Here is a 288358-nt window from a genome sequence, read left to right as displayed (position 1 = left end):
CTTATAGGAATTGAAAAGTCCTTTGTGTCGACGAAGTATAGCAACTCCACGGAAAGGCCTGTGCGACCTCCTGTCCTCATTGGACTCCAGTCCCTGCCTGGGATCAGGGGCAGGATGTCTGTCCTCGAGTCCCTTCATGTGCCTTTAATGATCAGCCTGTCAGCCTCTCTGATGAAAAGAGCACAGAACAGGCAAGTTTGTCCCTAAGGGAAAGGAATGCTAAGTACTTAATGCTCCCTGGGTGTCCTTTATCCCAAAGAGGTGGACAGTCTGAGCAGAAGTTATTTCCAATCCTCTCTCCCTGGTTTCAAAAAAAGTTCAGGGTGTGAGCGGTAGTGGAATACACTAGGAAGTCCTTTAGAGGATGCTTCCTTCTTCAAGGACTACCAAAAGCCAGGTGTAAAAACCAGGAACAAGCAGAAGGCAGCCAAGGGCATATTGTTTTCTGGAAGATCAGTACACGTAATTTCTTTCATCACTGCAAATGATTTTGTGTGCACCATGTAAATAAGCTTTTTTTTTTTTTTTTTAAAGTGGAAACCTCAGATGAAGGAGGAAAACACTGAGGCCTTTTATAAAGGAAAGCCTTTCCCTCGGGAAATAATCGAAGGCCCCAACTGCTCAAGTCTTTCAAAGACCGTACAAGGCACCCTGAGCACACTGTAGAGAACAAGTCTGCGTTCTCTAGGGAACTGGTTGTATGATCTAATAGGTCTTTGCCCTCATTCCAACTCCAGTGATTCATGTGTGACTTATTTAATTGTTATCATCTATTGCAGATATCTAAAAGAATGCTTTTATTCTTCAAAAAAAAAAAATCTAAATTCAAATCACCTTTAATATCACCAAGTTTCTACTCCCATCTTCCTTCAGAGCGCTGACACATTAACTTTTTGACCTACCTTCAACCCCACTTCCAGCTTCCAGGATACAAAAAGTACATCTGCTAAGCAGCTGGGTATAATGGGCCGCCCCACCCACCGGTGCATTGAAAACAGGCTTTAGGGAACGAAGGGTTAAATGAAGTCCCCCAGGAATTCCAATCTATTGCAAGCTGCTAAATCAGAAGCTGCCCGGGCCTAGGTGTAACCACAGCTAAGAAAACAATGCCTAACTGCTTTACCCTTAACAGCATTTAGCATTTATCATGGTCAGAAAACCACCTGTTACTTGAGAGAGTGTCAGAAAGGATTCTAAGCCATAATTAAAAGAATAAAAACATATTGTGAATTGCTCAGCGAACCTTGGGCAGATGTGCTATTTAGCTGTGGGCTTGATCTGTGATATTAATCTGAAATAAAGATAGCAGAAAAAAAAAAAAAAAAAAAAAAAAAAAAAGTGCGCTGAACTGATCCTCTGCTTGCCTGAAGGTTTTGTTTCTTTTGTAGACTTTAACAGTTGTGGTTAGCAGCCTAAATGCTGGCAGAGCTGATGTGTCTCGAAAACAAACCTGAGTATGTCTGGCAGTCACTTAGGACAGCTGGCAGCCAATCAGATGTGCACAAACCGCTGGGCATCGGTGTGAATCTCTGCAAATGACAGTTGCAATGATAAACAAGTAGTGTCAGCCAACAGGGTGCCATCATCCCTCAGTTAGGCACTCTCTAGCCCCTGCTTTTTGTGGTCATTTGTCTGTTTTTCGGAGACCAAGTTCCTCTGTGTGGCCTTGGCTGTCCTGGAACTCACTCTATAGACCCAGCTGGCCTTAAACTCAGAGATCAGCCTGCCTCTGCCTCCCAGGAGCTGGAATTAAAGCCATGAACCACCAAAGGCAAAGGAATCCTCTACCCCAGCAGAATGCACACTTGAATACCTGGGCCCACTCAAGAGATACTCGGATCCTTGGGAAAACATACTTCTCCAAGGACGGGCCAAATAGCTGTTAACCTCAGACACACAGGGCAAAGTACGGAACTGAACGCAGCCGCTGACTGCTCGGAAGTACCACTTCGTTTGGCAGTGTTGTTTTGTATTTAAGTTTCTCCATCTTCTTAAACTCCCTCTAAAGCTTCAGGCAAGAGTGTCTATCTGAGAAGGTGAAGGGAAGGGCATGGAGATGTGAACTGAAGAAGCCAGGGCAAAGCAATTTGCTGGCTTCTGGGTGTTCATAGCTTTGAAGCCAGCATCATCCTCAGAAGACTGCTCAGTGCAGCTGACAGATCTATGCAAATGTGTGGAAAATGAAGAAAAGGCAAGCTGGCATTCATTTCGAAGGCTGAAAAGGAATCACTTCGATTTGCAATGATTTTAATCTACCTCTTTTACCACAGTGAAACATTGCAAAAACAAGAGCCCCGAATGTCACAAGATGAAGCTTACAAGAGCACTGTTGGCATACCTTTTCATTCCTGAACAATTACCTTGCCATATACATTCACTTGGAACAGTATATCGTGACACGTTCGATTTGGATTCTGAAAGATAGTGACATATATAAATATCTCAAATGTAGAACCGTCATTACCACACAACCTGCTGTTGTGTGTGCTCCTTTCTGTGTATGTTGAGCCTACGGAAAGTTTAAGCTCCTTACTTCATGCGGTTGATGACTATTAGTCTGAAAGAGAGTATATATTTTTCTCGCCTTGAAAAAGTCTTTCCCCGATAGGTATATCAGCTTTTAACAGCAAAGGCCCAGAGACTCATTTCTTCTCAGACTCAGTGGTCTTGCAGTGCTAACCTCCCGGACACAAAGGCCCCCAAAGTGGTACAGCCCCCTGTGGACTCTATTCTTCGGTGGCCCCAGACACCTGCACAGCTTGTTGTTTAAACCATTGGCCAGAAGCTGGCTGTGCTGTCCCTTCCTTCACATCCCTCTGCCTGTTCAAGAGCCAGTCTGGGATCTTGTACTGGTGTGATTCTACAAGACGGTGGCCACACATTCCACCTCCTCATCCGTGAGTTCTCCAGCTCTTGAGGTCAGTGTTTGCCTTCCTCAGCACCACACGAGTACATCTCTACCCCCTACCCTGCATGGCAGTGATGGCAAAGGCTAGTTTGGGATGTTGGTATTGAGTGTTCACAAAATGTTCTGGAACTTCTCACACAGCAGTGTGTAGGCCTCCTGTGGAAGGCCTTGGAAAACTTTTGAGAGCCTCTTTTCTGGCCCAGATTATGATCTATATTTAAGATATATTTTTTCTGCCTCAGTGGTTCAGAGTACTGGTTGTTCTTCTAGAGGACCCAGGTTCAATTCCCAGCACCCACGTGGCAGCTCACACCTGCCTATAACTCCAGCTCCAGGGGATCCGACACCTTCTCGCAGACATACGTTCAGGCAAAATACATGAAATAAAAACTAAATAAATCAATTTTTTAAAATATACTTAAAGACTAGATCCCTATGTTAGTAATTACAACCTTTCTGAATTCGTAGTCCTGAGTGGCCATTATGTGGCTGCAAGCTTATGATCACCCTTCTATGGTGCCTCATTATCTTTCAAATGACAGACTGTTACTCAAGATGACAGCTACAAACACCTTTTGTAAAATCACGTCCCCTTACTCTGGAGGCTTCATATCTGCCATGGTGGAGCCCTAAAAGCTTTCTAAAAGTTCTCTTCCCGTTTCTGACCTTGCTCATCCTACTCTGTCCTCTTAAAATGCCCTCCCAAATTGCCCTTCCTACAGTAGAAGTCTCATTCCTGGACCACCTCCTTGGGTACCACACCGATGTCCTATTTATGGCTATGTTCCTGGACTAAGCAAACTAACTGGCCTGAGTAGAGATGTGGCATGCGCTCAGGAATATGATTCACATACTTTTCAAGCATTAGTGTTTCCTAAGATGCCTCTGGTCCCTTCCTCTGCTCTTCTCTGGACCACAGCGTTAGAATTCTTTTGCGGGCTTTCCATGTTTAAACAAGCATTTCAGTTATATGTCAGCATTGTCCTGACCTCCCACTCCACCATTTGCCAACTGCTAAGACTGTCCGTTCGTGTGCCTTATAGGAACCCAGCTCTGTGTTTAATGAGAACAGGAATACCTAATACCTGACAGTGCGGCAGAGTTAGGGAGTCAGCCTCATAGTACCCGTGCCATTCCTGCTCTATGTACACTCCGTATGGGTCCATGAACTCCAGAGCCACGGTGAGTAAGGAGTGAGGTGGGGCTGGGGAGGTGGAGGCCTTGCTCAAGGCCAGCCCAAGTTACATAGCAAGGTTTCAGCTCAGAAAAAAAGAAAAAAGAAAAAAAAAAAACAATGGGTCGAAACACTTTTTAAAATGAGCATCCGCACTGAATACATACAGGCTCTTTGCTCTTGTCATATCCCCTAGATAATACATTATGTAAAAAAAAATTTACATAGGCTTAAGTTGTATCCCATATTATAAATAATCTATATGTGTTAAGAAGAGTAGTGCAGGTTATATACAAATTTGTTGCCCTTTTCATGTAAGAGGATTTGGGTATCATGAGGGCTTCTAGAACAAATCCCTTGTGCACATGTAAAGAGGACTCTGTAAAATAAGAATGATATCATCTCACGTATGAAAAGTACAAGTCACGTGTATTGGCAACTTACTTCATGCCAGGAATGATAAAGACTATGTCACCCTCACAGTGTCATGAGAAAAGCCCTTCTTTGTACTGAGTCTACAAGGAAGAATGTGGTACCCTGCCGGCAGTGGTCAGCATCACCGAGGGGCAGATAGTGTGGTGCCAGGGTTCGTGCACTTGGCCTACTTCATAATCTTGGAGCTAGAAATGATGGAGCCAGACAGGAAATTAGCTCTTCCTTTATCTTCCATAGATAGCCTCCTCTATCCTCCTTGGGAAGAACTTGATCGAAGAACTGGGTAATGCCAGCATTCTAGAAACAGAGGCAGGAGGATTGCTGAGTTGGACGTGAGCCTGGTCTGTTGATCGAGTTCTAGGACAGTCAAGACTACACGGTAAAACACTGTCTCAAGAAGAAGGAAAAAACAAAACCAAGGCTACTTTGAGAGCTCAGCTGTGACTTAAAGGAGCATTCGTTGGCTATCAGCACTGAGTCTGAACCCTTCTGGGCTCAAAGCCCACTTCTGCCTTTTGCGAGTGGCATGGTTTTCTGGAAGTTGTTTAACTTCTCTGTACACCATATCCCCAGCCCCACAATGGAGGTGATAATGTTTCGATCTACTGAGGTAATCCATGAAGCACAAGGGATGGGTGGATGTGATATCTGTCCCCACTCAGTGTGTTCAGAAGTCAGTAGACAGTCCCAAAAGACTTCATTCAGTGTTATCTGGGTCTTCTGGTTCCCTCTATGCTAGGGATGGAACATCCCAGCCCCATCATCATGATTAGGTTTTCTTTAGCATGTCCCCCAGCTTCATATGACTGGGGCTGTGGCTAATGCCTCCTGCCACAAACATGCAAGCCTTCCAGTCTCATCTGATATAGTCCTTCTCCCTTCCAGAATGCTCCAACCCCTGCCAGCCCCTGGGAATACATTAACAACTATACAGATGCTCATTTTGTCCTTTCCACCCACATGGTCCTCCAGATGGGACTGACATTCTACCCTACCCCACTTTCCATTTGTGTGCACTTAACCCACCTAAAAGGCCACCAGCGGTGCCCATGTGCAGACACTCCCAGATCTCCTATCTGACCATCTCTCTGGCCACAGATTTCTGCCTCTCTCCTCCTCTGCTGCCTTCTGTCTATTTCTCTGCCTCTCCCCTCTCCCTTAGAGATTCTGTTTCCATCTCTGACTCTCTCTGTCTTTCTACACACATACACACACACACACACACACACACACACACACACACAATATGCTAATTGGGCTCCCAAGTGAGTTTGTTTCACCCCTGTAGGCAGAAGTGAATCTAGTGGGGTTAGAGAGAACATACTTCACACCTGTCAATTAAGCTCAATCACTTGTTGTGTGAAACTAGACCTTGATGCCCAGGGACAGGCTGACCTGGCTGGACTGGGGACTCAGCTGTCCTTCCAGAGTGGGCTCAGGGAACAAATGCCCCTTCTGTTCCCAGAAGATGAGAGCACGCATCCCTTGGAATGTCCGGGAGCAGCTGTGGGGCTCCCCATAGGGTGGACAGAGCACTGTTCCCAGGCCAGGCAGCACAAGGAACTATATGTACCGCTGTTGGTCAGCTATTTTTACAGAACTCTGATGACACAGCAAAAGGACAAATATGGCATAGGAGGAAATAGGTGACGTCACTTGAGTACATCAGGAAATGCCTTGGGACTGGACTGGCCATAATAGGAAAGAAATATTACCTCAAACAAAGGTTCCCCTATCATCATCTTACTTTTGATTTACAAAGGTCTGCCAACTGGAACAGAACCCGCCCAGCAGGAGCAAGTGCCAGGTGTTGCTGAGGGGAATGTCTGGGGATATTTTTAAGGGTGGACTGAGAGCCAAGGCTCCAGCTATCATTTTTTTTCACTTGCCAATTACTTGAGAGCTCGCAGTGTCGAAAACACACGGGCTAGAGCCACTGAGAAGACCCCCTCCCTTCTCCCAGGGCTTCTAGCTCAGAAGAGAATAAAAAGCGTGCAGTTGACAAAGGACGACCATGTGCAAGAGTGTGGGTGACATGAAGGTCAGAGAGCCACGGGCAGAAAGCAGGGAACTAACCTAGGCAAAGGGGAGAGTGGGTTCTCCAGCAGAAAGGGCAATGAGAGCTGAGCTTTGACCCCATCAATCATCGGGGCTAACAAACAAAGGAAACCAAAGGATAGCTTCCAGAAAACAGGCCAAGGAGCTGGAGTATAAAGGGTCTGGTGCCCCCTAAGGCCTGTAAGGAGGCAGGCTTCAATCACAATATAAAGATACATTGTCATCAGAACTTCCATTCTGAGGTGTAGCTGGGGCCAGTGATGGAAAGGGAAAAAATGGAGGGATACAGATGGCAGCTGCAGTCTCACAGGGAAGAGAAGTAGAGAATGAAGAGAAACTAGCAGGCCCTGGTGGTTGCTGATGCATGAACTTGACCAGAGGAGGGAGTTCGGACTGGCTCTTGGCCTTGCTTTGAAGGCCACCTCCCCTGGTAGGGATCTGTGAAAGATAGACACGGTGGTTAGATGGTAATGAGTTCCACCACGGACATGCTGAAGAAGCTTGTTGATATCTGGATTACCTGGTTGGTCCTTGATGTCCCTGCCTCTTGATGCTCACACCCTGGAACAAACCTCTGCTGTGGAGAGTGGGCAGTCCTTGTGGCTATTGCTTCCTTCTCACGGAATATGGCAAAGGTCACATGTTCCTCCTGTAAGTGCGTCATGAGATACAGGCCCTCTCTTAGCTAGCTGGTCTAGACATCACCTCTGGAACCTTACGCTGGCTTCTTTAAGCATTCAGTAAACATCTGGTTCCGAAGTCCCAGTCATAAGGAAATAACTCTGCCAAATGATCTTGATTCTCACACAGGATCTAATGACAGAAAGGCAACGAGGGATCCGAGTGAGTCTAAGGCCGTCTTCAGAGTAGAGGCTTACCTGGTGCTTAGCCAGTCCAAACCACCCCGGAGGCAGGTGGGCCCCCAAAGTGTGCTGCAGTAAGAGTTTGCTTTCTGTCTCTGTGCTAAAGACCACGGCAAAAGCAATGTGTAAAGGGTTTGTTTGGCTTATAATCCCAACAACACGCCGCCATCGCATTGAAGGGATTCAGGGAAGGAACTCAAAAGGAAGCTGGAAATGGGAACGGAAGCAAAGACCATAGAACTAGAACAACTTACTGGCTTGCTGGGCTCACTGGGACCAACTGCCCAGGGGCGGAACTGATCATGGGGGCGGCGCTGCCAACGGGGGGCGGGGCGGCGCTGCTCATAGGACGGCACTGCCCATGGGGGCTGGTCCCTCTTATAGCAACTAGAAATCAAGAAAATAGCCTTGATGGCAGATCCAAAAGCTAATGTCATTAGGAGGCGATTCCTTTATTGAGATTCCCTCTTCCTACATCTAGGTTTGTGTTTAGTTGACAACTAACCAGCCTGTGTCGTGAGAGTGGGGAGGCCCTGGGGGTTGGTATTAGCACTCTTCTAAAAGGAACCCAAGAGAGCTCTCTTGGTTTTCTTGCCTGTACAGGATGCAGAAATTGTTGCACCAAACATTGCATCCACAGTCCCCCTGACCCTGGACGTTCTAGTCTCCAGAGTTGTGAGAAATAAACTTGTGTTGTTCACATGCTATTTGGCCTGTAGACTAAGACAGCTGCCTGTTCTACCTCAGGATCAGCTGAAAGATGAACTCAGGGATCAGACACGTCTACGAGTCAAACTTAAAAAGGGCAAGAAGATACAAGAATGCCAGGGAAGACATGGCTCAGGTGTTTGAAAAAGAACTTCTAATATTGTCCATAGGAAAGAGGGAAGACCTGAAACCCCAAGATCTCTCGGACACTGAGCCACCAACCAGGCAGCACACACTGGCTGGCCCGAGGCCCCCAACACATATATAGTTGAGAACTACCTGGTCTGCCTCAGTGAAGGAAGACAGGCCCCAGGTAGTGAGGAAACCTGGGGGTGTGGTGGGCTGAGGTGGGGGGCATTCTCTTGGAGACGAGGGAGGAGGAATTGGATGGGGAGCAAGAGGGGAATATCGACTATGAAGAAAGATTAAAGATAATAATAAAAATGCAGAAAAATTATTGTCATTGGAAAAAAGAGCTAAGACATAGGTAACCCGGACTACTGGCAGCTGTCACAATGGAGCAAAACCCAGGAACACAATCTGTCCGGCTAAGCTAACCCCAGGGCTTCATAGTACCATAATATCCCTTCTCTCTGACAGGATAGAGAGCAGCTGAGCCACAGAATTTACCAGCGAAACTTGACTGCCAATGATCCACCTCTCTACCCACTTTCTACCCCTCCCAGACGCACACTATGGGGATGGTTAAAGATTTAAAAACCAGACAGGCAGGTACTGAGGAGGACACGCAGTGAGCGGAAGCCTCATCCATCTTTCATGAGAATGCTTCACAGAACAGCAGCCATGTTGGACAACTGTTAGGGAATTAAGGACGCTTTACCATGTGAGTCAGAAAACCTAAGTTCATTCAAGAAAAAAAAAAAAAAAAAAAACTGAAAAGAAATGAACACGAAAGCCTGTTTCTAGAACTTTCAGCAACAGCTGCCCAGATTGGGAAACACGCAAATAACACATCAAACAGAAAATGATAAAATAAATGTGAGCGTCCACACTGTGCACTGAGTAGAGTTCTGTCAGCTTGTCACAAGCTAGAGTCATCAATAGAGAGAACCTCAACAGAGAAAATGCTTCCATCATGGCCTATAGGCAGTCTGTAAGTTAATTCCTGATTAACTACTGACATGGGCTGACCCACTACGAACAGTGCTATCCATAGGCATGTGGTCCTGAGTTGTATTTTTTGAAGCAGGCTGAGGGAACCATGGAGAGCAAGCCAGTAAGCAGCTCTCCTCCATGAATTTGTCATTAGTTTCTGTCTCCAGATTTGCCGCCTTGACGTCCCTCGCCGATCGACTGTATAAGACAAATAAACCCTCTCCTCCCTAAGTTGGGTTTGGTCTGGTGTTTGCATTGGGTTTGCAATAGAAAGCGAACCAGAATGCACACTACGGAATATCACTAGTGACTAAACTAGTGAGTAAGACACAAAATGATTGTGTAAGCCAGAGACGCTTTTCTACAATGACAAAGATATCAAGACAAAATCCGGGTCAGTGGGTGCCAGGATTGGAAATGGAAGGAGAACTCACACACAAAGAGAAATGAGAGAACAGTTCTTGGTGACAGAACCACTCAGCGTCATGCTAATGGTGGTGATTACATGGCTGTGCAGTTGTCAATGTTCATATGACTATATAGCTCAGGATAGTATTATTCCTATGAGTTAAACTTTAATAAACCTAACCCAAAACAAATGGGCCCGCTATGAGAACACAGTGGTTGTCAACATTCATTTTATCTGAGCTTTCCGTGGGATTGTGGTTTGATCTGAAGTGTTCTCCTACAGACTCATTTGTCTGAATGCTTGGCCTCCAGCTCGAGCCATTGATTCAGGGGGTAAGGAGCCGTCAGTCAGGGGAGGTGTGGCTGAAGGCAAGGTGAAGTCATTTCCTAGAGGGCTCGGTCCACCTCCTGTTCTCACTTGACGGATCTGCCTCATGCCTGCTGTGTTGTGGAGAAGCGTTAACTCCACATTCCAACGGCGGACAGTGCTACCTTTGGTTGAGGTTTGGTCCGTTGCTATGCATTATGATGTTAAGTTCTGTACCAGACGGTCTACACTTAGGAGTCAGTCCTCACAGTTCCAGGTTTTTCGTTGTGCAAACCTTGTTTCTTGATTTAAAACTATTGGTTAAATAAAATTGGCTACAGCCAGTTACTGAAGGGATTAGAGATAGGTGGGTTTACAGTTACCTGACTGGATGTGAGGAAGGGAGAGGAGAGAGGAGAGACCAGGAGGAGAGGGGGGAAGCCACCATGAGGGGACATATAACATGGGCACGTGTCCAGGAGAAACGGCAAGATTTTGAGGTTGGCAGTTAAAAAGGTAATTAGGGGTGACATCCCCCAGTAATTGTCAAATCCAAGTAAAATTACCATAGTCTGAGTGTCATTGATTTGTAAGCTAACTGGGGTTAAGTTTAAACAGTCGCATTACTATTTTTTCCAGCAGGGAGAACTGGGATCCCCCTGAAACCATTAGTCAATACTAAATCCTTTCTCTTTCCAGGAGATCCTGTGGTGCTTTTTGTCACATCAATGAGAAGAGCACTGAACGTGCTTGTGAAGTGCGTGGGACTCCACTCGTGAGCCTGAGCCAGAGCGGATGAATCAAGAGGGACAGGTGAGAACTGAGCACGTATACTTGGAAGCACTTTCCCAAGAGATGTCAACACGTTCCACGTTCTGAGGAGAATGCCTGCCCGCATATGGCAATGAGAACCAAAGGACGAGTATTCCTCCTTATGAAGATATTTGGGCTAATACGGGGCAAGGGCTGGGAAGTTGAGAGACCATGGAAAGTTTGATTCTAAGTAAAAGGCATTTCCGAGAGAGAGAGAGAGAGAGAGAGAGAGAGAGAGAGAGAGAGAGAGAGAGAGAGAGAGAGAGCGTACCAGTGATCATTGAGTGTGAGAAGTTTCAAGCGTAACTTCATACTGAGTCCAAAGCTCTGAGTTTCAGGAGAACTAATGGCAGAAGTTCTATTTCAGGTCCAGAGGAGACCAATGTCCCATCGTGTCCCCCACAGAAAAATTAATGTCCCTTTACTAAGTCCTTTATTCTGTTAAAGTCATGGGTGGAATGTATGAGGACCACCCACCTGCTTGACTCAGTCTACTGATTACCTTCTTACACTAGCCACAAGTACCTTAGTGTTCAACCTTACATCTGAGCATGACTTTTGCCCAATCCAGTTGGCATATAAAACTAATAGCTACAACAGCCCAGAACTACATGGATTGTGGAAAAGCCAAAAGAAGTGAGTCTACCAGAAGAGAGTGGGGAGCGCTGACAAGCTTCCATATGGAAGATTATGGGGTGTAGGTGAAATCCTAAGTGTATGTGCATTATTGACATATACATTTCCACGTTAAGGGCTCCAATGTCCAGACCCATGGGAACAGAGGCAATGAGTTTCCAGGCTGCTGGTGTGTATTCCTGAAAGCCCACTGCCCATCTGATGCTGTGGGGGTTTGAATGGGAATGATGACTCCCATAGATTCATGTGTTTGAATGCTTGGCCAGTAGGGAGTGGCATGATTAGGAGGCGTGGCCTTGTTGGAGGAAGTATGCTAATGGAGGTGGGGTTTGAGGTCTCAGATTCTCAAGCCCCACCCAGTGTGGCATTCTCTTCCTGCTGCCTGAGGATGAAGTAGAGCTCTCAGCTCCTTCTCCAGCACCAAGTCTATCCATATACCATGCTTCACATCACGATGATAGTGGACAGAACCCCTGAACCTGTCAGCCAGCCACAGTTAAATGTTGTCCTTTATAAGAGTTGCCTTGGTCATGGTGTCTTCTCACGGCAATGAAACCCAAACTAAGACACCTTTCTGTATGGTTGTCACTCATACAGCTATGTCAATCTCTAAGCTATGCAGGTCGCAGCAGAAGGTAGAAGACAGAGCATCCACTGGACTGAGCAAACTTGAAGGGCACAGGACAGCTCCAGATGCTTTATTCCTTTCGAAGAGGAGAGGCAGGTCCCAGGCTTCCCCTGTTCCTTATGACCATTTTCCTGGGCACACAGGGAAAGGCAATGACACTTATTTCATTAGCCCAAAGCCTGGCGTTTTCCTTGCATGCGACATCTAAGAAATGGGGGTGCATTTAGAGACCACAGTACCCTGGCTTCAGGTGCTGATGCTATCAGCCTATCTTATGGTCTTGTGTCTTTGCATTGGTGGCTATTGAAATTGTCCTTCACTAAGAACTCTGGCATAAGTAGTCACTTCCATGTTCTCCATAGTTTGATCACAATGTCAACCAATGTGATGGCTTGCTGAAGGCCATATGGTTGGTTAGTAAGTAGCAAAGTGGAATGATGCCACATCGCTCTACTACTCAAAGATTATAACTGCATTGAAGACTCATCAGCAAACAACATTCATAAGTAGTGCTGCTCTGCTTGGAAAGTATATATACTTTTTAAATCTTTTCTTTATTTTTTAAGTTTTATTTATTTATTTATTTATTCATTATAAGTACATTGTAGCTATCTTCAGACACACTGGAAGAGGGCACCAGATGTCATTACAGATGGTTGTGAGCCACCATGTGGGTGCTGGGAATTGAACTCAGGACCTCTGTAGGAACAGTCAGTCCTCTTAACCTCTGAGTCATCTCTCCAGCCCCAGAAAGTATATTTTTTAAATATCTCGTTTGTTGATATAGCAGATGTTCCTCATCTGGTTCCAGTCACGCTCCTACATGCCCAGTCTACAGAATCCTCATTGAATTCTATTCTCGGTACATTACCCAGTCTGTACTATTTACTTATACCCACAGAAAGCAGATCAAGGGAGATGTAGAAAAAAGAGAAGTCACAAGCAAAATGCACTAAGGATCACAGTGTGGGCTCTATCAACATACTGTAGACATTGAAAGCCAGCCATAAAAACCAATCAAATAAATGCCATGAAACAACCATATAACTGTTAGCTTAAGGAGTCTGAGCCTCTTCATCTATAAATACGGTAATAATAACAGTAGTGCCCTTTCATCTATAAATACGGTAATAATAACAGCAGTGTCTAATAATGACTGAAAGATCACCCACAACAGGAATTGTGCCAAGCTTTTTCCAACATTGTCTTATTCCGTTGTCTCGATAACTAGAGAACTTAAACATTCTTGACATTAGAAACCAAGTTGTAATGTGTGCACGTGGCACATTTTGCTTATCTGCTCAGTAAACACTTTTCTCATTAGAAACTGCTGCTTAGAGTGTTTAGGTAAAGCCCATTCAAGAGGACAAATTCGCTAAGTATGGAGACAGGATTGTCCTTCCTGTGTGGCACAGGGTATCTCCCAATCCTTCTCCAGCTAGCTTATTCATCAAGGAAGCGGGTGTTTCCACAAGACTTTGATGTTCCCTCCCTTTCACTAAGAAGGGTATGGTCACTCCACTCGTGGAGATACTGGCCTGTGAGGAGGTGTTTAAAAAAAAAAACGGTTCGGTTTGGGAAAAACTTCAAGGTTAAATACAGAATGATACACGATCCAGTGTCCCCACTACTAAGAATATACCCCAATCCATGAACAACATGCAGGAATTCAAAAAGTTCCTTGCAAGTTGGTTTTCTCAGCATTTTATCCAACATCTGACAGTTGGCAACAATACAAAGAATAGATGAGAAAATTATGGCACACACACTGGATGTGATGCCCTGAGAAGGAATGACGTTCTCAAACATGGTACAACATGGGTAAGTCTTGAAGACCTTAGGCCAAATGAAATAAGCCAGTCACAAGAGCACAGCCATGTGGAAGCTTCCATGTGGAGGCTCCTGGACAAGGCTTATTCACAAAGTAGCATTTAGGAGCAAAGAGGAATGGACAGACAGTTTAATGGTACCAGGTTTATACTTGAGTTCATGAGAAAATTTCCGAGTGAATGATGGTGACAGTTGTATACCACACTGTAAATGCCACATATAATCTGCCACCAAAGGTACCCTTCACGGTGGTGAAAAGGATAAACCTTTACGTTGTGTGTATGTATTTTAATGCAATTAAAAAAAATCACCAAAGAAAAGGAGTTGAGATTAATGTTGCTATTCCACAAAGAGAAAAATAAAACCAAAAGCCATTCCAGACTGTCGCTGAGCCATGTCTCTCGAGTGCAGTGTGTTTTGAAGAAACCGGGGGAGGCAACAGCAGGTAGCGCTGTGAGCTGGGAACCGAGAAGGGATGGCAAAGTGGAGGATGTGCGTTCTGCTAGACAATCCTGGGCAGAGACCCAGGGCATCTCAGAGCAGATGGCAAGTTGGATCTTGACAGTGAGGAATAGCCAAGGGAGTCTGTGTCATTGAGAAATACACCATCTATCTCAGAACCCTGGGGAATGACTTTAACACACACACTCAGTAACTCTCTCACGTATCCAACAATACCGCATCCTTCCTCAAACCTAAATAAACATCTGGCCATCCTCATTTTAATTGCAATAAGGAAACCGTTGACTAATGAAGTCACTAGTTGGCCTTCGGGTGACACTGGTGCAACTTATGATGTCTGTTCACATCAGACTCCAAACTCAGAATGGTGTTTGCTGCAAATTCGTGATGACGGCCAGTTCCTGCGTACTGGGCAGCACTTCCCGGGTGGGCCTTGTCGGGAGCTTTCCGGAGCAGCTGGGTGGAAGTGATCCAGCCAGGAAAAGCCAGCCCACCCACACCTTCTGTTGAAGCCAGCAGCGTTGTGGTGGGCCCTTATACTATTTTCTATAAAGAAGGGGATAAAGTACATTCACTAGAATCAGGAAGAATCCTTGCGCCTTCTCGGCTCTTGTTTGTGTGGGTGTTGTGAGTGGAGTTGTGAAGGAAGCCAGTGGGTGCAGGCTGTGGAGGAGTCTGCACTACTGGTTTCAAGACTGATCAGAAAAACAAAGGCAAGTATTCTCTAAAAAAGTAGAAAAGTCCCAGCTCATGATCACCGACCATCTCATCTAATAACTCCGTTCTCTTTCCACTGCCTGTAGAAATCCAAGCAGGCCAACCCTCAAACCCTGGGGCTTTCACCTTCCCAGTTGAGCAAGTCCATTCTGGCTGGGGCTGGGCAGACCTTGGCAGACTACTCTGTCCCCTGCCCTGGATCTGGGCTACTCCAACACAAGAAGACTATGACGAGAATACTAAGGGTAACACCTATGCCTGTCATTTTTAATGACAAGGGTGATGGAACACAAGACAATAAAGCTCATGAAACAGAAAGTGTTTTTCCTTTAGTCCTTTTATGTCAGGAAATGACTCCACCACTATGCTACACCCTCCATGCCTACAAACAAATTTAGTTGCCCTCACTCCATGAACGCACCATGCTTTAGCTTTATGGTTGGCTGGTCTTCATCTTGAAGAAGAAACCAGGGCAGGACTAACCCTGAAAAGCAACCAAGTGGCCAGGTATATGGTCCACCTGCTGTGTCATTGATGGGTGGTTAAGGCAAAGGGATCTCAAGTCAGATGTCTGCTGTCCTTCTACATAAACCTTGATATGTTAAAGTCCTAACCCTAATTATTCAAAAAGAAGGTTTTCTTTGGAGACAAGAGGTGATGTTAACAGAGTCATTTTGGGTAGGCCATAATTCAGTCTCTCTGGCAAGTTATAAAGGAGCACAGGACAGACACAGAAGGAAAAAAAAGCCGTGGAAAGATACAAGAAGACAGACATCTGCAAGCCAAGGACACTTTGATTTTGGATTCTCAGCCTTTCAGAGCTATATTATGTAAACTTCACTGTGTCTATGACACTTGGTTATAGCAGCCCTAGAAAGCCAGTACAGAGACATAAGGTGTTTTTCTCGGTAAACTGTACTGATCTCATTAAAGAATCATTAACCACGTAAGTGTAGTGTGTAACTTCACCTCTTGTATCTAGTAATGCCCAGAAACACACACACACACACACACAATATGTTCACAAACAGCATGTTTCAATAGGCATAAACCTATTGAACTGTAATGTGAATGCGTTTTGCAACCTTTTTTTTAAAATCCTTTGACAGAACTAGGGTTTTGAAGAGTAAACCACATCCTTTTCTTCATCACTGTCTCCCTTCCTGCAAGCCAGTCACTTAAGATACTGTGTGAGTGAGCTGGGGGCACATGGTTGAGTGGAATGGTTGCCTCCTACTCACCCCGCCTCTGGAGATCTTCCTGAAAAGAGAAGGCAAGATAGCAACTTCTCCACTCTTCCCAAAAAATGGAGTCAAGAAGCATCCTTTCTCCTCAGTACAGTTGTTCCAGGGACGTTGTAAGAGGAAGCCAGTCCCTGGGGATCAGACCTCTAATGGCTCCTTTCCAGGACAAGTAAGCCACTGTTCCCCCTCCCCCAGTCACCTGTGCTCCTGGGGAGGCCAGCTGCCCAGTGGCATTACTGTTTGCTTTTGGGTTTAGAACAACAGCTTTCCCTGTCAGCCTTGGGGGATGGGGGGGAGTGGCAGGTGTTCTGAGGCTCTTACAGTCAGTGGAGCCAGCCTTAAAGGACAACAAAGAGAACGGAAGCAGTTGGACATTCGGAGAAAGGTTCACAAGGCCCCTTACCAAGAGATGAGAAAGTTAAAAAAAAAGAAAAAAGAAAAAAAAAATCATTTCCCCTTATTATCCTCAGCACTAAAAAGGAAGTACAAACTCAAGGAACATGGTCACAGACAAAACGGGGCAAAGGAGTCTCTGCCAACTACAGCCCCACCTAGGATGGTCTGGAGGGCTGGGAAGTAACAACGATACATTGTTACTTATTGTTACAGTAAGTTGTTAGAGTAAGACTAAGGGCAGGCTCAGTAGTGCCAACAGCCTGTTGAAGACTCGGGATTCTAGCCTACTAAGGGGGGAGGGGCACCTCACATGCTTGTTGTTTATTAGAGACAGCAACTTTAACCTGCCTAGTTTCAGCTTTTGCCTTGGTTGGTCCCCTTTCTCCTGGGGACTCTCAAGCCCCGTCACCTCCTTTCATTAGAAGATCAGCCTGAGAATTAGCACTTCCTGGTCACAAGAACCCAGCACTAGGAACAGCCAGCCAGCTAGCCCTGCCCACGGAGGTTCATCAGGCTACCCAAGAGAAGAAAAAGCTAAGCTTCCCTCAGGCCTCACCTCCACACTAGAGCCCAGGAAAGGAAATGGGTAACTGGAAAACCGAACATCAAAGCCATCTGAGACACTAGAGCGTGACAGGCTATTTCAGAGACTGTGACAACTGCTGTTTGAGATGGCAAGCATCTATCTTTGGGTACACCTGTCCGTGTAACTTCCCACCTGGTTCTATCAGGGTCATTGATGCCTTCATCCAAAAGATGTCCTCCCTGGCTTCTAGACTTTCCTCAGTATAACTCCTCTAGTTAAGGAGCCTTTCTTGATCACAGAGTCTAAAAGTAGCAGCGCAAACCCTGTGCTGTTTTGGTTTTCACTCGGGCACATTACACTTGCCAACTTGCCACTGCTTTGAGGACTAACCCTTATAATCTTCACAGCTACACTGTCTCCAGCAGTGTCCTCAGCATCTTGTGATGCCCGAGCCCATTGTATAAACTGATGCAGTATCTGCCCATAGCCTGCGTGTGACACATCCTCTCCTGTGCTTTAAACCACAGCGTCTTGCACTGTGAACAGTGGACCTTTACAGCATCCCTGGCTTAGTTAGGTTTTCTTTTCCTGCAACAAAACACCACGACCAAAGAGCAAGTTGGGGAGGAAAGGGTTTGTTCAGCTTACGCTTCCATATCACTGTTCAACACCAAAGGAAGTCAGGACAGGAACTCACACAGGGCAGGAACCTGGAGGCAGGAACTGATGCAGAGGCTATAGAGGGGTGCTGCTAGCTTCTGGCTTGCTCAGCCTCCTTTCTTGTAGAACCCAGGACTTCTATCCCAGGGATGGCATCACCCAGAATGGGCTGGGCCCTCCCCCATTTATCACTAAATGATAATCATAAAATGCCTTACAGCTGGATCTCAGGAGGGCATTTCCTCAACTGTGATAACTCCAGCTTGTGTCAACTTGACACAAAGCCAGCCACTATAATTGCACAAACTGAATGTGGAGTTGTGGACACATAGGCAAAAGTAGATTTCTGAGCACACAGTAAATTAAAATCAATTGAAAATAAAAGATGTTGGGAATCTGAGGCGTTTCTGACAGTGCCCTCTGATGCCACATCTTCACTGTGAACTTGGCTCTGAACATGCATTACATGTGTATCCCATACATGTCCCTGCCCAGCAACACCAACACAAACCACGAAACCCACCAGACATTGCCTGGCATATCTTGGCTCAGATTTGACCCTACTGTGTTATTCACTGACGTGTTTTTGATAGACATAAAAGGTTTCCTGACATTGTTTGATTATTTACTTATGAATCTTTAAATTTATTTACCAAACAAATACAATTATTTAATTACCAAACAAGGTTTTTGAATATTTTCCTAATACCCTTCCTTAGTATGTAGAAATCAGATTAGTATGTAAAAACGTAAAAATCAACACACCTTGGCATGTGTTGGGCATGATGATGCTCACCTTTATTTGGTCTCAGTGCTCTCAGGCAGATGGATCTCTGTGAGTTCAAGGCTAGCCTGGTCTACATAGCAATTTCCAGAACAGCCAGGGCCACGTAACAGAGACACCCTGTCTCAAAACAACAATAATTTGCTGCTTTGAATTGCTAATTTGAATAACATGAGAAATAGCTCAGTGAGTTTTGGCTCAGGATTGGAACCCATTTTCCAATAATTTCTGAAATGGTCCTAAATATGTTCTTGTCATGTTGTATATTGTACCCGTATGTACGTAAAACAGCATTCTTAGCAGTAATGATTATAAAAATCAAAATATCAATCAACTTGGGAAAACATTGAGGATGCTCTAAGCCCTGCATTATGAAATATTCCGCTAATATTACATTGCGTGTGTGGTAATAAGTCATCCCACCATTCCATCAGCCTGTAAATTTACTTTCATTTCCCCTAACCACACTGAGACAGGGTTTCCCTATGTAGCCCTGGCTGTCCTGAAACTCACTCTGCAGACCAGCCTGGCCTCGAACTCAGAGATCTGCCTGCCTCTGCTTCCCTAGTGTTAGGATTATAGGCGTGCACCACCATGTCCAGTTGCTTTCACTTCTAATAACCATAATAAAGGTAAATTTTACCAAAAATTTATGGAACAAAAGAGGTCCTGGGTAGAAACGGTTTAAGAAGACTTGTGTCAAATCATCTCTAAATTACCAGTAAGACCTAGTATAAAGTAAATTCATTATGATATAAAACAATTTCATTATAATGTATAGAGAATAATAATGACGAGAAAGTCTATGCATATTTAGATGCAATTTTTTTCACATATTTCTGATCCATGAGTGGCTGAATCCACAGGCATGGAACAGATAAGGAGGAGGGCCAGTCGAAGGTAGGAGAAACGTGTCTGATTTGCTCAATGCTACAAGCCTTCAAACAATGCCTGGCACATAGCAGAGGTTCACACAGGTTGGTCGAATGAAGTAAGCTGCCTTGAACCCAGCACCATGTGGTCTCCATCCTTTCCCTGATCACCACGGAAACAGGGCTCCATCAGCCAGCAACACAGACAGGCCCCCAAACAGGGTGAGGTGTATGAGGACCCAAAGAGGAGCAAACATGCTGTTTTCATCTTCTTTATGAGAGGCTAGAAAAGCAAAGGCAGGCTGAGGGACCCAGGAGAAAAACAGGCCGGTGACAGCTGATTCCAGGCTGGTGCAGGAAGGAAAACAAAGAAACAAGAGGCAGCAGGAAAATGAGAGCAAAGCTCTGGGGCACAGGAGTGCGCACCATCCCCAGAGTTTTACTTCAGCAGCAGATGGAGAAAGGAAAAATCTGTATGACTTCCTAGAGAATCTGGAAAGAGACCACCATCATATGAAAGAGTAACCCGCTAGCCTCCTGGGAGGCTGCTCAGGCTTGTCTGAGAGTAAGCTTGGGGGTATGGGGGGGTCAGTCAGGAATGATGAGGTCCTGGTGAGAATGAAGGAGTCCTAAGTAAGCTGGGGAGGAGTGAGAGCAAAGAATCCTTTTAGAAGTGACCCAGTGGAAAGTCAAGGGGTCTCAGCAGAGGCCTCACATTGGAGACAAATTAAGAAAACTGTAAGGTGTTCCTTGGCGGCTCTAGGGAACAAAAGGAAGACACAGAGCCAGACCCGTACCAGGACCTACTCCTGATACAAGGCCACTCTGGTCTTCAGTGACAGAAGTACTCTCAGAGTCTGAGCCCAGCATCCCAGAGAAGAGCTGGAGCATTCCAAATAGCTGGAAAGTCCATCTTTTGTGATATCTGGTTAGAAAAACACTTTAGAGGACAGAAAAGCCATAGCCCTACATGAGGACACACTGAAAATGAAGGTCAGAGAGAGCTGGGGACCTCAACACCAACAAGAGAGCATCGATGCTTTTATTCCTTTTTTTGGGGGGAGGGTGGGGAGAGGGGAATGGGAAGGATGGGGGGGAAGAGGTGGAGGTTGGGAGTGGGGGAATGGGGGTTGGAGGAGTGGAGGGGGGAGGGGTGGAACCCAAGGTCTCACACTTACACTGATGATAGAGAGGTGCTAGACTTCTCCCAATGAAATGGCCAGAAGGGCATTGGGACTTTCTGGAAGCTTATGACAAGCTTTTCTCTGATTCCCCGTAGTTCGCAGTCCTCTCCATTTAACCGCTGAATTAAAAATCAACCACATGGTCGAAACAACGGAGGAACAACCGAGATTTGCTTTAGAACTCTCAGAGCAAACCAAGCAAGTTGGGGGGTGGGGAGGGAGGCACCTTAATGAAGAACATGGTACACACACTGAAGCCAGGAGAGGGTTACAGAAGGATCTCTGCAGCCAGAAGCAGCACCTGGGAATTCTAACAAGTTGCAAAGTCTCAAGCTGGGGCCAACCCCAGGTCTCCCAAATAAAATAACCTCTGGGGCTAGGGCCCAGCAATCTGTGTTTTAACAAGCCCCCCAGAGGATTCTGCTCAGCTACTCTGATACACCCTCAAGTTGAAGACCCACTGAATAAATATCATTCTCTCCCTTTTTGTGTAAGCAACGGATTTCCATAATAAAGGGTTTTAAACACCATCCCTGTGGGCATTTTTGTTGTTGAGGTTTTTTTTTCCCCCCTTAGATCATTTGTCTCCAACTGCTATTTAACTTTTTTTTTTTTTTCAAAATCTTCTCCTGGAGCCAGAACAAAAAGCCAGGAGGCAGAAGGAACTGCGACACCCACTCACACTCCGTCTCTGTGTGTGTGTGTCCACCCCCCCACCCCTACCCCCAGTTTGCAAGTACAAACTTCCTGTTAGAGACACTGAGGTGAGCAGGCACACACTCGTGTGCTCATACACTCACACCTGAGGACTGCCTTCACCTGGTGACCCTAGAGCAGCTCCCCGGTGCTGCCTGAGCTCTTGGCGTAGCGCGGTTGTCTTTTCTGAAACCTCATTAGGCGCTCACAGAGCAAGCTACTTGGGGCCAAGCCCGGCTGTCTCGACCGTCTAAAAATCCAGGTGGTTCTGCAAGAAATGTTCCTCTTTGCTCCGATCGCCTTCCGAAATTGTAACAAAACAAAAGACGTCCTCTGACCTTTGCCCTCTGTTACTGTGCAGGAAAGCAGAGAAAGGAAGGAAGCTGGCCAGAGGTCTTATCACGGTCCCTTCCAGGCACGACTAACTCCTCCGGGCGTTCTTGGTGTTGGGCACGAAGGAAAGGCCAAGGGAGAGCTGGGGGCTGCGGGAGGGGAAGGGTTAACAAGCTGGGGCCACCTCTCCCCGTATTTAGTACTCTGACTCCCAACCTCCTGCGCGCCCGCCTCACTTAGGTACTGTAAAACAATCCTTTTGTTTCCTCTTTAAGACATTAGCCTCAGGGGCCATTATAGGAAAGAAAGGTAGCTGGGCTCTTTTATCTGCAAGAATCCATTAAGCTCGGCCTTTGTGCAGCAGGGCGCTCCTTCTCTGGCAGCATCTCTAGGCAGTCCTATGGGGGGACCCCTCCCCAGCGACGACTCTCAGCCACCAGTATCTCAGCCCCTCAACAACTGGGACCTGGCGGGGGTGGGGTGGGGGCAGAGCACCAGAGAGCAAGCACCCTCTCCAAAGAGTTAACCCTAGCAGTCCACCCACCGCCAAGGTGTCCCCCAAAGTCTCCCAATGTCCTATCACCGTGCCCTGGGTCATTGCATGCCCAGGAAGGGCAACTTTCCAAAGAGAAAAGAAGAAAAAAAAAAAAAGCTCTTCCCTTCGGTTTGTTCTGTCCCCATGGCAATCTGTGAGCTCTTTATCCCACCCACCCAAAGCTCAGGGTGGGACTTGGGGGGAGGGGGATACAACAGAGCCTGACCCAGACCAGACTTAGGGTACGGGTGGCAGTTCTCAGCGCGGCGGGTAGATGGAAGCCAGCATCTGGACCCACTCTCCCCGCAGACGTACCTTCTGCTGGTAACATTTGGGGGCCAGCCTCTAGTCATGGGAGTGTGGACGCCGAAAGGAGGTGTTGGTGTGTTTTGTTTGCCTTTTCCTAGGAAGCTGTGTTGCAAAAAGCCCGGCTCGGAAGCTAGGGCGCTGCACCTAACAACCATCAATCATCTGTGTCCTCCCCAAGTACCAGCCGACCCAAATGTCCACTCAACCAGTACCCTAGCTTGGCTTACCTAATGGGCCAGTCAAAATACCAAAAGCCACCAAGAAGCTTAAGGCACACGGACCAGGAAGAGAGCTTTGAGTTTTGGTCTTCTGAGCGCAGAAGCTGGGAGTGTGGGTGTGTGTGTGTGGGGGGGGGTTCTGGAGTGGTCCGGGGGGACCCATAACAACTTTGCGACTGCCAAGGATTCAAATCTTCAAGAGGAGTACGGGGGGGGGGGGGGGTTAGGAAAAGCTACAAACCCAAACTCTATCTACATTTTCTGTTGAAGCAAGGCAAAGACAAAATATAGGGCCTGTGTCTCCTGCGTTTAGTCTCTGTGAAATGGCCGCCCCTGGGTCTTCTGCCTTTCGCTCTGAATAAAAATCTTTCCTACCCCTCCCATATGTTACTCACTCACTTCCCCAGACCAAGTGGCCACTGCCCTGCTGGGCTCCTTGCAGAAAGAGAGAGGGAGGAGGGTCGAGGTGGGGGGGGGAGAACAAGGCTGTTTAAGGGACAATGTCACTTTCCTCTTCATCAAGATTCTTTGTCAATTGCTAGGGAAATAATTGACCCCAAGCTACTTCAGTCACAACCAATAGAAAAATAGGATGGTGATGTGTCCAGCTGTTAGGGGAAGGAAGGCAAGCGGCTGGGGAACAAAGGTGTCAAGGAAGGAGCTGATGTAAAAAAACAAGAAAAGCTTTGCTTGGGAATCCTTGGGAAGCATGAATCTCACACACACACACACACACACACACACACACACACACACACACACACACACACAAATAAAACCTAGAATTCTATCCTTTTGTCCTAACTCCAAGGTTGCAATTCTGAACGCTGGCCTCTGGATTGTTTAAAAGGAGACCTGCTTCAGGTCTCTGACCCTCCCCTTAATCTAAGTAAGGTACTTTTTCTTCCAATATCTTCCACTCAGCTGGAGTCGAAGTGGCTGATTCAGGGACACCTCCCCTCCCCTCAATGATCTGGGATTTCAGTGAGTATTGCTGGGAAGGGGCTAAGTACTGCAAGAACGTAGAAGAGGTACGGGATAGAAGAGAAGAAGGCAAGAAAAACCCAACATTTGTCTTTCCTCAGGAATTGATGGTTAAGAGTAGCAAATCTCATACATATTTTTGACCATAATGGTGAGAAATCATGAGATGTATCAGGCTGAGCCCAATCCAGGTTGGATCAGGTATAAATCAGTATGGGCATATGCTGTCACCCATGTGGTAACAAGCTAGAACCCTATCAGACAGCCAAAGCCCCCCTCAGCTGGACCTCAGATAATGTGTTCTCTGCCTGTGCTACTTGATCTCCCAAACAGAGAAGACAAAGGAGGTGGCGGGGAACCCGGAAGTTTCTGCTGCCAGGGGCTTGTTATCCTATGTAACTGAACGAGCTTAGTGGACACTGATGAAAAACCACCAACACCCTCATTTCTTCACACTTAGCCCTAAAACACAGAGGGCAAAGGTTAATATCAGGATGACGAGAAAACCTCTCCTTCAACAGAATAGCTCAGGAGACCCGCAAATGAGATTTCTCAACAGCCACTATATCTTTCCTCCGCAGTTACAGGGAGTATGGGATATGTAGGTGAGGTTCCCCCAGAAGAAAGCATGTCAGGGTACAGAAAGCAGCGGTACATGTGACTCTGGAGAGGCACTGTGCAAACCCCTGGTCACAGGTACTTGATATCACTGCAGGAATTCCCCTGGTACTGGGATGCATTCTTATTCAATTGTTTGTTTATTTTTTAAATTTTTGTTAATAACCTAAGATAATCCAGGATAAAAAAGGTAAACAGCTAATGCAGAATGAGGTGCTCACACCCAGTCCATGTGTGGAGTGCTCACCCCCAAACTGATGAGATTAGCAGGTTTGGGAGGTGACTGTGTCATGAGGTCAGAGCATTTACAAATGGGATTCAAATCAGTGTAAAAAAACAAAAACAAACCCACAGTGATGAGGATGAAAGTCTCTATCTATGACTGCAACGCTGCCTTTCTTGATCTTGGACTTCGTAGCCTCCAGAACTTCAGGCAGTTGATAAGTTCCCCGGATGCTGCTTTCTGTCTGTGAACAGATCGAATAGCAAGTGTGTTTGCAAAGTGCTCCTACCTCTCGGGAGCTCTCCCTCATGTGTTCTCCACGGTTCCGCTACATCAGGACACACCCGTAGCTGCACCCTGCTTCTCTCAAGATGGTTGACTAGCTGAGTGACCTATTGTTAAAGATGAAAGGATTCTCTGGCTGTCTTGATGCTCAGAGCAGAGTGATCTTTCATGTTTCCATATACTGTCCTTTGAAAGGAGCTAACTCCGAACCACTTCTGTTCTAGCTCATTCTAGAACGTTCTTTCTAAGTCATAAATGTGCCGGCCACACTTCCTCACTTAATGCTTCAAAGATGAAGCGGTTCTCGACCTAATACCAGCCATGTGTTTGAATAGAGCAAATTCTCTATAGCCATTCTTCCTTGGAATCCCTGACACTCCCTTGCAAGGTAGAAGCCAAAAAAAGGGTAAAATTGATGGCCACCGTATTTCATACAGAGAAATGATGGTCCTTAAGGAGAACGGTGCTTTACGCTTGGTTTCATTCGCCCTGCATTAAATAGATCATGTTCCAGCTCTACCCTGGAACACATTTGTGATTTGGTAGATATGGTCCTCATTGAATAGATAACATTCTGTCAGAAAAGATATTCTAGACCCCAAGAAAAAAATCAGAGTATAGTGTTAATCACTAGTCTAGACTATAAAAAAAAAACCAGATGTTTTAAACGTATGTCGTTTTCATTCATTTTTTTATTGTATGTTAATAATTCTACTGTGTAAAAAAAAAACCTGCCAAAAACTTAAATAAATAATATAACTTTTTAAAAGTATGTGTCTTTTATAGATAGCAGGCTAGTACTGCTCAATGACTTTTGCTTGGTTTCTTTCTCACCATGTAGCTCTGGCCGGACCCACAGAGATCTGCCTGCATCTGCTTTCTGGGTTCGATGATTAAAGGCTTTGCATCACCACAGCTGGCCTCTCAAGCATCACCACAGCTGGCCTCTCAAGCATCACCACAGTTGGCCTCTCAAGCATCACCACAGCTGGCCTCTCAAATGACTTTTCCTTGCCTCGTTCTCCCAAGCCCTTACCGGAGGGTTATGACTCCTTCTGAACGGGATAAAGGATCAGTTCTGCCCATGCACATTTGTTGATGTTCCAGCACTGGACTTACTACCCCCCCAAACAGTGATGTCACAAGTATGTTTCCTGCACACTGAGGAGCAGTGATCTCAACACACTGGAAGAAGAAGTACCCTGAGAAAAGAAGCAGTCGCTCTGTGCTCCTCTCTGCCTGCCATGGTGGCACCTTTAACTCTCTCCTATCGAATGAGACTGCGTCACTGATTTTATAGCCAGGGAATTGAAGACCCGAAGAACAAGAAGTTACTGACGGTCAGGCTGTTCCCACTCAGGCTTTCTTTCTGCTCCGTGAAAGACAACAGCATCAGTGGACTTGTCATTTGGTTTGCTACTTAACTAAGCAACAATCTGTACCTTTCTGTACCTTCACACTAAAAGTTCTATGTATTAAAACCTGCTAAACCACACCCCTTACACTGAATCAACACACACACACACACACACACACACACAGAGACCAGTCAGCTAAACTACATCCTTTATATAGACTCAAGACAGAGACAGAGGGAGGGGGGGGAGAGGGAGGGAGAAGGAGGAGGAGGGAGGAGAGAAGGGAAAGGGAGGAGAGGGGGAGAGAGGGAGGGAGGGAGGGAGGGAGGGAGAGAGAGAGAGAGAGAGAGAGAGAGAGAGAGAGAGAGAGAGAGAAGCAGGGAGGGAGGGAGGAAGGTCACTGCTTGGACCAAAACTGAGTCCTTGGAGCCACTACTCACTGGCCAATTAGATCTTCTCTTTTAAAGAATTTAAATAAAGAGAAAGACACACTGTGGCAAAGCCAAAGGTAATCTTTTCAGCTCAGACTTTCACTGGGTCAGGTAGGGAATAGAACAGGAGTCAGTGGAGGGTAGGGGCTCCATGGATCTGCCCTGGTATGCTACAATGCAGGGGGAGGGGAGTCGAAATGAAAGAGGGTCCACTTTGCTCTGCAAAGTTCAGAAGAGCTGCCCCCTGCTCAGGGCTTCCCCATGAGCAATGCTCTTTGAAGCCTGCTGTGCTGGAGCAATACCTTCTTTTAACTGAGCTAGCTTGAGTAAATTTCTTTCCCTACGACCAAAGATCTGAGACCGGAGCATAAATAAACACAGATAAGAGAAGCATTTTCTCAAGCCTCTGCTGTTGCACTGCCATTGATGGGCAGTGTTCCCAAACGTATTCCCACCTGGCTGTCCCCTCAGGAACTTCAATTTCAACATACAGAAAAACAAAGCCCCCCGTACACACATCCCAGCATGCTCCGTGTCCCCTTGTTTCCAGCCTCTCTCGATGCCATAGTCCCTTTACTTGCTTAAAGCCTGAAGCCTGGAACTATCCTTGGCTTTTCTTCTTCACTTCTTATTCAACTACAACAAGCCCTCTCAAATACCGTCCCAACTGGCCCACCCCTTTGCCTCCCTTCCCTCTGTTGTAGTCTAGGCTTCATAGCCTTCATCTAGCTCATCTCCTGCCTCATTCTTCTCTAACAACCAGATGGATGCTCTAACGCTCCAGTCTTGTTGGTGTACACACACACACACACACACACACACACACACACCATGTACACCCCCTACAGTGGCTTCCCCTTTGCCTTTTAAGGTGAAATCAAAACTCTTGTACGTGGTTTTCAGGGCCCTGCATATTGCAGCCTCTCTAATCCTGTCTCTCTCAGCATCCTGCCTACAATCTGCTGAAGCTGGACCTCTTTCAGTTCCTCAAAAATGTCATGCCTCTGTGCCCAAAGGAGTAGTGTGTGCTTTGTAGCCCCTCTTCTGATGAACCCTTCCTCTTTCTCCATGCCATAGCTTAGATTTTGTCCTGCACGAAGCTTAAATAGCCCAAATATACATTCCTATAACCTTCTGTATATGACCACCAGGCCACCGGCAAACCTTGCCTAGAATTAGATCCACTATTGCTCTTTCTTGGGGGAAAAGCTGCCGGCAGGCATGCATTGCTTGGTGACACCCCAATGCTGAAGTGCATTGGTTGCTTAAGAAGCCCTGAAGACATGAATAAACCCTTGTATCTCGGCTTTGTCCTCATGGTCAGGATTGTAGAGACATGGTAATACTAACATACTCCTCTAACAGCTTCATTTCTGCTCACATCCTTACAAATACGGAGGGAGATTGTCAGGCGTGGCAGCAAGTGCTCATACCTGCTGAGCCATCTTGCCAGCCCTGTGGGTGCTTTTCAACAGTCAATCCGAACTGGAAGTACGGCCTGCAGTGCAGACAGCTCATAACCAACTTCCGAGGGCCCTGTGAAGGAAATCCCTGCCACCCGGCAAGGAGCCAGAGGCCCTGAAGTAAATAGGATGTGGGCAGCCCACGTAGAGTTGCTGCTAGGGTACTTTCCTAAACCCAGCAGCAGGTTGTGGCTGCTACTTACTCCCTATTTTTAAAAAAGGCAAGAGCACAAACCTGGCTCCTTCTCTCTCCCCGGTTCCATTTAACATTCTTTTGTTTCTTTCTCTTGCCCATATGCCAAGTAATGACAGGAGTACCCCTGTCCGAGAAGAACCCAAATTTAGAAAGAGAAAGATTGGGAAAGGGAGATGAGGGGGTAAGACTTCTCCCAGGAATCTAAGTGATTTAGTGCTTCATGGGAAATAACCACATATACCAATTCCCCGGATACCCAACAGATAAGAGGACCAGGTACAGTGATGGTAAGATACCCCAGGACCCCTGGAGTAAAGACAGAACAGATTCGGGAGTAGAAGGAAATGCCAAGTCTTATGGTATAAGGAGAATAGAAGGACAACGAGCAAGGCAAAACACATTCCTGAACCGTACCCACATTTCTTCCCATGATCCTCTGCTCCATAAGAAATACACGTCGTGTCTTCCCTCCCAAGCTGGAACTCTGTCTTTTGACTCTACTGAGGTTCTGGTGAATAGGGATTTAAAGCACAGGCAATGACAGGTCCTCTGGTGTGGGACCTTCAAGGTTCTGCTGGCTTGAGACAGATAGAGCCAGGGCGTTGTGAGCTGTGGGGTTACAGTAATGACAGAGTCCCTGGAGGTGCCCCGATTATAGCCCTCACAAGCACAGAACTAGAAAATGCAAAATAAAGCACCATCTCCGATCCTTTCTCCCTGGCCCTACAACACAGGCCTTCTTCCTGTTGCTCAAGTCCATCCCGACTCTCTGCTCTGACCATCTCTCTCCCATAGGATACCTCTGTTGTTTAGTCTCAGTACAGAATCAGCACCTCGACAAGAGGAAGGCTTTCTTTCTGCAGTTTTATCTGGAAAATGCACACGTTTATCCAAAAGTTGTCTTAAATAGGGTATCTTGATCTGGGCATTTAGTTCAATGATAGAACACTTGATTTGCGCGGATAATGTTGTCAGCTGGATCCCCAATACCAAAAAGGTGAAAATTGGATATTCTTTCAAGTAGAATATGTCACCAGGAAAGCATGGCTGTGGTGCATTTTGTCCCCACCCCTAACCTGGGCACCAGAGAAAGCACATGGCTTTTGTTGAGACTCAAAGTATGTCAGGCTGAATTCAATGAAATTAAGGTTTCAACCCACAAACAAGTAGCCAAATATCAAAAAAAAAAAAAAAAAAAAAAAAAAAAAAAATCAAGAGATTGCTGTTTAAAAGTTAACCGCGATTATTTTTTTCTAACCTCTCAAACAGTAGTCAGGTAGTGTGGGTCCTGTGCCCCCCCACCCCCCCACCCCTTAACATTCCTTTCCTTTGACCAGGGTTGAAAGTGATTCCCAGTGGTTAAAGGAAACCTCTGGCTTAAAAAAGACAGTCATCACTGAAAAGCATTTTAAACACACAGTAAAAGGAAAATCTCCAAAGGAGATAAAGGGTGTCAGGAGTGGGGTGTCTCTTTTCTCTGAGATGGGGCCTATCTAGATGTCCCACTCAGCAGGGAAACTGGTGGTGGCCTCCCTTAACCCTTCAAGGTTCCCACCTCAGCAAGACGCTGGGGCAGATCAGAGCCAGCCATACACTCCTTGCTGACTGGAAGAAAACAGCAAAGGAAAGGGGGGGGAAAGATGATTCCGGTGCGGCATCCCCACCCCCAGCCTTTCTTCTCCCAAAGAGCCTTCTGTTCACAGAAACTAAAGGACTCTGATAGCAGACCACAAAGTCAAGACAGAAAGGCTCTGCTAGGCGACAGAGGTCGGTCTTTTTTTTTTTTTTTTTTTTTTGTGGGGACTCAGACAGTGGATACTTTTTTTGTTCATGAACTTTTGGAGACCATTTGTATAGAAGGCTGTTTGTTCCTGGACAAACACCAGCAAAGAAGCCTTGAAGGGGAGGGGGGAATTTTTGTTTTGCACGAGAAAGAGAGGGAGAGGAAGAGGGAAAGAGGAAGGAAGGGAGGGGGAAAAGGGGGGAGGGGAGGGGGAAGAGAAGAGGGAGAGGGGATGGGAGAGGGGACAGGGGAAAGGGGAAGAGGGACGGGACAGGGGAGAGGGGAGAGAGGACAGGGGGGAGAGAGAGAGAGAGAGAGAGAGAGAGAGAGAGAGAGAGAGAGAGAGAGAGAGACATAGATAAAAGGGCCCAGACTGATTTGTTTACTGTTGCTGGCAGTTCTTATTTACAGGCTCCTGGGCCCCTGTGGTAAAGAAATGCTATTTTTAAGAAGTTAAAAAACCCACACAAACCTCCAAACTGAGGGTTCTTCTTCCCTTTCCTGCCCCCCTCACCCCACGTTCGTTTTACAAATGGCCAAGTCAAAGCAACCAGGAAGCCCCTTTCTTTCTTTTTTTTTTCTCACAGAGTCTCTTTCAGGCTCCCTTCAAAAAGAGCTGTCCTTGAACTTGGATGGTATCTCTCCTCAGCTGACAGAGAAATTCCACTTCCCACACCCAGAGACTTATTCCCTTTCAGCAAACCAACTCCTGGCCTAGCTTGAATCTACAGACCTACAGACCGACTTCGGTTTCCTGACCCGTGTGATCTTGCTTTTCCATGTAGACGGGTGGGGGGGCAATTTCTAAAATCGAGCTGGCAAAGATGTTAAGTAATTCTCTTTTAACAGAGGATGGGCTGCAAAGGAGAAAGGGGAAATGAGGGTTTGTCACAACTGGGTCACTAACTGGTTGGTTATACACAGTTGCCTAGAACCACAGAGACTGGCTTCAACCTGACTTGGTCACTTGGAAGCCACACAGTGACCCAGCCATCCTTAGGAGTTTTGGCTTTAGGGGCAGATAGCTCTCTTCAGACCTGTCCCTTCTTTACCAGAGAAGGGACTCCTGTACTAACAGGAACCAAGACGGAGCCTGCCCTCTAAAACCTCTTGGTATTCATTTAGCAACCTTGGATGCAAAAAAGGACAAGTCCAGAATATCATTTTCAAAGGAAAGGGGAAAGGGGGAATTAGGAAGGAAGAGTCCCTAGTTTCGAATCCTTCATTGCACACAAAACTCATCTGTTGCTCTCGAATTGGTAAAATCCATAAATCTTTCCCCGTCGCTAAAACAATTCAAGGAATTTTCAGGACCTTTGCCCAAGGGTCCCGGAAGAATTCTAAAGTGGATGTACCTAAGGTCAGGAGAGCAGAGTCCTCTGAGGGACCAACAGAGAACACTGTAAGAAACCATTATCCTCCTCCCTTCCTACCATCCAAGTTAGCCGGGTTTGTTTGTTTGTTATAGGGGTGGCGTTGTTCACTTCCGGCATGCTAAAAAAAAAAAAAAAATAGAGACCCAAAGCCTTATTTATTGAAAAGAAACATAAAGATGGCTGGCCCTAGCGGCGGGAGGGTCTAAAGGATGTTTAGGGTTTGTTTTGTTCTCAATGACCTAGGGTCAGTCAGGCCTAAGCCACCTGCCCCCTTACCCGTGTTACCTCACCCTACTCACCCACGCCTATTACTACCCCACTTCCTTCTAATATCATCCATTCAATACAGTAACTGCTCGGTCTTGGAAGAGGAAAGAGTCTTCTCCAAAAGGAGAGCAACAAATGGGAAGGAAACAGACAAAGCTTGTGAAATCCCAAACCCTGTTGGTAGAACGACATCATAAATTATGGATCCCTCGAGCCGCCTCCGGCCTGTCACTGCTTGGTTTGTTTGTCTCCATGGACGTGCCGGGCGCGGGCGACACTGTTGTCCTGGAGCACTGCTCTCTGAACCTCAGATCTCTCCCCACCCCCACCCCCTCCTCCGGCCTTTTCCCTGGCGCCCCGCGGGGCAGCCCAGCCTGGGGCCGCGGGGACAGAGCCGTGCTCAGCCCCGAGGGACACGCCAGCTGCAGGGACGAAGCCCCCCCAGCCGGCCGAGGACAGGCTCGCCTTTGTTCCCGGGGACTCCCGCGGGGACACCCGGAGCTGGCCTGGGCGCTCAGGTCCCAGCGGGGCCAAGCCGAGTGGAGGACGCCAGGGCGTCCAGGGCGGGCGAGCCGGGAGGATGAAGGAGGCTGCGCTGCTTTGGCTGCCTTCATGGGCGGCCTGGCGGGGACCCGGAGGGAGGGCAGCCTGCGACATCTGTGCGAGAGGGGGGGGGGAGATCGCGGTGGGGGCGGGGGGGTCGTTACAATCAGGACGCCCATCTGGCCCGGCTTTGCTCCGGTGCCAGAAGCCAAGAGGCAGAAGTCAAGGTTAAACGCTGCGGCGGGGCTGCAGCCCCCTTCGCCCGGCCCGACTCCCTGCAGGAGCCCCGCGCCAGCCTCGCCGCCCCACCTTGCCCTTTGTCTTTGCTGGAGCAGATGTGCGGTGACCCCTGCTAGCATCCGTGCTGTCAGGATTAAAGAAGCCTCCACCCTGTTTAGTAACTGCAACTCTGGTCCTCCCCCTCCCCTCCCAGCCCCCGTCCGGAGCCAGCCCACCTCTTGGGGGGTGGGGGTGGTTGATTGTTTGTTTTTGTTTTTTTGAGTTTTGGCAAATAAGGCAAAACCAGTCATCGTAAGGTGCACAGAGCCCTCGGTTCACATTTAAATTTGTGTGCCAAGTTGGCTGCTGTTAGACCCTTTTAGCGGCGGAACGATCACCACAGATACAATGAATTGTGAGATTAAAGTTTAAAAAAAAAAAAAAAAAACTCATCCTGCAGATGTCTGCTGAAGGCTGTTCCACCGAGGAGTGTGAAAGGTCTTTGTGTGCATGTATGAGTGTGTCTGTAAAGCCAACAGCCTCACATTTGTTCTCTGGTCATTAGTCCTTAATGTACCCCTTTCAAAAAAAAAAATGATGAGAAGTTATCTCGCTCAAACCTAAGCAACCTCTCTGACAAGCTCTAGTAGCAGAAATGAGCGGAAGAAATGGAAGAGTTGGGATTTCTCATGAGGCGGAGAAAAGAGAACCCCAGATCGAGCCGAACTGTGTGACTCAGGGCCCCCGGAGAAAATGTGGGTAGAGGAAACGCGGGGTGGGGTGGGGGCCGGCTTCCTGGATTTCTGTTGCAGGAAGAAACCACGGAGGAGAGGGAGGGCAGATAGGGGAAGGGTGAGAGGAAGGGCGCTGAGAAGGAGAGCGAGGCCAGGGACTCCGAGCAGGGCCTCCTGGAGGAGCGGAGGGAGGGCGAGAAGATGGATAGAAAGCTGGGCTTTCTTTGTTTTGTTTGTGTGGGCAGGGCTGGGCCGTGAATGCGCCTAGTCTGCACTGTGAGGTCAGCTGCCCAGCGAGGTAACAGCTGGCACCTGTGTGTGAAATGCAGCGTGCATTAGCGGCATCATTACTTAGCATTAGAGCATTACAAAGATAATTAGAGAAGCCGAGGACAGAGGGAATTGAAACCGCAGCCCCCTTGGCTTCTCAAACGCCCAGGTTACAAGTGTAATTTCAAGGATTTACAGGGCCACCTTGCACAGAGCAGCCAGGCTGGGGCTTGGAGAGATCTCCAAGGAGACTGGAACTGTCTCCCCAGTGCTAGGTCGGGGCTCCTGTCCAGGCCTCAACTTGGCTCAAAAGTCAAATGAAGGTCACAGGTAATAGGTCAAAGATCCTTGCACTGTTTTCTAATATCCAACCTAATTCTATCTAGAGCATAAGAATTTCTTTTTTTAAAATTGTATTTGGTATCTGGTAGTCACCTGAACAGACAGCGGTTGCTAAGCTAGTACCTGTCAGAATATACATGTACATATACATATACACATACACATACATATACATATACAGTATCTTCGGCCCAGTCCTTACACAGCCTTACCAGGTCACGTGATAAGTGCACAGGCTCCAGTGGTCTGACAAAGTGCACCAGTGTGTTTCTTGGCTTTTGCTTCCATGTTTTTTGATGTTTGTTTGTTTCAGCTCCAGAGGTGAACCCACGGTGGGGACTTAAGATCTACCCCTTAGCCACATCCCCAGCCCTGCCACAAGCTCTTTATTGGTTTAGTAATGATTTGGGCTTGCTCTGCCTGGTGCCTGGAGGTTCCAAAAATGTCACCATGCACTTAATTCTAACAGAACAGCAAGGGGGACTGAGTGATATCTTTTGGTTTTCTGTAGCCTTCGAGTTCTGTGTGTGCTGGCTTTCCAGACACACACTGTTTTTTACATACGTGTTCGTTTTTTGGTCAAAAAGTGTTAGATCAGGATTGATGGGGTCATCTTGGAAAGAAACAGATTCCTCCAGAGTCAGACTTGCTCTGAACAACTGAAGGACTATAGTGTCTCCTGGAGTGGACACTGTGTTCGGGGATCAGGGACTTACAGGGCAAAAAAAGATGGAGTGAAAGGGTCCACTTGCAGAACAGTTCCTCCGCAGTCTAGATACTGCTAGTTCCTGCAGTAATAGATACCGACAGAGACGCCTCCTGGATCCCTGACATCAGGGAAGTCAACTTTTCTGTCCTTTCTAGAGCTTTTCTGTCCACCTGAGGTGTTAGTCATTAACCTTTCAAAAAAGCAAACACAGTGGTTTCTGGAAGGTATTTCTTCAAAAAGTGCTTTCTTTGAGATGAGTACACTAATTTAATGACGGGGGAAAAAATCACGACTTTGATCTGTTAAAACTTTGTAGGAAGACAATAATAAGATTTAAAAGTGAGAGATTCAAATTAGCTTTAGATTTGAGTACTACCTAATTCAGTAAACCCACTCCCCTCCCTCTCTGATGTGTTGTAGCTGAAATCAGAGATGACATTTTAATTCCTGATGTAGGTGCTGGGTTCGTTTAGTGCAGTCAGGTTATAATGTGTTATCGTTAATTATCATTAACGAAAATTACTAACACAACTGGGTAAGTGTGTGTGTGTCATGTGTTTTAGGAAGTGTTTAAGCATTCCTTGTCTGATTCAGTCATGATGATGAAAGGCCTGGCTCCTACCCCTTCCCTTTCTCTGCACAGAAGCCAGGAAAGCCTTGTCCAAACTCAGTGAGGTGAAGTCTTGCCGTTGATGAAGGTCTTCTGGTGCCGTCTGAGCATCCCTGGAAGACTTCTGCCGCCTCTCTGACTTATAAGCTAGCAGTACCTGGGCCTGTATGTTATCCACCTGTACTGTTAGTTCATGGTTCACAGGTCATCTCACCAAAGGTGTGTTATCCACATAGTGTTTCTCATCACAGCTGACCTGGGAGTCGTGACACACACACACATGTCTTTCCTTCACCCATAACGCCATTTTCCTATCTCTTAGTTTAAATGTCTCTATTTCCCTTAAACCCTGTTCTCTTCTTCCAAGACACCTTGCATTCTGTAAAACCCACTTTATCTTTGCTCGCAGACTTGTTCACTTTGCCTTCTATACTTACAACAGCAGGGAGGGCAGGGGACATCCTCTGTGTGGCTCCCGCTGTAGCCTCAAAGCCTGACATTCTGAAGACACTCAGTGCTTGTCGGATTAATACAAAGATGCTCTCAGAGGCAGATGCTGATATTATCCTCACTTAGTAATGGAGGAAACTGAGACTCAAGTTATGCAAGGGGACTTGGAATGAGGTCATTATCTTAAATGGTTACCAATGGTTGAAACCAAAAACCATATGACAAACACACGATCCTGAAGAAATGCTCATATCTGGACTCTGCAGCAGGATGGGAGTGTGGCTCGGTGGAAAGTACTTGCCCAGCAAGCACAAGGCCCTGGTTCTCTCTGTAGCATTTAACAAGGAGGAAGAGGAGGAGATTGTTGGAAAAGAAGAAGAGAAAGAAGACAACCGTGATGTAGTTAGAGAATAAACACATCCTGTGAAGAATTTTAGTTTACATCAAGGCAGGTTCATCAGAGTGGTAAGGCGAACATCCACTTATTGCACACTGGTACCCGAGGGCATGCTCTTGTGTCTGCAGATGCTCTGTCTCCTGATAGTTTTGGGAGTCTGTGTTTTTGCTTGTTAGTTAGTTTGTTTTCTTTGAAAGTGTTTCTAAGCATCTGATCCTTCAAATGGTTACACTTTTCTTCTGGGAATATAGCTCAGTGGTTGAACATTTGACTCACCAAGTGCAAGACCAAGGATTCATTAAACAACAAAACAAAACAAATATCAGTTCTTCTCAAACAGTGTGGACAGAAAGAATGCCTCCCATCATTTTTTGCTATTATCCTCAGAACCAGGCAGAAAATGCCTTCCCATAGAAGCCATACATAGCCACAGATGCAAGAAGCTGCTTGCTACCTTCTAAATCTCCACATCATTTGTAAGCAGCATCCCATAGGAGAAGGTGTAGCCGGACACAAAGAAGGCTCCCTTTAATCACCGAGGCACCTTCAAAGCCCTGGGACCACTGATGCCCAGATGCTAAGCAGATGGCTTTGGGTAGCTTGGAACTTGTCACTTGTCCTTATCTTGAGGTAGCTCTCACTCCTCAGCTAAACCTGTTGGTCCTTATAGGGGAAACACAGGAGGCTTTCCAGCAAGAGCCTGGAGGCTGCAGAAGTAGCTCTCTCTGCAGCGAACTAAAACTTCTCATTTCCTTCCGGCAGGAACCAAGGGAAAATACAGGAATTGATTCACGCAGAATACAACCCACCAACCCCGGGAGGGAGGGGCTTTCCTGAAATGCATGCGTGTCTCTGGTTTCACATGACGCTATGTATGGTTTCTCCTTCACAAACCACAGGAGGCTGAAAATGGTCATTTCCTGGCCCTCCAGAGGTGGTTTTCCAGTGAGGATTGCATTCTGACTAATCAATCCCCCCCACCCTGCCCCAGTCTTCCTGCTACACACAGACACAAAGCTGACTTATGCTTTGGGGGTGGAGGGTGGAGAGGTGGCTGTAGAGAACTACTTACAGTCATACTTGGCTACTAATCATCTCTGCCTGTTGTGAGACTTTGTCCCCACACAGCCAGTCTGGAGAAGCATTCCCAGCATATTGCTATGTAGAAGGGAGATGGATTCTTACACATACTCAGTGTCCTAAAGAGTTGGTGATAATAGTTGATGGGGACAGCACTGGGTAGAGATTGTATGTCACTTTTGTTCCCAAATCTCTTTTCTTCTTGCATATACTTTCTTATACACCCTTGGGCACACATTTGTGCTAGTCCCTGACTGTAAGTAAATACTGTCCACTCCTGGGACTGGAGAGTTGGCTCAGCAGTTAAGAGACCTTGCTGCTCGGGCAAAGACCTATGTTCAGTATCCAACACCCATATGGTGGCTCACAACCATCCACTTCCAATTTCAGGGAATCCCATAGAAATGTATAAATGTAAAAATGTTCATGATTCATTCTTGGAGGCACTGGCATTAGCAGAAGCTACTGAGACCCTAAAGAATAGAGTCCTGCAGGGCTGGAGAGATGGCTCTGGTTAAGAGCACTGACTGCTCTTTCAGAGGTCCTGAGTTCAATTCCCAGTAACCACATGGTGGCTCACAACCATCTGTAATGGGATCCAATGCCCTTTTCTGGAAGAGAGCTACATTGTACTCATATACATTAAATAAATAAATATTTTCTAAAAAAAAAAAAAAAAAAAATCAGAGTCCTGCACCCTGGTCTGCTAGCCATAACCACTTATCTGCAGAAATAGTGGAGTCTCAGAAATTGTCAACAGTGGATGAGTGGCTTACAGAAGTTGAAGGCCCGAAGTTGACAAGATAATGAGAAGGAGATAACCTGTCATGTCACCAAGTGGGCTCTGATTGACATGGTGGGTGGATAAAAATTGAGAGCTACTCTCACGACTCTCCCAGGACTGAGGTGGTCAGCATGGGGAAGGAAAGTTTCCCCTAAAACTGTCATATTCTCTCTAATACTGCTGGGGAGAGGGAAATGAGGGCAGACCTGCCTTGGGCAGAAATTACCCTGTGGTTTAGGATGTGCCTCCTTACAGGAGAGATAGATGCAGGTGATTCCTGGGGACAGACATCAGCAGACATCTGCATTATACACACGCATGGTCATTGGCCTGGTCTATCCTGCACCAAGAATGAATGAATGAGACTCTGAGTTCCCATGTCTTGTGATTTGGGTTAAGCAGAAGACAGTCTTAAGCCAAATACCTTCAGGCACCCTAACAAATCATTTCTTGTACAGAAACAGGCTTTAGACTCACTTCCCCTGACAGACTGGATGAACTGGCCAAGCAGCCCACAGAGGTACACCCAAAGCTTCTCCCAGCTGAAGCCAGAGAACAAAAAAAAAAAAAAAAAAAAAAACCTGAAAGGAAGCCTGGGGGAAAGTGCTTGCTTTTCACCACACCCTACACCTGAGTTGTAACACATAATGTTATATAATTAATTTTTTAAAGCAGTCTTTTTTTTTTTTTTTTTTTTTTTTTTGTCTTTCAAGACAAGGTTTCTATGCGTAGTCTTGGCTGTCCTGGAACTCCCTATGCAGACCAGGGTGGCTTCAAACTCACAGAAATCCTCCTGCCTCTGCCTCTCGAGTGCTGGGACGAGACATGTGCCACACATCCGACATCATTTTCTTTTTCAATATAACCTGAAAATAGACAGCTTAAGTCAAAGTTTTTAAGGAGTTTTCCTCCAGGAATACAGTGCCTAAAGAGAAATAATGTATATATGCATGTAACCAGTTTCAGTAGGACAAGAAGCCGGGACTAGTTTCTGACAGAATTAAAGTTTGCACCTTGCTAATGACTAGGAGAGACGCTTGTGGCGAGCGCAGCCTCTGAGGAAGTTGAAGATGGAAGAAATGTCCGTACAGATGTGGTGCCACTCAGTGAGAAAATCAGTAAGATTCTGCCCCACCTGACTCCTTCATGGGGACATTTGTTCGCTGTTCATGGGATATTTTCTTCAGTGCTGGAGGAAAAGCCAGGCATGGTGTGGTCATTTTAGGTGGCCTGGTGACAGTTATCCTTCTGGTCCTGTCTGGGTTGGCATTTGCCTCAAAACTTCCCTCGTTGGCACTGCGTCACGCAGGTGATCCTCCAGTTTACCCGAGGGCCTCAGATGAGTAATGTAAAACCTGGGCGAACCGGGCTCATAACGAGATAAGTAACAAACACTGCGAGCCTATTAGAGGGGAAAATTGGAAAGGTTGCAGCCAATTATTAATAAGTCACAAGAACATGACACGTCTAGGGAATGCTTGGATGGTCCAGGAGACTTCGCCTGTGTGAAGATCAGAGGTGGCTACGACCAACCAGCATTGCAGACGACTCTAGCTATGGCAGATGTTTGATAGCCTGTAGAGACAGAAACCAAAACCAAAAAACAAACAAACAAACAAACAAACAAAACAAAAACCCAATTGAAGTAACATGAATGATAACAGGAGTTTTAAAAGTGTATTTAGAAAAGCTTGCATTTTTCTTCTTTCTCACATACAAATGAAGTTCCTTATTTACGCTTGAATACAGCAACCTAGGTCAGAAAGAGAACAATAAAATGAGGGTCTCATCTAAGCCGCCACAAAAAAGGCTTTGCTTTTAGGAGAATGAAGCCGCTCGATCGTTCTATGGAAAAGGGCAAGGACTTCTGGGTTTGGTGGTGCACATCTGTCAACACAGCCCACCAGAGGCTGACAGGTCCTAGCCTACCATGGCTAAGTGATTAACAGGAGACTAGATCTAACGAGAAGCCACTGAGAACCCAGGGTGCGGCATGGAAGGAGGTTCATGAGCCCAGGCTCCTGTTAGTACAGCGTTGGCTCTGGGAATAAGGGCCTCCGATCGAAATTAATTAAAGATGTATTGGGCTTCCCGTTCTTGTTATATTTTAGAACGCACACAGCAAGCCTCCTAAATAGCAGCCCCAGCTACACAGACGCAGCCAGACAGGTACTTCACAGTCTTCCTTCTCTTCCCATTTCCAGCTGTGGTTAAGAAAGGCACTTCTTATTACTACTGAAAAGCTCTTCTTGATCTGCATTTCTTGTGAGTGTGGAACAACCAAGTGCTGTCTTTACCCTGTGTGTGTGTGTGTGTGTGTGTGTGTGTGTGTTGAGGTGCTGAGAATTTCACCCAGGGCTTTGCGTATGCTAAACAATGACCTGCACATGCAGCTCAGCTGCTGAGCTACAGCCCCAGCATGAGGGGTGTCTTTTCAACCTTTACTTTCCTACAAGTATCTGTGGTTTCCCTTTCATCCTCCTGAACCCCTTTCCTCTTTTCTTATCAGACTCATTTCCCTTTAGTCACTGAGGTGATTGGTTTCTAGACTTTCCATCCCGCCATCCGCTCTAGAGTTTAAAGAAGCAGTAGTGCATTCTCTCCAAAGATCGTTCTTTCAATAAGCATGCCTCTGCTTTCTGTGGCATTTCAGGAAAAGTGGGAGATACTTTAGGAAAAATGCAAAACTTGTGTTTTTTTAAAATTTTGTCTATGAATCCTTGACTATTTTTGCTGTTGCAGCAGAGCTGCTGAAGCCTGCTCTTCCACATAGACCCCTGAATTTCTAGTGCTCCAGTAGTCCTGACTAACTAGACAAAAGAGGCTGATCAGAAGGAGCAGGCTATAGGCCGGCCAGTGACTATGTGGATTTTCCATGAAAATATACTTAATGGGGACACATTATGAACAACTCCAACAAAACCCGTCTTCTAGTTTGTTTTCTGTTGCTCCGAGGAGCACTGTGTTAGCTGTCACTGTGCTGTTGTAATAAAACAGTACGACTTGTGGAACAAGGAGTCGATTTCGGCACAGGCTCCCAGAGGGAGAAAAGTGCATCATGGCAGGGAGTCCTGACAGCAAGAGCTAGCACGGCACTGGGAGTCGGAGACCGAGAGTTCACATCAGCAATCGCAGGCGGCAAGCAGAGAGCCAATTGGGATGAGGCTATAATGGGGCAAAGCCATGCTTCCTTCATCCAAGCTGTACCTCTTAAACCGGGATCCAAGTCTTTCAAATACCCGAGTCGACAGAGATGCATCTCATTTCCAACTACTACAAACAGAGGGACTAGGGGGAAAAACCTGAGGTAAGGAAGGAGTTCATTTCATCTTACCATTACCAGGTAGCTATGCATCCCTGAGAGATGTCAAGGTCAGCACCTGAAAGTAAGAACCGAAGCAGGGACCATGGAGGAATCCTGCTTACTGGCTTCTGCTCAGCTGACTTTCTTATATATCCCAGGACCTCGTGCCCAGGGATAGCACTGACCACAGTGGCCTGGGCACTCCTGCGCAAATTAGTAATCAAGAAAAATGCCAATAGACATGCTATAGGCCAATCTGATGGAGCCAGTTCCTCAAGTGAATTTCCCAGGTTACTCTAGTTTGTGTCAAGTTCATAATAAAAAAATAACCCAAGGACCCAGTAAGACACAGTCTAAGGGAGTGTGAGAGTCAAAGGAAGAACAGTGATGGAGTAAGGAGAAATAGTCAAGGCTGAGAAAAAAGTATGCCACACTTCTAAAGAAATAGAGATTGGGAATCAGAACAAGCCATGAATTAATGGAGAAAGGGGAAGAGAGAGAGAGAGACAGAGACAGATAGATGGAGAGAGAGAGGAGGAAGGGGAAAGGGAAGGAGGGAGGGAGAAAGAGGAAGGGAGATAGATAGATAGATAGATAGATAGATAGATAGATAGATAGATAGATAGATAGATAGATAGATGGATGGATGGATGGATGGATGGATGGATGGATGGATGGATGGATGGATGGATAGACAGATGATTCCCTTTATGAAGTTTCAAGATATTGTACAGATCTCTAAACCCTCAGATAGCACTGAATCCTATAGAAACTGCCTCTTTTTCCTTTATAAAGACACAGAAAAAGTGTTTATCATCAAATTGATACAATAAGAGATAAAAAAACCGTAAGTAAAAAGAAACTAGAATAACCTTATTATTGGGTTGATATCGGGTAAACTGGGATTCTGGTAACACAAAACACAGATAAAGGAGACCACTATAGTCAGCTGCAACTGCAGGACCTGCAGTGAACTGAGGAACTGACAGAGTCCGTGTTTGCCTTTGTGCAACTATTCTCCCTTCTTTAGGCAGCAGCTGCCAGCTGGTCCTGGGTTTACTTCCCTCCCCTGATGCCCACCTTGCTTATGCAAAGAGTGGGCACAACTTGGCTCTGCATCAGCTCCAGGGCCAGCTAGCCAGCATCATATATACCCTGGGCCTTCATAGCAAGTTCACAGGTGGGTGCATGCTGTAATCTCTGTCAGCCAGGGGAGAAGCCAGGGAAGAGCTCTTACCGAGAGGAATTCTTCTTGCTGCAATTAAGAAGGAGTCACCAAGGAAGCTACCCATTAAAAATGTCAACCAAAAAAAAAAAAAAAAAAAAAAAAGTCAGAGATGGGGAGTAGAGAAGAAGGCATGCGCGTTACCAAGGTGAAGTCAACTTTTAGACCCCTCTGCAACAGGAAGCACTGAGACAGGGCAGTGTCAGAGCATCTTCAGAGGACCTCATGTGGCTGGACCCAGCCTAGATCAGAGGGGATGGTCATCACTCCTCCCCTGTATATGCTATATAAATCCATGACAAGGCCTAATGGAAGAAGCAGGCCTGACTTTTAGGGAGATTGAGTATATGATGCACCTTATTGTCTTCTGTCCTAGTCCGCTTTCTTCTGTGCTGATAAAAACTGACCACAGTGAACTCAGGGGGAAAAGGGTTTGTTTGGCTTACACACCCTTTCCACAGTCTACCATTGAAGGAAGTCCTGGAGGAAAGTTGCTGACTGGCTCCCTTTCCTCAGCTTCCTCAGCCACCTTTCTTACACAGCCCAGGTACACGTGTCTAGGACACCTCCCAAGGTGGGCAGGGCTCTCCAGCATCAATTAGCAAACTTAAAAAAATAAAATGCCTAGGCTAGATGTTGGTAATGTACTTTAATGCTATTACTAGAGAGGCAAACGTAGGCAGATTTCTGAGTTCAAAGCTAGCCTGGTCTACAGAGCATGCCCCATAATAGCCAGGGTTACACAGAGAGACCCTGTCTCTGTACATGCCCCCCATGGGGACAATACTTCATTGGATATTCCAAAGAAGGGGAAATATATTGTTAGGGAGATTGGAGTGAGGAGATGGAAAAGAGGATGCAAGAAAGGTAAGAGAGGGAATATGGGGAAATGCACCGACACTAAGGGCAATCTGGGGGGCGTGGATGCCTCCTACTGCAGAAGCTTCCATACATATATGTGACATCTAAGCTAATTCACCAAATAATGGGTAGATAATGCCCCAAGTAGACATCTTACACCACCAAGTAAAACCTCCAGTGTGAGGTTAAATTTTGATGAGTCTCTAGCCAAAGAGACCCCATGAATACCCCCAAATAGGACAGGTTATTATGAAGGCTATTGGCTGCTATCCACAGGCTTTATTGATGAAGATGACATTAATGTATCTCATCAAATATGTAGAAATCAAGTTGGTGCCTATCTAAAGGCTTCACCCATACTGACTAGGGTTTGTAGTACTGGAAGGTACTCTGAATGCTACCAAAGGAGGAAGATAATCATTGATCCATCTACAGACCCTCTGATCTACCATCGTGGCCTGCCTACAGGATAAGCTGGTACAATAGTGGCTCCAAAGTTGTGGAAGTAACCAACAATCATGTCATCGAGCCCACAAGGTATAGACCCCACGCCTAAAACCGCTAGGGTGAGCGAGACCATGCAGCTGGACAGACCAGGGACCTGGAAGAAAAGCACATGTCGTACTAAAAGAGCACAGCGATAAAATGAGTCCTTGGCTCTTTGCTATACCCATAGATGAGCTTCTCAGTCGTCATCAGAGAAACTTCTTGCAGTAGATGGGCATGTGCAGAGAGAGCCACAGCTGGACACTGCAGAGAGTGAGGCTTTGAAATGTTCAGTCCTAAGTGGGAAGTCTTCACCAAATCCTTCCCTTAAGGTCTCATGGATCTAGGTGAAGAGGAAACAGAAAGATAGTACGAGGAAACTTCCAGACACAGCAATATACGTAGACACTCACAGAGACTGTGGTAACACACAAAGGGCCTGCACAGGTTCAAGCCAGACAGGGTCCCAGGAATCAGAGGTGGAAAGTGGACACAGACTCTCACTCCTAACTATGAAGGTATCTGCAATTGATAGCTTCTGGCAAAGGAAAAAAATTAGTTTTCTTCAATGGACTCTCATTAGGTATATAAACCACACAAGATGGACCAGCACAAAACTCAACAATATTCTTGTAGACTTTTGATCTCATTTTACTTTATTTGTCATTTTGGAGGGAGGTTTATATTTGTCTTTTCCTTGTTTTTTTTTTTTTTTTTTTTTTTTCCTTTCTGTGTGGACGGGCTGTTTTCTGTTGTTGCTGTTTTTTTGTTTTGTTTGTCTTTTAAAAAGAAAGAGCATGGAGCATGGAGTTGGGGAAGTGTGGGAGGATCTGGGAGAAGTTGAGGGAGGGGAAAATCACCACCAGATAATATTGTTTAAAAGATTTTTTTTTTCAATTAAAAACAAACAAACAAAACCAAAAAAAAAAAAAAAAAAAAAAAAAAAAAAAAAAAAAAAGAGAGAGAGAGAGAGAGAGAAAGAAAATGCCAGGTGATAGGTCCTCACAAACACCACCATGATTACCATAGATCAGACGCACAAAGCGAAGTCACAAGGTTTTGGAATCACCCTAAAAGTCCATTAGAAAGAAGCCGCCTGGAGTTCAAAGTCTAACACATCTAACAAGCTGCTGCTTCTTCAGCCCAGAGCTAGCTGAAGTACTTTGCTTCCAAGTTGGAACTCATGGAGAAGCAAGTCCTTAAGTGTAAGAGACATTCTAGAAGGCACATGGGAACTGAGACCTTTCCAGAGAATACCAGACTTCCAGCTCTCGCCTCTGCTCTCTAGAGGAGTTTGTGGCATAGCACTCAAATATCAATTGCCAGGTAAAGCCGCCCGGAAAGCAATATCCATCTGATTGTCTTCCCCTTGGCATGTTAGGGGCACTGTAAGAAACCTTTGCAGAAATAAAATCTGTGGCAAGTCCAGTGTAATTGCTTAGCAATGCAAAGATTTGGTGGTCCACAGGATGGTGCAAGTCAAATGATAAAACTAGCACATGTGCCATTCCACAGGACCATAGCCAATCTCATAAAATGAGCATTTCGCATAACCTTGCCCAAGGGGAAAGAACAGAATTACGATTTCCATCCTCACGACACAGGAAGGGAAGTGCCCCTGGGGGACTGATGAGTCATACTAAGGGAGAGAAGTGGATTCAGTTAGCACCCTCTGAGAATGCTGACTCCAGACGTAATAGAGAATAAAGATCTGATATGATTGACAGTGGGCAAAGAGAACCCAGAAATACAGAGGTTGTGGCATGAGGTGCTGTACAGATAAACAGGAGGCACGTGAACCGGGAGTGGAAGCCCTTGAAAGCAAAATTACATCAACTGGAGCCACTCCTGCCATTCCAAAAAATTGAGAGGCCGTGGGAGCAGTGAATAGAGTTTGAGACACGATCCTTATAGATCAAAAATAACCTACACAAAGACCTCCAGGCCTGCTAAGCTTTTTGTCCCGAATCTCCCTCTCCCCATCTCCCCAAAGCAGACTATGATCTGTCTGATTTTCATCGTTTGAGACGGGGTGGGGGTGGGGTCGGGTCTTGCTATATAGCCCACACTGCTCCCGCAGAAAATGTTCTCCTTCGGCCTCCAAAGTTATAAGGGTGAGTCGCCACGATCTGATTCCAACCCCAGTTCTCTCAACGGGTACTCCTATGCATCAGGGGCGCAGTTTTCTGCTCTCCTTGCCTCAGTTTCCCCAGTTTTGCGATGATGGTGACAAGACAGCACTTGCCCGGGAAACTGTGTTATCAGTGTGAGGAGGCAGAAGGGCCTGGGACAGGTGTGCAGTCAATACCAGTGAACAACCCTTCATTGTTCACGTGGTGCCTGTGATACCTGTGTGCTCAGATTATTGAAAAGCACCACTCTCCTCTGGCCACCCCAAGGCTGTATAGGATGCTTGGGGTGTCACTTTGATCTTGTACGTGTTGATAGTCAGCAGAAACTAATTTGCTACTGGGCTTTGCTAATTCCCATAGGCTCCAGGGTCTCACTTAGCAAAGACCTTGAGCAAAAGAAAAAAAAAAAAAAAGACACCATCTGATGTCTGTAAGTGAATCTTAATGTTTGCCAAAGTGGGCTCTGGGTCTGGGCTAAGCAACTCTGTGGGAAAGCCTGCCCCAGTCGTCAGGTAGAGTATTGCTCGACACGTTACCTTCCAGAGAAGTTGCAAGAATGGAATTTTCAGGGACCAGAAATTCACGCAGGGGGAAAAAATGAGCACATGGGCTATCTCTACAACAAACTACATTGTACACAAATGCAACCGGAGAGTGCCTGGTTGCAGAATTTTACACCTCTTAAAGAATGGGCGGGCTTCTCCACCCAGCCCTATCTGGGGGCTCATTCTTGCTCCAGAAGAATAATAGAGCAGCATCCTTTGACGATGAGAATATTACATCTATTTTTCTGCTGGGAGCTCAATAACTGTCATTTGCCATCAGGCAGCTTCAGAGAGTCATGAAATCATCCACCCGGCTTCCGGAAAGTAAACTGGCTCAGGAAATCAGTTCTGGTAGAACTCAGACAAGATCAGGCACATTCGTGTTTGTGTTCCCGTGGCCATAGGCTCTGCTGATTCTCGGCGCACTCTCGGGCAGCCCCACCCCCACCCCTGGCCATTTTATCAGTCGTAATTAATTTTGTGGCTGAGGTACCGAAAGAGATTTAAAGTGATGTTTATAAAGTGAATTAGCCTCACCTTCATCTTATTTAGAGTTCTCCACTGTGGATACGCTCGGAGTATAATGGAGAGGCAATTTATGAGAAAACTCTCCAGTGTCCTTGGTTCTGGAACCTCAAGAGGATTTATCGTTTCACTTGTGTTCCTCCTCTGGGACAAGAAGACAGACCACATGGCTCCAAAATAACAGCTTTGCCAGTTTATATTTCTTTAATTTAAAGAAAAAATCTGAAACCTTATCTTATACGCATGGGTGTTTGGCTCATTTGTATCTCCTAGATTTGCAGTTGCAGATGATTGTGAGCTACTGTGTAGGTGCTGGGAATTGAACCCTGGTCCTCTGGAAGAGCAGCCAGTGCTCTTAGCTGCTGAGCTCTCTCTAGCTGCAATGCCCTACAACTTTTTTTTCTCTTCTCTTTTTTAAGGTGAGTCAGTGATTAACACGAATGAAGCCTGGAGCTCAACCCCATTATAAAAGTAAAGAGTTTTTCTTTTAGCATGCTTTGATGAGGATCCACAGTGAGAACAGGCATGAACAGGGCGGGGCACAGCCGTCGATCACTAGTTCCTACACAGGGCTGGCATGAATGGAGTCGTAAATGTTTCCTGCTTCCAGGTATACAAAGCTGCTTACAGTTCCACAGCCAGGAACAGAGCCAGGGAAACCCCGCCTTCACTTCTATTTCTACCCCTAGCCTGCCTTTCAACCTCAAAAATTAGATACTGCCTGTGTCCCCAAACATGGCCATATTACCCTAAAATGGGCCCAATCTCATCCCACTAATTTAAAAAAGTATCTCTTCGCTTCTATGACTTTGCCACACACCATTCACCGCTTTACTGACTTCCAGGAACCATATGTTCAAAGGGGTGGTTCCCACGATGGTACTATTGGAAGTTTTGAGCAATAAAGGCAATGCGATCTTTAGGTCAGTGGTTTTTCTCACCTTACTAAGCAAGGAAATGATCAGCAAAGGCTACTATATTCAATAGTAAGAGTGAACCTCCTCTCTATACTATCATGAGGGAAAGAGAAATCCATGCCGCTTTTATGGTTTCACCCCAAACTGCAAACATTAAGGCCCCACTACACAGTAAGTCCTTCCATAAGGTGGAAAAGACAGGTTGGGAGCATGGCTCAGTTAGGAAAGTGCTTGCCATGAGTTTACCTGAGCCTGATCCCTAACTCCCATATTTTTAAAAATGGGTGTAATGGTGAATTCCTGTAATTGAAGTTCTGGAAGGGAGAGACAGGTGGCTTGCTAGCCAGCCAATCTATCCTAACCAAGCCCAGGTCCTAGAGAAAAAGACCTTTCTTATAATAATGTGCATAGCCACTAAGGAATGACAGCTGATGTTGAGCTCTGACCTCTACACACATGCATGCACACCGAAGAAAGGGAAAGGACATTAAATTATTGGGTTTGGTGCTATCCACAGTTCCAGGAACGAGTAGGGGTCTTACAGATATGAAAGTGTACATTTGAGTCAGATCTGCTCAAATATTATTCCTGACAGCCTGCCTCAACCTCTCCTTCACTGTCACTGTTCCGCTCGCTGACGTCAGATTTCCGCCGTTAGTTTCCTAAGTGTTCCTGATTGTTCAAGACAGGACATGAGCCTGGGCTTCACCGTGCTTTGTTTCTTGTGTAGGACACATCCTTGGTGCTGCCTCCTTTCTGGTTCCCCTTTAAAGGACTTCTCTCCTTTTCTTTCTCTTCTTCTTCCTCCTTCTCCTCTTCTTCCTCTTTCTCTTCCTCCTTTTCTTCCTCATTCTCTGCTTCCTTCTCCACCCTTTTTTCTCCTCCTTTTCTTCCTACTCCTCTGCTTCCTTCTCCTCCACCTTCTCTTCCTCCTCCTTTTTCTTTTCTTCCTCCTCTTCCTCTTCTTCTCTCTTCCTCTCCTCTTCTTCCTCATTTTCTGCTTCCTTCTCCTCCAGCTTCTCCTCTTCCCCCTCCTCTTTGTCTTTCTCTTCCTCCTTTCTCTTCCTTCTCCTCTTCCTCCTCCTTTTCCTTTCCTTCTTTTTCTCTTCCCCCTCCTCCTCTTCCTCCTCTTCATCTCTGGGCCATTCTCCTGTCTTCTTGCATTAGCAAACTAAGTATTTCTGGACCTCAAGTTCTATTCCTGTGGGTCTGCTTTCTTCCCAGCTAACTAATGTAGCTCTTGAGCCATTACAAACCTTTCACAGCCTCCAAAGCCTTCTTTCTGGTATCTGGACCCAGACTTCCAACAGGAATGTCTTCCATATATCCCTTAAGCTTAAAAGAATCCCAAACAAAATGGTGTACCCTCTCTTGCTACCAGCTCTTCCCCTGTCAAAGCATTCAAGCAAAGACACTCCGATGAGAGTCTTTAGCATTATTTCAGCTTTCTCATTCTTTCCCATCTCATATCCACGTTACCATCCATGTCATCGGATCAGTCCCATCTGATATGACAGCCAGGCCTTACATCTGACGCCTATTGACAATGACTGGTTTTAGTGGTTGGTTTTGTCAACTATCTAGACATATCTGGGAAAAGGAAATGTTAATTAAGAGTCCTGTCTCCATATGATTGGTCTGTGGACAAGTCTTAGGTCTTGATTAATGCTTGATGTGGACGGGCTTACCCACTGTAGGTGATGCTGTCCCTGGGCAGGAGGACCTGAGGTATATAAGAAAGAAGGCTGAGGAAGCCATGACAAGCAGGTCAGTAAGCAGTCCTCCTCCATGGCCTCTACTTTAGTTCCTAACTATCTTCAAATATGTGTGGTAATATGGAAGTGTGAGCAAAATAACCTTTCTCTTTCAGATTGCTTTTGGTTGAGGTGCCTTATCACAGCAATAGGGACCTAACTAAGACACTGGTCTTGGACTTTTCACACATAGAAGTATTTTTCCAAAGTTGTTCATTCTGAAAGAGGAGTCCCATCTCTTTATTTCTTGCTTAAACATCTTTACTGCCTCTCTTAGGAGGTAAGCATCTACTCTAGCTTTGAAGACCTTGAAAACTCATTCGCAGCTCCTCCGTCAACTTTGATCTGCCCTGCTAACTTTGGACGACTACAGTTTTCTGAATGTGCCATGGGGTTTAATAGAATCTGCCTTACAGTCTCACCACACACACACACACACACCCTGTTCTCGCCTGTTACTTTTCCTTAACAAGTTGTACTGCGCTTTTCAGATGAGCTACAAGCTGGTCATGTAATCTCAGCACTCATGAGGCAGAGGCAGTCAAGTGTAGCCTGGCTAATAGAGCTATTTACATATATGATTTCATAGTTACTGTAATATGGTTCTCACATGAAAGTCTAACCTCTATAACTTTAACCTGTTCACTTACCCATCCTTAAGGTATGTTGTTATGCGACAAGAATTTTTTTTTTAAAAAAGAGATTTATTTATCTTGATTTTATGTGCATTGGTGTTTTGCTCGAATATGTCGGTGTGAAGGTGCCAGATCCCCTGGAACTGGAGTTATAGACCGTTTCAAGCTACCATGTGGATGCCAGGAATTGAACCCAGGTCCTCTGGAAGAGCAGCTAGTGTTGTTTGTTGGCCTTCCTGCTCAGACGGGAAGGTGTACTGGAACTCAGAGGCCTAGGAACATGGCTCTGAGGGAAGAAGGTATCCATCCCAATACAAGGGTATGCTGAGACATTGGAGCCCAGAAACCACACAGCTCTGAGAGAAGTCTCCTCAGCAGAGGTGTTGCGGCTCCCAGGAAGACATCACCAGCTGCGCTGAGGAGCTGAGGAGCCTCACCCAACTCCACTTTGCTTCTTCTCTTTGCTTCTTGGCTTCTTCAGAGGAGTCACACCTGTGGCAATTCTCATAAAAGAGGTTTATTGGGAGGGTCCAGGGTGTGGAGGGACAAATCCAGGGCCTCTGCTCCAGGTTGCCGCCCGCAGGGAAGTGAGCAAGCACAACTTTTATATAGGGTTTCTTTAGGGGGGGTGGGGGATTTTCAGGGAGGGGATTTCCGGGGTGAGGACTGATGGGTTTTTGTAAGTCTTGAACTTGGGGTGCTCAGGGATTCGAGGGTTTCTATGGAAAACTCATGGATTGGTGGGTTTTCCTGTTCAGGGATTGGTGGGATCTTGTTCAGACTCTTCAACTAAGATTAGCACAATCTGGAAAGGTCCTATTGAAGGACTGGAAAGGCTGTTATGGCCCTTTGAGAGGTCTGGTGGGGGGAGGCAGCCTGACTGTTGGAGCTTCTCAGGCTGGGGCCTGGCCACCTTTATGCGTTGAGGGTTTACGGAGTCTTAAAAGTGTATAAAATAAGCTAAGTTTACAAAGGGAGCCCACGGCAGGAACTGAACACCTAACACTCTCAACTGCTGAGCCATCTCTCTGGCCCCAACAGAAATTCTCCAGGTGTTGATGACCAGTATGATCTTGCTGTAGCTGAACATTTGTGCTAGTTACAGGTGTGGCGCTATTAGGAAGTGGCGGGAACCACAGAGGAGGGGCGTGTTCGGAAGTAATTAGGTCAATAAAGGCCCAGCTCTTTAAAGAAATTGATGATATTCTCATGGAGCCCTGGACACTTCTTGAGAGAGGGATGTTAATGGATGAGCATGAAAACTCACCGAATTTTGGCTCCTTTTCTCGCTGGTGCGATCACTTCTTCTTGCGTGTTAGGATGCCATCTGCCACGTTGTGAGGTTGCCAAGGTGTCCACGGGACAGCCAGCTCCAAGCTATGGGGATTTTCATCCACTTGGCGAAGGAAATCAACTTCTTTTCTTTAAAAGCTACCCAGTTCAGGGCGCTCTGTTGTAGCACTGGAGAACTGACAGGGAAGCAGACAGAAAACAAATGGGGAAAATGAGAAACGCCAGTTTCTTGTTCTTCCGAGCGGGGTTGGCTCAGCTTTGCCCTGTGTAGGAATGAGGAGAGGCGGGACTCTAACCTAATCTGGGGGTAGTTTTTCCTGTTTTCTTACCCTTGTAGAAACTGTCTAAAGTCCATGATATCTTTTTATTGACATTTGTACGTGTGTGTGTGTGTGTGTGTGTGTGTGCGCGCGCGCACGCGCACATGCTATGGAATGTGTGTGGTGTCAGAGGACAGTTTGCAGGAATCAGTTTTTTTTTTCCTTTCACCATGTGGATTCTGGAGATTGAACTTCGTCATCTTGTTCAGCATCAAGTGCCTTTAGCTGCTGAGACATTTCACTGGCCCAAATAGTATCTTTTTAACTGAGATTCCCGCCCCCCCCCCAAACCAACTACAGTAAATCTCCACTGCTTGAAACTAAGAATATTCGCGGATGGGGAAATTAGACCCAGCAGTAGTTATAGGAAACAGCTCCCGCACGAGGAAGAAATATGGACTTGGTTATGCTTGGGGTTGAGCTGAGAAAATAATGGGGCCGTGGGTCTCACAGATCTTGTGGTTTGCATGCAGAGGGTTAGACTCCAGGGATGAGCATTTAAACGTGGGGTTAATGTCTCTTAAGTGGTAAGCTACTTAAAGTTAAAATATGTCCATTATTTGTCTCAAAACATAGTCATTGCATTTGAGACAGTCAAACTTTTTTATTTCTTACAGCCATAGGCCCTGTGCGGGAAAAGGCAGCCTCAGAGTTGGATCCTTCGTGATAATGAATTTGGGTTTCCTAGATCTCATACACAACATGCAGCATATTGATTGGAAGTCAACGCCATCAAATCCAAATCGCAATTTGGTGGACCCTGTGGGTTCTTCACAGGGCCAGGATATTCCAGCTCCCCAAATCTTCCCCGCACACCAAGGAAGCCCACCTATCCTTCCCTGGCAGGCTATTGCTAATTCTTTATTTAAGCAATACTGGGTATCATGCTTCCAACCTGTAGTCTTTTTCGACCTGTAATTAGCTCCGTAAGTAGGGTCAGGCCCCAGAATTTTCTGCAAGTTCAAGTGCTAGAGGATTATTATGTGATTAATAACATGGCTGATGGCATTGCCATTACTGAGCTGGATGTGGGTTCTCTCCACTGAAATAAACCAACTTGAAAGGTACTTATCACCAAATGTTTTCTTCTCTGCATTAATAGAAGTCATTGAAAGGAGTTGGTTTTGCATGGCTGGGCGCCATCATTGATTAACTCTCTTTACCTAAGTCATCAAATAGGATTGTTACATTAATAACTGGATTATGACATTAATAATATCATGATGGTGGGACCCAGTGAGCAAGAAATATTGGTGCCAGAATATCTTTGTAAGAGGCAGATGTACTAATTCTTCAGCCATGTTGTGGGAAGAGCAATGATGATTAGGTGCACATGGCTTGGTCCCCTAGTCATGGTGCTATGGCAGCATCCTTAGAAGGCGGGGCCTCTTGGCAGGTCTTTAGATCACTGGCAGTGAGTGGGCCCTTGAAGGGATTCATGGGACTCTAGTTTTCCCCTTTTCTTTGGTCAATGTTTTCACCTTTGCTACTTCCCAGTGGCTTTGTTCTTGGCACATTGTGATATGCCCCTTTGCCATGAGCCTGCAAAGGTATAGACTAGGCAAACACGAACTGAGACCCCAGAACCCCAAGAAATGTGAACCAAACAAACTTAACCTTTGCTTTTCATAAGGTTCTTTATCTCAGATGTCTTATTTTCCTGGTATAAAAGGAGGTTTATTGGGGAAGGGGAGAGGAATGAGGACCTGGAAAAGAGTAGAGGCAGGGGGAGGGGCAGAGACCCCAGTCAGCAGAAAGCAGTGTAAGGAACACGGTACCCTCACTCCTGTCCACCGTCACCCATACCTGGTGGGTATTTTTAAAAACAGTGACAGAAAGGTAATACCTAGATTTTATTTTCATAGGGATGTGTAGGTACTGTTGAAGGCACTGGAAGCTTCCAGGGGTTTAAGAACACTATCTCCTCTTCCAGAAGATCCGGGTTCAATTCCCATCAGCTACGTCACAACTGTCATTAGCTCCAGTTCCAGGGGATCCAACACTATCACACAAATGCAGACAAAACACCGGGCAAGGCGGGATGGTGTGGGATGGGACGGGGTAAAGAAGGTAGGAGGCTGGGGGGAAGAAGTGGGATGGGGTAGGGGAATTAAGACTCAGGGGGCTATCGGAAAGGGAAATGGGGAGGAGGACTCCCATGAGGGGATATTGGGAGGAAAAGAAGGGCTCATATTGGGTTGTAAAAGGAATAAGTAATAAATTTATTATTATTTTTTTAAAGGCAGGCTTTGAAACTGACATAGAAAACCCATGCCATCCTTCGAGGAAAAGGCAGGTCGTGAGTGGTACTCTGTTACATTAACCAAGCAGCTCGGGAGCCGGTTGCTGAGAGCTGGGAAGCTATTTAAGGCATGATGTCATGGCAAGACATCTTACATGAACTCCGAGGAAGGCCTTCTGAATGTCACTCCTCAAACCAAGCGCTAACATATTGTATTTAAAAGCACCCAGAGGAGAAAGACCCAGCAGGGGGAGAAGTGATCAGTCAGTCTTAGACCTTTTAACTCACCCTCCTCAATTCTTCAGCCATTCTCACAGAAGTGCTGTCATAACAGAGGGCAGCCATTATACATTCTACACTGTGCTGGTTTGAATGAGGATGCCTCCTCCCCCCATAGGCTGATCCATTTAAGTGTTGTCCAAAGTTAGTGGAACTGTTGGGCAAGGACTAGGAGGTGTGTTCTTGTTGGGGGAGGTGTTTCACAGGGGACGGACTTTGCAGTTTGACAAACCCAAACCATTTCCAGTGTCCCTGCTAAGTGGCTATATCTTACGTTGTGAGCTCTCAGCTACTGCTCCAGTGCCATGCTTCTGACCACGAGGTCATGGACTCTAACCTTCTGAAACCGAGTCCCTCCCCACCCCCAGAATATACTCTTTTATAAGTTGTCCTGGTAATGGTGTCTCATCACAGAAGTATACTAGCACACAGGTTAAGAAAAGTATAAATGTCTCACAAAAGATTTTTGTATTATGGAATACACCTTTCACAGGATTCTGGAAATAAGTATTTCCTAAAGCAAGCAAGCAAGCAAGCAAACAAACAAAAACCTGGCACAGCTTTCAGAGAATGAAAAGGCCAATGACACGAAGGGAGATCCAAACTCACTGGTAATTAGAGCAGAGAGAAATGAAACCCTGACTTTATATCTAGCAATAACGGAAAAACGAGAAGCCGTGACAAATGTTGGCTTCGAGGTAAAGCGAGGATATCAGCCCTTGGCTTCTGGAAGTAAGGCTGCTTTAGCCCTTCTGAAGAGCAACCGGTCACACACATACACAGACACACACAGACACACACAGACACACACAGACACACACAGACACACACACACACACACACACACACCCTTGCCACTATGTTAGCAAACTCAACAACAAACGCACGAGATAAGCAATCTCAAGGAGAGAAGGTTAAGTCGAAGGCCTCACAGTCTCTGAGGTTTCAGTCCACGGTCAACCTGCACAGTGATTTATAGCTGAAGGTGAGGCAGAGTCTCATGGTCACAGGATTCAGAAAGGGGAAAGCGCTGTTTTCGGGGCAGCCAGGAAGCAGGACTGAGGAACAAAAGAAGCGCATGAGCAGGGGAACTATATTCTCTGGCAAGGCCCCACCCCCAGATATCCCGTTCTTCAATAAAGCTCTCAATAGAGTAAGGCAGGGCTTCAACTTCTGATTCTATCAGCCTTCACGAGCACTTCAGACTGCAGCCATGTCTGAAACACACAAGCCTTTTGGGAGACTTCCTGTTTTGTATTCCTAAATATAGCAATTTGCACATATCAGTGTTCTTACCAATTTAGTCCTGGACACAGATCCTAAGCAATTTGCACAGGAATCCATAGGAAGACATGGAGGAAGATGCTCTTTGCTTCATTCCTAGTAATCAGTATTGGAGGCTGACATAGGTCAGTAATGGATTAGCCAGGCATGGCGGCACATACCTTTAATAACAGCCTAGCAGGCAGATCACTGAGTCTGAGGCCAGCCTGGTTTAGATAGTGGACCCCAGGCCGGCTCGGGCTGTGCCATGAGTCTGTCTCAAAAACAAACACCAAAACAAAATTATGGCAATGCATGAGACCCTCAAACATACAAGCACAAACAGTAGTAAGACAGACTATAAAGGTGATTGTGTAACAATCCCATTTATATAATTAAAATACATATACAGAGAAAATGACACAGACTCTGTTAAAAGCGTGTATGTGGGTGTGCGTGCATGCGTGCTTGCGTGCGAGCTTGCGCGTGTAATAAGCACATTAGGCACCATTATCATGGGCCAAATGAGGAAGAGCTGAGGCACTCGGTCTGATAAAAAAGGAAAATAAAATAATGGAACAAGAGAGTTGTACAGATAAGAGATACATTAAGAAGACATTTGAAAAATTATCTTTTTATAATAAAAAATATAAAAAAATTCCACTATGTCCACAGATACATCCTTTGTCTCGATTTCGAGGGGATATTTCAGAAATCTGTATAAAATTGATGAACTAATTCTTCCCATAAAGGGAGACAAGTTACGTGTCGGCACCCTTGCAGGTTGACTTGTGACTTATGTGTACCACATCTCTGATAAACCCTCTAGGCATTTGGCTATCACAGAATGCTCTGTTCCATCGAGGGCGTAATTAGCTTGATGTTTGTGAAGCTCCATCAAGCCTTCTGCACAGACCCATTGCACAGATGTTTAAGTACCTTCAAGCTGTGTTTTCATATGCACAGCTAATAATTAATTCCTAGCTGTGTTTCCCTTTGAATAAAGCCAAAAGTAACCCGAAGTTACAGTCAGCAGAGAGGTTTCCCTATGAAAAACACCGTTTGTTTTTAGTTTATTACAAATGGTAGAAAACAATTAAACGTGTCTACTTCCTTATAACATGCTATCTCTACTAACTGAACTTCTAACCTGACATCAATCCATTGCATACTATAACCTGTTTCTCCTGATTATTAACCTTGAGCGTGGCAACCTATAAATCATGCTTGAAACAGCTGGTGCTCAGCAGCGCCCCAAAGGTGCGTGATCACCATCACTTTATATATAACTTGGTGTGCAGACATGAAAAATTCATCGAAGAGGTTAGGATTGTAAGACTTATTGTAATGAATTTTCTCAAAAACATAGATCATGCTTAAAATAGGTGTCTGTGTATTATAATGCAGCCATTTATATCCTCCTGAATTACCTTGCCCATAGCTCAGCCATTTTCTTAAAGTCAAACATGATGAGACCTAAACAGATTTACTACTTTGCGCTGCTTGAAAGTAGAAGTTGCTGGCTCCCCCTTCCCTCCTTCCCATCCCCCCTTTTCTGTTTCCAGAGTTGACAGCTGCAGAATCCAAGGCAGCAAGTTTTGTTTTGTTTTCAAGAAATCTGTTTGGAAGCCATCCCCATCTTTGGATCGTCAGAAATGAACACATAGAAAAACCCAACAAGTATTACTTCCTTATAACTCACCAGTATGTCACACTGTCCCCCACAAGACATGCCTCCTCATGCCAACATTCTTAAGACGACGAATGTGTGGGCTGAGCACATAGCCAAGTTGGTAACGTTCTTGCTGCACAAACCCTGGGACCTGACTTTTAGATTCCCAGAATCCAGATGAAAAGCCAGGGTGTGGTGGCTGGTGCATGCCTGTATAACCCCAGCGCTGGGGAAGGACAGACAGAGGCTCTCCGGGGACTTACTGGTCATTTGCCTAGCTTAATTGTGAACATCTGTCTAATGGAAGACCCCATTTCAAAAAAGAAAGAAAGGAAGGAAGAAAGGAAGGAAGGAAGGAAGGAAGGAAGGAAGGAAGGAAGGAAGGAAGGAAGGAAGACGACTGAGAAACTAATTCCACCAGTGGTTGACCTCTGATCACAGCACATCTGTATGTATGTGTGTGTGTGTATGTGTCCTCTCCCCTTCCTCTCTCCTTTCCTTTCCCTCCTCTGTCTCTCTACCCCCACCCCCTGCCTCCAAAAAGAGAGAGGAAAAGAGAAAAATATTTGGGCAGAAAGTATCACCACCACCACCACCACCATCACCACACTCACTACCACCACCACACTCAACACCACCACACTCAACACCACCACTACCTCCACCATCACCATCCCAACTTCCATCTAAGATAAATGTCCAGAGAGGGGAGGCAGCTTGTGCAGGGAACACAACCTAGTTAGCTGCATAGGACCCAGCTACCAGAACCCACGGTAACCACAGCACAATGCTGCCCTTCTTTATGCCATGTGTCCTTCCTTACTTCCCTTTGCCAAGATGCCAAGGTTGGCCAGACTTGTAAACTGTAATAGGAATATAAATTCATAAAAGGAACACTTTATGGCCTTGCCAGGGCTGTCCTAGCAAAGCACTCTAGACTGGGTGGCTTCAACAACAGACATGTGTGTCTCTGTTATACCAGAGGCTGGAAGTCCCAGACCAAAGGGACAGCAGGGTCTCTCCTGAGAGGACCTACTCCCCAATGGGCAGATGTTTGTCTTGTTGCCCTGGTTAGAGGGCAGATCCACTAGGGCCCACCAGGATTTAATTTAGTGTGACTTACTAATTATGCTAGTAGTTGCACTCAGTGGTTGAGTTACCTGTTGACTCTGAACTAAGATTGTGTGATGTTTTCCTTCACGCAGAGACTTAACTGAATACCAGAAAACAACAGTATGGTGGCTGGACACGCCAGGCCACCACAGAATTGGGATGTGTGGGGATGGCGTGACAGTCACCTGACACAGGAACTTAGCAAGTTGGGTGGAGAGATTTTCGAGGAGCTCTGGGCCAGAGAGTCTGCCAGATGAGAATAGCCTGCCGGTGCCATGTGGGCCTTGGGTGACTGTGTCATGTGGTAGGACATCTTTTCTTCGAGTGCAGCTGTTCTCAGACACCCTGAGTGTTACCACGGAAGGCACAAGGGGCAGTGTGCCCTTTTTTTTTTTTTTTTTTAAAGGTGGAAAAGCTACATAGGAAACCATCTGATTGGAAACACACAGGTACAGGCGTTTATACCCCAGTTCTTTGTATTAAGTGTTCTAGTCCCCCTGGCTCCTACACCCTCACTATCAGATGGTCAACTGTTGAAAACAGAAAAGCCTTTGCCATTGTGCCCCTTTATTTATGTATTCATTTTTTTTTACATTTATTTATTTTGTATATATGGGGTGGCGGATGCATGGGACACATTGAGCCTATGGGGGCCAGAGGGTAACTTCCAGAATTTGTTTTCTAGTAGCATAAGGGTTCTGGGGAACTCAGACTGACTGGCAGCCAACACCCTGACCAGCTGACCATTTTAAACTGGGTTTTGGAGTCAGACACAGTGACATACTACTACCCTAATACTTGGCAGGTGAGGTGGGGAAAGGGCAGGCTTGGGCACACGTGTATGGAGATCCCATCTTAAAAATAACAAATCAGTAAAATAACTGAGCTTGGGAAACCAAGTCAGCGCCTGGTGGCAGATGTCTGGGCACATACTACATCCATTGTCTCTCCTGGAGTTCATAACCAATCATCCCCACACACTGCCTCCAAATCCAGGGCACCCAGAGGTATTTTGCCCTGACTGGGAAAAGGTCTGGCATTCAGGCAAACAGTGATGCAGAAAAAGGGACGTTAGATTTTTAAATGAGAAGGCAGAAACTCAGCGTGGCCAAGCGGCAGGCACTTAGTACGGAACAGATTCTCTTTCCTCACCTCAGCTCTCCCACACAAGGAAGGCTAAGGGCAGCTCCCTGGAGCCTATTCTATTTTGTTTTGGTTCTGCTTTCATACTGAAAGGCGAGTGGGAACAGGAGCCCTGCCCCGAGCATGCCAGGGCAGAGGGCGTGGTGACGTGGGTGCCAGTTGCCATCTGGCAGGAGCAGGCACACCTTGGGCATCTAGGAACCTGTGTTAGCTTGGCAGGGCCACCATGCAGGTCCTGTGGCAGCTGCCAGAAGCCAGGCTGGTAAGAAAGGTCTTGTTTGTGTCTTGCGGGTCTGAGTACTGCGGAAGAGACTACAGCCTTATTAGATTGCCCGATTTTTCTCCCAGCCTCGGCGAGTGAGAAATACTGTTCATTCTACCCAAAACAAACACGCACTCACAAAGCACTGGACGAACACAATGGGGACAGAGTGCCCCTCGGTACTGTCGCCACACAGGGACAGTAGTCACAATAGCAGACATTGTATGTGCTTCGTGTCAGAGTGCCAAGTGGAGCTAAGCATAAGCCCATTCAGTGTTTGCAGGAGGCTGCCATGCAGGGTGCTTCTTCTACTCCCCACGTTGGGCAGGAGAAAGGAGGTGCGCTCAAGGCTCAATGACACAATAGAGACTGGCATCTTCTGCACAGGACACGCATTTGGGAGGGGGAAGAAGACGGTTTGGCATGGTTTTCCTTCTTCAGGGACTGACCTTGCCTCTGTTTTCCACTTGCACAATGTTCTTGAAAGCAACCTCTGCCATCTCTAAGGCCCCTTTGCCAGCTTACTTAGTTAATAATCATTATTATTAATTTTAATTATTATACACTTACGAGTCGTGATTTACAATGTAACTTATGTTTATGAATATAAATGTATTTACATAACTATATGTGTAAATTATAATTTATATGGTAATAATAAATCGTAATTTTGAGACAGATGTAGCACAGGTTTATCTGGATGTGCATTCCTCCTGTCTGAGCCTCCTAAGTGCTGGGATTACCAGCACAGGCCTCCATGCCTGCCTCATCTTCTCTGATTGTTGCTCTCAGAGAGGCCACAGGCACCTTGAAGACCAGACAAATGTAGGAGCCTTTTGCGGTAAATATAAAAACACGCAACTGTGCCTCTGAGGTCAAGGAATCTGGAACCACTCACTCTAAATTTATGTAGAAAGCCTGGTTTTCTGTGCGACGTTTCAAAGTTCAGGATGCCAATCATCTGTCACTCACACATCAGTGTACGTTTGTAGGATGCCCACTTCCTTACAGTAATAACATAGATAGGACGATAACAGAAAAGAACCCATTAGTGGGAGTAAGCATATATTGTGTAAAGTTCTAGCCATTTTTCTTTCTTTCTTTCTTTCTTTCTTTCTTTTTTTTTTTTTTTTTTTGCATGTTTGGTGCTGAGGATTGACTCCTGGAGCTCATGGGCTCCTACCACACACAGTGTACTACTGAGATACATCCTTGCCCTATTTTATGTTGTTTAAAAGCCTTCCTATCACACTACAAATGCACACAAGGTTCCAGCTAGCTAACCTTCTCCCCTGCTGTGCTAAGAAAACACCTTTTGTGCAGCCTTGGCCCTTCCTCACGCTGATTCCCATCACAGCAGGTCGCCTGTCTTTCAGGATAGGTATCAGCTCTGTGCCCTGGGAACACTTCAATTGTATCTCCCCAGTGTTCCACCCCCACTTTCTCTTGTGGCACTTTGAAACTCATCATCAGATGATGATCAGTGCCAGTTCAGACACAATCCTTAGAGAGTCCTATTTCTAACCCACACACTGCATCACAAGGAAGGTAAGAACGTAATTCGTTTGCTTTTCCCTGGTGAACAAATGGGAGAGAGTGCTCTGAGATGGGCAAAGTTCTGGTTCCCACTGTGTGTAGGAGGAGGCCCTGGTTGGTTCTAAGGTAGTGGGAAGAAATATATATGGTTTAGTTTTAGGACCAGCTTTTGAGCCTACCACTAACCTTGAGAAAAACTGAACCCTGGGAATTTTTTTTTAGTCTTGAAAGTAATGAGTATCTTGCCTTCTCTCAAAGCTTCAAGTTGACACAGTACGTGTACACATGGCCTCAAACCTCTATCAGCAGGCAGACAAGGGTTGGGTAGTTAGCCAACTCAATGATACCCTGAGATCCATGCGACTAAACTACATTCCTTTTCCTCATTGCCCATTTCCCAACTCTAGTTGCACGGTAAATATTTGGCAATCAACCACCCCCCAAAAGGGTAAAGAATACTTTTGGAAAAAAGTTCTCTCACTAAATACAGAGAAAATCTTTAGGATTTGTATTCCTAAAGAGCCTTAAATATATGAAGACCCAAAGCAAAACCAGAAATTTAAAAGGAGGCATTTCATTCACCAAGCAAGTGTCTGGTTTTCTAGAATTGGCTAGTGGTGTCATTCTCGGGCCATAGATGACACATATAACCATGGTAACAGTAGATAGGTTGGTGTGTAGGTCACTTAACTGAAGTTTTGGGTATTTTTACATTTAGTGGTGGTCGTTTTTTTTTTTAATCCCAATAAATTTAGGACCCAAGATGAGCTCACCTTACAGCAAGCTCAGTGAGGTCAAACTGTAAGAGGCTAACACAAACCATGAACCCACGAATCTACCCTCACATCTCTCTGGGCTCAGAAACTTCTTAATAATTCAATACACTTAGCTATGACTAACAACCACCAAGCTAGGGTCATTTGTGTCTGTAACAGCTATTAAGACAGTGTGTTTGCCTAACCTTCAAGTTCTGGTGGGCTTCAGTTACTCCCTGGGTGTAGGGAGAGAGGCATTTGGCATGGCATCATTGCTAGATAAATGTGTCACATTCATGAACATTCTAACATGTGGGGATGTGTCCAGTGTCCTGTGTCTTTATAATTGTCCATGAGTTCTTACCCTTTACAACTTAGGTGTGCCAAGCTAGCCAGTAGAGTTGTTAAATGGCTTTGCGAAACTTCCTGGTAATGTGTTTGTGACATTACTTCCTCCCACAGCACTCATCATGGTAACTGGGGTACAGGAGCGTGGGGGAGGGGGAAATAGAGTGGGGTCTTTGGCCATGGGTACATTTGAGCTGCAAATGTTAGGGAGAAAGCAGTGGTCAGCAAGGCCAGCTTTCTTCCAATACGAAGCCCACACCTCAATCCTTTTGGAAAGTCGCTGATGGCGCCTCTGGCCTGTTATAAGTCACACTAGGAAATAATTAAAGCTAGGCATGGTAGAACACACCTGTGACCCCAGCCCTCGGGCAGGTGAACTGAGAGCAGTACCTGGTGAGATGGTCTCAGAAAAACAAAACACAACAAGAACACAGAAAACATAGGAGGGGCATATAACATCAACATAAATTATTCTCTGCCGTGACTCAGGTTTTGAGGTTAAGGCTGTTGTGTTTTATAAAAAGGAGCCAAGGATATATTTTGTAGAGCCAGATATGGTGATGGGGGAGGGGTGCCTTGGTGGGCCCATGCTGAGACATAACTTTCCCCTGAGGTACCAGCCACATGAAGGGTATAGAGTTGAGTTTATTTAGGAACATGAGAAGAGGAGTTGAGAGGGAGTAGAAGACAGAGAAAGATGGAAGGTAGGCAGGCAGGCAGACAGACAAACAACAGAAGAGTCTAGCCAGAAACATGCAGAGAGAGGGGGAGGGGGAAAGGTTGAGAAGGAGAAAGAGTCAGAGAGAGAAAAGATAGAGAGAGTAGGATCCTTGTTGGCATTCCTTCTATGCTCCACCCAGGTAGGCCTGGCTTGCTGTAAAAGGGGCTGTGTGGCCTTTTTATAACATGAGGGCCTACCAGGCTGTTGCCAGGTGGGTGGAGCATAGAGGAATGCTAACAATGATTTTCAATTAAATACATAATTAAAAATACATTGGATTTAGATGGTATATGTGTGTATGTTGGCATATGCAGAGGTCAGAGGGTAACTTCCAGGAGTTGGTTCTCTCTTTGTACCAGTGTGTCCAGAAGATTGACCTCCAGGAGCCAGGCTTAGCAGCATCTTTACTCACTGACCAATCCTAAGAACCTTACCAAGATTTTAACAGAAAAAGTGACACTGACAAACCCCTTATATAAGCGTTTTGATGGGGGATGTTTTGGAATAAAAGACAGGTCTCAGCTTAGATTGTATTCTTCCTCCACTGGCCCTGAATTCCTATGGTCTACAGAGTCCTTTACTCAAAGTGGTTGAAGGGCAGGGAGTCCAAGCCAACTGCTTTGTTACTGAGCTCTTTTGACAGCGTTCTTCTGTTTGATGGCTCAGACCACACTGGATTTACACAGAGAAGGACAGAAAATGTTCATACCTTTAGATTTTGGAGAGTAAGGGGCAGAAGACTTTAAGGATGGTTTTACAGAATAACCCCTTTGGGTTACTCTGAGTTGATATAGCTGCCCCCCAGAAAGATGAAGCAATAGAAACTGGGACAGAACAAGTCCATGGTCAGAGGCAATGGCTGCCCCCACTTTTCAGACCTCTCATAAGAGGGAAAACACCATGGAGTTGCCTTGGAGGATCCAACCCTAGCAGAGGAAACTACAGCTTTGTAAACCACATGAGAGCTACAACCGCCCAGAAAAAGCCATTTGGAAGACAGGAAGATACACCATTGTGGTGGGATGGCCCTATTTCTCATGCAAAGGGATAGTAGCAACAGGTGCCTAACTGGCTGGGTGTGGTTAGCTCATAAGTACATAGTAACCACAACAACAAAAGAGAGAGGGAGGGAGAGAGAGGGAAAGGGAGAGAGAGAGGGAGGGAGGGAAAGAGAGAGAGTGGGTGAAATCTACAGAGCTTACTGCCTCCAAGGGAGGCATGGTGGGACATTCTGAACAGGAATTCATGCCACTGTAGGATGCCTTATGCCTTCCCTTCAAACCACTAAAATGCATAGCTTGCTTGTTTCCAGCCACCCAGCCCACATCCCATTGGAAGTTTAGAAGGAACACCGACAGAAGCAAGGCAGTTTTGAGTTGCACAGGGTCACCTGGCTCCCGTCAGGCAGTGAGAAGGATCACGTTTCTTGGGTAATTTTGAAATTAAGCTTTCAGATCAAACTGTGGAGGTGGTGAAAAGGCAGTGGAGGAGGTCACCTGGACTGAAGCCTATGTGACATTCTGAATAGGCACTTCTGCTTTATACACTAGAACCCTCGCTAAGATGTTGCTTTGCAACAACTCCAAATCCACCAGGATAGATTGCTCTCTGGGCCAGAAAGGCCACAGGAAAAAGACTGTTCATGGAAGCTCAGGCTGCAGAGAGGCTCGGCTGTAGTTCAGCGGCATGCCCGTGAGCACGCAGAGATAGAACTCTGCTTCCTTTGCTCTCGTGATGGAAGTCCCAATCTGCTCGGGAGCCAGACAAATCATGCATCACTCTAAACAAAAAGATGTCAGAAATGAACATACCTGATGTCACTGTCCTGTTCCAGTCTGTTTAAACTACACAGTAAAATCACTTAGGAAATCAAATTAAAATCCAGCTTTATGTAGGAAGATCCAAAGTTAGATCTTACTACAGACCCTTTGGGAAGAGTTGATGCAACAAAATTTAATACTCCAATGACCATCTTCAGCATCACTGAATATTCCCAAGTAGGTGACTCGGCTACTAAAAAAGTGATGAATGTGTCACCAGGAAGGAGTCTAAGTTAGACTGGATTCCAGAAGCAGTTTTCAATTTAGTTTAGTATGTCTATAAAACTGTGGTAAATCTTACCTGAGCTAAGAAAACATATAAAAAAAAATATAAACCTTGTCAAGAGACACGGTGAATGAATGAGACCTCACCTAACTCTCAAGTGCCTGTCAGAAGATGCTGACGTCATTCTGCTTCCCAGTTTAATGTCCCTGTGCACGAGGCACTCACTGCAGATATATCATCTCTGAAAAGCTGCACGTTCTCACTTTGTTACCAGGGTGGGTTGGTTTTCTGGGAGGGGCCTCTCCCTTCACAGAGGTGAAGAGGAGGGAGGGATAGGAACCATGTGAGGGGAACACTGGGAAGAAGAGGGCTTCAATCAGGTGTCAAGTGAATAATGATAAAATAAAGAATTAAATTCTGAACTTAAAAATAATTTTCACTGTATTGTGAAAAAAAATATATATATTTCAATTTCCAATCTTTTTAAAAACCACTAATTGTGGTATTATGGGAAAAAACCAAAACACCATAGAAAATATTCTTTATCTGTTGGTTTTACTTCTGGGTGTATTCTTCAAGTGATAATAGTCCTGAAGAGTTCATTGAAATCATTCATTGAGCTGTTTATTTAAACAGGTTTTTGACTCTAAAATATTTTCCAAGCCCACTACTGCTAGACCTACCCCCCAGCTGGAATTCCTCACTCCCTTTTGCAAGCCCTCATTTTTGGGCTACTGCCATGTTGACCCTTTAAAGGCCTAAATCTCTCCCTTTCCTGGCTGGAGCCTTCCAATGACTTTCTTTAGTGCTTAGATGAGGCCCAATCTCCCGCCAGAACCATCCAGACTCTATATGATATAACCTCACTTCCCAAGTCTCCTGGACAGACATGTTAATATTCCTTCTCACCCCCTAGCAATCCCAGCTTAAGGTCTTTGGTTCTTTTTTTCTCTCGGGAGGTCCTGCAGCCATGCCTGCCTACGGTTCCTCAAAGTGCAGGTGGGTTTGGCCGGTCCCTCTGGGGTCCTTCGCCTTTACCAGTCTGTTGTCTCATTAACCAGTCTTCTTTGCTCTGCCAAACCCCGAGCCCACCAGTCCTTACAAGGTAAGAAGTACAACAGCAGGGGTCCAGCCTGTTATTCCTTTCTCTAACTCCAGCACCAGTGACTGCTTCCTTGTGAAGCACAGTGGTTAAGGGCTTGGTTCCAACTGCAGACCCTACCAGGATCAAGTTCATCTTTTCAAAGACTTGGTTTCTTTATACAGTAGAAGTACTTGTGTGTGTTTGGGGGGTTGGGGGGGGCAACACAAACTCAAATGTAACACACAAACAAAATTTTCCAGTTTCCAGATCTAATTTTCCAGGCTTCCCTTTCCTGTGCAATTGTACACACCCATGACCCCAGCATTGGGGAGGCAGAGGCAGGAAAGTGGATATACAGCCTGCCTGGGCCGCATGGAGACCTTGCCTCAAAAGAGACTTAAAAAAAAAAAAGCTTTGCTCAAGTTTCAGCCTCAACTATACTATGCAGTTATGAAGAGGAATATGTAAAACAGTAACTCCAAAACTTTGGATTGTCCCGATATTATTATCATTATTTTTGAAACCCAGTGCAGTCCTTCAGGGGGGCCTGGTGGGCCACGGTTCAGATCAGTCTCCAAAGCGCAGTGTGAGCCTCTTACTTACCGTCTCTCTGCCTCCCTCGCCGAACCAAGCATCGAGGCAGCAACAGTCCTGGTGCTTCGTTTGCAGCACAGGAAACATTGTTTAACATGAGACTGAATTGTAAATATATATATATATATATATATATATATATATATATATATATATATATATATATATATATAACAGATTCAAGGTGGATCTAGACTTCTTTCCAGGGAAAGAAAGCAAACACGTATTTTCCAATGTGGAAATCTGAATGACTTTGTGTAACACCTAAATAAATAAATAAATAAATAAATAAATAAATAAATAAATAAATAAAAAAGGGTGCTGATGTCTAAGTTCAGAGTTCTTACTGCTGCCAAGCAACAGACACCTCTCTGCCCTGAAGATCACCATCCCTCTCGACATTCAGTGCTGACAGGCAGAGTCATGCTCGACCCTGCTCACAGAAGCTGACAAGGAACTTTCTAGTAAATAAAGAATTTTAGGACTGGAACCTCTCATAATGCATTTTATTAGGCCAGCTCTCCCTACTTAAGTTTTTCAGTTAAACATTTAAGGTCTCTGCTTCGTGCAGATCTGGACTGACCCCCACGGTCAGAGGATGCCATTTCAGAAGGCATGCTAAGGCACTTGCTTACCGAGCACAGGCTGGTTAACCTTCAAGATTTAGCCACTCTGGTAGCTTCAAGTTGCTCCTCCTCTTCCAGTCACATGGGCGCATTGTCGTTTTGGATACACAAGTCAGCTGGAGTCTCACTGTCCAACAGGAATTTAGATAGACTGGCCTGTCCCGTGTAGAGAATAACCTGTGTGTGTACTGGTGTGTAAAGGTGTAGGAAGGTGTAAGACATGTACATCCCCATCCATACCGCCCCTTTTTTGAGATGGAATAGGCTTTGCTCAAGTGACATAGAAAACAGGTCTTATCATTGAAATCTAATTGTAAAAAACAATGGGTTTAAGAATCTAGTAGCCCTTGAGAGTGGGTGAATGCATGCACACGCATACACACACACACACATACACACACACACGCACACGCGAACAAAGTGGGTCTGTTTTAGTTAGTGGGTCTTTCCACACACTGGCTCCTGGTCTCAAGCTCTGGTCGGCAGGACACCAGAATGCCTTTGTGTCCCTTGCTGACACTACGACATTGTGTTTTTCTTCCATTATCCAAGGATAAATGACCTAGATAGTGTGCCTATTAAAGCCTCATTTTTCTTCTGCCCCTTTGTCTACTGTGTACCCCATTATCACAGGCTGCACACATTTCCAGGATTCCTACTCTCAGATGCCCTTTCAGGGGAGCAATAAGAGGTTTGTGTGTGTGTCTACTGAGATATCTGGTGTGGAATTACACAAAGGTGGTAATTCAAGGTTTTCCTCTCCATCTGGTCCTGAAGACGGCCAGTGTAGGTGACTAGCAGCTAATCTAGCATAAGAGGACATAGCAAGCAAAGCATGAAAGCCAGAAGGCTGTATGTGCAGCTATTGTGAATAATAAAAAAACAAAACAAAAGTGAACACCAGCTCCCCTACACATTGCATTCTATAACTACATCTCTGCATATCATGGGTCACTTTTATTAAAAGCATCATTACTACAGTTGGCAGAAATTTACATTTTATCTTACATGATAGCAGTTTTCAGAGAAAAAAAAACAAAAGGACATCACAACAAAGAAAAACATTTACAAAGTCCTGTCTGTAAACTTCAAGGCTAGTTTAGAGCTGAGGTAATGCTGTTTTAGCTTTGTGGCTAAAGTAACAAAGTCCTTTAATTTAAAAACAAACAAAAAAAAAAAGGTACCTGATTCTTACTTCTCAGTCTTCTACTTACTCTTCTCTTTATTTTGTTTATACCAGTGCATTACAAGACCACAAGCCAATGGGACTGCAGTTGTCTGGCAAGAACCCTCCCAGAAGGTTAATTCTCCAAAGGGACCCTTCACATTCAACAGCTGCCTTATTATTGCTGTGCCTCGGGGAAAGAGGCATTCACACTAACGTGGAGATTGTCAGAGTGTATGGATGTGTGTATGCAAAAAAAATGTGGGAACCCCCATAAAGTCTGAAAGGGAGACGAATGAGCAAGGTATGATATGTATGGTGGATTTCATCTTGACCTTCACAGCAAAAAAAAAAAAAAAAAAAAAAAAAAAAAAAAAAAAAAAAAATTAAAATTAAAAAATTAAATATATAACTTCATACTTCCTCTGAGCAGCACGTCCTTCCACTAGTGCCGCTGTTACAAATTGCTCTTTAGTATAATACCAGTGGTACCCAAAGAAAGAAGCAGAGCATTACGTAAGTTTCCTTAAAAAGACATGATCACCTCTCAAATTTCATCCTTCCTAGGGATAATAAATAATGCACTGCACAATACTTAATGACCAAGATACCTTCGGACACACCTGCATAACATGACTTGGACTTTTTTTTTTCCTTTTCTTTTTTTTTTTTCTTTTCTTTCTTTCTTTCTTTTTCTCTTTCTTTCTTTCTTTCTTTCTTTTTTTTTTTTTTTGCTACACTATGTTACAGAACAGCTTATAAAACTAGGTATGAACATTAACTGTGAGTGTAAACAGTAGGACTACCACCTGTCAACAGTTTTCAACACTTTCAGTGGGACTGCTGCCGCTACTCGTCATTTCGGTTGTTTTCTAGCTCGTCCCCGCCTTCGAGGGAGTCCAGCTCTTCACCCTGTGCAACCTCGTCTTCCAAGATGGAGGACGCTACAGTCTTGTCCAGGTTCTCCTCGGCATCGCTGCCTTCCAGGGTCTCTCCGTCTTTACAGGGGCCTCCCTCGGCCTTGTCAGCAGCCTTCTCTTCGCTGGCACCCACGGCGTTCTGGAGTCCCGCCAGTGCTGGGAAGCCAGGCAGTGTCAATCCCCCCAGTCCTGGAGGTAGAAACATGGATGGGTAGAAGAGGCCTGGGGCCATGGTGGACAGGAGGAAGGGGTTGAAGGCCAGCGGGTTGGAGGGCAATGCGGCCGGGGCAGTAGCAGCACCAACAGATCCGTTCGCAGAGTCAGCAGCCGAGACGGCGTCTGTGCTTTTCTCCGAGTCTCGGTTCTCGTCTTCGTGGTCGTTTCCTTTCTCCTCGGCTTTCGAAGGGCCGTCCTCTGGCTCTCCTTGGCTCGAAGCAGTAGTGGTGTTTCCAGCAGCAGCTGAGAGCGGGCTGTTGAGCAGCCCGCCCAGGCCGAACACGTTGGGCAGGCCCGCCATCCCTGGCAGCATCAGGGGCAGCACGGCGGCGGGGCTCTTCGCGTCGCCTCCGGCGGTGGCAGCTGTGGCCAGTCCTGGAGGGAAGCCCATGAGCCCTGCCAGCTGGAGGGACTGCAGGTTCTGGAGATTCTGAAGGCTTGTCAGGTCCATCCCAGCAAACAGGCTGTTCACCAGCAGAGGGTTGATCCCTGACGTGGAGGCCACGGCGGCAGCCGCAGCGGCTGCTCGGGCGATTTCGCTCTTGGGCCTCCGTCCCCTCCTGCTGGCTCCTTCTCCCCGCACCACAGGTCCAGTGAGGAGCCGGTCAAACATTGACTCGGGAACAAAACCCTGGAGGACAGGGGGAAGCAGACAAGAGCTGTAGAGGCCGGTTAGAGTACTCACTGCCAGGGTGGGCTGTTTCCAGCTCCACACCACATTCTCAACAGTGCAAGCCATTGCTTCTAAATGCTGAAGGTGAGAGCCGGGGCAAACACAGGTTCTCTTTTCTTGCCAAGTTGCAGGAAACAACAAAAACTGTTCAAGGCTACGCTGCCACTGAAGTGAATGCCAAGGTATCGGCACCCATAACTTAAGGATCAACACACCAGACTGTGGCTGATTGACTGGCGTCATCGGTACGTGATGAACACGTGTGCAACGCAAGTAGCACGCACAAACAACCTTTCATTGGTCAATGAATTGCAGAACAAATATGCCAACTTTGAAAGGGTTTGTACGGAAGAAAAAGGATAAAGTAACATCACAAAAGACATTCTATACACTGTGCTTTCTAGATATTTCAAATATAGGTAAGAATAAGGAAAAAATTGTTAACAGGGTAGAAAAACTGAATAAGTTAAGCTCACACGTGTAACCGCCCCCCTCCCAACCTCGAGAGGCTACACCAAAACCTGCATGTAAACATTTATAACAGTTCCACTAATAATTTAACAAACGTGAAAAACCCCAGCAGCCTGCGTGTCATGGGTGTCTGAGCACGGATTCACATGCTGTACAGCAGACCCCGATACATACTCCATTCCAGTGTTTTCCAGAAAACACTCAGTGGAAGCCACAGAGTCTTGGGTTATGTAGTTCCTACTTCAAACCATGAGGAATGGAGACTAGACAGGAGTAGTCAGGGCTACAGGGGTGGAATCAGAGGTACAGGGACCTCAGAGAGGAGATTAGGTAGGTACCGGTTCACAAAACTGGGTCCCATCACATGGCTAGAGGCAATTTTATTGTACTATTTAAACAAGCGAAAACAATAAGCAAGCCACTAAAAGTTGCCTTGAAAGAAACTAATAATGATGCAATTTTACGCAGAGTTGCTATGTCTATTTTAAGATGACATCGTGGCTAACAATCTTCATGTTTCCCGTCCAGCACAAGGTCTATCTCGAAGATGCTGTAAAATCAGTTGCCCTGGAGCAAGTCCACCTCCAGGGCTGGGAGTGGGTATGCCCCCACACAGTATTTTTAAATCAGAGCTGATACAGCTCACCCCCAGTTAATGATGTGTGTGTAAAAAAATACAACTCACTGATTATGTAAGAAAATGATGCGTTTTAAGCTAGGATTAAGTGGCAACTAGATAAGTGCTAGCCAATGGGACAATACGCACTCAGGCACACGGTTTTTATGTGGACCTCTTCGGTGTACTTACAGACTGCTTGACTATATCGGTCCAGTCTGGAGCGACAGCAAACTCAGGGTTCTCCTCCAGCCACCTGGGCAGGTCCTTCATCGGAGGGGCCATGGCTCCACCCATCTGGGAAGATGCATGTGGTGAACCTCTGAACACCATGGAGGTTTCTCTCCCCTCTCCCCTCATCTCCCTCTTTCCCGGTCCACAGGAACACGCACAGGTTCTAGAAGGAATCCGATTCTTAGTCCTCACCAGTGCCTTCCCCAGCACCTACCTTCTTCCCATTTCGTTTGTTAACAACGGGAACTCTTTCTTCTCCCGTCAAAGTGTTTATATCCAATTTATTAGGATTCCGACACCTATGTCGTTTCTGTTTCGGTTTCTGAAACGGGGAAAAGAGCACGTCTGCATTCTTCTGCAAAAGAAAAGGACATACTTAATGAGGCTGTGTTTAGTACTGGGCCCTTCCTATGAATGCCTGAGTGCTGTGAAGTTTTAACAACCATTTACATGTAACAGTAACTATACTTTTCTGAGAAAGGATCTCCCTGACTTGTGTATCCAACAGGTACTCTGAGACTTGAAATTTTGTAAGATTTATTTAGCTTCTGTGTATGACTGTTTTGCCTGTGTGTATGTATGTATGTATGTATGTATGTATGTATGTATGTATGTATGTATGTGTGTATGTGTGTATGTGTATGTGCTTGGTGTCCTCGGAGGTCAGGAGAGCATCTGCTCTTCTGGGACTTGAGTTATAAATGGATGCTGGGTACCACATTCAGGTCTTCAAGAGTAAGAGTGCTCTTAACCAATGAGCCAACTCTATAGTTGTCTGACAACCTCCTTAAGTGAGACTTTCATTTAAAGTTTTTGAGAAGGGTTAGAGGTGTGAGCACCTGCACACAGCATCTGTGAGCACCTGGGTTCAGTCCCTGGTAGCAAGAACAAAAGGGGAGGAGGGTGTCTTCAAATATCTATGCAAATCCAAGTATTTGAAGAGGCTTTATACAATACCTTTATTTATTTCTAGTCAGTGACATAAATGAACCCAGCGGTGACATCCTACATGACTCCATGACAGTTTTGTCTTTGAGGTGTTGTGAGTGGGAGGCTGAAAGGAAGCTGTTAGTAGCAAGAGAGGAGATGGTCCAGACTCTTTGAAAAAGCACAAAGTGTCTAAAAAATATTAATCACAAAAGCATAGGAAGAGATCCGTGTTGCCAGCTAGAAAGTGGTCTATAGGGCACACCACATGGAGATAATGACGGGTATTTAGTATAACACACAAGGGCTAGGTGCTTAAAAGAAATCACTGGAGACAAGAGCTTTATAGCTCTGGCCGGGTCAAGCTTTGTCTGGAGACCAAAAAAATGCACTCAAGACTGTCCCCACAAAGCCTAGACACGTGGGAGCTATACCATGTGAGGGAAGCATGCTGGAGAAGGAGAAAATGAGTAACAGTGAGGGTGTCCTTCAGTAGGACAGCCTGCAACCAGTTTCCTTCATGTCCAAGTCACAGCAGAAATCTGGTGCAGGTAGCAGTCAAGAACCGGCTCAGATAAGAAGCAATTGGGCAGACCCCGTGAGGCTTCACAAGCCCCGGCTCCGAAGTACTTACTGGTACATAACTCGGCATATCAACAGCATAGGTAGGGTGCAGCTTCAGCCAGTCAACCAAGTCCTTGTTTTTAGGAGCCTCTTCTCCCACCAGCCTAGTCCCATCTTCAAGGTTTATCACAGGGATCCGGGTGTCGGGGTCCAGCTGTCCAGGAGAAGGAATGTTTCTTAACGGTGGGGTCTCTATATCTTCTTCAAAAGCTTTGGTCACCTCAGCATCCTCCTGCAGGAAGCAGACAGTGATCACAATTGTTGCATGAGAAGATTCTGAGAATGCTCTACTCGAGGAAGATACTGCTCCAGCCCAAAGATCTTTCATCAAAAAGGGAGATGCTGTTGGAAACAATGCCCGTTTTAGGATGACTTTCAGAATAGATGACACTTCTAGACTCCTTCCCAGGGTTTCTTCTGTAGGAAACTCAAGCGTAGAGGACCAAGTAAGCGACTATGACTACTCCGCCATGCTACGCGGATCCCTGAGTACTGTTCCAACAAACACCAGTTTATTCCTGGCACTCAGACAGCAGTACAACACTGTTGGGACAGCACCATTTTATACTAGGCAGGCGTGGAAACACCAGAAATTCACACCCCACCTTTACCCTGCTGCTGGTCCTTAAATGCTATGCTTCCAACATTCCAACATCCACTTCTCCATCCCCAGGGCTTTCTAAAATGCAGTAGCCTCCACCTGGTTCAGACGCTGCCATTAAGTCACTCCCTGAGTTGGGCTCCCCGATAGCTTCAGGACACCCCCACGTTATTAGCTTGGCACTCCAGGCTTTCCACAACCTGCATCTTACGTCATCCCCATGTCCATATCCTCATGACTTCAAACTCCACAGCAAACAAGTCCGGGTCTCAAAGCCAGACAAGAGGCACTCTCTCGCCCCAATACTTCTGCTCCAACAAGGTCTCTGACATTTAGTGACAGATAACAACCTTTAGGGAAATTAACTTATGGGTTCCCCAGCCTTCTCGCCTCCACTCCTTGGGAGCAGTGTGCCCATGCCTCGAGGCCAGCACACACTATGATAACTAAGTATATGATACACCACTGAAGTCGGGTCCTCTCGTCCAAAACACCTAAAACTAGGATGCATTTCCAATTTTGCTCTTTCCCAGTATTTGTACATACTCTGTCAGACATACTGGGGCTGAGATTCATGTTTAAACATGAATTCATTTTACATATACACATCTTCACCACATAGCCTTAAGCAGTTTTTATGTAATATTTTAGTGTAACTGTTTTAATTTTTAATTTATTGTATGCATGGATGCATGATTCATGTGTGTGTGTGTGCGCGTGCATGCGTGCAAATGTGCACATGTATGTTTCATGATGTATGTGGAGGCCAAAGGACGGCTTTAAAGGGTTGCTTCTCTTCTTCCACCTTCATGCACTTCCAGTCTAGGATCAAAATGACATCACCAGTCTTGGGTGGTTTTACGAACTGAGTCATTTCGCCTGCTCTGCAGCTATGTTCACACTGTGACCCTTCAGGTGGAGTCAACTGTGGGATTTTCTAGATATTGGTTGGTGCCCAAAAGTTTCAGAATTTAGAGCACTTTGAACGTTTTGATTGGGGAATACTCAAAAGTATTCTTTTGGTCACCTCATCCCAACACTGACTTCCTACACGTCTGTCAAATTGGGACTTTATTCTTCAAATCCCTGTGCCTGGCACAGAAAACATGGTCACCACTGATGATGTCAATGAAGGTACCGTCCTCCCTCAAGAGAGCAGTGGGGGCTGGAATGGGGAGATAAGGCCATGTTCAGCACACCTCACTCTCCGCTGTTGATAAGCATGGCTTTGCCAGCTCAGCACTTCCTGTGTATTATTCACACACAAACCAGTCTCAATAACTGAGGAGACCTCCAATTCACAACACCTAACAGTTAAAAAAAAAAAAAGGACCTAAAAAATACATCTCCTAACATCTACTAGGAGTTCCTGATAGGCAGTGTTGGTACACACCTTTAATCCCGGCACTGGGGAAGCAGAGGCAGGAGGATCTCTGAGTTCTAGGCCCACCTAGTCTACAAAGTAGTTCCAGGACAGCCAGGCCAGAAAGAGAAACCCTGTCTTGAAAAAGCAAAAATCCAAAACAACAAGAAAGTTCTCTTAGATATATGTACTGACATTAAAGCTAACTCCTAACCCAGATGGTGTAGAAACACGTCGGTCTACATCCGCTATGCAGCTAAAATTGTCAAAGGTTGATGTTTTGTTACTTTCCAAGTATGTCTTTTCTTCCTGTTACATTTTTAAGACTCTCTCTAGGTTCAAGTGACTGGTGCTGGGTGTTGTGGCAGACCTTTAACCCAGTTCTCAGGGCGGCAGAAGCAGGGCCAGCCTGGGCTACAGTGAGATCCTAACTTACAAAAGAGAGCAGGTGTAAATAACAGAGCTGGAAAGAGAAAAGATGGCCCAGGAAACAAAAAAAAAAAAAAAAACAAAAAAAAAAACCAAAAACAAAGAAAGCTCCCCTAGTGCCTCTATTTTAAACTCATAGCCCCCTCCCCCAAACCTGTCCCACTGCCTATGGAAAGGTTCAAAGTAGCTCAGCCCAAAGTGGCTCTACTGATACAAGTGCCGATCAGTAATCAATAGCTCAGGATATGAAGTCCTCAACTCTTCACAGAGCACATGTAACAGAGTTCTCCGTGGTAAAATTCTCACCATCAGTCGGGGTCCCACACTCTGGGACGACACAGTTGAGGCAGTTTGTAAGATGATTTATTATACCGTGCTTTATTTCCTTCTAATTTAAAAATCTACTGACTTGTCCTCTGTCGGCGAGGTACCTCAGATTTCTGAAACAACTAGTTGCAGGGGGTGAGAGCACGCTGAACCACTAGTTAGGCATCTGAGACCTGACACTAAGCAGTCATACAAGGCTTACGGATGTCCCACCCAACACCAGCATTTCTTAGAGCAGAAGCTTCTCCCTCCTCAAGAACTCAGAGATACCAACGGTGTGCTCAGAAGAACATGCCTCTGCTTTCTGCTGCTCTTTCCGGCGCCATCAGTGCCAGAACCTTGGGAAGAATAAAGCCTCGTGCCTTATTCTGAGTGATCTATACCAGCGATCGACACAGTTTTCTGGCTCAGCACCGTGGCTCTGTTCACTGTGATTCTGTTTCTCTGGTGGTGGAAGAGGCCAGCCTCACTATGATGTTGCCGAGATAAGTGGACTGAGCACAGCAGCCCAGGGCTGGCTGTCAACAGGGGTACACACTGTGAGAGCAAACACCCAACTTACTGCACTTAATGGCGTCCGTTTGTGGCTCATGAAAAGTAGGTCGAGGCCCTCCACGTTTTTCCTCCTGCCTCGCCTCCTCTTCAGGGGGGGCTCTCCATCCACCAGGGAACCATTGAGCATATGCCTCGTAGGTGTGCGCGAAAGGCCCGCTTGGAGCAGCTCCATTTGAGTCTTAAAGGCATCAGACACTGGCGTGGAGACATTAGGCAAGATGAACTTGGAAGTAAGAGATGAAAAATTTGAGGTAGAACTTGCTGCCTCTCTCGAGGCCTTGGATAAGTCCACAACGTTTTCTCGTCCGTTTTCTGAGACCGCCTGAGACTCTCGAAGCTGGGCAACCATGTCCATAAGGTTTCGCCTCTTGGCGGCTCTTTCAGCCTCGATTTCAACTTTCCTCCTTCGCCGCCGCCGTTGGCGAGGGACAGACAGGTTGAGGGCGTCATCCTGTTGAAAAATTCCCAACAGAACAGAGTTGCAATGGGCCAGACCTTTGTCTGCAGTAGGGGCTGGCACTGGACAAAACAGGCCCGTGCTGTAGCGGTAACTTCAGCGGTGCTGATACTGTCTTATGTTAAAGTCTGACTAGTTGGCTGGGTACAGCAATGTGTGCCTGTGATTCCAGCTACATAACAGGCTGGAGGCAGGATGCTTGTTTGAGCTTAGGAGTTTGGGGCCAGTATGGGTAACACATTTAGGCAGACAGACAAAACCAAGTCAGACTAGCGAGCACCAGCTCCCAAATTAGTTAAAATCCACAGAAATCTCCTTTCACCCCTGCTAAAGGGAACTGCTATGGCTTACCTTGGACAACCGAGGAGACGTGGTGATGTCCTCGCTGGCGCTGAGGCTGGCCTGGCTGACCATGGAGAGCTCAGCAAAGCTCCTCTTCTGCAGGGGACTGTCCACGGTGGAGGGTGGGTAACCAGGGACGAGGCCCTGGAAATCAAACATCTGGCGACGATTTACTGGCCATTTGCCTTTCAGTACAGCCTCACAGATGCTGTCTAATCGGTTTATCATTACTCTGTCCTGAAGGGGGGAAGAGTCACAGGAAATTTGTAACAAAGACCTATTTTAAATTACTGGTTAAGTATATCCACCAAGACGCTGAGGACCACGGAATATTGAAAGGTCAATCATTTGGACTGAGGTAACCTGGCATTTAGTAAACAGACTAAATCCATCGAGATGGTATGGTTCTGATGAAATGTTCTAGCTGCTCTAATAAAAAGGACTATTTTCAACTATGTTCAATGCGTGAAGTGGGGAGCAGACCAAGTAAACACCACCTTCAAAACAACCCCAGATTGTAAAAGGAACTCATTCAGGCCTCAAGAACGCAGTGGGCTCAATGGAACCTCTGCACCTCAAATTTCCGTGGTCTGGCCCTTCAGAGCCACAGGCCAGAGTGTAGTATGTCCCAGGAAGGGGGCCGTCATTAGCGTCACTATTAATAAAGTTCAGCATTATGAAGTGGGCAGCAACCTAGGAACACCTAATGAATGTCAGCCTGGGTTCCCACCTATTATCGCTCCAAATTTCACTGAAGCATGCACATTAAAATGTTCTAATTACAGCTCCTTCGACCAAGCTTCCCTAGATTAATAGTGCCTGTGACTGTAAACCTTTCACTGAACTGGGAAACTCCCCCTCTAGACTGAAGGTGGGAAATGAGTGTGACCAGGAACCAGGAGGACACAGGGAAAAGAAAAAAAAATCTCGTTGGCAGTATACCCTCCAGATAGAAATGTCACCTTCTTTTTAAGCCACATTAGCACCATTAAGAGAGGTCTGGGATGAATCACCTCAAGTGCACCATGTGGTACTTAGAATGACTACCTCCTGCCTTGAGAAACTCAGGCCCTAACGGCACAGAGAACATTTTAAAGAATTATGCTTCCTAACCGGAGAGCAATTGTCCTCTGCCTTGAGTTATGGGTAACTACATCTGAGATTACCCCCGGGTGAATGAGCAAAGGGGTTCAACCACCACCCTTCTCTGGTCTTAAGGACACAGTGGGTTTTTTTTTTTTTTTTTTTAATTATTCTGAATCTAAAAGCGTTACTTAATCATTACAAAGTTAACGTGGTTTCAAAGTTCTGTGCTTTTCATTTTTGTCAAATCTATTGGAATAACCAGAGCCTCTACTAGACCATATGACAGATAGACTGAAGAGCGCCAAGAAGTGTGTGTGTGTGTGTGTGGTGGGGGTTGTGTGTGTGTGTGGGAGGGTTGTGTGTATGTGTGTGGGGAGGGATTGAGGGCTGAGGATCAATGGTTTTGTTCATTCTATCACACAATCTGTTTTATCTTATCACAAAAGTATCCTAAATGTTTCTTCATTTGGGTTCTAGCCATCGTTACTTTAAGATAAAGGAAAACCCCACACTCTTCATATGTTCTGACAAGGTTTTCTTCAAGTGATCTGAAGAGTCAAGCTACCAGAGGTTTTCCTTCCTGCTCTTTTGTTAGATCCACAAGACAATCCCAGTAACAAAACCCTGCCAACCTTGGGCCAAAAGGAGAAGGCAAATGTCCGTTCGTGAAGGAGCTGAGCCACCGAAGGATCTCCGTCCTCCATGTAGAACCCATCTCGGGTTTCGTCCCTAGCAGTGCTCATGGAAGCATTACTTTCTTCATCGAAAGTCTTCCCTCTGGAGACAGCTCCTGCTGGGAAATGAGTTATGTGCAGCACTCACAGACAGAACACACGGAAGCCCAAGTCTAGAAAGGCCAGCAGTGAAAACAGGAATGCCTCCCAGCTGTTATACAGAATGCCTAGCGTATATCTAGAAAGACATGGGGTGTTTCTCAAGCCTGTCCTGTCTAAAGCTCACAATGCCCACAAATGCAGATGGTGCTTCTCCTGTCTTGATGAAGCAGCCATGGAAATATTTTCTTTGTGGCCACAGAGAGAGTGTCCTATGTAGCCCAAGACTTCCTCAGACTCACTATATAGTTGAGGCTGGGCTTGAACCTACGTTTAGGTGCCGAAATGAGGAGCGCTTGCCACTACTGTAAGTTAATATTTAGGTGCTGAAGGCTAACCATGCTTCTGATCCAAAAGCTTTTGTTCTGGTTAAGAGACTAGCTAACTAAGAAGCATCACTGCAGCAGTAAAGTTCAACACGGTACCTAATTTCTATTTTGTGTTGGTTATAGCAGTCTGTAACATGGAAAACCTGCTATCACCAACCAGCCAGCCAGCCAGCCAGTCAACCAACCAACCACCTACCCAACCAACCAACCAACCAACCAATCATTTATTCTGAAATAATATTTGCTCAGTGAGCAACTCTCTTCCTTCAGAGTCACGTGTCTAACTTTAACATTACAAGGGATTCTTAGCACACCCGACTATGAAGTTGATCTGTCCTTAAACCACAAGTGACTGATGTGTTCACAGCTGCTCAGAGTTTACTCTCTTTGGAATATGTTTGCAGGTATAAAGTCTAAGGGCAAACACATGCACACATAATTAAAACTATTCTTTCACAGAACAAAAATGGGCATTAATTACACTTGGGGGGGGGGTCAAGAAAAAGGCAGGGTCTCATTGTATAGTTCTGGAGTTCAGTATGTAGACCAGCCAACCTATGCTAGAATTCAAAGTGCACCTGATCACGCCTCGTTCTTACAAAACTAAGTGCTAGAGACACGGTGCATGGCGGTGCATGCCTTTAGTCATGGAGGCAGAGCAGGTGGATCTCTGTGAGTTGTAGGCCAGCCAGAGCTATGAAGTGAGATTGTGGACCTCTTAAACAGTAAAAGTTATGGAAACTGGAACCACTCAAAGGCTCTGCTCCGCCGTGTGGTGTCAGGACAGTGACAGGAGCCAGGCATTACCTTCTGGCTGTGACGACTCCTCCGACTTGTCGTCGTCCTCCAGCTTTTCTTCCTCGTCCTCTTCTGAGCCTTTCTCTGAGACAGACTTGGACCCAGGGTCTCCACTGCTCTCCACCCCTTTGAGCTCGCTCTTCACAGAGCTGGCCTCGGCCTCACATTCCTGCTTGCTGTCCCTGGCCCCACCGGCTTCTTCTTCCTCCTCTTTCCCATCCGACCTCTCTTTGGCCGGTGAGTGTTCACACTCCTCTGCCTTGCCTTCGGCCTGCTCCATTACCTTTTCTTCGTGAGCATGAGCGGAGGAGATGACTGGAGGAGTCTGGCCAAAACCCATGGCCAGAGTATTCAAAGAAGGGACGGTACTGGCCCCACGGTTCTGAGCAAAGCTTTTGTGTGCATCTAAGAAGGACAGCTCGGGGTCATTGAGGATGTGGTAGTCTGTCCGGCTGACCCCGTGCTTAGCAGCACCCACCAGCAGGTCTCTGTCATGCCGCCCACATTCCCACCACTCAGGCAGGTCTAGGCTGGGCTGGCAGAGCTTCAGCCTGTTGCTCAGTTGTGGGTGATGAAGGACCTGCTCTCGGATCTTTCGAAGTAGTTCAATGCGGTACAGCGTCCTGGATGCTCGTTCCTCCGTGATGGGCTCGATGAGGGAGGCGAGGTCAGGTGGCTCTGTAACACGAAGCACAGCAGTTACCTGGGCCTGCCCTAACCTGCACGCATGGCCCTGACTGCCTAGCGCTGTATGGCTAGTCATTCACTGGTGTACCTACCGTCCTCGGGCTTGGCAGGCATTCGACACACCCGCCTACACATGGCCACAAAGCAGCTGAAATACTTCTCCAGACTCTCGTCAGACTTTTTGTCTAGTCTGGCAAAGGCTCGGAATTGGTTCCAGTCAAACTGCTGTTTCACGGGGTCAAAAATAACCCCAAAGGTGGATACCACGCGGTAAAAGTCAGCCTCCTCTCTTCTCGTCCACCTGTGGGAAGGAGACCTGGCTCACATCGTGCTCAGAGGAGCATGAGAGACGCTCTTTTCCCTGCCCCCAGAGAATGTCCTTGGGACTTATTTAGGGTTGAGGGATGGACACCTTCTAGGCACCAGGCCTTTCTTCACTGCTTCTTGGGGACTAACCCAGCAGAGAAGAGAAGGCATGGGGGATGGGGGACGGAGTGGGAACTCTGCAAAAAAAAAAAAAAAGGTGGAGAACTCACTTTTGCCTTTTCTCAGATATAATAGCTTCCCTTTCTGCCTCCAGTGCCCTCACTTCCTCCCGAGGCCTCCGTCTGCGCCGGTCCGTCTTCATTAGGGCCTCTTGTCTCATTTGTTGCCTTTTATAGCTGCGCTGATAGGCAGTAATGAGCCGGCGCAGACGCGTGGTCAGGGTTGACGTGTTCGGCCAGTAAAGCTGACCTAACTCAGCATTGCTCTCGCTGTGTTTGCCTGAGGAAGTGGGGGGGGGGGGGGGGGGAAGAGTCTGAAACATCTCTCGCAACACAGACAACTTTCCAACAACAACAAAAAAGATGACTCATTAGCTTTCAGAACAGGGTCAGATCTGAAAATATAAACAAGTGGTAACAGAATAAAGAATTTATAAATTATTTACTTTTAACTCTTTCAAGGGAGTGGAGAAAGGTTTATCGGTCTTACACAAAGAAAACCAGCCTTTCTTATAAATGTGCTAACAATGATAATCTTGACCATAGCAAGCACATAGTTATTGTCTAATTATTGTATACTGGATAGAGGATTAATAGTCCACAGAAATATTTCCCATTTAAGTAAATGCTCTCCTCCCAATCAAAATGTTTTAAGGACTTTAAATTTTCCCACTAAATAATGACGATAAATGAGCAGACCGATTATCTTAATCAAAAGTTCTATCCAAGAAATTAATGTAATAAAAACCCTGAGTAAGGATCACCAAGGGAATTACGTGGAAGAGCACCCCGTGAGCTGCTGTCACCAGGCTGTGGCGTGGGATCCAGCTGCTGGCACCCGGGCTGCACACCCTGTCTCCCTGCTCCCCCAGCTGCCCAGGGTCCTCACCTGTGCTGGGCACCTCCATGGAGTCTTCCTTATCCTCTGGGGGAGAATTCGCAAATTCCTGGAAAGCAATGTGAGAAATGGCTACTTTTAATTGGGGTTGGATTTTTACTTTCTCCTTTAGAGGAAGGCCATTATCTATAAAGTTTAACAAGTTTTACACGGGCAAACAATGTGTTACTGGCATTGTAAAAGCCAACACACTCAAGGTCTTACATCTATTTCATCTTTGAATGGCGCTCTGGTTGGTTTATATTCTGGATCTTCATCTTCTCTATCAAATTCTCCACTGTGTAAAATTAAATAAATAATAAAAAAAAAAGTTTTAAATTGCATCAATTTGTAGGGAGGTGAGAGGGGAAGGGGAACAATCACCCCAATACTAAGTCTGATCAGACCCCAAAGAACAACTCTACCGGTCTTTAAAATGCACAGTTACAAGAGGGAGTCACCAAGGGAGACAATTTCATGTGTGTGTGTGCAAACATTGTTTAAAGTAGTTATTACACTATACAGTCAGGATCAAATTCAAACCAGATATAATGGAGTGCTCAGTTCAGCATACATAAGAACCAACCCCTGCCAATACATGTAATACTAACATAAAGTTTATTAAAATTTTAGAATGTCCTCCTTACCCGTCACCACCATCTGCTAGCATGTCTGTCCCTCTCTGCTCGGCAGCGATGGCCTTGGCGTCGGGCATACCGACGCGTTCCAGGAAGCACAGTGCAGGGTCAGCTCTCATGGAATTGTACTTCTCGTAGCCTGGGCCATACCCACCAGCACGCAGAGGGCACGCGAAGAAACAAAGGAAGACCCCGTCACTGTCAAAACTCACAGCCCAGACAGTTTGCTTCCCAGACATCACGTGTGCCGAACTAAACAGACCTGACTTTGGTGCACAGCTCTAGGGCAGCTTTTGTGGGCCCTCTTATACATCAGAGGTGCCACTGAATGACCAACAAACACAGACAGGATAAAACTAACTGCAGGACGCCAGGGAGGATTTCTGACCCTCTTCTTCCCCAACATCTAATTCTGCTTGACATTTAAAAGGCTTCTTAACGTTTCTTTACGACCTCTGCAGAGGTTCTCCAGGTCTACCCCGCCACCCCCACCCTAGTAGGTTTGTTCCTACAGGAACTCACATGGCTGGCTGAAATAAAAAAAAAAATCCCTGTGCATGGGAAGGCCAGCGAACCTGTCTTATTAGGTTTCTGATGATGCATGTCAGTAAGATGACACTGTTCCCTCTATGGTTTTCAAACTGCAATTTGCTTTTTGACTGCCCAAGTTGACTAGATGGGAAATGGCAGATCCCAACAGTGCACTGCGGGAAAATGGTTCTGAGGCCGAGCTCACAGAGCACGGCTGGGGTACATAGGAAGAACAGCACAATTCAATTAGGATGTGTACTACAACACACTGCTCCTAACTGCTGTGGAGCCGCAAGCCAAACTGTAATCATGAAAGGTTTTATAAGCCATCATTCTCCCCTTTAGTCAGGCTGGACTGCTGAGAGTACCTCGGCGACCTCCAGAGAGTTGGGATTATAATCAGGCGCTGCTCACTGTATATATCATGGCACTTCTGCATCCCCAGCCTTTCAAAGTTAACAAGGCTGCATCCCACTCGGGGGAGCGGGGAGTCCTCAGCACTGACATTTGTGAAATATTGCTTGGAACAAAGCCCAGGAGGCACTTGTACAGATTAATAGCAGGGGTTAAGCCCACCGTCCACTCTGACACGCGCTGGCAGAGTGAGGGCGGCCGCTCTGGAAGCAAAGTTTCGGGCACTCCATGGTACAACTTGGCTATCACAAAAACAAATATGGTTTGACTTCTGTTTATAGCCAAGAAAGAAATGTTTTCTTCTCAAACACTCCACAAACATTCAAAAACAGCATCTGATGTTTACAGCTCATATTAGATTTTTTTAGTACAGAAAAATGGTAGGCGCCAAGAGTTCTTTGGAACGGTCCCTCATTAATATTATGACTTTGGGAAAGAGTATGCGGAGTTCTAAATAAAGACGAAGCCACACAGTCAAGATGTGTTCAAACAGAAACACTCCTTACCATGTTTAAACACCCCAATTAAGAGGGATTTATCTGCTTCTCTATCCCACCAATCTGCAGGAACTTCAGCATGGAACGGCTCAGGGATCCACACGTCTGCTTCACTGGAAAGACAGCATTTAAGCAATCTTTAAAGATGAGCACTTATAACGAATCCTAGCCCTATGCAGTAAACACACACTTGTGTGTCCTCTTTTGTTTTCACGGTAAGAATCTTACATGGTAGAGAGCAACCAGCAACACCGGGCGGCGGTCAGTAGCCAGAAGCGAACCTTGTTGCAAGGTATCCCGGCTCAGGTCAGAAAAACAAGCACATGCAAATGGCCCTGTCCATCTTCTCAACCCATCCCCAAGCCCAGAGGACAAACTCTTGCTTGCATTAAAGACAAAACTGGGGGGGGGGGTGAGCCCCTCACGGTCTGTGAGGGCTCAAAACACGAGCCTCGGAGTTTCCCCAACCACCTGGGCTGGCCCGTGGAGGGCCGGAACAAATGTGCGCTTGAGCCAACCTTGAGTCAGCGCCCTCAAGGATCTTCTCGGCCTGGTCTCCTATCACTTCTTGTCTTAGGTAGTACAGCATGCGGACACGCAGCAGGACCCTGGAGAGGAAGGCAGAGGGGGGAAAAGTTCTTAACTTCAGTGCTGTTTGCCAACAGTGGCTTTTGGCAGCTGCTGCTGTTCATCCATCATCCTGCCAAGGCTGATTAGCCATGCTGTATGGTAGGCTTGAAGCGTGACAGATGGTGCCACATAATCACCTCTGTGTGGTGCTTTCTGCTGGCTTCCAACAGGCCTGCCTGGCAACCGCTCACGCTGCACAGAGAGGGAGCGAGCTCAGCCCAGCCCAGGCGTACTTCACTTAGACCTACCTACTGCAGCTTGTGAAGTTTAGACACGTACCCTACCACTGCCTCTGAAGTATTGAAGCAAGTTTGTAAACAACCGAGCAGATGGCTTTCAGTAACTGTTCTGCTTCATTATCTCATAAAATTTCCTCAGCTGCTGCCTTAATACCATTTTTGGAAGCACATCAGAAGTTGTAGGAATAAACGAGATATAAAATCTGGTTTTACTACCTTACAATAAACCCTCAATATGGAATGTCAGGTTTTGCAGATTATACAACTTTGCTTCCGAGAAAGAAAGATGGTGAGGGGAGTAAGCAGGGGGTGGGTCCTTCCCCTACTTAGGGAACGGTAAACATTTCTATTACTTCTGCTTATAGTATCAGGGGCCTTAGTTGTGGCTTCAAAATAATAAACACTACAAGATTAAAATGTATCTGACTCATGGATACTCATTTTTAATGAAGTAGCATTAAAAACAGGTAACATGGTCAGGGCACCACATTTTCCATCTGTGCTGTATTTCCTCAACGGCTAAAATGTGACTCCCCACCCCTGCAACTACACCTCACGTGGAATACCACACAGGCCGTCTCTCTACCAGACAGCCCGGATGTGCATCTGGGATTGATTGACACCTGAAGATGACCCTCTTGGTGACAGCTGGTTTCTTCCACTGTCATTTCCCTAACTGAATAAGCCTGCCCTGTAACTGTGTAACACCCCTGTGCCAATGTTTCTCACTTATACACACTTGGTCTTCATAATAACCCTGTGATGACTTGGGGCAAGCTCTCCTTTCCACACTACAGATGTAAACATTGTTAGTTACCAGTTAAACACCCAAGGTCACAGGAACACCTTGACCACAAGCACACAGATCTAGGGTCTCCCAAGATGTGGTGACTTGCCGCTAAGACATCAAAAATGACAAGCAGGGGTAGTCCTACTAAAACAAACTAGTCCTGACCGGGCCTCAGTAGACGCGCTGTCTACCCCGAGAGTCCACTCACGGCCACATGGGTTTGATGGGCTGCAAGACTGCAAATATTAAAACGTATGCCAAGATAAGCAGTTGTGTTGGGGAACACCTTTTCATTTTCCAATTTTCTTTTTCTTGTTAACACTTGAGCTCAAGTACCGACTTTGCTGCACTGAACCAAAGAAGGAAACAGCGTGCTTATTACTGTTAAGTTAGTACTGCTTTCCTCAGGCTAGAGAGTCTACAGGCCAGTGTTCTTACACCGGATACTCAGAAACAGAAGTTCCAAAGGAAATCTCCTCTACCTGTGGCCGGACTCTTTACTTGACTCGAAGGCAGGGAGCCTAATGGTTTCTTTTCCTTTTGGTAGGAAACACAGACTTCCATTTCGGGACAGGTTTAGTAGTGTGAGCTTTCTATGAATTGATGTGAACATCTCCTTTTCTTCTAGAGGGAAAGCCAGGGAGAGAAAGGATGTCCAGGACACAGCTCCTGTTCTCAAGGACCCTACTCCGTGATGGATGGACAAGGAGGCTAACAAGCCCCCAGGGCTAGTCCACAGTCTCTCCCACATTCTGCTAGAAACTGAAACCCAAAGCTCAGGACTGCACATGCTACTCGACAGCACCTCCGACCTGGCTTCTTTCATCTGTCTGGTTTCACAGTCTTCACATTTGCGAGGAGCAGTGGTCAGTTATTTTTCTAGGATGCCCTTCCTTCAGTTGGGTCTCACTTTTCTACCTTAACGCCAACATCTTCTCTGGTTTTGACAAGACTGAATCTCAAGGCACGTTCTACAGGCAAAGGACAATGGGACACTTGTTCTACTCCAGAGAAAAGCTAGAAGGTATCGACGGTGTTTTTCCGAGGCAGAAAGCAATACATGAAGAGCCCCAATTTCACCATGCGTACTAAGTGCAGAGGGCTCCCTGGGGAGATTGCTAGCGACAGGAGACTAGGAACTAAAAATGACCACAGCTACGCTGGCATCTGGGAAAAGAAGCACGGTTCTCACATTAAACCATTTAATTTCCTCTGTTTGAATCTAGAAGTCAGAAGGCAACTAACCCAAAACAGGGTAAACCACAAAGACAGGGACATTTTCTGAGAGCTATGATGACCAGGTGACAATTTTAGTAAGAAACACCATTCTAGGGCACTAACGAGTTCCAAGGACATCAAATGCTTGGAGAGATCACAGTGACCCTGCTCCGAAATGGAAGAGCCCCGAGGCAGAGAGTCAGACTTCTGTGGGCAAGGGGCTGCACAGGTGAAAGAAAGTGTGTCACCAAGTCCCCCTGTGTTCTTAGCAGAGAAACCTTAGGTAAGCAACTCCGGCTGGAGACCTGCATCTTTGTGGATAAGCGGGAGATGAAACAAGACAGCTGTCAAGAAAAGATGTGAGCGCCTTCTGTCTTAGCTACTCAGGTGGCTGAGGCAGGAGGAGCTCTGTGACTTTGAACCAGCTGGGTCTACATAGCAACAGAGAGATAACTAAAGCAAAAAGCACTATGTAAATTCCCCAATGCACCCCCCCAATGGAAGCAGTCAGTAAAAGGTGGGGGTCATACAAAAGGAACCATGATTGTCTGTCTACCACAGATCAGCCCCACACTAGTCATTTACGATCCCTCACAGCAAGGCCTCTAACAAGTAAACGTGGGAGCAGTCCAGATGTCCACCAATGGGTGATGAGAAGGGATTAACCAAGGGAGGCGTACACAGAGCGGAACAGCACTCATCGGAAGAGGATCCTGACACTGCCTAAAACAAGGAAGAGCCGGGGGCACCGGACCAAATGAAACCATCAGAGTAGGGGATCAATACTGCGGGGTCGCCACCGGGAAGCAGCTAGTCTAGGATGGACAAGTGAACAGGACAGATGCTGAGGGTAGAGAAGGGAGGAGCAATCGCTTAAGAGGTACAGAGTGTGCACTGGGTGAGATGGCTGGGTGTCCGTCTTAGGTGGCAGTGACAAGCACAGGGCACTACTACCTCCCCTAACAGATGGGCTCAGGTGGTTCACATGCTCTTGTTAGCCTCAGGTACTCAGCGCGCTTGCCCGCCTCCGCCGGGTACCTACTTGTTACAGTGGTGCTTCAGATGCTTCTTGTAGCTGTCCTCCTGGAACAGGGCATCAGGGTTGCAGCTCGCCAGCCAGTCAGCATCCTGCACCACGGGCTGCGTGCTCTGGGCCTTCACCTTCTTCCCCTTCCGGCCCCTTGGCACAGGGGCCGACAGACCTAGAAGTACCAGGGTCACAGTCATGGATGTCTCTGCAGTGCACATTACAATGTCCAGCAGAAAAGTCTGCACCGCTGCCCTTTACCAAAATGGTGGTGTTTCCGGTATCGTGACCCGGAAGCACAGAGAACACAAGGCCGACCTACCGGAATGATTGAGCAGGGCTCGGGTCTGGCCATCGGCCGTGGGTGTGATCAGGTCCCAGATAAAGCTCTTGATGTTTTCGTCCCCTCTGTAGTGATTGAGACAGTACACCAGGATGGCTCTGCAGATGGTTTCTACATCTTGCTCAGTGAGCTGGCGTTTGTAGCGGCCATGGGACAGGATGTCTGTCCAGCGGCCCCAGCTGGAAAGCAAAACAGTGGCATGCAGATGGAACCTCTGGCTGTATAGATGTGACATCACCTTGACAGCCAGGGCCTGGGAACGGGGAATCCTGGACCCACAATGGCATTGGTTACCTCTAGAAATAGGAAAGGAATACAGCGCAACACCTCTTGCAGAGGGAACAACAGAGCCACCAAGACACCCATGTTGCTAATAGCTCTCCTGGGCTGGTGGCTGGCTATCTAAGGCTGTAATTTTTAGGAAATGTGAGCAAGCAGAGGAACGGGAATTTATCATGCTGACCTCCCTTCAGCTATGATTTATATGTACCTTCTGAAATGAAAGATGGCTTTAAGTCGGTGGGACGACTAGAAATCAAAGCTACAGGCTGAGGGGTCCTGCTGTATCGGCCCACCCCAGATGCCTCAGTGACTAGTGAAGAGCTAAAAGCCCTGTGGCTCCTTGTCAACAGGGAGTGGTTACTCCCAGCTCAGAAAGATGCTGGACCAAGTCTCAGGGCCTCCCAGAAAAAGGGAGGGATGAAGGACTAGGCACAGGATGCACACAGCACGTGTGCCATTATCACACAGACAACGGTTGTACTGCTCTGTCTCAGGAACACCTACTACACAGGCACAGGGTGCAGAGGCCGCTGGAGCTGTGCCTTCGCCAGGACAACAGACAGACAGAGCTTGCAGTGCAGAGCCTGTCTGCTGCCTTAGAGAAAACCCTCTTCCATGCCCTGCCTCTCACTAAACCACTGTTCTTTCTAGCTCTTCTGACCTCTCGGACCCACGCCTTGGGCTTGCTCCTCCCCCTCCCTCTCACATCTGTGCATTTTTGATGTTCATCAGCCACAGATTCTGTCACTTCCCCTTGTCCCCAAAGGGTGAGGGCAGTCCCTAAATTATGTCTTAAGGGAACACGCTGAGCCTCTGTGTTCTCTTAGCTGAGGACTGCCTGCCATTTCATCTTCATGGCGTACTGACATTTCTGCCTGTCTTAGGATAGGCCTGCCTTGCTCACAGTGGTAGTTCTGGTATCTGAGAGTCTCTTAGCCCATGCCCAGCACATGGTGGCTGTTCAATCCGAAACAGGAAAAGTGGGAAGAGGACTGAAAGACAGGCATCTTTCTTAGACTAGGAGCATCCTTCTTAGACTAGGAGTTATCAGTATGTTCCAGTCCTAAGGTTTCCAACAAAGTTTGAGCTATGATCATCGGGCTGAAACAAGGAAGGAGGTGTGGGGAGTGAAGGGCTGTGGCTAGGTGAGTCTCTGTCCTGTGTGAAGGCCTGAGAGCTACTCAGTATGCGGACTAGTGCCAACACAGTTGGTGAGAAACGGGATAGGCCTTGGCTGGCACTTGCGCATTGTATTCTAACATCTACGCAGCACTGTGTCTGTGGCATGCCACATGCACTGGGGATACACCGAAAGAGCTCCTGTCCTTCAGAAATGCCAACCAGGACTCCATCAGGAGCCGGATGAGACATGCAGGCCAGAGTACAAAGGGGACAGCGGTGAGGAGTGCTTCAAGGGAGACGGGCGGGCGTAAAGCTGGTCAACTGCATGAGAGGGACAAGTGTGAGCCATAGAATCCCACAGGGCTTAGGCACTTGCTCTACACCAGAACTGATCCATCTGAAGAAATGCCCCAGGCCACAGGCAGGGCAGCATGGAATGGGTGAAAGACACTGCAGTGGCCATTTGTTTTTTAACGGAGTCTGCCTACAGTCCCACGATCTGTGAGCAAAGTCTTATCTACTGATTCAGGCATTCACTGAGGACCCTGCCATTCAAAGCACTGTGTGGTACCATGCGTGAAGCTGATGTGGGAGACACGCTTTGGCAAAAGGAACCCCACGGACTCATGATGTTCAGACGGCCTCTTAGGCTTCAGACGAGTTGGAGAACAGGTAACGTGAATGAGGCCTCTGCCTTTGCTAAATCTTTGTAGCAGAAAACTATTAAACGGTAACTATGATCATAAAGCTTATGTGACAGTACAGTGCCAAAGGATTTTGCAATTTTACATCATTCTTAGTTTTTAATAATAATCTACAAGTAAATTGCAACTGCCATAATTCCCATGGTGCTAGTGAGCGCCTATACATTCTAGTGGCCTCTCTCTCCACACCTAGGAGGATTAGAACGTGGGTCATATTGACTATATGAGTCAAAACGTGCAGAAAGTTAACTCGGAGGCATCTGTCCGGCCACACTAAGAGGAGCCGCGAAGATCCACAGAAATATGGTTTTCCTGTGGCGACTGAGAATTCTAGCTGTTGGCAACATGATGAGACTTCTTACCCATAAACCAGCAGGTTCTTCTCCACCCTGAAGCACTCGCTCCGGGCATAGCCCTGAGACTTATCCTGGGGGCGCCGCGGCTTTATGCAGGGCTTTTCTTCAGAGTCGCTTTCCAGGTCGGAGAACTCCATCAGCTCGTCTTCCTTCACGGCGCTGTACAGCCGGGTCTGCTTCCTCACTCTCGGAGTGTCGATAACCAGGTTGTTCTAACAAGAGAGCAAAGGCAGTGAGAGCCATTCCAATCTGTGCGGCAGGTCGGGCAGAAGTCTGGAGGGGGCTTCGAACTCACCCTCCCGTTTAAGGCATCGATGTCCAATTCAGCCTTCTTAGCCCACTTCTGCCAGAAATTTGGGTCATCCAAAGAAATGTCTGTCCTATTTCCAGACGCAACAAAACTGGCCTAAGAGGAGGGAAATGCGTAAGTGAGTTACTTTGAGCTTTGGTTCTCAGAGTCAAGACCCCTGGTAGCCACTGTTCACCTAATCACATATATGCACAGTCAGCCTCTTGTGCAAGACAGTATAGCAGATGTGAGAGAGATGAAAAGTGTCCCTTGCACACTTTGCACACCTGCCGCAGGAATAGAAAAGTGTAAGCAATTGAGAAAGGCCTTGAACTTGGTTCCAAGCAAGGTTCTGCTGGGAGCAGATTTTCTCTAGAAGAAAACGCTTGGACCTATTTTAGAACACTTGTAAAAGAAGACATGGCAGAAATGTTCATAGCGAAGCCCTGTGCAAAGACTCAGGAGAGCGCGAGGATGAAGGGGCTCAAGGAAAAGCAGCCACCAGCAAGCCGCTGAGGGTGAAGGCCAGCACATGTGTCGTTAGCAGTCCAAGCCCTATCCCGAGGGAAGCATGAACTGTTTGAAACCAGGGGAAAATTTAACACGGACGTGGCTGCGCCTAGAGCTGTGTGGGGCAGAAGTTATAGCAACAGCCCCCTGTGGAGGTCAGCGCACACCACTCCAGCAGGCCTCACCAGAAATAATGACCGGAAATGAAGGAAAGAAGGAAGACTTCCTAAAAAGACGTTCTTCAGAAGGTGACGTTGACAGAGATACACATTGGCAGACATGAACACCGAAAGTGAAGAAGCCGGGGAAAACTCCCAGAACCGACTCTGGCATGTGCCTGTTACTCAATGGAGAACGTGTGCGTGTGTGCGTTGCACATGCTGAGAGTGCATGTGAGGACTGAGGAAAGACGGAAAAGATGTGGAGGGCAGAGGCCAGAGGAGAACCTCTACAAGCTGAGGCAATGGAGTAGCTCCAGTCCTTCCTCACACCGCAGTCAGCCTGAAACAGACCACACAAGGGCTAGAATGGTATTGGTGAGGACTGGGGGCGGGGCGGGGGGGCAGCCTTAACACACAGGTGTGGGATGGCATCTAGAAAACAAACTGGGCTTCCACAGTTTTTAGTTGCCAGGGAAACAGACATTAGAAGAAAACAAACAATGAATGCGGTCCAGGATGTAGTGAGAGAGGAATCTGTATTCACCGCCGGTGGGGACGCAAATTCGTGGAGCCAATATGGACGTCACTCTGGAGGTTCCTCAAACCACTAAAAATAGCACAGCCAAGATTACGCCACCGGATTGCATTCCTGAAGGAAGGTCTCTAAGTCAACACACCGCAGAGACACTTGCACACCCAAGTTTCACAATAGGCAGGAAATGGAACCAGCCTAGATGTCCAACCACAGAGGAATGATAAAGAAAAATGTTCTAGCTACACACTTTATTTATTGCACTGCATTTTTATTTAGTTGTAAAGAAATAACAAAGTCATGGCCTTTGCGAGAAAGTGGATGGAGCTGGGAACCCCTGTGCCACGCAATATAAGGCAGAATCAGAGATACGAACACTATATTAGCCTCATGTATGAACTTGGATACTGTGTGTGTGTGTGTGTGTGTGTGTGTGTGTGTGTGCGTGTGTGCGGAGGTTCTGTCATGAAACTACAGCAGATGAAGCGGCTTCTGCAGAGTGGAGGACCACCATAGGGGGCTCAAAATGCATGGGGGTAAGGGATGCGGTGTACAATAGTATGTGTGAGAAAGAAGATGCCAGGGCGGAACCCAGCGTTTCTTTCCTAACTTACATTTTTTTACATTTGTTTGCTAACTTACATTTGTTTAAAAGAAAAAAGAAACAAAGGAACCCGGCCTGTCAGTTCCTTAAAGGACAAGCATGCTCAGGTGAGGCCTTGGCTTTGGTCCTCATTGGAGAGCGAGAAATCTAACATTACCCCTGGCTCTGCCGTATGCTCAAGAGAAATGAAAAGACCTGCCCAAGCAAAACTACCATGAAGACGTTCACTTAAAAACCCCAAGTAGAAATAACCCAAATTTCCTCATCAATTAGCAAATGACCGGAATGTCTACCATCGCCTGGTCATTGCGTGATGTCCATGTGTACTACAAGAATGAACATGACATTACATAATTTTATGAATGCATACGCAGAAGACCACGCATGGTATAAACTCCACAGACTGGTGTCTGCAGGGCAGACAAAGCTATAGAGACAGTGCATGAGGTTAGCAGGGCTGGCAAAGCGCGAAGCATAGGGACAAATGGGCACAGGATCTTTCCGAGGTCACAGGAACATTCTAAACTTAGGACTACGCTAACGGTCCCACCAGCTTATAATACGTCAGAGTGTCTGACTTCACGCTGTATGGCAGGTCAACCGAAGTTTAGCAAAACCGGAGAGTAGAGCTAGCCTCGGTGTGGACAACTGGAGTACTAGCAGGTGGGTTTTAGGTGACAGTCAGGGCTCAGTGTCCTTGCCCTTGGGTTTGGTGGAAGAGAACACGGTGTAGGCTGTGGGAAGGAGACAGTGGCAAGAGCAGGTAGAATGTCATCCATGGGCTCCTTTTAGCTGTGAGCAGAGCTGCAGAGCCGTAACAAAAGGGAAAAACAAGAAAGATAAACTGAGCATCCTTTCAGGCCGTTTGTGGAATTAGGGTCTGAGAGATTATGAAGAATTAGAGGAATTCTTTAGGGAAGCATGGGCAAAGAACACAAAAGAAGACCATGAGGGCTCTGCACAGGAGAAAACCCAGCGTACAAAGAATGCTGTAAGTGTTGGGAGTTACCAAGGAATTAGTAACTGGTCTATAATTTATAGTGAAAAGCTAACGTTTCTGCCTATGTTTTGTGATCCTTCTCAAAGCTCTCTTCATGAGTTCTCAAGTTGTGCACTAAAGACCTGGCCTCCTAGGTAGATTCAAACCTTAGCAAACGTGGAACCTTTTCCTTCGGACTCAATGGTAATAGTGTGGGTTCGTCGAAGGAGGATCTGGTCTATGTCTTCTTCACAAAACTTAGACCCTTCATCTTCTTCATCCATAAGCGCACCATAAGCCCCCTTGCGCAGGAGGTCTTCTATCTCCTTCTTGGAAAGCTGCTGTACCTGTTTCGGAGAAATTTTTAAGTATTCAGAGTAATTTAGAGTTATAACACAAACTAAATGTCTTGAGGGGGCTTACTCATAACAAAAAAAAAAAAAAAAAAAAAAAAAAAGGCAATAAAATTTGAGGTTAAAAAATCAGCCAGTGGAGCGTGGTAACAAACCCAGAAAGTGGGAAACAGAAACAGGTGGATCTGCAAGTTCCAGGCCAGCAAGGGCTCATAGTGAGGCCTTGTCACAGGAAACAAAGAACAAAAACCAGACTTCAAATAATTCCTCACGAGCTGGCTGCAGACGGAAGGAGGCAGCGTCTTACCCCGTTGGTGGCATTTTCTCTCCCACTCATTGACTGAAGTACGGCTTTATCCAGACCCAGCTTCAGGCTAGCCTTGTCAAACATTTCCCGTTCATAGGAGTTCCTTGTGATCAGCCTGTAGATTTTCACAGATTTGCTCTGCCCTATTCTGTGGCACCTAGCTTGAGCCTGGAAGAAAAGGAAAGCCAACGGCTGTGGCAGAGGAACACAGGACCATGTCCTCCCTGAATGTGTACTCTGGGAGAGCTGCTCTCAGTGTCAGATTTAGAGGCGAGGACTTGGAGGTAATTAGGTCACGAGGGTGGCGCCCTGATGAACAGGATTAGTGCCCTACGAGAAGAGGCAGGAGGAAGACAGCTGTCTACGCAGCAATAATCCAATCTTGCTGGCGTCCAGACCTCACAGACTCAACTCCAGAACCTTGAGAAAGGCATGGCTATTGTTTAAGCTGCCCAGTCACGGCATGGCAGCCAAAGTGACCAACACAACTACTCAAGAAACATGTGGCTCTTTGGCCAGTTCTAAAAACTGCATTGTTAATGATAATTGAAGGTGCGGTTTAGAACGATACTAACTCACTAAGGGGCTTCCTCTCATATTACATATCAGGAGATCACTCGCCGATCTGCTCCAAGTGAAGAGACAAAGGCTGAGCAGTTCACACTAGTTCACTGGTGTGACTGATGAGTCTGTCACAAGAGGCACCGGGGACGGGGAGCCTGCCCCCTACTTACCTGGAGGTCATTCTGGGGATTCCAGTCTGAATCAAAGATGATGCAGGTATCAGCAGCAGTGAGATTAATGCCTAGTCCTCCTGCCCGAGTGCACAGGAGGAAAACAAACCGGTCAGAATCAGGTTTGGAGAACCGGTCAATAGCTGCCTGGCGGAGGTTGCCTCTGACTCGGCCGTCAATCCTTTCGTATGGGTACCTGGAAATACAAGGAGGGCGCATGCTCTCAAAGACGGACCCCAATATGGGGTGTGCCCTCGCACAAGAGAAGGATCTGGCATGTGTAATCCAGGTCGGAGGTATTCTCGCTGCAACTGCCAGACACTCAAAGATTTACGTTTTGTTTTCCTTCCGCAAGGAAACAGCTCAACTCTAGAGATGGCTGATAAAATAATTTTAATTTTAAGTAAGAACTTTTCTCTCCAGGTTGAACGAAATGAAAAAACTGCCCACAAAAGTATGCAGCGTAAAAGAAACAAAGAAACCTACAGGTATATCTGGTGGTGGTTGCACATGCCTTTAATCCCAGCACTAAGAAGCAGAGGCAAGCGGATATCTGTGAGTTCAAGACCAGCCTGGTATACACAGAGAGTTCCAGGACAGCCAGGGCTACACAGAAACCCCTGTCTTAGGGGAGAGAAAAGAAAAAAAGGTATACAGCGACCCCCTGCAACCATGTAAGATGCCCTTATACACAACTGAGGGCTTAAAAGGGGAGGTGACATACTGTTCCCATTCCACCACCTCTACTATAAATGTCATTTCTAAGTGACCCACGAGGTCCTGTCTTTTCTGTTGTTTTTATGCCGTGGCCGTACCGTCTCTGAATGAGATAGTCTTCCAGGATGTCCAAGCAGCGCACCATCTGGGAAAAGATAAGCACCCTGTGGCCACCAGCCTTCAGCTTTGGCAGCAGCTTGTCAATCAGCACCAGCTTGCCAGCAGCCTGGATCATTGCCTGGAGCTGAAAATCTGGAGACTCTGCATTGTGTGTTTCTTTAAACTCTTCCAAAATTTTCTCTTCAGCACCTGCGGAGATCGGATGGCATGGCGTGAAGACTGTAAGAGGTTTTTATTACTAAAAACAATGGATTTGCTTTCAGAACCCCTAACCGGCAAAATCAGAATATCCCATTCACAGGGAAGAGCAGGAAGCTGCCTGCTTACTCCACGTTAGATCCACACATAACTACAGGCCTACAAAAGGGACCGACGGTTTAAGTCCCATACATTGAGGCAGTTGGGGAGAGATCCACATTTCCCAGTCACCAAATGTTTGCTGACTATATTAAAAAAAACCAAACCAGACCAGACCAAAACCAACCAAACAAAACACACCCAAATTTCAACAACAGACTGCTGGGCCATAAACAGCGGAAACAAGCCAAGGGCGAGATACCTACAGAAATCTCGAGCCTGAGCTGCAAAGGAAGGGGGTGTCTGCTAAGTAAAACACACACAGTGACACTGTCTTAAATTAGCCAAAGCCTCTAAAGCTGAAACCAGATGCAACACTAGGGCTCCCTGGCTAACTCCCTTTTTCTTGATGTTTCTTCACTGTGCAAACCCCTGAATGAGGCAGAGCGGTCAAGAGAAGAGCATGTCCCGATGAGGAAGGCTCACAGCGACCGCCTCTGGCTTCCCCCACCTTACTGTGGGGGTCAGGCAGCAGCAGGTGAGCTTCTCTCCGTGCTCGGTTCCTTGGCTCAGGACACAGGGCTGGTTTCACACTATTCTCCCATCTCAGCTGGCTTTTAGAAAGCACACCGAATTAAACCTAAAGAGGCCGCTTCCTACCGTTACTCTGTGTCAGGAACTTAGCCCTTCACTCCCCTGGTTGGAGACATGTGCTACACAGAAGGGGGTTACAAAAATCTCCCAAAGGCGTCTGAAGGTCGTGTTGGGTCGGACAGGCCACTGAAACCACCACGGCACCTCCACGGTCAACACAATACCAATGAAGGGCAGTCCCACTTCTATTTAAGGTGGCTGTGAGGTGGTCCTCATGAGGTCATTCACGGGACTAGTCAAGAATTGTCAAAGACAGATTAAAGCCACTTGATGTTTGGAGCGGGTGCTAGGCCTTCCATGAGATGGGCAGAAAATGCCATGTCTCTCGGAAGACCCTGATCCTTGCCTGCCTTCCACAGAAGCAAAAAGCTAAGATTCAGATTTGCTCTGTAAGTGTGGAAACAGACCAAGGAAATAAGGAAGAGATGCCATGTTAAGAACGGAGACTGAACAAAGTGTCTCTGACTAAAGGCGATGCTTTTCCTCAAGACCGAGATCAGGAGACCCAGCACTAGATTCAGAAAGCTCTCATAGGCAGCATAGAGACTTAAAGTGAATCGTCACGTTAGATCTTTTAGAACGTTTACCCTTTTGCATAATGCATCATAAGATGCTTACAATTTAGAAATGATTTTTTTTTTAACCTTTATGATATTTGGGCGTTCTTTGTCCAGAAGGCATACGACCAGTGATCAAAATGAAATGTAATAATCTAAAACGACTTAATGATCAGGGAGTCTTTTTTTTTTTTTTTTTTTTTTCAAAAATGAGACTTTCACTTTGAGACAGCAAATGTCAGACAGGCTAGAATTATTTTAGTTAAAAAAACTGAAATATAAATAATGCACAGAGAGAAATCTAAACTTACATTACAAAATCTTGAATTTACCAAGAAGGAACAAAACAACAGTCCTGCCTTTCTGATGCCACCAACTATTTATTATCCTTTAACTGTTAGAATTGTATTTTTACAGTGTGTGCACTCACGTGCATGTGTTCGAGAGAGTGAAGATATGGGCAGAGGTCAGAGGCATCTGATCCCTCCCAAGATGGAGTTGTAAGCAGTTGTGAGTCGCAGGATGTGATGGAAGCCTGGGGTCAAACTCAGGGGGAGATCAATCCCACGCCAACATAAGGTGCGCTTTAACTACTAAGCATCTAGTTAGCTGTCTCTCTCTGGATTTTTTTTTTCTTGGAACTGATTGATTTCACTAGGAGTTCAAGTTCATCCAGAACAATTTATACCAACAGTCCTCCATTACCTACAAACACGCCCTTTACAGTTCTTTCCGTTCTATATTTATTATGGCAACAGGGGAAGAGGGGGAGGTCATGGGGGAGGGTTGCAGTTTCTGCTCTATGTATCATAAGACAATATTTCAGAGCTAGCAATTAAAGGTTTCCTTTGAGGTTAGATTTGAAAACATCGACTGGACATGGGTTGTGCTGAGCTCAGCCACTGTGTTGAAGGGAAGGCTGGTAGAGCTTCATCGCTGTGTGCGGACCAAAGGCAATTGGAAACAGGAGTAGAGTTTCCCACTTCAACAGAGAGCTGCTACTGGGGCAGAGGCTCTGCTGTCATCTGTGTCTACGAGCCACTAGCAAACAGGAAAATATCGTGGAGGTTAACAGAAGATACCTTAAGTCTTTGCCTCTAAAACACACCTCACCAGGTAACTCTTTACTCAATGTCCCTACTCTCTTCGCCGTCCCTACAAAGAACAAATGATGACTCCACGTCACTCCCAACCATCTGGGGACTCTGGGCATGCTTCCGTCATCCTTGTCCCCATGTGGGGAAATAAAATCCTACTCAAAACAATGTTCTCGCCCAGTACTACTAGCTATGAAGGATACCCAGGTTCCTGCCTGTTAGCAATAGTGACGGTGTGCCTGCCATGGCTGGACACTTCCAACCACATACACCTTTGTATAGATTGCAGAACTACCACCCTTCCGGAGTTTTATTCCATATGCTTATCTTACCATTCCCACCTAAGTTCAGATGTGCTCCTCCTTGCTCATAAGACATGCTCTGTAGAATAGAAGCCTAGGCCACCTTCTCCAAGGTTAGGGGCACTCTCCTCTGTTGCGACTAATTTGTAACACTTGTACAAATTAATCTACTTGTACAAATTAATATGTACAATTAAATCTACTATGTACAAATTAATCTACTTGTGCACAGTGATAGCTCCACGAGAGCTCACTTGCAGATCCTGGATGAGAATGTACAGTTGGGCCCTGGACCAATTCGAGAGGTGGCCGTGAAAGTCAGTGCCTTCCCCCCACCTACGTTCTCCTGGAGCTATGAGCCTAGCGGATCTGGATTTTTTTTTTTTTTAAACTTTCCAAAAACCAGAGGCACAAGGACACCCGCCTAACAGACAGTGTGTCACTTATTCTTAGGACAGAGAGCTCACCTCAAGGCACGACAATTAGAACAAATTACCTCAGGCTGGAGAGATGGCTCAGTGGTTAAGAACACTGACTGTTCTTCCAGAGATCCTGAGTTCAATTCCCAGCAACCACATGGTGGCTCACAACCATCTGTAATGGGATCTGATGCCCTCCTCTGGTGTGTCTGAAGACAGCTATGGTGTTCTCATATAAATAAAATATCTTAGAACAAATACCTCAAGGAATCCTAAGAGGCTCCAGAAGAAGAGCTATACGGGGGAAAGGGGGAAAACTCAGCCACAGGAAAGAGTCACGGAAGCTCTAGGATGTTCACCCTGTCATGGCCTCACCAGCACCTTGAGTCCTTTAGAAAATCTCTCTCTCTCCTCTTTCCTGCTGGGGGTTGCTGTTCTCTCTTTTCTCTCTCTAAGGAATGAAATAAAAGTATGTGTGCACAGTCAGGTGTGTCCTCCTCTCACATGCAAGTACTTTCCCCGAGTCCCAACTCACCCACGGGCTAGCTCACAGGCTTACACAAACGCCATGTGGCTAGCTGGAAAAATGGCCGTGCGATTATCAGACACGCGCTCTCTTTAGAAAAGAAACACTACCTTCAAAAAATAGTTCACAGGAGGCACACAGGTTCCCGGCCCTGAGCTTGTCTTCCAGGTGGATACTTTTCCTCCTACATTGACAAGGACATCAGGGTGTGGACAGGTGCACACTGAGGCAGGGAAAGGGAGGTTGTATCCTTCCTTCCCTAACTCGCTACAAGCCTCCAGCATTCCAAGTTACTCTGCCATCACGAGAGCAACTGCCCAGTTCACAGCCGTACCCCTTCAGCTGATCTTTTTCTGCTTGCTTGTCTGTCTGTCCTTCACTCCATCTTTCTGTGGAACGTTGGCTGTGATCAGTCTTTTCATTTTTGAGATAGGCTCTCATGAACAACAGCTCTTCTTCACCCCGTTCCTCTTTAACGGCTAGCCTCAAATTTTCTATATAATTGACAATGACCCGAATCCTCTGACCTGTCCCTCCTTGGTGCTGAGGCGACAGGAATGTGCTACCATGCCTGGCTTTATGCTGTGCTCTGGGAAGGAACCCAGAGATTTGTACACCGTAGGTGAGACTCTACCAACTGAGACACGTTCCTAGCTGGTGCTCAGCTCAAACACCAGCTGTGGCTCTCCTCCACCCACAGTCTGGAGCCAATGAAACATGTGACCCCATCTGAGGGCTTCAATAGCAGGGCCCAACGTGTCTACGGGGCACAGTACCTCTGTGCCGCACACACTGCTGTACTTTGGGTGAGATCTCTTTGGTCTTGTGTTTGCTTGAGTTAGGACTTCACCTCCCATGGCCTTTCTTTTTCTAGTCCCACCTGGCAAACCCTTGTCTCACATACCATCTTCCTCTGAGACCTGTAGTCTTAAGAAACTACTCATACAGGCATGGGACACATCTCCTTAACAGTTTCTGGAAGCGTGTAAGGCATTTAACCCATGGGAGCCAGTCACATGTCACTATGGAGTAGAAAAGATCAAGGCTATAAAGTCCCTATCAGTAAAAGGGACAATACAACGATCAAAACTTTAAAATCCCCTCCCATTCTCAGGGGACATGCACCGAAGGCCATCACGCTGCAAGGGGTCTAAGGCCACTTTTCCATCACACACCTCAAGGATGGGCGGTGGCTGCCCACAAGGAGATGCTCTTTAGGTACTTTGGACTCAAACACGCCACTCCCTCCACAAAATCCTCACAGGGTTTTTAGCAGCTGGCCTGGCTCTGCCAACAATGACAACACCTATTCCTGGAGCAAATACCTACTTTCAGGTGAAGGGGTCAGTGACAGGCAGGGTGGCATGGCCCTTCTAGGGCCACCAACCTCAGCAACCACAGAAGGGGGTGCCCTCCCCACCGAGTCCCCGGTGAGCATGCCCCATGAGCGGACTGTGAGGAGCACACACACACACACACGGGAAGAACCTCGGCACGGGCAGAGAGGAGCTTAAAGCTCGTACCAACCTCCAGTGTAACAAGCTCTAGGCGGGGGCGGGGCGGGCTTACCATTGATTAGGTAGGGATGGTTGCAGCACTTTCTTAGTTCCATCATAGTGTTTAAAAGGTTAGGTACGTTAGCTTGTCCACCACCTTTGGAAAGAAATGTAAAATTCTTCTCAAGGATGGCTCGGTAATATTTCTTCTGAATGTTTGTTAGCTCAACTTCAATAATAGTCTCTTCTTTGGGGGCCAAGTTCTTTTCTACATCCTCCTTCAGGCGTCTCAACATCATTGGCTTTAAAATAGCCTGCAGTTTTTGCACCTAAAAAAGGACCTCGAGTCAATACTGGCATCTTACGTGTTAAAACCATCCCGGCATTTAAAAAAAAAAAAAAAAAAAAAAAAAGAGGAAGGCGGTCTCTTCTATTTAAGATCCATTTTCAGTTTTTGAAGCCTAGGGAGAATGTGAAGGAGCTAAACTTTGAGTTGTCACAAGAAACGCTGGCAAGAATGTTGTGTGGCTCGTGTCAAAGAGAAAGCTTTACCTACTCCGGACTCCTGAATCGCTTGAGGGGCTTGAGAAACTACAAGCACGTGTTGGGGGAGGGGTGTTTCCTTAGTTTCCCCTTTGTGTTTTGGCCATGGGGATGAATAGGAAGAGGTAGCAGTTGAGGGTGACAGAGCTGGAAGATACTCCTCTGCATCACGGAACATGCAGGAGTCCCTCTCAGGTACGCTTTCCCACCGACTGGCACTGTACTGGTGTTACATTACAGAAGGGAAAGACCAACACCCTGAACTCAGCCAGGAGGCTGGAGACCCGAGCTTATCAATGCATCTATTTTAACATTAGTGGGGTGTGGGTCTTTGCTGGTTCAGTGACAGGAGGTCCCACACAAATTAGTGCTCATGTAACCCTTATGGCGCCTACAGTTACAGGTGTTTCTCACACGCAAGCCCTCTGACTTCTTTCAGAAATCTACGGGCTAGTTGTACCTCTAATTCTGAAATGCAAATAAATCGGCTTGAAGCGGTATGGGTCAGAAATGAGACCAAGGACCTAAAATTCCAGAGGACAGGTAGTTCTGTGAACCCTAGGGGCTTCTGACACTACCCGTGATGTATAACCTGCAGAAACACTAACCAAACGCAGGAAGATCTTTAAAAGTTGCATTTGTAAAGTAACCACTCTGTAAAAACAAAAGGGGTGGGGTTGGGGGACAAATGAGATCTTTTGTAATGATGACTTCACGTCCTAGAGGACTCCCAGAGCTCTTTGTTGGGGTGGCTAACATTACGACATCAACCCTTACGTCTTTGGCAAAGACCAAAGCTGTGAGTTCATCAGGTTCACGGCTAAAAGGCAACTCGGAGGGGTTAAGTACCTGCTCTTCCGTTTTCAGATCACCAAATTCTTGCATAAAGGTTGTCTCTGAAGGGAAGCGACTTGGCTCCAAGAAATGAAGCAGGCTGAAGAGCTCTTCCACAGTGTTCTGCAGCGGGGTCCCGGTCAGCAGCACTTTGTGTTCCTGAGAGAACACCAAGAAAACAACTTGCCGATCGATGGGGAACAGAACGATTTCTCAACACTAACACTTTCCCTCTGACTCTATAGCCCTGCTCACTGTGGTGGATCAGCATGGGCGGCAACAAGGAGTAGAACTCAGAACCAAGGAAGAGATCCGGGCACACGTGGTCCCCGGCGCAGAAGCATGCAGACACAGAACACCTCGGCAAACTCTGGAGGCCCCCTTCCCAGTGCCTGCCTCCGTTTCTTCTGAGTGTGCAAGGCTGAGATTTAGGAATGATGGTTTTCTAAGTCTCCCAGTTGCAGGGATTTTTTTTTTCTCTTCTGTAGTTACTTTCCCCCCTAAGGTCCCCAGACTCAGTCCCACGCTCCTTTCTGTTCTCTCGATCAGCAGAACTCTCTCACCTTTCCATCTGTTTCCTGCACGACTCACAGTGAGACAAAAGAAGTGCTTCTAACTGCAACAGCACATGGAAAACCATTTTGTTCTGCAAAAATTTTCAGCTAGCAAAGAGGTCGGCTTAGTTTCAAATACCACAATCATTAAAAATAAAAGAAAAAACCTGACGGTATTTCTAATTTTGTCACTGTGAAACACACAAGCTATCGCTTCAGCCGGTGTTCATGATTGTGATCCCCATCCCGCCGCTGATGCCACTATGTCTTCTCTTCCTATATCGACACAGAGATGCCTTCTCTTCCTATATCGACACAGAGATGCCTTCTCTTCCTATATCGACACAGAGATGCCTTCTCTTCCTATATCGACACAGAGATGCCTTCTCTTCCTATATCGACATAGAGATGCCTTCTCTTCCTATATCGAAATAGAGATGCCTTCTCTTCCTATATCGACACAGAAATGCCTTTCGATGATCAGGATTACCAATGGTAATCATTCATTCATCATTCATCCATCCATTCATTCATTCACTTATTTTTCTCGTCTTTTGTATGTTACATCCAGACTGCAGTTTCCTCTCCCACCTCTTCCCCCAACTCCTCAAAAGGAAAAAGTTAAGACCGGGTCTCATGTGTCACATGTTGGGTTTGAACTTATGATCCTCGTGCCTCCACCTTCTGGGTGCTGAGATTAAAGGCACACCCTCACTGTGCCAGGCTTTGGGGGCCGGGCCAAACGAGTGTATTATTGGTGAACGTTAGGCTCTGCCAACTGAGCTACACTTAGACCTGAGCTTATAAATTCCAACAGCCTTGGTATCTTCCTCTTTGTTTCGGTACTTGGTGCATCACACAACAAATTTATTTTAGGAAGTGACTGCAGGCATGTGGTGATGTCAAAAGTAAGATTCTGATGTGACTTGAAAGCTGACCACACAGAACACACACTCACTGAACCCTAGTGAGATAATCTAAGTAACAGCAAGCTCTACCGGGTCTATCTGTCAGGGAAGCAGTTTAAAAATGAGGTGAAACAGTTGGATGGTTTTGTTCCGGCTTCTTTCCTTCTTAAAGAAGACGGGTGGATCACCATCATCACCAGGCTCACAAAGCCTGTGCAATCTGCAAGTGAGTTCAAGGTCTTCTAGACCGTTAAGTTTCACAGGCCGTGATCTCTGATTTGCCAAAGTCCTGACTGACATTATCAAAGAACATTAGAGAGCGCCATCAGGGACCGAGGGAAGCATGGCGGCGGGGAAGGGACGGCGGCCATGCTATGGTGACTGTCCTCACCTCCTTTCTTACTAGCTTAAGGTCTGAGCACTTAGAAGTCAAAGACTTTCAGTTATGCTCATTTCAAAGGAAACTTATTTGAGTGAAGGAGCCCCGGTCTCATGCTACTGGGAATTATGTATTTCCTCCATTTGACGGACAGGTAGAGATGCACCTCCCTTCACAACACAATTGCTTTTCTTTAGTGTGGATGGAGAATGTGAACTTGATTTCATTTTAACGACACATTTTGTGTGTGTGTGTGGAGCCTCCTGTCAATGTATGAGGAAAGAACAGAATCAACGAAGACCTACAACAACTTCACCGCAGCCCCTCTCTGTTGAGGGCTTTCCAATATGGAGGACGGTGTCAACCATCATTACCCTCTACACATTTCTTCTGTTATAGAGAAGAGGCAGATACCCAGGAATCTCCTTTCCTGACTTGGAGATCTTCATCGAGCACAAGCTCACCCTGCCTGGTCTAGTCTAAGTATCAGCACTCTAAGACCTACATCTCCCCCTGGACAGCACAGCTCCTCACTAGGTAACTCTGGGAGGAGCACAGGTTCAAATGATGCTGAAGTTAGGATTCTAGCACCAAGTTCTTCTCAGCCGTGTCAACCCAAGGATACTCTGAGCAACAATGATGTCTTCCACCTTAAAAACACCGCTTCTGAAGTAGGTCACTGGAGATTTCCAGTGTGTTACCTCAAACATGCTATAGGCGTACTGGCTGTGACAGCTGTGACAGTCAGAACTCCCATGAATGACCTCCCACTTTGAGGTTCACCCCCACCCTCCTCGCCTAGCCCAGTGAGGAAAACATTATTTCCCTATGTGCTATTATGCACAAAAAAGTAAATAAATACCGTAAATATCCATTTAAATAAATATGCAACATAAAAGTTATTCCTATGCCGGATTCTAATCCACTAATAAAACTAATTTTCTATATTATCTCAAAAGCAAGTAAACCCTTTGATGTTGAGAGAAGCGAACCCATCTCTCTCATCAACAAAGGAGTGTTTTATGATGAGAATCTACTATTTTGAGACATAGAAACTAATAACAGATCACAACTTAAAGACGAACTCAGCCACGTGACTTTTAAGTCTTCAGACATACGACTGTCTCGTAGCGGGTGGCCATGAAGGCACATCTCTGCTCTGAGATAGTTGGTATGACCTGAACGTTTGTGTTTACCTGCAAAGAAAGGATTACTTCCCCACACTGCTGAAGCATCTCCCGGAGTACCAGAGCCAGCCAGGAGGCCTTCTTTCTATGTCATCGAGGGCTTTCTCTGGCTCTCTACATGCACATGCTGCTGTGCAGACTGGCTATCAAATTCAGTGAACTGCTTTCCAAAAGATCTAGGACCTTGTTAATAAGCTGTTTATTTGATAGAAAAACGGGCAACACTACCCTAAGTAGGGGGAAAAACCAGTGCATTTTCTTTCCTTTAAGAACAATTAGGCTTCACTTGTTTGTAATGAAAACAATGGCCCATTAGTCCAACCCCTTGCAAAACCTGTGACAAAGAGCTCCGAGGGTCTTTTCAGTGGGTCCAGCCTTTCCGTGTACAGCCCTGAACACACAGAAGAGTCCTTCCCATCACCCACTCTCAATAACAAGAGGTCCTATCAACCTACACAAGTTTATCAACTGTGCCAATACATTCCGCATGATAACAACGCTCTTTTTCAAATGTACACTAAAAATGAGAAGCCGGGCTGGTGAGCAGGCAAAAGCACGAAACCTGAGTTCACTTGCTGGAACTCACATGGTGCGTTGGTGCAGAGAACCACGCAGTCCCCTTGCTTCCACAAGCACACCATGGTATGTGCGCACCCTCAACACACAGGTAGATACATGGGAGAGGGGGAGGGGGAGAGAAAGGGAGGGGCAAACAAACGACCATGCAACTTGAAAACTATGGAGTGAGAAGGAATTCAAGAACAACAGAGCTTGTAGCGACTTCTATCAGAGGACCGAACACACAGCGGCAGGGAACCTGCTATCCTTACAACATGTCACTGGTAGTTATTCCTACAGAAAAGGAAACTTCTCGCGCCGAAGTAGGAAGGCACGGCTATTGCTTTGGGAAAATAAGATAAGCATGGTTTAAAAACCCCAGAACAAACTCGAGGCCTCCAGTATCCCAAACGTCTCAGCATCTGTAGAAACCGAACAGATGGTCCCACTGACAGTGTGTGTGCACAACTGGCCCCACTGGAACAAAATCACAGGCTGGGAAGCGCAGCTGGACTGTCACTGCTGAGGCAATGCTCGGCCCAACAGCTAATGACATAGCAAATATTTGAAACCGGACGCTGGTCAAATTCTCATGACTATGCTCTGCTGAGATACCAGCAGACATCGGTCAGGACGGCCGCAGAGGCTTCTGAGCAGCTTAGTCTAGGGGACTGACGGGCCATGCGGGTGACTTCCACAGGCAGCGCACTCAGCCCGGAGCAACGGGGTGGGGACCTGCGTCGATGGTCACCTACCAAATCCATCATCTTCAGTCCTTCCAGCAGCTTGCAGTTCCTGTTCTTCAGCCGGTGGGCTTCGTCGATGACCACGCAGCGCCAGGGAATGTTCCGCAGCTCGGGACAGTCGGTCAGAATCATCTCGAACGTCGTGATGATGGCGTGAAACTTGTAGGACCCCTTTATTACTCGACCCTACGGGAACATGACACACCAGAGGTGTCTCACAGGACTGATTGTGTTCACGCATGCGAGCATTAAGAAAAAGCTGCTAATATTTATGTGTTGAATCCTTTGGAGACCTCAGGATTTTAGGCAGCACTTTAAGTTTTTTAGGTTACGGCTATTTCGGTTAAAACAAGATTTTAAAACATTTCCTTTTAGAAAGAAACTGGCGAAGTCCTAGTAAAATTTAGGGTCAAATTTCCTTAGAGATCACATGTAGGAAGTGCTATTAAGCCCTCCAGCCTAGTTGCAGCCCACAGAACCTAAAATATAAATTGAGTGCTAAGGTGACTTTAATTTTTTTAAAGTTTTTCTAACTTATTTTTTTCCTTGTTTTATTAACATTTCTTATAAAAATCCCAAAATGTTTGAAATTAAAAAAAAATTCAAAGAGAATGATCCTTATAATTTCTCAAATCTAAAATAAAAACATATTTCAGTATTTTCCCCCCTTTTAAGTATGGGTCACATTTTGTATTTAAAGGCTATGTGTGCATAAAACTGCCTTACTTCTAACAACAGGAAGGGCAGTACCGACTACTTAAAGATTGATTACACATGTTTTAGCATACACCACCCCTGTCATGCGTGCATAATGCTTTACTGCTAATAAGGCAATAATTACAATCAGGTAAGTACAGGACAAAATTACAGCAATTCTTATAAGAGCAAAGTACTAAATCCTCTTTTTTGGGGCATACTTGAACTTTACAATACTTACTATTTTTCCACTTCTGGGCAGAGTACAATAAAATGTTCCCTCTCATCACATTTAAGTATTTGGGGGGGTGGTATTGCCTTAGGCACGCAAAATAAAACTAAGTCATTAATACATTCTAGAGTTTTGCGGTCACCAAATGTGAAGCAAAGTTATTGCTTATAATTAAACACCCATAATGACAAATGCTAACAAAGGGTATTCACGGATGTGGGACAGCTGCAAACATGCACTGGATAAAGAATCTCAATCAAGTTTCTCATGTGAGCAGAGTCAAGGCTTCCAACCCCAACGACAGAGATCTGAAGTCCCCAACCCTCTAACACATATACAACCGTACAGGGGCCACACCCCACCGCTTTACCTGGGGATCTTTGAAGTACATTTCATACAACTGAATGGTCCGACGGCTAGCTTGGCTCCCATGATACACAACCACGTTCAACTCCGTCCAGGTTCGGAATTCCCTTTCCCAGTTGGGGATCGTGGACAATGGGGCAATTACTAAAAAAGGGCCATGGATTCCTTTCAAATATATCTCATAGAGAAACGTAATGGACTGGATAGTTTTTCCCAAACCCATTTCATCTGCTAAAATGCAGTTTCGCCTTTAGGGAAGAAAAAGACAGGAAAGCTGTCACTCTCTTTAAACGGAATAAGCACCCCACACACTCAGACCCCCATACCACCTCAGCTAGTTTCTTATTTCAGCAAAACATATGTCCAAGAAAATTCTCTAACGAACAGATATTGTTTCTACATAGATCTGTCAACCTCTATGTTAATTTACTTGGTGAATAAACTAAGTAGATTCCAACAATTGAATTTAAAAAAATGTAATACAGCGTTAACATATTCCTAATACTACTGAGGTTATGAGCTACGGCGTCTAATGAAAGTGAGAAGAAACGTGATTACATACATGTTGTACCAATTGAAAAGTAGCCAGTTCACTCCCTCCAACTGGTATTCCCTGAGTTTGTTATTGTTTTTATACTCCCTGGAACTCTCCGATTTCTTCCAGTTGTCAGCAGGAGGTCGCTCCTGTTCCAAATACAGTAAACCCCATTAGTGGTCTCTAAACGCCTACCCCACTATGCTATGGCCAAATTAAAGCCTTCCCCGTGAGCCAGTCCTCACCACGCGCTCGGTTTCCGGCTCCCTGGACATGAGTTTTTCAAACTCTTCGATCTTGGCTTGGTCTAAGTCCTGCCTCAGCTCCCAGGTGCTGTCTTCGTAAGGCAGGGAGCACCACTTCACCAGATAGTGGGTCACAGGCTGGGCCAGGTTCAAACAAATCAGAACTAAAGTCACTGACGGAAAAGACAGGAACTCTGCTTCCCTGATCAAGACCAGCCCCAGCCCTGGGGAGTCTCAACTGCCCACATCTTAAAACTGTAAGCACTGAAAGTGGACTCCAGTGTACGCTGGGAGGTGTCTTACTGGGTATTAACAGAAAAAAAAATTGCCTTTTATCTCAATCATTGGTTCATGGCCAAATATTAAGGAGTAAGTAGCTAATGAATACAAAAAAAACCAGACCAAATTTTATGTAATCTAATTATTCATCAATTACACGATTTGGATTTATTACAGTAGGCCATCTTAGCACATTTGTTTACAGAACTGAATGATTGCTTGCAGAATAAAATGCAAACAAATTTATTATACAAATCAACTTTTGTCTTCAAGGGAAAAATGATAACTGTTTGCACTCAGTCACATTAAAATGAAGGGTGTGGGTTATGGAAGACTAAAGGGTGAAACAATTTGGGTGATCTGAATCAGTGGGAATTCTGGGAAGGCTCGGCTCTGTTGGTCTTCAGGTCGCCATCAAGAACACTAAACTCACCCAAATTATCTGCTGACAGCGCAAATCTGCCAAGGGACAGATGTTTTTAAAAACAACTAAGCAAGACAAAGCTGAGGAGGGTGTCACAGATACAATCTTTAAAACACTGTAAGATTCATTACACAAAGTTTAGAGTAAAAGGGGATGTTCCTTAGAGGCTCTCTGAAGTCAAGCAAAAGCAGACAGCTCGGTTCCATGGAGAGACCAGGAATGCCAGAGCCCATGGCAGAGGTGCATAATGACAGAGACAGCTCAGCCCCCATCCTCACTCCCCTGTCAGATTCTTTCATGGCCTCGGAGGTTTATAAAGCAGCACAAAGAAGCCAGGTCTGGGGTCTCAAAAAGAAGTCCTTTCTACTACCCTCAAGGCACACAGCTAAGCGAAGGTCACTAGCTTCACTAAGGATGTCCAGTGCTAGCTAATATTAAACTCTCTCCCGCCACAAGTGTGTTACTAATTCCATGGGGACACGCGCACACAAAATCTTTTGAGGTCCTTACTGACCAGCATAGAATTATGGCATTTCAACGCAGTTCAGGTTGAAAATCGATTAAAAGTGAAACCATTCAATTGAACATAAAAACTATTTAGCCCTACTGACTCACAAAACTAATTACAAATCATTAAGTTTGAGTAGTTAAACATAGACCAGGCTCAGGTCTTGATTTTTGTCCCTTCTCTCAAAACACATGAGCTGCCTGGGCCACCCTGGGTAACACACATGATCTTTGTTACCTCGCCCCGGTCATCTGTGCCACGTGCAAAGTCCATTATCCGGTCAACTTCCACATAATCTGGATTAAAAAGATCATCCTCAATCTGTTCCAGAAAAAGGGGGAAAAGGGCTTAAATGCGCATTCATTTCTTCAGAGAAACAGTTTTTCACTTTTCACTAGGTAATAATATTTTGGGTCACAGCAACACAAAATTTATATTTGACATCTTCTATTATATTAATTGAAATGCTGCAATTTAAGAAAATCACTCCCCCCGAGGAAATCAAACTTCTCAGACTTTGTTAACTGAGTATTTTAATTACTGTGTGGAACCTTCTACTGGGAGGGAATGTTTAAGAATATTTCAAGCCAAGTGTGAAATTACAATTCACTACTGTGCAATCAGAAAGGCTTATGGCACGCAATACCCTTAGCATTCTTGAAAGCCCAGTCTGCAGCGAAGAGTCAGAGCCACACACAGGACATGCGAGCGCATCTCAGGACGCTGGGAAGCACCACACACAGAATGTTAGCATAAGCCACTAACCCTGAAATCAGCAGGTTTCACATTTGACTATGAGCATGTCTGGAAATCTTTGCCAACTGATATCACTACCTCATTTAGAGTAACAGTCTTCCCACTAATCTTAAACATTGTAATAACTTAACTTATTCAGGCTGAATGCTGAGTGTTTGGGTAAAAGAGTCCAGAGTAACCTTAAATAGAGTTACTTAACTAATTTAACTAAAACTCTAACAGTATTTACAAAAGCAATGTTTTTGTTTAGAAAGAATACGAGAATAGAACACCGTTGAAGCAAGTTATGGTTCATATGAAAAAACAGACTGTGGCTCCCATGGAAGCTATAGGCCATGTCAAACTTTAAGAAGCCCACATCTGTGAAGATTTTCATCTGAGTCAGAAACAAAGACGCCTAGGTGTATGTCCTGTAGATTAGCTTGGTATCACTTTGAATCACATGCAAAAGGTAGCTTAGAGTCAGCTAGGCCTCATTCTCTGCCACTTAAAATGTCCAAGCTGGGTGCTTTGGATTGTGCATTACAAACCAAACAACACAGACACAAAAAAATGTGCCTCTGCTGTCTTCTGCTTTTCCACAGAAGAGAGCAGCAAGGAAAAGAACACACTCCAGCCGTCACTCGATTTAAAGTGTTAATGTTCTGGTGAACTTAGCTTTGCTAAAGCTTCTGGATTTAGGCAAATAGCATGTACATGTTATTTATACACAATGCAGGCAGTAAAATACTCTACAAACTAGTCTTGGATGTGAAAAGTTGTTAGAGCACTTCCTTTTCAACATGAGCTTTCACAGTTAATGCCCAGTGTATTTTCTCCTACATCCCTTTCCAACTAGGAAGCACTCTATGGCACTAAGCATATGACGGGATTCCTGGCCTAAAGGTTATTTCTGAACAGACTGGAGGTTCAGGAGAGCCAGGAAGCCGAAGCTTCAGTGAAGCCCGCAAAAGCAGCCGTAGTCAGAAATCCTAAAGGAACAGAGGCGGGGAATGTGTAAGGCCATGATCACTGATGGGTTTGTGTGCGTGAACAAGAAGGGGCGGACAAAGCTGTATTCTTTTTTGTTAACTCTCATTCAGGATAGAACTAAGACTTCTAAGTTGCCATTTTATTTGCATCCTGGGTACAAGTGACATATGTGGACAACAGGTTAGGAGAGATAGGCTGTATTAGGGCCTGGCACGGGTCCCTAAAGAGCAGAGTCCAAGTGAGTTTAATAAACAGGACCGTGATTTAAGGATGGAAAAAGCTTTTCCCTCCTGCTGAGCCTCACAAAAGGTCAACAGGACATATGGTTCCTCTCTCTAGTGACGCTGTTCACCCAGTGTCTCAACATTTCAGCTTAACGTTCATAAAAATGGGGCACAGGAAATAGAAACTCACAGCTTTGTTTCCCAGACCTCTCTTTCAAAGAAAAATCGTCCTAATGTTCTCCTAGGTGAGAGAACTTGAGTGATGCTCAGGAGCCCGAGCCTCTGGGTAGCAAATGCTCATTGCTACTGAGGCAGCAGAGCAGGAGGGGGAAACCAGAGAGAGCAGCACAAGGTACGCGGGGCTGCCTGCCTGTGGGTACCCCGAGGACAGGCTCCAGAAAAGCATACACTCCACCCAAGACTCTTGAGGGATGCAATGAATGGCATTAAAATCCTCACCGTCTTCCATCTCATCAGCCTCCACAGAAGCGTGAACATGAGACAGCTATCCAGTGGCCAGCATTCACAGCCCTGCCCTTTGCAGCTTAGCATGAGTTACGTGCTCTTTAGTTATTTACTTTTTGCCTTTTGCCCTGTGGGTGTGGAAGGACCAAACCCAGAGTCTCACACTTGCAGGCAACATGAAGGGCCTGGCCAACTCCTTCAGGAGAACATCATCAAGAAAAATCTCCTTCCAAGTTAGAGAGCTGTTGTTTTTTTTAAATCTGTCTGGTGTTTGAACATAAGTTAGTGACCTCGAGTCCGGAGAGCCAGCAAAGCAGCTTGTGAAAGCATCCCTTGAGACATAACTGACCATGTCAGGAGCTGGTCCTCTCCTCCAAGCAGATTAGTTATCTCTGTCTATCTATAATTGATAACCTAGGTCAAAGAGGACAAGCGTAGGAGACACTGCCTACCCTCTGTTCAATGGCACAGAGCATCTGTCCGGTGACCTGACTTGAGTGACTGTCATCGGCCTTGCATCCCCATCCGCATCCTCCATACCTACTGAAGCTCGTGACCTACCCTCGGCAGACTTCTGTCTGTCTTTGTTCATTTCTCAGCTGTGTGCTCCTTGTACAATATTAATCACACCATCAGCGCTATTTCCACATGTCATAGGAACCAGCAATTTCTAGACCAAGCCAACAGGAAGAAGGAGAAACTTCCTGTTTACAAATTTTAGCGATATCAGTTAACCAGTATTCAAGTAACAGTGCCACACCAGTCTTTGGTAGCAGTTCACAGTCCTAAGTCAAACTTTTCTTTGACTATTTTGATAAAGAAAACATTTCAAGATTCAAAAATTTATCAGGTTATTTCATACCTCTGAAAGGAATTTGCTCTGGCCCTGTTTTGACTTAAACCGTTTTATCTTTTGCTGGATTCTCTTGTCTTTTTCCAGATCTTCAACTGATGCCCACTGACAATGAAGGTAGGAGCTGAAACAGGTGAAGAACAAACACTCTTGAAACAGAAAGAAATCATTTCATTTCTGTCTTACTAAAACCAATATATATATATATATATATATATATATATATATCTCAAAAGATCTCCCCCCCCTCCCTCCCCCCCCCTCTCTCACACACACACACACACACACACACACACACACACTCCACACTCCTACTTAATAATAATGGATGGTGCCAAGCAAGGTCCAATATAGCCACTAACATCTGAAAATAAACGAAAATCAACAATGCAATAGTAATGAAGAGTTGCTATCTGCCTAGGTTGGGCTTTATCCACTTCCCATTTTAAAACAACAACAACAGCAAAAACCCAAAACTAACCCCCCCCCCCCCCAAAAATCAAACAATCAAAGAGAAGAGCCCAATAACAAATTGTTTTCCTAGGTTAACAGATTACATGTCAGTATCAAACAGTGAGCATTACAGGGTGGCCTTAGTTATGAGCCTTTTAACTCCGAGAAATAAAAGAGTTTTATCAAGTTATAAGAATGTAAGTTTAAAGTCTCCATTTCTTCGGGGATAAGGGGAATAGTACATCTCCACTCACACAGGGCCGATGCACAGAGCCTTAAGACTGGCCACTGGGCACGAAGGTACATGCCTGGCTCCAGCCCAGCCCCCACCATCACTCCTGTGTTATTAGCTTGTGTTCTTCTAAAAGCTTGAAGCAATGCCTCCTAAGATGCTCTTACTTCCTTAACCCGAATATCCTCTGAATCCTCCCTTCTGCTTCCACGTGTCTTACAAGGACAACCGGTGCTCTTTCATACCTTCAACACTGTGCTGCTTGGTGCTATTTGACGGTTTGGATTTGTGGTACCCATCTGCCCATCACTGCCCCTAACAGCTACCATCATCCTGTTTTTCTTCCTGGTGATGACGTTAAAAAGCTGGTAATAAACATGCTGGTCCATGCCTAAAATCATAGCACCCGGGAGACATAGAACAAGACCAGCCTAGGTGACACAGAAAAGCCCCATCTTCAGAAAACTAAGGCCAGGGGTGTGGCTCAGCAGTCGAGCACATTACAAGCATGCACAAGGTTCCGGGATCCAGGCCCATCGCCACCGAGAACGTAAGAAAGGGACATACTTGGATCTACGACTCCTCTAGCATCGACTGCTACACAGAGATTAAGTGGCAATTACGAGATCTTTCGAAACCCCTTCTATTGATGTTTATGTCCTAAGATGTATTTTTAGATGTAGGGCTGATGAAACGTGAAAGTTAAGTGAAAGAGAATAGAATAGTATTTTAAACAGAAATGCCTCACATACGTGTGAATTCATATAACTCTCCCCAACATACTCTCAGAAAACAGACCAAATGTGCGCGCATCAACATGCAGATAATTATCCTGAGCAGTAAGGTAGCTACTACTGCTTTGTCTGCTTTTGGCCTGCACAAATTTCTAGTAAACACCAGGCGATACAACCACGGTCAGAGAACACCAAGTAACTGACGCCAGCCTTTGAAGCCACTAGCAAGGTTCCAAGCTGGACACAAGTACTTGGGTTAGCACAGGCTAGCTCTGCTCTGTCGCCTGGAATCTGACATGTTCCATCAGACTCCACATTCTCCTTTGCCACTGATCACTCGGGGAGGAGGAAACAGAGGCAAAGGCTGCACCTTGTCTCTTTTTCGTTAATGCAACAAAGCAGAACTCTTTTTCACAGACTAGCTAGTACTGGAAACAGGAGACCAGCTGACTCCGAAAAGCTGTCCTCTGATTACCACCATGTACGGTGGCATACATGCATGTGCTCACATGTGTGCTCACAAAACAAGCAAATGAAAATTTATAACATTTTTTTTAAACCACATGCATTTTTTTTAATGCCTCCATATAGCAATCTCATTTTTTTTTTTTTTTTTTAAGGAATTTACCTGATGGTAAATATCCGACAAATTAAAAATATGTATAGGCATGAATGAGAAAAATCACTGTGGCCTTGTCTATCACTACAAAATGCAAGAAGTTACTTACAAAGTCACAGACATGGGAGACTGAACAGCCACGCTGCACTCATGCAGTGGAATACTATGCAGCTGTCAAAAAGGTAACCACACCTCCCACAAAGACTCATGTAGTGATGTCCAGAATAGGGCTTAAGGAGGGAAAATGGTAAAGAGTATATTAATGCTATACAACCTTTTAAGACAGGGACGGAGACCTAGAAATTAAGGTAATTTTAAGTTAGGTATTTAACCTTCCTCTGTGAAATGAGTATAAAACATTCTCAACAAAGAAACAAAACAGAACAAACGCTTGTAATTCTCTTTTTATTCTGTTTTGTTTTTTGGTAAGGGTTTCTCTGTGTCCTCTTGCTGTCCTGGAACTCACTCTGTGGACCAACTCAGAGATCCCCCTGCCTCTGCCTCCTCCCAAGCTCGGGGATTAAAGGCGTGCGGCACCACCAGCTCAGCTAGGAACTCTTAGTTCCTTTCCTGTATTTTTTTAAGGCTGGCAAACAAACATACACCAGACATAAGAACCAGCTACTCTGCAGAGGGGAATAGCTACCCCTGGAAGGAGAAAGGGCCGAGGGCACCCCGTGGGAGTGCTGGGTGGAGTTGGGATGGATTATCAACCAAAGGCACTGTTTAGCTGTTAGGCAGGTGGGTGCCCAGGTAGAGGTAAGCACATCTATATAACAAACAGATACGTGTGCCTGAAGATCACGTGTGCTTGTGTTTGCACGTGTGCATACAACCCTAGCAACATCTACAGAAAGTGGCTTCTCAGCAGCGGTGAACAAGCTCCCGGCCCACATTTGGCTCCTGCATTCTCCATCGAATGAAAACCCCAAAACTGATTCTACAGCTGCAACCTGCAGACACAGGGTGAGCTGGAAACACACTCCGGCGTCAAAGCTCACAGGGATAAGGGAAAAGACAGCCAGCTTAAAGGGACCCCCACCAGCTACATCTGGAGAAACGTGTGCAAAATAAATACTGCTACCAGAGTGAAGAATTCAAACCACAACAAAATGAACCCCCCTGCCTATGAATTAGCCAAGGCAGAGAATAAAGGCCATCCTTAAGTTAAAAGCTCAAATAACCTACCTGGAAGCGATGAACCAGCTGACTTAGCAGACATCGCCATATTTAACAATCTCAACGTATTTCAGACACAGATTAGTCACAATAAAAATAAAATTCTTCCTAATGCTTTTGCAACTTTTTTACAAATCTGAATTAGCATCAAAACAAGTTAATAAAATTTTTTATTGAAAGTTTAATTTCCCTTTCCTCTCCATAATAGTGCACAGAAAACCAGCTTAGCACCCCCCCCCCACCTGTTGTTGCCCATCTGATAACTTCTCCTGGCTTGGCAGCAGTGCCTGGTATGGGCCCTGCACTGTCTTGGGTCCCACCCACTCTGTCTCCAATGCCTGTCATCTATTGGTGCAACTACATGTCAATCAACACTTAGCCTCAGTCCTCCATCTGACCCAACACATCCGAGGAGCTTCCCCCTGCAGCTCATTTAAGTTACCCCCTTCTCTACCTATCCGGGTTCTCTCCTTAAGGATCCCCCACAGGAAATCACCTCATATGAACAATTTGCATAGACATAAACCCACCATGAGGACGCAGTGCTGACGACAGCTAACATTTATTGTGTATTTTATTTTCTACTTCCAGACTTCTTGTCACTGACAAGAAGTAAGACCGAGAGAGACACCTTCATTTTGCTTACCTCCTCAGACAAGTGACCCTGTATTTACACAGTGCAAACCAAAGGGACAAAAGCAGAGAGACATGGCACCCACTGGTCACATTTTCTTAGGACAATGTGACTAGTATTCACTTAGACTGATTTCAAAGCAACTCCAAAAAATCCTCTTTAAAATACCCAGGGCTTGTTCACCTGGGCTTTACAGTCTGTCGCCAGAAGAGCAAAGCAGAGAAAACAGATCTGTGATCAATGAAGGTGCCTGTCCTTAGCTGTCTGTCTGGTTAGGGAGTGCCTTGGTCTTCTTCGGGAAGGTAACGACCAATCCTGAAAACCATGCTGGCTGGCCGAGAGCACACAGATCCTATACAGCACAGCTCATGGAAGCTGTGTTCAGACTAAAGAAAACTAAACTAAACCCACTAAACAAATATTGGGAAGCAATGCACACAGCCAGAGCCCGCTGCATTAAAGCCTGAACCCTGGGCTGCAGGCCTCTGAGGGGTACAGAGTTCTCATCTCAGATGAGGGAGAGGAAAACCGTGAGGAGCAACAGCCACTTCCTGGGGCGGGCAGCTTTTACTTCATTTCACTATTAACACATCAGATGTTTCTTTCCGTAAGAAAGTTAGTCAACTTTTACACGTTAAATGTTTTTCTAGAAAAAGACCACAAAGTACCACGAATAGCAAAGCTAGGAGGAAAACAGCCTTTTTGAGGCACCGAAGAAACCATAGAGAATTCTCCATGTTCACAATTCTTAAAAAGTCCTGTAGTCCAGGTAGACCCTTCCCCATACTTACAAGTTTTTGTATTTCACATAAAACTCCTCAACTTCTACCTCCTCGCCGGATTCCTTCTGCAACGAAAGAAGATTGGGGTACACAGTTTAAAAGATTGGGGTACGCAAATCACATACTGAAGATCTCAGAGCAGCCACACACTCCCACATGGGAACTCGGTGCCTGAGGTGGCCTTCCTGGAAAGATGAGCACAGGAAGCCTTGGCAGCCCGTTCCATGGGGACTGATGTACTCAGGCGCACGCACGCTGCTCCGCTCAACGTGCATGTGATTGTACGGCATGAATCATTTTAACTCCTCCCTAACCACATGCGGCTTCATTCACAACAACCTGACCCCAAACCTGGCTTTCTGCCAAACCCGCAGTGTTAAGTAGACGCCAAGTGTACCATTTTCTCAGGCAGCAGCCAATTAGCAACTGCTCTCCTGAACGCCATATGTATTATTTTTGGCTGCCTCATGGCAACTTTACATTGTGGGTTTTGTAATGTTTTAAAATATTTAAAAGACATTTATTTCTCCATATAGTTAATAACTCTAAACAAGAAACCATATAAAAGGAAACCTTGTTTTTATGGTGGGATTCAGGGCATCACTACTCAGAGTTTGAGTTGTACTCAGTGGAACAATTAAAGTCTCTCAGACAAGATGTCTCACACACAGCAGCAGCCAAATAAAATTAACACTTCCAGTCCCACATTTAGGTGGGTTAAAATTGCGATGCATGTCCGCCAAGTCGAGAGCTTTCGCTGGTCAGAAGGTACCGAAGACAACATCGATGTTAAGGTTTGGAAATCTCTCTCTTTGCCTTTTTGCTTTTGCTTTTAGGGTGTGAAACAACTCACAAGACGCCAGTTTCTTACAAGTGTTTGAGCAGATAAAGCAAAGATGTCAATCAAAAACATCCTTTACCCGTGTTTCAGGAAGTTCTCTTACGCTCCTACGAGAGCCAGCGAGCCTGCCTGGAGGCTCACGCCTGGGCGCTGTGTGGCCGCATAGATCTCTGAAGAAAATGAGGGTGAGTAGGAACACGGCCAGGGCCAAAGAGGAGAGCCAGCATAGAGGATGACAGAAGGTACATGCTTTCCAAGGGCTCTCGGGCTGCCCTCCACATAGAAAACTCAAACCACAGTTACAGACTATGAGCTGTTTAGGATTCCCGCAGATCTTTTATCAGTTTCAATTAAACCTGTACTTTAAGCTGCTTCTCACCGAGGAGAGGACTAGATTCTAGAGTGTGGCCAAAACCTCCCAACACCTTTTTTCGCCCTAGTGGGCTCAGGAAAGGTCCTAACCCATAACACAGCCTCGTAAGTAAACACATTCAGCTTCTATTTATCCAAAACAGAAGGAAACAATGGCCTACGCCACATGAGGTAGCACAGAAACCCAGGTCACTTCACTGCTCCGTCTGCTTCAAGTGACGATCCCTCTAGGACCCGAAACCCCATTTCTAACCCCGCTAGTTCTCCGCCCTACTCCCGTTCAAGATAGATTACGTCCAGACAGAATTTGAGACTCCAGTAGAAAACTAAAGACAACCAGCAGGAGGGAGAGTCTCACAGCACATCCTGAAAGTCAACTCAAAGTGGATCTGAAATATCCGTGCTCTGACAAGCCTGGGGTGCAATCCCTATTTCTGTGGATTTTGGAAAACAACACCCCTTCAGGGTGAGGTCAAACACACTGTCACGTATATATGGCGCCGTTTCTTCTTGTCCTTCTATGCTTTCCCTTCTGCCTTTTCCTTAATGGGCTCAGCGTCCCATAATTTTGTCAGTAAAATGCGCAGACCTGAACCTTCAGCAGTGGGACTTGGTTGTATTCTAGCTCTGTTCTGCTCCCTGAAAGCTACCCGTCTCGACGCAGTAAGAGCTACCTTCTTGTCCCGATCACCTATTCCTGGAGGAACCTGCTGACACCCCGGGCAAGAGGATCTAGAACTGTCTGGGAAGCAAATGTGCTCTTGAGACTCTGGTTAGCAGCACCCGGAACTGGTGAAGAACCCCCGCGGGACCTGTATCTTCTAAATGTCCCCAAGTACACAAAACGCTGTCTGCTGTTTAACTGGCCATACATGTAACATGGCGACGTTCTTGCTATAGAGCTTCGACGACAGCTGCTAACTACATTTTACATACACGTGTACATGCTTTACTGATAGGATGTGGATTCATAGCTCTCTCCAATAATTCACTGAAGACCTCTGCTTTGTCTGTCCTCCAATACCACAGTACCACTACCAGTGTGCAGAAGCTACCCTACTCTGCCGACCCAGGAATGGTGGGGTGGTGGTTTACAGCTGCACACATGCACATACACACAACGCTCATCTCACTCCTTGGCAAGTTCCTGTCTAACCTGACAGTGCTCTGAGTATTTTTATGTGTTCAGGAGATTTGAAAGATGGGCACTCCTTCCATTCCCCCGTGAGTATAAGGAATCGTTACAGGTTACACGAAACTGGATGCTTAGGATATATTAACATATTTGTCTCACTGTTCATGTAACCAAGAACTTTACATCAGGAAAAAAGCCCACTTCTCTAATGTGGCCTGAAACAGTTACCAGCACATGATAATCTGCACCCTTAAAGAAAAAAATGGCCTTTCTAAATCAGACAGCTCCCCTACTCAGAACTATACAAATAATAAACAAAAGCTGAAAAAGTATCCAGACAAAAATAATAAACTGCTTTTGGTCTAATATATTTCATATTCCAACAGAGTGTGAGTCACAGTCTATTTAGTGAGAATATATATAGAATATAGATATAATATAGAATTATATATATTCTTTGGAACATGGTTAAGACTTTAATTTTATAAAACATTCTACTTCTTTATTGTTTGGCTCAACAACCTTGGAATTTAAAGTAACTTCTTATGGAGAAAAAATATCATGTTAGATAAGTTAAAAAATAAATTTTAGGAGATAGAATATAGTTTATTCAGGATCTGCCTCTAAGATACTTCTGACTTTATGATCCAAAAAGGACTTTGACTATTTTCTATAGCTATATGGCACATAGAAAGTGTGCAACTAAATACAGAAAACAAAACACCTGTGTACCCTAAATATCTATTCACACATTCAAACGTAACGACGTTCATATACAAGACCCCTCCCCTGGGTCTTGGGGCTATTAACTCATGTTTAGGACAATGTTCAAATTGTCATGATGCGCTACCCTGAGGAGGCTCTCCCAGGGAACCATCTGAGTTACAGAACTCCATCATAACGGATCCCCGGCCTTGGGACGCTTCAGGGAAGGAGGTGACAGACTCTGGAACACACTGAGCTCCTACTATTTTAGCACATGTGGGATGGACCTGAGCGCTCACAGCCAGTTTCCATGGTACTGACAGACAGAGGGCCACACAGAGGAAACAGATGCATGTGTGCACATGTATATGGGGGAGGGGGGGAGGGAGGGAGAAAGAGAGATCTCGAGCACTAACTCTTTTCACAGACAATCTTTAAATTATTCATGGTAACAGGAAGCATAACTCGAATCCACAGGAAAATCTCAAATTTCTTTTTGTTACCACGTGCAATATTGTCCCCTGTTATCAATTTTTAAAATTGATAGCTTGAAGCGATGAACACTGAGAGCATCAGCAGTTCAAAAGTTAGTGGCTGTTAATGCTCAGTGTCTTCTGATGGATTCTCAGGAGCCTGAGAGCCAGCAGCAACAGATGAGCAAGAAGCTGCCGGCTGGCTGCTTTCAGACAGTCCCTGTCTTCCACAGAACGTTCCCCATCAATCTGCTCCGTTCCCAGATTCACCGAGCCAACAAATCACTGGTTCTCAACCCGTGGGCCATGACCCCTATGAGGATCAAATCGCCTCTTCACAGGGGTCAGGCATCAGACATTTTGCTCATCAGACATCTACATTACGATTCATAACAGCAGCAAGATTACAGTTATAAAGTAGCAATGAAAAAGTTTCCTGGTTGTGGGGGCCACCACAACACGAGGAACTGTTAAAGGGTCACAGCATTAGGAAGGTTGAGAACCAAACAATAAATGCTCCATCCTCATACAATTGTAGTGGCATCTAATGCCTATAGTAAGCCACACGGGGGGCTGTTCAAGGATGGTGGTATTATCAGTTCGTGATCCATGGGTACCTGCCAGTAAAGGTGGACAGAGGGAAAAAAAAACTAAGTTCTCTGAGGCAGGCAAAAACAGGAAGCAAAGCCTCATTCGCACCAAGTCTGATCTCACTAGCTATGAACAATAGAGTTGATTTATAATTTCAGCTCTAAGCCCGCTAAGTATGCCTGTTGAACTACCATCAGCTCAACAGAAATTAGTCCCAGTAACATGCTGTCTTCCTTGAGTCACTTCGGCTCAGTGAAGGGACCGCTCTTTGAAGCGCGTCAACTCTTTTACTGGGTATCTCTACACACAAACTGGAGTCACTGGGAAAAAGGCAACCTTTCTCGTGAGTTAAGTGAGTGTGTGTGTCTGTTTCAACAGGTGACAGACCTGGCTTGGCTTTATCATTTAAGCCATCAGGGTCTGAAGCCACAATCCAGTCACCACCAGCACTCCACCTTCACACCGATTGGAAGTACCTTGACTTGTTGCTCTGGGTAGCTTTACAGGAGCATGAGTGTATAAGCTGATAAATGTGCAAACCCTGAGTACATAAGAAAGAAAGCCTGAGTGAGGGGTACACAGGCCCACAATGGGTGCAAGGGTATCTCCATGAGCTCTTGTCAATGTGCCTGCAGGTCAGAAGATGGCATCAAGTCACTCGGAGTTGGAGCTATAGGTGGTTTTGAAACATTCAAAAAAGACGCTGGGAACAGAACTCAGGTCCTCTGGAAGCAGGAAGTGCTCTCAACTACTCAGTCACCTCTTTGGCCCCGACAGATGATACATTAACAGAAATACTTGTGTTAAGTACCTGTGCTCACCAGTACTTTGCTGCTGGGAGCGGTGCTTTTATCTGTCTGTCTGTCTGTCTTTATTTTCCCTCATCTGATAGTTGACAAGCTTTAGGATAGCACCTAAATCCCGTGATTCTCTTGACCACTGGGAAACTACACCTTGTATACATTTTACTAAAAGAAAGCACATTGTGTGCTCTACATCTCAAAACATACAAAGAACTACTCGGGTGTGACTGGCTGACGTATATCCACAGAACCTACTTTATAAAGACACAAGCTCAGCACTTCCCAGTTTGGGCAAGAAGGCAACCAGCACGGAGCAGAGAATTTCCAGTGGTCAGAGAAAATACTGGAGTTCTTCTTCCTAATGTCCCTTGGCCTGCTTACCTGCTGCCGAGTGGCAGCCGCTGCTTGTCCATGTCACCTCTGTAGCAGTAACAGAGACACCCTCAACACAGGAAGTTACACATGCAGAAGGCTGTGAGCGGCCTGATAAGGCGTCAGCGTGCCACAATGACAGGCAGGCCTCACTCAGGGCATTTCCATAGGGAACTCCCAAGAAGGTCTTTTTAGGAACAGTTTTTATGAAAAAAAGGCAGTGTGTGGTTCTGTAGGTCTTAAATATTTCTTTGGAGTCTTTTGAGTTTCTTGCTTTCTCCAAATAGTGCTACAAAGGTTGGTATATGTTGATGTCATTGCTTCAAGAAGTTCTGATTTCACTCCAGAGTGATCACCCCTCCCCTAATTTATATTGGTATATAAAATTAGTATATTAGAGGCGAATGGGGATCAGAAATATTACCAGAAGTTTCATCTTATGATAATGTGATCATTGGACTCCGCTTTTTGTTATTGCTTTTTTTTTTGTTTGTTTGTTTGAGAAATGGTCTCAAGCTGACCTCGAACTCCTGATCCTCCTGTATGCACCGCCATACCCAGCTCCATGATGGAATCTTAAAAGTACCTAGCAAACAACCTAGAAGACCGCCCCACGTGGATTCCCATGCTTGCACATGGCGCTCACCTGCTTTTTCACCAAGCGGCTGCTCATAATCTTCTCCACCACTGGGCCTTCTGCATCAACAGATTCCTGAAAAAGAGAACGTGGTGTCAATCAATGCAAACGGAAAACCATCTGACCTACGCAGCAGAGGCGAGTGGGAAAGCGCTCCCTCCTTCCCGTGCCTCCTCGCCCTTTAAACCACTTGGTCCAAAGTCAATAGTGGGGAAAGATTACCAAAAGCAAGAAAAACCTCACACTACAGAGAGACAAAGGAAGGGCTGTGCTTATGACTTCCTGGTTGTGTGGTTAATTATGGAGACAAGCACCGTCCCTCAACCCACAAGCATTCGCCCTGGCTGCTAAGAAAAAGTAATCTGTGCAGGACAGCGGGTCCAAAGCAACTCTTCTGCACCCGTGTTCATGGGGCGACCGCCCTCTCCGCTCTGTTACTCTAGGGAGCTCTTTCCTACAGGGGTTGCGTGAAACAACATCGCATGATGATTTAATGGAGAACAAATTGCCAACTAAGCACGAAGCTGCATTTAATAGGGCCTTTCAACTGGCGGCCAGTTTGTTAACTAGAGTAGAGAAGAATAAAATCTCCACAATAAGTCAATTCCATTACTACCCAAGCTGCGTACAAACTATTTTATCCATCATTTGCATTGCGAGAATAGCGTGGGCCCTGCTGGGTACTCCAAGGCGGTAATTTTACAAAGGGGTTCTGACGGTGCCCAACGGCAGGAGATGAGCTCAGGTGGTTTATTACAGTTCCCAGGAGCTACCGCGCTGAATCCTCAGAGGAACTCGGTGCATCGCAGTCTAGCTCAGACCCTTCCCCAGCGGAGACCCTCAGTTCTCCAAAACTGTGTCGGATTAGGTATCATACATAGCTTTGTATGGAAATAAACTGGAGTGAGCAGGGCTGTTTAAGATGACAACTAAACAACGAGGTTCCCTCAACCCATCGGCCACCATGAGCAGAACGTGGCCCTGCTCCAGGTCCACCTCGAAAGTGCACATGAAACCCCACAAGCCTGGCTGCCGACCTGCTGCTCTGACTGTGACGTGTTGGATGGGGAGTCTCTCCCAGCAGCATCTGCATCATCTGCCTCCTCATCAGAAATCTTGAACTCCAAATCTTCAGTGTACCGCTTCCTCTTCACCTGCCTGCTGGACCGCCTCTTCTGCGATAGAATGCCAACAACGTGAGTTTTATTTAAAAGGGCGGGCCTTGGGTACACAGTAGTAAGACCGATTTTCTCCCCCCCTCTCCATTTTAAATCTTAAAGAGAAACTGACAGTTTTCATCCTGAACGTCAAGTGAAAAGACCATTGTGAGAATCACAGGAACAGACTGGAGACCTGGGGTCCTGGAACCTTGGAACTCTGCTGCTTCAACAAGGACACAGGGGTGTGACCAACCACGTCACTCACTCGGCCATCTCCACTGATGGCAGCGGCAACACCCGCTGTTTTTGGATGACTGAAATTTTAATGCAGAGAGTTCACTGCCAACAGTGCATTAGAAAATAATCTACAGGCTATAAAGGTTTATACAAACATTGTTATATTGTTCTTTCTCAAGGTATTCCAATGCACTTTAATTTGGGGCTTAAAAGAAACAGTTTGGGGCCGGGGCTGGGAGTGTACACTTACTTAGCATACACAGAGCCCCGGGTTCAATTCCTAGTCCTGGAGAAGGAGGGAGAAATGGGAACTGAACGAACAACTCATAAGGTTTGTTTGTTTATCTGGGGATAGATTCTCACTCTGTAGCCTGAAATTCACAACTAAACAAGCTGGGCTCCAACCCCCAGAGATCTGCCCGTCTCTGTCTCCCGAACGTTTGGGTTAAAGTTGTGTGCCACTATGCCTGGCAGTTCTGGTTTTAATACAACTTTTTACCACGCTGCTTTAAGTGTCAGGGGTTGTTAGTCAGTACGGCTGTTGGCTGTTGTATTTGGAAATCTGTCCACCGTAGATCGATGAATGAACGCAAATCACGTGACAGAGTAGCTTCTGATTCTACTAAAGACAAATGCAAACCATCTGTCTGAGCTGTCTGAGCGTGCGGATGGTCAACAAACCTCTGATACTGAAGACTCCACTGAGCAAGCATTGCGCACAGTGTTTTACTTTTCCATAAATATTTAAGAAGACACCTGTGCACGCTCTTGCTAATAGAAAAAAAATCCAAAGAAATAGAAATCATCACTAGGTATGAGGTTCTGAATGAAGAGTTAGAAGAAGTGGGGGGGGGGGGGGGGGAGGCGTGGCAATTTCAGTCCTAAAAGAAAAATCCTTTTTAAAGAAAGTAATTTCTTTTTAAGAAATAAAGAGCGGAAAACCGAAATTCTTAATGAGAGGATAACAACGTCACCAAGGTATGCCAGCCACAAATGTTTTTCCTAAGAATTACAAACTGCTGCTTTTTAAAAGAGTTTCATCACTTTTAAAGCCGGTATTAAGATGGGAGGGAGCAAATGTCCGTCATGCGCATGAAGAAGGCAGGGCAGGCACTGTGATCTCTCAGGGCAAGACAATGCGATTTACCCTGCTTTATAAAGATGCTTTTGGTTAAAAATCCTGAGGGGAAAACTAAAATGTGTTTCCATGGCCTTGCTGTGGCCACGCCTTGTGAAAGAGTCAATTGGAGTTTCACACGCCATTCACTTCTGACGACCAACCAGAACATTCAAAACTTTTCGCTCCAAGCCCCTCACAGACAGCACAGGAAGAGCAACAAGCAAGCAGCCTGCATCACTTCCTGTGTCAGGCAGCAGGAAGACACCTTTTCAGGCAGTGTCTGTGGCTGCCTGACTTGGCTGTTGAATGTAGAACTGTTAAACTGAGACAACCGGACAGCAGCACCGAGCTAAGCGCTTTTCCCTACCTGAAATACAGGGAGGAGAAGGAAAGGTGGGAAGTGTGTGCGGGGGCAAGGAGAGTGGAAAGAAAGGGGGAGAAGGGAAAAATCCCACCCCAAACAGTAGCTCATTCGTCAGAATGGGAATCATTCTTTTGTTTTGAGATGGGGTCTCCTTTGGTAGCTTTGGCTGGCCTGCACCTTGCTATGTGGACCGGAGTGGCCCCAAACCGGCAGGTGCTGGGATTAAAGGCACATGCCACCACATCCGGTCTATGAGAATAATTCTTAATATTGTCCAAATGGTCAACGCCCCTACTTTCGGCACAGATTAAGACAAAACAACTTGAAGGATACAATGAATTCCATTTTAAAAAATTGTATAGTTTTCGAACTCCTTAGCCAGCTTTAAAGAGGAAAGATGGTGCAGCGGTTTAGAGCCCTTGCAGAGGACCCAGGTTTGATTCCTTGCACCCACATGGATCACAGCCATCTTCAAACATTCTACCCTTTCGGGTCCTTCTTTCAGGCTGTTCTACTCAAGAAGAAGGCAGTATTAAAGCTGAAGTTCTCTGTAAGCGGCCACATATTAAAGACCCCTTGGGCCATAGGTAGGAAGACCTGGAGCATATTACTGGTCAGAGGAAGCCCAACTGGTCCCTAAGGGCGGGCTGCCTATTCTAATGGGACTCAACAGTAATGCTCCCTGATAATTCAGATGTCACTTGCACAACCCACATTCCCAGCCTTCCCAAAGGGCCTGACTGGCATACTTCCAGGGAACCTATCAAGGAAGTAATTCACAGCTGTCACGTGTACTTTCGAGTCCTCGTGTCCATCCAAATAGTGAAGGCAGTGAGGCTCACGCACACAAGGACCCAAATTCCTACTGTTTACTTTTAAAGCTCACGAGGAACAATTTGACGAAGTCACCATCTGGGACATCACTGACTTGTTCATGGAAATTCTGTCATGAATATAATCACGTCTCTGACCACCTAGTATCAATAAGCTACAAAGTAGGGTTTGGTTATTATTACAAAAACACAACAACAACAACAACAACAAATACTTAACGAGGGCAGGATAGACAGCTCAGTCAGCAGAGTGCTCGTCTTGCAAGCATGACGCCTTGGCTATGCTCACAATGCCCGCCTTAGGGAAGTGGAGACAAGAGCTCGGGATCACAGGCCAGTCACCGCTGGCCCACTTCACAAATCCAAGACATTGAGGGATCCTGTCTCAAAAACACAGGGCTCCTAATGGCTCAGCTGTTAAGAGCACTGACTGTTCTACCAGAGGACCTGAGTTCAAATCCCAGCAACCACATGGTGGCTCACAACCATCTGTCATGGGATCCTGATGATCTCTTCTGGTGTGTCTGAAGACAGCGACAGTGTATTCACATAAAATAAATAAATCCTTAAAAAGAAGAAGAAGAAGAAGAAGAAGAAGAAGAAGAAGAAGAAGGACACCTGAGGGTGGCCCTCTAGCCTCTACATGGATGTGCACTCACACAAACACACACAGAGGAAGGAGAGGGAGAAACCAAATAAAAACTGACAGAAAAAATTTTACGTGAATGACACTTTAAATGAATCGATAGAATAGCAACGCTAAGAATGTTTAGGGAGCATAAACATAAACACACACAGATGGAAATGATGGGCAGCCTTGGCTTTAGCAATCTCACAGCTCAGGTGGCCCTGGAGTGAGCTGAGCTTCTGGGGGCCCTGGCTCTCCTCACCACCGATATAACATTCCAGACAACAAGGACATCGCGCACGCACCTGACAACAAAGCCAGAGGAGCCTTGGGTGCTTTACACGTGGCTAAAGTTACCCCAGTCCCCAGCCAGAGCCCTGAAATGAATAATGGTATTACCTGGACACCTGGGTCGTCGTCCTCTTCGGGGGCTGGGGATGGTGGGGGTGTTTTGTCCAAGTCTGAGTTTTCAGAACCTTCTGTTTTTCCTTTGTTGACCTTCTTCTTCAAAGCACTTGCTTCTGAATCCGGTTTCTTATTACTAGAATTCAAAGTACATCACTTAGCGTTCACCTTTGGTGTGGTTTCCCACAGGCCCCAAGCCCTCTCTTTCTGTTAAGAACAAGTGGTGGCAAAGGCCAGGTCGATGGGTGTTGGGCCCTTTTCATTAGATGGTGCTTCTAATTAAGGTTTAACAACAAGACTCATAATTGATGACCTTCAGCAAATCTCAAACAGAACTGAATGTAAAACTCCGAACACTCCACAGAATACAGCCCCCGCCCCTGCCGACATACCAGGATGTGACAGAAACAAAGCCTAAGATATTTCTTTGCTAAAAAGTCAGGTGGAGACAAATTTTTTAACCAAAGAAAAAAAAATTACAATCTAATGACCATATCCTTATTTCTCCCCCCACAGAGTTTTACACAGCCATCTTAAGTCCTACGGTGGCCAGTAATAGTGTTTCTTTTTTTAACATATGGCATTTACAAGTGCTTACTAAAAATTCACTTCCTAGAAATGCATAATTTTATTTGATTCGGTGTTCTTGTTTACGAGTAAGTTTCCTTTTGGTGCTGAGCATTTTGGAAGGATAATCACACTTGGCCTTCATTTCCCCCAGTGTTGCGACTGAACGTACTGGGCAAGGGTCCCACCACTGACGCCACCAGCAGCCCCACAATTAGCATTTCTACCAAAAGCTAAGTCTGTAAAATGATGTGTGTGTGTGCGTGTGTGTGTGTGTGTGTGTCACCAATAACTGAGGCTCACTTTCTATGTTACTGAGAAATACCAGTAGATCTAAATGATAAACCAAACGCATGATTACACTCCGAGAAAAATAAAATTCTTGGGTTATCCCCAGCCCAAAACCCTTCCTCACTGTAGTGTTAAAGCAAACACCCAGTGCTCCTTTAAATCTGCACTCTGCACCCAAGACTTCCTAACATCGACGATCATTTGTTTTATATATACAGCACAGAAAGTGATCTGAACACCAGCAAAGATTTTATTTTTTTTTAACTATTTCTAGGGAGCCTCGAGTTCTAAGTAGCTTAACAAACTAAATATATATATTTCAAAACCCATTTATTAAACGTTATAAGGTCCCAGAGACGCATCAAACAAGATGGTGTTAAGCCACTGGGAAGAGGCTGCAGCAGCTAATGGCTTTGAGTGCAGATGTGTCACGTTAAACCCTTCCAAAGTGTGTCAATAGTGTTTCCGGCACACACCTATGGCAGCTTTCCCCACTAATATGGTTTTGATGGCCTTAAACTTGTTGTTTTTCCATACTCGGAGCTTATTTTCATACATGAGCATTTTAGCATGGCAAACAGCTCCATCAGGAAACAACCGAAAACAATTCAAGATGATCGCAAATAGCAGCTTACATTTCAAAAGCTGATTTTATTTACCAAAGAAGAGGAAGAAGAAGAAGAAGAAGAAGAAGAAGAAGAAGAAGAAGAAGAAGAAGAAGAAGAAGAAGAAGAAGAAGAAGAAGAAGAAGAAGAAGAAGGCGTGACCAAGTCAGAGATCGACAGACAGCAGAATATTTTTTAAATTAAAAAATTCATGCGGCAGTTCCTGAGGAGAGTGTCCTGGTGTTTACGCTGCACACTGACAGAAGTCTCCCCTACCATGAGGCTCCATTTCCAGCATTTATTTCCGCTCTAACTGCCACAAATTATACAATACTACAGCTGAACACTGGGGCCCCTTCCCTTTCATCTGCACGCCAAGAGCAATCAGATTACCCTGGTAACCAGCGGTCACATGACCAGCACCTGCTCTTTTGGCTGGATGCCACTGACTAAAGCCATCTGCCTCCCTCAATCAGCTTTCAAACATTCTCAACACCTGCGCTGCGGCGTTTTGTGGTTTCTTTTATCAAATCAGTGCAAAACTGCTTCCAAAACTTTACATATTTCTCGAATTTGTTTAAATCAGAGGTAGGTCTGTCAGAGGGCTGAGCCGCTGCCAGGTAAACTGAGCTGCCGGTGCTGTGTTTTCCACGGTGACCTCTGTCATCCAGAGCGCAGGAGGATGGAGTTCAAGTTTGTGGGGTTTCGGGCCTTGCAAGTGGCAGCCTGCGGGAGGGAAAGGCTGACTGTCTGGAGAGCGCCCAGAGCCAGGTTTGAGGAAGCGTCTATTTGCTGGGGACAGAGACACTAAAGACTTTCCATCTGCTCTATCCAAGGAGGAGCTGTACAGAGCCTCCAAGAGGTCATCAGGACCTCTCCAAACGCGTAGACAAAAACCTCACAGCTCAGGCGAGCGCTCTCGGTTCTGATTGCTAGGAGAGGCAAACTCATTAGAGCTCACCACATTCATGCTGAGAGACAGCTAGGTTCTCCCACCCAGCTGTCTACAAATCAAGCACCCTAAGAAGTCAGAAAAAGACTAGGGGATCTTCAGTGGCCACCCAAACACGTTATAATCCAGGACAAAGTTCAATTACTTACATTAAGTTGTCCTCGGTATGATTCTGGAATAAGCCAATCTGGACTCCTATGAAGTGTAACATCCAAACTGCTTTGACCTACATAAAATCTAAGTCCATTTCCCCCCCTTCTACCCGAAGTACTATGGAATGCTGGTTCCCACCAGACAGGAATTAGCCTGAGCTCTAACTGCCACTGCTCCAAGTGTGACTCCAGATAAGTCACACCTCTTTCTCCTGTGCCTCCGCTCCCTCACTCCCCTTGCATCTCCAGCCTTCCTGTGAGTCTGAATGAGGAGAGACAAGAAACGAGGCAGAGATGCTCACTCTCTGCACACCACCCCTGAAGGACAAGCAGCATGTGTTCTCTGCGACCCAGGCCCCCCAGTGCCAAGTCAATGGCGGAACACGTAGAAGCTCTACCCGCTTCAAGGATCACCTCACTTAAACAACCTTTGCAGAAGGAACACCGATGATCATCCTGAGTCATAGGCTCAAAGAACGCAGGGCCCACTCACCCTAGGCCGCCACCACCACTTCAGCCAAACACCTGTCACACCAACCAAGACGACAACAGTCACTGCCAGCACACCTCTCGCCCCATGGGAAGGGTCCCCAGCACGAGACCAGTGGGAAAAGAACAGCGTCCACGTACCATTCTGTCTGTGTCTGTAAGGCTCAAACTGTTCATTTACTGCCAGACTCCAAACACAGCCATACACTCATTCTTCCAAACCATATTCGAAGCTGGAACCTGCAACAGGGCATCTGCCCTGGTTGTAGGGATGAGGATGTTGTGAGGACCTGCCTTGTGCCAGCAGTGTGGCACTGAGAGCCACACGGTGCAGATGCGCAGCTTCCGTGTGCTCCCAACACTTGCGGCGATGCCTCCTCAGCACCTTGCTTTGTTACCCAGCAATCTGAAAGTAGGACCACGAGAAAAGCCAGGCATACTTGTTACCTCTCTCTTCGTCTCCTGTACCTCCTCTATCAGCATCCTGACAGCCAGAACACCATTTGCAAACTCCTATGCAGGTTTCTAAAGTCAGATGAAGTCCTTAAATCAAATCCCCAACGTGTGATGTTACGAGTCTCGGTGCTGGGGCACCAGCCCTGTCCAACCTATACAAGTCACAACATGCACTTCTTTTATGCTCCTCACAGCCACATCCCGCAGGCATATGTAAGGAGTGCTGAACACCCTCTAGCCTCTGGTACCTTGACACCTACCTGCTCATCTGCAAGACTTAGCTGACAGATCCTGGAATGAGTTCCAAGAAACATTTACGGAATGACACAGTAGTCTTAGATCAGGTATGATTTCAAGTTCCTATTTATGTGTCACACAACATGTAAATACTTAAACCGTAAAAAAAAAAAAGGGGGTGCTAACATTACTGAGTTATATTAAAATTAAAGCACCGAGTATCTTTCATCAACTGTCTTGGGAGCTAAAAAGAACTATCTTTGAATTCCTACTGCCTACTGAGATGGGCTAATAGGCTGCTTATGATCGTTTTCCTACTTAAACAGTTTAATAATAAACACAAAGCTCTTTTTGGGGAGGGAGGTGCTCATGGGGTTTCTCTAGGTCCTGACTGTCCTGAAATTTGTTCTGTAGACCAGGCTAGCTTCAAACTCAAGAGATCTGCCCACCTCTGCCTCACAAGTGCTGGGATTAAAGGTCTGCACCACCACGGCCCTGCTACAGAGTTTTTACTACATGTTGATAGTTTCCTATTCTCAAAAAAAAAAAAAAAAAAAAAAAAAAAAAAAGCCTCCTACACATCATAAAACTAAAAATATATGACACAACCGTGAGACGGCGCAGAAGACAGCTCACTGTGTGGAAGTGCTTGCCACAGAAGCCTGGTACCCTGAGTTCATTCCTAAGGGCTCATAGTGCATGACCCTGTAATGTGTACACACTGTGGTGTGCTCACATACACAATAAAAACAAGTACTTTAAGAAGACAGAAGCTGGAACGGCACCCACATTCCTGATGGACCTTCTATGAAGCTCAACGCAATGGAGCTGAAGAGTGGGGTGAGCTGACAGAGTGCTTGTCTCAGACACACGGGGCAGAGTACAGTGGGACAGCTGTGGGACAGCCGTGGGAAAAAACAGCAAAATCAGGGTTTTTAAGGCCAACCAGAGTTACTTGAGATCATCCCAGAAAGAAAGAAAGAAAGAAAGAAAGAAAGAAAGAAAGAAAGAAAGAAAGAAAGAAAGAGGGGGGAGTGAGGGAGGGAGGGAGGGAAGAAAGAAAGAAGGAAGGAAGGAAGGAAGGAAGGAAGGAGGAAGGAAGGGAAGAAGGAAGGGAGGGGGGAAGGAAGGAAAGAAGAAAGGAAAGAGGGAGGAAGGAAAGAAGGAAGAAAGGAAAGATAAAAGAAGAAACCAAAGAATGACAGCGTGAAATGAGGTGACAATTGACAATGGTAATAAACTTGAGGGAAACAGATTTTCAAAAGCAATACAATAAATGCCATTTATAGATTTTATCTCCAACTCAAAAGTCCGTTCTTCTCCTATCTTCCTTAAAAAGTAGATGACCGAAATACAAACACCGAACTATCTATCCTGCCCCACAGACTTAGACACATAGGAGCCTCTACTCATGCTAGTGAGCCCTGGAAATCAAACAGAAATCCAGTGACGTCCTGGAAATACAAAAGGCACTGTTGCTCCTCGAGTCTCCCATGTCACACCTTATTGTAAGAGCAGAATCACACTGGCCAGTGTCACACTGGCCAGCGTGGTGGTCTACAGCCCCCAAAGCTCGTTAGTTCCTCGGTTATCCCAATGCCATCAAAAGCATGCACCACCTGGAGGGGGACGCTTAGGTACAATCACAGACTTTTTAGTCAGAGTTGCACTGTCCTGTGAGGGTTAGGAGGATTCCTACTTAGCTGAAGACATGACAGACCATAAACACAGAGAGGGAGCTGTTGCCTAAGACGGGGCTGGTAGATCAGAGTTGACCAACTTTTGTGTGTGACATTGCAGGTTTTCTAAACAAGGCTCTGTCCAAAGAGCCAGAGCTTATTAGAAAGCCTGGGCAAGCCTGATTTATGACAAAACAGAACGCAGTTAAATAGTCATTAGTGTCAACCTACCATCTTCATTCTCAGAAGAAACTTTCAGAAGGACCCATATCGTGAAACCAAATGCGATGAGGAGTAAGTCAATTAACAAAGGTGACCGACAGCGCGAGGGAGCTTGTGACCTAGCAGGTCCCAAGGATGAAGTAAGCTAATGAGGGTTCTCGTTACAGCGGGAGAAATCAACCTTGAAACTTAGGTCAGGGCGATTAATCAGGAGCATTATTAGGGATCCAAGCATCTCCAAAATATTACACCATCTTCTTTAAGAAGGGCACTGAGACACATTTTTACAACTGATATGCTGGAGGGGCATGTGTGTGCACACAGCGCCATGGATCAATGTCTGGGCTCTCCCTGACCTGGAGCTCAGCTGTTGGCTAAGCCGAGTGCACAGCAGGCTCTAGGGAGAGATACCTCCCCAGAGCACCCATCACGAGCCCATGCCACTGCGCCCAGCTGCTGGATGGATACTGGCCATCCACATGCAGGCCCCAGACTCGCACAGCAAGCATAATCTTAGCAGCTTAGGCTGGACTTGAACTTGTAGCAGTCTTCCTGTTCGAATTCCCATACAGCTTGGATTAGGTGTGAAGTAAACTGAAGTTAACCAGTAAGAACTGCCACATAGGATATGGGCCAGGAGTCTAGCAACTCTTAAAAAGACATACTCTGGGAAAAGGCAGCCTCTTCGACAAGCGGTGCTGGAAACATGGATGTCCATCCTACAGCATCTAAATTCAAAATGAACCAAAGACCTTGCTGCCATGGTTCTCTGCCTCACTAACTCTGTGAGTCTTTAATGTGTTATCTTTACATATCTGTGAGTCTTTAATGTGTTTCTTGTGTGGCGGTGGCCATTTCTGTTGCTGCTTTATAGCTGCAATTTTGTTGATGTTATGAATAGTTAAAATAAATATCTGATACGCAGGATATCTGAGAGGTGGCCCCTGTGGAAGGGTCAAGTGACTTCCCCCAAAGGGGTCAAGACCTGCGCCTGCAGGTAGAGAGCCACTGTTTTATTTTCAGTGCTGAAACTGACAGTCAAAACAAGATGCAGGCCAACACAAGGGCGCTTTCTCTAACAAGGACCCCAACAGCAGGAGGCAATTCCAAAATCTGACACAAATACAATTAAAAATTCCCACAGACAGCAAACGAATGGAAGAAGCAATTCTCAAAAGAAGAACTTCACACATCGACTACTAAACACTTGGAGGGCTCCCATCCTGCACCATCAGGGAAATGCAAACTCTAACTGTGCTGAGCTTTCGTCTCTCCCCTCGGGTGGCTGCCATCACGAAAAGCAACATTAACAGATGCTGGGAAGAATGTGGGCAGAGGGGAACCCTGATCGAGGGGTGGGAATCGGTATACAGGTTCCTCCAGAGATTAAAAAGAGAACTTCCATATCAGCTGTTACTCCTGGGTATATGCCTGAACAAATCTAAGTCAGCACACCAGAGAGAAAGGAATGCACACATACATATTTACTATGGCACTGTTTATAATAGTCGAGACATCCCAGATGCTCTCAAGCACGTATGTATGATGTGTGTGTGTATACATATATATGCTGTGTGTATGTATGTAAATATATGTGTCTATATGATGTAAGTGTGTGTATATATATATGGTATGTTTATGTGTGCGTGTATATATATTATATGTATGCATGTATATGTGTATATATGGTATATGTATGTGTGTATATATGTGGTGTGTGTATATGTATATATATGTATATGTGGTATATGTATGTGTATATATATGGTATGTGTATGTGTGTGTATATATATATGGTGTGTATATGTATATATATGGTGTGTGTGTGTATGTGTGTATATGTGTATGTGTGTGTGTGTGTGTGTGTGTGTGTGTGTGTGTGTGTGTATGTGTATGGGGTGTGTGTGTATGACACAATGGAATGATATCTGGTCTTAAGGGTAAAATTATGCCATTTTCAGGAAAAAAAATTAATGTAACTAAATAACACTATGTTACACAAAATAAGCTACTGGCACACAGACAAGTGGCTCATGTCTTCTCCTCTACCTGCAACCTAGATCTGTGCACTATGCCCATATACAAGCACACACGCACAGACATACGCATCCTGCACATGAGAAATCAGGAGGAGGGTCCTGTTTGAGGGAAAGAATAGATATGGGAGGAAATCAGGCAGATAATACAATAAAATATATCTGTGAAAATTACATAAGGAAACCCATTTTGTGTGCCACATAAAAATTATTTTAAAAAGCACAAAAGTAGGCTGGGTGTGACAGCACACAGCATTTGAGGCAGAGGCAGGAAGATCTCTGTGAGTTCAAGGCTAGCTTGGTCTACAAAGTAAGTTCCAGGACAGCCAGGGCTGTTATACAGAGAAACCTTGTCTGGGTGTGGGGAGGACGCAAAAAAAATTCAAAAGATTAATTAAAGCAGCCTAAAATGCATGAAATCAGAAAGTAAGATCAGCCCTACAAAATAAAAATATAAAGAATTAACCCCTACTGCCACAATGTATCTAACAGTGTGAGTAATGTAACAAAAAAAATTAAGTTCTACTGTCACAATGTATCTAACAGTGTGAGTAATGTAACAAAAAAAAATCAAGTCCTATTGCCACAATGTATCTAACAGTGTGAGTAATGTAACAAAAATTAAGTCTTATTGCCACAATATATCTAACAGTGTAAGAAGTAATGTAACAAAAAATTTAAGTTCTATTGCCACAATGTATCTAACAGTGTGAGTAGTGATGTAACAAAAAATTAAGTCCTATTGCCACAATGTATCTAACAGTGTGAGTAGTAATGTAACAAAAAATTAACTCCTACTGCCACAATGTATCTAATAGTGTGAGTAGTAAAGTACTAACTGCAGGCAGCATAAGAAACTAGGGGGAAGGGGGCGGTACACCCTGAGTAACAGTCAACACAGCAGCATGCTAAAACTTTCCTCCTGACACTGGCTCTGGGACCAGGCAACCTGGTCACCCACTGAGGCCACCACACACTTGACCCCAGACCGGCACCTTAGGACCCTAGTTCATACACACATCCACCTTGACTCCTCCTGAGGAAGAGAACTGTGAGAAGGACAAATGAAAAACAAACAAACAAACTTGGGTTTACTAGAAACAACACAGGATGTGAACAAAAACTACTAGTTCTATGAAAGTCATTATATAAAACACCCCAATAACAGCCCTGTATGTTGTTGCCTTAAAAGATGTAGCTATTGTAGAAAACGTTCTTCCTTGATAAGGTAGATATGAGATTTTTAAAAATATCTGTCTGTCTGTCTACTTACTTACCTACCTATCCATTTATCTGTTTTATGTGCACTGATATTTGCCTGAATGTATGTTTGTGTTAAGGTGTCACATATTGAATTATAGACAGTTGTGTGCTACCATACAGGTTCTGGGAATTAAACCCAGGTCCTCTGGAAGGGCAGTGCTCTTAACTGCTAAGCCATCTCTCCATCCCCAAATACTACATTTGAAAGAAAGGAATAGCGAAGAAAATTAAGATTCCAAGGCCTAATTTGATTTCACGTTTTGAATACATGGGTCATCTTTGCATCTGACAATCAAACTCCCGGGCACTGTATTCTAACTGTAGTCTGGCATCAGATGTGAGCCTACCTTGTGTTGGAGTGTTGGCCTGGCCTTCCCTGGCATCTGTCTGATCTCAACAAACTTCCCTTAAACATCTGCTCTGCTTAGTGTAGTAGTCCCTGGGTCATTTTAAGCCAGTAACATCAGGACCTTGTCTTTAGAGTTGCTATAGTGTTGGTCATTCACTCACTCACTCATCCATTCATTTGTTCACTTATATGAGAAAACAACAGAAAATGCCCCCTCCCCCCAAGAACTAAATCCTTAAGAGTAACATTCCAAAGCAAAATGTGGTCAAGAATTAAGACTGGAAATCTACACATCTGTGTTGTGGACTCTGCTAAAATTTGGAACATGGAAAAGAAGTGCAGTTGGCTAAGATGTCTTTTCACTGAAGCCCAATGCAGACACGAGCCACTTAAGCTCCATTGCACTGTTGGGTCTCACAGCACAGCATAAAGAAAGAACCCAATTGCACATTGCCGTGCTGATGCAAACCAAAGCCTCTCTGGTGGACAGCTTCATGCCAAGCTGATAGATGCACACCTCACTTCTTGTGCCATGTTCCGAGAAGTCAGGTTTACTTATGACTGCACTCCAGGCGGTCACCCTGGCTCTCGGAACCCCACTCTCTGGATTCACAGTTGTCTTCTCCGACCTGCCGGGGTGGCTGATACGGGAGGCATGCTCGCCACCCATGCTTCAGTCGGGTGCAATGGTCAGGATGAGAACTGGACAGACAGATCAACAGTAAAGGCACGAAGGGGGAAACCGCCACCTTCTACCGACACGGGAAAGGCAGGCCACTGTGAAGTCAGCCACACCGCCCCTCTGTATTTCAGGACCAAAAAAAAAAAAAAAAAAAAAAAAAATCAAACAGAATAAAATTGTACTCCAGTGACTATTTAAGGGCATTGTGATTCTAACTTTTCATAATCTCACAGCCTTTCCTTACCTAACATTTCAAAGCTAAAGCTGCACAGCTGAGGAGCAGCCAGCAAGGAAGCTGCCTGGTTCTGTTTGACATCCAGTGATGGCAGGAGCAGTAGGCTAGACCCAGGCTAGCCTGCCACACATCATTCATAACAGGAGATGAACAGTGCATCCTGCCGGATGTTCCTATTTTTCCAAGGCACTCCAACATAATGACATTTTAACAACAACAACAACGTCAGCCTGTGATCCTTTTATCCCCTTCACCAAGGGATAACATCAAAGCCAAGTCCACCATAGCAAAATACACCCTCCTTAAGAAAGACTTGAAAAAAAATGTCTCTAGAGAAGTCTCCCTCTTCTACCTACTTCTGCCCATGGCCTCCTCAACTTCCGCTGCTATCTGGTGGCATTCTGGGGTGGGGTAGGAGGGGGCACACCCTCCTTTCCTGCAGAAACCAAAGCAGTCACAGGTCACTGCTTTCCAGTGCACTGAAGCTCACTGCTGAGGCAGATGTCCCCACCAGGGACATCCTGCATCTAGCTTACAGTACAATGAGGCAGAACTTGCTTTCTAAGCTGCCTGATGGTTTTCCTAGCTTGAACTAGAGAGTAAGGCCCACAGTGGAGGCACCGAGGAGGCCACCCTAAAGGGAGGAGAGTCTGGGATCTGAATCATTGTTAAGGGCTCTGAGAAGAGAAGGCAAGCTTTGGGCTAGCAGGGTGGGCACAAGCAGTTAGTCTCTGGCTTGACTAGTAAGAGGTTGAGCAAGGCAGGTTCAGAGGCAGAGCCAGCCCGCTCATCGGGGTACTTCTTTCTTCACTAGCACTAAAGGGGCTCAAAGCTTCTTTTTATATCTACACGTTAGCACGTGCATATGTGTGCGCATGCGCTGCACACAGCCTCTTTGGCAGGCATGAGCCAAAACAATGTCTGATTTTCCAGCGTTTTGAATCAAACTAAATCATAGCACCTGAGTGTTCTAAAGGGAAAGGAGGAACAAGAAAGGAAAGGAAAAGCAGCTAGGGACTTAAAAACGTATCTTTTTATATCTACATGTTACTGACTGAATAAGTGTTTTTTTGGGGGAAAACACCCTAACTCTGTAAGATTATAAATGAGTTCCAAAGAAGGAAGCCACTACATAAAAATTAGCTACTACTGTTAATTCCGGGAGCTGGCAGAAAGCACGCCCGTGTGTTTTTAGTACTTTGTGTAGTTTTTAAAAATGAAGAGTGGTACGTTTGTTTTCCGGTTGAAAATAAAATGCTGCCTTCACTCGATTGAAAAATAATGTTTTCAATTTCTGCTGAATTTCACAGCGGGGGTGGGAACGGAGCAAGGAACCAAACGTGTTCCTAGAAACGACATAGCGGCAGTCACATTGCTCCGTTTAATTCAAGTCCCAGTAGTCAAGTCACAAGCTCTGGCCAAGTTCCCCTCTTTCTGTACATTCAAAGAATCTTTATGTAGCTAAATGGACCACTAAATCCTTCAAGAGTCATTCAAAGGAAGCACTTCCTCCAAACTCTCTCTCACTTCACAGAGCCCATGCACGCACAACTGAAAGCACTGAAAGGAAAATGCAAATCTCCTGGGGAATCCATGCGCATGCAAAATGCATCCTCTCCAGCGCAGAGGGCCTGGCTTTATTTTCAATATTAACAGCCAATATTTGAAAGCTATAAGGACACCCGGGGAGAGCAATAAAAACAGGTATAGGAAAAATATATTATAAGTAAAAAAAGAAGAACATGGGTCTATCAGAGGAGTGGGGCCCAGAAGTAGCCCATCCTCCTTGTCCTCCCAACCCTCCCACCCCGTTGTTAGGGTGCAAAGTGTCTTTATCCTAATATGCTGGGCGATTGTTTCTCCTGTTTCTCTGCCATTCCACGTAACTGCTTCTGGGCAGATTACTGTAGCTGCTCCAGCACAGTAAAGTCGCGTGTGACTGTGTTTTGGTTGTTGAGATGGGGGATGTCTACAAATTTAACCATCTTTTAAAAGAACCCAAGTGGGACCCATGGAGCAAGGAGGCTGCATCGGACACCAGAGGACCTGCTCTGCGCACCTCTGAGCATCCTTCATCACCACGGGTGTGAGAGTGCCGCGGACCAGCAGCCAGTCACTTACTTCCTCAACACCCACTCAAAGGGCAACGACTCAGCTCTCGACTCCAGGGAAGAAGTGAGGAGTTACCAGGCTAAATTTTTTCATTTTACTTGCTCATTTCCTCTGTTTCAGCCCCCTGTAGGAAAATTATTTTCTGTATAAACAAATTCATCAAGTTAACTTATTCAAGGATGGAAATAACCGGTATCACATAGCATTTTGCAAAACAAAATTGCCACTGTTGTGTTCCACGGTGTAGACGCAAACTGCTCTGGCAATCCGGCTTCAGCAGTGATGCAGCCCAAACCCCCTATTACCTTCATCACTGCATATTCAATTTACATAATTATTCTGCTATGCTATTCAAAATTTACATGTAGTTGCGTGCATTCTTGTTATCCTTGATTCAAGGATGCCATTTCCTTGTGGATGTAGCTGAACAAGGAGACCACAATTGACATACGCAATTCATCTGACCAACAGCAACAACAGCGCGGTTTGACAAAATAATGGTTTCGTTTGTTGCTTTATTTAACGTTTCAGTGCAATTATCCTATGTTTGGACAGCCAATCCTGAAAGACCGTCAACAACAGGAGAGCTTCTGGGGATGGTCCCCCTTGCCGCACTTTATTGGAACTCAGCCAGTGGTCACATCCATGGTGAGGTTATCCAAGCGAACAGAGGTGTTACAAACTCTCACCGTCTCCCTCCACAGCACCCCCAAACACGGCCTGGTAAGTCTCTGGCACACACCGGGTCAGCTTCCTGTCACGTGTCCCTCTCCACATACATCACCGTGTCCCTACAAAGGTTCCCAAACCACTAAGGCTGAAAACAACGTTTGTTTGTAGCTCACAGGGGGACAACTAGTGAGGGCCAACGGTGAGAAGAAACTACATTTTTGAATGAAAATTCCCTCCTGATCCTATATTTTAAAAAAGTAGGTGAAGCCCTACTCAATAGCCGTGCTGAACAGTCGGCACAGACCCTCACTCACACTCAGAACAGCTGCTGGCCTACCCTGGAGTCAGCTCTCTGGGTGGACACAGGAGCTACCGCTGCGCCACGGATATGCTACATGTACTGACCAGGCTGGGCTCCCACAGGTGTCAGGGAAGATCCAAGGTCAGGTGTGTGCTCAAGGAAACTGGGAACACGCCCTGCCTGATCAGACACAGCTGAAGAAGATGACTGGAAATTTATGTCAGAACCCCACAGGGATTCTATCCATTTTTACCATTAAGTATAACTAACAGCAACAACAACAACAACAACAGCAACAACAACAGCAACAACAACAACAGCAACAACAACAACAGCAACAACAACAACAACAGCAACAACGAAAACTGAACTAAAACTATCCTGGTACTAAAAGTGTTGGTGATAATATTGCTCAAGTCCAGAATGCCTCTTTAGCACACACAGCTACACCTTAAGAAAAAGGGGCACCTTCTGTTTCAAATTAGGATTTGCCTTCTCTCCCTGGGAGATAAAAGTATGTGCTTCCTCATACCAAAGCCCAATGTTTACATTCAGGTAATTGCTTTTAAAAAAAATGAACACATACTGTCAGACTAAAAATTTCAACTGCTTCTTACTTACTCATCATTATAGTCCCAACACTTATCTACAGACGAGCATTTAATAAAAAAAAAATATCTTCTTAATAAATGCAAATGTAATAGATAACAGGTTTGTAATAGGTTCTGGGCTTAGAAAAAAATATTCATAGGGAGAAAATATATTTTCAAGGAAGAGACTGAGGAGTCAAAGCTCGACTGAAAGTCAGGTGAAGTTGGTAGGTTTGAGTGAGTTCGTATACTCAGTTTTTTTAACACCACACAAGGCATCCGTGGGAAAGGGAAAAAAAAAAGATTCAGAGCACCAACACACAGAAAACCATGGATTTGAGTTGCTAGCAGGACACGGAGCAGCTGTCCCTCTACTCTCTTGGGCACACCTATGCCCTCCTGTGTCCTGGCGTGCATGCACATGTGCACACAGTGTAGCCCACCAGCAAAAGGGTTACAGATCCACATAGAAAGTGCAAGGCAAGGACACAATTGAGTGTGTGCGCACATAAATGTTTACATGTGCACGTGGGTTAGAGGGTGGAGTGTGTTTTCTATCAGAGTATGCAAACAGGCTCAGATTAACCAAGTCGGGCTATACTTCCATCTGGAAACTATATTTTCTAACATGAGCCATATTCTGAAAAATAGATTCAGATGTTTGGAACTGGTTCAGAACAGTTGTTAGAAATGTTCGGGACAAATGAAAAAAATTAGTCCTCAATGTCTTTTCTCGGATTTTCTTACTGAATAAATATGCCTTCTAGGGGGTCAGAGAGTTGGTGGAGCGCACAGAGCAAAGGGGGTTCTTTCCTATTACCCAGTGTCCACAACGCTGCACTTGAAGCCACATCTACCGGTAGGTGTCACTGGGCTTTTCCCACACTGTCCGCAAGGACTTCAGCCTGCTGTGGAAGACTCATCCTGCCGAGCAGACACAATCAATTCTCTTTCAAATTCTGGAGATGGCAGGCAAAATGCTTAGAGCCAGACGGGAGCCTTGCTTTCCTCTGACATCCTTCCTACCGGTTACACAGAGAGCCAAGCAAAGTTGTGATTTTTTTTTTTTTTTTTTTACAGTAAGAAGATGGCTGCTAAATAATTTTTTTTAATCCAGTAAAACTCTGGCTAAACCAACAGTTCATAACAGTAGAGTTCTAAATACACAAACCCCTCAGCTTTGCACGATGTGAGTCAAAGATGCTCACAAATGTTATAAAAGACACAAGCACGCCTCCCCACACCCAGACCACGGAAGCCTGGGGCTGATCTGCCTTGTGGCCTTTGATTCCACCCACAGCCTACCTTGACTTTTTGCTGGATTTGGATTTTGGCGTGACAGTTTTTGCTTTCTTTTCCTTTGGCTCTTTGGGGATCTTCGGGGCTTTTGGGGTCTTGGGCTCTTTCTTCTCCTTCGGATCTTTCAATTCCTTCGGATCTTTTTTGACCTTCGGTCTTTTCTTTTTCTTTTTCTCTTCCTGGGACGCATCCAGTGAGTTCCTACTCAGTTCTTGGTTATCAACCCCACCAGGGAAGTCATCTTTACCAAAACCTTTACTGGGATCCCCTGCAGCAATGTGGTTGTTTTTCTTTTTCTTCTTTTTCTGCTGTGGCTGCTGCTCTACCGACGGCAGGTAATTGTCGCTCTTCGATAGCTGAGCATTCTGTCCGCTGACCTGAGTCATATCCGGCACTGGCTTCTCTAGGAAGGGCTCCGATGGAGAATGCTAAGAGACACAAATGGGACTGGGTTAGTTTCTCATTCTTCACAGTGAAGAAAGGAACTGAGAGGCAAAGGCTGATGGTCCTATACTCAAGGAATCAGACATCTATAAGCTAAGGGTAACGGGATTTGTCATTTTCTCTCAGCCTAGAGACATATGTGTTTCTTTAAAAGGAATGCTTTAAATACCAGTTTGTTACTACACAAAAGCATTAGTGCAGGAAGGGAAAGCTGTTACAGGGCTAAGACATTCCGCACCTTTTCAACTGCAAGAACATGGGACAAGAAGCAAAACACAGACTCAGACTGCGGAGTCATCTCTTCATGTGCGTGTGTGTGTGTGGGGGGGGGGGGACTCAAAGACACAGAGTACAAAGAACAATAAAAAATTCTAGTACTATAAAGATAGAGCTAAGTATAGGAAGATGGATGGACGGAGAGACAGAAAATAAAATACTCACAAAATTAGGGAAGTGCACATTAGAAAATACTGACAGATAGGATGAGATGCTAAGAAGTCAAGTGAGATCAGAGTAAGTAACTCCTGCACTCAGTGACTTCACAGCCCAGGACCCAAGACAGCCCAGGGCAGCAACAGTGGCGTGGATGGAAGGCACCTGAGGAGCCTTCACATTTCGACAGAATACCTGAAAACATCCTGTTTGCAACCTTCGGTCATCCTCTGCCCTTTCCCTATATTCCTGTGAGGTGAGTGTTGGGACCAGTATGGGCTTCATGACCTTATCATCACTAAATCCCCACACCAGACCTCTGGACTAGATGAGGGAGGAACGTTCCAGTTTTACAGTTGGGGACAATGACATGCTAACATAACCTGTTTGAGGAAACAAAGATCATAATGGAACCAATATCAATGCTGACACTGTATACCCCACTAAAGCAGAGTAGGGTAGGGCCCAGGCTTATCACACAGACTCAACACTAAGAAAGCTTACAACCTCACGTTTAGTACAGGTAACAGAAATCACACCTTAAAATATAATATATTCATACAGCATATCTCATAGAGCCTGTGTGTCCATTTACCTGAATCTACAAGGAAACTGTAGTAACGTATCTCTGTCTTTCAGAAAGAAAATCCCAGGAAGTAATATGGCTCCCCAAGGCCACGAAAGGACTGGAGGTGACACCTGACTGTACCGTTCCTTCATTCAATGTCTTAAAACTCCAGTCAGCTACAAAAACTTATGCATAGGAGTACTTCTAGGGATGAGCCACAAGTTACATCCTGTCTTCAAAGGGCCCCATGATCATCTCCAAACATTACAAACTGAGACAGCTTTAGAAGGTAGTTCACCATTCCCAACAAAACCTGCCCGGTCTACTCTAATGACAATTACATTTGTCTCTTCAGCCACACCAGCAGAGAAGAAATGTCCCAGAGCCCCAGCCTGAAGTATCAACATTCTAGTCTGGGCCCAACACCAACTGTTTTCTGAAGAAATCACTTTGCTGGACCAGAATTCAGCTTCTTCACCTAAGTTTCCTTCTGGTAGTGGGGTGAGCTGGGCTTAGAGTTAAAGTTCTTTCCTAACAGCCACAGGCCCTGGTTCTAATCCCCATCGATCCAAAAACTGCAGTAGCAGCAAATTGGTATTAAGACCAATCTTAAAATATATGTTGCCCCTTTTTTGGTCACAGCAAAGAGTAAACAAATGTTAAGAGGCAGAAGGCAGAGGTGAGAATGCCTTGGGAGGAGAGAGGGACCGATACACACTGGCACAAAGCACCTAAGGACAACAGCCTGTGCTTACATCTTCCAGACAGGAAGTGAGTTCTAGGAGGCGATGGGGTTATTCAGAGCCACATAAGGGAAAGAGGTGGAATGTGAACCTTGGTTTCCTAAACCTAGCACTGCGTTGATGACACCCCTCTCCTCCTGAAGCCTTACCTACAGCCATCTCTCTGGGAAGGAAAAGAGTACAGCCTGCACTGAACCAACCAAACCCTGAAGCGTCACCAATGGCCTACATTTCCCCCATCGAACATTCACGGACTCAAGCAACCTCAGCCCTGGGCACTGGCTGAGTTAGCTGGTTTGATTTCAGCTTTTCTGTGTGCAGTTGACTCCACTTCCTAATGTGAGTAGGAGGAATAAGAGGCAGCTCTTCTGCATGGAGCATAAAAATGAAACCTTTGGGAGAAAATAATCTAGCATGCAAAAAAAAAAAGGGGGGGGGGAGAAAAGTTATTCCTGGAGAGCAAGGGAAAGTCTGAAGGATCTACACCCCGGTGTAGAGCAGCCATGTCCTGACTATGGGGTATATGTGCTCATCTTCAACCTGCACGGCATCCACGCCAGTTACAGAATACCAGTGTCCCCTGAGCTTTTCCAGCACACATTTACAAATTACAAAGAGCCTCTCTCCCTCCCCCCCACCACACACACACACACACACACACACACACAAGCTGAAAACTCACCTATACAGGTTGGCATACAAATCACTTTAGATGCTTCTTTTATAAATAAACGAGGGCATAAATTAGTGACTCAGTAAAAAAAATTTATCTCCCACAAGGAGGGAAAAAGTGAAGATGGCGCACAGAAACATATTAGTCTTGTTTGATATGCAGCGGAACTGTTTTGGTGCTGTCTGAAGGAGGGCGGAAAGGTGCTCAGGGATATGAGTGTTTACCAGACCTACTTCTCCTTGAATCTTTTAGAGGGAAGCTGTTTTTGTAAACATTTAACAAAGAACAGATGGTCTGCCTTAATCATGTAGGGTAGGAAGGAAAAAAAAAAGAAAGAAAAAAACCTGGAGCTCCCAGTAATACCCTGACAAAGTCTCTCAGGCCCTGTTCCCCCTGCTATCCCCACCAAATGCTTGGTACAGTCTTCTCTAATGCTATTTAATTTTACAGCGGACATTTTCCCATCAATCCCCACTGCCTGACAGGTAATCAATGCCATTAACATCTGATATTACCATATAGGCCATTCCTAAAACCTCTCGTTTATTAAAGCGAAGGTGGGGGATTTTAGATAACCATGCGGAATTCACGTACCCCCTATAGGACATTCGCCATGACACGGTTCATGATATGCCTCTGACATGCTGTGGTGTCTCCAGGAAGTATGTTGGGTCTGACCTGATATTTCAATGATAAGTAAAAATGGCCCAAGGTGTTTTATATAAAGGGAAAAAAATTCAGTTGTATTGTTTTATCTTTAAGCTCTTCTGCGGACAGTGTATCAATTAGAAAGTAAGCTCTAGTAAGCTCTTGTACAGAACTGCATGGGGGTCAGATGCACACCATCAAACGCCAGCCGATGGGGAAGCAAGAACAACTTCCTCGGCTGTGTCCAGGCAAACCTATGAAGTATCATAGACCATATGATGGGAAAGGGAAGAGGGAGAGATTTGACTGTTGTGTGCTTTCCTTCTGACTTACAAAAGCGATCTTCTTTTCCATGTTTTGCCTTAACTATACCCCTTAGGTCTGAACCTGTACACAACATAGTCATACATAGCGCTAACATACAATAACTATACCCCTTAGGTCTGAACCTGTACACAACATAGTCATACATAGCGCTAACATACAATAACTATACCCCTTAGGTCTGAACCTGTACACAACATAGTCATACATAGCGCTAACATACAATAACTATACCCCTTAGGTCTGAACCTGTACACAACATAGTCATACATAGCGCTAACATACAATAACTATACCCCATCACTTCTAAAGCTCCCAGAATACAGGATGCCTGTGGGTGAACACTTATTTGCAAACAAGCGTGTATTTACATATCTGAATTTACACATATGCAAACAAGTACAGATTCCGAGGAATGCCTGACAAAAGAAGAGACGGTACTGGCTGGACCGGGGATATACTATTTCTGCCAACTTGTGCCTCCAGCAAATGAGCCATGGAGATGCATAAAGAGCCACAGGAGCACTCAGAGACAAGACGTCTGCTAAGGAAGTACCCGCCAATGGGAACCTGCGTAGCAAGAAACATGGGCTCCCAACACAGCCAACTATGATTTAAACAGTTTACGAATTACAAATTACAAATTTTAATTAGTCACATAAGGTGGAAATGACTTTGGACACATGTTCCTATCACTGACATCCTGAACTTCTGTTTTTGTCCTCCCCCCCCACCCCCCACCCCTGTCATCCCTGGGCCTTGCTTGGGTCCTAAAGAAAGTAAGCCTGGTGTAAAATCTCAAGTTCTTCCTTCGGGCCAAATAGTACATAAAGATTCGGAGCACTCAGCAAAGGTTCGGTTAGCCCTGCTGCTGAGACTTTTAGGATGAAAGTAATTGCTGCTGCCACTGCTACATTTGTTATCAGGAGTCTAACTAAACTTATTCAACATGTATTTGAGCAAATGATGGAACCTCTGGGATGTTGGTGTGGGAGAACAAAGAACATGGAACTCTAGCAGAGATATATGTCAATATCTGTGTCTGTCTGTCTGTCCTGCCCGCCCCTCATGGGTGTGGGTAGGTGTCTGAGTATTTATTTCGTAACTTTCATTCTGGGGACTGGGTCCTGCAAATTGTCCAGGCTACCCTTGAACTTGTGATCCACCTACCTCAGCCTTATGGGTACTTGGGATTACAGGTTAAGTGGTACCTAAACACAGATAGATTCACCATACAAACCAAACCTTTAAGAGCTATGAGCGTGCAGGCAGCCATGCTGAAGAAGTGCCAACTTGGACACTGAACGAGGAGTCAGGCCTGGCCTGGGGAGCTGGAGTGTGAGGCCAGAAGCACTGGGTCTCACCTCACCAACCTCAGAGTTAGCAGGGGCACGCAGAGCTTTGTCCCCTGCTCTCTGGCACCCGCCACCACCTTTGGTTTTCTTCTCTGACACCTGACCAGGGCTGGATACTGTATCGCCACTGAAGCTTTTGGGGTCCCTGAGAGTCAGGTGCAGGTCCATAGCTCTAGCCCCTTGTCCAGCCAGCACTCCTGGGGTGCTGGAAAGGGGGCATTACAGACACACCCTAGCACCGGGAGCAAGGAGGTAAACAGTCCCGGGGTACTTTACTGAGTCAGGTTTTTCTTGCAACCACTTACTGTCAGTTCATTACCCGTGCTTTGGGCTCTACGAAGGCCATGTCTCCTCTCTTCAGCCTGGGAGCAGCCCTCTGAGGCTGGAGCAGTGGGTGTTGTTGCTGCTGTTTTATGTGTGTTGGTGTGTGTGTGTGTGTGTGTGTGTGTGTGTGTATGTGTGTGTGTAGTTTTACAATTAACCCACCGAAGTCGTGGGAATGAAAAAGAGAAAGGCTAAACGCTATAATTTTAACAGCAATGGGACAACTGTTCCTGCCACTCTTCCCCGAAGAGCACTGAAGCACTGCCAAGATGGTGACCCTCAGCTAGAAGGGTGGTTGTACAGCCCAGCTTTTTTGTGGCCACCATGGCTCTAAAACCCTAGCCCTGGACTATGAACGGGGTGGCTCTTGATTCAATACAAAGCTGAAAATTTTGCTTCAAAGGGCCAACGGAGAATTCTAGTTCGGTTCTGAACCAAAGCCTTAAGAGTGTCCTGGAATATCACCAACTTTTCACCCCAGGGCAGAATCGGAAGTGAACACACTGCTGTTTCTAGAACATTCCTCCTGCATTGCTCTCAGATATCCCTGTCTGAGAGGAGTGCCATTCAATTCAGCAAAGAGCGGAACATACCACCCCCCCACACAAGGGCTATTTCAATTCTGTAGGGACCAGGAAAAGACAAGTTAGCTCCCCGCCTCCCTTGAAAACTCTTCCCAGATCCTAAAGAAAGGGCCTGCATGTGTTTCGGTCAATTAGAACAGTCTATTACATGGGAAGAACTCTGAACCCATCCTTTCCTCTGCTTTGTAAGTCAACTGCTATTTTCTGGGGGGGGGGGGGGGTCCACAGGCTTACGGACCACAGAGCTGAAACAGCCTGCTACTCATCTACACACATACCCCTAGGGGACAAAGTAAACATGTTAAATTGAACATGTTTTGATGCGTCTCCATGGCTTCATAACTGTTTGGGAAAATTAGCTTTGTTTATGTGAAATCTGAGTGATGTCCTCCCGAATGACGGCCGTTCAAAAATAGTGCACAGGTAACCAGAAAGTTCCGAGGCTTGACCGTCTCTTTCCGGCAAAGCTCTTTCGGTAGGAGGAGCATTGGGGGGGGGGGTGGAGCAGAACCGCCTCTGTGTCACCAGGAAAACACAACACAGGCGCAGCACAATTAAAGATCTACAGGAAAGCCTAGTAGCTTGCATCCTCATGATGATAATAATGAGAACTTTTTTAAAGGGCCTGCGTCAGTAAGAGTGAATGATTTCTTGTGTTGGCTGGACCTGAAGAGCAGGCGTTCCCACTGTTCTACAGGAGGGACATCTTAGGAGAAAGTGGGGGCCACGGCTCTGGCTGCTCGTGAGGCGCACAGAAGGATGAAGCCACCAGAGAACCTTCAAAGGGCTTTACTTTCAGCTCCTCATTCTCAGTCTCCCCAGTGCTGAGCGCGGGCTTCAGGTGCTACGCTTCTGAACACAGCTTTCCAGATGCAAAGGCAGCAAGAGCATGCTCAGCACCCTAGACTAACCCCATGAAGCCTGCCACCTCCTTTTGCCCTCCTCAGCCTTCATAAATGAGAGTCTATATTTTCTCACGTCTTCAGCACTAAGGCTCTCCCTGTTCACCAACCTGTGTCAAGAAGCTGAGTCTGGCCATGGGTAAGCACTCCCCAAACTACCCCGGCTGCCCGTGATCGAATACAATGAAATACTCTTGTATGTGTCTTCAACAAAGCCTCCAAGTTGGTCAAAATATTTCACACACAGGTGGACACTGGGGAATTCTATTCATAGACAATGATAGACAATAGTCTAAGGGTTTGACTGCTATGAACAGACACCATGACCAAGTCAACTCTTATAAGAACAACATTTAATTAGGGCTGCCTTACAGGTTCAGTATCATCAAGGTAAGAACATGGCAGCATCCAGGCAGGCCTGGTGCAGGAGGAGCTGAGAGTTCAATATCTTCATCTGAAGGCTGCTAGTGGAATACTCACTTCCAGACAGCTAGGAGTAGGGTCTTAAGGCCCACATTCACAGTGACAAACTTACTACAACAAGGCCACACCTCCAAAGAGTGTCACTCCCTGGGCCAAGTATAAACAAACCACCACAAACCTGCACACTTAAAAAAAAAATTAATTCAGTTCACTATGCTACTGGTGCACACTTGACAGCTTGCTTTGCTGGCTGGTGTATTCAATAGCAAGTTTGCTCTTTGAAAAGGAATGCTATAGTTTGGCTTTAGGAAAGCTATTTACTCTGCTTACATGTGTTCTTTGAAATATTAAAAAGCAACCTACTCTGTTATTCCTATGGCTCTAAAAAACTTCAATTTCAAAGAATGACAACAAGTCTCTCAGTAACACCGACCAATCCCAGGGCTTTTGCAGAGCTGGGAGGCTTTGAAAGAAGAAAAAAGAGGAGAAAAACTTGGAGGAACTTAGATATAAGTTTAGTTTATACACTCTAGACAAGTTCTCCACGATTCTGAGACTGGTAATCTAGCATATTTATCTCACAATAAATGCTTAATGATAGACTACTGTGGTCTATAAAAACTTATTCTCAGGTTGTGGGAGGCAGAATTCTAAGACTGCCCCATTATCTCTGAGTGTGTCAGGACCTTTGACTTCTAGCCAAAGGTGAAAGGATGTCACAGGTCTGATCAAGGTGAGAAATCACTGGTTTGGGGTTACCTCAAAGAGGCAATTATCCTAGTTAAGCCTGACATAAATCAGAGGGACTTTTAAAGAGGAGTGAAGACTCTTATCTAGGCTGTGAAGAAGCCAATGGTGGTGGAGGGAGGAAAAAAACCCGTAGGCATGATTTGCAGGTAGCCTCTAGGAGCTAGGGGTAACACTGTATGACACCCAGAAAGCTGTTCCAGGTAGCCCATAAGTACCTCTGCCCAACCTGAGGGGAGCTAGTGGTCAAGATTTCAGTGAGGCCTAAACTCTACATCCTGGGGAGCTCTGAGTGGCCTGGGATGAACCATGCCCAGACCCCTACCTAAGAAAACATTGAGGAGGATCAGAACGTGGCTATAAACCAGGAAGCCTGAGGTAAAATATCACACAGCAACGTACACATTCAAATAAGTACCTACCTTAATAGTTCCTTATTTCTAATCTGAACTTTTTTTTGTTTTCAGTTTCCTTCCCCTAGGATCCTTCTTCCCCCATGAGACAGCTCACACACTGACAAAATGTCACAGAGCTTCCCTGTGTCTTTGTAAAGACACCATGCTGACGGAGTCATACATGAGTACAGCCATACATCTCTGATTTACAAATGGAGAAACCTAATGCATCCAAAGGGGACAAAAATCTATCCCGAGTCACAGAAAAATCTAAACAGAGGCAGGACTGAAACCCGGTGGTCTCTCTGCAAAGCCCACATTTCTCAAGGTTGGCTCCATCACTGTTGGCCAGTGGGTCCTCCCTGTAGAGGCAAGGAAAGCAGGGTGTAAGGACCCCCTGCCACACACACACACACACACACACACACACCTTTTAAAAGAAAGTTTACCGCACATTAGAAACGGTCTGTTACACACTCACAGAGAATTCTGTCCCCATGGCTCCTTCCAGCTGGAATTGCACACAAAACAGAAGATACCAAAGCAATTAAGTATTTTATAAACACTGCTGAGGGGTCAAAAAGGAGGAGGTTCACTCACTGACTAATAACGTAGTAATAAACAAATAGCAATGTTATGCAACTGAGAAAATTATTATAATTGAATCTCCACAGCTGGGCAAGTAGAGAGGCTGGCTGTGTGGTTCACAAATGTTTCGTGTGGGTGGGTTTGTGTTTTAGAATTGTTTGGATCTCAGTCCTTCTTAGAGTCAAGGTTCTGTTTTCTTATCTGAGTACCATCCCATCAACCAGAGAGCAGGAGAGACTCACCTACTGAGATGCTCCACTAATTCGTTGCTATTTTCACAACGGAGAAATAAACGGGAGCATGAATGGGTGGGAGCTAAACTTTGCTGAGATGCACCCGTTGCAGATGGCAGAGAACATTTACATTTACATTTAAGCTGATGTTTCGACTAAGGACAGAAGAGGAATCTGTGTATCCACTGAATTCTTGAAATCCCAGTGTTTGAACCAGAAGCAATATACTCTTGGGTTCGAGGAACTGAGGGACCCACCACTGTTCTAACAATTAAGTACAGTTCCTACGCAAAGCAAAGCAAAAGTGAGGTTCAATGAGAGAGAGAGAATTCCAGTGAGACTCTGCCCCGAGTACCACTGGAATGTCTTCTTAATTAAAGGACTAACTCAGAACAAAATTTGTGATCTATGTCATGTTCCCATTTGCATAAAACCCAACTAACTTAGAAACTCAAATGGCTGATTAGCTAACTATGAGGGCAGAGGTACACATGTATCTTCAACAGGCACACATTTTACATCAATGATATCTATTTTTATGAGATAAAAGTACTAAAGCTTTAATGGTGGCAATTAAAACAGCCCAGAGTTTGAGCAGCTCGGTGGCTGAGTCACAGACCTTTTACCTATAATGGGACCCATTATATCTCTGAGCTCAGTTTGAGGGAGTAAAAGAGGAACAGATTTTTAAATACGGTTATAAAACAGCAGTACCCTTTGAGCCAAGCTGCTGGAGTTTAAACAGCTGTGTAAGTCAGTCTAGCTTTAGGACCAGCATCCACTCAGCAACACCCTAGGCATCGCTTAGATACTGTGTCCATCTGAGAACACTTAACCCTGAGTAATCTACTTCTGTTACCTTCACTACTATGTTTAAAATTTAAAAATTCAAGTGACTTCTGATATTTTCACTTTGCCTAAAATACCAACACCTGTGTTTTAGTGTTCTGGTTTAAAATATCAATTTAAGAGAAAAGGGGAAAGGAGACTGATATTCACACGAAGAGGAGTTAATAAGCAATACTTATGTATCAATATCATCACACAATCTTCTCGAGGTAGTTTGGCATTGCTGGGTTAGAGATGTTAAAACAAATACTTGTAAGATTGGGTGTGAGGAACAAAGATAATTTCAGAGGAAGTATTAATGACGGTTCTCTACCAAACAAACACAAATCTATCTGAAGATCTATGAAGACTAGATTAAGATATTCCAGAATTGGAAATCTAAATGAAACCTTCCAGTAATGTGGTTTTTTTTCCCCCATTACAAAAGCAAAACTTGGGTAATAGAGGGCGAGGGAAGAGATGTCCAATGTACAGTATATACTTACATACAGTATATACGTAAAGTCACATGTAACACTAGGTCATGGACAAGATCAAATTCAAAGGTGCAGAAGGAAAACTCTGAGAGGCCCTCACCGGTCCCTGGTTCCTCCCACAGGGTCCAATACAATGTGTATAAAATGGCACCTATTATGCCCAGAATAATAAGGCTTAGGTAGATAAAATTCATACAGGTTGTGAACTGAGAAGACCTATGTCTCTAATGAATAATTCTCAGAGAGAGGAGGAGACCCAGAAGACACAGAAAGCCCCTGGGGCTGCCCAGCCTCAACTCCAGCCTAAGAAACCCGACGTGGTAAAGAAGGTTCACTGGGAAAAGCTTTGGTGAGACCTTGGAGGCTGGACGCTGGCCGTGGGACATCATAACCGGGAAGCCTCCAGGCGCCCGAATTCTTTCCAGCACACACAGAACAGCCAGAAGCACGCAGCAGAACCAGGAGTCAGGGGCCAGGGCACCGCAGGACTGATAAGTGCCAGCAGGTGCCCCGAGCCTTGGAAACCTTCAGCACAGCCAGGGCTGTCCCTATTCTGGCAGCTTCAACGGAGATCCCTTGCAGTGACTCTGAACTAGTGGTTTAGAAGTCTGCCTTGGGGAGTCATTCAGATAGCTACTTCCTGCAAAGGGATCCAGCAGCCTCCTCCTCAGCGTGCCTCCTGCATGGCCAGCCCTCCCCAGCTGCTCACCCTTCCACCCCGGGTCTCCTTCTAACAATTCCAGGTATTTACTGAGCCTCTTGACACATCTCTGCTCCCACTCCCACCCTGCTTCTCTCTTCCCCGGTAGAGAAGAGTCCTTGAAAGAGCAACGACATTTGCTGTCTTCACTTCCTCTCCTCCGGTGCTCTTCAGGCTGCTCCAACCGCATTAATATTCCACAGCGCTGCCTCTCGCCAAGGTGACCCCACCCCCACCGGCTGGCTCCTCATCTCACCTGACCCACTGGCAACGGCCCACACAGCTGCTCACGCGCGGCTGCTGCTTTGGGAGCCGTCCAGTATGGCCCTCTCCCCTCCTTCCTTACCCTTTCTGCCTGGCTTCTCTTCCCCACCTGTCATTTCTGCAGTGCTCCAGGGCTGACGTCCTGTCCCTACCCCAGTTTCCAAGGCAGCTCACTACCTCTAGCCAGGTGCTTTGCAACACCCTTCCCTCCAGCTCAGACCTCTCTCTCCAACAGTCCTGTCCAATACCCACTTTGACATGGCCACAGTCATGAGAGAAGGAGAGGAAGAGGAGGAGGAGGAGGAGGAACTTCCTGATTCTCTACCCACCTCCAGGACCCCCAAATTGTTATCCGGTGCTAACTGTATTATTTCCCCGACACTTCTGTGGATTTGAAAAACGTAAAACCAAGTGGGGGACTGCACCCTCTCACCCATGTCTTCCTCATTCCTGCTGCCTTAAATGTCTCTTCACTCTCTTAGGTTCTCACGGCCACTCACCACAAGGCAGAGCCAGGCGGTACTCCTTTCCCAGGGAGACCCCAGGCTTCCCGGTGACATTTCGGGATCTGCACACTGACCTCCCTCCCTCTGCTAAACGGACTTCCACACCTGGGTTGCCTGGCGCAGACAAAAAGCCACCTCCCTCCCTCTTCCTGGCTCCATCCATTCCCAGTTAACATGGTTAACACCCGCTTCCCCCAAGTCCTCCTGGTAACGTCCTTCCCATAGGTCTGCAGGCCAGGCCAGACAAGTGCTTCTTGTCTCGTGGTTTCGAAGCCCCCGTGAGTCTTTTCCCAATGGCCACCGTCAGTGTAGATGGGCTACACCCTGCACTGTCCAGCCAGGGCTCCCTGCCGGATGCAGGGAAGGCAGAATCCCCCCAGCACGAACTGTCAGAACTGTCAGGCCCTTGCCTGTACCACCTTTCCAGCTGGCCGCCTGCCCTTTCACCCTCACTGTGCTCTGCCATGCCCCCCAATGGCAGCCACACCAGGGCACGCACTCTGCTCTTTCCCAATCTGGAGCTTGGACAGACGGAAGCGGTCTTGGAATCCTCTCCGTAAACCCACGCTCGGTCTGCTGGGCCTGCAATGTTCAGTTGCGCTGTGCGCCCTTCACAGGGCCTTCCCCGATCTGTACCGGCAGGTCCAAGGACCTCTTACAGCCAAGGACCTCTTACCATACTGCCTGACCTTCCTATGCTCCCTGAAGGACAGGAGCATGGAACACGCATGCACTCCCTAGGCTTGGTGCTGAGGGGAGTACCAAGTCTCACCACACCCTCAGATGTGAGCACAGGCATCCCATCTCAGTCCTTATTCTGGGTCCAGCAGCATCTCACATGGTGGGGTGGTAAACCTTTAGTTGAGCAAATAGATTCTTGATATGTAAATAAAGGCACACTTCAGCCTTTGGGGCCAGGCTATAGTGTGAGAGCCCCCAAGCTGTGCACTGAGAAGTTAGTTGCCACTGCGCCCCTTCCACCTGGCTCAAGCATCCCCCTTTCTCTCCGGCCCTGCAGATAACCTGGTGGCATATCAGCGTAGCAACCTGTACTTACGGATGCGCTAATTTTTTTTTTTTTTTAAAGACCAACCACTAAGTGATAACTGGAATTTTTCTTAAAAGGATAAAAAGCTTATTTCTGTGCCCTTGTTTCTGGTTCTTGTAAAGAGACTGGAGCATTGTAAATGAACAGTTCTTATGACTCGTGAATGAATGGGTGGATGGAAACCAAACAGATGAACGCGCACAGCGTGAAAGACGTGACAGATAATTCCCTACAGTAACCACAGTCCCTTCACTCCCGGGGAGACAGGCTGCCTTACAGAAGCGTCCTGCCTGGACAGAGATCCAGAAGAGATTCCCCCAAAACAAGGTACAGACCTCTTCCTACCGTAGGAAATACTGAACTACAGTGAGCACTCTTTTACTAATACAAAAATGGCTTCTGCCTGACTTTATTGCTCACGACTTTAAAGTTAACTTTGAAAGGGAATGAGAGGGTACAGCTCCGAGAGCCTGAGGTTATCTAACAAGCCCCAGGTTCCATTCTCCCAAGAGCTCCTGCGTGCGTCCTTCCCTCTCCACTTCCTGCTCCTGTCCTCCTCGGAGACTGTAAAGCTTTTCCTTGACCCTTCAGCAAAAGAGTAAGGCATGTGTGAGAATGACCACAGGAGCTCCTATCTCTGGCCACAGCCCTCCCCGAGTGAGGGTGGGCTAGGATTTCCTGGAGCTCAGCCATAGCTTAGGGCAGAGCAGGGGCAGATGCAGAACAGGGCTGACTGGGAGAGACAGCCCCAGAGGGTTCACAGCACACCAACTCCTTTCCCCAGGACTCCAGCCCACAGGGCCCAGGAGCTAATGTCTACAGCCATGAACTATTAGTACGCCGAGGCTTCAGCACGGTGTGGCTCTTCAGCTTACCTCCTCCCCTTGTTTCCTGGAAGCACAGATAAACTGTGGGCTTTTCACCTGAATTCTTCTAAACTGACGACCACTTACCTCATTGACACGTAATAGGCATGGCAGTCTTCCTGTCCTGTCCGGCCATCAGCCCTCAAACTCTAGCCACTGTCACAGCCTCATCTTTTTTGCCAAGGCCCATGCCATTCAACATAGTGGCCATCGGCCGCATGGGTTCTTGAAACAGCCCAGCCCAGAGTACAGCAGATGTACCACAGCATAGAAATCACATGTATCAAAGATTTCAGGCAAACAAACAAAAATAAAAAAAAAAATAAAAAAAACAAAAAAACAAAAAAACAAATGTTGCTTGTTGAAAGGACAGTCGAATGCTACACGTTAAAAATATTTTTGTGTATATTTGGAACTGAATAACATACACTATAATTAAATAAATTAAATAAAATATGTTATACACTATATATATAAACTAAATAAAATATACTTATGAACTAAATATACTACACACACACACACACACACACACACACACACATATGTATACATAATTAAATTTGCCTGTTTAGCTTTGTGCCTTTAACATGACTAGACAATTCTGTGTTTCACATCTTGTTCGAACAGCACGGCACCACCCAGGACCACTCCCAGGTTCAGTGTTAACCTCGCTCAGCACGCTCAGCTCCTCCAACCTCCCAACCTCCCTCCAGTCTTCTTCCAGGAGGCTAGCACATCACCTGGGCTCTGGGTTCATCCTAGCATTTGGAGGATCGGCAAGGGCCCTTCCTTGCAGTGGAACACCTCTGCTGCCAGGCTTTCCCCAAACACCTAGTTTACAAGCACACTCCATATCCGAGCTCAGACTCCGAGTGCCCGGCCCCGTGACTGTGAAGGTGCACACACACGGGCACAAGCCTCACTCCACTTGGACTACAATGGCAGGGATCAAGGCAATGATACTAGCAGAAATACAGTGCAAGAGCAAGAGCTGCTACAACCATATAGTGAGCGCTAACTGCAATAGTAACTTAGGGACAGCGACTGTGGGTCGGGCACAGCTTCGACATCACCCAAGTCTAACGGCACTTCTAGACAGTCCATGTACACAACCGTACAACTCTCATTTTAGAGGGGAGGAAGTGAGACCCAGGAAAAAAAACCACATAATTCTACCCCATCTCACTACGTGACAGTTTGGGGTCCACCGCTGTGTTTTTCACTCACGCACGCACCTTATGCTGCCATGACTAAGAAACAGCAAAACAGTACCCAGATAGTGCAACTACTCAGGCAACAAGCCTAGATCGGCGTTCACTGGGAGGCAGACACAGCCTTGCAGAGGGAGAGATTTCTAATTAGGGGTGCATGCTCTGGACGGAGGGCTCTGGAGGGAACATTCTAAAAACAACAACTGGTTCACCAGGCCAAGGAGACATGGAGAAAAGGAAACGACAGGAGAACAGAGCTTATTCCTGGTCTCAGTCGGCCCTAAACTAACCTTAGCATCTTTGTGTGAAGGCACATTCGTGCCCCGTCCCTCTGACAGGTACCCTCGGGTAGAATGGCTCTGCCAGCGCCAGGCTAACGGCTTCTGAATACCCTGCCTATTCATCTAACACATGCAAACAGCTAAATATTAGGAAAATCATGTGACAGTGTAACGTCTTCACTGTCACCTTGGCAGGGTTTGGAATCACCTCAGCAAAACACACCACTGGGCATGTTTGTAAGGGACGACGCCCCCTGAATGTGGACAGCACCATTCCGCAGACTGGGAGTAAATGAAAAGGGGGAGGGGAAGAGTCCTCTGTTCACCAGCATCCGGCTCGGCCCACTTGCTGACTGTGGGGACTATATACCCAGCCATCTCTTGTATCCAGAGCCAAGCCTTTCCTGACATGACATACGCCATCTCCTTCCAACCCTGAGCCAAAATAAACCTTTCTCTTAAGCTGATTTCCTTAGGTATTTGATCACAGCACAAGAAACGCAGCGTAGAAAACATTACAAAACTCTGGCAGTGGGGTTGCAGGGTGTGGGATGTGGTGTTAGGGTCTGAAGCAGGACTTCTTTATCAGAATTTAGGGAAGGGATGAGCTAGGCAAACGTAACACCGGTGCACTGCAAAACACCTTTATCATAAAGATAAAATCTGAGATTCTGAAAGAAATTCTTAATCTCACCATCTCAAGTGCCACAACAGCCTCCCCGTGTGTCCCCACCTGTCCCAGACACCTCAGTTTACTCTTCACGTTATTGGCATGGCAGAAAACTGAGGCACACAAAGCACACGGATCTGACCCTGAGGTCCGCTAGGCCATTGGGCTTTTCATCCCGACTATAGGATTTCTCCTATTGTACTCTGCAAACAAGTGTGGTTTCTTGCTCGACAAATGAACAACCTCTCACAAAGACTTTCGCATACTTTAGGACTGCTGATTTCTTTCTGCTGGGCCTGGTGGAAACTCAAGAGGATTAAACACAAGACTCTTATGTCTGAGGCCAGCCTGGGCTAGATCTTGGCTCGCGACAAGTGGGGGCTGGAGGGCTGGGAGCTAGTGGCTTTGTGTGTGGAAAGACTACCGCCATTGAAAGAGTGGGAGACAAGACTGAAAGTGGTGGTCTTTGTGTCTGTGACATACACGTGTGAAAATGGGCACCGGCAGAGACCAGAGCAGGACATTAGGTGCCTTCCCCTGTGCCGCAGTGCCAGGGTCACCGGCACATGCCCAGCTCTTTCCGTCGATTTAAGCTCAGGTCCTTATGCTTACATCACAAGCACTGTTACTGAGATATTGGTCATAACGGCAGTTAGCTGACACTGCTGTACCATGAGCTTCTGGACAGAATTCATCGTTAGCAATGCACCACAATCTCCTGTCTACTCTCTAGTAAGACCACAAGCAGCTGACAGTTTACAGGGACATTTGCAGCCATCTTTGTACCTCAGGAACCAATGGCAGCCCGTGTCTTGGTTACCATCAAGCATCACGACTGTTACGTCTCCCTGTTCTTTTAAGACAGGGTCTCACTATGTCGGTGGGGTTAGCTGTGAATTTACAACCTTCTGCCTTATAAATACTGAGGCTACAGACATGCACATGCTTGGTCTGTGGGTGAGCTGCTCAGCTCAGACTCGCATTCTGCTACCATTCAACAGCAACAAAAAATAGGGGCGCATGCTAAGAAGCAGTCTTCACCCTCAAGGCAGAAGACCACCTGATACAAACAAAGCGAACTCCAGTCTGGAAGCCATTCAGCACTTGATCGCTAGCCACACACTTCCTCTGTTCCTCTCCTCTCCTCTAACTTCTAGGGCAGAACCATAAATGGCCGAGTACTAAAGAACCTCCTCTTTACACTAACCACATTCTCTAACTACCCCATCCAGGTCCTCAGCAAACACCAAATGGCAGATTATGGCTTCCCTTCTCCAGTCCAACCACCCTATAAATCCCAAATCCCTGTAACCAGCCAACCACCTTAAACTTCCCCTTCAGTCTAGAAAGCATCTGAAGACTGATTAGCAAACTGATCTCTTTTCAGCTATATGCCCCCATAATTTCCCCAATCCACTGCCATCTTACCCTTACACAAGCCGTCTTACCCTTCCTCATGCTCGCAGACCTTATCTCTAATCTATCAGCAAATGCTCCTCAATGCTACCTTCAAACACCATACCATTCACCCAACACCACCCTGCACTAATCTAACAGCCACCGTGCTAGCATTCGCTCCATCAACTGAAGCAAAGAGCCCCCAATTCGCCCCCGTATGTAGCTGCATCTGCCTTCCTATCCATTCCTTAAAAAGAACAGCAGCACCGGACAGAATACACAATGGGCTGTGTATTTCACTCAGGGTAAACTTCAAGTTCCTGACAGAACTCACAGTGACTGGCTTCACCTGGTCTCCAGGTGTCTATCTCTACGGCAGAAGTGGTCATTGCCAGCACACCACAGTGTAGCTTACTGGCTATACCTCGGATAAGCCTCTAGAAAAAAAAAATCAGGAAAATTGAATACATACTCAGTGAAGTCTCACAATCTCAGAAAGAAACACGTTTCCTGGCACATATATCAATAAATGTACTTGTAGGTACAGAATAACATGTAGAGACAAACAGAAAAGGCCAAACCTGCATCAGATGATACAGGGCTGACTAAAGGCAATGGGTTTGAGTCATGAATAAACACAGAAAACTATTTGTTTTTTTAATTTCACCTCTAGAGTGGAGTTTTCAGTTTTCAGTGGTGGGTAAGTACATAAAAAATACATTTGATGGAGAAAGTGTAGAATTCAGCATGAAGCTCCACAGTTTCAAAATCGCTGATTAGCCACATAAAGATTCACCAGGATGCAGACTCTGGGTCTGTAAATTCTTCTATATAGTGTTGCATGTAATAATGTCATAAGTCACTGTGACGAAGTTAACTTGGGAACTGGCTTACAGGAATAATGTGATGGCTTTGAGCTGGAGGACCAAGGACAGCCTCTGACCCCATAGAGGAGCTAGAGACCTCTTTTGGTGGGATTTTCAAAGACCAGAATGTTGACAGAAATGTGGACAATGCAGGCCTTGGCCCAAAAGATTTCAGGAGGTCACAGAGTCTGATGGAAACTGGGCTAGAGTTCCTTCACGTAAGTTTCTGGGTAAAGAACCTGGCTTCCATCTGCCTGTGCCCTCAGAACTTGCGTGAAGACAGCAGCAAGAGAGGCAGAAAGGCATAGAGAAAGTACTGCTTAGTGAAGGAGAAATGTGGCTGAGCTTCCCAGCTGTAACCAGGCGGAGTGCGGAGAATGTTTACTGCACAGAAGCTGGTACTCCAAGAGGATCCACATGGTCCACGTTTGGAACAGCAGGAAAGAGACTCTGAGGGCAGCAACCCACACTTGAAGGCTCCCAGCTTTGGGACTACACAAATGAGAATGCCACTGAAGGGGTTTGGTGCTCAAAAAGCCATCTACAGACACGTTCCCAAGAGGCCATCCGCGTTCACTGTTGCTGCAGCGGCAGAGCTGAGGAGTAGGGCTTCTACGGCTGTCGTCTCCCAGGTGATTCACCCCAGATGCCAGGACTGCAGCCACAGGGTCTGGTGTCTGCCCTCCTGTATTGTAGTCTTGCTTTTGGTTCAGTCTTGCTCGCTAGCTTCCCTCTCCTCCCCACTACAGTGGACACGTTTACTCTTCACCACTGCGTATACTAGAAGGATACAACTTAGTCTTTCAGTTACAGGCTCACAGTCAAGCCTGCCTTGAGTCTCAGAAGAAACTCCAGACGTGTGTAATGATGTACTTACTCATGTGAACGGGTGCACGCCTTGGGGTACACATGTGTTACTAGAGACCATGGAGTGTTGGGTGTCTTCTCTAGTCTGAGACAGGGTCACTCATTGAACCCTGAATTCATTAAATATTTGGCTAGCCTGGCTGGCCAGTAAGCTCAGTCATCCTCCCGCCTTTACATACTGCCTTCCTTCTCTCTCCCCCATGCTGGGGTTACAGACACTCTCCACGGCAGCTGGTTTCTACATAGGTTTTGGGAATCAAACTTGGGTCCTCCCAGATGCTTGGCAGGCACTTTATTGAGGGAGGCATGTTTGGCCCCTGGGATTTGGACCTTTAAATAGTGTTCGGGCTATTGAAGACTAAAAGGCAGTTTTGAAATCGGAATGAGTACATTTTGTCTTATGAGATGGCCACAAGCTTTTGAGAGTCACGGGCTATGATTTTAAAAACAGCATGTTTGAGCAGGCATGGTGGGGCAGGCCTTTAATCCCACTACTTGGCAGGAAGAGGCAGGCAGATCTCTGTTGAGTTCAAGGCCAGGGTAGTCTACAGAGCAATTTCTAGGATAGCCAGAGCCACACAAAAAATGCATCTCAAACAATAAAAAAAAAAAAAAAAAAAAAAGAAAGAAAGAAAGAAAGAAAAGAAAAAGAAAAAGGTACGTTTAGGTATCAAGTTGCCAAGAGATAGACTTATTAATTCTGACTGCCAACATGATGGAATTTAGAATCACCACAGAAACACATTATCTGGTTGTACCTATGGGTTTTCTCCAGGGAGGGAAGAAGCACTGTGACTATGGGTGGCAACATCCTGTGGCTTCAGGTCCCTGGCTAAATCACCCAAGATGAGCGCCAGCACACATCCCTCCATCCCTCTTTGCTTCCTGACCGTCAACATCTCCATTCCCTTCTGCCTGCCCACTCTACAGACGCAAGTATGTTTTCTGTTGTGTAAGGAAAGCTGTTAGGTGCTGGGAATTTTCTTGCAACTGTCAGTAGAATGTGACGGCTTGGTAGGTACTTGGGGATCCCCGACATTCTTTCTGGGCACCCGTAACAAGTGCGGTTTCTTTATAGCGTACAAGGACATGGTCTGTCTGTTCGCTTGTGCTGGCACTGGCACTGTGACGCAGATACCACCACCATCACCAGGACAGCACATTGTACAGACCTGCGCTCAGGAAAAGAAGGGAGCTGACTTGAGAATGTCCGTCCTTAATGACACAAGAAAATCTGTTTTGTTGATGTTGTTGTTATTTATAATGGTCTTTGATCTTCTGCACGGAGAGTATGGACGCCCACATGGGACAGAACAGCTCCGCACAGGAGCAGGAGGGCTACCTCCACAACACACCCTCCACACTTGACTGGAACAGAAGAGGCTGCCGTTCTTCATGGAGCACTACTTTAATTTGAAGGGATGAAAGACAAACCAAAGAGATTCACGCTCAGGAATTTGCCGGGCATTTTCTTGAAATAAAGTGAACTTCTCGCTTCAAAGAAGCTAACTGACGCTGTGTACTTTCAATACATAAATATACTCCGGGCAAAAAATCACAACTTTGCAAACAGCCATGGTCTTCACAAACTCCCATTCTCTATGATTTTAAAACCCGGTCTCTCTCTCTCTACGAGGCTCTTATTTATTGTCCTTGAACTGGGCTTGTCCAGCTTCTGCCTCTTAAGAGCTCCGACAAATTTCCAATCTTTAAGTACTTTTTATAAACCGTGATGACATAAACAAAAATGTTTTCCTCAAAACATACGCCAAATTCAGATGTCCATAACCCAATGAAAATGTTTTCAACACAGCATATGTTACAGGTATAGGGACAGTCAGAAGTGGGTAAGGACCCACACATTCTAATTAACAGTCTATATAAATCTCTAATTGGCATGGCTTTCTCCCCCACATCCCCACGGACACTTAAGAGTCCAGGTGAGTCAAGCATCTGTAGAGTTTTGGAATATCTATAATTATCTCCTCCCTCTGATAATTACATGTGTGTGAGGGCTGATAACTTTCACATATCTCAACCAAAACAACAGTCTGAAGCACCAGACACAGGACCCAGCTGCCTCCTAGAAAACAGGCTATTAATCATTAGCAAAAGTATTCAACGATGATCCTCTTCTATTCTGTTCTTTGGTTTGGAACAGTTGTTTTTGTTTTCAGATGTTACTTGTGTTAAGGTAATGGTTTAAGTAAATTAATGTATATTCAATGTCCCCAGTTCGAACTCCTGGTAGCAAATTAATAGATATAACCATCAAAAATACAGAGACTCTGGGCTCCATCAATATCTATTAACATAAGGGTCCTGTGACTAAACTATCTGAGACCTGCTGCGCCAAACATGACTCGGGTATGGCGGGCGAACAGTTAGTTCCTGCAGACGTTTGTCTTGGGGAATGGATGGTCTCAGCACTGGGGAAAGGAGGGTTCTTGTTTACTCTCGCGCCGTGCTTGGTCCATGCTCAGGCACATTCCTCCCAGCACTGAGAGTTACCGCTGGTGTCTAATCTCTTAAAACGGTCAGGGAGTCGGTCAGTGCTGAGACACTCCCGTGGAAGTCAACCCATTTCTCTGGTTTGGTTTCTATCAACACACCTCACTGAAATACACTAGGGTAGCCATCCCACTTTATAGAAAGACTCTCGTTTTCCACCTAAAACTTGCTCTGAACTTCTCTAAGGCCTGTATGGGCACACAGCAGTTCCCTCTGGCCACTGGTACACTGAAGAGTCTCCCGACCAAATGCTTTGAACACAGGTCAGGGGCCACACCACTTGTACTTTTCTTTACAAGACAAGACATGAACAAACAGTATTAGAGGCACCAATGCCTCTTCTCTTTGGCCTTCCAACCAAGGTAAAGAAAACCCAAGTGAAGTCTGGAGAACATCCAGGAGATGTGGCTCTGCTCCTGTCCTTTCTTCCCACAATCCTTAGCCTCACCAAATGTCCTTTCCTGGGTCCCCAGCCTTATTACAGTTCATGGTCCTAAAGTATAAGAACCCCAGTTTTATCTATCTCAAAAGAGCCAAGCAGAATTGCAGCTAAAAAGTATCCGAATGAGCCTCACTCCATCCAGACCACAGGAGCTGTTTAAGTGAGATGCTGGTTGCCACGGAGATGACTATGCTAACGAATTAATGCAAGCATAAAAATAAAGTCGAGGTTTTAAAACTTTAAAAATTCTTTTAGCAGATAATAGAGTTAAAGGCTTTTGTTCTATTATGAGTCTGGACCCTGTGCTGACACAAGTTATGCCTGTGGCCTCACACTTGCGCTCACTACAGTTGTTTACGGAGTCTTTTAAAGCACACTCCTTCAACCCTTGTACATTCCAAGGGCTTCCTAACAACAGGCAGCTACAGGACACCTCCGAGAGCAGCTCCAGAGGCCAAGAGCAGCTCCAGGGACAGAGAGCAGAAAGCGCCCACTTCAATGAAGGAGGCTGGATCTAGTCTATACCCTGGAGGCTGGCAGGAAGCTTGGGAGAGGTGAGGAGGGCAGTTCATCTAGGTAGCAATAGGCGTTAGGAACTCAGTCTTCATAGCATCTTTTTCTGGTTTCTGAAGGGCTCTCCTCCCCAGCAATGAGATACAAATTGGTATTTTCGACTTTCTAAAAATTGAGATTCACACAACATAAAATCAAGCATTTTGCATTCAACTACAACCTGATCCCATACTATATGCTCACCAACAAAAAAAAAAAAAAAAAAAGTCTTGTGCTGACCTAAAGGCCTGTCAAATGGATTTTCTCCTGACTGGAGTCAGAAGGCCAACAGTCCAGAAGACCAATGTACCTGTACCTGCCTTCATTTTAAATGTTTCATATTGCAGCTAAGAGCTGACTTAGCACTGCAGTGTGGGACACTATCCCTGGGCTTACAGACAGGAAGTAATTCCTGTGTCCGAGAGTAAAGTAAGTGAATTTGAAAACATAAAATGTACGCTAGCTATCCATACAACTAACTTTTTAAAGCCCTAATGTTAACTGTGACCCACATCTTCTTTTCTGGCAATTAAAAATAAAAGGTGGTTTCGTTCTACTTGGCTGGCCCCTAAAAGAAAGCACATTTAAAAATAACAGCTAAACAAAGTGACTGCTTCAGGTTCTCGGGCTCATTCAGCTCCAGGGATACAGTACGATACAGTATCCATGTGTGGCAGCAACCACCCAACTCAGGAAGGTAAATAAAGACCATTTCATCAACAAGTTCACTAGGCCACAGGAATTCTACAAAAACTCACTGCTTGCTTGGTGTCAAAGAACAGGGCATGCTCTTGTTCAAAACAACTTAGAAAACATAAGATACTTCAGTTCACAACGTTACTTTACAATTTTTCCTTGTCTTAAGCTTTAAATTCAGTAAAAGTATGTAATAGCCTAGACTGCAATCATTCTATAGAATTTTTATAAATGCTATAGGGAATGCTGCATTTTATACACAGATGATGTAAAGGCTATACTTCAATAAAGCAACATAAGCAAATAAACAAAAATTTCTAAACATCTACAAATGATAGGGAACAGCATTTCTAATGTACTTTTATCTCATTTTTATTAAAATAATATTTATAATGGCCAGCCATTGGTGGCACATGCATGCTATTAACCCCAGCACTTGGGAGGCAGAGACAGGTGGATCTCTAAATCCAAGACCAGCCTTATCTACAGAGGGAGTTCTAGGGAAGCCAGGGGTACACAGAGACCCTGGTTTAAAAATACAAAAAAAAAAAAAAAAAAAAAAAAAAAAAAAAAAAAGAAAATATTTTACTGTATATAGACATTAAGAAATATGTCAAGTGTATTTAAACCGAAACATATACAGTTTGACTATGATAAAGAAAAGGGTCCCCCCCCTTCATATCCTAATAATCTTCGATGTAACTGTATTGTTTCCTGACAAACACAACTCTGGACTCCAGGCCCAATTCTAACTCGAGACCACAGTGTGTGGTGACGGTGTTGTGAGTTGCACAGAAGCTGTGTCCAAAACTGAAATCCTGCTTTTGGAAAACATGAATTGCCTTCATGGAGACTTTTAACTTAGCTACTACACAGCTAAGACTTCACCCTTCTCTTGTTTTAAAGCATGTGAAGTTACTATTTTAGGGGGGGAAAAAAACAGAAACAGAAGACAAACCTTAGGCTAAAGTAACATGAGAAAGATCTATGGTCAGACAGCTTTCACTGAATTCACAGCTGTCCCTTCAGAGTGCTTAGAAAGAAAGCTGCACAAAGTCGAACGTCATTCCAGGCTTCTGGGAACACACAGGAAGACACAGGAAACAACACAGGACTGGAGTGGATCATGGGAATTCAGACGCTCTACGTTGAAGCGTACACTGCGTAGTGAAGACTCTGTACTACATACAGCGGCGCTGACCCACATTCGGTTCAGTGGGTTAACCTGCTGGGTGCAGGGATGCGGCCAACGCTCCGGAGGAATAGAAAACAGGATGCCGATTCAGCCTGCCTCTCGAGGTTCGAAACTTACAGGGGTGGTTTCCATCTCGAGTGAAACCAAGGAGATTCCAGAAGGCAAATGGGATGGTATATGCATTGTTTCTTAAAATTCAAATAAAAAGATGAAACACACAAGATAATTTCCATAGCCCCACTAAAGTCATGAGTTTTCATTTGCCTTGTAAGGAAATATCTGAGGATTCTTACGGCATTAGCGGTGTCTTGGTTTTGGAAATGAAGTTTTCATAATCTAAGGTGAAAAGGTAGAAAACAAGAGCCCTCCTTCCACGGCCATAGTGGCCACGGAGATGATAAAGGTATTTAATGCTTACTGAGCACTTCCGTGGTGTCACATGCTAGGCTAAAAACCCCATGCCATCACCTCATTTAATTCCTACAGTAATCCCGTGAGGCGGGTACATTTATTATCCTCAAGAAAGCAGAGTTCAGTGAAACGGGTGTACCAGATGCCTTAACAGAAGACCAAGGGGCCCAGGGACACGGAACTGTTGGTGCACATGAAGCCCCTGCCCCCACCAGCAATCTCTTCCAGGGTCGAGGGGCCTGATAACTCCACGAGCTGTGGCATTACATCAAATAGCAGGCGTCAGGTGACACGGGAAAAGGGCTATGCTGGCATCTCTTTCCCTTTTCTTCTTCGACTTGATTCACCTTTAGTGAAAGATCTACATGAGATCTAAGAGCCAGAGGCTCCCATGGAGGAAGCTGGTGGAAACCAACCCGCAAGTCTGGATGGCTTTTATTTTATGAGATCCCTAGCAGTCAGTCTATTGTTGTTGTTACTGCTACTGTTGTTGTTTTCTTCCCTGATCATTCCCGGAGGAGGGACTTAATTTCCATGTCAACTTTGACTTGGAACTCTCTGGGAAGAACTAAAGCTGGAACTTGGAGCTTAGTTCCAAAGCACGGATCAAACTTAAAACTCCGAAATCTTTTCCTCACTGAGCTGAATCTTCAGCCACTGTTTCCAAAGAGAAGGATAACCAACCTACTTAATCGGATGTCAAAATACACAGGAAGCACCAGGGCACCGTGCCCCAGTGTGAAGATGGCTGTGTCCCGTTAACAGGACCCGCTTGTCCCCACAACACAGGTTCAAAGGGCAAGAGGAGAGCAGCAGCCGATGGGAGTGAACGTATACTTGGTGCCTCACTAAACCATCAGACGGTCCCTCGAGTCGGACTTGCCTGCTTTACCCTGGGAAAGCCTCCACAGCCCCCAGAATTGCTGCTTCATGGGACTGTGTCTGCAGCATGCACGCGCAGGAACCCAGCCAGCTAAGGAATGGAACACTTAAAGCGCAGTACCGTGACCTCCCATTTGTGGCCCAGCCTGTCTGTCCTGTGCTTCTATTGCTTCGACTACAGAGAACAGCAACAGCAAGGACAAAGCAATGCTTCTCCCGGGCCCATGTCAGTGGCTGCCCAGGGGAAAAGTAAAGTCTGGCGTTTCTTCAGGCAGGCCGGCGCTTACCAGTGAAGTTGAGAAGTTGCTCAGGGACTAAGAGCACCCAGGTTCAGGTTCTAGCACCCACTAGGTAGCTCACAATCATCTGTCCTTCCACTTCCAGGGAAGACGATGCCCTCTTCCGACCTCTGCGGGCACCAGGCACACATGTGGCATGCATACTTACATGCAGAAACAACAACAAAAAAACTCATACATGTAGTAAAAAGACTATTTTTTAAGTTATAGTAAGATGACGATGAAAATAACACATCGTAGCTATGAAATAATCTCACAGTTCAGTATTGCTTCCTTAAGTTAAAAAGAATATTCAGGCTGTAAAAGTCCATCAGGAAGCATGCTCTAAAAAACTGAACTTTAATTCAAATATCCTCATATTAGTAAGAATGTTAAGTCCACCTGTTCTTGCCCTCACTGGTGAGTTATCTAGTAACCTAAAGCTCCTTGTCTCAGCACTAGCAGGGAAACACATTCAGCAATTTCCTACCACTCAGTGAGGCTGCTAGAAGCCCAGGAAAGCAAGTGGGTGAGGGGCGGATTCCTGTGTTCTGCTGCAAACTGGTGGCCTAGTCTATCAGGAGACAGGCAGATCATGAGTTCTGTCCCCTACTTGGGAACTGCCTCAGTATAGGTAGCCTTCTGAAAGCCTCATAGGTTTCCCAACATGCCTCTTTACCTTACCAGCTCATCGAAGCCTGTGGATCAAACAGACAAAACAGAAAACCTATAGGCTTACACAATCCTCATTAAGGTCTTACGAATCTCCTGAAACCTGTGATGCCAAATTACTTGCAATATAGATAGATAGATAGATAGATAGATAGACAGACAGACAGACAGGTAAATAGATACATAGATAGATACATATATACATACATAAAAACATATATAGAGAGAGATAAAAAACAGAAAGGTATGAAGAATTGGTTGAGTCAAACACAGCAGCTCAGAAAGAGCATGCTCTTCATTTAGGGAGGGTGTTTAGTTCAAACTGCCTGAGTCACAACTTTCATTCAGACACTAAACCAAGAGGCAAGGGAACTGGAGAACCGCCTGTAGTTTGCCTGCCTATCACTTGTACGTACTGCAAATGGTCTCCCCAAAAGCTAGAATGGTGACCTCTGGCTGTGTGTCAGCTCTGAAAAATTGTGTCTGCTTCTTGGTACTGTCCCCAGCTTCCCTGAATTTTTCTCTGTTCTTAAGTGTTAAAAAAAAAAAAAAAAAAAAAAAAAAAGTATGAGAAGATTCACACAGGTAAGTACACTCTGGTAGTAAGTGGGGGTTTTGCTTGTTTGTCAGACAAAAGCCCAAGCTGCCTCCACGTTTGATACTGACTTCTGCTCTGACAGAAGCACCGGGCCGAGGGCAAACCTGCAGCAAGGTAAGATTTACAATTCCAGCCACGGAGACTGCAGAGACACTGGGATGTCACCACACAATGCTCTTCTCAGGACGCTTTCACCAGCATTTATCCCTCATTTTCTCTCAACCTGCCAATTAATTATTTCCCAACCAACTCTGTTCTACATCACCAGAGTCTCCCCTTCCAACTGGTGGCTAAGGTAAAGAATAAACAAGCAGAGTGTGAGGGGGGAGGGGCAGAAGATTTCTGGTAAAAGGCGGCCATGTTCCTTACAGGCCACAGTATTACAGACAGCAGGAGAGAACATGCCTGTACTGATGCATAAATTTCACTGCAAGCTACCTTCCAAAGAAACACTAGTGTTGCTCACAGGCTCAAACAAAAGCATTCTCAGTGACGTCCCCCTCAAGAAAGATGCTGAGAACTCTCATGCATTCAAACCTTTCAATTTTCACCTACTGATGCTACCTAGCAATGTGAATACTTGTCCATCCTTAGAAAGGGTGGCAACCCCTCTGTCTTGGAAAACCTGGGCCATAATTACACTAAAAAAATTCATATATAATATTTAATATAACATTGGGCAGGATGTTAATATTGAAAGAACAAAATCCCAGGCCTACCTAAATGTAAGCCTTTGCCTCCACAGTACACCACACTGCCAATCCCTGACTTTAATAGTGCTTGGTAGAGAGCAAATGCTCAAACTTCCAAAGTGTTGGTAAACGATGGCACCGAAGGTTCAAGGTGAGAGTGTTGAACAATAAACTCTTAGCCAGGCATGAGGCTCCAGCCTGTATCAGAACTTGGGGGCAGAAGACAGAAGATCATATGTTAGTGTGGGCTATACACCGTGAGTTCGAAGGCAGTCTGAGCCACATAGCAAGTCCCCTGCCTCAACAATATTCAAAGCTTGAAGTCTAGGGGCTGGAGATACCACTCGGTGTTTAGAGCACTTGCTGTCCTTGAGGAGGGCCCAAGTTTGGTTCCCAGCAACCACTGGGGGAGTCACAACCTCCTATAACTTCACTTAGGGATCTGATGCCCTCTTCTGGTCACCATGGGCTTCTGCATGCATGTGGCTCGCATAAACTCACACAGGGGCACACACAGAGTTAACAAAGTCACTTGGCTCCTTGTGACATTTAACAGAGGCCTAATATCCAACTTTACAGATAATTGAAAAACTAAACTTTTTATAGGCCAGATTTGATAGTCATAGAAAAGTGTCTCTTTTTACAAAACAGAAGCCATCGAAGAGACTCGGCTATCGAAGGCATTTGTGTTTTCAGAGGGACTTTAACTCTATACTTGGCACTTTCTATTTTAATGCACTAAAATCCTGACCTCTGAGGTTAAATCAGCTCTGGGGAGGAGAAAATGTCAGCAGAGGAAAAGGTGTCATCAGAGAGAGATGGCTCAGAAGCAGGAGCATATGCAAATTCAGTCAGAATTGAGGCTTCCTGAGAGTCACTAGACTGCTAACAAGGAAACGAAGGAAAAGGCAAACATGAAGCTTTATCAAGGGCTCACGGAGAAGCAAGAAAACCCCAGCAGGCAGGGGCGTCTGTGTTTTCAACAGTGGGGCAGCTGCTCCGACGGCGTTTAACAGGAGGCCCATGCTCTACAGGCTTGCGCACAGAGACATCCATAAATGCCGCTCATGTGAGAGGCTGGATTCCTTTACCGTGACTTTTATTTCCCATCTTGCTCAGACGAGGTCCAAGGTGTAAAGACACAGGTAACACCACTCACAGGGGATGCAAGCTCCTGTCACTAAAATATAGCGCTTTTGAGATGCCTACTATGAGAACAGTACCCCTGGGGTCTCCTTGACTATAGCACACAACACTGGCCCCCATGGGGCTCGGAAGTCAGGGTTGCTACTGTCCTCTGGAAACTGGGGTTGACAGGGGAGCAGCTCTTTTCTGGGGGCCACCACAATATCCTCACCGAGCCCCAACAAACTGGTCACCTTCCCACGCACAGTAAGGATGAAAAGTCAGAAACAAGCTGTGTTATAAAGACACACCCCCCCCCCTTTTTTTTGGTATTTGAAGACAAAGTTTTTTGTGTAGCCCAGGCTGGCCTTAAACTCTCAGACATCCGCCCACCCCTCTCTGGGATTAAAGGTACCCAGGGCCACCTCTCAGCAAGATCCCTTCTTTACTAACACAATTCTTTCCCAAAACCAGGCCACATTCATTTCTGCCTCGGAGGTACCGAGGTCGGCCCACCTAGGATCCATCAGGTGTTTGTCCCTGAGTCACCAGGAAGGAAAGCCTCTGAGCTGGCTCTGAAGCTGGCTATCCATCAGGGCCTGAAGGTCTGATGGCAGCTGTCTTCCCATTTCCTATCAGCCTCTGGGCATGTGGAGGAAAGAGTGAGGGAGGTCTCCCTGGGTCCCTTTCCAGAAGGCTGACCATCCTGTCTCATGGGACGTCTGCTCTGTCCCCATGCACTGGGTGGGTCTGATGAGCCACCTCTGCAGTGCTCCTGAGACAATGGCTGCACTGCACTGAAGCAACCGCTTTACTGAAGTCACCGTGGGGACAGGTCCTTTCCTTCACCCTGCTTCAACCTTCTCTGCTTCCCCTGCCAGACCCCTGATGTAACTGTCTTCACAAGCCTGCCTGGGCAGCTGGCCCCTACTTCCTGTTTCTCACCCATCTCTCCAACCAGTATGAATTCCTCGTTTAAGTCTGGTTCCCTAAAACAAGACACAAGATCCCAGCATCCTCTCCCTGGCCTGGGCCTTCCCTCTCACAGCTGCTTCTTCGTACAAGAGCTCAACTCCAGGTGCATACGTTTGGGAAAATCACCAGAGAGCACATAAAATGTCTGCAGGGATCAGTTCCCTAAGGAGAGTTTTACCGGAATTTCAAGCACTCTTCCTTCACAGGTACTTCCTCTTCCGGGACATCTGTCACATAAGCACGCATGATCTTTCACTCTGTTTCGTGTTCACACATAGGTCACGGTTTCCCAGGTCCTTTAAGTCCGTACAGCAAGAACCAGTGTGCCACACAGTTCTGAAATCACCCGATGTGCCCCCCCCCATGAAGACCTGCAGGCCTGGGGGGGGGATGAATATGTACTCGGGAAAATCTGTTCATATACACACTGTTCCTCACAGGTCTCGGTCATGAAGACCAAAATACATGAAGGGGAAGAGGAGCATTGGGGGGGGGGGGGCGCCTTTGTAAATATAAATTAGCAAAGCTGCAAAAATCTTAACTTTTAACACTGTGATCCTTCAGTGCTGGCCCACAAATCTCAAACCAACACCTATACATTACCATTCCCTGTCATTTCCCACAGACTTAAATTCACACTCTCAACAGTCGGTAAATTAAGTACTATAGAAAGGCATATCTCACAGCTCCCCACAGAAGGTAAACAGAAGGAGGTGTAAGGGATGAGAACCCACAAGCAGTTTCTGGAAACCAGGTTAGGGTATATTCTTCAGAGAAAAGGGAGGGGGTGAGGGGAGAGTAACAGAGAATCTCAGGCACCGAGGGTTACATGGCTCCAACTTTAGACCTAGCATGATTCCCAGAACAGCGATTAAAGAACTCCTGAATCAATGGGCCAGTGGGGGGGGGGGGGGCGGAGGTAGAGGTGACTCTAAGGCAGCCTACAAGGGACAATTCTGTTAGACAAGTTTAACAGCGTTGCATTTCACACCGCCGGGCAGGCATCCCCTTACCTGATGCACAGGCACTTTCTGCGGGGTATTCTGGGGTGACGGGTGGAGCTGCGCCCAAGGCTGGTGATGGGGGTGAGGGGGTGAAGACTGGTGCAGGCCTGGGTGGGGCTGTAATGACGGACAGGTTGGCAACTGCTGAAAAGATGGCTGCTGACCAGGGTGCTGCTGGCCAGGTATCAGTCGTTCCTGGATTGCTTGTGCATCCGCAAGGCCGACACCAGGGCAACCATTTGGTCTCATGTGTCCGGTCAGCTCCCTGGGTGCCGAGGACATGCCCATGAACGGACGAGGCTGCTGCATGTTTCTGGGGCCCATATTCCTCTGTCCCATTCCCATGGCACCAGGGGGCTGGTGAGATGGCTGAGGGTGGGGCATATTTGGATAACTGCCAACTTCCATCGGGATCCCGGCGCTTCCGGGTCTGACTTGCGGAGGAGGCGTGCCTGCTGGGTTACTCATTGCTTTCATGGGTGACATGGGAGGTGGAGAGGCGTAAGTTCCCTGAGGCTGTGAAGGGTGCATAGTTTGTGTGTTCATTTGGTTAAGTGAGCCGCTGGAGTGGATGGGCTGCTGGAGCATTAGTCCCTGACCACTGTTTGACGGGAATCCTACAGCATTGGGGTATCTTGGTACGGACTGATTCATTGGAGTACTGTTTGTAAGGCCTAAATTTTGATTCATCCCTGTACTGTTAACTAATCCCTGATTTACGTTACTGTAAGGATAACGAGAATACTGCCCTGAGTTGTTTACAGTGGGGGAGGGGACTGTCTGGCTCCGAGAACTAAAGTTAAGGGTTTGCGGCCTGACAGCCCCTTGTTGAGGAGGATTGGGGGAGAATCTGGGACTGTGGGCAACGGATTCTCCGTGGAGAGCAGCGGGGTGGTGGTGAAACTGTTGTTGCACTGGGTGTCGCAGGGAAGGGGCCATGCTGGCGCTCTGTTGGGGCATGTGGGGCAAGTGGCCGGGTCCTGAAGTGGCAATGAAAGGGCTTCCCTGACTGAGGCCCTCTTGACCTTGGGGAAACTGGCTCATCCTCTGCTGTGCCTGTTGCATGGAGAAATCCCCACGCGCCATATAGCTGCCCATCTGCTGCATGTGCTGAGGGTGGCCCTGCGCCGGTGGCCCCGACGGAGCCGGCTGTGGCTGCTGTTGCTGGTAGGGGGCTCGTATCTGATCTGGTACCTGAACAGCCCGAGGGCCCCACATGGAGCCGCCATCCACAAAAGATTGCCCGTGCCTTTCGTTCTGTATGCCGGGATAGACTCCCATCTGACCGCCACCGCTGCCTCCGTGGGGCACCTGGGGGACGGGAGGGGTGTGGTACTGTGAATGCGGAGATGCCAATCCGTTCCCGGGGGCGTTGCCCATCATTCGGTTAGGCTGGTCCATCAGATGCATCTTTTGTTCGTACTGATTATAGTGGTCGAAATGGGTCAACTTGGTTTGATTCTGATTAGGGGAAGGGTGGTGGAGGGATGGCTGTAAGGAGGGAAAACCTTGGTCTATGGGTATCTGTTGACCCATGGGATTCACTGGGTTTTCAGGGTAGCCACATTCCCCAAGGCCTTCGAGGCCTTCGCTGAATATATTCCCATCCTCGCCAAAAAGACTCATCATTCCTGGATCCGCCATCTTCTTCTAACACACGGCTCCTCCTCCGGACAGAGCTTGGGAGCTTGTCTGTGCTTCGCTTCTCTGGGGTGCTTGTCCTCAAAACCTATAATCCTTAACTAATCTTCTTCATGCCATTCTAAATTTCTTTAATTCTCTTGGACCCTGCAGTGTCGGGCGAAGTCTGGATATAGGTCCTGGAAGGGAGTGGGGGGTGGGGAGGGGGGGGAGAAAGAAAACAAAGAATTAGGAACTAATGATAAAAAACTGCCGGTATTTTACACATTTGAATTCAGTTTCCATCAACAATACCAACCTAGGCCCCTTGCTGAGCTGTATTTTACAAATCTAGTTCAACTGAAGGGAAACTCATTAGCTTCTACCAGAAGCATGATGATCAGCTACGTAGAAAGGGAGCAAAACACGAACCTGAACCTTAAATTAATCCATTCACTACACTTCCTCCCATTCCGTTCTTGGACGCAACAGAACAAAAGGACACAACGTGACGCTGCAGCAGCTGCCACAGCAGGCAAGCAGATGTATGAAATGGCCAGCAGCCCATCTGCTGGGCTAAAGCCCTGGAAATGCTCTGGTTCCCAACAACCGCCCTTAACCTCACTCCCGAGTGGTAATCAGATGAGCGGTGGGAAAAGCCCAACTTAGTTAAATTGACTTGGGGGGGGGGATTATACAAATACCAAAATCAGTCATTTTCTACAAATTAGATATTTACAGCCCACATACAACTCTGCGACGGCAACAGAAGCATCCGACAAGAAAGCACCCGTAATGAGGTTGAAAAGCAAAGCTCGAGAACAGCACAATAAATTCATAATTTCATTATGCCTAATAGCGGAAATAGACAAGATTCAGAAAGAGACTACAAGTGAAGCTTTCATGCTCCGTGAGGACCGATTTCACTCAGGGCTCTGGGCCCATCCCGCTCCAGAACTGTGGGGCGGACGGTAGCGGGGTCCAGACACCCGCTCCATTATGCCCCACCACCGGTTGTGGTGAGGGCTAAGGACCCCCCAGTGCCTACTCAGGGAAACTAACTGTAGATGACTATTCTTGTTGGAAGAGACAGAGACCTCTTCAGAAACTAACCAAAACTGGATGGCACTTTAACAGGAAAAAAAAAGTTAAAAATATCCACCAGACCTTTTAAAAACCTTATAGGACAAAGCAGGACACAGTAGGAGGGAGTGGGGCTGGCTGGCACACCCCTTCACCTCCTAAGCTAACAACATGGCTTCCCCACTTTCTGCCTTAGCTAGAAACTCTTTCTGATAGATTTGGGGTCAGATTAAAATAACCAATTTGATTCGAGAGATGCTTTAACAACCGAAACAGAAAAGTGGTTTTGTTCACTGCTTTATTGAATCAACAACCTAATAAAGAATGAATTCACATAAGGAAAAATGCCTAGAATCTTAGACATCATTGGAATTTAACTCACTGATTTCCTCTTATAAGCATATTAACCATTGGGTGATACTGACCCACACGGGGCACAAAAGCACATGATGAAGAATTTCCAGGGATGTTCTAAACAGACTCAGTCACGAATTCTACGGTGTATTTCTACAAGAGTATGCAAATAATCAACTCTGTATGGAGTCACCCAGGAGACAGATAACCGGCTTCTACCTGCCCTATCCCAAGGCATTCGCATTCACAACACGGAGGAAACTCTGTCTATGGAAATGTAAACATCCCTGCTCACTGTCAGCACTGCAGACATGACACCTGAGAGGTTCTCTAGGTCTGTAGTTTTCAGGTGACAGCTGTCAGCCTACGTCAAAGGTCTCCTCACTATGCCACTAACTGCCATACATTTTCTGATCTACCTTCTCCAAATACAGAGGTCAGACAGGAAAGAATCAAGTACACAGGAAAGCCATTTCTCTGAAAATATATTGCCTTTTTCCCCCCCTCAGAACAACTAAAAGCCCAGAGTAAGGAGTAGAAATCTCCAGTGCCAGGTGCAACAAATATTGATAAATTGAATTTGTGCCTAACCTAAAAGGCTTAAGAAGCCAGTCTCCGTTTGCCCAAGGCTCGCTCTTAACTTTCAAGGAAATAAAATGTTGCAAAAGACCTGGTAACAGCTTAAGCCAGGCATGCGGCCCACTTACCACAACAGCTTAAGGAAAGTAATATCACTTATGTGTTCTGGAAGATGTTCCTTCATATCCCAACAGCTTCATCTGCTGGGGCACACCAGTGTGTGTTGGGGGGAGGGGGAGTGCCTCTGCCTGGGTAGATCCTGCCTGCCTCTGCCCGGGTAAAGAGAGCAGAGTGCCCTGGTACCCTCTCCTGTAGGACCACGAAGCCCGGGGCATTGCAGAGCCTGCGTGAAGCAGCAGTACTGGAACTGACACTTTTTATGGCAGAAGGACCTAGCAGAAAGAGAAAAAGTTGCACAGGCAGGAGAAGAGACAAAACAGAGGCTCTCTGAGAGTAATTATACCAGACACTTGGCTTTGTTCCCCTCCTTCCGGTTCCCTACTCATTCCCATTAAGAATACACTCCCGGGGGCAGGAAAAATGCCAGCATTATGCGGCCTCAAGTAAGCATGTGACCCACCACAGCTGTGACCACACTCAGGTGCGCCCCAGGCAGGACTTAAAAACCTGTGGCTCCGAAGTCTACCATGAGTGACTGCCAACCCTCTGACCACCTAGAGGGCACCTTACTTCTCTTCTGACACCTCGGACCAACCGGCATCTGTGGCAGGGGTCCATTTGGTAGCCATGGTCCATACTTCCGATCTGCTAACTAATTGATTTTGGTCATTTTTTTTTTTTTTAATCAAGACCATCTGAATGACCACATTCCCAAATTGCAGCTGCCAACAGATGGCTTTCAGTTTTGCTAACATGTTTACAATAAAACTCCATTTTGAAGGCTTTACCCTTCTCTACATTTGAATGTCTACTTTACCTGTGCCCATATATCACAGATGAGTGGGCCACACTTATGAGTAACCATCAGAAAGAGAAAAAATAAAACATGGTTCACTTTCCAGTAGCTACGCATTGACAGCATCCTCAAGAGAGAGAAATTTTAATAATGTAACCCCTATGAACGGCATGAAACTGGGGGTTTCACTGAGAACTCAACGAGAGTTCACAAGATGCATTCGTGCCTTAGTGAGAAGAGGGCGGAAGACTGCCCCAGAGAGAGCTGCCAGCAAGGGCAGAAGAAGCTCACTGACAGCTGCAAGCAGCTCTGAGCTGCCGAGCACTTTCCCCTCTTCACAGATGAAGAAAACACATACACACACACACACACACACACACACACACACACACACACACACACACACACACGAAGAGGGCTGGCAGAGAGCAGAGGTGGAGGCTCACATCAGCTCCCCCCAGAGTCAGAGGCCACGAAGAGTGGATTTTTCACCACAGTCCTTTCAAGGGGCTTTCCATCAGAGCGTAAGTTTAGGAACAGGCAAGTAAGAGAACCAAGTGGGGGACTGCCGGTAACTTCCCTGGGATCAACAGGCAGGTCTAAACAGTAAATAGCATGAAGAACCAGCGGTGTGAAAGTAGCTCCAAGTACTGGCCTGGCACGAACAAAACCCTGGGCTCCATCCCTAGTACAAGATTTCTAAAGCTCTTTTAAATTAAAGAAAGAACAGTCAGCAATAAGAGCAACAAACACAAGAAGTCAACGAGGAGCTGTAACTGTTTGAGATGGAAATGATGTCATTATAAGTTAGTTTTTTATTAGAAAGCGTCACATTGATTTTTCTAGTTAATGAAGCCACTTTCCGACCTCACAAAACTTAACCAACTCCTTTACCCCACGATTCTGGAAACACAAAGGCTTTTGTTCACCTGAGTTTTAATGCAGTACCACAATGCTGACATCTCACCACAGACACAGACCAAAAACCGAGCAAGGAAACGGGTGAATTCAAAACACCTTCCGGATGCAAATATGTCCTCTAGTTCAACCACGGGGACGGCAGAACGCTTTCCCCCGATGTCCAGCACACTTTGGCAAGTATGAAGTTGTAGGGTGTTTGTCCGTGAGATACTGAGGATTTCTTGGCTCCTGCTAACCTCTACTGTGGGGGGCTCTTTCAGCTTCTCTCCTTTACCTCCGCAGGTCCTGAAGAGACCTGGCAGAGACTCTGCAAGGAGGGAGGCATCCATCCGAGTTTCCCAAGGCATGCCCAGTGGCTGGAACGCGGTGTATCATCACCCCTCCCCACAAGCTAGAAAGGGGCCACTCTCTGTCACCAAGGAGACAGCACTATCAAGAGAGGAACGGAATCCACACGGTGATAAGTGAACACACAGAAGATAAAGGGTTGGCTGCTGGGCTTGAATTCAAACTGAAAGTCCTAAACAGAGCCCATGGGTAGCCACCTCCCCACTGGCCACGCAGCCTCCCACAGCCAACTTGGAAAGAGGGAAGTCCGGTGGGGCCAAGGCTTGCCTTTGGGAAAGGCATCTATCCAGATGACAAACATCCAGATAAAGGAATCAGGAAGTGCCTCCAAACCACAGCATCAGAATATCAGTTCATCACCAGGCAGCTTCAAATCTGCCTCCCAGACCAGGCAGTGCCCTTACGGAACTCTCTGGCCAAGACCGCATTTTCTTCCCTATTAATTTTCCTGGGCACTGTGGTGCTACAACTGGGCTGCCTAAGCCAGCAGCTACTGGCTAGATGGTGCCTTTTAAAATCATTAAAACTAAATAAATTTCAAAATGCAGTTCTTACTCTTTGGAAACCACACAAATTCAAGTGCTCAAGAGCCATTCATCAGACAGGACACAGAAGCAACACCTGCGTCAGAGCAGAGAGCCCACCGACAAAAATGCTACACGCTGCTTCCTGAAGGTCCGGTTCGGATAAAGGCCATTAGGAATAGTGACCATCTTGGTCATGAAAGTTTGTGTTGTTTCAGGGGCCAACACCATCCACTGTGCTGTTCTATGTGTATTTGTCTGTATGTTCATTTTAACTGGACTTCCAACCCATAAAACCTCTCCTTTCTCTATTTCCTAACGCAGGTTTCCATTTTGGCCGTTTTAGCTGTGACAGGACTAATTCCATCTGTTCAGAATAGCCGTACAGAAAATTATTTAGAGAGATGGGAGTTCCTTCTGAAGGCCTGTGTTAGTCCAAATAATGTGTTAAAACTAAACCGGGGAGCAAGATGTGGTGGCACCCTCCTTTAATCCCAGCATTCAGGGGGTAGAGGCAGGTGAATCACTGTGAGTTTAAGGTCAGCCTGGTCTACTTACCCAATTCCAAACCAGTGTTACTGAGACCCTGCCTTAAAAACAACACCAAAGAAATAAAGGAATGAATGAATAAACAAACAAGTAAGGAATGGATGAATGGATGGATGGATGGATGGATGGATGGATGGATGGATGAATGAATGAGGTGGAAAACAAGAAACTGGTGATGCAACTTATCGTAGAGTGCATGCTTGGTAAATATATGACCTTGGATTTGATCCCCAGACCCACAAAGTGAGTTTTAAAAGATTGCAGGGAGGACATGTTTTTTTTGGTTTTTGTTTTTGTTTTTTTCCCCACCCGATAATAAGCAATCTTGATGGTGTTAGATACCCAACCCCCTGCATATACAACACTAAGCCAAGCAGATGTGACCCTACCCCAGGCAGCTTGCTGCTCTAGCAAAGCCCCTCACGGATTCTGAACTTGGACCTTGACCACTGCCTCATCCTCATCCTCCACCTCCTTTTCCTGCACCGCCTCCTCCTCCCCTGTCTCAGGTCTGTCTGGACCATCCTCATCCTCATCCTCCACCTCCTTTTCCTGCACCGCCTCCTCCTCCGGCTGCTCCTTTTCCCTCAGGGGGACTCTGCTACAGAGTCAGTCAATCCTCGGTGCCGCCTTCCGGAAATCGGAAGCTAAGTCCCGAGAATGGCTAACCCTCTGTAGCACTACTGACTTGGTGAGTCATTTCTTGCTTCTTGTGAAATCCTTAAAGACCATCCTTGGGCTTCCAGGGCCTTGTCTATAAGTGTGTGTGTGGCTGAATGCATGCGCATGCCGCCATCAGATGCCCAAGGATCTGCCCTCCATTATGAGCTCCCCCAAATCCAGGGACATCAAACCCTGGAAGATTAACAACCACCCCTCCGCTCTCTCACCTGCCACCCATTTTTCTCCAGCCCCCTTTGACCCCTCCCTGTGCAGCCTGGCTTCTTTTCTATCTAGGATTCTTGTCCTTGTTAGCACCTGTCTGAGGATGCTCCCAGACTCCCTCCCTCCCTGGTATGGCCACCTAGCCAAGGGTCACAAAGCGCCAGGCATTCTGCTGTCCCTTCTTGTTTCCTGACTCTCAAGACTTGCCCCTTGAATGGGGGGTCTGGGGACAGGACCACTGGACCTCAGCCGGCTTTGCAAAATACAGTCTCAGAGCATCCCTCACCCCCTCCCCCATCCTCAACCCTGCGCGTGAAATCTGCATATGAATGACAGGACCCTTGCTCCCAGACTAGGAAGTCTTTCCTCCGAGGCGGGATGGAGGGCCACTCAAAGTGAGCACAAACAAAAACAAGTGACACTTGTGCCAGGAAACCAAGCAAGTGATACAATGACAGGAGCTTTTAAAGGGAAAGGAGGTCCTGGTATCTGCAGCTGACCAACAGCGATGGCTTCATCCAAAAAAGGTTTCCCCAGTTCTTGGTGGCAGATTTGAATACTTAATAGGTTGTAAGCAGTGGACATCTAAGGGTGGCTTACAATATGCCCAACTGCTTACTCTTCATTTTGTGAAGGAAAAAACCATTCAGTTAACCAGGGTCTAGTGCCATGTTACATAACGTATTGTTTCACAGGTTTCTTGCAGAAACCTTTCAGTTATTTCTACATAACCTTGAGATGGCTGGATATTCTAAACTGCCTTTCAGATGAAGATCTCCCAACCCCCATTAGCTGAAAACCAGTAATTGCTTTAAAGGTAACAACCAGACAGACAGCACTGCACCAACAACTAAGATGTTGCAGGCCCTGGGCATTTTTTCTAGACGTTCATAAAACGGTCACATTGCCCCAAACCCAAGTTGTACAAAAATCAGAAATTACATCCTTTGGCAGCTGGGCCTTAACCATCAGTCCCTGAAGTCAGCTCCCTGAAGACAGGCCATGAGCTGGCAGGCAGCACCCTGGCCTTAGCCCACTCAGCATGGTCTTCCTGCTGCAGGAAACTTAACATGACCCCACAGGAGACTGTCACACGGTCTAAGAACACCACAGCTTTCAGTATCTAACCTCGTAACATTTAATGTCATCCTGAGTGACTTTAATTAACTTCGGATTGTAACCATAATGCATTAGGTAGAAAAGTAAAGAGGCAGATCGAGAAATAACATAAGCTTTTTAGTTAACGTTTAAGTTGAAGAAAAGAATTTTTGACTCGATCATCCTGCCCAAGACTAAAATTAATACGAACTTCCTAAAACTTCCTGATTGCTAATCTTACTTAATGTGATAAAAATACCCTGGGATGTTATAAACGAAGGGGGTAATGACACCACATGTGTCGGCCTAATAAAAAGTAACTTTAGAAAATATTTTTCAACTCATTTTCTTTAATCTATTTCGACCTACTGATTTCCTACATACACACCTCCCTGAGTGAGCGCTGAGCCTGTTAACGGGGTAAACAGAGGCACGAGGAACCCTGGGGCCAGTCCAGGTACCCAGGCATCCCAGACGCCAAAGGGCACCAGAATCAAGATGCTCCTGTGGGAAACACTTTGTGCAGCTGAACCAGGAGCCACTTGCACTGGACACTTCCTATATCCTTTTACACTAAGAAGGGTTCTGAAATGCTAGAAAGCACCCCATCCCACCCCCCCACCCCGTTTTTTCATATTTCAGAGGGAGTTTTTTTTTTTTTTAACCTGGTGGTGCATGCCTTCATTTTTTTTTCTTACAACTTTATTTAAAGAGAGAGAGAGACGTACAGATTTTTGGAAGCATTTTGGCATAAAACTACATGAACATATTTTTGTCAGTACTTGATTTTTTTTTAAAGATTTGGTAGTATCCACTGAAATCTTACTAGTTATCATAAGCATAAAGTACATGTAAAACAAAACGCAACATGGAAATAGGCAAAGTTTTCTGGGTGTGTATAGATTAGACATAATGGTTTTTAAATACCAAAAATTGCCACAAGGCTATTTTCTTAGCTCTTGAGTTATTAATGATTTAAGGTCTAGGTGCATCCCATTCTGAGATACACTTGTTTTGTTTTGTTTTTCCCCCCTTACAGACTGAGGCTTCCACTTTTTGGCCTTTCTTTTCTTTATGATCTGTGACTTGTTTCTTGGGTATTCAGTGTTTTCTGGAGCAAGTATCCAATTATCAGTGACTGCAAATTATCAGAGGGAGTTTTAAAGTGCATTCAATTGGTCAGTGTGAGAGTTTTGTTTTGTTGGTTCCCTCACACCTCGAGGACCTGACTTCAATTCCCAGCACCCACATAGTGCCTCAGAATGATCTGAAACTCCAGTTCCAAGAGATCTGACACCCTCTTCTGGCCCCCAAGGACTCCAGGTACACATATGGTACACAGACATGTATGCAAGCAAAACACCCATACACATAAAGTTTTAAAAATGTGAATGTACTCAATACTGCCTTGCTCTAAGGGCAGCAAAGGGGATCATTAAAGGAAATTTCTGACATTTTAGTGTCTTAGTGTTCAATTGCTGTGAAGAGGCACCATGACCGAAAAGCAAGTTGGGGAGAAAGGGGTTTACTGTCTTACACTTCCATATTGTAATCCACAACTGTAGGAAGCTAAGACAGGAACCTGGAGGCAGGAAATGATGCAGAGGCCACGAAGGGGTGCTGCTCACTGGCTTCTCCCCATGGCTTGCTCATCAACCCACTTGCTGGTCCTGCTTTCTTACAGAACCCAGGACCACCACCCACAGTGAGTGGGGCCCTCCCTCCCATCAATGACTAATTAAGAAAACGTCCCACAGGCTTGCATACAGACCAATCTTATCTTATGGAGGCCATTTCTCAATCAAGGTTTCCTCCTCTCAGATGACTACACTTTGTGTCAAGTTGAAGTGAATCTACCCAGTGGGCTGGAGAGATGGCTCAGTGGTTAAGAACACTGACTGTTCTTCCAGAAGTCCTAAGTTCAATTCCCAGCAGCCACATGGTAGGTCATCTGCAATGGGATTTGATGTCTTCTTCTGGTGTGTCTGAAGACAACTACAGTGTACTCATATACATAAAATAAATCTTTTTTTAAAAAGAAATAAATCTACCCAGTGATATCCTTTACCTCATTCAGAAAGGGGGGAAACACTACAGATGAAAATAGTCTGTTCTCTTTGCTAGACCAGCATCACATAGGGCAGCCTTGTCTGTCAGGGGCAAACAGCACAATGGCAAGCAAGACCCACAGGGTAAACAAAGACACAGGTTCCTCTGGACGGCCTTCTAGGACTGACCGATGCCTTAGGCACCAGACTAATGCAAAAGAGGAATCATTTAAGGGTTGACATGTTGGAAGAGCATCGAAGATGCAGAGCCGTTGAAAAACCGCGGCTAACCTCAGAAGGTTAGGTCCACAGGAAGACGTCTGGAAAGGAAGCGCAGCTACATATTCAATAAGGGGAGAGCTCAGTTCTTCGAATAAGTTGTGTTGACAAGCTGAGGAGGAATTAAGGGTGCGATGCATAGTAAATAAATAGTTCCATACCCACTATTTCATAATCATTTCAAAATTTAGTATAGCTGTAACCTAACACCTACTCTTACTTATGCAAGGATGTTCTAGATTAATCAAAACTGTCCACTTCATCAACCCACTGGCTGTGTCTTTAGGCCAATCAAAGGCTTTGCTCACATTGCATGTGATTAAGAAAAGCTTTACTGCCCAGGGTGTTACAGTCTTTAGTCCCAGCACTCGGAAGGCAGAGGCAGGCAGATCTCTGTGAGTTGGAGGTCAGCCTGGTCTACAGAATGAACCCAGGACAGGCAGAGCTCTGTTATATACATTTTTAACTTGATTTTTTTTCCAGTGTCTCCAACCCAGGTTCAGTCTTCTAGGTTCCTTTGCAGAGGAAAAAAATCTTAAACAACACTTTTAGCACCTCGGCGAATTTCTTCACAAGCTAAATCAGATTCTTTTTATTAAGATGCATGTTGTAACAAACTCTCATTATTTTTCTACACTGCCATATTATTCGGGAAGCTGACTGTAACGGTGCTTCTGCTTCATCCTAATTCCCCTGAAAACAATCACCTAGCAAGCTGCTTCTAACTCCATGCTGTGTGCGCGCTAACACATCGCTAGAACTAAGGAGCTGTTGTAACTTGTAGGTAAAACTTTGTATTTGAGTTTGAAAAGAACTCTTTCCCCTCAAATGTCTACAATGTGTTCGTTTTGATCCCATATTAATTTTTTAAGTACACCTTAGGTTGGCAAGTAAGGCACACCTCACTCTAAGAAACGTTTTGTGCCATGAGACAAGCTGCTATCAGAGAATGACTGAGATGAGCCGAGGCCGCCTGGGAAGTCTTGAATTGGGTACTTGGTTTAATCCAAAGATTGCATGAAGAACCAGACACCTACTTAACCTTAAAATATAGTCTTTACTAAAGACCTCAGACAGTTGCACTCCCATTTCTAAGATTTTATCAAACTATATACATCAGCGCTAAACAATGGTTTCTATTAAAATTCTAAGTTATTACCCCTGGTAATCACATTTATAGCATATCCCACCCACATACCAACATTTCAAGTTCCCATCCCAATGTCTATGACATCTATGGAAAATTCTCCACTCATGCCTGTTTCTCAGAGGCAATTTTTAAAGGTTTTACTATAAAACAAATCCCAAAGAGTCCAGCTGGGTAGCTGGAGAGATGGCTCAGTGGTTAAGAACACTGGTTGACTTAATTTTATAAAACATCCTTCAAGAAGATCCAGGTTCAAATCCCAGTACCTATACAACAGTCCACAACTGTCTGTAGCTCTGGTTCCAGAGGGTCTGACACCTGCACACAGGCATACATGTAGACAAAACACCAGTGCACATAAAAGAAATAAATAAATAAATCATTTTTTAAAGTTCAGCTGAGCTGGATATGATCAGATATTCTTGTAAACCTCACTCAGGAGGCAAAGGAAAGAGGAGCTCTGCGAGTTTGAGAACTCCCTGGTCTAGCTGGGACTATGTAGTGAGACTTAGGCAGGCAGATGGAGAGAAAAAAAAGAATATGGAATATATTTAAAGATTTCTCACTACTTAGTTGGTTTCATGCCAATCAAAGCCAGTGGCAACAGCAAACCTTTGGGATCTTCTGTTTGGTGGGTTGGTTGGTTTGGTTTGGTGATGAAACAGTGTATCTGTGTGTAGTCCTGGTTGTCCTGGAATTCCACTACCGGGTCCTAAAACTCTGCTAGGAGACAGCTTCTGGTAAAATTGACAAAATACCACTTTGTACCTGGAATTGTCTAGACCACCAGTACCCAGATAACTTGTTCTCAATACGTGCAAACCCAGTAACTACTGCAGTCTGACCTAGTGGAATCATGTGCCGCCTTTGCAGAATGAATGCACGTTTCCTGTTTCTTTAACCACGATGGAATCCTCTCCTTTCTTCCTATTCTTTGGATAAATGCCTCTTTCTAAGGTTAGGCTATGACCATGGGCTATATTTTGGTATTTCTTTCATTATGAACTATTTCAATATTCTGTGACGTGTCTCTAAATATGCCCAGTGCCCCCCATAGGTGGGCACACTGTGGACGCGCTGGGCCTGACATCTGTCAATGCCAGACTTGGAGCCTAAGAAGCAACTGCAGAAGCAGTCATCTTAGAACACCTCAGTTCATCACTAGGACCTCATTAAGCAGCGCCAGAGAGCACAGAAGAGGCCTGGGCTGTGCTGACTGCTTAAGGCTTTCCTCACACAGAGGGAATTGCAACACCGATGTTTCTGCTAATCCTATGTCATTCAGAAGAAAGGCACACCGCACCTTTCCAGTGTATGCTTGTGTAATGAGCTACTCTGCCCTTCCCAAACCTAGGGAGGATAGGAAGCATAGTTGAAGTGTTTCTCACCAATGGGGCCAAAGAAGCCTGCAATGTTCTAAACACCTTCCGAGGCTCACAAAGGGGCAAGGGAGGGAAGGGGCTAGGCAAGGACCCTCCCAGCTGAGCTATGAAAGAAACCTGAAAACTCAAGCTCTTCCATCACACTGGCTCTATCCAGAGCTGAGCAGTCAGTCCTGTGGGTGCTGTTGGAGAAAAGACAGAGCCTTTTCATCCTGGCGTAAAATCCACAGACAAGAGGCGAGGAGTCAGGGCATGTGTTCAGAGTGTGCAAAGCTCAACCCCAAAGGGTAACAAGAGAAGTGGATCTGCAATGTCGGGTTTAGACGCCTGCCTGAGCTAGGCCCAAAGAGCACAGAGGGTGATAGCCAAGACGGGGAGCTGAGTAAGCCACCGGACTAACACTCCGCCCTGCGGCAGAAGGCAGCAGAGCACACTCAGATGTCCAAACAGACATCAGGAAGGCTTCCCTGGGTTCCAGGGGCGGGGGCGGGGGGGTGGGGGGGAGACTATAATCCTTCCTTAATTCAAGGCGCCTTTGCCTTGAGCACATTTGTAGACAGACAGGACTCAGAACGGATCACTAAATGTGTAGGAAAATGTGGGACAGCGATTAGGGAAAGTCGGACTTAGTATAAGACGAGAACCAGGAAGGTCACCTTGACTCTTAGAAGCCACCTTGACTCTTAGAAGCCACCAACAGGGCCCAGAATGGCAGCTGGGATTTAACCTCGCTGAGCAGGGGAGTATACAGGAAAGGCAGGGTCTGTGTGGATAGAAGAGGGGTGTAAGGCAAATTCCCTGTGTTCTCCTGAAAGCAGAACAGCTTGGCTCCAGTGAAGAATGGAGATTGTTCCTAACAGCGAAGGGGAAGAGAAGGCTTATCCAACACCAGTATTTGTCTACTCAAAGACAGCCATGACCCTAGGATGTTTCCTTCCTATGGGCCTCAGTGAAAATGGGAATGATAATAGCATTTACTTCCGAAGAATTAGGAGAACCAGATGCATTAGTGTTTGCAAACACAACGATGCCCAGCTTTTGGTAAGGATTAAAAGCATTGCTTGGCAACACATATAAACACATGCCAGCACAGATGCAAAAGGGGAGAAGGCTGGAGCCACCAGAGAGAAAGGACAGGAAGGGGGAGGGGGGTCCAGGGCAGAAAACAGGCCAAAAGGCTGGTACACATAGTTGTCATGGAGAACTCACAAAGAAGCAGACGTGGTCTGTTTAAAGACACATGGTCAGTTTATAGATCAGGCACGGTGGCACTCAAGGCAGGCATGAGGCTCTGGGTTCAAGGCCAGCGTCAACTGTATTAGTGAGTTTGATACCCATTTGTGCTGCGGGTGGGGGGGTTGGCAAAAGAGAGGGAAGGGGGGGGAGGAGACAAAATCTGTGAGCCACACAGAAGGCATGCTACCTGCTCCTCTAGCACTTTTTTTTTTTTTTTTTTTTTGGTAAAGTGCTAGTACCACAGCCTGCCTCTAAGTCCTGACTGAAATCAGACTGTGAAACACACTCACAGAGGACCCAGCACACAACAGCAGTCAGTACGTATGAGCACTTCTGTGCTTTCACCTGAAACACTAAATTTTTTAAAAAATATATTGCTACTCTATGCATGTGGGTGTTTTCCTGCACGGCCATGTGTGCACCTGTGCATGGGTACTACTCCCCTCAACTGGAGTGACAAACGCTTGTGAGCTGTCAGGTGGGTGCTGGTAACCAAACCAGGACTCCTCTGTAACTGCAGCTAGTGCCTGACCTCTTCTCCCCAGTAGGGGTTTATATATGCTCGCCCCACCCCCGGGGGAGTGGCACTATTAGGAGATGTGGCTTTGTTGGAGGAAGTGTGTCACTGGGGGGGGATGCAGTGTGAGCCTCCTCCTACCCATACCTGAGCCAGCCTTCTCCTAGCAGCTTTCAGATGAAGATGTAGAACTCTCAGCTCCTCCTGCACCATGCCCTCCTAGATGCTGCCATGCTCCCACCTTGATACTGGACTGAACCTCTGAACCTGTAAACCAGCCCCAATTAAAGGTTGCCCTTTGTAAGAGTTGCCTTGGTCCCTGGTGTCTGTGCACAGCACTAAAACCCTAAGACAACACCTAACCTGAAAACTGTAAACGCGCAGAGTGTGTTTGTTACAGCCTCTCAGCCTGCGGAAGGTGGAGAGAGCACCGCTCGCTCTGAGATGCTAACGGACTTGTTCTGTTACTGAAGCAGGGTCTCACTCTGTAGACGGTCCTAGAACGTGTTATGTAGACCAGGCTGTCCTCATTCAGAGACCCACCTGCCTCTGTCTCTGGAGTTGAGGGATTAGGAGTGCAGGTGAATGCCACCATGCCAACTAATCTGCATGGACTTATGATGGAAAAACTCTCTGACCGAAACGAGGTACTTCTAAAATTAACACTGCTGAATAATTTTCCAAGAAATAGCAAGTTTGAGGAACAAAGATAAAAAGTGACTATACAGTCAGATCAAACGCATTACATCAGTTCCATGAAACTTCAGTCAGTGGGGTTTTGGTTTCTTTGTTGTTTTCTTTGCTATTGTGTACATGTGTGTGGTGTATGATGTTTGTATGGTGTGTGTGGTGTATGTATGGTGTGTGTATGATGTGTGATGTGTGTGTGGTATGTATATAATATATGTATGATGTGTATGTATGTGTATATGGTGTGCGTGCCATATGTATATGATATATATGTATGTGTGCGTGTATATATGTATGGTGTGTGTGATGTGTGTGTATGGTATGTGTATGATGTGTATGTGAATGTGTGTGATATGTGTGTATGGTGTTTGTGTGATATGTGTACCATGTGTACACATGTATGGTGTGTGTGATGTGCGTGTATGATGTGTGTGATATGTGTATGATGTATGATGTGTATGTATGTGTGTATGGTGTGTGTGTGTATGAGAAAGTATGTACATGTAGAAACACTATGTATGGAGCAGATACCAGAAACCCAAGTTGCTGCTGCTGGGTTTGGATGAGGAGTCGGGGACTAGAACACACCCACTCCATACCTTGCAATGTTCCAACAAGAGCCACATCCATGCCTTCAACCCAGTTCCCATTAATGGGCTAAAAACAACCCTACTGACGAAGTGAACTCCATGATTTCCTCTTTGAAAAAACAAAGAGGGTAAATGTCCCTGGGGATGCTGTGGAGATGATTTGGACCTACCCATAAAAACACTCGATACAATAAAACAGAACTAAATTTCTATGTGGTTGTCTTGATGGTCTTCCTCAGGGCACTCTGTTTCTCAGCATCCCTGACTGCAGTTGTTAGAGACAGCTCTCAGCAAGAAAACGGGGCACTCCAACCCCAAGCCACCCTTAACATCGCCATCTATAATCTTCCTGCCACAGGACATCCTAACTGGATTCTTAACATCCCCATCAATGTGTTTCCTCATGTCTGGAATGGAGAGCCTGCTTCTGAGGTCGCATTTCAGGGCCTGGGTACTAGAACCCACAGTTCCCTCCATGGAGAAGGGAGAGCAGCAGTTCTAGGAAGTGTAGGCTGCAGGCTGAGGAGCCCCCTGTAGGGTGGCTCCTACCAGTTTTTATCCTCAGCACTTACTGGCAGTGAGGATAAAGCAGGGGGGTGAGCATCCTGTTGAGAGGTTAGAAGATCACAGTCCTTGTTGCTGGAAAGATGACTCAGAAGAGGACCAGAATTCAGTTCCCAGCACCCACAAGGTGGCTCACAACCCTGATGCCCTGTAAAGATGGATACAGACTCTGAGCACATGTGTGATACACATACATGCATGCAGGCGAAACATTCATACACACAAAATAAAAGGTTAAAAAGACAATGGTCCTTTTCAATAAATAATTCACCCAAACTTGAGCTTCTAGCATGTGAGACAGAAGGGCAGATAGGAAGTCTGTTGGTACCACATCAGCACAGTAGCATAGCAGCTCACCACACACTTCTGAACCCATCCCAAGGCGGGGGCTGCCATCACTGGACAGAGCCAACAGCCATGGGCCGCATCCATGATTTAACACCAGCATTTTCTCATCTTTGGTTTTTACTGACTGTTGCCAAAAGTTAAGTTTATAAATGTTAGAGTTCATTTATGAAATCACTGCCTTTCAAAGATTAATGTTGCCCAATTGTGACATCTCTTCAACACTTTAGAGGAGCTTAAAATAGTCATCCAGAGAAGTGGAAACAGAGCTTTATCACAGCTGGTGGGGCCGGGAGGAGGGCAGCACCTAGAACCCAGGGAGACCATGTTGCAAGGCGCTGGCCCACGTGAAACAGCAGCTGCCCTGTGTCCCAGCCAGCATTCTGTTGCCTCTACCCAAAAGGCTGCTTGGAAGTGACTTCCTGCAATGCCACAGTACCAGTAACAGAACAGCCTGCACACAGCTGGTAGTCTGCAAATATGAGCTGTTCTCTCCCCTGTCCTGGACCAGCCTTACCCCACTTGCTTGACAGTGTTCACTTCCAGGTTAGCCCCATGAGCGTGTGAGGAATCCAGACAGGCTTATGAGTTGTGAGCGTCTTTAGCAACGCTTAGAGCTCTCGTGGTACATTGAGAATCAAATACCAGGATAGGGAGAGAGCTCAGTCCCCAAAGTGTTTGTCTCACAAGGAAGAGGACCTGAATTTAATCTCCGGTACCCACATTTTTTGAGGGGGGGAGGAGACAGAGAAGGTGGGGAGAGGCTGAAATCGAGCAATGGCCAGTGAGATGTTCCCTGGAGAAGTGGGTAGGAAAGAATGAAAAGCCTGTATCAAACATAATACCTTGCAACACCATAGCCTTGGTTTCCCAGAAGGGACAAGAAGCTGCAGGGCAAGGCATCCTCCCTCCACACAGAACCACTGTCACCTTTGTGAAGGGGGAGCCAATGCCTCGCAAACCTGCAAACATAGAACATGAAAGACTAAGAACTCAATGCATGACCTTAGGAAGTGGCAAAGTGCTGTGTTCAAGGTCACCGTCGGTCAGGAAAAGAGCCCAGTGTCAGGGATGGACACACTGCGATCATTTCCCCCAAAACTGCCAAAGCACAGAGCCACACTTTTCACAGTTCAGCAATCAGAGCTTCCTCAACAAGCGTATTTGCACACAATTGAAGAAAGGCTGACATTTTGAGGCCATCCCATCTCAAAGGAGTGCATGGGGAAGACCCTCTCCGCAAGCTTCTAAACAACGGGGCATTCTGACAACCTTCTACCCACTGCCAGAGGCTGGGTGCAGTACCATTTCTCCAGCGTCACTGGTTTCAGGAAGTAGCATCCATTCTAATAAGAACTGCTGGAGTGTTGAGTCTGCATGCCGTGAGAATATTTTCCCTTTAGCCTGCAGCACTCACGTCCTTGAGTAACCCTGGGGTACTGCACACCTGCCCTCCTCTAGACTTGCAACCTTCTAGTGGCTGTCAGAAGCCATTTGTTTGGTTCAAGGAAGCCTGGGAAGTAGACCTCGTGACTGAGGGCAACCTCTCTTCTAAGGACGCCATTGTCACTTGAAGGAAAGTGACTGACAAACTATGGGTCTGCAGACTTAAGTGTTTGGCAGGCGTTACAGAAGCGAACGAAATAATATGTCACTTCAAGGAAAACAACTGACGGCTCTGTTTGCCAATGATAAAATTTGAGCATTCAAGCAAAAATCGAAATTTTGGAAAAACCAGTCTCCACTGCCATGAACCTGACAGTCTTCCAATAGCTTTTTAAAGACTTTTCTGGTTTTTAAAATACAGCATAATGAAATGCCTGTGTTTGAATGGTTTATGCAATTCAGTGAACTAGTATTTTCCAAACAAGCAATGAATGATTCTACAAGCCAGAATGGATTCTCTCTCTCTCTCTCTCTCTCTCTCTCTCTCTCTCTCTCTCTCTCTCTCTCTCTCACACACACACACACACACACATACACACAGAGAAGGAGCTGGAGAAATGGGTCAGTGGTTAAGAGTAATCGCTGCTCTCCCAGAGGAGCCAGGTTTGCTTCAAAGCATTGTCACTGCCATTCATAATTGTCTATAACTCTAGTTCAAAAGGATCCCAGTCCCTCTTCTGGCCTTCACCAGTACAAGCATGCACATAAACATACATACATACATACATACATACATACATACATACATACATACATACATACATGCAGGCAAAACACACATATAAAAAAATTGTAAACCAAAATTTAAGACACATTCAAAATGCATGACCCAGCAAGGGTTGGTGACCCCGAGCACAGAAACAACACTGAACAAATTGGGGTTCACGGTGCAACTAACCCTTCAAGAAACTGTTCCTCACACAGGCTTTTGTCTTCTGTTAGTTTTGGCATAACAGCAAATTATCCATAATGCCCAGTCTACTCCGTTGCACTGAGCATGGAATGGCTGAGCCAGATGCACAATCTGAGCCCTGGACTTCAAGACCAGCCTGGGCAAAATAGTGAGATCCCCGCCTCAAAAAATAAAAGTCCTTTCTTTATACAGCCATATTTGATTCACGTCCTTCAACCAAAACAAGAAAGCAAATGCGGAGGTGTCTCTAAGACTCGTCCTGAGCCAAGAGCACCAATCTTGTTCATCTTTGCTCCATATTTGTTTTGAAAGACGATTATCTTTCACAAAATGTACTTATCTGAGAAATTTACGATTCGATAGGACTGGAACAATTCAGAAAATAACTTCTTTTTGCAAGTTACTTAAATTAACAGTCGACGGAATTAAATGTTTTAAGATGAATTCAGTAGTCTGTACAGCTGCAAGGTCTGAAGTCTGAAACCTTGTGAGCCTGATGACTATCAAGGGACAGAGTCCCAGAAGCTCCGTGGGAATTAGGACTATACAGTGGGCTTGCGACACGCACTGACGACCAAAGGCACTTAATGAGCAGAGTCATTATTGACTGATAACATCACTGAAAACACTGCATGCCTCAAACTGTACGTTTATACATCTAGACTCAGACACATACACACATACACACACATACTAACACACATACACACACATACACACACACTAACACATACATATACACACATACACACATACACACACATACTAACACACACATACTAACACACACATACACACATACTAACACATACATACATACACACACACATACACACACATACACACACATACACACACATACTAACACATACATACACACATACACACATACACACACATACTAACACATACATATACACACACATACACACATACACACATACACACACATACTAACACATACATATACACACATACACACATACACACACATACTAACACACACATACACACACATACACACACATACTAACACATATATATACACACATACACACATACACACACATACTAACACACACATACACACACATACACACACATATTAACACATATATATACACACATACACACATACACACACATACATACACACACACACATACACACATACACACACATACACACATACATACATACACACACACATACACACACATACACACATACACACATACACACATACATACACACATACACACACATACACACACACACACACATACACACATACACACACATACTTACACACATACATACACACATACATACACACATACTTACACTCATGCATACACTCATACTTACATACACATACACACACATACACACAAATACTTACACACATGCATACACACATACTTACATACACATACACACACATACACACACATACATACACACACACACACACACACACACAGAGAGAGAGAACATAAAACACCTTAGGTGTGACAAAACAAGACAACACAATCTTTTTGAGCACACTGCTGGCCTAGAAGCAGGACCACACTTAGAAGAAGAGACAGGTCCTTCCATTCCTGACAGAGAGATCCAATATGGAGCCGCTGACTGTGACCTAGGCTGCCAGGCCAACAGGCAGACTTTCAGAAGAAGGCAGAGTGAGGTGTAGGGCGAGCGAAGCAGGCAGTCCAGAGTGTGGAGAGAGAGGAGCCTGGAGTTCGGGTGGCCCTTTATAGCACTGCCCCGGGAAGAGCAGAAGGAGACCCCTTTTGGCTCGCGGTTTATACTAGAATGCGTGAGAGAACTTGGCAGAGAATGATGCACACTCCCTGCTCCACTAGGCTGCTCTGCATCCATTTTTAACAGTCCTATGAGATACACTGGATAATAAATACTATCCCCGCCTGGGGTCCACTTCTGCAGCGGGATGTGTAAGAATATCCCTACCTGTATTCTGTGCTCTGAACCTCTTCAACATGCTACCTGGCATGGCTCCTCTGCGTGTCATGTGGCACCCGCAGCATCAGCACCAGTGGGAACTGTTAAAGAGTCGTGACTCCACACGCCCACCCACACCGCCTAAATCTGAAACGCAATCCCTGTTTGCCGAAGCGGTTCTGATGCTTGAACCACTGGCCTAGAAACAATAATGCCTGAGGCAGGCACCCATCTGCCCTGGTAGTGTCTCCAGTGTGTCTGTGCCAGAACTCCACACAGCTGACTGGAACAGAAACTGCCTCTCACAGTCCTTGGAGGCAGGCTGGCTAAGGTCAAGGTGCTGAGGGGGTCAGTTTCATCCCGAGGCAGCCATCTCACTGAGTGCTCCTGTGGCCTCTTCTAAGCCAGGAGAAAGGATACTTCCTTTCTTATCTTAAAGGATACCATCACCCTGGATCAGCACCCCATTCTCGTCCCATTTTACTTTCAGTGCGTTCCTAAGGGCCTGTCTCCCCACTGGGTGGGGGAGTGCTAAGACAAGCTTCAGCGTATGGATGGATGTACAACACGGAGGGGTGTGCAATTGTGTGTGTGTGATGCTAAACAGGAGCCTATGCTCAGGTCACCTGCCACAGCGGATGCTGCTGGTCCAGGACCTCGCCGCGTCGCCTGCAGAGCCGGTGACGCAGAGAGGCAAAAAGAATGGGCTCCTCTTTGCAGAGGAGCAACTGCCAAGGAAATCCCGGAGCTGAGGGGGAAATCCAAAGCTGCTAGACAGGCACAGGATCCCCACAGGCAAAATGGGAGAACAACTTCCAGGGTGTGACTCCCACGTGGTCACCAGACAGGTACTGTGTAGAGGCCAATCGCTGCGAAGCGCGCAAGTCTGTTTAGTCCTCATTATCCACCCCCCATTACCGGAATGGAGACTGAGAACTCAAAGGTGATATACACCCCCCCATCCCCACCGCCTCCCAGACCGCTTACAGAGGCCGGGCCTTAAAACCACTCTCTTTCGGCTGGGACCGCTGCCCTTCAGTCAGACAGCGATGACAGAAGCTGGCTAACCGGAGGAAGAGCACCGGTCTGAGGATGCACAAAAGGCAGGAGATGCTTGAAACCTACGCAGTTTGCAGAGTATGAGCTACTGAGCCCTTCTCCGGGGCCAGAGCACTCACTCCCGGGGCATACTCAGAGGATGAATGCAAACACACCAATCCACGGGAAAGGCGGCTGGGCAACAGCGGCGGCCGTTTCCAGAGAGAGCACTGAGTTGATTTAAATGACCACTGGTGTGGACAGGTACATGCAGTCATAAGGAGCAGGGGACAGCCTGAACACTTGAAATAAAAACTGCAGCTCTCTGTATCAAGATGAGAGGATCAGACAAGTAATTCTGGTGGGAAAAGTCAGTTAGGTATACAGAAGAGCCTAAGCTGGCATGCCTACTTCAGACATGTTTTTACAGCCGGGAACATTTGGGAATAAGCTTATTTACAATCATCCAGATGTCACAGAAATAACGAATGACATTTTTTTGTTTTCTGTTTCAAACAGATGTGGCTTCGATCCGAGTTCTGCTGTTTGGCGACTCTGCCCAGGCTGAAGCTTTGGTTCCCAGTAGGAACCCATGGGGTTCTGCAGGGTGAGGGGATTTGTGGGCACTTGCCTGTTCTTCCCTTCAGGAAACACTTCAAGCATCACATGCACCTATTAATGCATGTTATAAGGAGGCACCCCAGAGGTGAGACCGTCCTAAGTCGAAACTACAGGTTCCTCCATCTTTACTGCCAAGGTCCTCCCCAGTGGTGGCTAACAGCCGCTCCATTAATTGCTGACAAACTATCCCCTAGCTTGGTTAATCAATACTAATCACGGGAAAATGTGTCAGTTCAAGGCTGACATGTACTTGACTTCCAAAGGAATCTGAAGGGGGGGGTGAGAATCTCTGAATCTGCAAACACGTTCCAGATAAAGCCGAGACCAGAACTCCTACCTAACCTTCTCCACAGCTGCTTAACTTTGAAACGAGGGGGTTTCCAAATGTCCCTCCTTCATGCTTTGGAAGATCAGAAAGTATTTTCAACCGGGTCATCTGAAATGATTGGCTTGTTCTAATCAAAAAAAGCCAAGAGTTTGATACCCCACGGTGACATGTTATTTACCATCAGCAATAGGTGTTAACACTAACCAAACTGCTGTCTGCTGTCTACTCTCTAGAACCGGCTTAACCCCATCAACCTTCAGGGTTCCTAATTTTACACATCCCAATTCTTCCTGCCCTGCCACTTTAAGACTAAGTGGAAAGCAATGGGGAAGATGAGTTTCACACAGTGGCTCTGCCAAGACGCCCTCTACCTCTACCAAGTCTCTATTAGTTAGATCAGTCTTTACATGGGCAGAGTGCACAATGCTGGAAACACTGTGAAATGGTAACTGGGTTCTCAGAAAAGCTCCACACAAAGGTCTAATAAGGAATGAAAGGTATGAACCTCATACTCAAGCAACTGCGTGACTCGTCAGAGCTGCTCACTAAGTTTCCATGCCCACCACCGGAATCTGGGCTTGACAGTGAACTAAAGTTATACACGAATTTCCCCCCAAGACAGAATGAATCACCTTCACCAAGGGAAATGGGAGGAAGTGACATCATATCATCTGGGCTATGCACTTTGGGAAAACCTAGCCTTGCTCGGCATTACTGAGGAAAGTTCGAGCTAAATCTAAATGTTGTGTGTGTGTGTGTGTGTGTGTGTGTGTGTGTGTGTGTGAATTGTGTGTAGCACAGCAGCATTTGCTGTCTCACTCGCAACGTTTCATCAGCAGCAACACCAAAAAAGTAAGACCCATAGGAAAGTACTTGAACTCTGGGGTAAAGTATTTACTTACTAAGAACCAGCCAACCAACCTGAAATACTGTTGGGAGAACAGTGCAGGCAAACCCCTCTTTATGTGCTTTGATTACACCCTAGCAAAAAGTAAAGAAGCAAGTGTAAAGAGGTCGGGCTCTAGTACAAGGGCTTTGGTCTGAATCTGGGTGTTGCTGGGGGTGTCGGGGGGGGGGGGCATCTGGCTGGGAAAATCCGCTGAAGTATGGTGTGGAAGGGCACGGATAGGGTGAGACAACCGGAAGTCAGTGTTCTGGAGGACAGAGAAAGGTTAGGAAGCCCCATGACAGTTAAGACTAAAGGCCCATCTTAAAGAAGGTCTGGAGGGGAGGCTGGGGCAGAAGGCATCCCCATGATGCCGAGAGGTCTTGCATGAGGAGACCGGGTCTTAAGACCTAGTTTCAGCGGAAGGACCGTCTCTGCCTCACTTTCATAGATGACCGCTAGGTTGCAAAGAGATAAAGAGCAGAGGCCAGTGTAGGAGCTACTGCAGAGGGCTGGGCAAGAAAAGGGGTATAAGGTCGACGGTGGGAGAAAAGCCAGCAGTTCTACTGTATATATTGCTAACTGTTGGATATATTGGATGTTAGGAGCAAAGCATGAGCTTAATGGGGGATGGGGAGGATGGGGTGGCTCGGCCGGAGTGCACGGCTGCACCAGATGCACAAAGTCTCGGATTCTATCCCTAATACCAAGTGCATGGGTGTGAAAGCCCAGATTTCCAGTTTCAAGGGGGGGGGGGCGTTTTCCCCTTACATCTCCGGCTGCTCTCCGTTTTGCTCGTATTTTGAAGCATGGTGGGTCCTACCATGTACAGAAAGAGAGACTCCAGCTAACAGGACTTCAGAAAGGCTTGTTTGTGCCACCAGGCTTCCTAATCTGGACTGGGCGACTGCCCAGCCAGAGAAGCAGTTCTTTCGACTAAACGGAAACCAGACATCCCAGGGACCTCTGCATACCGGAACCTTCCCTCACGGAGCTGGCGTCTGATTCCATGGATACAACTGGAAGAACCGTGTCGGCTCACCCGTCCTTATTAATCACAAGTGCACTCCAAACAGACAGCCACACACCGCTCTCTCGGGAGGCGGGTCCTGTCACCATTGCTGCTGGTGGTTTTAATCGGACCTGGTCCACCTCTTGCTGATCAGGAACCGTGTTCTAGCTGCCCTCCCGACTTTGGAAGTCAATGTTCCAGGATCCCTGCCTTGACTGGTGGCCAGCCGAATGGCACCTGCGGTCCCTCCCTGCTTTCTGTCGAATGCCCTCAATCACCCCCAACACCCCTGCTCTCTATGGAGCAGCTGAGCACAGGTCCTGCCACAGCCCCCAGCCTCCAGCTTCCCTGACCCCTCCCCCACAAGCAGGCATAACAGCTCGCACAATAACAAGTGCCCCAGGGCTGTGACAACTGACGCCCCACTGAGTCTGAGTGGCCTGTGAGCCTAACCAGGGCTTCCAGCCTGGGAAAGTGATAAGAGGAGCGGAGGATGGGCAGGCAGGAATCCAGCCGCAGAACAGGCTTACAGTACACCTGAGACAAAGATTCGGAGAAAGAGCACAGAAATAACTGTCCAGGCCTCCTTAGGGATGTTAGGCAGTGTGAGCCTGGATGTCTCTGATTGTGATGCACTTTCCTGGGAGTCTTAAGGTGGGACAACGTAACGGTTTCCTGTCCCCAATACCACCATAGCCCCGCCCACCCGATCACGTTATCCATTATGGATGGCCTTCCTTTCAGGGAACTCGAGTTGACAAGGATGGGCACAGAGTAATGCCATGTCGCTCTGGTTCTGGCCCTGGTAGGAAGAGGCTACCTAGTGTACAGGACCAGAGGTGCAGCCGGTGCTGTGGTTCACATCTGGGGCCCTTCTGATAAGCTCTCTCCACTCTTTGATCCCCACCCACTCAACCCCAGACAAGACTTTACTTTGACAACCTCAGGGCAACACTGTGACCATCCAGACCCTACTGTGGCTGCTTCTGAACCAATGAAGGAGCATGAAAGGAGGAAGCCATATTGAAACTCCCAGTCTGGGTAAAGGCCACGGAGAAGCCTTTATTCATAGAGAAGTGGCAGGAATGGGGGTGGGGGGTACTTGACAGAACAACGTTCTTCCCCTGAACTCTTCTAGAAGCAGCAAGATCAAACTCCTCCACAAATCCGATTGCCTTCCCCAAAGCCCCCTAGCCTCCCAGAGAGCTAGACACCGGCACCTCAAAGATACTAAAGAAAGCTGCTAAAGAAAGAAAGGGCTGACCCTGCCATCCACAGGTGAGGATTCTGTGACTGCTCCAAAAACAAAGTAAACGCACTGATCCCAAGTGTCCCACAGCAGCTTGTCACCCACACCCTCCCAGCTAAGAACACCCGTGTGCAGACCCCTCCCTTAAGAGCATGCCCTCTCCACTGGGGGGGGGGGGGGGGATCGGTCCGCAAAATGTCTACCCAGGCACCTAAAACAACTTAATTTGAGAAGTAATGGTCTTTTTCTTAGGAATATATATTGAAGTATTATAAGATAAAATACGCTGTCTGCTGTCTGGGACTGGCTTCTAAGGGGCCCAAACAAAGTGAGCAGCAGCAGGGGGCCGGCGGAGAGTAAACACAGACATAACTCAGGACTGCAGAGGCACGCCTCCCCACACCACTTTGCAAGGTGTCTGTCCCCAAGTCTGAAACACCTGAGTCCTCAAACTTTTGCTCTCTGTGGCTGTTTCCTTCCAAATGAATGCTGCTCTGAATGACAGCAAACGTCACGCTCAGGATACACCAACGTCACTGGGCCCACAAACAATTCTAAATTAAATGGTAACCGCGAACAATTTTACTCAATGAAGCTTTTGAAGTTATTTCTTAGCATGTCCTGCCTGAACATCAACCAAAAAAAATTTTTTTTTAAATTTCAATCCTGCATGGCATTTACAGTGGTCTAAAGATTTCAGGGATCTGTGTCAAGAGTCATAAATTTAGGCACTTCCCCATCACCCTCTCGAACTGACCACGCATTTTTGTATTATTTGTAACCCTCAAGTCTAATAGGAAACATGTTCCTTAAATGTGTTGTAGAAGTGAGGGGTAATAAGAACATTCAAAGGCCTGGTCAGCCGGCCAGATGGTACTGTGTTCTTAGGTAAGATCATGAGATGCACGCTCTATATGACAGACACCACAGACAGATGGAGGGAACCTGAAGGAAGAAAGCTTCCTCAGTAGAATCACTTAATTACCAGTCCCCCTTAATGTCTCACCCTAAGTAATTCTCACTTTCTGAAACAAAACAGCATCATTTCCGTGCCATGCTATAACTTCTACTGATAGCATCTGCAGGGCGCATCTCCCACGTGCCATGTTTAGCATTCTGTGTTCGGTCTTGGGAGCCTCCCCACAATTTGTAAGACGGGGAGCAACAGCATTTCCATTCCTTGCTCAACGTTGAGGCCCAAGTCACCAAATAAGGAAAGATTTCATTACTACCCCGTACTGACGGAGACCCATATTAATTACTATTTGAATTAACCTCCGAGCCATGGTTTTCATCAGTACTCAGAAAAGACAGGGACAATTTCTAATTACATGCCACCCTTGTCATAAGTCACTAGGCCGCCAGGAGTATCTGATGAGGCTGCCATCTTTCCCTGGGCTGGTTCTCATCTCCCCTACCCGTGAAGAAGACTCAGTCGGCCTCAGGATTCTTTCCCTGGGCTACTCCATACCCTTCCTTTAAAGCTGTGATGTAAGACTGTACGGCCCTCCTATTAGTAAAAGCATGTTAATGGAACTGAACTGTTACTCCGTCTACACTCTATGGCACTATAAAGCTAGACAGTAGAGAGCCTGCTATGAGGAGCTCCATGAGCCACTGGCAGGTAAACGAAGAGAAACTGCGGGAGTCCAGAGTCAACACACACCGCCATGCTCACCACGTGTAACCCGGTCAAGGTCAAAGGATAACTCGGGAAAAAGCAGTCGCTGATGTGCCGAGGAAACAGATCCACCGGGAGAAATTACAACCAGAAGACTATGTTTTTACCCCCTTCTGCTGCCACCCCATCTCTGTCCAGAGACAAGCAGCTTGGCTGTCTGTGTGCATCCGGCCCTGTGTAGCCAGTGCACACGTGGCCATGCGTGTGTCAGGTACCTAGGAAGTGGATGTTCCTGCTCCATCCACGCCTCAGCTGGCATGTGCCTTGGCAAAATCCACACCACTTTCTGCAGGATATACTAAGCTATACACAGAGTTTTAAGCTGCCCTTCATGACGCAAATACTTAAAATACTGCAACCCTGTCTCAAAAAAGCAAAAAAGACACTATGCTAAATTAAATAAGCTACACTGAGACCATACTGTATGTTTTTCTCTTAAATGCAGATTCTAGATTTGACATTTTATGCATGTGTGTGTATATACACACACTACACACACACACACACACACACACATATACATACTATGTATATGTGTGTACATTTAAGTCATGAAGCTAGAAAGCAGGTTGTGAGGGGGAGAAAGACCTTTTAAGGGAATGGAATTATATATATATATATATATATATATATATATATATATATATATATATATATATATATATATGTATACGTATACGTATACGTATACGTATATGTATATGTATATGTATATGTATATACACATAAGAAAGCAGAAGAGGAAAGATTGTCTATCTGGGGTGAAGAAAGGGTAGCCGAGGGAGTCAAGGGGAATGGAAGGAAGGGAACAAAGTATAATGATGTAAGAAAATGCTATATGAAACCCATTACTATATACTAACCTAACATTTTGTGTGTGTGTGTGTGTGTGTGTGTGTGTGTGTGTGTGTGTGTGTGTGTGTGTGTGTATCAATGAAACTGTGCTGGAAAAAAATATTTCTCCCAAATAATCAATGTTTGTAGTCACTAAGGACTAATATTTCAGCGACTATTAAGAGTTAAGAAAATCAGAAAGCCATCAAGATAGTCAGTAATCTATAATTGCAACTGTCTCAACTACCCTACCACCACTAACAAAGCATCAACTGGGGAACTCACACAAACTACAGCTGTGTGTCAAATTAAACCCTGCTGTAAAACTGTTCTTGTAACTACCGCTTTTATATCCAGCATGGAGCTGCACCCCTCCAGAACTGCAAAAGGAGACTGAGGTAGGAAGATGGTTTGATGAGGGGAAAGATGGGGCATCATTTTGTTGTTATTACAGATAACAAGAAATTTAAGTTTATAGTGTATATATTTAAGGTATTCAACATGATGTTTTAATAAACACAGTTACAGATTAAATGATTACTACGGTCAAGAAAATAACACAGTTATCATCTTAGATCTTACCATTGACAAAGACTATTTGAAAGTCAGAATAGCAATTTATCAACTTCAACAAAGTTAGTACCAGCAAAGGTGCATATTTTCTTCTAGTACAACTAAGGGTTTCCTTTCACCCATAAATACAGTTTCAATTTCTATTTAAAGACTCAAATGCACACAGGATGTGTCAGACAGTGGCTAGGTGCTGTGGGTAGAGTCAACAAAGAGTCCTCCTGAGAACTAAACGTACTCAAGAAAGCAAAAGACAAAGTAATCACACTGCCATAATTTGGAGCCTGCTAACCTTCAGCTTAGCTTCGTATTTCATTTCCAATTAAACCAAAACCTGTGTTGCTGCCTGCTCTGGTGAGATAAAAATGAAAGGAATAAGCGTTGGCCATTTCCAGTCACTGTCTTCCCCCACTGTCCTCCAAGCTGAGTTCTAGTCACACACACTCAGGATCCCCCTCCTTCAAGACAATCCACTGCTTTATCGACGTGTTCTCGAAAGCATCCTGGCTACTTACTGGGTTACAAATACTTTAGAAATCAGACCCTAGCCCTTGATGATACTAAAATACACTAGGCTGCCTTCAATGAGCTTGTAACTTAAAAACACAGATAATCAAACATAGAACCAAGGTGGTGCCCACCTTTAGTCTCAGTACTTGGGAGCCAGAGGCAGTTGGATCTTCAAGACTAGCCTGGTCTACAGAGCAAGTTACAAGATAACCTGAGCCACACAGAGAAACTCTTTCAAAAAAAAAAAAAAAAAAAAAAAAAAAAAAAAAAAAATCAATGAATAAATAAGGTACCGTGTTAAGAGATTTTACAAAGGAGCAATCCATGATTAGACAGGAGCACCAAGGACCATGACAAGTCTCCATGAAAAGAAAGGTCAGTAAAGTCCATACAGGGACATGAGCCTAAGGATGGGCAGACATGTAGCATTACACCTCACACTGACTGACCATTGTGCAGGGGTGTGCAGGGGTGTGTGTGCCCTCAGCAGCTTGAGAGGGAAGACAATGTGAGGTAAGGAACTTGCTGTCAGTTGGAAGATCCTGAAAAGACTTTGAAGTAGCATGTGGAACAGAACCGAAGACAGGGAGACTTTTGATGAGCAAAGTCACGTTTGCTAAGCAGTCTAACTAGAACAAGGCAAAAGCAGACATGAAAGAGGGAGCAAATGTGTACGTAGGGACCATGAGTTAAGCCTGATGATGGGTATATTTTAAAAAGAACAGACATCATGGAGTCACGAAGAATGAAAAGCTTGCGTGCCAGGCACAGACAGACAACTCAGGCTTTCCAGGGGAAACACACACTGCTGCACAGGAGCGGGAAGAGATGCAATATGGTTCACAGATACAGACACAAGAGACTAGAGCACTTCTTTATCTTTTCATGGTCCAGCAGAACCCAGTAGACATGGATGCTGGGTGGCCAGGGGGAGAAAATTTGCCAACTTAACCAATGCTCCTCACATGGAGGGTTGCAATACAGACGTCTGGGTGCTGCCTTCCTGAATGGCCGGGGGCATGGCTGCAGGGAAAGCCAGGTGTGGTCCCCAGCTCCTAGCACTCAGTCAATACACAGCTCACCACACTAACCTCTTCCCTTTTCTTAATATAAAAATACATGCTGTCCAGCCAAGCCTGCTTTAATCTCACCCACGACGATCGCTGCAGGAACCCACCAGCACATTTTAACTGCTACATATGAACACTGGCCAGCACAGTGCTTTGCCAAGCCAGACACACATGTGGTTCAAATCTGTACGCACCTGGAACAAATGTCCAGTGGGTTATCTATTAATAGTCACCCTATTCTAGTAATCCTTCCTTCTTAATTGTGATTAAAACCCTTCAAAGAAGACTCTTATAGAAAGGCACCGTATGAACTATCTTCATCAACCAAGCCTGTTAATCAGTGAGTGAGATGCCTAACACATACTAAGACATAAGTTGGGACTGAGCAAATATATCAGGCAGTAAAGCACATATCTTACAAACTTGACCTGAGTACAATTCCTCCAACCCATCCATGGTTACCAGTACAGCGATGCTTGCTTGCAATCTCCAAAAATAGAAACGCTGGGGCTCACTGGCCAGCCAGTGATGCCTTCTTGGAGAATTCCAGACCCATGAAAATCCCTCTCAAAATGAAACACAACAGTGTATGGTGCCTTGGAAAAAGCACCCAAAGCCATCGCCTGGCCTCCACAAAGGCATGCGTAAACACCAAACACAAAGGGGGAGGCCAACCTGACTAAGTGATACAGGACTGGAGGAAAAGAGCTGCTGGCCAGGTGAGGTCATCCCAACTCATAGCATTTAACTCGAACCAATACCAACACATCTAGCTAGTTATGTGGGCACTGGAGAGTCAGTTCAACAGGTAAGGGAGTTCTTACAGAATTTGGTTCTTAGAACTTGGACTATGTGACTAACAACTGTCTGTAACTCTGACTCCAGGAGACCTGATGCCTCTAGTTTTGAAGGCAACTGCATTCACACCCACATACAATTCTAGTAATCTACTGTGTTACTAAGTACTTCCCAATCTACTTTTGTTAGATTGTGACATCTGCACCTCTGTGGATGTAGGACTTAAGTTCTAAGGCCACAATAGACAACAACAAGAAGTCCTTCTTCGTAACATTTATCAAACATATCACAAATTCAACTCTTAAGTGAAATTTTAATGCCAGTATGGTAAAAGAGTTTTGTAGATTAGTAATAAATGCTTGCATATATGAAACTTAGTGTATATACATATACATATACACACATTATTTTCAGCATGTTGACTTTGTAAATTATCGGTCTTTTCACTGAAGAGGTTTCAAGTTGTTACAGTATCCCATCAGAGGCAGGTGACAACAGTTTTGTCCTCTGGAGGTAACTGTCTCTGTGCTACATTATTGCTTAAGCCACATTCTGACTATCTAAGGGTTACTGGCAAATTTTCAAGAAGCTTTGTTACAAATGGTCAAATGGTCTGCTGCTGCCTTGACTCATCAGTAGAACTGGTCAGATGCACTCTGGGCACAGTGCTTAATAATAGGCATGCACATCGATAAAGGAGTTCAAATGAAGCTGCCCTCCAATGGGACAATTCTAGACACCATAGGAGGCCACCAAATAGAAACCCCAGTATCAGTAATGAGCTACCTCTTTTAAGGTTGGGAGTCAGTGAGGTCACACAGACACACACCCCTCCCTGCACACAACAAACATTACGGTCTGTAGCCACTGCTCTTAGTTACTCACCAGAACTTGGTGGTAAGATCCTATTACTAAGACACCACACACTTCAGTCGGAGAACATGGAGAAATCAAGCTGGCACTGGCCTGGAGGACTCATCCCTCCCGGCTAGATTTCCTAGTGCTAGAAGGTACTGTGTGTCCTGGGATGGGATTGGGGGCAAGGGGGGTGAGAGGGGGTAGTCATCTCTCTCATTTGGCTGTCAACACTGTCCGCTCTAACAGCCACTGGACCAGCAAGGTATGCACACTGGTACAGCAGAGGCACAAATGTTATGGGAGTAACCACCCACTTTCTGCTTATATGTAAAGCCTGCGCCACAAGGCGGCAGCCATGCCTGCTACCATTATCAGAGCTAAGAACTTAGAGGCAGCAGGCCCAGGGAACAGCCTACTATTGCTATCCTGCTAAATCAGCAGTTTTCAACTTCTGGGTTGTAACCCATTTGGGGGGGTTCAAACAACCCATTCGTAGGGGACACCTAAGACCATACGAAAATCAGATATGTACATTATGATTCATAACAATAACAAACTTTCAGTTAGAAAACAGTTTTACGGTTGGGGTCACCACAACATAAGGAACTGTATTAAGCCTTAGGCAAGTAATTCGACAAAATATTAAGCTGACTCCTACTGATTTATTCTTACACGCGTAGACTAATGTATCTCTCGGTATGTATCAGAGAAGCTTCCCCTTTTTGCAGTAGATTGGTATTAACACAGAGACACACAACTGGTCAACATGCAGAGCATAAGAGACAGCGCAGGGTCCAGCCCTAAATGGGATGTCCGTACCATACCCCCTTCTCCCACAACTCAGGAGTCATAACGGAACAGGGACAGGAAGACTCTAAGAGCCAGAGGTGACGCATGACAGCAGCAGAACAGTTTGAAGACCCAGCAGGGCAGACACAGATGGTGTCACTCCAGTTACGATGGCGGCGGGCACGGGATCAGGCCAGACGAAATGGTAACACGGCAGGAGGGAGGACACCCCGAAGCCCGAACCCAGCTAAGGAGCTGGCAATGATGGCTGCTGGGTGAGGGAGAGCCAGAGTTCTTTAACGATACGGCACAGCCCCTGAGCTGCCATCCTGCTCCAAGAGATGGTCCTACACCCTGGCACACACTGGCAGGGATACAACAGGTTTAAAATCAAGATGAAACTGGAAGGGTTTCATGGGCATATTTGGAAATAAGGGTGGGCTTGACCCAAACACATAACACATTATATGTTTTGAGATTTATATATGTGTGTTTGTGTGTGTGTGTGTGTACATATATATATACATATATATACACACACATATGTATGTGTACACATATACATACTAAGTTCTCATAAACTCTTAACACAAACAGTAAACGACAGCTGCTCATGATACTGGAGTATTATGCAACAATTTCTTTTTATGTCCAAATATATGCTGAAGGGAAGTGCCAATGTTGCTTAGTAAACAGGGCTACTGGCAGGTTTTGTTGTATAATTAGCCTAATCACCTTTCTATTTTTAAAAAGGAGAAAGAAATTAAGAAATTGAAAGAGGGAAGGAGATGAGAGAGAAGAGAGGAGAGGGGAGTAGGGAGGGGAAGGAGATAGGGAAAAGAGGGAGGAGAGGGGAAGGGGAATGGAGGGAAGGAGAGGAGAAGAAAGAGGGGGGAAGGAGAGGGGAGGGGAGAGGATAGATACAGTAACAACCGGTGCTTTCTTTTCTGTTTTTGACTTGAAGACACTTTCACTATGTAGCTCATGCCCCACTTGAGATCTTCCCACATCCCACTCCAGGGAGCTTCAGGCATATGTCACCATGCCCTCGGTGCATACCCACAGGACTCTAACGCAGTGACTCTCTGCCTGTGAAACCGAAAATGTATCGTACCTTAAAAAAATAATCAGCCATATGCAAACTTCTGGTTAGGTACAAAAATATTCCCTGGAATCATAAACTATGTGTGTAGGAATATTAAAATACCATAAGAATGTACCATACAAATTATTCCTACTTCCTGAATGCTGCTAATGTAAAGAACCAGACAGTTCAACCTATTCACCCCAAATGAAAAACAATTCAAAAATATTCTGCACGGGCAGAAAACTTACTGGGTCACATCGCAGGTCAAATAAGCAAATGGCATGGTGAGGCACGGTGGGCGGAGTGGGGCGGGGCATAGTAAGGCGGGGCATGGTGGGACGGGGCGGGGCCTCCATCAGACTGTCCGTGTTAACATAGCTGCTCTGCAAAGGCCCTCTTTAAAAACAGAAAAGGTTCTATCTCACAACACGGCTTATATTATCTCACAACACGGCTTATACTCAATGCATCTCCCCATCTCGTCTGATTCTGTCCCTTTTCCATACAGATCGAAGTGCCTCGGCATGGTAAGGTATGTGGCAAGAACAAACCAGTACAAATGTGGTTCATTTAGTGTAGGATGCTGTCGTGCACAGTAGGAACTGTTCCTCCGCGCAGCTCAGCTCTCTGCTGCTTCGGTCACGTGTCACGGAATCTTTCCGCTCGATTTCAAATCTCGTGAAGGCAAGTGTGTATACATTTCTCTAAAGTCCAGGAACCTGTGTACTTCCTGCCATTATTGCTCTATGAGAATTCTTATTATAAATAGTAACATTCAAAGGTAGTTAGGAATAATTTTATATGTTATACATTTACTGCATTTTTTTTTAACTTGACAGAATTAGTGAGGTATCTTTTAGATGCAAACCATACTTCCAGGGCTGGGAATGGGATCAGTGGTAGGTCACTAGCCCAACATACGCAGGTCCTGGTTTAAAGCCAACTGGACACCACACTCCGCCCTAATTAGTAAATCTAACTTTTCAACAGGTCCCGGTTTTTCGCTAAGAGCACATAAATACCAGCTATCACTGTAAAACAGCAAATGTGCATACTTCTACAGGCATGCCTCTTTCTTCCCAATTCATTAATACCCTGATAGCAGAGGCATTAATACCCAGGGGAGAAAGGAGCCTCTTCCGTGGCTAAGTATGAAATTCCTGCTAGCCAATTCCCAGGTCCACTAACCTGTGAACCAGACATTCGCTGCCTCCTATGACAGCTCAGTGGCCACATTCTTTCCTCAGCTTTGGAGCTCCTTCCATCCTGACCCACAGGGCTCGACCACCTCCTATTGCCTTTCCTTCCTGGGCTCTACTTCATATTCTTCCTTTCAAACACACCAAATCACAGTCTCAAGGCCCCCATATTTGTTTGGTTTTTTTTTTTTTTTTTTTTTTTTTTTTTGGGTTTGGTTTTGTTGTTGTTATTATTTTTAGGAGGAAAACATCACCTAGCTTAAAGAGGAAAAATCCAGTGAGCCTGGATCTGGGGGCCTCGCCAGGAGCCATTGTAATTCAGTGTATAGCCAGACAACCCTGTCAATGCGTAAGGAGCAGAAGATATTGTGTGTCAAAATCCAGCCAATACTCACATTAGCAAAGCCACATGCCTAGATAAAGTCTCTCTTGCTAATTCTCAGACACCACAGTGCTAAGGGTAGCCCCAGGAACCTTAGCACCTAGCTAGCCAGCTAGCCGGGCAAAGTAGCAAGCTAGAAGTCATCAAAAACACACTCTTCTCTCTACATTGCCTACAAGGTTTGTTGTTGTGGTTGTTTTTTCCCATGCCCAGCGTTTCTGGCTGCATTTAAATGTGCGACATCCCTGCCTTGTGCCTGTGGAGGCCAGAGATGGTGTCAGCCCCCCTGTTTGCTGCCATGTGGGAGCTGAGAATCACATGCAGGCCCTCTCTCTGTAAGAGCAGCAGGTGCTCTCAACCTTGAACCTCCAGCCCCATTTAATGTGCACCCAACATTTAATCCAACCAATCACTCCTCACTGTATCCATGGCCCCGCCCTATCAACTCCCTACGACTTCTCACATAGATTTCACCAGGATGTACAAGGCACAGGGTTCAATCTCAGGAACTACCTTCTCTAGGCCTATAAACTATGCACATGGTTCAGTCAAAAGAACTGCTCCCTGTGGTTCTTGGGGTTCAGATCAAGGGCCCCAGTGCAGCAACAGCAGCCATGGGAAAAAACCTCAGAAGTTCTCTGGGTCCTTCTGCAAGTCCCAATCTAACCAGAGGTCTCCATTACCCACCACACCACCTGCTGTTCCTTTTGCTTTATAACAAAACAGTTAGCAGAGGGCTGGTGAGATGGCCCAGTGGGTAAAGGCACCTGTCCGACAGCCTGACCCAGTTCCACAGAGCCCACGTGTTGCAAGGAGAGCTTGGCTTCCCATGGTTTGTACTCTGACCTCCACAGGTATGTTATGGCACACGTGCACACACACATATGACCATAAGTGTAAAACTCAAATGTGGTTAAAGAACATCTGGGGCTAAAGAGATGGCTCAGGGGTTACAGAGTGCTGCTCTTCAGTTCCAACACTCACATTGGATGACTCGCAACCGTCTATGACTCCAGTTCTAGGGGGAGCCACTGCCTCCTGCGGACCTTCATGGCTTACACCCACACACCATGCACACACAGGGAGACACGGTGTCGCATTCATCTCCGTACCCTCAACAATCAGAATAGTGCCAGGCCCAAAGATATTAGGACTATCTTTAAGATAAGCAGTCTTCGGGAAGGGTTGGGACGACACAAGACAGAGCGGTGCTGAGGAAACTTTTTCAAAGGGAGAATTTTCTAAGAATGGGCTTAAGCCTGATGCAAAATGGAGCAGACAAGAGAATCCAGAGAAAGTCCTACGCTGGACGCACCCCAGTCACAGTGCGGGAGCTGGTGGCTCTGGAGCTGGCCACACTGAGGAAAGAGGGATGCAGGGGTGAGTGTGTGAGCAGGGAGGGGGTCATGAGAGACAAAGTGAGAAACAGCTGTGATGTGACAGGGTGACACCGACAGCAGAGGGACAGCAGAGGCCTGGGGGGTCACGAGCTGCTGCCCAGATAAGCAGAGGAGTAGCCCAAGCCTGACAGCCCAGGAAGGTGAGGAAGAAAAGTCGTGGGGGTGGAGAGGATCTGAGGCAGCTGCTCAAGACAGTGGCCTGGAGGACCGCCTGGTGTTGGGACAGTCCTTCCGGGAGCTTGGAGCAATCCAGTCCCACTTACTCTCAGGCAGGGGTCTAAAGGAAGTGAGTGGTCTGGCTACTGAAACACTAACTGTCCACTCACCTGAGAGGGAGCCGCGGTGGCCTCAGGACTTCAAGACTGTACACGGAAAGGGTTTCCGAAACTGAAATTCACAATGAGGAAGACCAAATAAAAGGGGGGTGGGATTTAAAAAGGGGTGGGGCTGGGGGGCTGGAGAGATGGCTCAGTGGTTAAGAGCACGTGTATATATAATAAATAAATCTATTTTTAAAAAGCCCAAATAGCTTCCTTTACTTGTTTTTCTCTTTTATTTCCTACCTGTCACCCTAACTGAATCCAGGAGAGGAAAAGAACACAGCAAACTTTACCACATTCTCCCCGGGGCCACTCCCCTTAAGGATATGGCCCATCACCGGCCAAAGGCCATTTACCTTCCAATACCTTCCGGCAAGAGGAAGCAGGGCATTATTGTGTAAAGAGTATGTTTTACAAAGCCAGGGAGATGGAGACAGAAGTGAGACAGTAGTGCCAGTCCAGAGCTGAAGAGTGAAAAGCAGTTAAAATGGTAAACTCAGTGTGTGTTACTGTCATGAAAACTCAAGTGTGTGTTCATGTCATGAACCGGCCATGCACTGTCAAAGATGGTGCCGTGATGGTCTCAAACATCCATAACCTCCCAGGCTCCGCCCTCCTATGACATGTGACCATGCTGCATGCTCCAACCACAGGTGCAGGTGTGAGACACTCCAGAATGCTCTATAGGAGCAGAAGACACACAACTCCACACCACACAGCCAAGTCACACAAGCACGCACACGCAGGCACATACACACATATACACATGCACACAGACACTCGCAGACCCAGCTAACCAACTTAGTGAGGTCAACTGCCAGCTGACCACAGAGGTTAGGCGCAGTCCAGCTGAGATCAGTATGGATGGACAGCTCACAGAACTGCAAGTAAGCCGGACGGCTGCTGTTTAAAGCGCTGAGCTTAAGGGCCATTTGCAACACTGCAACAGATACTCCCTAGGACTGACGCTCCTAAACGGAAGTCAACCCTCGGTCACTTCTGTGCCTCTGTCTTCCCAGAACTCAAGCTGGAGCCTCTCAGCTCAAAGGGTTCATTTCAAGAGGAGCTTGACTTTAACAGTTGAAATGAATGAAGGATACATATGCAACCTGTTAAAGTCCAAGCTAGAAAGGATGCTTGAACTAAACAGAAAAGTGAAGCAGGGCGGGGGGGGGGGTTTAACATCTGCATTTTCCCACTCTTGAGCCCACAACATGTATGAAAAAATTAATGCGAAAGCAATGAGGAGCAAGGTTGAAAATCTTTTCCAAGTACACATCCAGCTATACAGAGAAGCTACAACCTCTAGGAAAATCCTTCTCATTCCCAACTTAGAACTCCAAATACAGCCACAGAGAAAAAAACAGTCCACTTAAGGTGACGGATACACTTAATGGTAACACTGACACTGGGAAATAAAACAAAAGATACAAAGATTGTAGGGCTTTGGACAAGTGCACAAAACTATAGCAGCCAAAGCCCGGGCTCAGAGTCAGACCCCACTTCCTGGGTCCCTATCAAACCGGCCCATGGGCATTTCACACCCACACTCTCACCGCTAGTGAGTAGCCCATGGCTGTAAAGACTTGTTCTCACTCATTCACATTTATATACACTCATTCATATATTCACTCATTCATATATTCATTCATTCATATATTCATATTCATTCATTCTCCCCTACCCCGGCTTCGTTTTACCTGCAGACTGCTGATTTATTTGAATTGTTGCTACTGTAGATGACATTCTTAAATTACCCCAATTTCATATTGCGAAAATAATACATAGTGTTCACTAGGTTATTTTTTTTTTAGCCTAAACATATCATGTATAAAACTTACTCTCAACAAACACCAAGACACAATTCAGACAGACTGCAGTAACCCTGAGGCCAGCCAACCCTCTACAAAGTCCTGTGCTTTAAGGCAATGTCAAGTGACCAGAGTAGCAGCATCGCTGGTCTGGCCTTCCTCTCACCGCTCCTTTGGAATATGTGCACAGGCACCACTGTCCTCTTCAGGGACGAGGAAGTTCTCCCTGGGTCACGTGGGGAAGCACGCTAAGAACCAGGCTCTCACACAGCACCCGTGGTCCTATACTTACAGTGTGCTGCCTCAGAAAGCATCCGCAACTCAACTCCAAGGCCTGCTGGGTAACACATGCCAACCAGCCAACCACAACCATGATACAGGAAAATGACCAGTGCAAGAGAGCCCAGCAGAACCAGGTGGTGCAAAGGCGAGAAGCTGCCCCCAAGGTTGTAAGGTTCTACTGAGCCCTAGGCTCACCAACGAAAATTAAAAAAAAAAAAAAAAGCCCACTTTGCTATCCCATTTCATTACACTGAGAGTACCTCAGAAGCTTGGGACAGGTAGAACTAGGTCCTTACTCTCTCCTCCCCCCGCAGAGCAGCAGAGAAACTCCAGGAAGGAAGGAGGAGACGCACATATCCCCCAGCAAGGAGAAACAGGGCCAGTTGAGGTCAATCCGAGGCAAAATGAATGAGAGCCACCAGGATGGTGGTGTACACCTTTAATCCCAGCATCCCAGAGGCAGAGACAGGTGATCTCAGAGTCTGAATCTACCTTTCTCTAGAGAGTTAAGTTCCAGCAAAGGCAGTTTCACAGAGAAACCCCGTCTTAAAACAGTAACAACAAAAACAAACAAACAAGCAAGGCCAAAAGGGAGTGAATGTCCTAGAACAGGCCTAGCTCTACAGAACCAGAAACAGTGGTTAAAATATCTTACCACACACCTTTAATCCAAAAGCTCAAGAGGCAGAGGCAGGAGACCTCTGTGAGTTTAAGACCTGCCTGACTCACACAGTGAGTTCTGGGGCCAGCCAGACCTACATGGTGAGACCTTGTCTCCCTGCACCCAACAAAATTTTGGAGGCAATCTGGAAATTACTTCAAAACTCTGAGTTCACCTCAGCGGCATTAGATATGTGGTTCTATAGCTAATTATGCATAAAGCTGGCTGAAGGGGGGGGCCTCTTACATTATACACAGCCTTTCTGGTTAGCTGAGCACACTCCACATTTCACCAGACAAAGGGGAAATGAAAAAGACTCTGACAAAGCTGTAAGCAGCAACGTGTCCTCTGGGTGGCTAGCACAACCTTGGTCTCGAAATTCTCTTCAAGAACACTGATGCTGCCCTCACTGGGGACGGCTCACTTCAATGCCTGAAAAGCAGGACAGCCATCTTTACCACTGGGACAGGGCAATCCTCCTCCTCCACTGAGCATGCGTTGGTCACCGACAACCATGTGTTGGTCCCGGCTCAATTCAATGAACACCCAGTATGTGCTGGACAAGCGGAAGATGCTAGTGAAGCTCCAAAAGTCACCAGCCCAATTCCCCGGGCGGAAAGAAACCAGTTCCATGCCTAGAGCCAAGGCAGCCTTCGGCCCCAGCATTTATGCCATGCTTCCTCTTACAGCCTCTAATTAGACATTTTAAAAATCTTGAAATGACTATCATTTTACATGAGATCATTCTCCATGGCTAGCAGAGAGAGAATGTCTAAGAATATCTAACACATTTGCGTCTGTAGGAAGCAGTCTTCCCTGCACTCTTTTTCTCTTGTGGAGGAGGCACACGTTATAATCAGGTAAGTTCATGTCAGCATGCCAGTACACATGCCCATATGAACACACACAGAAGTCACACGGCAGTGTCTTCCTTCCTCTATGCCTCTTTCTTCCCTTTCTTCCCTCTAACCAGAAGTTAGGCTAGCTGTCATTCTTGGAACCTGTCCTGCCTTGTAAAGCTAGGGTACAGGCATGAACAGCCATGTTTGGCTTTGCACATGGGTGCCAAGGAGACAAACCCAGATTGTCATGCCCACATCCCTCGACCCCATGTTCTTAACCCATCAGCTAATGCCTGGTCCTCTAAGATTATCCGAGATGCAAAAGGGATATGGGGTCCCTGCTTGCTTTGTATTCCTGAGTAACTGATCTTAAAGCGACAGACACGAGCTGTTTCCCTACCTTATGCACAGTATAGGCGCTCTCTAGTGCTAAAGCACAAATCCATACACAGAGACCTCACTCACGCTGGCAAGCCTTGCTTTGCTGTGTTAGTTTTAATGGTTTGGCATCGCTCTTGCAAAACAGTCTTGGTGATGCTGTTTTATGGTGCTCAGTGTACTGACAGCATCTGGCAGACTAACATTATTAAGAGCTGATCGATATCTAAGTTGGATCTAGTAGCTAAGCGGACCAGCTACGCTGTACCGAACTGTGTGCCATGTCTATGGGGATGTCTGGTAAGAAGCCATACCAGGTATGGTTAAAGTGACAGACCTTTTGGCTTAAGTTTCAGTTTCATATACATTCATATACATCAGAACATACATACATATGTTCCCTTTTACTCTGTGTCTTAGAGTTTTACTGCTGGGAACAGACACCATGACCAAGACAAGTCTTATAAATGACAACATTTAATTGGGGCTGGCTTACAGGCTCAGAGGTTCAGTCCATTGTCATCAAGGTGGAAACATGGCAGCATCCAGGCAGACATGGTGCAGGAGGAGCTGAGAGTTCTACATCTTCATCTGAAGGCTGCTAGTGGGAGACTGACCTCCAGGTGAGTGTCTAAAGCCCAGGCTAACAGTGACTCACCTACTCCAAAAGGCCACACCTCCAAATAGTGCCATTCCCTGGACTGAGCATATACAAACTTTCACACTCTGAGCAAAAACCTAAAATAATGTGATTGCAAACTATGAGGTCATTACTTTTGTAAGTGTTTTTGGGTTTTTTTATATTTTAACATAGCAGAGAGAATACATCTTAGAACTGACACCTTCTTAAATTTGTGAAAAACAGAAACAAAACAACGGTTTATGTCAGGATTCTGTGGCCGTGGCTTTGTGTAACCACTGGCTAGCAACCGGTGATTAAGTCAGGGTAAACATCAACCTTGTCTGTTCTCTTCTCAACACTACTGTGGGCCTCAGAGGATAACAGAGACCAAAAAAAAAAAAAAAAAAAAAAAAAAAAAAAAAAAAAAAATGAACGGAGGGAAATAGAATCTCTAAAGCTACTATAAGAAAAAAACCTGTTGCCTTCCAGGGCTTCCGCGCTTACCTAGTACGTGCATAATACGCGCGTGCACATGTACATACGGCCGTTCACGCGCACGCTCGAAGCTGCGCGCGCGCATGCTCGGACCTGCGCGCGCGCGCGTGCACATACATTTTCATGCGCGCTCGTGCATGTGCTTGCCTGTACTACGTATGCATTGATATCCATGTTTGTATGTATATGCGTGCGCACGCGCACTGCCCCGAAAGCGTCTCCCGGCTGCACCGGAGCTGAACTTTGCTCCAGTCTAGAAGACTCAATCCAAGGTGAAAGGGTTCCAAAAGCCGGAATCCCTGTCTATACCGCAAAAGGGATGAAAAGCTATGAACTTGAATATATTGTGTCATTTGACTTCTCCGATTTTATAATCCTCTCCATATCACATCATAAATACAAGAGGTGAGAAAACAGTGAAATAAAGACTACGGCAATTCAATTAATTTATTACGTGCTAATCGCCGCTTGGCTGAGGTATGTCACCACTGGCAGGCACAGGTGAAGAAACTGAGTCCTAAATAAATTACGCAACTTGCCCCTGGTAAGCAGAACTAGTTAGTCATTTGTCCAAAGCCACGGCTAGTAGACAGCTCAGTATGGATTGAAACCAGAGCTGGTCAACTCCAATATCACAGCTTTTGACTAAGTAAAACTACCAATCTTTAAAACACTCAGTTTTTAAGTTTTTTTTTTTAACTATCTTTTAAATTGATGTATTTTCCTTTGGCTTTTCCTATGAAAACATGTTGTTCTGTGTTGTCTTCAAGTGTGATCTGCGTTGTTTACATGATATTCTAACATAATACAGCATAAATTAAACCACCCCATTTCCCAGTGTGGCTGCTCTCTTGTAACAGCTGACAGACCTCCAGACTGCTTCTCGGGCTGATGACTGATACACTACTGTGGCCACATATAAGCATCCTTTATACACACAGCCTTTCCAAAGGTCTGTAAGCTTTAAGCTTATGGCAATAACAAGGTAATAGGTCTCACCACATTCTGGGGGGGGGGGGGGCGCCACAGTGTTTTAAATGCTCACAATTTGGTAGGAGAAGAATTATTTTCAGTACTAATCTGGGGGTGGGGTTACGTTTTGAGAATCAGTCTTGCTATCTATCCCAAGCTTGGCTCTAACTCAACAGTGCCCCACCCCTGAGCCCCCGCACGCCCCAAGCCTCCCAAATGCTCTATTTACAGATGTGTTCCATGGTGCCTAGAATAAATTACTCCCACAATTTGCAAGTTTTTGAACCTAGTGATAGAGTAAGTTCTTCCCTTCTGCCCTTCCAATTGTTCCGTTCCTGGTTTTTTCTTTGGGGGGGGGGGGCTTTATTCCCTTTCGGTTTGAGGTGGGGGCAGCATCCTACCCAAGTCCAGGTCCCTAAGAGTCACAAGTTACCTGCACCGAGCACTCTTCTGTTTCTCTTCATCCTCCACTTCATCCTCCCTGCCCTTACCAAAGTCCCACTGCCTCCTGCCTGCGCTATTTCAAAAGCCTCTGACTTTTGCCTCTAGTCTCTCTTTAAATGCAATCCACCACACATTGCCAAACTAACCTTTCATCTCCATTTCCATCATGTGACCTCAGTGATCTCACCCACGCTGAACTTCCAATTGCACCACAACCCAACCCTCTCCCTACCTCTCTAACCTGCTGCCCTTCTCGAGGCCAGCGCTCCCTGCCTCCCAAGGCTGAGAGAAGTGGGCAGAAGTGTGGTCCAGTGCTGTGTCTCTCCCCAAAGGGCCGAGGCTCCAGGAAAGCCACCCTGATAAGAGGGTGCTGGGACATAAAGCTGTGGCCTGGCCCTGCAGGCTGTCCTGGGTAGACTACTGGGGTCCTACCAGGGCCTTTGGCTGATGGCTGTCATCCATCAATGTTCACCTTACTGCTAGCATGCTGACCACACCCTGGCATGCCCTTCTAGCACTTTCTCTCACACGGTACCTCCAACACCCATATGGTCATGGTGAACCTGCACTTCCAAACAAAGGGAAACATTTTCAGCATCTCCCAAAAATTAGCACAGTCCTAATTTTACAGCAGCATGCCTTCAACAACAGTAAAATCAGACCAAAGGTCAGTAAGAACATCCTACAGCTCTGCACAGAACTCTGGAAGCTCATAAAATCAGTTTCCACCAAGCATATCCAGAGACCATCAGTGGCTCTTGAGAGATGTAAATCTGAAAGCATAGGAGTTCACTCCTGGCTTCTATTGCCCATGTCTCTAGACTCATTCATATCCTTCTTAGAACTGTCAGGGTCGTGAACCTCTGCAGAAATTCACACTTGGGCAAATTTGGATAGGCCTGGATTTCTGAAGCCCACTCCTAAAATCCCACTGACAAGGCAAGTTCCTTTTCTCACTATGGGCATTGGCTAAGAGCCCAGAGCCCTAGCATCTCCCTATACAGCACAGTTCCTAAAATCCAGCTAACTTCAGCAACTGGATCCTCCCAGGATCTTCCATGAATGGTTGAAGGCTTTTCTGTTAATGACAGTGTAAGGACCGATGAGCCACAGATCACTGGCTTAATCCAATGTTCCATAAAAACCAAATATTCTACTCAGTTGCCAGGAATGTGGCAATGGGGCCACCATAGCTTATCTCTTCTTCCCTACCTACATTCTGACCCAGCTGGGCGAGGGCCACATAGGGGCCACCGCCCAATCCCTATGATAAGGAACCTCTGCATGAAACTCCCTCACCCAGCAGCACTTGGAGACTTAGCCATGGCAGATACCTCATATGCCTTTCCTGGAGGCATAGCGCTGAAGCCAGCCCACTCACTGTGGCTGCAGGAGCACTGAGAGCCCGTCTCCAAAACACCATAGCCAAGAGAACAAGGTCTCAAGGACACAGGTCAGGGAGATGCCCTCCACAGGAGCAAGCAGGAAGCAAGGGAGGCTCCCCCAAATAGGCCATCTTCCTAGGCAAAGAACAGTGATAGGCAACTATGCTCTCAAAGGCACATAGTGGGGGAGGGGGCACAAAGACACCAACACAGAAAACATGGAGTGCTGAAGATGTGGTACAACCCAGCTAAGCCGCTGCCTGTGCCTGGCAACCAGGGTGGATGCAGGACCTGAGATCCAGAACAGCCATGAGTCAACTTTGGTTATAGTTCTGCAAGAAGGGAATTGGGGTGTTGGGGGGGGGAGGTCATGGTGCTTTGTAGACAGGTTGGAACACTAAAGATGGGGTCTGACCTTTGGCACTGGAAATAGCTTTGGGAGTCACATGTGGAAGCAAGAGTTGAAGCTGTGATCCTAGAGAACACCTACGGAAGGCCAAGGACAAAACGCCTTGCACAGGGAGAAAAGGAAAGCCAACAGAGGCTGCATGAAGGAAGGCTCAGGACCCCAACAGCCTGCTCACCAGACTCCAGAGCAAGTGTCAACAGATGGGTCAGTAAGAATGGAAGGCAACAGCTTCTCTTCTAGTTGAGCATTGGTGTCTTGCCTTACCAGCACTACACCAAGAAGCCGTTTGCTAATCCACTCACTCACTCACTAGACTGCTTTGAACACGCTCTCGGCGCCTTGTATGCCTTTGGAAATCACACTGGCTCACAATGAATGCACTGCTCCCAATGGATGATGCCCCTTCTCTTGGCATTCACCTACCACACACATCAAAACTCCTCCTGAAACAAGCTCTTAATTAGGCCATGAGAGAAATGAGAATAAAGCTTATCAATAAATAATAGTTCCTTATCCTGTAGGGCCATTGTTTTAACAGGTCTTTACCCTGGGGCTCACTCTCGCCTTGTATGTTAACTGGTTTGCCAAAGAATGGTTACAAATCACCCACTTAGATGTAACAAAGTAACATCCCTCATTCATAACATTCCTAATACATTGTTATAATTTATATGCTGTATTTTCTGAATCCTTTCCGTTTCCAAAGTATACTCACTGGGAAAACAAATGATATTCTAGTCATGCTTTGGAGGCTACAGAGCTAGTGCTATGAACCTGAACCAGACCAAGAAAGGCCCAGGGCAAACCTCAGTATACAGGAAGGAACAGGGAAAAAAAGAAATGTGAACAGAGGCAGCATGGGGGAAGATTCAGGACTCCCAGCAATCAAGATCCTCAGCAAGACCCTGGATAACCGCATTCAGGAACACATCAGAAACAATCCAATAAACATTCTGGCTCTAGAAAACACATGGAAATTTTAATTCAATAAAGATGACTTGCAGATGAAGAGTCTGCATTTTCTGTGAGAGATAAACAGGCATAGTTACAAGAATGTGAACTCCTGCTTCAAATGCCTTGAAACGTGCGTGTCCTCAGGACCTCCTCTCATCCTGAAACAAGCCAAATCCATGTCCAGGTAGACACTCACTCTACAGGTCTGCCTGGATAAGGTCTGACTGGTCTAAGTACTGTGTTGTGATCCAGAATGGCTGACCCCGATGATGTGACCCCAGCTCAACTTCGAGTTCTCCAATACTGAGCTACAGAGAAAGACAGCCAATGTCAACCACTTGTAAACAAACCTGAATTTCTGTGACTCCCCCCCCCCACCCACACACACACAGACTAGCCATTCCTCCTTCACCATCAAAGATCATGGTCAGCAAAAAGCTGGGGTATAGATTTCCCAGAGGAATGGAGCATGGACACAGACTGCCTCCAGAACTCAACTACGGCTAAGCCCCTCCGTGTGCTCAGAAGTCAAGAAATAGCCATTGTGCCCAGTTTTGTCCTTAGTAATGCATTCTCTGCTTTCTGCAGGGCACTCACAGCTAACCGTGACTCTTAACTGTTATCCCAGTCTATCCTCAAAAGCCTTATTTTTATTTCTTACAGCTTTATTTTCATTCTCTGTATATGCATGTTTGCATGCATGTGTATACCCAACCTGCATGCTTGGTACCCACAAAGCCAGAATGTGACACTGGATCCCTTGGAACTGGAGTTAAGGACAGTTGTGAGCCCCCATGTGCTGCAAACTGATCCTTGGTCCTCTGCAAGACCAACTAGTGATATTTAAACCATCTCTCCAGCCCGTATTTACGTTTTGGGAGGCATTGTTGTTTGTTTTTTAATAAGTGGAAAAGTGGGGGTGGAGAGATGGCTCAGTGGCTAAGAGCACCAGCTGCTCTACCAGAGGTCCTGAGTTCAATTCCCAGCAACCACGTGGTGGCTCACAACCATCTGTGATGGGGTCTGATCTCTTCTGGCATGTAGATGTATATGCAGAGAGATAAAGAAATTATATACTTAAGATAAAGAAATTAATGGTTAAAAAAAAAGAGTGGGAAAGTGGTAGGGACAGAAAGTAATTTGGATAAATGGAATTCTGAAAATCAACACTCCTAAAACAAAGATGGTTTTTGTAATAAATTGTTTATTTTTATTTCATACACATTGGTGTTTTACCCTGCAAATATGTCTGAGATGTTGGAGCCTTGAAGGTGGTTGCTGGGAATGGAAACTGGATCCTCTAGACGAGCAGTCAGTGCTCTTAACCATCGCTCCAGGCTAAGACTATAAAATGTTAAGGGTACCAAAAATGTTTTAACTAGAAACCCAGTGTATTCAAGCTTATGCCAGTTTTCTCCATCCTGAAGGACAGTACTATAAATGTAAAATAGCCAGATATACACCGTGAGAGCTTTTAACTTTTTGCTTGCATGCCAGGGCACACATGTGTGGAACGGAGGACAGCTGGCAGGAGACTGTGGTTCTCAGGAACCGATCTGAGGTCACTGGCTGCACAGCCAGTGGCTTTACTCTCTGCCATCACACCAGACCTGAAATACATTATTCCCATTTGGGAAAGTAGTGTCACCATGTTAAGATTTTACCATTCCCTTTCAAGCTATGCTGGCAAGAAAAAGCACACCATAACATACATGTCTACAGATTTACACATCTCCACTTTATATGCATCTATGCAAGTGGTATGTGTCACTAAACAACCGGGATAAATTCTGAGAGCTCCTTTAGTTGATGGCATGTTTGTGAGCAGCCTAAGGTCTACTTACACAATAATGACTGTGACATCACTGGGTGACCTTTTGCTTTGGGACCACTATCGGCCATCCTTGTAAGACCCGAATGTTGTCATGTGGTGAGTGACTGCCTTTGTGTGTAAGGCTGTGGAGACTGCCGTCTTGTGTGTTAACAGAAGCAGTCTGCCAAGTACTTCCGACATTCATACTCACACACACACACACACAAGTCCATGTTCATACAAGGGACCAAATGATGGCGTGCTCTAACTGCAAGCCATGTAGCATCTGAGTCAACTCTGCCTTGGGCAGTGAGAGAGAGATGCCCAGCGAGTTGTATCTTGGATGAACACTGGGGAAGAGACTTCAAGAAAAACAGTTCTGCAAGAAACTAAATAATTCACCGCTGTGTCCTGGACTGAGCAGTGACGAGCCTGTGTCCTTCAGGTTCAAGGGCCTGCAAGTGTTAAGATGTGACATCTGAGGAGAGGGGGCCTCACACACTACAGTCCATTAATAGCCAAGCCGCAGCCTCCGCTTCAGTCTGAAAAACACAGATGCACAAGACCTGTCTGGTCCTCATAGCCTTCTAAGAGCTGGGTGGTTCTGACAGGAGCATCCAAAGCTCTTTCCACAGACAGCGGTGGCACAGGCTGGCAAGTGTACCTGTCCTGACTCCACTCAACTATACCCATTAAGTACTGTGAACTTGGGAAATCATAACTCGACAATCTCTAAAACTACATCTCACCCCCTATAAAGGGACAACTACTATCCCCACTTCAGCATTCTCTCAGGACCCGGTGAGAACTGTTTGTGTAGACAGCTTTGTAAAATGTTAACGCTCAAAGTCCACACTCAGCACATGTCTACACGTCAGCTATTTGGATCACTAGTCTGCTAAGAACTCTGACTTTCCTGTCCCAGTCTAAGAAGCAGGACAATTCTCTGGGAGCTTCACAGAGTCTTCCCTTCCCCGAAACTGACATGTCCCTATGTCCTAGCTGCCGATCACATCCCAAACTCCAGCCACAAGCTTACTCTATGTTTAATCCCCTCCTTACCCAATAATCAAAAGTCTGGAAATGTGGACGTCATGTGTTCTGAGACAAGAGGACCTGGGTCTCTAACATAGTCGCTTCAGAACAGACTGACTCCGTCCAGGCCAAAGGCCATAAAGAATAACTAACGTCACCCGCTATGTGAACAGCAGGGTTAGGAGGAAGAAGGAACGGTCAGTTGTCTAGAAAGACATCTCAAGCCAGAGAGCACTGGTGACACTGGAGAGGACGAAGCACTCTCTGACGCTGTCACTTTGAGACTCTGGAGTCGCTGCTGCAGGAACCAGCAGCAGCAGGATCGGGTGACCGCCATCTGGGCATTCTGCTGGGGAAAGCGCATGCCAGGATGAACAACTTCCAATGCCCAGTCCGAGGAGAAGTGAAAACCACGGTGCCCATCGCCGCGGGTCACTTATTCCTGTCTACTCAGCATTTAAGATGGCGGTCTGGGGAAACCTTCTGAATTAAAAACCAAATCAAGGACTGGCAAGATTGCTCGGAAACTACAGGCATGTGCCACCAGACTAGACGACCTGCTTCAGGCCCCAGGACTCATGACCAGGCTGTCCTCGGACCTCCACGGGCACACTGTGGCATGTGCCACACGCATACACACGCAGAATAAGTAAATGTAACTTTTTTTTTTAATGCAAGGCACGTGGCTTGCTGGGTTCAACAACTAAAGGTCGGCTGATAAAAATAACAACTGCTCACCCAGTAGGGCCATACTGCCTTGTCACGTGCTTCTGGTAGAGTGAGCGTCCGCTGTGTCAGAATCTCCACCATTATGATTCATAACTGGTCTCTTTGGCATAAGAGTTCAAGTCCCCAGCCACCACAGGGTATGTATGCGTGGTCTCCACAAGCATGTTCATCTCCGCAGGAGAGAAAGTGTGTTGAGGGTAAGAGGCAAAGACTCTGAACACCGAGTGCAAATGGACAGTGTGAATAGAAACAACCCGGGCTGGCCAGAGTCAGCAAAAGCAGCAGCTATGTGGTTGTAGCACGTCGCTTGCAATTTTAAAGGAATCTTTCCTTATTCTTTTTTCAATAATTTACTTATTTTTAGAGCACGGGTGGGTGTTTCACTTGTTGTTTTTCTGTGTGAAGGTGTCAAGATGCCCCTGGAATTGGAATTACAAGCAGTTGTAAGCTGCAACGTGGGTGCTGGGAACTGAACAAAGGTCATGTGGAAAGAGCAGCCAGCGCCCTGAACAGCTGAGCCGTCTCTTCAGCCCCTAGAGCATCTTTCCTTGTGTCACGCAAGTAAAGCTAAAAGGCTATGCGAGCAGGTTCTAGAATCAAGTCCGTCAGGATTCAAGCTCCTCCACCCCAGATTGAAATGGGATGGCTCTAGGGAGCTTAACCTCTCAAGCCTCAGTCTCCTCGGCTACAAAATGGGGATGATTCTACCTGAGGATGTTCTGAACGAGTAATGAAAAGACCCATTAAAACACTCAGCACAGGCTATAGTGGACCTCAATGGTATGGTGTGTGTTTACTATGTAAAGCCCTGGACTCAATGCCTGACTCACACAGTTGTTCTCTGACCTCTACGCACATGTGTAACACACACACACAAAGACACACATTTGGTTATTACGATTACTGTTATCTTTTAAGATACCTTGTTCTTTGCTTTTCTTCGATGCAACACACAATTTGATGAAGACTTTGAAACTTTCAGAGGGTTGGCATGGTTTCCCTAACATGTTCAAACACAAACAAGGTCAAGTACATAAGATCATATAAACTACCACACTGGAGGCTTTTAAGTCCCCTCTAAAAAAAAAAAAAAAATCAATGGTTAACAGTACACAGGCCCCACCCATACATAAAGTAATCGCCAGGCCCACACACTATAAAACGCATCTGATATTAAGGCACATCCTTGTTATAGAGCTGTGCTAAAACTATTACTCACCTGGAGAACAGCAGGACTGAGTCGGACGCTAAATGTACGCTTACTATTCTGAAAGGGACAGCTCACTGTTCACCTGCTAACGTTCAACACACCTCATCGCTTTTAGGTGTTTAAACGATATGTACACCTATAATTGTCTTAAATATCAACAAAACAGATTTCTACCATTCCCCAGTCTCTGAGAAAAAAAAAAAAAAAAGACGAACAGGAGAACGGTACACTCCTTAAAAGGTTACAGTCATCCCCAAAATCAATTAGCAAGGTATCTCCATCCCAGATACAGCTAGTCTAAGATGACATTCCCAGGAAGAGGCTGCTGGCCAATGCTCGTACACTAGCTGTTCCCCACACAAAGGCTGGGGTGGAAGCACATGCCACCTGCAGTCCTCCTCAGTAGCACGAGCTCTATTCCTGACCCTGTACTGATAAAGTATGCATGGTGTAAAATGCAAACCCACCATATGACCTCTGCTGCCTCCTTAGTCACTGCTGAAGCCAAGAGAAGAGGCAGCCCAAGCACACAGTCACTTCAGAAGCCCACTAAAGCCCAGACTGCAGGAGCCCGCAAGCACCTTGCCATTACCCTGGAGCTCATGTGGAAATGACCTCTCCAACCTCAGAAACACACTACTGACAACCCACACAAAAAGAGGCATCTTAAAGAAACGCTTAAAACACTGTATCTGGGGGACCTGGGGAGATGGCTCAGGTTAGGAGCACTGACTTCTCTTCCAGAGGGCCTGGGTTCAATGCCCAGCAACCACACAGCAGCTCACAACTGTCTGAACTCCAGAACCCAACACCCTCACAAAGGTACACATGCCTGTAAGACATCAATGCATATAAAATATAAATAAATGTTTAAAAAACAAATTTAAAAACTGAAACTAAGAAGTTGAAGAAATAGTTTCAGAAATATACTCCCACCAAAGAGCTGGCAAAGGCCATCAGAAATGTTGGTCAGAGTGTGGAGGTTCTATACTAAGACTTTCAAAGCTAATAGCTGCAAGGGAGGACACCTTCACTTACAGACAAAAATAAAATAAAGTAATACACAAAACCAACCAAAAGCAAGTAGCAATACAAAGTCTGTCTTAATGTCACTGCGCAGAATTTTTATAATGTGTTAGCTCATATAGTATTAAAATCCACTATTCAGACGCTTTTTTGGGTTTGTCAATCAACACCTCTGCCACCAGCAACCAGGTTATATAATCTACTTTCTACAACTAAACAAAGTATCTTTGAAGATAATTTGCATATTAAACTGGTTGGTACACACTCCACTAAACACCAGGTAAGTATTCAGGCCAAGGCTGTTATTTTTCCCCAATTACTCAAATAATATATTCATTTCTACAACACCCACGTAGGACGCAACTGTCTCAACACAATTAACTCCCTCCAAATGAGAAGCACAGGCCTGAAGGTACACGGCACCCACAACCCAGCTCCTGGAAGCCCAAGGACCTGGCTCGAATACGTAACAAGCAACTAAAAAGAGCTTCCAGAAGAGAAGACTCAGAAGGGCAAACGTGGCCAAGTCTGGCTACTGCGGGATTCGTGCTTAGCTTCTGATGAGCAGACACCTACAGAGTGCAACACGCTAGGCTAGTAACAGAAAAATGCTACACGCTGGGCCAGCTGCAATGGCTGCCACCCTCGCCCCATCGCCCTGGGCCTCCCAACAAGCCCCTGTGGGCTTACACACACTAACATCTTCGTGGGTAAGTAACAGATTATGCTTGAAAAGTCCGGAATACCCCTAACGGCAGAAAGAAGGTCACAACAAAAGTTAGTAAACCCACAGTCAGGATCAGTGATTCTAGTCACATGCTCAGAGAACTCACGGACTTCTTCCTCATATGCCATCCTTGGCAGGTGCCCGATGCCTCCACGAATAGTATCACCAGCCAGCCAAGCAGGCGATGTGCTAGAAACCAACATCCCCAGAGACCTCTCTTCCAGGACACATCCATCTACCTTCAGGTCTGATCCACCGAACCCCCCCCCCATATTTGTCGCATCTCCTGTGGCTCTCCATCCCCAAGGACACCAATCAAGTACGTACACACACACACACACACACCAATCCCAAGGAAAGCAGACAGGATACTACCTTCTTTTCTTCTCCTTCTACCCACCCGCCCACCCACTCGTTCCATCCCATGGCAAGAATGCTCATCATTCAAGAAGTACTTCGGCTTTCTTCAAAAATCCCAAATTCCACATCATGCCGATGCTGCCCAAGGTGGATGCCACCTGCCACTGAGGTTTCACTTTAAAGCTTCATGTTGACCTACAACTGCAACCCTCTCCAGGTCAGAGGTCGCTGCCTTTCACTTCCTCACGCTTTCCTCTATACCGAGATATGGACGGCAATACCAAGGCCACTTCTCAGTGGCTGAGCCCACACAATACTGGGGTCTGAGTACCATAACCTCTGTCACATGCTGTCTTCTACCACGTCAAGTCTCGTGTCCTCACAGTGTCACTAGACTGTACTACTAGTGCACCTTTCAGGTTTTCGGTCCCCTAGAATAGCTGAATCGAAAACAAACAGAAGAGGAAAACAACCAGAGTCCACATTCACTTGCTAGGAAAACCATGCCTGTTGCCTACACAGGAAGTGTGAGGCTCAAATGACCACTAAAGGTATCTACCCAGTTCTACATTAGCAGCCCCCCAAAGCGCCTGACAACCAATCAAACCTGACCCACCAAAGTACATTTCTCCACTAAAACAACCCACGTCATGTTTCAAGGGATGCTTTTATTTTCGAAGTAAAAACAGACACCTCCACCAAAATACTAAGTAACTATTTTTTTCTGAGAGAGCATTTCTGTTTGCCAGGGGCTATCAACTTGTTACAACATCTAGTCGGGGTGGTGAACTCATGATTCTACACTGAAAACAGTAATCAGATGTTGGAATAATTATCTCTGCTTTTCTCAGAATAGATGATCTTGGGGGTGGGGGGATTCTAGCAGGGTCGAGGACACTATCACTGATGTAAGCCCTGTGCTCATCCACTTTAGAACCTAAGGACAGAAGCTACTCTCTCAAGTCACCCATGAAGAGGAGCCCATCTTACCTAGAGCTAATTGGGTCATCCAGCAGACCAGACCCACATCTCTCCCACACAACACACTAGAGGCACCAGAGGGACAGGAGAGCCTAGGGAGAACACTGCAGGAACTGGGCGGGCAGCAAGAGACAGCTCATTTCAGTCATCTGGCTCTATGTTTTTCAACCTATGACTCCACAAAGTTCAGCATGTTCTCTAAGGCCCTCACGCTCGAAATATCTGAAGGCTCAAATGACTATAAAATAAAATTCTATGCGACAGTATCTCTGTGATTACTGCTTCCTATTATGACACGGCTGATTTCAGTTAAAATTTTTAATATATTGATAAAAGACCCAGACAATCAGTGGTTTTAATTACCACATCTGCTTGGCCCCCACCAATAATCCACTCCGACCCTGAGTCATAACTGTAACCTAAATGATGTGCGGATTGAAGGAGCCAACCCCCTTTTTTTTTAATTTTAAATACCACCAGTTGTCTTCGGCTGTCAAAGATTTTTAGAAGACAAAACCGTTTTCTCAAGAAAGAGAATTATTTTCTCTTCCAAAATCAAGGTTCTAGTGGCTTCGGAAACCAGTGAAGAAACACACTGCTCAAGTTCTACTTTTTAAAAGGTAGAAAAGAACACCTCCTCTAAAGGACACACACACACACAAGTGTGAGACACGTCCAGAGCCAGAGGACCAGGAAGCTCCTTCAGTCACAGCAGTGCCTCTCTTCCTCTCTTTGAGATGCTGTCCCAGGGAATCAGCCTATACAGTTCATGTGCAATGTCTTTCATGCAGAAACCACCTGAATTCTGAGATTAATGGCTTTATGAAGAAGCCTCTCTCCCTCTCTTCATTTCTTTACTTAGCCCTGAGCAGGCAACATTTTTATTCTTGCAATACCTTACTTATAGGAGTTGTCTACGGGATGGCCAGGATGTCTGCTATGAAATCCAAACAGATAAGGAGGGAAGGACTACCACACCTCGATGGTTCAGCCTGGATCAAGACAAGCAGAAAGTAGTTTCTCTGCTACTAGAGGATAAACTCCCAGAGGGAAAGCCCTGTCTCTCCCACAGAGCTCCACAGCGGAAGACAGAAAGCAAAGGAACTAAATGAAAGCTAACTGAATAGCAAGCAAACTTGATCATGCACAGCAAAGAAGATACTTTCATTCCTGATTTGAAAGAAGTGTCCCAAACCTGGCTCCCATGTTGGGTCACAGAGCAGACGCACAAACAAGTACACCCCTGTTCTCTACTGAAAAACTAAGTTCTTCCTTAGCTCCCGACTTTGCACGGGCGCACAGGAAAGGTTTGCAATGTTTCCTTGAAGTTTAAAACCATAAAGGAACTTACTATGGTGCTGACCTCCCAGTAAAAGCCAAGCTAACAGAGAACACTCCTTTGGAAAAAAAAATATTGGCAATATTCCATCAGTAAACTGATTAAAAACTAGACCAAGCCTAGATGAATCCACAAAAGTGCTGTTTTAACACCAAGTTCCCTATGAATTTCAACTGGGGGGGTGGGGGGAGGTAACTAGTTTATTTTTCTCCTTGAAAGAAAAAGTTGAGATTTAACTATCTATATTAAAGTATCTAACTGCTATTTACCACTGTACTAATTCTCTCTTCTGTCCTCAGTGCTAAGGACATAGAAAAGAAAATCAACTTTAAAACTGATGTAAAAATAATTCCACTGATTAAGCCAGTACAGCCAGAGCCTGGAAGTCACATAAGTCACTTGCTAACTTGTTTTTTATCTAGAAACTCTTTTAATTTTGAAAGCATAAACATTGGATAAAAAAAAAAAAATCCATAAACTTCAAACTTACCCATCTGCCCAAATTTTTTGAGGGGTGGGAGTGGGAACAAGACAGCCCAAAAATACATAAAACACACACTCCCAGGAAACAGCTTCAAATCTGGGGTATCACGCTGAGCAAATTCACCTGTTACAAGCCTGTCAAAAATTCATCATATCCCTTAACCAGCAGAAACAGGGAAGAGAAATGTCATATTCACCCAGTGGACGAAAAAAGAAAAAGAAAAAAAGAAAAAAAAAACCTTCTTTTTCATTTTTAAATAGCTCCCAAAATTTGTTGAACAAGCTCTTTTCCATTCCCAACTTTTACTTTTACTGTTCTTTTTGTTTTCTTGCAGTTTTTTTCCGGGAAAAATAAAACTTTTCATAAGAAAACTGGAAGACTTAAAATGTCTCCTACTTATCACCTAGAAAGGCAATCCGAGTCCTCTGTGCCCCAAGCATCTAGCTTTCAGCCTCTTTATTATCGTTGTCAATGAATGGGCCCCAGTCAAATGAGCTGCCATTTTAGGGGAAAGACTGGAGGGCTTTCTGTTGTGCAACAGCGGGACAAAAACACTGCGCGACAGATGTACTCTGGGGGCTGGGGAGGATGCAACTTCATAAAACCACTGCTCAAGTTATTTCTCGGACATTACTGTAATCGAAACGTAATTATAACTGGAATAAATCAGATATGGAGCTGCTGGGTCATCGCCACTATTTTTTTTTTTTTTTTAGTCATGGTTAGAACAGATCTGTGAGGAAATAAAGAGATGTATTTTTCTCCTGCTGATTATCACACGTATGACGAGTATTCCCCCTCTTACTGAAAAGAGAACTGAGGGAAAGTAACTGTGGGTCCCTTAGGAAGGTGTCACCCACAGCAAAGACGGCTTCAATTTAACATTTAAAAAATAAAAACCAGAGCTCTCACAAAATTATTTTAAAATAATTATTTAATATATCCAGAGATCCAGCTCAGAGGATAGACACAGTTTAAGTAAGTTATTAAATCGATTGCTAGATAATATACAATGGGAAACTAAAAAGTATACTTAGCAAGTGGGGAACTGGATAGTGTATCTAATTCTAGCAATTCAAAGGAAACTCTCCATGTGGGTTGCTACTTTTCTTTTGTCCATTGTCTGTTCAGAAGAGGGAAGAAGGGAAAAAAAAAACTAGTTTAAAACCCAGGCGTGAACAGTCTCTAAAAGTGACCTCCAGGGAGAACCGAGCTGCCGGGCCGGAGCACTCCCCGGGCCACCCGCTCCACGGGGGCGCTCACAAAGCGGGCTGCCCGGCCAGAGTTTGGGGTGCGCTCCCACGGCGCAGGGGCTCCTCGAGGCAGAGCCATCCGGAGAAAGGCGGCTCGGGAATTATGGCTGCTCGGGGCCAGCGGCTCCTTCCCCGGAGCCTCCTGACCAGTCCCCCGCCCCCGCCGACCGGCCGTCCCCTCCCCGTGCCGCTCAACCCGCGCCGCCTCGCCCACCCCGCACCGCGCCCCGCCGCGCCCCGCCCGCGCCCCGCGCCCCCAGCGAGCCCTGTCCCCGGTGCGAAGCAAACAAACAACGCGTTCCCCGCCACCCTCCTTCCTCTCCCGCTGACCGCTCGGCCTCCAGCCACCTCGGCCGCTCGCGCCCGGAGCCGGCTCTCCGCGGGGGCACCGCGTAACCCCGCCGCTGCGGGGCCACCTGGCGACCCCCGCCCCCGCCGGGACCCCCGACAGGCTTTGGGGGGAGGGGAGCGGGGACGCGAGTTGGGATCGCGGATTAAAGTCGCTATTATGCCGCCGCCGGCGGCCCGGCCAGCTCGGCAAGGTGGGGTCCCCCGGTCGCCAGCCCGCGCTCGCCCCGGCCCGGCTCCCTTTCTTCTCGTCCTCGCGCACTTGGGAGCTGCAGGGGAGCCCCAGGAACCCCTAGCTGCGGGCTCGGAACTCTGCGGCCGCCGCCGCCACCGGCTGGGCTCGGGACGCCCCCCGCGCCGCGTGTTCGCGCCACCCCCGCCCCCGCCCCACGCGGCGCCCCGCGCACTTTCCCTACCGCCGACCCACCTCACCCGTGGCCGTCCCCGCGCGGGCTGGCGCCGCCGCGCCCGCAGGGACGCACTTTGTTCGCGCCGGTGCGGCCGCCGCTCCCGGCGAGCGCGGCGTGGTCGGGCCAGAGCGGGGGGCGGGGGCGAGGCTGGGGGCGCCGCCGTCCCCGAGCCCCGCGCTCAGCGCCCCGCGCCCGCGCGCCCGCCGCTGCTCGCGCCGGAGTTGGAGCCCAACTTTTTCCTCCTTCCCTTTTCTCTCGAACGCAGCCGGCAACTCGTGCTCGGGGCCGGCGGGAGGAAACGCGCTCGCGCTCCCCAGCGCGCAGACACGCTCCCTCCTGTCCCCGTCCCCCCCGACGCCGGCAGCACAACAAAAAGCCATTTACATGCGAGGAAGTGACCCTCGGCCGCCCCGCGCGCCCCCGCCGCCGCCAGCCCCGCGGACGCAGGCAAAAGTTGGGGCGCCGGGCGGCGCTCGGGCCGCGGGTTCGGGCCCCGCCGGCAGCAACGCGGGCGACCCGGCGGGCGGCGCTCCGCTCCTGCCGGCCGCGGCCCCCGCGCACCTCTCCCCGCGCCCCGCACACGCCCAACTCCCCGCTCGCAACTCTGCGCGGCCGCGGCCCGGCCCGGCGCGGTTTCCTGCCGCCGCCCCTCCCGGGGGCGCCGGGGAAGTCTGCGCTCACCGGCTCGCTCGTTCGCTCGGGCTAGTCCACCGCTGGCGCGCCGTGGGGAACAAAACGCAGAGCGACTCCGGAGTTGACTCGGCGGCCGCGGCCGGAGGGGGGGGGGGCTGATCCACGGACGCGGAGTTGGCCGCGCGCGCACGGGGCTCTGGCGAGTTGCGGGGTCTCCGGGTCCCCGGGCCGCCTCCTCCTCGGAGCTCCTTTGTGTAATTCCACTCGATTCAAGTTTAATCCGATAGTTCCCGAGCACGAGCGCGTCCGCACCACCACGGCTCAACCCCCGCGCCGCCGCCGCCACCGCTGCCGCCGCCGCCGCCGCCGCCGCGGCCCCAGCACGCCAGCGCCTGCGCGCGCCCTGCACGCCGCGCGCACGAGCCTCCGGGGCCGCGCGCGCCCGCGGCCGGCTCCCTCCGCGGCGCGCCCGCGCCCGCGCGCCGCCACCTGACGTCAGGCGCGCCTGGCATAATTTATGCAAGAATTCGGCCGGGGTGGCGGAGGCCGCGGAGAGGCCGAGAGAAGGGGGCGGTGCGGCGCGGGCGGCCGCCCCTTCCCGTCCTGCCGGGCGCCGGCGCAGCGGGCGGGTGTCGGTCCCGGTGCGCGGCCGCCGCAGCCTCTCCGGCCGCCTGCTGCAAGCGCTCCCGCGCGGGTCCAGAGGGTGCCACGTTTCCGCGCAGCACCTTCCCGGAGCCGCGCTGCGCCTCCCCGGGGCAGGAAGCCGAGGCCCGGAGCCCCGTAGTGACCCCGGCCACCGCGAGGGGTGTCCAGCGCCGTGCGGACCGTGGAGGCTTGGGGGCGTTTAGGTGTCTCTCCTGTAATTATCCTTCAACTTGAGATGATTTTCCCACCACGAAATCCCTAGGATGGACGTCTTTCCTTTCAAATAGATCCATTCCTGCCTCGCTACTTTGCTTTTGCCGACGTCCTCCGTGATAGGACAGCGGGATCTTCCACTGAATCAAAAAGTTTAACTAGATGACATCGATTTCGGTTGAATTTGTTAGCATGCCAAAAAAAAAAAAAAAAAAAAAGCAAGGATAGCGCAGTGGTTATGAAACAAAGAAATAGGATGTGTGCCCATTTTTAAACGTGTCAGAACTGGAGTGTTTTCATCATTCCTTGGCCAATGTGGCACTAAATAGGATCTGCTCGCTTTGAACATCCGACCTTCTTGCCCATTTCTCTTTCTGGTACAAGATGAATATTAACCTGAAGGACATTTTTTTTTTAAATGAATTTCCCTCTTGTGCAATAGATATTTAAACATTTACTAAGCACCTTCTGTGTGCAAAACACGGAGCGGATATCACTTGTAAACGGTCAACAATTGTAAACTCTAGCATGGTTTTCTTAGGTTAAGACTGCACTCCTAAATAAGGAAGGAGGCTATAGAGCCATCTAGAACAGCTGTGTACGTGCTATTGAACTCAAAAATCGCAGAGAAAATGCAAACCATGCCAATCTCACCCGCTGATGGCTGTACTACTGCTGAACCGAGAACCACGCTGTCTTATTTGGACAAGTGGTTTGCCAAAAACGGTTTCATTTATTCTGCAACTTAATCGGTTAGACATTTATTTCCTAATAGCAATGATTTTACTTTTTTTTTTTCATATTTTTACAGCCTGATGCTTGTTTAAGTGCGTTGCTTCTGGCTTCCTTTCACCATAAGCTGGATTTTTTTTTAAAGAAACAGTCATCAACTAGTTTACAGATAATCAGAAAAAAGCATGTTAACACCATGGGGCGGGGAGGGAATGTGACACTGAAAACCGAAAATTATAAAATCTACTTTTTTATAGCTCTGGTATCATAGGTTAAAAAAAAATCACAATCTAAAATAAGCCTTCCATTTACAATAATTTTATGTCCTTAACAGTAAAAGTATCATGGATACTTTGAGGGGAGGAGTGAATCAGATATGCATATATTTCAAGACAATTTACAAGCTAAATAATCTGACCTCTACGTTTAATGGAAGCATAACGTTTCAGCTGTGTGATCAATAGCTCCAAGTGACTGTGTGGAGGTCCCCTGTTGTGTCCTTGTGTATTTCACTAGAACGTTGGGACACTTCCTTTTGTAATATGCCAAAGATAAACATACCCAGTGTGGGACAAATCAGCCACCAATTCCCTCTCTGACTTCATCTCCTTCTCCCGGGAGTCCGGGTGAGAAGTGCAGGCTTTCAAAGATTCTGCTAGTGCAGAACTCCAAGGGCCTTGAAAATCCAAAGACCCTCAGGCGCAGACCTAGGCAGCTTTGTACTCCCTAAGCCTTAGCTCCCACCCGCCCCCCCACCCCACCCCAGCCCCACCCCCACCCCCGTCCCCCTACCCTAAGCCTGGAACATTCTTCTCTCCAGCTTCTTTCTCGAAGTTTTCCCAAAGAGAATCATTTGAATTCACAACCTTTAGCTTTAAGTATGCAAATTCCTTAGGGCCAGATAAGGGTCACTCTCAGCCAAATGTAAACTCCTGCGACGGGTTGCTTTTCTTTCCCGGCACCCAGCTGAAACTAACCCACTGAGAGGTTTTTACATTCTTTTCACATTGGGGTGAAAGAGGTTCCAGGCTTGGTTCTAGGTGCTTAGAGTAAATCTAACAAGGTCCCACCCTTTGCTGCCTGGTTGATTGGTAGAGATTCAGTGAACAGAAAGAACAATGGAAGGTCTACATCCTTGCGGAATTGGGGATTTCTTGTCCAAGCTGCTCTTGCCCTGAGGGCAGCAGGAAAGGGTTAGCGACCTAGGAGGTGGGGCTCTAACAGATGGAGTGGGCACCCATCGACAGAAGTTAGGAAAATACAAACACAACATGATCTGTGGTGAAAGGGAAAGAGAAAGCCACTTCCAAGAACTCAGAGGGATGGAATTCACCCATAGAAAGGCTGAACTGCTGCTTAGACCAAAAAAAAAAAAAAAAACACAGTTTGACTGTATTGGGAGAAAATAACCCAACAAACTGCAATACTTAGGAACAGAGAATCATTTGCATAAACAAAATATCTGAAAAGCACCCAAAACTTCTAGAACATCTACTAAAAGCTAAACCCTAACAGTCTCTCAAATATTTTCAAGTCTAAAATATTCCATAAGGCACACGGAGTCCAGTGTAGAGGGGTTGAGAATGGTTCTCCATCTGAATTTACCAAATTTAGGTTCCTCTCTCCGATCAAGTCATTTGCATTAAATTATGATGCAGGACTCCCACTGAAAACATGCAAAGAAATAGAGACATACGTAAGGATGAAGAAAACACTAAAAGACAAAGTCAAAAATTTTGCTTGTTTTCATTGCTCATCAGTGTTTTGCTTATATGTGTGTCTGTGTGAGGGTGTCAGATGCACTGGAACTCCAGGGAATTGAACCTCGGTCCTCCAGAAAAGCAACCAGTGCTCTTAACTACTGAGCCATCTCTCCAGTCCACCCCTATCGCCTCCACTCCAATCAATCAATCAATCAATCAATAAATAAATAAACAACTTTTTCTGCCTCATATAATAACAACATATTTTCCTCTAATTTGTTCCATGGAATAACTGAAAAGAAAAGCCAGGAACTCAGTCCATCCTTTTACATCATATATATATATATATATATATATATTATATATATATATATATATATATAATAGATATAATGATGCAGGACTCATATATAATCTAAAATTGCAAGTTCTCACCAGATACTTGCCTTTTCTTTCCGAGTTGCTGGTAGTCTGCAATATGCCTATTAAATTGAGCTTGGCTTTGGTTCCTCTGCCTAAAGACTTATTTCTTTTATAAGTAAGTTCGCCTGGATTTTTAACATAGTTCATACACAGATATAAATTGTTATTTGGGATGTACCCTTCCAGTGCTTGCTCCAGAGCATGTGGTGCAGAATGTATAGCAACAAGTCCACAGTATCTTTTAAGTAAGCAGATAGGATGCTGGTTTTAAAATCATTAGATAAAGTTCCCATCCCATTTCCATTACCCACAATGCAGTCAGAGCCCCCAGTGGTAACTGTCAGAAGTGATGAGGTGAGACTCTCACAGATAGTAAATGTAGTTACATCTGAACCATTCTTTCGGAAAACACGTGTTGAGTGTTTACAGTGTGCACCATACCCTCCCTTAGTCTTGAGGGTATGGCAGGGTCCCTTTTCTAAAGGAGCAAGGGATGCATGGCAGCTGCCTCAGGCCAGGGCTGTGAAAGGCAGAGCTGCAGCCTGCAGGAAGAAAGCCCAGGTTAGATCCTGGGCACCTCGGAGGAGAAAGAAAAAAAAATAAACAAAAATAAGATAAAGGTGTGACTCTTGTTGCCTGAGACAGAACAACAGGTTTCCAAGGATACGAGACTTTAAACTATGTCTTGGAACTCATCAGAACAGGGAGGGTGATTTCACAACACACACACCCCCAGTCCCATGAGTCCAAGCTTCTGACAATGAGCCACTTTTCTTTGGTGTTCTATGAAATTCCACCCCAACCCAAGATGAGTTATCTGTCCTTTCTTTGACTGTATATGTATATGTGTGTGTGTGTGTGTGTGTGTGTGTGTGTGTGTGTGTGTGTGTGTATAAAATTATATACAATGCATACAGACACACTAACTTATAGCTCACTGCCCTATGTCATCATTAGGTTGTGAGCAATGGCTGTACCTTGTCTAGTGACACCCCAGTTATCAAAGGCTTTCCCCAAGTGGTAAGAATACCTACAGGAAGAAGCTGAAGTAAAGAAGTAGAGAGAGCTAAGAAGAGCTCCTTAAAGCTATGGTCTTTACCATCCTAAAGTCTTCGCTTTGGGTCCTTTTAAAAATTTATTTATTTTATGTTTGTGAATACACTGTCACTGTTGTCAGACACACCAGAAGAGGGCATCAGATCCCATTACAGATGGTTGTGAGCCACCATGTGATCGCTGGGACCTTTAGGAAGAGCAGTCAGTGCTCTTAACTGCAGAGCCATCTCTCCAGCCCCAGCATCAGGTCTTAAACCATCCTAAAGTTATGGCCTGTCTCTGAGCAGTTTTCAGCAAGAGAGGCAAACAGCAAGATGGCTGAAAAGATGAAGGTGCTTGCTTTGTAAGCCCCACACCCTGAATTCAAGTCCTGAAACCTACATAAAAGGGAAAGGAAAGAAATGACTTATACATGCTCACGCCAAACACACACACACACAAATGATAAATGAAATGTAAAGAGAAAATGTACAGAGAAGACTGTAAAACTAGAACTGAGAAGAGAGAAAGGTATAAACGGAAGCTTAGGACAGGAAGCGGATGATGTAAGCTAATGCCTTCACTCTGGCTCAAACCTGCTATCGTTAATGTTTGTAATACCGATAGTCAACTTTTGAGGAAGAGAGGCAGGAGTGAAGAGGCAGAAGCCCTCCAGCAGAAGCCATAAGGATTGGAGACCCCAACGGTCCACAGCATGGCTTCACCAGCTTGCATTCAGTTACACTGCTACCTCTCACCCCCTCCCCAGTCCCCAGCTCTAGAACTCCAGTGTACTAATTCTCACCAATACTGAACAGTATCCCCCCCAAAAAACATATCATTGTTTCCACTAATACATGGAAATTCATAGTGTTAACTTAGCATTAAGATGCTTTTGCAAAACATTTTAGACAGGAGTAGTACTGCATGCTATTTCCAGACAGTTACTAGACACTTGCTGAGAGCCACATGCTGTGGTAAGTACTGCAAACAGAAAACAAAACAAAACGACAGCAAAAAAAGAGAAAAGCGAACCCCGATTGTGAGTGGGTTCCCTTTCTCTACGGAGAGGTAGGATGGACATCTAAGTATTCGATAGGGGTAGAATTTGGGCCGCTGATGCCTCAAAAGAAACTCGTTCTTCTTCTGCCCAGATAGTCAGAAGAGACGGCACAGAAGATGTGACATTTAAACCAAGACTCGCTGGACGCTGCAGATGGCAGGGGATGGAGAGCCCACCAGGCAGAAAAAACTGGCGGATAATGCCTGAGGCAGATGGCCTGTGTCAGGACTGCAAGTAATTTGGCTCAGTCAGAGCATAGCACACACAGGGAGAGAAGGGAAGATAGAAATAAAATGTAGGCCAGATCAGAAAGGGTTTATAGCACACCGAGATTTTTTTTTCTCTTAAGCGGAGTATAACGGCACAACCCTGCAGGATGTGGGGGCAAGAGCACTGTAAGTTCAAAACCAACCTGGGCTATGCAACAGGGCCCTGTTTTTGAAAAAAAAAAAAAAAAAAAAAAAAAAAACCAAAAGGTTATGGGTATAATTCAGTAGTTGAATGTTTTTTGCCTACCATGCAGAAGACTACACGGTTCATCTTCAGGGCTACAAAATAAAGAAACAAAAACAAATAGCAAGAGAAACATGGGGCTGTGACTTTTTAGCATAAGGAACCTTGGGTTCAATGCTCCACACTGCCTAAGCTGTGCGCAGTGGCTCATGCCTGTAACCCTAGCACTTAGGAAGTGGAAGCAAGGGGTTCAGGAGTTCTGCCATTGGTAACTACATAATGAGTGTGAGGCCAGTCTGACCCTGTCTCAAACAAACAAACAAACAAACAAACAAACCCTCCTGTTTTGGGCTTTTCCGTTGAGGGAATTGGGTATCTACTTATATCATGAACCAAGATAAAAAGCAGCAATTGCAAGAGTTTGCAAAGGAACACAAGGCTTTGCGCAAGTTCAAGGTCCCTTGTTGGGCTCTCAAGCTGGCATGCCCACCTACTAAGAGTCGGGCACTGAAGGTATGCCAACAGTGACAGATGAGAAGGACTTTCCCCTGTTACCTAGGAACTTAGTGGCTTAGAAATTATAATTCGCAGAAACCAGATATGGATGCCTCCTCAGAGGCTGTGCACCAGTCATACAGATACAGCTGAGCATGCTTGCAGCTAACTATCGGACTGAACATGGGGACCCCGATGAAGGTGCTAAAGAAAGGACTGAAGGAACTGAAAGGGTTTGCAACCTCATGGGAAGAACATTATCAACTAAGTAAACCCTTCACAACTCCCAGGAACTAAAATACCAACCATTGAGCACACATGGAGAGACCCATGGCTCCAGTTGCATATGTAGCAGAGGATAGCAGTGTCCGGCATCAATGGGAGAAGAGGTCTTTGGTCCAGTGAGGGCGTGTTTTCCCAGTGTAGAGGAATGCCGAGGCACTGAGGTGGAGAGGGTGATTGGAAGGGGGTGCTGGAGGGGGAGGGGAGCAGGGGGGAAAAGGGGGTAACATTTGAAATGTAAATACAGAGATTATCCAATAAAATAATTTTAAAAATTATAATTCATCTGATTGACTGTGTGGGGATGGAACTTGTTTTTAAAAAGGTGAGGAGTCTCCGTCTTCACCACCTCTGACTTGCCTGTCTCTGGAATGTTTCCAAGAAGGCAATTCCTAATGCAGGAGTACAGGTCAGGCCTCTGCTTGCTTCAGGTGAGCTGATGATCCCTAGCTAAGTGAGTACCATGCGTGATTCACTCAGGATGCAGTCAGTGTGGCAGGAAGCAATGTAGAAAGAGGTGTGAGAGGCAGGCAGGAGAAAGATGCTGTAAGGACACACAGACATAACAAAAGGAGACATGGTAAAAGAGAAATGACCGGGGGGAAAAAAAAGGTTCAGCAGTTATCCATCTGAAAGGGTAACTCAGAGTCAAGTCAGAAGAGTCTGCAGGATGGAGGGGATAGCAGCATGCCAAGTCGGGTCAAGTGGAAGAAGGTTGAACAACTTTGCTGGATTTGCTCTTTAGGGTGAAGGACAGACCACAGAGGGTGGGAAACCAGTCCAGACTCCAACCTTTTACAAAATGATGGCTATCTTTTACAAATCAGAGGGTGGTAGGGTAGCTACAAAAAAAAAAAAAAAAAAGAACTCATAAGGGTAGCCAGGTGAGAACTCACAAGCCAGGAGTGGGAACATAGGTCTCTCTGCCATCCTGATACTTGGAAGGTAGAGACAGGGGGAGGCACAGTTCGAGTTCCCTAGGCAGGGAATTTGAGACCAGCCAGAGCTCCATAAGACCCTGTCTAAAAAAGTAAAAATAAACAAACAAACCTAATCTCTAAGGAAGAATGCAGGGCTGGAGAAATGGCTCAGTGGGTAAAGTGTTTGTTCTTGCAGAGGACCTGAGCGCCACTCCAGTTTCCAGTTACAGACTCACAGCAGACCAGAAGTCCAGTTTCTAGAGATTCAATGCTCTCTTCTGACCTCTGTGCACACCAGGCACGTGTGACAAAAAAACAAAGACACAAAACAACTCACACACATAAAATAAAGTAAAAAAAAAAAAAAAAAAAAAAAAAACAATTTTAAGAACGTACATGACAGCTTGAACAATTGTTTCTGCTTTCTCATCCAGTGTCGTTGTACTAAGAAAGAGGGAAGCCAGACATAAAGGAGCAACTGTCTATACAGGAGAGTGAAGGTTTGGGGGCTTGGGGGATCAAGCTCAGGGAGAGTAAGTTGGAAAGCAGTAAATTTCTTGAAGAAGATGGCAGAGCGTTAGGTGAAGTTATCCAGGATGCTTCTGCATTCCTCAGTCACTGAGTGCTGACCAGTCACTCAGTGCTGACCAGCTACGTAGTCATGGGTCATCAAGAATGGGCTCAAGTTTGGGAGAAAGGAACTTCTGAGGCAGAGCCGACGTGGTGTGAAGTCAACGTGCAGCTTTCTTAGGGGAGGCTTGCTCCTTAGGAGAAGACACACGTGCACTGTGCTACCAACCTCACTCAAGAGAGTCATCCCCATCTTCTGGGACCTTGTGACATTGTTGGCTAGAGACTCTGTACCAGAGAAAAGCCCAGGGGCCAGGAAGCAGCCATAACCATGGGCCTTTTGTTCACATAGAGAGCATAAGCTACGTGTAGCCTTGGCTGTCCTAGAACTCACTCTGTAGATCAGGCTGGCCTCGAACTCAGAGATCTGCCTGCCTCTGTCTCCCAAGTTCTGGGATTAAAGGTGTGTACCACCACTGCACTGTGAAGTCAGTGCTTTTTTGCTGAACACAATGCCGATAGTGTTCAATGTCATAGAATGGGGACCACATGTTATTACTACAATCTCTTGGATAATGCTGGGGCAAACTATGCTGGTCTTTGGTCTGAAATAGATAGATAGATAAATAGATAGATAGATAGATAGATAGATAGATAGATAGATAGATAGATAGATAGATGGATAGATAGATAGATGGAAAGATAGATAGATAGATAGATAGATAGATAGATAGATAGATAGATAGATAGATAGATAGATAGATAGATGGAAAGTTAGATGGAAAGATAGATAGATAGATAGATAGATAGATAGATAGATAGATAGATAGATAGATAGATGGATGGATGATGGATGGATGGATGGATGGATGATGGATGGATGGATAGATAGATAGATAGATAGATAGATAGATAGATAAATGGGTCACAAGCTAGAGAGATTGCTCAGTGGTTAGAGCACTGATTGCTCTTCCAGAGGGCCTGAGTTCAAATCCCAGCAACCACATGGTGGCTCACAACCATCTGCAACAGGATCCAATGCTCTCTTCTGATGTGTCTGAAGACAGCTACAATGTACTCATATAAATAAATAAATCTTCAAAAAAAAAAGATGGGTCACAATTTAAAGCTGCTTCATGTCATTTATCAGATCCCCAAGGTCCTCCCACATTTAAGTACCAATGACTTCCACAACACTACATTGACTAGAGTCTTCTCTTCCTGATCCAGTGTCCACAGGAGATTTTGAATGTGGGTTTTGCAGGGAAAAGAATGAGGGTCAAAGGAATAGCCAAGGTCATCCTGCTGTGTGTGTGATAAAGTTGCAATCAAAATGAGAGTCTCTCTGTGTGTGCGTGTGTGTTGTGTGTGCACATGTGCGTGAGCATGTGTATGTAATGTGTGGAGGAGTCAATGTTTGAAGAACTCTAGCAGCCCTGAACCTAGCAAACGCAGGCCGGACCGTGGTAAACAAGGCACCAACAGGTCTGGCCCTTTACCCTTCCTTGTCCCTTGTTAAGATGTCAGATTACATTCCTAAAGTCCCCTCAATATAAAGGTCTGCTCCGTTCCTTTATTTGACCACCGACTGACTCATTCCTGAGACTAAACACCAAAGTCCAACAATCAAGACTCATTTCTCCATGGGAGGCCACATTTCTGTCACTGAGCTACATCCTCAGGCCTTGGTTTCGCTTTTGTCTGTCTGTCTGTCTGTCTGTCTGTCTGTCTGTCTGTCTGTCTGTCTCTTTTCGGGTGGTGATAGTTTGTTTTTTTGAGACTCTATTTCACTATGCAGCTCAGGCTCACCTAAGTACCTGATCCTCCTGCCTCCGCACCCCAAGAGCTGAGACCACAGACACACGCCGCCAAGCCCAGCTTCCCTCTGCTCTAAGATGTTCCATGTTGTGAACTACACCATAATTCTCACAAGAGTCTGCAATAGGCTGCAACTCCGAATGAGTCTGACTGAAGAACTATGCAATCATGAATAATCCCTCTCTTGATCCGTGTTGAAACATGGCAGTCACACACACCCACACAGATTTGTCAGAGGTTAGCCAGTGCCAGCACCCGGCATGCAGGAAGCACTACAAATGCTCACAGAGTGTACGTGGCATCCAAGGACCAGGATGACTGGAAACGAAAAGGCGAGAACCAAATTAAAAAAAAAAATTCCACAAACTGGAATCTGGAAGCAGAACCATTCCTAATTTTATCTTAATTTGTATTTTGACATAGTTAACTTCTTCCAAAGTAATTACTTTTTAATATGTTTATAATGTGTTTATAATATGATTGAGCTGCTAGACTGGGGTTTTTTCATTTAGAAAGCTAGCAAGACATCGAAATAGACCATTTTCTCAGCTCCTCTGTGGAGATTCTCTGGGTGTGCCGGGCTGCTTGGAAGCTCAGCTTGCTGGATTAGTTTCATGGTGTCAAAAAGGCAGACCATGACTGAAGCCAAGCTGAGATTCACTTTCCTTCCAGACTTTACCCTTGCCACGGTGTCAATTTTGGGGGCCCTCCTAAGCCATTGGCCTTAGGGCCATTCTTATGTCACCTGAGTCTAAAGTAGATTAAGTATCACATATTGTGCACTGACAGTTTATTGCCTCTCTCAGGAAAAGAAAACGTAACATTGCCAGGCATGAATCATAGATTCATCCATGTAGTGGACCAGGAGGGACTGAGGAAGTCAACAACTGAGTTGTTGATTCATTCCTACTTATTTTTTTTAAGATTTTTATATTATACATGCGTGCATGCGCGCGAGCACACACACACACACACACACACACACACGTACACTACCTTCAGACACACCAAAAGAGGACATCAGATCCCATTACAGATGGTTGTGAGCCACCATGTGGTTGCTGGGAATTGAACTCAGGACCTCTGAAAGAGCAGTCAGTGCTCCTAACCACTGAGCCACCTCTCCAGCCCCAGCTACTTCTTTTTCTCTCTATCTCACTATTCTTTTTTTCTTTTAGATTTTTGGTGGGATTCCATACTGGGAACCAAAGCCAACCAGGTCTACTGCAAGAAAAACAAGTGTTCTCTCCTGCCTCTTTCTTTCCATTTGTTTGAGACAAAGCCTCACTATACAGTCCAGGCTGGTCTTGAACTATTAAGCCTCCTGCCTCGGTCTCCTAAGTGTGGGAATTATGGCTGTCTGCCGAAATGCCCAGCTTAACTTGAGCCTTTGTTATTACTGTAATATATGTACATATACGTTCCACTCACACATATTATTCAACAATCTCTAAACATCCAAGTTGGTGGTATTAATTACACTCATCATGCTAGCTCATATTGATGGCTGTGTTCAAATCAAATTTTATGTGAATATTATCTATCTCCAGAACCTTCCATCGTCCTAGAAAGAGATTTTACACTGCTTGAAGACAGCTCTGGCAACCTTCAAGTGTCTATGAATGTGACATTTGTGGGGGCCTCATAGGAATGGACTCATCCAATATATGAATATCCATGGTCTATTTCAGTTCAAGGATAGCTTGGGCTACACAAAGAAATTGTATCTTAAAAACAACAACAACAACAAAACTGAAACAACAATAAACTTTGAACACCTCAAGATAAAGCTTCTAGAATATTTTATAGATAGCATTAATGGTACCTAATCACATGAGTAATTATGATGAAAGATACTAACTGTTGGCTGGAGAAAGTTCTAGGACTACCTCAAGTTATTTCTAACACTATAAAGTATAATCACGTACTACTGGCTATTTTCTGATAAAATTCTACGATATGTTATTTACTTTATGAAAAACCCTATACTAAGTTTATGGGCAATTAGACATTAAATGTAGACATATTCTTCCCATTTCCCTCAGAAAGACAACATGTAATCAGAGAGACAAAGAGCAGTACAATAGAACTAACCAAGTAAAGGATGGCTTATGTTTATAACAGAAACTTCACTGGTATTAGAAAGAATGAAAGCCAGGCATGGTGACCTAGGCCAGCAACACCAGCCACATGGGACTGAGAGACCAGCAGCACAAGTTAGTGAGACCTAATCTCAGAGCAAAATAAAAAAGAACTGAAGGTGTGGCTCAGCAGTGGACAGTTTACCTCGAATGAATGATGCCCTGGTTTGAACGCTAAGTACAGGAAAGAAGAAAGGTTGGAGAGATGGCTCAGAAGGTAAAGACGCTTGCCACACAACGTAAGTTCAGTTCCCAGAATGCACATAGTGGGAGTAAAGAGCTGACTCTCACCAGCTGTCTTCTCACCTCTACATACATTCTGTACCATGTGCACAGCCTCTCACATTAAGTAAATTAGATGAACACTCTAAAAAAAACGTCAGGTGTGGTGGTGCATGCCTTTATCCAGCATTCAAGGAGGCCCTTGCATGAGGATCTTGGTGAGTTCAAGGCCAACCTTGTCTGTGTAGCGAGTTCTAAGGTATCCAGGAACACATAGAGATACCTTGTCTCAGAGAGAGGAGGCAAGGATGTGGGGGAAGTATGAAAAAATAAAAGACTTACAAGTTGATCTACAAACTATACTATATGGGGGAAAAATCTAGATTCACGAGGATGTGCATGCTATGTTCTTGTTTGTTTGGTTTTGAGACAGGGTTTCTTTGTCTTGCGACTAACTCCATAGACCAGACTGGCCTCGAACTCAGAGATTTGCTTTCCTCTGCCTCCTGAGGTCTGGAATTAAAGGAATGCACCACCATGCCCAGTGTTCTTGTCTGTTCTTCACTGTAGACGACAGGAAAGGTTCACACTCATGCATGCTCAACATCTGTGTGCTTTATGCATATGCACAGGTATTTATGCGTGTGAGTCTGTGAGTGCGCAGATTACATGTGGAATCTTGTTTCACACTATTGCTTGCTTTTAGGTTGAAGGATCATAGCTGAGAGTTTCCCAGAACATCTTCTTTTGTACAACTTTTAAATCTTCTTTGTGAGAGTGGGGGGTGAATTTAATCAAAGTATGTCATAAGCAAGTATGAAATTCTTAAACAATAGAGAGCAAAACAAAACCCTAAATTCATTTGAAATGTTTTCTATGTCCACATACTACTGTCAGTAAAAAAAAAAAAAAAAATCGCAAAAGCTGGGTGTGTAACTTAGTAGGTATTGTGCTTTCTTAGCATGCACAAGCCCTGGGTTCGATCCCCAACTCACACGAAAGAGACATTAGACATGATGGCACACTTGAGTAGCCCCAGCACTCAGAATGTAGCGGCAGGAGGATCAAACATTTAAGACCAGCCTTTTCTACAAAGCCGCATGCAAGGAGGAAAGAGAGAGGGAAATAAGAGGGAGGTGAGTTGAAGTCTAAACAAAGAGAGACAGTTCCTAACCAAACCTCATAACTGTAGCTTGGTGGACCATCGACGGTGAGGGAACGTCTTCAAACGAGCAAAATACATGGTGGACGGAGAAAAGTGGGCAGAGAGGAGGGAAGCTTACCAATCCCACTTTTAGGCACACAGTACGCAAAACTGAGGTAATTGAGTATCTGTCTGAAGGGAACATGGCGGCATTTTATTTTCTTAATGTGCATATCAGCTCATCTCCAAATGAATGCTGAAGAGTTAGTTGGTAAGAAGTATAGCAATATTAAGTTATTATAATAGAAACAGAAAGGTGTGGATGCGGGGTAGCTGAGTGGACAAACCACTTACCTCGAAAGAAGTTCTGACCTCCAACACCCACATAAAAAAGATAGGTGGGTGAAGTGGACTGCCAGTAATTCGACTTGCGTCAGGGGTCCCCTCTCTCTGCCTCCCTCAGGCCCAAAGCTCTTCTAGGATGCAGTAGCCAATGGCTTATCAAAGGTCCTCAAAAGAGGGAATAAGCATCCTGTCACCTAGAGCAATTTCTCCAACTTGCTTTCTCAGCTTGCAGTTCCTCGTGTTGTTGGGTGTTTGTTTATATGTGTGGTTTTTAATACAGATGGCCTAAGAGCAGGTGCTTTGAGAACAGAGCCTGGGTGGCCAGCATTCCACAATGCTGGTCCGAGGCAGGCCACATCTTACAAACCAGACAAACAGGTACAAGTGTGCTCATCCTATTATGAAAGCCGGAAAAGCTAATAAGCAGGGTTGTACCAGAGTGACAACTTCAGTGTTTCCTAGTATCCCTTGAAATAAATCTGTCATTATTTTCAACAAGAAGTTTTAGGCTAGGCCTGGCTAGATGGTTCAGCAGCTAAGAACACTTGTTGCAGCCTGGTAATGGAGACACATGTGTTTAATCCCAGCACTCAGGAGGCAGATGTGGGTGGATCTCTGAGTCCAGGGCTAGCATGGTCTACAGAGTGAGTCCAGACATGGTTACACAGAGAAACTGTCCACACACACACACACACACACACACACACACACACACACAAAGGACACTTTCAGAGGACCAAGGTTTGAATCCTAGCAACCGTATGTATGATAGCTCACCACCATCCCTAACCCCAGTTCCAGGGTATCTGATATCCTCTTCTGACCTCCCTGGGCACAGAGCATGTGCAAGGTGCACATATACAGGTAGGAAAAACATTCACATAAAACAAAACAAATTGATCTTTTTAAAAGGAAGCGTCAGCCTTGTTCTAGCACTTGAATTGGGGTGCTCATTCGATTGCCAGGATTAAACACTACCATAGGGTATCAGCTATGATCTTAGCTTAAACACAGTCACATCAGTTGATTCCCTATGGATGTGGAAAAGACCATTTAATGGTGAATGATAAGACATATGGAGACACAGGATGGGACCAAACGGTGTTGATTTACTTTTCATATTTCATATGTCTTTCCAAGACATTTAGGAGCCATTGAAGGTTGTAAATGAGGAAGAACATAAAAGGTGCATAGGAAGCCATGGGTGGTTTACCAAGTAACAGTTTGTACGGTGCAGCTGAGGTAGTGGGCATCTAGGGTAATGCTACTAGGGCTTGTACTGGGGTAGTGGATGTGAGAGCCAACTTAAGAGAACCAAATACCGTGGAGAAGGGTCTTGGAGGCTTTCGGCTGGTGTAGCCTGCATAGTCACAGCTCCCCGAGAGGCTGAGGCAGGTGGATCACTTGGCCAAAGCAATGAGCATAGACCTAATTTTGCATAGCTGACTTGAAGAGAACTGGGTATCTAAGTGAAATGGTCCAGAAGGTAGCTAATCACCAATAAGAGATTGAAGTTGGGCCTCAGCTCTGGGGAGCGATGGAAATAGCTTACTAATTCTCCGGCCAAGGACCAAACATGAATCAGACCTGTACCTTAGATGTCACTCCTAGTTTGCTGGCTATTGTGGGTAAAGAGGGACACAAACATGCAGAAAAGGATGGTAGGGGTGGTGGTCCAAAGAAGCTAGCATGTGAGCCGTTTCACAGGAAACAGGCTCTGGTATTCTTTTGTTTTGCAGTGTTTTTGTTTCCTCAAGACAGGATTTCTCTGTGTAGTCTTGGCTGTCCTGGACTTGCTTTGTAGACCGCTCTAGCCTCGAACTCGCAGAGAGAGAGAGATCTACCTGCATTGCCTCTCCAGTGAGGGTCTGTTATTCTTAGCAAATTGACGGCAAGGGGCAAAAGACAGAGATACCCTTTAACATAACTGTAATTTATGGATTTTATTTGAGCCCAACTATGAAGAGGACGGTTAAGAAAGAGAAGCCAGTAAGATGGCTCAATGGGGAGAGGCATTTGCTGCAAAACCTGTGGCCCATGATAGGAGTGAGTTCACCCTTACAAGTTCTCCGGTTGTGAAAGTGCTCAGCCACAGTTGGTGTATCTACTGCATAACCTTACAGGTAATGCTCAGGGAACCATGGAAGATTTTAGGATCCAGAAGACCAGGGCATCTGCTTCAAGATAGTGTTTTGTATATATGACAGGGAAGCTATACCCATGTGATCTCAACAATATGGCAGCCTGAACAGGTCTTGAACAATGACAATTCTGGTTGACATACCAGTATGGACGGAGGAACTGTCACAAGGCCCCACTTCTGGATGAAGAACCGCAGGCAATTAATGCCTGCTGAAAAACAGAGACTCTGTCTTCCTAGGGATGAGTCCTGAGTCCTATTTTGAAGATGGAGAGATGACTCAGTGGTTAAGAGCACTGACTGCTCTTCCAGACATCCTGAGTTCAAATCCCACCAACCACATGGTGGCTCACAACCATCTGTAATGGGATGATGACCTCTTCTGGTGTGTCTGAAGTCAGCTACAGTGTGCTCATAAAATAGATAAATAATATACATAAAATAGATAAATTAATCTTTTAAAAAAAGATGTATATTGACACACAATCATTTGTTGCTGAGGCACCAGGAAGATATCCTGAGAAGCATATCCTTACACAATCTGTCATTGGGCAAACCTCACAGCGGGTAGATACAGTGACCTAGAAGGTTCAGGTCTGTCATTCAACACAGCCTCTTGGTGCAATCGACAGGCTGCTGCTGTCCTGCCTTATGTGCTGCTTACAGAAACATTCCTCCATAGAGAGTGCACATAAAATGATACAAAAAGACACTCAGACCAGGAACAGAACAGCTTATCACCATAATCAAGTATTTATGTCCTGTGCACAACTGTGTGCGCTTTGCTTCTTGTTTGTTTTGTTTGAGACAGTTTTTCTGGGTGTCCTGGACTCACTTTGTAGATCAGGTTGGCCTTGAACTCATAGAGAGATCTGCCTGCTTCTACCTCCCAAGTGCTGGCATTAAAGGTGTGTGTCACCATTTCTGATTCTCTCTCTCTCTCTCTCTCTCTCTCTCTCTCTCTCTCTCTCTCTCTCTCTCTCCATTATTCTCAAAGAAGCCCAGACAACCATGAACTTGGGATCTTCCTTTACCATCTCTCCAAGATAGCATCTATCTAATCTATCTATCCCTCCCTCTCTCTCTGGCTGTCTCCCTCCTTCCCTCCCTCTCTCCCTTCCTCCCTTTTCTTTCCAGGGCAGGTAATTAAACCCAGGGCCTAGCACAGGCTAAGCAGGTGCTCTGTGGCTGTGCACCGGATCCTTCCTGCACTTGACTGGTATCACAGTAGATATGTTTACCGCAGCATCACCACAAATACACAAGTGACATAGTGCACTATGACTGTTAGGGTTGGCTACGACATCATAGGCATCAGGGTTCTCTCAGCTCCATTCTGGTCTCATGAGATCAGGTGCTGGATTGCCCTGGCACACAGTGTAGACGTAGATCCCAAGGAAGGTTGTCTGTGAGGTCCAAAGCAGATGAACCATTGTTTTCTGGAAGAGGAGCAGGAAGCTCCCCTGACGAAATTTCGATGTGCTGGGGTTGAGTTTAGCTGGGGCCTACTAGCTTTGTTACCTTGAGTTTATCTCTTATCTCTAAAGAACTCCATGGCCAGCATCTTTCATGAGTCACCCATATAGGACTTATAGTGCCACGCCCAAAACCACCATGCTCCGCCCAAAACAAAGCCGAATGTTCAACGGCAGTGTGGTTTAGTTCTGAACAGAAATAAGGACACAGAGCCAGGCATGGTGGTGTACACCTTGAATTTCAGCACTCAGGAGGTAGAGGCAGGCAGATGTTTGTGAGTTCCAGGACAGCCTGGTCTAGAAAGTGAGTTCCAGGACAGCCAAGGCTACACAGAGAAACCCTATCTAAAAAAGGAAAAAAATAAAAATAAAAAATAAAATAAAATAAAAGAAAGAAAGAAAGAAAGAATGAGGACAGGTCTAGGGTGTATATAGTACGACAGAAAATGGATGGAAGTGACAATTGGTGCCCTGGTGGAATCGAGGAATCTAAGGTCTTCATCGTTTAGGTCATCTGGAGGTCATGATGACATCACCACGTCCGGCTCATGACGATGTGTAGAATGCAACCAGAGGACAGAGAATGAAGCAAGAAGCGCCGGTGGCAACAAGAACAGTGGAAGCTGTGTGCTTCCTTATTTGGCGATACAAGGAACTTGGGCAGCGAAGACAAGGGAGCCCTTTTGCAGAAGAATGGGAGCCGACGGGCAGGAGGCACTGTCCTCAGCTACGCAGAGATGGGGAGCAGCAGCCTGCTCTGAAACTCTGGAGATTTGAAGGAAAAAAAAAACCCAGAGAGTTAAGGAAGGGAGCTGGACTTCTGAGGTCTTGGTGGAAGGGTGTTTGAGCGCAGGGTTTGATGTTGGACTCAGGTTCATCCAACAAAGATGGACAAAGCAGGTCCCGAGGAGCACAGGATGGGGTCCCCTAGCGTCAGACAGGCAAGAAGGTGACAGTCTATACTCTCTTTGCTGTTGAGAAGAATGTTCTGTGGCCTTTGAAGTCACCTCCTTCATGTGACAGAAAAGGGGTGAGAATTAATCTCCTCCCTGAGTGGGCCGTGGTGGAATAGAGCCCCCTAGCTGCTGGAGGTGGAACTGCAGCTGTCTGGTACTAGCCCAGCCCCCAAAGCTAAGGGGTGACACAGCTCAAAGAAAACAGTCTCAGCGACAGGCAGAGGTCCTGATGAAGGGCTAGAATGGGAAACAGTTTTGTAGTCACTGTTCTCTTCTCTCTACTCATCTTTATTTCCACTCGACCTCACACCATGTCTGAGTCTCATTCTGACGTTAAGACCAAAGAGCTGGTTAAGACAGGAAAACCTATATCTGGAAAAGGATTCACTTGCTTTGTGTTAGAAATACTCCAGATAAGGGTTGGGAAGACTACGTTGAAATCTACATCAGTCTAGATTATTCTCTCTCTCTGCCTCTTTGCCGGCCCCCTCTCTGAAAACAGAAGAAACGCCTCCTGCATGCTAATTGAACCGTTTAAGCTACACCCCCCACTCTTTTTACTTAATATTTTGAAACAACATCCTACTAAGTTGCCAGGGCAGGTCTTGAATTTTGATTTTTACTGCCTTAGCTTCCCATCTATCGCAGATTACAAGTCTGCCTCACTATGCCCGACTTTAGATCTCTTTTAAAATGAAAGCATGGCTTATCTACGCTTGGCTGGGGACACAAGGACCATACACCTCACACTCGCTCATAGTTAGTTAGATTTAAGTAGGACTGGAAAAAAAAAGCAATTCGGAGTTTCTGGGGGAAGTTTTCTAGAGAGAGAGTGTGTGTGTATACATACCTACCTGTTCTACCCTGCTGTCTAGAATTTGAGTCTAGCCTTCACCTGACCGCTCTTCCTGAGGTCCTGAGTTCAATTCCCAGCAACCACGTGGTGACTCACAACCATCTTAACAGGATCAGATACCCTCTTCTGATGTGTCTGAACACAGCTACAGTGTGCTAACATACATAATATAAATTCTAAAAATAAAAATAAAAAAGGCACACTCTAGTCTTGGATTTGTATGGAACTGGGATAAGTTGATTTTTGTTTTCTGGGTTTTTTTCTTTTTTTTCCCAAGTCTTAACGAACTGTCTCTATTGTCCCAGCTGTTGGGAGGCTAAAGCAAGAGAATCACCTGAACTCATAAGTTGGAGGCTAGCCTGGGCAACATAGTGAAAACTACTTTATAAAACAAAACCAACAATAAATGTTTTTTTTGGGGGGGGGGGTTGCTTGCTTGTTTATTTTGTTTTTGTATTGGGTCAGGGTTTCTCTGTGTAGCCTTGGCTGTCCTGACCTGGAACTCACTCTGTAAACCAGGTTAGCCTCAAACTCAAACCAGCCTCCTCCACCTGTCTCTGCCTCCCAACTGGAATTAAAGGCCTGTGCCACCGCCATCTGCCTCAAAGTGTTCTAATTTTTTTATACTAAAACTATTCCAATATTGCAGCCAAATGTAATTCTAATTGCTATACTAGGTTTTAATTAGCTACTTATTGTGAAGAATAAAAAGAGAGCAATATTTATAAGAATATAATGAACTCAACCAACCAAAACTTTAAATTATCATCTATTAGACCAAACCTGCCAAATATCTATCGATCTATCATCTATCTATCTATCTATCATCTATCTATCTACCTATCTATATATCTATCTACGTATCTATCTATCATCTATCTATCTACCTATCTATCTATCTATCTATCATCTATCTATCTATCCATCCATCTGTTTTGGATACAGGGTTATAATACATTATACAGTCCTAGCTAGCCAACAACTCACTAGGTATGCGAGGCTGACAGGGAATTTGCAGAGACCCACGGGTCTCAACCCCTTGAGGGGTCACATATCAGCTATCCTGCATATCAGTTATGATTTATAATGGCGGCAATATTAAAGTTATAAAGTAGCAACAGAAACAGTTTTATGATTGGGCAACATCACCACAGCATGCGAGACTGTCTGGAAAGGTTGCGGGATTAGGAAGGTTGAGAAGCACCCGAAGCGCTGTGGAACGAGGACTGAGAGGCTTAGAGGAGAAGAGAAAGTCACCAAAGCAGTTGCAGGAGAGGGCCGAGGAGTTTCATTTTGTGTGGCTGGTCACGAGATTGTGCCGTGTCGTGACGCCCCTGCAATGTTCAAGGGCTTTCCGGAAACAAGGGAGTAATGGATAGAGGGAGATGGGAAGGCCTGTGGGACAGGCACCGGGGTGGGACAGGCACCGGGGTGGGGACAGACACTGCAGAAGACTCTGAGAAAGCAGTTTCCACCAAGTTCAGAAGCAGCAGTAATAAAATCAGAGCTCTTTGGCGAAGTCAGGAAGCTGTGGTTACAGCTGAGCGCAATAGCTTTTCGGAAATGGGATAGGTTCAGGAGGTACCATTTCTGAGCACGGGAGATGGGCTTGGGCTTGGCAATTGCTCCCAAGAGGTCGGAGGACCATGGCAGAGCTTCTCTTCGGGGCATACTGGAGCCATACAGATACCAGAATAGGTCCAAAATGCACAGGAGACCCCCGTGAGCCTTCCTGGGAGGTACCATGGCTGGTTTCTGTCTAGGGAGTGGCTAATCTTGGGTGAAAGTCAGCAAGGGCAGGGAGGGGTAAAGCTTTAAGCAGGCCTACTGTGCGTTCCACACTTGCTTAATACTTTTCAATACAGTCAAGCACACATCACACAGACTTTGCTTTCGGCTATCCCAAGTGTTGGGTTGAGTGGCATTAATTACAACCACATTATTGTGTCAACTGCCATCACTAGTCATTTCCATGTCTTTTTCATTATCTCCAACTAAATAAATGAATTATCTCCATCCATTAAACGAGAATGTCCCATCCCCTCCCTCATACTCCGTAAAAACCATATTTTTTATTCCCATCTCTGAATTTTGCCTGTTCTGGGTACCTCATCTATGTGGAACCATACAACATGGTGTGTGTGTGTGTGTGGGGGGGGGGTGGGTGTCTGAGGACTGAACCCATGGCTTCATTTATGTCACACAAATACACTGAGCTATATCCCTGCCCTTTGAGTCTGGCTTATTTCACTTAGCTTGGTATCCTCAAGGTTTGTCCACTTCACAGGACACATGAGAATGTCACTTCATTCTCAAGCTGATAAATGTTTCCCATATGGACACAATGAATCTTGTCTGTCCATTCATCTACTGCTGGGCATCTGGGCGATTTCCATGTTTAAGGGCTACAGAACTTGTGGACTCCGGTGGGACAGATTAATTACTTAATGTTAATTACTAGAAACAAGGAGCAGGGCTTGGGAGGAAATTATCGGGAAAAGGAAGAAGTCCAGGGTAGAAGAGGGGTCCCATCCATCCTCTTCTTGGAAAAAAAGCAGTAAGTGGAGACTGTGGAAGGTGTGAGTGGCTCAAAGACTCAGAATTCAAGTCTCTTGACTTTCAGGATGCTTTTCTGTCCAGTGTCTGTGCTTACCTTCAAGGCAGCAAGGGTACAGCTAACTTCCACACCAGGCAGGACTCAGAGCAGAGCTAGAGAAACGCATCCTAGATACAAGAGAGCAGACCTGCACAGGGCAATGCCCAAGTGCAGAAAAAACAGGGAAAGGGAACAAATCCAAGCAAGCCTGTCAAATTGTCCCTAGGCCACCTATCTTTGTCATTGATGTCTGTACCATTGCTGTTTGCAATCCTTCCCCATATTTATATATATTAGCATCTTCACCTCTAAAGGTTTCTATTTCCTGTTCCCTCCTAAGGAGATTTGTATTAGAAGGTCCAGCCTTAGGAAACTGAAAACTGGGCCGGTGTAGCGGCACATGCCTTTAATCCCGGCACTTGGGAGACTGAAGCATGTGAGTTCAGGGCCAGCCTGGTCTACATAGTGAGTTCCAGGGACAGCCAGAGCTACACAGTGCAACTCTGACTTGGATGGTGGTGATAGGGGTAAAAACAAATACAAGGAAGAGGAGGAGGAGGAGGAAGAGGAGGTGGTGGAAGAAAAAGAAAAATCCTGAAAAATGTTTGACCAACAGGAGACCAGAATGGTGAAGGGGCAGAGGGCACGGGCAGAGGGCACGGGCAGAGGGCACGGGCAGAGGGCACGGGCAGAGGGCACGGGCAGAGGGCACGGGCAGAGGGCACGGGCGGTGATGGCCGTAGGTGGTGGATGAGCGGGAAATGTTGGAGATGGCTAAATGAAGCAGTGAGCACAGAGGACAGGAACGCCCACCCCGTCTGTCTCCTTTCCTTGCACAGAGCAGAAGCTGGGCACCAGGGGTTACCCCTGCAACCCCAGCACCAAGACAGAAGTGGAAGGAACGGAAGCACAAGGCCAGCCAGGGCTGCCTGGCAAGTTTGGAGACAGTTTCGGCAAGACCCTGTCTCAAAACAACCAAGCAAGTTAATAGGAAACAGCAGCAGCAGCAAGAACAAGAAGATGGAAGTTCACAGATGCGCTCAGGCTTGTTAGAGCCCCATTTCCCCTCCTCAGCTCCATTTTGCTTCCTTTAGAAAATAAACCTTAGCCTAGCATGGTAACATAGCACACCTTTAAACCTAGCACTCGGGAGGCAGAGAGGGAGAGGGGCAGAGGCAGAGACGGCAAATCTCTGTGAGTTTGAGGCCATCTTGGTCTGGACAATGAGTTAGTTCCAGGACAGCAAGAGTTATGTAGAGAGATCCTGTCTCAAAAACAAATAAACAAAAGCGAAACAAAATCAACCGAACAAACCAAACAAGAATCTATCTTATATTCACTTGACTATATATACAGAGAATGCTTTGCATCAGTAGCTGCTGGTTACGTACTCCTCAATTGGGTGACAGCATTAAGGACAGAGTTGCTGTCACTGCTGCTTTGCTCCTCTGCCCTCCAGGCCAAGGGCAGTCAGCGAATACTAGCCCACAAATTCTAGCCACGAGGCCACCTTCTTTCTTAACCTTTGTCGGTGAACACTGGACAAGATCAACTTCATTAACATGTGCCTCTTTCCTCGTATACCACCATCCATCAAGACTTTCAGAGTTCTCTGGACACTGACTGAAATGATTTCGGGGGTGGGGGGGATCGAGTGCCCCAGTTTCTTTAGTATTCCATATCATCCATGAGGGATGCATAACTTTGTATCAAGGCCTTGGAGAAGCTGAGTTTGTGCAAAGGTAATTTGTTTCCTCCTTAGACTATTTTCTACTTAGTTCCTAGATACTACGCCTGTAAAGTCATGAATCACTCGGTGACGGAGCATTTTGAAAAAACACACTGCTGAGTGGTTTTGTCCTTATGGGAATGTTATGGAGCAGGCTTAGTCATTGTTGTGTGTGCTACAGTTGGCCAGACTGCCACCAAATTTCACGTGACCGTTTGTGATTAAAACTCCATCATCTTATGTTCAGATGTTCATTGCCTTCATTGCTCCCGTGGAACCCAAATGTCCCCAAGTCCGAAGTGGAATCTGTGGAGTACCAGTGGTCCGTATTTATCTAGAGGCTGAAGTTTACAGTGTTCCTCACCCTCATCTGATTCTCAAATTAGTACCGTGAGAGAAGGCAGAAAGTTGCTCAGCTTACAAAGATGGAGACTGTTCCTATTTATGTTCACTTTAAACAAACTAGAGCCACCAGGGGGAACAAAAACTTCAACTGAGGAATTACGTCCATTACACAGGCCCAAGGGCATGTCTGTGGCTGTCCTGTCCTTCCTTTTCCTCCTTCCCTCCCTCCCTTTCTATTCTTTTTTAAATATATGGTTTCCCTGTGTGGCCCTCGCTGTTCTGAAACTCACTCTGGAGACCAGTGTAGCCCTCAAACTCAGGGATCTGTCAGTCTGCCTCCTGAGTGGTGGCACTAAAGGCATGTATGTGCCACAACCCCTGGCTCTGTGGGACCATTTCTTGGATGATGACGGATGTATGCCTACCCCTCTGTGGTCCTGTGTCATCCCTGGGCAGGTGGCTCCGGGATGTATGAAAAAGCAGGATGGTTGGGCAGTGGTGGCCCACACCTTTAATACCAGCACTCAGGAGGCAGAGGCAAGTGGATCTCTGAATTTGGAGGCCAGCCTGGTCCACAGAGTGAATTCCAGGACCAACAGAGCTGCACAAAAAAAACTGTCTCAAGCATCCCTGCTCTCCCCGACCAAAAAAGGAGGAGGAGGAGGAGGAAGAAGGCGCCTTTAAAGGGTTTCCTAATTTTCAAATTTTGCAAGCCTCCAGACAAATGTTAATTTTTAAAAAATCTTGTTTTGTATATACGGGGTATATCTGGGTGCTTTGCCTCCATACATGCTAGCACACCATGTTGGCAGGTCCCCTGGAACCGGAGTGACAGTTTGTCAGTTACCATGTGGGTGCTGGGAGTTGAACATGAAACATGAGTTCTCAGAAACGGCAGCCAGTGTTCTTAATCACTGTGCCATCTCTCCAGTCCAAGAGACGCCTTTTTGTTTTGTTTTTTTTGGGGGGCGGGGAGGTAATTTTTTTTTTTTTTTTTTTTTTGGGACAGGGCTTCTCTAACGGAACCCTGGCTATCCTGGAACTGGTTTTGCAGACCAGGCTGGCTTTGAACTCAGAAAGATCCCCCTGCCACTGCCCCCCTTTCCACCCCAAGTGCTGTGCCTAAGTCTGGTGCCAGCACCCCCGGAGAGAAGCCATTTTTAGGCATCATTTCGGTGTATCATCTATTTAGAGCCGTCGTTTAGAATTGCAGACAACACACACTGAATATTTTTTTTTCCTGTAGAGATAGCAAACATTTATGATGCGTTAAATGTTGTTTTTAACTGTCATGTTTAAATCAGTGGGGCCACACAAGATCTTAAGGCTCTGAGAGCACCTGAGCATGGAAACAAAGTAATTTCTTTGCACTTTTTCTAAATGTGTGCACACATGTATATGTACGTATGTGTGTGTGCATGTATGTATGTCCCTTCTCCTTCACCTGTGCTATCACACTGAAGTCTACTCTCTGCATCAAAGTGTCACAAAGTGAGCAGGTTGGTTGAACTGTTGAGAGAAAGCCAACAAGGGGCCAAGGCACAACCCTTGTCTCTTGTCCCCCGAGTGGCTCTCAACCTTCCTAATACCCTTTAATACAGCTCCTCATTTTGTGACTTCCAACCACGACATTCTTTCCATTGCTGCTTCTTAACTGCACATTTGCTACTCTTATGAGTTGTCATATAAATGTAATTAGGAGTGTAAATATAAATACCAGTGTTTCCCAGTGGTTTTAGGTGACCCCTGAAAGGGTCGTTGGACCCCAAAGGGGTCACCACACACAGCTTGAGGACGGCTGCTCTAACAAAGAATTCTTGTCTAACTTTACTGTAAGGGAATAGTGCGGCCATGCTTAAAAAATGCTACATTGCTGAAGGCAGGTATGTCAGCATGGCTACATGAGACCTGAGCCACAGCACAGAAAAATGAGTTCCGATCTGTTACACTGCCACTTTATACTAAGGGAACATATTAGAGGTACCCGGATATATATATATATATATATATATTATTCAGTGTTGAGGCAGTTTCTTAACATATCAACAGTAACTGTACCAAACAATTACAAGCAAGGAACTAGAATTCTCAGCTTGATACTCTTTCCCCCTTCCCGCCAATTTCTTCTCTCAATCATTATTGGGGCGTACATTTCAACTGAGTTTTAAACTTTCCGCCTGAGCTTAAATTAAGTGTCTCTGACCATAGGTATGGACCATCACGTTTCAATTCGGAAATTCATTTTATAAGCCACACGCGTCATTCCTAAGAGGTTTATAATGCCAACAAAACCCACTCATTCAAAACTTGTGTCTTAAAACTTGTATCATGCTATGTATATAAAAAATTTCTTATAAACTTGTAACCCAGCATTCCAAAGAGAAAAATATAGCAACATATAGATACACCGACGAGCCACAATGTCTAAGGTTATTTGTTGGTCAGTGTGTGTGCTGAAAGGGTTATTGTCCTCTGACCAGACACAGCCAAGATCACCCCAGAAACAATGGTGAGCAGGCAGCTATGAGCGGAAAGGAGTTGGATAAAACAGCCAGAGGGGCGGTCTGCACGCCGCGGTACTAAGGGCTGAGGGAACAGCTGCGTCAAGATTCTCTAGTTCTCATTTCCGAGAAGAGAAGGAGGCCACTACACTAGACAGGGAGGTACGGCAGCCCCCCGGAGAGTCGCACCCGGGAAACTGAAAGCAATTTCAGATTGTCACAGGTTAGGACAGAACCCGCGGTTAAAAAGCCAGTAGTAGATAGAGCACTGAATGAGAAGGGATTTTTCTCCTGAGGGCCACGGTGATTCCTTTAAAAGATTTTAAAAGGGAGGGAGGGAAGTGATCGGATTAAAAGGAGTGTCACCCATTTAGTCCTCTGTGGTGGTGGGGGAGGGGCAGAGGCGCGGGTCACTCGCCGTGGGCAGGTGACTGCGGGGATCCGGGTGGGAACGCCGGGGGCGCGCACCGGAGCGGCGGGAGCCCTGGGCTCTAGCGTGGACCAGAACGGATTCTGGGGCTGGAGGAGTCGGCGCGAGGGGCTGATGGCCAAGCAGAGATGCTACGGCTGAGGTAAGAAACGTAGGTCAGAGGACAGGTGCTGAGGCCCGGGTAAAACAGATTTTAAAGCGCCTGGATTCCAGCACAGAGTAGGTCTGGAAACCAGAGGGCGCACGGGACGAGATGCGCCAGAGGATGCAGAGCGGTCTGCACAGCCGGACAGCACTTCTTTTCTTCAAAAATACTCGGCATCCCAAGACCAGCAGTGACATAGGTAGGGGGCTCCAGCATTCTGGTTGGGGGACGGGAAATGAAATTTTTTGGAGGGTAGGAGTTGGTCACCATTATCTCACCGTGAATCCTGGAAATAACCTTCCACCAACACCTCTGTGCCGCCCACAAATCAACTGAACGCATCCAACAGTTGACACAGAACCTCCCCTCCCTCTGGAAGACTATTTCCTAGAAATGTGTTTGGTGTTTAAAAGTCCCGTGCTTGTTTCTCCCAACTCCCGCGTCTAAACAGTAGAGTTTAAACAATGCCATTTTAATAAATGCCGCATTGAAAATACGCATCCACTTTCAAAACACCGAAACTGGAGATAGTCGCACTCCACCAGTGAGTGCAAACTTTACAAATTTTTGCCCGTGGAAGGTCCTGGGGGAACAGTTATGAACACGCCGCGTGTCCCAGGTCAGCCAAGCCGCGGACTGAGACAGCCCCGGGGCTCCGGGACCGCACCACGGACGCCTCCCCGCCCACTCCCCACCTCCGCTAGCAGGTCCACACGCCCCGCCCTTCCCACGGCTCCGCCCTCTCCAGGACTCGGGGGGCGGACCCAGGGCGACCGTCGCTGATTGGCTAGTTTCGCCTAGCCCCGCCCCCAGGGCGCGCGCAGGAAGCGGTGCGGACACGCGCGGCGCGGCCCCGCGGGAAGGCGTCCGTGACCCTCGCTCGGGCGTCGGGCCGAGGCGTCCTTGAACAGCTTCGGGCTCGGCTGGGTCCCGAGGGCCCTTGTGCCCACGCCCCCGCCTCGCGGACCACCGGGCTCTGGCGGAGGTCGCCGCCCGCGGTGCCCGGATGTCGCAGTCCGGAGAACGCGGGCTTAAAGGGCCAGTGCCGCGCAGCCGCCGCGACCTGCGCTCGGAGCGACCGGCCTGGGCGGCCGGAGGAGGCCCGGCTTCCGCAGCCGGCCGGTCCCTGTGATTGGCGGAGGCGCAGAGAATGCTGGACGTCGTAGGTCCCGCCCTTCCCGGGTCAAAATGGTGTGAGCGAGGCCCTGGGCCGGACCGCCCCAGCCTTGCCATCTGGGGACCCCAGAAAGGGAAAGCTAAGTTGTTTGAGATCGCGGATTTGGGCGAAGGCGTTGAGGTGCGGTTTAAAAAAAAATACACCGTCTTCAACAGGGAAATAAAGTTGTTGTGTTCGACGTAAAGGTCTCTTTTAAAATGGATATTAAGGGGATTCAAAAGGGCCAACTTATAAAAACAACTCGTTTTGTCTTTAAGGTTAATTAGAACCTGTGACAGTTCATTTAATTAGGCAAAATTAACTAGTCTATTAAAAATATGTGTGTGTGTGTGTGTGTGTGTGTGTGTGTGTGTGTAGTGTACATATAGAGGAATGTCTTATTGCTTGTTTTCTATGTGTAAATTAAAATTAGACCGAATAGCTTTTCAAGTTTGTTTCCACTGTTAAAATACCTTGATTCTGATTCTAGATTTAAAATTTTAAGGTGTTCTTTTTTGTCTCAAATCCTTAGACTAGGTGAGACCTTTCAAAACGCCCTTGAAATTACACTTCTTGGATTGTTTTTGAAAACCATATGGAAATTGTTTTAAGCGTGTTTCTAATCATTTGAGTTTAATACTGGAGTAAAGGTATTAGAATTAGATTAGAAATTAGAATTAGAAAGTACCAAAGCTTGAAGAGCAGCCCCGTTTCTGAGCAAAGTGAAAGGATTTTCTTTTACCCTAAAGACGTTTTCTAGGTACTGGAACAATAAGAGAAAGAACAGTTTAGGAAGAACATTGACTAATACTAAGGTATAGTGTGTCTGCATGAAATTCGGTAGCGAAACTCAACACGGCGCCTCCTAACTTCATAAATGGATAAAAGTGACTGCTTTTTCTATTTTACTCCAAGTATCAAAGTAGAAGATTTTATTTAAAATGAAGGAGTGAAAAGACAACGAAGAAGACGAACAAATGGAAGATGTTCAGAGAACTTTGGATAAACTCAGTATTTGCTCTGTCCAGAAACTTAACGGAGGAAAATTATTCTGAAGTCAAAACAGGCTTGTATGAAACGGTGTTTATCTTCATTTTCATGCCTTCTTCAAAATATAAAATGACCGATTTCATTTAATAGAATACTCAATGAGAATTAAAGACTTGGAAATGACAAAGTCAGGAACAGAAGCCTCCAGAGAAGAAGATGAAGTTAATGACATGGTTCATTTCATGAGACATGAGCTCATTTCCTGTTAGAGGGATTCCTACCAAATGAGATTTGGTGCTAAATAAATTTATCTTACAGACCTTCCTTAAATCTGTGCTAGTGTGTTGGGGGTGGGAGAGGACAGGCATGGAAAATGGACGAGATAAGAAATGTAAGGGAAAACTTAAAATATTGTTGTAGCTTCCTCAAATGACAGCCCTGGCCCCTCCCTCCTCCTCAGCCATTGCAATACAGGGATAAAAAAGCAGAAATGGGCAACAGAGATGACTCAGTAGGTAAAGGTACCTTCCACTCAGTCTACTAAGTCTGTTGACCTGAGTTTGACACTTCACAGTAGGAGAGAAAAGCTCATGATGTGTGTGTGTGTGTGTGTGTGTGTGTGTACACACTTGCTTTCTCATGTACTTCATAATGTTTTAAGTATTTGTTTTTTAAATTTAGGTGAGTATTTTGCCTGTGTGCACCACACACATGCATGGTACCAGAAGAGATCAGAAGTGGCTTGTGAATTCCAATTGCAGCCTAAGTCCTCTGGAAGAGCAGCCAGCTCCCCAAATCGTGTTTAAAAATCAGCTGATATGGGCTGGAGAGATGGCTCAGTGGTTAAGAGCACTGACTGCTCTTCCAGAGGTCATGAATTCACATCCCAGCAACCACATGGTGGCTCACAATCATCTGTAATGAGATCTGATGCCCTCTTCTGGTGTGTCTGAATACTTACATATACTTATTTTATGTAAGTAAGTACAGCTACAGTGTACTTACTTACATAAAATAAATCTTAAAAAAAAATCAGTTGGTATGCACACATATTTTCTTTGTATTTAAAAAAAAAGCAATTGAGTATGTGTAGTTCACACTTGTAATAACCCAGAAATAAACAGCAAAAGGCTGTCGTTATTTCCAGGAGTGAAGCAAATTTATGAAAATTCCTACCATCTGAATGAATTGGTTTTTGTAGGTGAACTGCTTTTTACTTGTGAGCTATTGAGTGAGTGGCTGAAATGTTGAGCCGGACACGAGTGAAATAAAAACCATTGGTAAGTGCAGGCAGCAGCTGATACGCTACAGTCTACAGTTTGTCCCGAAAATAGGTCTGGACTTGGGTCAGGAACTTTGCCTTGGCAGCTCACATGTAACCATGAGCTATACATAGTAACATTATGTATGGAAACTTTGCTGTGTGCCAGATACTGTGCTAGGGGATCCATTTATATTTCATCAAACATTCGAGAGGGCATTCGAACTATGCCTGTTCGAAATGTACAGACTGGAGTGACTCCCATTTGAAAAGCCCTAGCAGGTAGGTGTGAGCCCATGGTTTCACAGTCAGTGGGTGTATTAGTCAGGGTTCTTTAGAATCACAGAACTTATGGTCGTCTCTATATGGTAAGGTATTTGTTGGTGACTTACGGTCTGTTGTCCAACTCCCCAACAATGGTCAGCAGCAACTGAGGGGAAGTTCGAGGATCTAGCAGATGCTCAGTCCCACGAGGCAAGCAGACAAAGAGAGCAAACCTTCCTTCTTCCAATGTCCTTATGTAGGTCTCCAGCAGAAGGTGTGTCTCAGATTAAAGGTGTGTACCATCATGCCTGGATCTGGGACTTGCTTTGTCCCAGATGACCTTGAGTTCAGAGATCCCCTTGCCTTAGTGCCTCAGATCTATAGCCTCTGTGCCTCAGGATCAGGATCAAAGGTGAGCCTCCGAAATCTGGATTGTGGTTCATTTCAGATATAGTCAAGTTGTCAGCCAGGAATAGCTACAACAGTGGGTGAAAAGCTGGGATTCCTGTTCCAGGACCTCCCTCTGACTATATTTTCAGTCATCCACTAAGCAGACATCCCTGTAGGAGGGAAGATTTATTTCTCAGTTTAAAGATTAGTAAATGCTTTAGTTTGGTTTTGTTGCTAGAAGTATACTCAGGGCCTACCTTTGCTGACTTTACCCTGATCTCTCCCAGCCAATGACTACTCTTCAGTTGGACCCATTGGACTTTGCACTAAAACTTCCATTCTTTATTTCATGCTTCTATAGAAAGTCGAGCTTCCATATTTTTTGTTGTATTTTAAATCTCTGTCTCTCTGTGTGTATGTGCACATATGTATATGTATATGATATGCATACATGGATGCAAATGCTGAAGTTCATATGTGGGGGTCAGAAGTCAGCTTTGGAGTGGCTTCTTTCCTTTCACCTTGGGTTTTGGTGATCAACTAAAGCTGTAATCCATAACTTAAACTTGAGGTGATTTTTCTACATCTTCTGAGTTCTATGATTAGGGGAATACACCTTCCACACTTGACCCTTTAGTCATCCATTTTTTTTTTGGGGGGGGGGTTGGCTTTTTGTTTGTTTTAAAGAAGTTTGTTTTCTTAAGGGTGTGTGTGCATATGTTCACACACACACTCATAGAAGCTTAGCAGTGAAGTTATAGGTAATTGTGATCCATCCAGTGTAAGTTCTGGTATCTAAATTTACTTCCTGTGTGACAGCAGCCACTGTTCAGAACTACTGAGCTATCTCTCCAGGTTTGTTTGTTTGAGACGGGGATTTATGTAGCTCAGGCTGGCTCCAAACTTTATGTAGCCGAGGACAGCGTTGATTTCCTCATCTCTCGCTTCTATCTCCAAAGAGCAGGGCTACAAGCACACACCTCTGCCCCTCAAGCATCCATGTGCTTTTTCGTACAGGAATTCCCTTCAGACTAGAATTTTCTAAGATCTAGCACATAGATGATTTACATGAACGGAGGCAGGCACCAAGTCTTCTTGGTGTCCGGTCACTTTCCCACCCTCTTCCTGAAGACGTTTCTCCCTCCCAGTATTTTCTCCTTTCTATACATCTGTTCCTCCAGGCCATACTGAGGTTGGTTGAACCCCATCATTCAGTGTAGGCTGGCGCTCATAGTCAACCATAAGATGGAGAAAGGAGGAAGAGCCAGGTTTGCTGGGAAAGCGTTCAGGGGACATTAGCAGACAGCAAACATATTTCAGCTGACAAGAGTATTGTCATTTTCCGGTGGTTTTTTGAGACAGAGTCTACTTGGATCCCAGGCTGGCCTAGAACTCACCACATGGCACAGGCTGGCCGGGATATGTCTGTTCCTTGGCGCAGTCTCCTGAGGACAAGGATTACAGACTTGGACCACCAGGCCTAGCATCCTTTCTATTGTTACCTTGTTTTATTCAGTGTGTTGCCTTGACTAAGTGGCATGTCCCTAGTGAGCAGACTAGCAGCAGCTGTGCCTGTATTTCTTTGGTCCGCCATGCTCATTCCAAGTTCCACCAAAGACGCAGTGAAAGAGGTGGTCTCCAACCCATCATGGTGGCTATGTGTTTACAGGGTATTAAAAGGGTCCAGAAGTTAGAAATACAATTGTTCTGAAGGAACTTCATGACTTCTGACCATGAGCACTAGAAAATGAGCTCTTTGTTTAATGTCTGTGAGTCCCTTCGTTACCCATAGTTGTGATAAAGTTCTTCAACAAAAACAGCTTAGAGGAGAAAACTTATTTTAGCCTATAATTCCAGGGCCATCACTGCAGAGAATTCAGAGCACAAGCTCACTCACTCTCCCCCTCCCCCACTACAGTACAGAATCTTCTGCCTGGGGAATGAGTCCTCTTCCTTTAATTAGTACAATTAAGACATTCTCCCACAGACCAATCTGATCTAGACAGTCCCTCACTGAGACTCTCTTCAGGCGATTCAAGATGGCATCAGTTTGATGATTAAAAGTAACCATCACTACTCCACATCTCATTGACTTGTCATTGACTTGTCATACAAGTCGCTACTTTAATACATAACCCACTTCAACATACTTTCTCCTGTCCCTGAAGTCTCATGTTTATTAATGTATAATGCAGCCCAACTTTAAAAGTTTCAATAGTCTTTAAAAATTCTAAAACATAACTAAACTCTTGGGGGCCTAGAAAGATGGCTCAGTGGTTAAGAGCCCTTGCTGCTCTTATGAAAGACCAAAGTTTGGTTCCCAGAACCCACACTGGCTGGTTCATAACCACGTGTAATTCCGGCTCCAGGGGAGGGAGGTGAATGAGAGGTGGGTGTTTGACTCCCTCTTCTGGCCTCCGGGGGAACCTGAAGATACAAGTACACATGCACAGAAATAAAGAGATTGTTCTCATTTTAACGTTCTCATCTCTTGACCACAAGAACCTGCACAGTAAGAACTAAGTGACATAATTTCAACATATAAAGGTCACAGAGAAAACTTCAATCACATCAGAGCAAACAAACCTAACGAGGGTACATACAAATCCCCTGCTTCTCATGTCTGGCACCTGGGGCACATGATATAATTAGCTGGGTTCCAAAAGGCTTGGACAAGAGGCAGCCCCAATGCTCCATCTCCACTAGCTACAGTACACACAATTTCTCTCTCAGGCCTAAGCCAGCCCTACTCAAATTTGCTGCTTTCCTTGTTAGATATCTATGAGTCCTACGATCTCCAATATCCTGGTCTCTCCATCTATAGGCCCTTCCGTAGGAGTTTGAGCCGAGCCACACAGTGTCTGTTCTTAGCTGTTCTCTGTGACCCCCCTCCGTCTTGCATCTTTCATGCATCCCAAACCATGTGGACCATGTATGGCATCACCAGGTCCTGCCATTAGATGAAGATGTAACCTGGTTTGCATAGGTCACCGTGGTATCAACTTCTGCTACTGTCCCCAAGAAAAATTCTAGGCAGCTGATTTGAGGAGCAGGGAACTCCTTCAGTCTAGGTGTTCTGGTTAGCAAAACAACATATCTTCTCCCAGCCATGGACGTTTGACCAAGTTTGCAATATTAATAGTTAGCACTTTTTGGAGGGGAAAGGTCCAGGATGATCTGGAACTCAGGGTAGACCAGGTTAGCCTAAAACTCACAGAGATCCACTCTGTCCCCAGAATGCTGGAATTAAAAGAGTGCTATCCAGTGCTAGCATTTTTTTTAAATTAGTGGCTAATAAGTGGCTCACCAGCCTTGTGAAACTCTGCCAAGGAAATACAGAGAAGCATTCGGGATGGGGACCACCACCCAGCCTGATCAAGCTACACTGTCATCACCTCCTAGCTGATATCTGTGTTCAATGTGGACACTCAGGTATCCTGGTTCTTGAGCCAGAATACAGAGAGCTACCTGGTCTCTGATTAGTTAGTGGTTGTGTCTAACACAAACAACAGCAATGGGAAAAGATAATGCCCATAATGTTCTGTCCCATAATACCATGGGTTTTGTTTTCCATTTTTGTTTGATTTTTTTTTTTTTGTTTTAATTTTCAAGACAGGCTTTCTCTTTGTATCCCTGGCTATCCTGGAACTCATTCAGTAGACCTTGAGTGCACAGAGATCCTCCTGCCTCTGCTTCCCAAATGGTGGGATTAAAAATGTACATCACCACCAGGTTATCCCAGATCCCCAAGGTAAGATGAAAAAGCCTAAACCCAAGTTACATTCATACATGTGACCTACTTATCATCAAACACGTGACCTACTTAACGTCATAGGTCTTCCAGGTAGCTTTTATGTTGCTGTGATAAAAGATCCACGACCAGGGCAACTTACAAAGAAAGACTTTATTTGGGATTATGGTTCCAGAGGGATGAGCATCCATCTCAATGAAGTTGAGATCACTGGAGACTTTGGACTCCCAAGGACCAATGATGTACAACCTTCAGCAGGGCTACACCTCCTAAACCTCTCCAAACAACGTCACTAAATGGGGATCAAGAGTTCAAATACCCAAGACCACCAGAGACATTTCTCATTCAGATAGCACAGTAGCTGAACCTGGCCTTCCTTTAATTTACACTGGCCCAAAGTAGAACCAGATAATATAAAACAAAGCCTATGTTATTATAAACTTATATTTTATTTTGGACGCAATGCCTTGAATATATTAGTAAAGTGAAAGACTGAGCCCATTTGTGAGCAGGGCTGTGCACCCTCATCACTGAGAAACCTCAAGTTGACCCATGGTGAATGGCTGTCCTAAAATACCTTACAAATGTGTAAAAACATCGGTTTTACACACCTGATTTCTCTCATTTCCTAGCACCCATAAGATGGCCACTCTTTTTATTGACTCTGCCACAGGCCTGTGTTTTAATATTCTGAGATGCTAACACCTAAGGCTGGGAGTAGGTGTGGCTTCTCTGTTGCTTGGACACTCATTTCATGTAACCCATGTGGCCTCTACCTTCTAGGATTACAGGGCGGCATGCTACAACACGCAACATTCATACTTTACTGAAGATTGATACATGTTACATAAGCGTTCTGCCAACTTAACTGTACCTAGATATAGCGTGTTTCTTTTGCTGCTCCACGTTAAGCTTCAGGAATGGGTCGAGATAACAGCCCCCACCCAGATTCCCTGAATCTGTGGATGAGAAAGACATACATACAGACAGACAGACAGACATGCGTGCGCGCGCGCACACACACGCACACACACACACACACACACACACACACAATGTGCCGCTCAATTTCAACCTGCTTTATTGGCTCAATTGCTGGGCACTAATCTCCCGTGGCTAATGTGCCCTTCCCAAAACTCTTAGTTTATCACCTCTCAACCTGCCCTAGCTTCAGTTGCTCAGTTACCTTTAGTCCCAGCTCAATACCCTAACTTCCGGCATGGAGAAGTGGCCTGTGGCTCAAGATCTCACATGGCTGGTTGGCTTTTCTCCCTCTGAGGCATGGTGAAAAATTTTCCTTTCTTTCTTGTGTCCGCTAGCTTGCCTGCTGGGACCCGGAAGTCCTACCTATTCCGTCCAGCCCATTGGCGGCTAGCATATTTATTGATGGATCAAGAACCAATTGGGAAACAGGATCATCCCTACAATTAGCCCTAAAATACTAATTTCTGCACATGTTCTTAAGTCTTTTCAGAAATTCAAAATGAAAGTGCTTTTAGTTTCCTTTTTGAGCAGTGCCTGAACCAGACATCCTCCTCTTCTGCCTGCTCAACTGCCTTGAATTCACTGTTCAGGCTTTCCCTCCTCTGCTGTTTTTTTTTGATACATCAGAGGACTGACTCCCTAAGCCCCTCTCCCACATGTCCTGAATCTTGCCTATGCTACTCTTCCTGGTGAAAAAACTTCACGAAGACTTTCTAAAATCCCTTCCATAAAGTCTAACGTTGTTAGCATGTCTGCCACATTGCAGTGCATTTTATTGTTATTTTTTATATTTGTTCTTTTTTATCCTTTACCATGTTGTTTCTTATTTATGAATACACGGCTGCTGTCTTCAGACACACCAGAAGAAGATATCAGACTTTTTACAGACGGTTGCGAGCCACCATGTGGTTGCTGGGAATTGAACTCAGGACCTCTGGAAGTCAGTGCTCTTAATGGCAGAGCCATCTCTCCAGCCCACTACTTTGTATTTCAATTGATACTTCGTCTTTTCAAAAACTGGAAGTTCTTTAAAGCCAAAAAACCCATTACTTTTTTCATTACTGTGACCCAGATACTTGCCATTAAACAGCAACAACAAAAACCCAAGGCAGGAAAGACTTATTTGGCTCAGAATTCCAGGGGCGCCACCATCCAGTGTGACAGGGAAAGCAGGGTGGACACAGCTGCTCTGTCCAGAGTAGGAGGGACTCACTTTAGGTGACAGCTTGTTTACATGGCGTGAACAGGAAATAGAGCATTCAGGCTGGAGCCAACACAGGTAGAAGCCCCAAAGACTCAGCTCCCCTGACTAGCTTATAGCAGTTGGTTCCACTGCAAAAGTCTCCACAACCACTCAGGACAGCAACACCTGCTGGAAGCAAGCATTCACACACATGTGCCCGAGGGGCCTTTCCTATGCCAGCCAGAGCCTTGTGTGCATCTCTGGTGCTTGGCACAGTCTCACATGGCCGGATGCTGGGATGCTTGAGAGACAGTGGAAACTCAGCTTTGCTTCCTCAGAAGACTCTTTCTCTGGATCCCTTTCTCGCTTTGCAGGATTCAGTCAATCCAAAATTGAAGTATCCTTTATTCCAACTTTCTTTATGTTTAAGTAGATGGCAAGTGGCCATTCTTTAAGCTATTTGTCTTAGAATGATCACTTGGTGCTAGAAAGATGGTTCAGTGGTTAAGAGCCCTGGTTGCTCTGCCAGGGGATCTGGGTTCAATTCCCAGCACCTACATGGCAGCTTGCAACTGTCTGTAATTCCAGAATGCCCTCACCCAGACATGCAGGCACAACAGCAACTCATATAAAATAAACAAGCAAACAAAGAGGTAAAGAAATAGAATATTGCTTTGAGGCAAGGAAGGTTCATATCAAATTTAACTTCAAATTTTCCACACTGCCCTCTACTATATTAAAAGAGTCACTGAAGTGTATCATTTCACTGCCTGTTTTCTTTTTAAAATAAAGACTGTGGTGAGCTGCGATATTTTTCCTCCCATGTGATCCTATAGTCTGTGATTTGGATGTATGTGGGGTGAGGGCTGACTTCTCTCAGCCCCTCATCATTTTTTTTAAAGATTTACTTATCATATATAAGTACATGGTAGCTGTTCTCAGACACACCAGAAGAGGGCATCAGATCCCATTACAGATGGTTGTGAGCCACCATGTGGTTGCTGGGATTTGAACTCAGGACCTCTGGAAGAACAGTCAGTGCTGTTAACCACTGAGTCATCTATGTCTAACCACTGAGACAGCTACAGTATATATACATATATATATAATATATATATGTGTGTGTGTATACATATATGTATGTATGTATGTATTTATATATACATACATATATACATAATAAATCTTTTTTTAAAAAAGAAAGAAATATTTATTAAAAAAATCATTTTCATGCCCAAAATGGAAGGTCATGATGCTAGAGAAAAAGAAAATTATGAAAGAAGCAGGCGTGAGGGAGTGGGCTTGTGCATGGCTCTGTATTATCATTCCTTCATTCGCCAGACATCCTTTTCCATCTCTCTCTCTCTCCCTCCCTCCCTCCCTCCCTCCCTCCCTCCCTCCCTCCCTCCTCTCTCTCTCTCTCTCTCTCTCTCTCTCTCTCTCTCTCTCTCTCTCTCTCTCTCTCTCTCTCTCTGAGGGAAACCCCAACAGGAGTTAACCAGAGACCCGAGGCCAGGATCCTCCCACACACACTCTCGTAACCCTGCAGAGAAAAGGGTGAGTTAGAAACAGACCGCTTGTCTGGCCCAGAGAATGTCGGAGACAAGGTGGGTGGGGCTTTGTGTGCACATGAAGAGCCTGTCCTAAGTTGAGTGTGTGTGTGTGTGGATGGGAAGGAAGGGGCGGCAAGAGACTGCCAAGACTCTTACTTGTGTTTGTACATGCTACGAAGTGGAAACGTCTGGCTTCTTCGGAAAGTTATGTCGAATGATAGTTTGCTGAGGCGCACAGGTGAAAGGATGTTTTCCTGAAGCAGACTCAGGTGAAGGATGTTCTGATACAGCAAACAGGTGAGAGAGCGCTTGATGAAGGGGTATAAATGTGACCCCACAGGCAGCGGGAGACCAGCACTGAGCCTTGGTTTGGTTGGCTCCGCCTTGTCATTTTTGGCTAGTGACGCACATGGCTCATCTATCCATAGTGTTGATGAGCTCAACTTTCGGTAATGCGGCCACTGAGAGAAACTCACCAAGGAACCTCCCCGTGAGGGTCCCCTGGCAGCTTGCCACTTCTGAGGCCTCACCTTAGGCCGGCTGGTGAGCCTAAGGGTGTTTTCAGGATTCAACTACAGTTGCTGGTTCGTGCCTGGTGTCTGCCTACCTAGAGGATTGATCTGCAGCTGCTGAGTAAGATTCGGTGTTTGCTACAGGACCAAACTGCTGCCAAAGAAGATGGAGCTTAACCCCAAAGAACTGTTGCTGAACAGGTAGACGTCCCCCATATTCTCAAAACTTTTCTACTATCTTTGTTGGGTGGTGGGCTAGAGGAGAGGTTGAACCCTTATTAGAAGTAGGTTGCAAAACACTTTACGTCTACAGTGCTATGTGGGTCAGCTCATGCTATGTAGACCAGGCTGGCCTGGAATGCACTATTTCTTCTGCATGAGCCCACTGCATGTGAGGGATTGAGGACCATCCAGATGGATGAAAACCTTCCTTAGTGATAGATTTACATTGTCTTCAATGTCTTGCTGTTGCGGATGGTGGGTGATGTCACAGTCAGATGGTTGGGGAAAAGTGGGACTGAAAATCATGTGCAGGGGGGATTGTGGGAGAGTCACATGTAGAGGCTGAGGGAGGAACAAGAAAGGCCGACAGCGTGGTGTGGAGTGAGCCCGAAACTGTGCACGGCCTCTCAGAACCCCGGGGACAGGGAGAACAGAGCAAGTTGTCTTGCAGACAAGGTTTAAAAAGTCAACAAAAGCCAGCCTGCCATGAGGTGCTCAAGGTGGGATGCCTGCTTATTAAGTCACAAGCTCTGACAGGAACGACAGTCATTGGATTTTAACGGTTCCATTCTCAATATGAAAACGAGTCACATATTATCAAACAGTGTGTTAGTATGATATTTGCCTGGCAAATGTTCAGTATTTGTTGAATGTTGTTTATTTTAATTGAATCAAACACACACTGAGAAAATAGTTGCTGTTTATTTTATTTAAAATTTATATGTATGTGTGTGTGTGTGTGTGTGTGTGTGTGTGTGGTGTTGGGGTTTTGGTTTTCTGGGTTTGGTTTTGATTTTTGTTCTTGTTTGTTTGCTTGTTTTTTGTTATTTTTTTTTTGTTTATTTTATTTATTTATTTATTTTTTGAGGTGGGGTTTCTCTGGGCAGCTTTGGCTGTCCTGGAACTAGCTCATTAGACCAGGTTGCTTTAGAACTCGGAGACCTTCCTGCCTACCTCTTCCTCCCAAGTGCTGGGATTAAAGGCATGTGCCACCACCCCCGACCCAGCTATTTATTTTTAGGTATGTTTTATAGCAAAAATAAGAGAAAGCCTACTTTTAAAATTTGTTAAATTACAGTTTTGTGAGGGGGTGGAGGGGTGATGTGTGTGTGTGTGTGTGTGTGTTATCGTGTATAAACCGGGGGTGGGGTGGGTGCCAGGTTACAACGCTCGGCTCTCTTTTACCATGTAGGTCCTAGAGGTCAAACTCAGCCACTGTGTTTGGTGACCTTTACCCACGGAACTCTCTAGTGGGCTCAAGGCCATGTGTCTTGGATAATGAAGCAGGAAAGAGACAGGAGAGAAAACAAAATGACTAGTAAGGCCAGAAAGAGCTGGTGAAAGCAGACGTTAGCAGAAAAAGTGAGGAGCCTCAGATTCAGCCAAACAAAAAGCCCAGCAGGCAGAATGTCCTGTGTGGAATGCACTGAAAAGGTAGGAGAGAAACAAGCCTCAAAATGGGCTTCCTCGGAAGAAGTGTGACTCTGGAATGAGCATCCTGAACGGCTCCTAAAGCCCCCAGGGCACTTAGGTGACACTGTTCCTGGATAGTAGTGTTTGCTATAATATCACATAGTCCCAAGATTAAGCTGTTTGCTTGGCTAAAACTTAGAAATCTTGGTAGAATTTTGAGGCTCTTAAGTCATGGTAGTGGAACAGAAACATGGAAATCTCTCACACAGTACACCTTTTATAGAACTGGTCCCAGTGATAACCAGTTCCAATCCCTCCCCCAAAACGTTTTATTTTCAGGAACAGATCCTTTCATGTATATACAGATTTACCCTTAAATGGAAGCATACAAACTTAGAGAGGAAAGGACAAACTTAGGGTACTGAGATTCTTGAAGTAAATCAACTTGTCAGATACAATTTTCAAATGAAAATTCCCACCAGTGGTAAGAAGAGAAAAGAGCTCGTGGGAGCCGAGAGCGAGCTGACACATCTCTGAACTAAGTGACGGAGAGTTAAAGTCTTCACACGGTGCTTCAACGAACACTCACTCGCTACCGTGAATGTGTTTTAAGGACATCATTATTGATGCTGTTAGAGTTTAGCAGTAAGTTTGATAAAGTGAGCAGGGCTTATTGTGCTTCAAGTGTCTGTTATAGCAATGGTGAGCTCGCACACCCCAAAGAGCCACAAACATAAAAGGATAGCACGGGCCACTAGGATTTCTAAGACCTTGATTCGTAACAGCACAGCTCACCTTCCCAACAACTCTAGGAGGCAGGTACTTACTACTTGCGTCCCTATTGGAGGAATATGGGGAGCGGGAGGGACTCAGTGCCTTGTTAATAACTGGGAGGACCAGTATTTTAACTGAGCAGTCTGCTCCTGCCTCAACCTCCTACCCATCACAACTAAAACGATCATGTCAAGGTTCTCTCGAGGATCATATTTATGACAGCGGTTTACAGGCTGCAGTCCGAGGGTGGGCATCTCCAAACAGAAAGTCCACAAGGCTGGATGTCTCCTAAGTCCCACTTTGGTGCTGGAGTCCTAGAGAGCTGTTGGCCTTCAGTCTGTATTGGAATCCCAAAGAAGTAGGTTCTAGTGCCAGGGAAGGAACACGCCAGCAACAAGGCAGATGAACTTGCCAGACAGAGCGAAGGCAAGCAGGCAAAAATCAAACATTTCCTTCTTCCGAGTCCTTTTATGTGGCTGCTACCAAAAGACATGGCCCAGATTTGAGCTGGATTTTCCCACCTAAATGATCCCCCACCCCCACCAATCCCTCACGGGTGTGTGGAGCTGCTTGGGTTTTAGGCAATCCTAGATGTAGTCAAGTTGATGACCAAATTAGCCATCACAGTAGCAACTGAAGGTTGACAGTGCAGGAACTATGCAAACGTGGTGGCAGCCTGGGGTAAACCCATTTGATAAATGCAGAATGTATGTGTGCAGAATGTCAGTAAGAACCAAGGAAGGGAGCTTGGCCTCTTCATCTTCCAGTTCTGCATCCTTACAGTCAACTAAGCTACTGTAGATCAAAATATTTTTAAAAACATGCATCTACACTGAGCATGTATAGATTCTTTTTTCCTCACCCCGCAGCAGTTCGGCATAACTACTTACAATGCATTGGCATTGCATACAGAGCTACAGGTCCCTTAGAGTGACCTACTGTGCCCGGGGGCAATGAAGGCTGTGAGCAAGTGTTGTACCATTTTTCACGGGGACCCTGAGCATCGTCAGGCTACTTTGGCAGCCTAGGGGCCTTGGAACTGATCGCTGAGATGTCCGGAACACTCTCTAACAAGACACTAAATTGTTTTCTCTGAGTCATGAGATTCAAGGTCTTTTGGTGAAGCCTAAATTGCCTTAAGTTTTTCTGGCAAGGCGTAGTGACAATTTTGGAATTTTGGTTTCTTCAAAAACACAGAAATGTTATAAGAATGTGTTTTTGTTTTAATCCCAGGTGTGTGATATGGGACTGCTTCAAATTGTCCATAGCAGCTGACTATGATTTTCCTGATGCTCTGGTGGGGGGGTGTGTGTGATTTTTTTTCTTTTCCAGCTGCAGATAGTTTCTACAAATGTGTGACATTTGGAATTCTGGGGACTTTTCAGAGGGTGTATAAATGCTAGGGCCATGAGAGGTGGGGAGGGTTGTTGTTCGTGGTTGCTTGTGGTTTGTTAAGTACTCTTGGGCAAAGAATCAAGAAAGGTTGGAGAGATGGCTCAGCAGTTAAGAACACTGGCTGCTCTTTCAGAGACCCTGAGTTCAATTCCTAGCATCCACATGGTGGCTTATGACCATTTATAAAGAGATTTGATGCCCTCTTCTGGCATCTAGGTATAATGCAGAGAGACCATGCCTACATTAAAAAAAAAATACATGGACAAAATAAATTTTAAAAAAAGGTTTGGGGTTAGGGGGTGCTGGAGAGATGGCTCACTGAATGCTCTTCCAGAGGTCCTGAGTTCAGTTCCCAGCAACCACATGGTGGCTCACAACCATCTGTAATGGGACTCGGTGTCCTCTTCTGGTGTGTCTGACGACAGCTACAGTGTACTCACATACATAAAATAAACATTTTTTAAAGAAAGGAAACAAGAAGAGATTAGATATGTTGACACTGAAGATCAAAGTTGCCCAAGGAACTCAACACCCCTAATCAGCAGGATGTAGTCTAATGGTAACAACATCCCTTTCCAACTCCTGAATTTATTCTGGGACCTCTTTCCTTTTCCTTCTATTCTTTCTCTCTCTTATGTAGTGTTAGAGGCTTGAAAGGCAGAGAAGGGTGATAGAAAGAACCCAGAAAGTAGTAGCAAAAGACAGGCTACAAGTGGTACCCAGACGTGGGGCAGAAAGAATGGGAAATCTGTTTCAAATTCAGTAGGAATACAACAGGGACAAAGAGGTGGGTTGTTTTATTTTTCTAAGATATCAGCAAAAAATTAATTACAATAGCTACCTCTGGGACATCCCGTGTTCTTCTCCCACAGGGGATTCGTTTTTCTTTCTCCTTTCTTTCTTTCTTTCTTTCTTTCTTTCTTTCTTTCTTTCTTTCTTTCTTTCTTTCCTTTCTTTCCTTTCTTTCTTTCTTCCTATATTCTGTTTCAAAAAAAAAAAAAAAAAAAAAAAAAAGGTTGGGAAAATGGCTGTGCATCTGGAAAATTTTCAGGTGGAAATGAAGGGGCCTGAGAAACAAAACATGTCTGAGCCGGGAAAACAAAAGGATTCACTCTGCTCTCTTCATTCCTGAAAGGGTTGCAGAGTTGGAGATGCAACTGGAAAAATTTCGGGTGGAGGTGGAAGCGTGGGGGTGGGGGTGGGGGGCAAGAAACAAAAAGGCTCAGGCCCGGGAGTTTCCCGAAGGAGGAAAGAGGCAGAGAACTGGCACCGGAGGGCAGTTGGGTCAGAAAAAGGCTGAAAGGGCAGGGGACAATCTGATGAAACAGCTCGTTTAGAGCGAAGAGATTTAATCTCAAAGCAATCACGCCAGAGAGGGAGGCAGGGTGGCCCCGGGTTAGGAAACCATCATCAGCGTTCCCAGTAGTTTGTACAGAGTATACCTGCTAATGATGGGAAGCAAGGTTGTGATGAGATAGGACGGCATTTTATAGACATGACAGATCTATGGCATTTTAATGAGGCCATGGTTTCATACAGAACACACTTTCGAGTTCTAAATCACTGGGTTACTCGGGATGGAATGAGTCCCCAGGACTAGACGGGATGGCGAGAGAGGAACTGGAAGCCAGTCTGCAGTTCCAAAGGTAAACAAGGTGGGGGGAGACGGTGCCAACATTGAACAGTGAGATGGAGTGACAGTGACTATAGTAAAAGATCAGCTGCTGGGTGAAGGGCGATACTCAGACAGCCAAGGACAGATTCAATTCGCTGCTGCCGCTAAAGAAGAACATCAGATAGCGGTTTTCAGAGCTTGGGACAGAGTCGAGTTCCGGGGGCGGGGGGGGGGGGGATAGGTCTACCGTATTTGTAGAAGATTGTACAGGGCTCTAGAGAAGACTTTGCTGATGTTTTGCAAAGATTAGTCTCAGCTGTGAACAGAGTCGTGTGAGACCCTGACACAAGGCAGGTGTTGATGAAGAACTCGGCATTTGAATCTGCAAATACTGATGTAACAAGGTTGTTAGACCGTTAAAGGTGTGGGACGATGGACAAATGGATAATGGGTACCACCGATATTGGTTCTCATGTGTATCGTAGATATCATAGGTCAAGCTATTGCTAGAGACCCCTGATATCAAAATGCCTGGTGCTTCAGTTGTGGGTGGGACATATACTCATTCGCAGAGACTGTAACCAATTTGCTAAAGCTCTCAGATCTCAAAATGTCCAGTGCTTTAATTGTGGAAAATATGGTCATTTACCAAAAAAGGTGAATAAGTCATGTCTAAGGGCAGTGTTTTTTTTATATATAAATATAATATAAATATAAACCAGAAAAAAGGCCTAGGCTTCCAGGGGGGTTGCAGGTTACCTTCGAGCAATGAGGATGTAGTTCCAGGAGAGCCATCCAAGGAAACCTTTTCTGTTTATAATCTTCCACTACACACAGAACAGTTAATGGTTTAAAACAGAAGCAGGATGTAGTGACACTTTTAGAATTCTTGTCTCTTAAAAAAAAAAACACTGAAATATAAGAATATGTTTTTGTTTTAATCCAGGTGTGGGATATATGGGGCTGCTTCACATTGTCCACAGCAGCTGACTATGATTTGCCTCATGCTCCGGTGGAGGTGTGATTTTTTTTTCCAGCTGCAGATAGTTTCTGCAAACGTGTGACATTTGGAATTCTTGGAGCTTTTCGGAGGGTTTATAAATGCTAGAGCCCAAGAGGTGGGCTGGGTTGTTGGTTAGTTGTTGTGTGGTTTAGTCCCATGCAAAGAAGCAACAAAAGAAGAAATTAGATACCCTGATGGTGAAGATCAAACTTGCCCCAAGGAACTCAATGTCCCTAATCAGTAGGATGTGGTCTAACAATAATGTGGCCCCCTTTCCCACTCCTGACATTATTCAGGGATTCTTCCCCTCCCCCTTCCCTTTTTTTCTCTCTTATCTAGTATTAATGGGTTGAAAGGCTAGAAAAAGAGGGAAGAATGGAAAAAAAGAAGAACCCACAAAATAGCCAGAGTTAATACAGGCCAAGGGTTTCCTGGTCTTTTTGCCCAATGCACATGAAACTAGCATAGAAATGTCATGGCCCATGTCAACCTGATAACATCCAGAGACTCCAGCAACAAAGGGGCCTGGGTTGTTGATTGAGCCTTGATCAAGTGGAAGTGTGTAAAATTAGGAAGGGCGCTACTAAATTGCTGATTTCAGTCAACAGATTGTAAGGAAGGAGAGAGTGCTCTTCCAGGGTCATGCCATATGTAGTCTTTCCCCAGGCCCACCTTCGCCACAGCACCTGACTGGGCTCTGGACAAGTGTAGCACTTGATTTTCCTCTAGAGAAGAAAATTCTGTGGGCTCAGGGTTGGCCAGGCCCAGACAAAACTCCATGTGTGCAATGTTCATCATCGGTTCCTGAGGGTGACTCTACCTGGGGACAGGACTTTTATGGCAATTAAATTAAAATTTCGTCATTAAGATGGACCCTAAACTACCGTGAGTGGTGCCTTGAAGAAGGGAAAACTTAGATGTAGAAACACCTAATGTAAGGTGAAGATGTTGTGAAGAGATAAGATAGGATGGTGGATGGGGGAGGGAGAGCTGCAGCGGAGAGATATTATATAGCATCATGCTCTAAAATGCATTCTACCTGACCACGCTAATCCTCCTGCACTGGTTGGTCCTGGGATACAAGCCCACCATCCTCGTCATCACACAGTTCTTTAGGAAAGATCTGAGGAATAAGTGGGTTCCTGGCTACAGCCTTTGACAGAGCCATCAGTGGCTATGGTCCCTAATGGACAGTTAATAGTAATTAGCAAGACAGTGTGAAGAAGGGTGCGTCCGCACACACAGCACCCTCTGCTTGGGAGAAAGGCCGGAAGGGAAGGGTTATACCTCATACCCAGACAGGCCTCATTCTGCATCCATCTGCGAGGAGGCTTTGTGGCTAGTCACTTGTGCTCCACAATGTGAATTCTCTGCAGCGTTCTCTCAGGGGTACTCTACTGTGGCTATTTTAATTCAAAATTAATTGCCAGACCTAAGACTGCCTCGGCCTTTTCTGAGGCAGTCAGTCTAGCTTGTCATCTCCACTGATGCCTGTGCCTACATCACCCCCAAATGATGTCAGCATCTCAAACGAGGACCGTGACACTCATTCTTGCTCCTTTCAGTCCTTACAGGAGTGAAACAGTTTCCCCACTGTCGGTGTTAGTTTCCCGGTGCTCGTGTGCACGTCACACTGTTCCTCACAGCCACAGAAAACAAACCCCAACCTGTGCTGCTGAGGAGATGGGCAGGGACCCCCTCCTTAAACACCGCTGATGGGCAAGAAACTAGCCTGGCCACTGCAGAAGCCAGTGTTTTTATATTCGAATGTTTCTTTCAAAATGAACAAGAGGTATGCCACTCCTATTTATCCGAAAGACTCCAGAGTTAACACCTCGAAGAGACACTTGACCTTCAGCACGAACTACGGCATCATCCACAATAGCTAAGTTCCTGAAGAATGGACAGAGAAAGTGTGGTTTATATAGACCATGCAATTTGTTTTTTTTTTAGCTGTAAAGAATGAAGCTACATCACTTGTAGGCAGACGGATGAGATTTGAGATAATCAGGAACAGGAATTAAGCCAATCTCAGGTAAATGTCAGGCACGCACCACCATATACGGCCTAACTAAAATTTTTAAAAGCACTAGAGGTTATGTCTTGAAGGGCCTAAAGACCTCATACCAAGCCTTTGTGGGGTCTGACAAAGGGAGCGCTTAATGGAGTCCTTATCAGGGCTCACAGGGTGGGGGGTGGGGCATGGTTTAGCAGGATGTCAGGATAGTCCATCGTGATGAGTCTGTCCTGGCCTCATCGAAGGGTTGTGATGCTGCAACTCCAACTCCATGGCCAAGCTGCCGTCTACAGTTAACTGTAGACTTTTCTCTGTAGTGTTCTTATTAGCATTGTGCTAAAGGCATGCATATGCAGATATACATGTTTATGTATGTATATATATATATATATATATATATATATATATATATATATATAGTGTGTGTGTGTGTGTAAAATTTTAACACTTGTTACTATTTTTATTTTTTGCAGTACTGGTGATTAATTGTAGGGCCTTGCACATGATAGAGAACTATTCTACCACTAGCTACATCACAGACCCCTTAAATCGCCCCACCCCCAGTCTCCTGAAAATTTTATTCGTTAGGAGAAGACGGTTCTGCCACATTTTACCCTTTATGTCCAGTAAAAAAAAAAGAACTTTTCTATCAAATATAAGCTAAGCACAACTATTGCTATTCTGTAATTTACAAAGTACAAAATACACCTAACCCCCAGTCCACCATTTTTGTCAGTTAATAGAACACTGTTATCCATCCTAACTCAAAACAAAAGGCTTACAGTTTCATTCTGTTATGTCCTGGTGTTATCTTGTATACTATCTGAAAACTATCTTCTCAAATATATTCTCTCAATGCTAAAAAGCCTGTCTTGGCTATGAGACTACAACTAGTCTTCAATCCCGTCAGAAATCTGAGCACAACCAATATTATCTGAAACTATAGGAAGTCTAACACATTTTCTAGAACTGAGACATGTTGTAGAGGCAGCTGTATGTCAGCCCCTGTATGTCAGGAAGTTGGAGTGTTAGTCTTTAGCCTTATGGCCAGGATAACCTGACAGACCTTGAAAAACAGGAATTATTAAGGACTAGCTTATTCTTTCTCAGCAGAACTAAGCTGTCCTAACCTGTAACTTGTGTCCTCTTAAGAACGGTACAGGTCTGTAGGAGAAATAGACAATTTCTGCCCAGTGGCCACCTCGCCACAATGTACAACCTCACCTGGAGGTGGAGATGTTCGGCTGCTTCTTTGAATCCACAAACGGGGAGCTGTTGGGAGCAGATATGTCTCAACAAGTGAATAAACATTAAATGTCACATTCTGTGGATTTCTAATGTTTTTGAAAACTATGTAATCTGGACTGTTGGCCATCAACTACCCTCAGCTGTTTCTAATTAAAATATCCTGAAAGCACCCTAACAGTAAACTTGGAGCCATGACTTTGCTATTTTGTCCTTACCTTAAAGGCTTAAATATCTCAGATCAGTTTGTAGTGGCTATACGCCATGGGTCCAAGCCTTGTATTCTTAAATGGGTTATACAGAACCAATGCCTATGAGAGTAACAATATTAATCCCAATAAGAATTAATCAGTAAGAAATCATACCAGTGAAAACATCAAATTTATCTGAAAATAAATTCTGTACCAAAGTAAGAAATTATGACTTCAACTTAGTAACTATTGTAAAGATTTTTACCAAATGAGATTGTGGCTACATAATCAATTCTGGCCATTTTCTCCCTGTTCAATTCATGACCATTTCTAAATTCCCCAGAGAGACAACATAGAATAACGACCTCTAGACCCCAGGTCCAGGGAACTAGGGTGACGACTCTTCATAATTACTTCCAGCTCCATATGGGCATTGATCTAGATATGACATATATCTTTGAGGGAGGGAGGATAGGGAAAATTGAGGGAGTTGTTTGGCCTTCAGAAGACCACACCAACAATGGCTGTAGTCTCTGTCTGTGTCCTGACTAGATCTGGCTAAAATCTGGCTGAAATGTCCTGAGATCAGGAATTCAAGCAGGTCAGTTCAGCATGTCTGACAATGAGCTTCACCAAAGCTGTACGTTCTGTAATTATATAAATCTCTAAACAAAATTTTAGTATCATCAAGATAACTTTTTTGTTTGACTGTCTGGAATCTAGTTCTTCGGGGGTTGGGAAGGATGTCACCCTTTGTCATATATGATCCATATTAACACTGGAAGGTGTCCAGAGTCTAATCACCTTTTTTAAAAATGCAAAGAAAAACAAAAAAAAACCTTTCTCCCAAGTCATCATCTCCTTCAGTTAGCAACCAGGAAAGCCTGCATCTTGCATTCTCTCCCAAAGAAACAATAAAGCAACCACAAAACTCATACTTTAGGCCTCTTTGAATTTGTCATGCCAGGATATTAACCCAAAATTCCTGTGGAGCCCACGTTCAAAGAACATGAGTTTCCTACAGACTATATTATACCATCTTTCTGTTATGCTCTCTGCCTGGAGCCACAGATTTTTATTAAAACCTATACATAGCAGACAATTATCACTGCTCTCTACCTGGAGTCAGTGATTTAATTTTCCCTATCCTAGTTCCGGACCACGGGCGAAATTCCCCACATGATTCGGGAAAAATCTGTATACAAATCTATGCTAAAAGCAAATAATCCAAATTTTACAAATTCACAGTTCAGTCAATATCTGCCCCAAGAAGCTGGCAGCCTCCATTCCCAGGCTTTCTGACTCAGAGCAGCCATCTTTCCTCTTCACAGCAGGGGACCTCAGAGTCCCCTCTCTCTGTTTCCCTTACCTGACTCAGCACATGACTAGACTCTACTCTGATTGCCAAACCTCCAAATTTTTAACTAGATTTTTAACTAAAAGCTAAGAATCTTAAATATCTAGTGGATTCTTGCCTGCCACGTTGGACATCATCTGTAGCGTGAAATAATAAAAAATGTACCAACCCACACTATGCCAGCAGGGCACTGGCAGGCCTGGCTGCTCTCATCTTGGCAGACTCTCTGACCTGTAGCTCTGAAATCTCTCCACCCATAAGTAAGAGAAATCCTCCAGTAGCTGATCCCAACGAATCTGCCACCTGAATGGAGAGGCCTCCCCTACTTACATTCTGACTTCCACCTGTCCATCCAAAAGCCCTTAAACTTCTTTTGAAGCAAGATGTCAGTTGCTCTGCTGGCCTTCACCAGCTGGACTTCTGCTTCAGTCTTCCAAGTGGCTGAGATTACAGGTTTGAGCCAGTGGCCAGCTAAGTTAACAGTATTTTAAAACGTATTCATCAGGCTGGAGAGACGGCTCAGTGGTTAGAGCACTGACTGCTCTTCCAGAGGTCCTGAGTTCAAATCCCAGCAACCACATGGTGGCTCACAACCATCTGTAATTAGATCTGATGCCCTCTTCTGGTGTGTTCGAAGACAGCTACTGTGTACTCAGATAGTAAATAAATAAAATCTTAAAAAAATGTATTTATTGAGGAATCATTTGAATATTGGTTTTGGGTATTCAACCTGTGTATACTGGGCCAGTCCTGTACAACTGAGTTACACCTCAAGCCCAAGTTTAGCAGCTGTCTTCTGTTATTGTTTAGAGACAGGCTGGCCATAATTTCACCATCTACTTTTGCCTCCTCAGTGCAGACCACAGGCATACATCACCCTGTCTGGATCAAGTTTAATTTTAATTATGCAGATATATTTGATGATGCAAACTGCTGAGTAGTTGGCTAATTTAATTAGAGAGCTATAAAACATTTTTCCGTGTTGGCCTTTCTTATCCCCAGCAGAAGTTTATTCACTATGCGTACGGATAAACACGCTTGCATGTACGTTTGTGCATCCTGTGAAGGCAGTTGTCACGGAGGACAGCAGAGGGTGTCAGGTCTCTGGGACCCGGAGTTGTGAGCCACTGTATGGGTGCCAAGAAGAGTAGACAGAGCTTTTAACCCGAGTTAGTGGTTCTCAACCCTCCCAATACTCACCCTCTAAT

General features: G+C 45.9%; 1 protein-coding gene across 1 annotated transcript; it reads right to left on the bottom strand.

The window, feature by feature from the left end:
• Window positions 1-69206: 69206 nt before the first annotated feature.
• Window positions 69207-236843, bottom strand: CHD7 (chromodomain helicase DNA binding protein 7). The gene is made up of 38 exons (XM_080938708.1): window positions 236546-236843; window positions 176276-178086; window positions 144852-145273; window positions 129651-129792; window positions 125947-126084; window positions 124919-124984; window positions 118990-119045; window positions 114357-114471; window positions 111315-111398; window positions 109867-110004; window positions 109649-109770; window positions 109091-109334; window positions 107802-107978; window positions 103476-103619; window positions 102157-102412; window positions 96714-96924; window positions 95899-96094; window positions 95165-95332; window positions 94672-94851; window positions 91725-91835; window positions 91436-91641; window positions 88945-89144; window positions 88638-88797; window positions 85237-85326; window positions 84728-84831; window positions 83286-83415; window positions 82864-82936; window positions 82651-82708; window positions 81813-82041; window positions 81369-81577; window positions 80599-81267; window positions 79262-79419; window positions 77553-77780; window positions 76752-77195; window positions 73480-73701; window positions 72133-72273; window positions 71877-71981; window positions 69207-70555 (listed from the first exon to the last, which is right to left on the bottom strand). The coding sequence occupies exons 2-38, from the start codon at window positions 177908-177910 to the stop codon at window positions 69638-69640; spliced, it is 8949 nt and encodes a 2982-aa protein (XP_080794834.1). The 5' UTR covers window positions 177911-178086; window positions 236546-236843; the 3' UTR covers window positions 69207-69637.
• Window positions 236844-288358: the final 51515 nt, after the last annotated feature.

Source organism: Micromys minutus, assembly GCF_963924665.1.
Source record: "Micromys minutus genome assembly, chromosome: 26".
NCBI lineage: Eukaryota > Metazoa > Chordata > Mammalia > Rodentia > Muridae > Micromys > Micromys minutus.
The sequence above is the reverse complement of the archived record's forward strand: the minus strand, read 5'-3'. Positions and strand labels throughout refer to the sequence as shown.

What these genes read in the sequence shown, in the direction of transcription:
- CHD7 (XM_080938708.1), bottom strand. Translation starts at nt 177,910, where the DNA reads ATGGCGGATCCAGGAATGATGAGTCTTTTTGGCGAGGATGGGAATATA. An exon ending in GACTGAAGATGATGGATTTG is followed by an intron (nt 103,620 to 107,801) that starts GTAGGTGACCAT and finishes GTGTTCTCTCAG; the next exon opens with GAACACAAAGTGCTGCTGAC. An exon ending in ATCCCCAGAATGACCTCCAG is followed by an intron (nt 95,333 to 95,898) that starts GTAAGTAGGGGG and finishes CTTTTCTTCCAG; the next exon opens with GCTCAAGCTAGGTGCCACAG.